The sequence below is a fragment of the Scyliorhinus torazame genome, chromosome 8, assembly GCF_047496885.1.
Source record: "Scyliorhinus torazame isolate Kashiwa2021f chromosome 8, sScyTor2.1, whole genome shotgun sequence".
Lineage (NCBI taxonomy): Eukaryota > Metazoa > Chordata > Chondrichthyes > Carcharhiniformes > Scyliorhinidae > Scyliorhinus > Scyliorhinus torazame.
This window is the reverse complement of record NC_092714.1, coordinates 66,806,653-67,095,010: the sequence shown is the minus strand read 5'-3', so window position 1 is coordinate 67,095,010 and position 288,358 is coordinate 66,806,653. Positions and strand designations below refer to the sequence as shown.

Sequence of the window (288,358 nt, the reverse complement as noted above, 5' to 3'; positions counted from 1 at the left end):
TTCTTAAAAAGAAGTGGTTAATGTAATGTAGCCCAAAGTTAAAATATTACACAGGGGGAACAATAGTATTTTGCATCAATCTTCCCTTTCATGCATCAACATAAACCAGCCAGTAGTATTATATTACCTAAGGGAGTTACAAAGCATCATCAGTGATCTTAAATGGCAGACAAATGGGAGGATTTAGCACAAGCAGTTCATAATTGCCAACTGAACCATGAAATTGTACTGTTGCCATTAGATCCGACCAACCTATCTGTGACACTTTATAATCCAATTTCAGTTTTATGTGAGAACAGAAAAACTCCAGTGATTTACTGGTAATCAAAGTTGTCTCACATCCTGTGAATAATTTACCAGGATTACAGACTACAGCAGTGATGGTGGTTACTGTGAGAAGCATTGTGAAGTAAATAAATGCCCATCATTCTGGTCTAATGGAAGCTATTCAGCACAAAACAATGGAGCTGTGGTGGAGTTAGTGTGAATTAGAAATTGTTCAACGTCCAAAGCTTGTAAAGTAGCATAAAGTTCAATACACTGTGAAGCAAATAATTTATTTTTTATGATTAGAAACCACGGTAGCATAATTTCTCAAAAGGTGAATTCTTACTGTTATCAGCTCCATGAGTGAAAGGCACAATGATGAACAATACACACACATCCACTGGTGCTGCAATTATTTTGTGGGTGCAACAATTGAACTGAAACATCCGATATGACGTATGTCATGTGCATGAAAATTCTACATCGGAGGTACATCACTCACCATATTGGTGACGGCCCTCAGGTAGGTACTCAGGGCTTGTGCCTGAAACAGGCACCAGGTCCGTTGTATATGCAAATAAGGTAGCTAAAGCCTGTTCTGGGATTCCTTCCCAAAACGGGGTTGCTGTGACTGGATGCTGCAGTGGGCCAGCTGTGTTTAGATAACCTCCTTCTTAGGCAATGATCAAGGATAATGCGCTTCCACTCCAGCTCGATGCGTTCTGATCTGGCTGATAAGTCCAATATGCGATCTGCAGATTCTGTCACATGCGGCCAGAGCAGGTGGCGCTTGAAAGGTCGGGTCGATGAGTTGTTTGGAGTTTGGTGAGGTCTCTCTGACATCTAGGATGGAATTCTCCGTTGGCTGACAACAAAATCGTGAAATGCGATTCAGCGAAGAATGGGTTCCGACGCCAAACTCTCAATTTTCTGTCACATCGACAGCAGCGTCAGTGCATTCCGGAAAGCACATACAGTAAACAGCATTTGCCGGTCATTAGCGGGCCTGATCCAGTATTCTCCGGAGCCTGTGCGATGCTACGCCTTCCGATGGGATGAGTTCCCGATGGCGCAGTTCACTTGTGTTTTTAAGAACTGTAAACTGTCGTCGTAGCTGCTGAGGGAGCGAGAACGGGTATGGAAAGTGGCCAACACTTGTGTGAGGAGCTGTTACTCCAGGAAGATGAGGAGCTGTTCCTCCAGGAGGTTCTGGAGCTGTTCCTCCAGGAAGTTGAGGAGCTGTTCCTCCAGGAAGATGAGGAGCTGTTCCTGCAGAAAGATGAGGAGCTGTTCCTACAGGAAGATGAGGAGCTATCCTTCCAGGATGATGAGGAGCTGTTCCTCCAGGAAGATGAGGAGCTGTTCCTACAGGAAGATGAGGAGCTGTTCCTCCAGGATGATGAGTTGTTGTTCCTCCAGGAAGAGGAGGAGCTATTCCTCCAGGAAGTTGAGGAGCTGATCCTCCAGGAAGATGAGGAGCTGTCCCTCCAGGATGATGAGGAGTTGTTCCTCCAGGAAGATGAGGAGCTGTTCCTCCAGGAAGATGAGGAGCTGTTCCTCCAGGAAGATGAGGAGCTGTTCCTCCAGGAAGATGAGTTGTTGTTCCTCCAAGAAGATTTGGAGCCGTTCCTCCAGGAAGATGCGGAGCTGTACCTCCAGGAAGATGAGGAGCTGTTCCGCCAGGAAGATGAAGAGCTGTTCCTCCAGGAAGATGAGTTGTTGTTCCTCCAGGGAGATTTGGAGCTGTTCCTCCAGGAAGATGAGGAGCTGTTCCTCCAGGATGATTTGGAGCTGTTCCTCCAGAAAGATGAGGAGCTGTTCCTCAAGAAAGATGAGGAGCTGTTCCTGCAGAAAGATGAGTTGTTCCTCCAGGAAGATGAGTTGTTGTTCCTACGGGAAGATGAGGAGCTCTTTCTCCAGGAAGTTGAGTTGTTGTTCCTCCAGGAAGATGAGAAGCTGTTCCGCCGGGAAGATGAGGAGCTGTTCCTCCAGGAAGATGAGTTGTTGTTCCTCCAGGAAGATGAGAAGCTGTACATCCGGGAAGATGAGGAGCTGTTCCTCCAGGAAGATGAGTTGTTGTTCCTCCAGGAAGATGTGGAGCTGTTCCTGCAGGAAGATGAGGAGCTGTTCCTCCACGAAGACGAGTGGCTGGTGCTCCAGGAAGATGAGGAGCTGTTCCACCAGGAAGATGAGTTGGTGTTCCTCCAGGAAGATGAGTTGTTGTTCCTCCAGGAAGATGAGGAGTTGTTCCTCAAGGAAGATGAGGAACTGTTTCTCCAGGAAGATGAGGAGCTGTTCCACCAGGAAGATGAGGAGTTGTTCCTCAAGGAAGATGAGGAGCTATTCCTCCAGGAAGATGAGGAGCTGTTCCACCAGGAAGATGAGGAGTTGTTCCTCCAGGAAGATGAGTTGTTGTTCCTCCAGGAAGATGAGTTGTTGTTCCTCCAGGAAGATGAGGAGCTGTTCCACCAGGAAGATGAGGAACTGTTCCCCCAGGAAGATGAAGAACTGTTCCTCCAGGAAGATGAGGATCTGTTCCTTCAGGAAGATGAGGAGCTGTTCCTCCAGGAAGATGAGGATCTGTTCCTTCAGGAAGATGAGTTGTTGTTCCTCCAGGAAGATGAGTTGTTGTTCCTCCAGGAAGGTGAGGAGCTGTTCCTCCAGGAAGACGAGGAGCTGTTCCTCCAGGAAGATGAGGAGCTGCTCCTCCAGGAAGATGAGTTGTTGTTTCACCAGGAAGATGAGTTGTTGTTCCTCCAGGAAGATGAGTTGTTGTTCCTCCAGGAAGATGAGGAGCTGTTCCTCCAGGAAGATGAGGAGCTGTTCCTCCAGGAAGATGAGGAGTTGTTCCTCCAGGAAGTTGAGGAGTTGTTCCTCCAGGAAGATGAACAGCTGTTCCTCCAGGAAGTTGAGGAGCTCTTCCTCCAAGAAGTTGAGGGGCTGTTCCTCCAGGAAGATGAGGAGCTGTTCCTCCAGAAAGATAAGGAGCTTTCCTCACCATGGATGAGTTGTTGTTTCTCCAGGAAGATGAGGAGCTGTTACTCCAGGAAGATGAGGAGCTGATCCTCCAGGATGATGAGTTGTTGTTCCACCAGGAAGGTGAATTGTTGTTCGTCCGGGAAGCTGAGGAGCTGTTCCTCCAGGAAGATGAGGAGCTGTTCCTCCAGGAAGACGAGGAGCTGTTCCACCAGGAAGATGAGTTGTTGTTCCTCCAGGAAGATGAGGAGCTATTCCCCCAGGAAGATGAGTTGTTGTTCCTCCAGGAAGATGAGTTGTTGTTCCTCCAGGAAGATGAGGAGCTGTTCCTCCAGGAAGATGAGGAGCTGTTCCTCCAGGAAGATGAGAAGCTGTTCCTCCAGATAGCTGAGTTGTTTTTCCTCCAGGAAGATGAGTTGTTGTTCCTTCCTGATTTTTCCTCTCTTACTTTTGGTGCTCCAACTGCGGCATGATGGAGTCCAGAGGCTCATCATCTGACTGGCCTACAGCAATCCTCTGCCTATCAGCACCCTGTGGTGCCCCTGCCTCCATTGGATCAGAAAGTGTAATGCGTTCACCAGATTGTGACTCTGAGGCTATATAAAACTTGGTCCCACCGAGGTGTGTGTCTCTGCGGTGGAGGGTGGGGATCTTCAACCTCTAGGTCTCAGAAATCATGGTCTATGCTGTCCTCAGAGCTGGTGTCTTGGACTTGGCAGGTGGACACCCTGGGCCATTTCCCAGATGTGCCTGTGAAAGAAACGAGAGCTCATGCATGGCAGGGTCTTTAGAAACAGGAGACATGACTCACAGCATTGTTGTCTGATGGATGATGCAGTGCTTTACCCTCACTTGGGTTATCGCCGCTGATCTCACCATTGGCACAGAAGTGGTCGGCATCCTCGTCGACCAGCAGGAGAGATCTTTCTTTGAAGTCAGTTCGGACTTTTAGCCCATGCATCCCATCTTGTATCTCTCCCTCTTATTGTGAGCCAACCTGTCCTCATGAAAACAGATGGAGAGAGCATAAGCAGGATGTGTGCCAGGACAGATGATAAAAATACCTGGCATGTGCAGATGATGAGTGGGAACAGCGAGGCCATGAGTATACAACCCACATGAGATGATGTGTGTGGGAGTGCGAGTGGTAGTGTCCCTAGAGCTGGCAGTGAGTGAGATCCCTGCAGATGTGTAATGCTGTGAGTTGAGAGTGCTGAGAAGAATGACTTACCCTGCTGGAATGGAGATCATTCATCTTTTTCGAGCTCTGGACGCCTGTCCTCCTTTAAAAGGAGTTGGCACTGACCACCTCCCATGCTGGGTTGGTGTCCTTACTGGCTGGTTTCCTGCCTGTGCACGGGCATGAAACATCATACCACACCTCTGCTGCATCCAGGAGTCTCTCCAGGGAGGTGTCCGAGAACTTGGGTAGGGATTTCTTTACAGCCATAACTTGCCATCGACTAAGGAAGTGAACGCTGGGGTGTCCTGATAATTAAAGCACTGCGGTGATGGCGGGGAAGGTGAATCTGAGGCCGCCCAACACCGATATGGTGTGGAACCCATGGCTGAAAATCTTTTGCACTAAGTGTCACACAATGAGAGGGGAAAAGCCATCATTGCTGTCGGTGGGCTAAACACCGCTTTTCCCACCCGCCATCGGCCTTTGCCGATTTCCAGGAAAATCATGTCCTGAAATGTGGAATCAGAAGGAGGAGAAATTCTTATTTTTCCAAAATGACCATTTTAATTTTCCTTGAGTCCTTTCATAAAGAAAAAAATCTTGAATGCATGTTGTTTTTTGGATCCATTTACTACCTGCTGCAGGATATAAATAATAATTAACATTAACCTCCCGCTGTTTTCTCTCTTCCTGCAGCCTCCACCCCAAAGCTCCCCACAATTTAGCTCCTGTGGATTAAGTGGAAGGTTTTAAGTTCAATTCCTTTCTGTCTTTACTGGTAGGTGAACGTAAAAATAATGATAGATAGAACAGTTACTGTGCATGTGCTGATTAAGCATAAAGAAATTTAGCGTGGACACATGCCAGAAGAGTGTCAGTGTAATAAATATTGTGACATACAGCTTGGCTAGTTTGTGAATAGAAAATAGATGGTGTCTTTATCTCGCTGCTGTTAACAGTTGTAACTGCACATGCTTGGCCAGCAAGTGAAGAACTGAGGATAACACTTTCCAATCTCATTTAAGAATTGTCTCAACATTTAGATATTTTGGTTCCAATCACATTATAAATTGCCCTGCATTATAAGAAAGAAAAGAGAGAGCGTTGGTATCAGTTTCTGTGGCGAGCTGCGAGATAGTTGTTCGCAGAATGCAATTGGTCTGGGAAAAAGAGCACAGCAGATGTATGCATGTGTGTCATCCAATTACCTAGTGATATGGATAACTGCCAGAAAATTGACAGCTTAATAAATTTTGTTACGTACTGCATGTTTAGACTGATTGAAATTTGCAGCATCTCTATCCTGCCACAGCTACTGAATTTGGGAGATAACTGAGTGGAAGTATTCATCTGTTTGCTTGGAGTAGCAACATCAAAACTTTGCTCATGAATCTTTTCCCCTGTTTAGTATTTCTGGCAAAACCTTAAATGTGTTCTTTCTGGAATATATTTGCTCTTGACACCAAACAAAGGAGAACTTTGCAAATGGATTTCAACGTTGCTACACAGAGCAACCAGAGTAATTAAAACTTGTTCCAAGCGATCATGTTCTCACTGTCTGGAGAATGGAAAGGATGCCGTGTACAAGCCATGTGATAGTGGAGGAGGAATCTGGGGAATTATCTGGTTTCTGATTGTCTGGGAAGATGCTTCTTGCTTATCACAAGCAATTTAAAACGTGTAGACAGCTAAACTTTCTTTGGATAGGTGAGGGGAGGAAGAGGGAAAGAGCTAAATCCAACATCCAAAGAATTTTTATTTCCATACCAGAAGTAGATTTGTATTCTGTGAGGATCCTGATGAATAAAACGACTGATATCCTTCTAGTGCTTCTATATATCCTTTGTTACCATATCATGTCAGAACGTCAGTTACAAAGAGAAATACCTCAACTCCTTTCTTATTGACCCAGCTTTTCAAGTACAAGCTACAACCTTAACGTTGAGCTGGAAAGGTCTGCATTGCAGGGCTCAATATATTTTTAATGCACCATCATAGTCCACCGTATTTTTGTACAACGCATGATTATTTTCTGAATTGCGAGAGTTGTTAAACTAGCTCTGCATCTGACTTTCATCTTCAGTGAGGAAGAGATAGTAGGGACACCAGCAGAGCGGGCGTAGGAGGGAGTCAGATCGATCCTGGTGGGGGGCCCAACACATTAGCGGGAAAGCTAGCAGCAGGAGTTTTGAGTGAGAGGGGACCACAGCGCATCTCCCACCGGGGAGAGAGCGTCTGCCGGGAGTGGGGGGGGGGGGGGGGGGGGGAGAAACAGCATCACAGCATTAAGGGGGGGGCAGAGGGATAGATGGAAGAGGGGGAATACGGGGGGGGGGGGGGTGAGCAGCGCGAGGGGTGGGGGGGGAAACAAAACCACAGGGGTAACAAAATGACAAGGGGGGATGTGCTTTAGACTGGCTTCAGCAGGTCACTCTCGGAAATGTGGAACAAGGTGGCACCGCAAGCAGACACTTTGGAGGGTCCCTGAACAAAGAAAAACCCCAGAGTGCAGGGCTCACTCACATGGCGTACAGACAGTTGGCGGCCATGTTGGATGGTCCCTGGAACACAGGGGCCCAGCCTCATGGCGAGAACAGTGACCATGGCCATTTTGGATGGTCCCCTAACAAAGGGAAACCCCGAATTGCAAGGGCACATCCTCAAGGTAAGTATGGTTGATCCCGCAGGAGGGGGGGAGACACAAAAGCCCTATTAGAATAGTCACCTGGAACATCAGCGGACTTAACAGCCCAGTGAAAAGATCCAGAGTCTTCGCCCACCTGAAAAGTATGAAAGCCGACATAGTCTTCCTCCAAGTGACGCACCGGAGGGAGAAGGATTGACTGCGAGTAAGGAAGGGCTGGGTGGGACAGACCTAACATTCCTGCTACAGGATGAGAGCCAGGCAGGGTAGCCATGTTGATAAGTAAGAGGATGGTGTTTACTGCGTCGAGGGTGGATATGGACCAAGGGGGATGGTACGCCATGGTCAGCAGTGTCTTGGATAGGGCACCGGTAGTCCTGGTGAACGTGGGACGGCACAGAATTTGTAAAGAACCATGGTGGAAATCCCTGACATAGACATGCACTGACTGATCATAGGGGGAGACTTTAAATGTGTACAGGACCCACTGATGGACAGATCAAACCCCAGAACGGGAAAAACGACAGGTGTGGCTAGAAAACTGGAAACGTTTAAGGAACAAATGGGGGCAGTGGACCTATAGGGGTTCCGCACCCAGGTGAGAACGAATTCTCATTTTCCTCACCAGTACACAGGGTCTCCACCTGCATTGATTTCTTTGTAGTGGGGAAATTGGTGCTTCCAGAGATAGTCTGAGCGAAATACTCCATGATTGTAATCTCCAACCATGCTCCACATTGCATGGATGTGAGATTGGAGACGGGCCATGCCCAACGCCTCACATGGAAGTTGGACACGTCCCTCTTGGCCGACAAGGTGTTCTGCCAGACAACATCACAGGCCATAGGCGAATATATTGCTAGCAACTGGAACGGGGAAATCTCACTTTCCATGTACCGGGAGGCACTGAAGGCTGTGATTAGAGGAGAAATTATCACCTATAAGGCACGCAGGATAAAGGAAGGGAAGGGAGGGCAGCTAGGCAACAACTGATCGACTCAATTCGACTCCATTCTGGAGGTTGACAGAAGATACTCCGAGGCCCCAGTCGTAGAGCTTCTGGCGGAGAGGAAGAAGGTATAACTGAACTTTAACCTGCTGTCCACCAGGATAGCTGTGCACCAACTCCACCAGACAAGGGGGACCTTCTGCGAACATGGAGACAAGGCTAGCCGCCTGCTGGCTCACCATCAGAGAAAGCAAGCAGCCAGAGGGAAATAACACAGGGGAACGGCAACAGAGGCGGACTGGTAGCCAAACCAAAAAAGGTCAATGAGGCATTTGTGGGTGCGGGGGAATCATTGGGGTGGGCGGATCGATACAGAGGGAAATGATTTGTATATTGTAATGTGGTAGTCACCATCGATTGTGTAATAGCTGTTATTAGAGGTAATATGGTAAGGTTCCTGCACTACAGGTACGGGGTAGATCCCTGCCTGCTGGCTCCGCCCAGTAGGCGGAGTATAAATGTGTGTGCACACCGAGCTGCTCCCATTCTGATAGCAGCTGCAGGAGGCCACACATCTCTGTGTAATAAAGCCTCGATTACTCTCTACTCTCGTCTCGTCGTAATTGATAGTGCATCAATTTATTAAGCAGAGATATTACAGTGATGGAACTACGCATCAAGCCAGATCGCCTGCAGCTGCACCCGCAAGCAGCCAACGCCATGTCGGCCTTCGACCATTGGCTAGCTTGCATCGAAAGCTACCTCGGATCAGCGACTGAACAACCCTCGGACGCACAGAAGCTCCAGATCCTGTACTCACGGGTGAGCTCCGAGATTTTTCCCCTTATCCGGGATGCGCCACTTACCCTGAAGCTATGGAGATTCTGAAAGGACACTATATCCGGCCGATCAACAAACCCTACGCCAGGCACCTCCTGTCCACGAGGCAGCAACTCCCCGGTGAGTCATTAGACGATTTCTGGCGTGCCGTGCTCTCCCTGGCGAGGAACTGCAATTGCCAGGCAGTTTCGGCCGCTGAACATACAGAACTCTTAATCGGGGATGCTTTCGTTACGGGCATGGGATCGGCGTACATCCGCCAGCGCCTATTAGAAGGGGGTACGCTCGACCTCGCGGTGACCAGGCAACTCGCAAACTCGCTAACGATGGCCTCCTGTAACGTACATTCGTACGCCCTCGACTGCACGGTGCCCTCATGGACATCGTGGGCCCCACCAGCGGCCGCCCCCAGCCAACCCCAAGCCTGCGCCGCGCGGCAGCCAACCAGCCCCGGGGGGCCCAAATGCTATTTCTGTGGGCAAGCAAAGCACCCCTGGCAGTGCTGCCCGGCGCGGAGAGCAATCTGCAAGACCTTTGGGAAGAAGGGACATTTCGCTGCTGTGTGCCAGGCCCGGTCGATCACTGCTGTATCTAGGCCCAGTGTTCCTGCACCCTCCACGTGCGCCACCATTTTCGTCCCCGCAGACCATGTGCGGCCCGTGGGCGCCACCATCTTCCTCCCAGCAGACCACATGCGGCCCGTGGGCGCCACCATCTTTAACGATGCCCGTCATGTGCGCCCCATGGGTGCCGCCATTTCGGCGCCATTTTGGACGGCGCCTCAAGACCCCTGCTCATCGGGCACTTCACCTGGCCGTTCATCACCTGCCACTGCCGTCGACCAGCCCGGGGCCTACTAACACCAGCCGCAGCTCGCCTCCATCACGCTCGACCAGTCCCGGCTGCACAACCTCGCAACCGCGACAACGACGGTGAAAGTCGCTGGGCACCTGACATCTTGCCTTCTTGACTCCAGGAGCAGGGAAAGCTTCATCCACCCCGCTATGGAAAGGTGCTGCTCTCTCGCGGTACACCCCGTTACCCAGAGAATCTCCCTGGCCTCCGGATCCCATTCCGTGGAAATCCGGGGGTACTGCATCGCCACCCTCACCGTCCAGGGCGTAGAGTTCAGCAACTTCCGGCCCTACATCCTCCCCAATCTTTGCGCTGCTCTGTTACTCTGCGTGGACTTACACTGCAACCTCCAAAGTCTAACTCTAAAATTCGGCGGACCCCTACCACACCTCACCGTATGCGGCCTCACGACCCTTAAGGTCGACCCACCTTCCCTGTTTGCAAACCTCACCCTGGATTGCAAACCCGTCGCCACCAGGAGCAGACGGTACAGTGCCCAGGACAGGACCTTCATCAGGTCGGAGCTGCAGGAAGGCATCATTGAGGTCAGCAACAGTCGCTGGAGAGCCCAAGTGGTAGTAGTAAAGACTGGGGAGAAACACAGGATGGTCATTGACTACAGTCAGACCATCAATCGGTACACGCAGTTCGACGCGTACCCCCTCCCATGCATATCTGATATGGGCAATCAGATTGCACAGTACCGGGTCTTCTCCACAGTGGGTCTGAAATCTGCCTACCACCAGCTCCCCATCCGCAAAGGGGACCGCCAATACACTGCGTTTGGAGCAGACGACCACCTTTACCACTTCCTTAGGGTTCCTTTCGGCATCACTAACGGGGTCTCAGTCTTCCAACGTGAGATGGACCGAATGGTTGACCGGTACGGACTGCGGGCTATCTTCCCGTACCTAGATGTGTCACCATCTGTGGCCACGATCAGCAGGACCACGACAATAACCTCTTCAAATTTGTTCACAAAGCTAAACTCCTTAACCTCACGTACAATAAGGAGAAGTGCGTGTTCCGCACCAATCACTTAACCATCCTTGACTATGTTGTGAAAAATGGAGATCTAGGGCCCAACCCCGACCACATGTGCCCCCTCATGGAACACCCCCTTCCCCACTGCCCCAAGGCCCTGAAATGATGCCTGGGGTTTTTCTCCTATTCTGCCCAGTGGGTCCCTAACTATGCGGACACGGCCCGCCCACTCATCCACTCCACAGTTTTACCCCTGACGGCTGAGGCCCGCCAGGCCTGCATCAAGGCAGACATTGCCAAGGCCACGATGCACGCGGTCAGCGAGACCCTCCCCTTTCAGGTCGAGAGCGATACATTGGACGTCGCTCAGGCCGCCACCCTCAACAAGTGGACCGATTCCGGGCCCTACACGATGGTCTCTGTCACCCAGGGGTCACCCGGTTCTTTCACTTCATAAAGGCCCACAACCTGCCCTACTCCACTGCGGAGGTCAGGGCTGTCACCAGAGACTGCCAGGTCTGCGCGGAGTGCAAATCGCACTTCTACCGTCAGACCGAGCACACCTGGTGAAGGCCTCCCGCCCCTTTGAGCGCCTCAGCATGGACTTCAAAGGGCCCCTCCCCTCCACTGACCAAAATACGTACTTCTTGAACGTGGTCGATGAATACTCCCGATTCCCCTTCGCGATCCCATGCCCCGATATGACGTCTACTACGGTCATTAAAGCACTCAACAGCATCTTCGCCCTGTTCGGTTTCCCTGCTCACGTCCACAGCGACCGGGGATCCTCCTTTATGAGTGATGAACTGTGTCAGTTCCTGCTCGGCAAAGGCATCGCCTCGAACAGGACGACCAGCTACAACCCCCGGGGAAATGGGCAGGTGAAGAGGGAGAATGGGACGGTCTGGAAGGCCGTCCTGCTGGCCCTGCGGTCTAAAAATCTCCCAGTCTCCCGCTGGCAGGAGGTCCTCCCCGACGTGCTCCACTCCATTCGATCGCTACTCTGCACTGCGACTAATGAAACCCCCCATGAACGTCTCCTTGCCTTCCCTAGGAAGTTCACCTCCAGGGTTTCGCTCCCAACGTGGCTGGCAGCTCCAGGACCCGTTCTCCTCCGCAAACACGTGCGGAACCACAAGGCGGACCTGTTGGTCGAAAGGGTACAACTACTTCATGCGAACCCGCAGTATGCCTATGTGGTGTACCCTGATGGCCGCCAGGACACAGTCTCCCTCAGGGACCTGGCACCAACTGGATCCCCCCCCACGACCCCCCCCTCCCACTCCGGCGCCACTCACCCTCCCCCCAGCACAACTCACGATAGTCCCCGCCCCAGGATGATCCGTCCTCCCACTGGTTCCACCTGGGGATGAAGGTGAGGACAACACACTCCCAGAGTCACAGGCGACCAAGTCGGTGCCTGCATCACCACCGGGATGAGGCGCTCACAACGGAGGATCAAGGCACCCGACCGGCTGAATTTGTAAATTTTCACCAGACTGTAAACTTAAAATATTCACAAAGCTGTACATTTTTTTTCCACCACCCCCACTGGACGCTTTTTTAACAGGGGGTGAATGTGGTAGTCACCACTGATTGTATAATAGTTGTTATTAGAGGTAATCACGGTAAGGCTCTTGTACTACAGGTACGGGGGTAGATCCCTGCCTGCTGGCTTCGCCCAGTAGACGGAGTATAAATGTGTGTGCACAGCGAGCTGCTCCCTTTCTGGTAGCAGCTGCAGGAGGCCACACATCTCTGCTTAATAAAGCCTCGATTACTCTCTCCTCTTGTCTCGTCGTAATTGATAGTGCATCAGTAACCAACGCATATACCCTTGTTGAATGTACAGTGTATAAAATGTAAACATTTCAATAAAAACATTTTTAAAAAATACACTATGAGCGACTGTGATTTTAGGCAGAAAGCCAAGATTTGCTTTCCATCTCCAGTGAAGTAATTGCCACATACGATCCCTCTTTCTCTACAGATGCTTCTACTACTACACAATACCAGTCACCAAATTGGCACGATAAGTTGATTTCATCTCAGGCCAAGAATGAGGTGTTCAGCAGTCGAAATAGGGAGCAAACATTGTGCCGTTCCTCCCCATCCCCTCAACCCCTGCCCCCGGCGGCAAGGCCTAGAAGATTTTAAACTCCCTGGTCTCAATTGCATGCTCTGACTCTAACTACCATCCAAAACTGGCGTGCTGAAGACAAAATAGGTGGGGAAACAGGCGACCTCTGGAAACCCCCTGAGGCGACCTCGGGAAACAGCCCCCTGTATTGTAAGTCAATATGACTGGGGGAACTGGTAAGTGGGTGCGGGAAGGGGCAGTGGGTCAGTAAATCCACATAACTGGCGTAGGAGGGAAGCCCAGAATGGAGAGACCAAGATATATTTGTGCAGCCAGAATGAAGTTGAAAGTAGCTCTTACATTTTCAGCACATTCTTAACACTGCTGGAATTAAAGATTTTCAAGAACAAGATTAATGTTAGAAAATAGAACCAGAGCACATTTTCTCTTTGGTCAGCTCTTTGGTAAATTCTTAATAAAATATTTACCCTCCTTTAACTCTACATTTGTTGTAAATTCTCAAGAGCTCTCTGAAATTAGGATTGAACAAACTTTCAGCTAGTTAACATCTGGCCATCTGGCAAGCTCAAAACCTATTTTTCTGCTGCTGATATCATTTTGTTCTACTCCACTAACATTACATCTAATGCTCTTTAAACCATCAACTATTATACTCTATTGAATATTAAATATAATTACACCTTCATTTTCTAATGTAATACCGATATGACAATATAAAAAAGCCCTTACTATGTGGAGCTGATTGATATACTTTATTACAGCTGGCTTGTAATGGCCAGCAGCGGGGGTTCAATTCCTGCACTGGTCTCCCCGAACAGGCGCCGGAATGTGGCGACTGGGGGCTTTTCACCGTAACTTCATTGAAGGCTACTTGTGACAATAAGCGATTCTTCTTCTTATTATTTATTTTTAATTCCGTAAGTCAAGAAATATCTACTGCCACAAATCATCACCGAATTTCAGAATATTTATTGCAGATTGATTGAAAGTGGCAGAAGCTGGTGAGATTTTTCAATCGCATTTCTCATGTCCGAGTCATTGAAATTGAACCAGGACATAGATATAGGACATAGAGAACCAGATGAGGGAATGTCAGTTCTTCAATAAAGGGTCAGACATGCGTGCAAATCTTTTAAAGATGTCGCTTCAGATGAAAGGTTTTTGAACGAGGAAACAGAATGCTTTGCCACTTTTGAGAACTCATTGGCAGCATCAAGTACGCTCAGTGTAAGCATTTTTTTCCCTTGGTCAGCCTTGTGGCTCACACATAGGAAAAGCCATTATCATATTGATGAGTCTCCAAAACAAACTGCTGCGAAATCCACAGCTTTTTCCTTGCCTGCTATGGAGCTATCACTCTCTCTATCATGACACACTCTACTTACCCGGATCCTGAGAGCTGGACATATATAACTGTTTAAAGGCCTCCAAATATGTGCAGGGATGCTGTAGGAGTTTTACTAATGGAAAATAGCAAAGACAAATTTCCACTTCTGCGTGGACAATAAAGTTCTATTCTATTCTAAAATCCAGTGGGTCTGTAAATCTACAGCTGACGTCCCCAGCATCGTCAGACGTCCCCAGCATCGTCAGACGTCCCCAGCATCGTCAGACGTCCCCAGCATCGTCAGACGTCCCCAGCATCGTCAGACGTCCCCAGCATCGTCAGACGTCCCCAGCATCGTCAGACGTCCCCAGCATCGTCAGACGTCGCCACATCAATTCACTCCACGTGATATTAAGAAATGGCTGAAGGCACTGGATACTGCAAAGGCTATGGGCCCTGACAACATTCCAGAAATAGGATTTGTACCCCAGAATTAGCTATGCCCTTAGCCAAGCTGTACCAGACAGCTCAAACACTGGCACCTACCCAGCGATGTGAACAATTGCCCAGGTATTTACTGTCCACAAAAGGCAGGACAAATCCAACTGAGGTGATCCTCGGGTCGACTTTGGGGTCAACTCCCTTAAGGGGTTACCCCCTTGACCCACAGCGAAGTCCACCATGTCAGACACAGGTTTGGTGAATCCCGCCCAGGTGATTCCCGGTCCAGGGGACAGGAGAATCACTCAGGCCCGAAGACTCTAGTGCCGGGCCCTCTAAGTGGATGCAAATGGGTCATTAGGACCCATTAGCATCCTCCCGCTGGCGCACGGGCGTGAACCCCGATCCTGCCGCCAGCGGGGAGCTGGAGCACAGCGGTCAATTCCATGCCCGGCAAGAACCTTGATTTCGACTGGATGCCCTATTCTCCGCCCGATTGCAATCCGCGATGCCAGTGTCACAGGGTGGAGAATCCAGGCCATCACTGCAGTTCCTGAGGGTAGTGTTCAAAGCACAACCATCTACAGTTGCTTCATTAATGACCTTCCTTCCATCATAAGATCAGAAATGAGGAAGTTCACTGATGATTACACAATGTTCAGCACCAGTTGTATCTATGCAACAAGACCTGGACAACGTTCAGGTTTGGGCTGATCAGTGACAAGTAACATTTCCACCATACAACTGGCAGGCAATGAACTTTTCCAACAAGAGAAAATCCAACCATCTCCTCTTGCCATTCAATGGCATTTCCATCGATGAAGCCCCACCACAACATTCTGTCAGTTACCATTGACCAGAAACTGAACTGAACCAGCCATAAAGATATTGCGGCTACAAACACAGGTAAGAGACTCGGAATCCTGCAGTGAGTAAATTACCTCCTGACGTCCCAAAGCCTGTCGACCACCAGCACATTTCAGGAATGTGATGGAATTCTCTGGATGAGTGGAACTTCCATCAACACTCAAGACATTTGAGACCTTCCAGGATAAAGCAGCACGTTTGATTGGAACCCCATCCACCACCTCCAACATTGGCTCCCTCTGCCACTGATACACAGTGGCAGCAGTGTGAACCATCCACAAGATGCGCTTCAGGAACTCACAAAAACTCCTTTGTCAGCACCTTCCAAACCTGCAACCTCTACCACCTGGAAGAACAAGGGAATACCAGCACCCATAGGTTCCCCTCCAAGCCACTTAGAACTATATCGCCGTTCCTTCACTGTTGCTGAGTCAAAATCCTAGAACTCACTGCCAAACAACCCTGTGGATGCCATAAAGACTACAATGGTTCACAAAGGTGGCTCATCACCACCTTCTCAAGGGCAATTAGGGATAGGCAATAAAAATCCTGGCCTTGTCAGTTATGACCATGTTATGACCATGTTATCATAAAACTTTCCCACTGCTTTTTCAGATTGAACCTCCTAACTGTTAAGGCATTGGCTCTAAGGATTATCTGGAGCTGAATGGGAAAAATCCCAGTCTCCAGCAATAGATCTACCTTTCCAGCTTGAGCTTGGCTAACAGGTTAATCACCAACTATGTTCTGGAGTACTTTGGGCTTGCTAGGTTGGTTTCCAGATTGTTGATTCAGTCACAGTCTATTGACTCCAAGTAAAAAGTCTTACAACACCAGGTTAAAGGCCAACAGGTTTGGACTTTAACTTGGTGTTGTAAGACTTCTTACGGTGCCCACGCCAGTCCAACGCCGGCATCTCCATATATTGACTCCTCTTACCTCTCCTCAAGAAGGATAAACACTGTTGATCATAAGACAACTGAGAGTGTGGTTTTTAACTGCTACACTGCAGACAATAGGTATCAGATGTTTTTCATAGGTGGCATGGCGATCAGCACAGGTCAACGTAAAATATATCGGAGCATTGACACTGAATTCATAACCACAGCTTGTACAAAAACCACATTGCATTCAACAGCTATCCCATCAGTTACAATTGTGGAACGTCAACAACATCAGCTTGCCTCTTGCAATTCAAACATGGCAGACATCAGCCACAATCTTCTGTGGTGGGTTGGTGTTGGATCAGATACCTAATGCCTTCCTGTTTCCACAGGAAATAAGTTCTGGGTGGAAAATTCCATGGTCAACCTCCACTTGAGTCCCTTAAGTGGCTAATTAACGACCACTTAAGAGCCTCTTCCCACTTCCGCGACAATCTTCCCAGCTCTAGCTGGGCCTGCCAACATATGGCCTGGACGATGGATAAAACTGTGTGGGCTGCATGTCAGCTAATGGATTTTGTGCCTCAATCTGCACTAAACAGATTTCTGACCATCCTACAGCAATAATATGGTCATAGTCAAAGTCACAAATTACATTTTTTGATATTACAAAGGAACATTATCCCTCCATTCCTCCTCATTCTCTATACAGTCTTCAACATGGTTCTGTGCTAGGGGATCATGGTTCATTTCTTGCATTCTCACCACTAAGTCTGAAGGTTATGGGTTCAAGTGCCATTTCAGAGACTTGGCCAAACATTTAGGCTCACACTTCAGTGCAGTATTGAGGGAGTGCTGTGCTGTTGGACGTGCTGTCTTTTAGATGAGATGTTAAATAAATCAAGACCGAGGACGCAATCTACCAGTCGCGTCGCCCAAAAGACAGCATGGCCGGTAGATGCTGGGAGATCTCTTTTCCGGGATCTACCAGATCACCATGCCTCGTGAGATCTTTTATAATTATTTTTTTATTCTCCTTTTTTACATTTTCTCCCAAATTTACACCCAACAATAAACAATAATCAGTAACGAATGTAATGTCAATCCCCATATCAATAACAGCGAACAGGACTCGTGGGGGTCTCCCAGGGATCTGAGGCCCCCAGGTGTTTGCCCTCTGGGCATGTTTGCACCCTAGCACTGCTGATGCTGCCTGGCACCAGGGCACTGCCATCCTGGCAATGTCACGGTGCACAGGTGGCACTGCCATTTGGAAAGGGCACTGCCAGGGAGTCAGGCTGGCACTGCCATGGTGCCATGCTTGCATTTTTCCTGTGACAGGGATTGAGCCTGGGGAAGCCCTGTGCAGGTGTGGGGGGCTTGAGGACCCCCTGATGCGTATGTTGGGGGTCGTGTCGGGGGGTCAAGAGTTGGGGCTCTGGCGAGCGGAGCTCTTTAGTGCAGAAAATGGGACTAAATGCGGCCTTGTCAGGATGTACCCGCTGAGGCCCCATATCTACCTGATTGCATGCTCAAAAGTATGGTGTTTCTCAGCTCTCCGGCACCGGGAATCACCCGGGTAACCTAGCTCGCTACGGGACTCTATTCCCATTCAGGTAGATCACGCCCCTAGTTTGACCTCTCAAGTGGATAAAAAAGAGTAGGGGAATTATTCCTGTTTTCCGAGATAAAATTTACCCCTCAATAACTAAAACAGAGTAAGTAATCATTAGCTCGTTGTTTGTGGAACCTTGCTGTGCACAATTTGGCTGCTGTGTTTCTGGCAATATTCCTATAAACTAAGCTTTAAGTGTACTGAATAGACTTTAATTCATGTTGGGCTGTCTTGAGGTCATAAAAGATCCTATATAAATGCAAATATTTCTTTCTTTCTTCAAGGGCTGCTCTTCTATTGCCCAACTTCACTTCTCACCCTCGCATTAATACTTTGGGAATGCTAAGGATCCATCCTTGATACCCTCACCTTTCTCATTTACCCCGACAATTTCACCTACAGACATGGGATCAGCTTCAGTACTGTGATGACAACCATCTCTACCTCCCCAACACTTCTCTCAACCTCTTCACTGCCTAAATACTATCAGATAACTTGTCTGGCAGAAAGTCTTGCATCAGCTAATAATCACCTCCAGTTAAACATTGGGAAGACAGAAGTCATTGGCCGGGATTCTCCAAAAACGCGGCTAAGTGTTTACGTCGGCGTAAACACCAGAGTGTTTCACACCGGTGTCAACGGGCCTCTTGGCTCAGGGATTCCATGGCACACAGGGGGCCGTCACGGGGCCAGGGTGCTTAGCTCTGCTCCAGCCGCCGATACGCGGCCCTGTACTGCTGGCCGCAGGTCCGCGCATGCGTTTGGCGGACGCTTCCGCGCGGAAGAAAGTAGGACCCCCCAGATCGCGTGCCCGCCGACCGGTGGGCCCCGATTGCAGGCCTGGCCATTGTGGAGGCCACCCCCCCCCGCCCCCCCATCAGGACGGCCACCGCAGCCGCGACGCCGAGGTCCCGCCGGGTGGAACAATACGTGGACCACGCTGGCGGGAACTCGGCAGGTCGACCGCGGAGAATAGCCGTGGGGGCCGCTTTCTACAGCCCCCGAATGGCGCCGCGTCGACTGTGCGCACGCGACTGCCGCCGATTCTCCGGTCACCAGAAAATTGCGTCCCGGCGCCAGACCCGATCGCAGGTCTGAGGCCCCATTCTCCATCCCCGCGCCGAGCGCTATTTCGGCGCGGAGGCTCGGAGAATCCCGGCCATTACCTTTAGCTTTCAACACAAGCTCCCTCTTCTAACTGGCAATTCTATCCCCACTCCTGACCATGGTCACAGCTTAATCTGTACTGGTTGCAATATTAGCATCCTGTTCAGCTCTACGCTGAGGTTTTGATCCCATATCATCCGCATTACAAAAGTCGTTTACTTGATACCTGCCACTTTGATGTTGCAAGTTTAATGCTGCTTACAAGGCTTGCTCATTAGCAACTCCATTACATACGTTAGAGTTTTGAACAGTTAAGGAAAAGCATTTGAACAAATGCTATATATATCCCAAGCCAAATCTGCATTCTTATTTGCCCTCATTGAAGAAAATGAGGAAGAGCAAAGTGCCATCCCTTTTCAGTTCTGTCTTGGAGGACTGCATTCAAAGTAAAGCAAACAGCCACCAGGAGCCCCAGGAATCGATATAAACAACTAGAGAGATGTTCTTTGTATCTTCCAATTAATACGCTTGAGACTCCCCTTGTGGACTGCTCCTATTTCTCACCTAGATTCTGCCCCTCATGATATCATGCAAAAATAGAATATCAGATTCCACCTGTATGCTGATGAAACCCAGCTTTATCAATCACAACATCTCAACTCCACCACAATGTCTGATTTTTCATGCTATTTGTCCATCATTCGTTATTGTGTGACCAGAAATGTCCTTCAATTAACTATTGCAATCAACCGTCTTTGGTCTCAAACATCTACCCTGTTTCCGAAGCACCAATTCCATTTGCTACCTTGCCCACAGTCTGAGACAGGCTGTTTGTGACCCCAGCGTCCTATTTGTCCCTGAGCTGAATTTACTACCCCAAATGTTATCCATCACAAAGAACATCAACTTATACCTCTGTAACCTTCATCCACGCTTTTGTTACTCCTAAATCCAACAATTCAACGACAACAATTTGCACTGTATAGCACCTATAACTTAGTAAAATGTCCCAATGAATGTCCGCATTAACTCTAGCCAACTTTTACAGATGCACCATAGAAAGCATCCTATCTGGCTGCATCACAGCCTGGTATGGCAACTGCTTGGCCCAAGACCGCAAGAAACTTCGGAGAGTTGTGAACATAGCCCAGTCCATCACACCAACCTGCCTCCCATCCATTGACTCCATCTACACCTCCCACTGCCTGGGGAAAGCAGGCAACATAATCAAAGACCCCACCCACCCGGCTTAGTCACTCTTCCAACGGCTGCCATCGGGCAGGAGATACAAAAGTCTGAGAACACGCACGAACAGACTCAAAAACAGCTTCTTCCCCACTGTTACCAGACTCCTAAATGACCCTCTTATAAACTGACCTCATTAACACTACATCCCTGTATTCTTCACCCGATGCCGGTGTTATGTAGTTACATTGTGTTCCTTGTGTTGCCCTATTATGTATTTTCTTTTATTTCCTATTCTTTTCATGTACTTAATGATCTGTTGAGCTGCTCGCAGAAAAATACTTTTCACTGTATCTCGGTACACGTGGCAATAAACAAAATCCAATCCAATCCAGCCCTTGTGTTCACTGACTTACATTGGCTCCAGGTTCAGCTCTCTCTCAATCTCATCCTTGTATTTAAATCCTTCCATAGCCTCACCTTTCCCTATCTCTGTAACCTCCTTCAGTCCCAGTATGCTCTGCAAACTGTGTTCCTCCAAATTTGGCTTCTTGTGAGATTCAAGGGAATAGAGGGCCAAGGGGGCAGGGCATGAGGAGGTTGAGTGGAAGAAGACATGTGTGGCATATATACACAGGCATTGCCCAGTTAGACTAAATGTCCTGTTTCTGTGCTATAAAATTCTATCTAGTTCTTTTTCCTGCTCCCTGCCATTGGCAACTGTCCCTTCAGCTGCCAAGGCCCTAAGCTCTGCAATTGCTTCCTTATAGCTCCCTGCTGGTTGCTCCTTGGGAGATTTTGCTGCTTTAAAAATGTCATATCAGTATAAACTGCTATTGTTGTCGAGGGAAAACTCCATTGCCCAAAGTACCTACTTGTCTGTAGCTCAATGTGGTGAACAGTATATGCTGGATTACCAAGTAAGACCATCAACATCAAAATATCAACAATGATAAACATAACTCTTTCAGAAATGTCCAGAAGAAGGGGACAATGCCATTTAACACATAATTGAAGAAGACATAAAATAGCATTAGTGACAGGAGACAATCTTGCCTTACTTCTCTTTTGAGAGAGATAGATTCAGTGAGTTTTCACATATCCTAAAGATCTTGGAGCTGGAGACTAGATTTCAAGTAAATAAGTTCATAAGTTCATAAGACATCGGAGCAGAACTCGGCCTAAACTGCTCAATCTCTCTTCATACGACAAACCTCTCATCTCTGGAATCAACTTAGTGAAACTCCTCTGAACTCCCTCCAATGCCATTATATCTTTCCTCAAATAAGGGGACCAAAACTGTGCACAATATTCCAGGTGTGGTCTCACCAATCCAAGATTTGGCAAGCACTTTGTGATTGGCACCATGAAGCACTTGTCTTTTGAAAATTGTTGAAAGCAATCTATAAGTCTCCCTTTAATATAGGTATAGCAAAAGCAGATGCTTCAGAAATACACCTTCAAAAATACACCTCAACCTGACATTTTCTTTTTAAAGTGCTCATCTTTCACCTCAACATGTGAAATTACAAACTTAGTGGCACTCACGGCTCAAATTGCCTGTTCAGTGTCAGAACCCCTATTTTCAGCCCTGATCAGGAAAACAATTAGACAGTACCCTTCTGATTTTTCAGGGCAACCTTCTGATGGAGGATCCCGCAGAACCCAATCAGTGCAGGAAACCACATAGGCAAAGTGTGGTGAGCCACGTATGGCTACGTAAGGCTGTTGTATATATGTTCTACTGTTCTATTAGTATTGTTATCTCCACTGTTGAATATACTTATTGTTATTGCTGTTCTGTTATTGGTTGTTGCTGTTGTACTGTTGGAATGTTATTATTGGTGCTGTTGTTGGCTCCGCCTGTGGCTCCACCCAGCTGTGGAGGTATAAAGCCTGTTGACCTGGGTCAGCCCTGCAGTGCGAGAGGAGCTACAGGTCGGCACATATTTAGCTTATTAAAGCATCGGTTCACTGCTTCTCAGCGTCTCATCTGAATTGATGTCTATCACAAAGCAAAGAGAATCTGCATAGAAACCATGTCCTCTTTTTACCACTAGTTGCTGTTGCTGCATTCTGCAAGTAGAGAGTTTAAATGTCCCAAATCTTTTTTGAAAAGCTATGAAGAGAAGGTAACTTTCAAAGATGATTGGGTGGTTAATTTAAGTGGATAAAGGGGTAGAGTAGCAAGTGGGTAGGATGACAGTTGGGTAGGTTCGTAGTTGGGTAGGGAGCAGGTGGGTAGGGTGGCAAGTGGAGCAGTGTGTTGATGGGCCAGGATGGTAAGGTGGGGTGGGGTTCTCAGATCAGGGGTTAGGCAGGTCAGGTCAGAGAGGAATCAATTGGCAGGGGGTATTCAGATCCGGTTGGCAGCTCGCCAGGCCCGGGCTGGAGGGGTGGTGGGGGTGAACATTATTGGAGGTTCGCCGGGTGGTGGGGGTTAGTCAGGTTGAGTCGGGGTGAGGGAATTGGATGTTGGAGGCTAGTCAGGTCAGGTTGTGAGCTAGTCAGATCAGGTCAAGAGCATGGTTGGGTGGTGGGGTCTGGTCAGGTCGGGGCTAGTCAGATTGTGTCAGGAGAGTTGTGAGGTCTGTGGGTCAAGAGAGGAGATGGGGAGTTGGGGGGGGGGGGGGGGGCGGGTGGTTGCGGAGTGTAAGTCAAGTGATTTGGAGCTTAGTAGTATGGTTCCCCAGGGGTTCGACTGTGTTTTTCCTATCTAACATTTCCCGGGTAACTTTCTTGGTAAGGAAGTTGGAACTGTCCTAATTCAGAGTTGGAGACTTTTTCAAAGGATTCCAGGGAGCAAGGGAATTTTCCCATTGGAAGTTCAAACATCTTGCCACAGAATTGTTGCGTACGGACTTTTGAGGGCTCCTGTCGTGCATCTTCTGGGCTACATCTGGCATCTGACCATCCAGAGATCTGAAGACCTGTGCCCATGTATTCTAGATTCACAGCGACTGAATTGTTTTTGAAATGAGGCTGAAGTTCCTCAATTATTATAATTAAAAATGTAATGTCATCTAGAAAGAAACATCAATCCATTCAACATGAAATTATTTCAGAATTATAAATATCTACGCACAGATAGAGCTCATTCAGCCCACTGTGCATGTGCTGGTTGGAAAAAGGTTATCCAGCCTCATTACATCTTCCAGTTCTTGGTCAGTAGCTTTGTAGGTTATGACAATTAAAGCGCATATCCAAAGAAGATCAGACCCATAATTATGTTTGAACTGTAAATTGCGACAGTTATCATACTTAATATATGAATTACTTCTACCCGTTAATTTCCTGCACCATGCTGGACTTTTGTGAACCATCAATGAGGCAGCTCCAAAAAGGTTCCACTAACATTTATTTTACCAATACCATTCTGCTGTATCAGTTTTGCTGAATATTAATGTTCACCATATCAGTCGAGGTAAAACTTTGTAAAATTGTGCCGAACACTCAAATTAACCATGAAATGGAAGCACATATTAATCTTTAGTAGAATGGACTAATAAAACAGAATACAAAGAATATCTCCAAGTGTGATCAAATGCAGCTGAGAGATACTATGACCTCTGACTTACGCAAAATTGGAAATGTTCTTGAAGTTATTGCCAAGACTTTTGTCAGGTTTATAGATAACCAATTTTCCAGCTAATTGTAATTTGTCTCTGGCCTGAAGGTCCACCTGGCTGGTGAATTGGGGATTAATGTTTTTACATCGAAGATTGAATGGCAGATGTAAAGCCATCATATTAGCTTGCATAATTTTAGTCTTAAACTGATGCAGATGAAACACTTACAGTAATTTATTTCACACTTTAAAAACTTGCAAAATGGAGTCAGAGCAAGGAACTGGTATCCAGTAGTTTGTCCCTTTAACATTTTATATTTTTTCATGTGACGTTAGCGTCACTAGCAAGGCCAGCATTTGTTGCAAATCCTTAATTACCCTTGAGAAGGAGGTGATTATCCTTTTCCTTGAACCACTGGAGTCCATCTGGTGTAGGGTCACTCATAATGAAGTTAAGAAGGAAGTTACTAGTTTTTTGGCCCAGCAACAGTGAAGAAAGAACGATATAGCTGCAGGCCAGGATGATAGATAGCTTCAATGGAAACGTGGAGGATAGCCCAGGCCAAGGTGATGTATAGCTTCAATGGAAACGTGGAGGATAGCCCAGGCCAAGGTGATGTATAGCTTCAATGGAAACGTGTAGGATAGCTCCAGGCAATGGCAGACCTACATTTTTGGGGCCCTGAAGCTTGAACTGTTATGGGGGCCCCTTCGCAACCAGCAACGAGGTCTGGGTAACCACTGTTATTTTCTTCAATGGGTTGTTCCACGACAGATCACCACAATTTTAAAAAATATTTCACCACTACATCTCAGATTTTGATTAAAATTGCTTGGGTACTGGATTATCTCACATGTCAAAGTCACTGGTGTGAATAAAAATTTCCTATGCCTTATAGTTTTCGAGTTATGGGGGGGATGAAAATTAGGGAAATGTTATATACATGCATGATGCATCATAGAATGATGAAATAAAACATAGAAAAGACCACAGTCAATATAATCTTTTATTTTAGACACCTATGAGAATACATACTACATGAAGCACATTTTACAAAATACTCTTTTTTCTGTTTTTTCTAGCAACATATTCATGTACAGTTTTGTCATATGAGAGCTTCCTTGCAATGTCATTTTCTAGAGACAATATGCATAAAGAATTTAAGTGCTCTTCAGTCATGGTAGACCGAAATTTGTTCTTTATAAAGGATAGCTTTGAAGAATTCCTTTCTGCTTCACAGCTTGTGATAGGCATTGTCAAGTACAGCTTAAGCGCAGTAGTAATATTGGGGAACACTTCAATTAGGTGTTGCTCACAAATAAGCTGAAGAACTTCTGCGCATTGCATTTTAGATAGCGTGTTTTCTTCTGTGTGCTGGGATTTCCTAAGGTGCAAATATTCTTTGAACTGATAACACTCATTTACTAATTTGTGGTCAATATCATCTTTGTAATACGATATTATAAGTTTAATACTGTCCTCATCAATTTCAGAATTGTTCACCAATTCTGAGAGGAACTTGAACCTTTTTGCAATCTGCTCATATGGGTCAATCCTCTTGCTTAACTGGATTATCAAGCAGTCATAGAGTTGATATAGAACTTCTATCCTAAATTTGTCAGATACTCTCAAAGAAGCAATTCCACTTGTTCCATCTGAAAATTTGCTTGTAACAATGTGTTTGGAAGCATCAGAATAACTTGAGGTGATATCTTCACACAAACCTTTTGTTTCTGATTCATAGTGTGCAATCCTATCGGCTGAATTTTCTCTGAGTTCTTTAACAAACGAAAGTAAAGATGATAGCAGAAGATAACCTTCAAATACGTCAAAACCAGGGGTTTGGAGTTTCTTACTTGTTTTGTTGAAACGCTCCAGCACTTATTCCCAAACGACTGTTAAAATAGCATATTCCAGCTTTACCAACTTGTGGTATAAATTCTTTGCATCTCGTTTACATTCAGGCTTCTCTTCTGAGTCTTCAAAAATATGTTTGAGAGTTTTTAAAATACCCATATATCCATTTTTAATTGCCCGGACTGCTTCATAGTGTGCAGACCATCCAGTTACATTTAAGCTCTTTAGAGGAAAATGTAGATTGCCCTGTGTGTTTAAAATCCCCCATCTTCGTGGAGATCCAGAAAAGAAAACATACAGCTCCTGCAAAATGCCAAAATAGTCAACAACCTTAGGTACAGTAGACACTGCCTTTTCTCCAACAAGGTTAAGTGAATGGGCTGCACATGGTACATAGTCTGCATACCTGTTAATGTTTTTAAAGAGTGCTTGCAGCCCTTTCTCCGAGCCCTTCATGTTAGATGGATTATAGTAGGACTGATCACGGATATTTTCAAATGAAAGCTTATGTTTACCCAGAACTTGTTGTATTTTGTTGAACAAGGTCGTGGATGAATGGTTTTCTATTGGTGAAAATGTTAAAAATCTCTCACAGGGTTTTCCATTATAGCAGTATCGAACCACAATTACCAGCTGGTCAATATGTGTCAGGTCAGGCGTAGAGGCAACAATAATAGAGTAGTATTTGGTGTCTAGGTTGTTGATTTGATTCACAATTTCATCTTACACATGTTTTCCCATGATTTCTATCAATTCTTCATACATGGGTTTGGATAGGTGAGGAGCATTTACTTTTTCATTTTTACATTTCTCAAAATGTTCATGTAAAAATGGGTCGAACTCTGCAATAAGTTCAATGGCCCCACATGAAGTTTCCATTATTTGGTGAGCCCCACTTCTCCTCATGACCTTTAAATGCCAAACCTCTTTTACTTAAAAACTTTATAACAGCTACAACTCTTTTCAGTACTTCAAAATAGTACTGTCATGATATTCAAACACACACATCATGATGGACACACTAACAGGCAAATCAGAGTACACAACACCACAACCAATCACAGACAAGAACACCAACCACATAAAAAGCACGAGCACGACACCTGGTGGTCAGTAGGTCTGGGGAGAAGGGAACAAGAAAGAGCTGTTAAAACATCACAAGCAGGGAACCCCCACGTGCAGAGTGCAAAGACCAAACTGTAAATAGTAAGTTTAAATAAAATAGCGTTGTACCATATACAACCGTGTTGGCTCATCTGTGTGTCAGAACACCCAACACCACATGGTACAGGAGTGGATCGATACCTGCCTACTAACCTGCCATTCTGGACATGGACCACACCGACAAACCGCAGCCGATGCAAGTCGCGGGGAACCTAGGTACCAACTGGAAGCTCTACAGGCAGCGATTTGACCTGTACATCCGTGCCACCGAAAAACAGAATGCCTCGGATGACACGAAGATTGCAATGCTCCTCTTCTACGCAGGTCGGCACGCCACCGACGTCTTCAACTCACTGGTGTTCGAAGAAGGCGAAAACCAAGCCAAATATGACACGGTCATCCTCAAACTGGACCAGCACTTTCAAGTTGAAGTAAATGAAAGTTTTGAAAGATACCTCTTTCAGCAACGCCTGCAAGGTAAGGAGGAGCTTTTTCAACCCTTCTTGACGCACCTCCGGATTCTAGCGCAGTCCTGCGGTTACGGCACCACCACAGAGTCCATGATCAGGGACCAGATTGTTTTTGGCGTTGCCTCTAGTGGCCTACGCCAGCAGCTTCTTAAAATGAAAAGCCTCACCTTAGCGTCTGCTGTGGAAGCCTGTGTCCTCCACGAAAATGCTACCTGCCGTTTTGCCCGATTTCAGGCGTCCGAGTTGGCACGGAGGGGGTCCCCAGCCGTCGAATCGGCAAGCCAGGCCGCACACGACGTCGAACGCATCCAGGCCGTCGATTACTTCCCGACCCACGGCCCGGACGACAGCGGCCGCTTCCCGCGCTTTTCGCGGTCTCCCGCGCAGGTGCGCGCCAAAAATAACGGCCACAACGAGGGACGCACTGCGCAGGCGCGCCCACCGCAAGATCGCACTGCGCATGCGCAGTGGCGCAACGAACGCCGTGACGTCATGACGTGCGGCAATTGTGGAGCTCTACATTTAAAAGGGCAATGTCCTGCAAAAAACCGACAGTGCCTCAGATGTGGCAAGATGGGCCACTACGCAGCCCACTGTCGTTCGGCTCAACCCATGGATCCGGCGCATCCTCGACAATCTCGCAGACAAGTCAGGACCGTCCAGCCCACGCATCAAGACTTCCAGTTAAGTGATGCAGATGACCAGGATGCCTTCCGCGTTTCCGTCATTGATGTCAACAAGGTCAATGCCATCAATCCAGCCGATGAGTGGTGTGCCACCCTGACGGTCAACCGATCGCGCGTCGCCTTCCGTCTGGACACCGGCGCATCCGCCAACCTGATTGCTTACTCTGCAGTCCAGGCCATGAAGGTCAAACCACCCATCACGCCATCCCGGCTCAAGATGGTTGACTATAACGGGAACGTCATCCCGTCCATAGGATCTTGCCAGCTACAGGTGACTCACAAGATGTACACGGCCACACTCCCCTTCGAAGTTGTCGGCTCATCAAAGGACTCGTTACTGGGCGCACAGGCGTGTAAGGTCCTTCACCTGGTACAGCGCATTATGTCTCTCTCTCCATATGAGATATCCGACTTCCCGGATGCTGAGTTCCACGCAAATCTCCATTCCCTCCTTGCTCACAACCAGGAGGTTTTTGAAGGCATGGGGACATTGCCATACACGTACAAGATTCGACTCAGACCGGACGCCATCCCTGTCGTTCACGCACCTCGCAGGGTTCCTGCGCCACTCAAAGACCGCCTCAAGGCACAACTGCAGATTCTTCAGGACCAAGGGGTCCTATCCAGGGTCACGGAGCCCACGCCATGGGTCAGCTCCATGGTCTGTGTAAAGAAGCCCTCTGGCGAGCTCCGTATATGTATAGATCCTAAAGATCTGAATAACAACATCATGCGGGAACACTGTCCCATCCCGAAACGAGAAGACCTCACCAGCGAGATGGCGCGAGCCAAAATATTCACTAAATTGGATGCGTCCAAAGGATTCTGGCAGATCCAACTGGACCCGGCCAGCCGAAGACTATGCACATTCAACACCCCTTTTGGCAGATTCTGCTACAACCGGATGCCATTCGGCATCATTTCAGCATCTGAAGTTTTCCACCGCATTATGGAGCAGATGATGGAAGGCATCGAAGGGGTACGTGTATATGTGGACGATATCATCATTTGGTCCACCACTCCGCAGGAACACATGCATCGTCTACGACGTGTCTTTACCCGTATACGACAAAATGGCCTGCGTCTCAACCGTGCGAAGTGTGCCTTCGGCCAGACGGAGCTGAAATTCCTCGGGGACCACATCTCAAGGTCAGGGGTCCGTCCCGATGCAGACAAGGTTAGCGCCATCACAGCCATGCCACGACCGGCTGACAAGAAGGCTGTCTTAAGATTCCTGGGCATGGTCAACTTCCTTGGGAAGTTCATTCCCAACCTGGCTTCTCATACAACAAATATGCGCCATCTCGTAAAAAAATCGACAGAATTCAACTGGCACCAATCGCATCAGCGGGAATGGGAGGAGCTCAAGCACAAACTGGTCACGGCACCAGTGCTGGCCTTCTTTGACACGACTCGCCCTACAAAGATCTCAACAGACGCCAGCCAATCTGGTATTGGAGCGGTACTCCTGCAAAAAGACAGCACGTCGTCATGGGCCCCGGTTGCATATGCCTCACGAGCCATGACCCCTACCGAACAGCGCTACGCGCAAATCGAAAAAGAATGCCTGGGCTTGTTAACTGGACTGGACAAGTTCCACGACTATGTGTATGGCCTGCCACGATTTACGGTCGAAACTGACCACCGCCCCCTGGTCAACATCATTAACAAAGACCTGAACGACATGACTCCTCGCCTCCAGCGCATCTTACTTAAACTCAGGAGGTACGATTTTGAACTGATCTACACTCCGGGGAAGGAGCTCATCGTGGCGGACACTCTTTCCCGAGCAGTGAGCACACCACCAGATGCGGAGGGGTTCGTGCGTCAAATTGAGGCACACGTAACTCTGACAGCAGCAAATCTGCCAGCTGATGATCCTAGTCTGGCCCACATACGCGCAGAGACGGCGACTGACCCCCTTCTGCAGCGAGTGATGCGCCACATGACGGAAGGGTGGCTCAAAGGGCAGTGCCCCCAGTTTTATAATGTGCGAGATGATCTCACCAACATAGACGGGGTCCTTATGAAATCACACAGGATCGTTATTCCGCACAGCGTGCGCCAGATGATTCTTCATCAACTACACGAAGGCCACTTGGGCGTCGAAAAATGCAGACGAAGGGCCCGGGAGGCGGTATATTGGCCGGGTATTAATGAAGACATAGCCAACATGGTGCTCAACTGCACAACCTGTCAGAGGTTTCAGCCGGCGCAACCTCCGGAAACACTTCTACCACACGAGATGGTGACGTCCCCCTGGGCGAAGGTGGGTGTTGACCTATTTCACGCGCTCGGCAGAGATTACATCGTTATTATAGACTACTTCTCAAACTACCCGGAAGTCATGCCTCTCCATGATCTGACGTCGTCCGCAGTCATTGGGGCCTGCAAGGAAACATTTGCTCGCTATGGCATTCCAAGGACTGTCATGTCAGACAATGGACCCTGTTTCGCCAGCCGTGAATGGTCGTCCTTTGCCGCAGCATATGGTTTCACTCATGTGACATCCAGCCCTCTGCATCCACAATCGAACGGGAAGGCTGAAAAGGGTGTCCACATCGCCAAGCGGCTCCTGTGCAAGGCGGCTGCTGCCGGATCGGACTTTAACCTTGCCTTGCTGGCCTATCGATCGGCCCCGCTATCCACGGGTCTCTCGCCAGCGCAGCTACTAATGGGTCGCTCCCTCAGGACGACGGTACCTTCCATCCTGGCACCAACAACAGACCATGAGGCGGTTCTTCGGAACATGCAACTGCAGCGTGATCGCCAGAAAAGTCGGTACGACACACGAGCGACGGACCTGCCCCCCCTGTCCTCCGGAGACAAAGTACGCGTCCATCAACCGTATGGTGGCTGGTCAGCACCGGCCGAAGTCCTCCGACAAGTGGCTCCCCGCTCGTTCCTGGTTCGCATGCCGGATGGTTCCGTGCGTCGCCGCAATCGGCGCGCCCTTCGCCGACTTCCACGCTCACAGCCACACAGTACGCACACGCCAGATCCTCAACAGGCTTCCGAGGATGACTTTGTGGAGCTGCCGCACATCACGCCCTTTCCATCGCCACCCATGGCCATGCCTGCACAGCAGCCGGTGGTTCTTGATCCACCCTTGAGGCGGTCAACCCGAACTCGTCGCAAGCCCATTAGACTGGACTTATAATACCGTTCATATGTTTAACAAGTTGCACAATTTTACATGATAACCTGTTGTTGTTTATCGTTCCAGATGTCGTCTGACTGGACAACTGTTCAAGTTTTTTTTTCTTCTTCTCTCGTTCGCATTTATGTTATGTTATGGTACAACTAGGTTCATGTGACGCACCCGACATCGCCCCATGTACATAGTTCCGTCATATGCACATGCTGCACATGACACACACACACTCTTAGATGCACTCACGACACGATCATATTTATTACCACGTAGGCACATATCTTTGTAAAAAGGGGGGATGTCATGATATTCAAACACACACATCATGATGGACACACTAACAGGCAAATCAGAGTACACAACACCACAACCAATCACAGACAAGAACACCAACCACATAAAAAGCACGAGCACGACACCTGGTGGTCAGTAGGTCTGGGGAGAAGGGAACAAGAAAGAGCTGTTAAAACATCACAAGCAGGGAACCCCCACGTGCAGAGTGCAAAGACCAAACTGTAAATAGTAAGTTTAAATAAAATAGCGTTGTACCATATACAACCGTGTTGGCTCATCTGTGTGTCAGAACACCCAACACCACAAGTACTGTATGGTTTTCCTCATCTGTTCTTCAAGTTGCTGATCCACAGTATTTTTATTTGACTTTCTTGTTATCCAACACAACATTGCCCTCTTATGTTCCATGCTGTCTTCATGATTCTCCAGAGTTCTGAGTACATTCATCCAGTCAGAAAACCCACCTGTTGTGAGTGATGTTTGGCATTTAAAAACAGTTTGCAAACAAAACAGCAATGTGGACTAAAGTCGCTTCTGGGGCCCCTCTGGGATTAGGGGCCCTGAAGCTTAAGCTTCATTAGTTTCATAGTAGATCCGCCCCTGGCTCCAGGCCAGGATGAGGTATAGCTTCAGTGGAAACATTTAGGTAGTAAACTTCTCATGCAAGTGCTGCCCTTCTCCTTCCAGCTGGTAGCTGTCAAATGTTTGGATGCGGCTGTTGAAAAAGGCTAGGCGAGTTGCTGCAGTGCATTTATATATGGTATACACTGCTGCCACTGTGCACTGGTGGTGGAGGGAGTGAATGTTTAAGGTGCTGGTCGATGGGCTGGTCAAGCAGACAGCTTTATCCTGGATGGCATCCAGTTTCTTGAATGTTTTGGAGCTGCACTCATTCAGGAAAGCAGGGAGTTTTCCATCTGGTCCCTAACTTATGCCTTGTAGAGAGGCTTTGGGGAGTTCTCCCTGCAGAAGTCCCAGCCTCTGACCTGCTCTTGTAGGCACAATATTCTTTAAAAAAAAAAAAATTTTATTCAGGCATTTTCATAAAAACAATCCGAAGCAGAAGCACAATTGTATAAAATCAGAAATAGCCAACATCCACTCCGCCCCCCCCCCCCCCCCGCTCCCCACCCTGGCCCCCTTCTCCCATCCTGCGTTCCCCATTGTAACCCCCTTACTCCCCCCACCCCCCTTTTGCTGACTCCTCAATCCTCCTCAGCTACCAGCAGGAAGTCAGTAAACAGATTCTACCTCCGAGCGAACCCATCAGCCGACTCCCTCAGGACAAACTTGACCTTCTCCAGCCTCAGGAATTCTTCCAGGTCACTCAACCAAACACCTGCTTTCGGTGGCTCCGAGTCCCTCCAACCAAGTAAGATCCGTCTCCGGGCTATCAGGGTGGCAAAGGCAAAGTCATCGGCCTCTCTCGCCCCTTGGACTCCCGGGTCATCCGACACCCTGAATATTGCCACCTCTGGACTCGGGGCCACTTTCACCCCCAGTACCTCAGACATTACGTCCGTAAACCCCTGCGAGAATCTCTTTAGCTTCGGACATTTGAAGGTGATTCGCAGGCCTCCCTGCGCACCGCCCACACCTATCCTCTACCCTCTCAAAAAACCTACTTATCCGAGCTACCGTCATATGTGCCCTGTGAAGTACTTTAAACTGAATGAGGCTTAGCCTCGCACACGACGAGGACGCAGTCACCCTATGCAGGCCTCAGCCCATGTCCCGGCCTCCACCTTCCCACCCAGCTCCTCCTCCCACTTAATATCCCCCACTGGGGCCCCCTCCTAAACCATCAGCTCCCTGTAAATCTCAGACATCTTCCCCTCCCCTATTTCTTCCTTCAACAGCATCTTCTCCTGCAACTCCAGGGTGGTAATCCGGGAAAGGATGGCACCTCTCTCTTTACAAAATCCCGGACATGCAGATACTGAAACCATTTCCCCTGGGCAGCTCATACTCTTCCTCCAATTTTGCAAAGCTGCCCCCTACAAATAGGTCACCGAATCGCTCAATCCCTGTCTGCCTCCACCCCCGAAACCGCGCATCCAGCCCCTCGAGTGCAAACCAATGGTTGTCACAAATTGGTGCCCACACTGAGGCACACTCCAGTCCCAAATGCTGCCTCCACTGCCCCTGAAGCCTCAAGTCCGACACCACCACTGAGCTCATGGAGTGTCAGGCTGGCAAGAACAGCAGAGGCACTGTTAACAATGCCCATAAACTCATTTCCCTACAAGAAACTGCCTCCATTTGCCCCCACGCCGACCCCCCCATACCCATTACCTAACCATGGCGATGTACACCGCCCAGCAGTGGTTCATAATATTTGACAACGCCAATGCACCCCCCCCCCCACATCCCCCCTCCTCGTCCCTGCTCTAAAAAAGCCCTCTTGACCTGCGGGGTCCTACCCACCCCAAAGAAAACAGAGATAAGGGCATTAACCTTTTTTAAAGAATGACTTCGGGAGATCAGGAGGTTCTGAAATGCAAACATAAACCTTGGTAGCACCGTCATCTTTACTGTCTACATCCGTCTCGCCAGCGACAATAGCATCCCACCTCTTGAAGTCCCCCATCATCTTCTCCACCTGCCGAGTCAAATTCAACTTGTGCAATTGCGCCCAACCCTGCGTCACCTGAATGCCCAGGTAACTAAAACTCGCTCCCACTGTCATGATATGCAGCCACACACATAATGATATACAGACAAGCAGCTACCATTATGTGTGTGTCTGCATATCATGGCATCCACTACCTTAAACGGCAACTCTCCTAACCTCCTCGCCTGCCCTCTGGTCTCAATCGGAAACACTTCGCTCTTTTCCATGTTCAACTTGTACCCGGAGAACTGGCCAAACACCTCCAAAATCCCCATAATGACGCCAATGCCACCCAATGGTCCGAAATGTATAACAACAGGTCATCCGCGTACAGCTCGATGATCCCCCACACAATCCCTTTCCAATTCCTCGACACTCTAAGTGTCATTACCAGCAGCTCTTTTGCCAAGGCAAAGAGCATCGGGGAGAGTGGGCACTCCTGCCTCGTCAACCTTGCCCAAACCTGAACCACCCCAGTACATCCAACAAATATTCCCACTGCACCCGGTCGAAAGTCTTCTCCGCGTCCATTGCCACTACCATCTCCACCTCCTGCCCCTCCAGAGGCATCATAATTACATTAAGCAGCCTCCTCACATTCGCTAACAGTTGTCCCCCTTTAATGAATCTATTTGATCCTTGCCTATTACCCCCGAGACGCAGCCCTCAATTTGCGTCTACATTCAATAGCGATAATGGGCGGTACGCTCCACACTGCTCCGGATCTTTGTCCTTTTTCAATATCAGAGAGATGGATGCCTGCGATAGTGTAGGGGGGAATTCCCCCCTCTCGCCATCCTCTTTATATGCCCTCACCAACAGTGGCCCCAGGTCCCCCACAAACATTTTATTAAACTCCACTGGAAACCCATTCGGGCCCGGGGCCTTCCCTGCCTGCATCGCCCCATATTCTTCATCACCGCCCTCAACCCGATACGGGCCTCCAATCCCTGCATCAACTCCTCGTCAACCCTGAGAAACTCCAGCCCATCCAGGAACTGCTACATTCCCTCCCCTGCGGCCGGGGCCTCTGACTCATATAATCTCCTGTACAAAGCCTCAAACGCCCATTCACCCCCTTCGGGTCCAACACCACCCTTCCCATCTCGTCCCTTACTCTGCCAATCTCCCTCGGAGACCCTTTGCTTCCTCAACTGGTGGACCAACATCCTGCTCGCCTTCTCCTCATGTTCATATACTGCCCCTCTGGCCCTTTGTAGCTGCCCCACCGACTTCCCCGTGAACACTAATCCGAACTCTATCTGGAGCCTCTGCCTCTCCTTCAGCAGCCCCACCTCCCTGGCCTCCAAATACCTTCTGTCCACCCTCAGAATCTCTTCAATCAGCCTTGCCATCTCTGCAAGTTCCGCCTTCTCCCTATGTACCTGAATTGAGATAAACTCCCCCCCGAATCACAGCCTTGAGTGCCTCCCACAGCGTGGCCTCCCCCATGTCATTGTGCTCCACATACCCCCGAATGGCAGCCCTCATCCGCTCACACACTTCCTCATCCGCTAACAACCCCACATCCAACCTCCACTGCGGGCGCTGGGCACCCCCTCCCCCAGTTCACCCGCAAATACACCCAGTGCAGCGCGTGGTCAGAGACCACGATCGGCGAACACTTCGAGTTGACCACCCCCGCCAATAGTGTCTTGTTCACCGTAAAAAAGTCAATCCAGGAGTACACCCGGTTCACATGGGAGAAATATGAAAATTTCTTCGCCCTAGGCCTCCCAAACATCCAGGGGCCCACCCCTTCCATATGCTCCATACACCCCTTCAGCTCCTTCGCCACTGCCAACACCTTCCCCGACCTCGGGCTCGACTGATCCAAGCTTGGTTCTTTAACCGTATTAAAATCTCCCCCCATGATCAACCGGTATGAGTCCAGGTCAGGAATCTTCCCCAGCACCCGCCTCAAGAAATCTACATCAACCCAATTTGGGACATAAACATTTACCAGGACCACTGGTATCCCCTCCAGCTTCCCACTCACTATCAGGAACCTCCCCCCTCACCCCCCCACCCCAAATCTGCCACAATGTGCCCCATCTTGAACCCCCGCCGCTTATTCACCAGCACCGAAAACCCCCTCGTCTTCATATCCAGTCCCGAGTGGAACACCTGCCCAACCCATCCATTCCTCAACCTTGTCTGGTCCCCTATCTTCAGGTGCGTCTCCTGTAAAAAGGCCACGTCTGCCTTCAGACTCCTCAGATACGTGAACATATGTGACTGTTTGACCAGCCCATTCAGCCCCTTCATGTTCCTCTAGACCAGCCTGGTTTGGGGGTCTCTCTGTGCCCCTCCCCTGCCGATCAACCATATCCCTTTTTGGGCCAGCTCTCAGCCCGTGTCACGCGAGCCCTCCCTCGGATGTCCACCGTCATCACTCCATTTCCAGCTGCGCCACATCAACCACACCCTTGTCAGCAATCCTCACCCCCAAAACAAAACAACAAGAAGGCATACGGCATGCTTGCCTTCATTGGCCGGGGCATTGAGTATAAGAATTGGCAAGTCATGTTGCAGCTCTATAGAACCTTAGTTAGGCCACACTTGGAGTATAGTGTTCAATTCTGGTCGCCACACTACCAGAAGGGGTGTGGAGGCTTTAGCGAGGGTGCAGAAGAGATTTACCAGGATGTTGCCTGGTATGGAGGGCATTAGCTATGAGGAGCGGTTGAATAAACTCGGATTGTTCTCACTGGAACGACGGAGGTTGAGGGGCAACCTGATAGAGGTCTACAAAATTATGAGGGGCATAGACAGAGTGGATAGTCAGAGGCTTTTCCCCAGTGTAGAGAGATCAATTACTAGGTGGCATAGATTTAAGGTGCGAGGGGCAAGGTTTAGAGGAGATGTACGAGGCAAGTTTTTTACACAGAGGGTAGTGGGTGCCTGGAACTTGCTGCCGGAGGAGGTGGTGGAAGCAGGGATAATTGTGACATTTACGGCGCATCTTGACAAATACATGAATAGGATGGGAATAGAGGGATATGGACCCTGGAAGTGTAGAAGATTTTAGTTTAGACGGGCAGCATGGTCGGCACGGACTTGGAGGGCTGAAGGGCCTGTTCCTTGTCATGATATTTAGATCAGCATATCATGGTGCAATCACACACACACACTGATGGACATTCAGTAGGACCAACCAACACACACACAACATCGCAGCCAATCACCAGTGAGAGCATACGCACTATAAAAACTGGGGACACTACAGTTCCTGCTCATCCCAGCAGCAGCCAGCTCAGAGCACCGAGCTCAGAGCCTGCCACTCAGACATTCACCATGTGCTGAGTACCTCACCCAGATAGTGATAGGACAGGGTCCACAGATTAGCTGGTAATGCACGTACCCAAGTTAGCAGTGTGCTGTTACAGATAAGTAGTTAATAAAATTGAGTTACACCATCTCCAGCCGTGTTGGATCATTTGTACATCAGAACACCCAACACGACATTCCTGGGCTGTACTTTTCTTTGTTGTTCTTTGTAACAATCCCACCCCCCTCCTGTCTATCTCCTGACAACCCCTCACAGCACTTCTGTTAACTAGCCCGCCCAGCTAGCATGATGGCCTGCGCCCAATGCCCCCAAACCCGCTACCACCCTAATTCCCCTTTCCCCACCCATCCACACTCCCCCAAAAAGCAGAACAAAGGTACACTCACCCTTGATGTTCCCCTGTGGAGGGTCTGCCGTCCAAACACCCCGCCTTCAAAACAAAAGTAACATTTCAAAGGAAAAAGTTTCCAAAGAACAAAGACATATTTGCACAAACTCCCCCAAAGTTCAATGTCCTCCTTCTCCTGCCAGTCCATTGTCCCTTATCAACTCTTTTGCCTCCTCTGCGTACCAAAATAATATTCACACTTCTGGAAAGTCACCTAGAGGTAGGCCGGGTACAGCAACCCAAACTTCACCCCTTTCTTAAAGAGGGCTGCCGTGATCCGGTTAAACCCGACCCTCCTCTTCGCCAGTTCTGTACCCAGGTCCTGGTACACCCACAGCTCGTTCCCTTCTCAGGTGCACTTCCTCATCTGCCTCGCCCACCGAAGGATCTTCTCTTTATCAAGAAAGCAGTGCAACCGCACCGCCATTGCCATTGGTGGCTTGCCTGCCTGTGGCTTCCTCATCAGCGCCCTGTGCACTAGATCGACCTCCAGGGGTTGGTCAAAGGACCCTTCCCCATCAACTGCTTCAGCATCTTGGCCAGATACATGCTGGCCTCCGCACCTTTGATGCCTTTGGCATCCCCACAATCCTCAAACTTTGCCTTCTGGAGCTGTTTTCCAGATCCTCCACCTTCTCCTTCAGCCTCTTCTGCGTCGCCTGCATGTGCTAGTCGGTATTAGGGGTATTACGGTACCCAGGTTGATGCTGTAAGACCATTGGTGTGGGAGGTACCTGAGACAGCAATATAATTGGTGAAGCCTGCCTGCTGGTTCCACCCAGTAAGGCGGAGTATAAGAGTCTGTGTCTCCCTAGCAGCTGCATTCTGTACCTGCGCTGCTGGGGGAAACATCTAGTCCAATAAAGCCTTCAATTGTCATCCAATCTCGCTTCTGGAGTTATTGATCGAGCATCAATTTATTGGACTAGATTTTAAAGAATGGAGCTCCGAATCAAATCGGAGTGTCTGCAACTCAGCCCCCATGCAGCAAACTCAGCGGCAACCTTCAACCACTGGCTGGCGTGCTTCAAAGGGTACCTTAGGACGGCCACGACTGCACCTACGGAGGACGAGAAACTGCAAGTTCTCCACTCAAGGGTGAGCCCAGAGATCTACACACTCATCGAGGATGCGGGGGCCCCGCTGCTATTTTTGCGGGCAAGCCAAGCACCCACTGCAGCGCTGCCTGGCCCGCTCCTCCACCTGCAAAGGGTGCGGCAGAAAGGGCCATTTCGTGGTGGTAAGCCAGGCCCGGGCGGTCGCCGCGGTCTCCGTGGGCGAACCGGGACCGCAACCCCAACTCTCTCCAGGAGCCTCGTGCGGCGAGCGGGCAACGCCATCTTCCTGTTCCAGAGCCACGTGTGGTCCCCGGGCGCCGCCATCTTGTTCTCCAGGGACCACATGCGACGGATGGGTGCCGCCATCTTGCACCCCCCCCCAGCCATGTGTGACCAGTGGGCGCCGCCATCTTGGCTGGAGTCTCAGGACCCCGATTCGGATGACCACACACCGCCCGAGGAAAACCTCCAACTTTTGCCACGACTTGCCTCGGTGACCCTGGACCAGTCTCGGCCCCGAACGTTCTCGACCGCGACGACGACCGTGCTCATCAATGGGCACAAAACATCCTGCCTGATCGGCTCCGGAAGCACAGAGAGCTTCATACACCCCAACATGGTAAGGCGCTGTTCTCTTCCCATTCACCCAGTTAACCAAAAAATCTCCCTGGCCTCCGGGTCACACTCTGTAGAGATCAAAGGGTTCTGCATAGCGAACCTCACGGTCCAGGGAAGGGAATTAAAAAATTTCCGCATCTCTGTCCTCCCTCACCTCTGCACTGCCACGCTCCTAGGGTTAGACTTCTAATCTAACCTCCAGAGTTTAACTTTTAAATTCGGCAGCCCTATACACCCCCTCACTGTTTGCAGCCTCGCGACCCTCAAGGTCGATCCGCCTTCCTTTTTTGCGAACCTCACCCCGGATTGCAAACCCGTCGCCACCAGGAGCAGACGGTACAGTGCCCAGGACCGGACCTTCATTAGGTCGGAAATCCAGCGGTTACTGAAGGAAGGTATTATTGAGGCTAGCAACAGTCCCTGGAGAGCTCAAGTAGTGGTTGTAAAGACCGGGGAGAAGCATAGAATGGTCATCGATTATAGTCAGACCATCAACAGGTATACGCAGCTCGACGCATACCCTCTCCCCTGCATATCTGATCTGGTCAATCAGATTGCACAATACAAGGTCTTTTCCACAGTGGATCTAAAATCCGCCTACCACCAGCTCCCCATCCACCCTAGCAACCGCAAATACACTGCATTCGAAGCAGATGGGCGGCTCTACCACTTCCTAAGGGTTCCCTTCGGTGTCACAAATGGAGTCTCGGTCTTCCAACGGGAGATGGACCGAATGGTTGACCGGTACGGTTTGCGGGCCACGTTTCCGTACCTCGATAACGTCACCATCTGCGGCCACGACCAGCAGGACCACGACACCAACCTCCGAAAATTCCTCCATACCACAAAAATCCTTAATCTAACCTACAACAAGGACAAATGCGTGTTCAGCACTGACCGTCTAGCCATCCTCGGCTACGTAGTGCATGATGGAGTTATAGGCCCAGATCCCGAACGCATGCACCCCCTCATGGAGTTTCCCCTCCCCCACTGCTCCAAGGCCCTGAAACGCTACCTGGGATTTTTTTCCATATTTTGCCCAGTGGGTCCCCAACTATGCGGACAAGGCCCGCCCACTAATTCAATCCACGGTTTTTCCCCTGTCGGCAGAGGCCCGCCAGGCCTTCAGCCGCATCAAAGCGGACATTGCAAAGGCCACGATGCACGCAATCGATGAATCCCTTCCCTTCCAAGTCGAGAGCGACGCGTCCGACATAGCTCTGGCAGCCACCCTCAACCAAGCGGGCAGACACGTGGCCTTCTTCTCACGCACCCTCCACGCTTCAGAAATCCGCCATTCCTCAGTTGAAAAGGAGACCCAGGCCATAGTAGGAGCTGTGCGGCACTGGAGGCATTACCTGGCCGGCAGGAGATTCACTCTCCTCACTGACCAATGGTCGGTTGCTTTCATGTTCGATAATGCACAGCGGGGCAAGATAAAGATGAAGATCTTACGGTGGAGAATCGAGCTCTCCACCTACAACTATGAGATCTTGTATCGTCCCGGGAAGCTAAACGAGCCTCCTGATGCCCTATCCCGCAGCACATGTGCCAACGCACAAGTGGACCGACTCCGGGCCCTCCACGAGGACCTTTGCCACCTGGGGGCCACTCGATTCTTCTATTTCATTAAGACCCGCAACCTGCCCTACTCCATCGAGGAGGTCAGGACCGCCACCAGGAACTGCCAATTCTACGCGGAGTGCAAGTCGCACTTCTACAGGCCAGAGAAAGCGCAACTGATAAAGGCTTCCCGTCCCTTTGAACGCCTCAGTATGGACTTCAAAGGGCCCCTCCCCTCCACCGGCTGCAACGCGTACTTCCTGAATGTGATTGACGAGTCCTCCCGGTTCCCATTCGCCACCAAAGATGCCAACTGCTCTTCGTGCTTCCCTACTGCCTCCTCCACTTTCTGGATTGCCCAATCCTGGGACTCCAGCTTCTGCTGCACTCTCTCGATCCCTGCTTTAACTGACTCCACCACTTTGGCCAGGTCTCCAGGGCCTCCTTCCTCTGCTGGCTGAACTTAGCGTTCAAAAACTCCACTGGCTGCTCCGTCAAACACTGGGCGGATAGAACAGCCCCTTTGTTTACCGCCATCTTATCCTGTGGCACACCACGAAGACTCTCCTGTTCCAGCAGCTCTTTTCTTCTCGCCCCACTCCTAGTTCTTGAGTCCATCCACTAGCCACACCAGAGGAGTTACACCTTCTCCAGATACTCCTACACCTCTTTCCATAAAAACCTTACCCTTCAGATGGGGAAAGGACCAAAAAATACCACCTTGAGTGGTAGCCACCAAATGTGCGACTGTTCACTCCATGGCCGCCACCATGGTAGCCACAATATTCTTTTGGCTAATCCAGGGAGGCTTCTCGTCAATGGGGTAGCACCAGAATATTAACAGTGGGGAATTCAGTGATAGTAACACCATTGAATGTGAGGTTGTCAGATTCTGTCATGTTGGATATGGTCATTACTTGACACTTATGAGATGCAGATAGACCGAACCAACAGATTGGATTTGATTGCGTACCTCTTCATCAAAATCAGCTTTTTGAGATAGATAGCTTCCAAGTTATGGGAAGTGAAGGACATTTTCCAACAATTCACCATAAATTTCAATTTAGGGTATTGGATTTGATACATTTGATGTGGGTTGATAGGGGACTTTGGTCTTCCCAGTGTTCAGGGAAAGTGCCATGCTCCGGTGAATAAGTCAACTATTTGTTCTGGTTTTTCTTCAGAGTGAGCACTAACTTATGCATCATCAACATACTGTAGTTCTATTGAAGAAATGGTTGTTGTCTTGGTTTTGGCCTTCAACTAGTTGAGGTTGAAGAGTTTAAAATTAGTGTTAAGTTATTACCACACCTGGGGTGATCCAGTCAGTAATAAGTTGCATCATTGCTGAAAAGAACATTGAGCACAGCGTTGGTGCTATGTCACATCCCTGTTTAGCACTTGCTTTCACAGGGAAGGAGACCATGGAACCATTGCATAGTATTTTTATTTGCATATTGTCATGTAGGAAGACAGAGGATGTTTGTGAACTTAGTTGGGCATCAATGTCACTGTAGCACCTTCCAAAGGGCAGTTTAATTCACTGAGTTGATGGGTTTTGTGAGATTGAAGAAAACCATGTACAAATGGATGTTCTGAGCTCTGCACTTTTCCTGAAGTTGATGTGCTGTGAAGGTCATGTTAGTTGGTTTCTCTGCCAGGTCCGAGGTTACACTGGGACTGTGGAAGAACATCTTCTGTAATTGATGAGAATCAATTAAGAAGTAACCTAGCTTGGATTTTGCCAATGGTTGACAGCAATGCTGTAGTTCTTACAGTTTTACTTGTCATCTTTCTTGAAGATTGGGATCATCTTGACGTCTCTACGATCCCTTGGAATTTCTTCATTCTGCCAGAGCTTCACAAATAGGGCATTAATCTGAGAGAGCAATGCGTCACCTTCATGTTTCAGTACCTCCACAGGGATATTGTCAAGGTATGAAGCTTTCATGTTTTTCATATGGTTGACAGCTGTTATCATTTTGCAAAGCATTGGAATCTCAGCGAGCTGACTTCTGATTGTAAGTTGTGGGAGGTTCCCCAACAGGTGTATGCCAACTGTGGAGTACTGATTGAGTAGTTCAACAAAATGTTCCTTCCAGTGGGAGTTGACATTATTTGTCACTTTGAGGGTTTAAACTAACTTGGGGGTGGGGGGGGGGGGGGGGGGGTGGCGGTGAGTCAAGAAGGCATAGATTGTCTAGACCTGTTAAGTTTAATTCACAAGGGAGTTTGACAAGATTGGATGGTATTTATTTTAATGCAAGGAGTCTGGCGAACAAGGCAGATGAGTTGAGGACACAAATTAAAACATGGGAGTTTATTGTAATTTCTGCACTGAGAAATGGTTGCGAGACAGGCAGGTTGACAGCTCAATATTCCAAGGTATAGGATCTTCAGGTGAGACAGGGAAGGAGGTAAAAGAGGAGGTGTGCGCAATTTTGATCAGGGAACCAATTAAAGCAGTAAGAGGGGTTGCCATCTTAGAAGCCTCTTCAAATGGTGCCATATGGGAGAACTTAAAAATCAAGAAGTAGCAATCACATTGCTGGAAGTGTTCTAGAGGTCCCCGAATAGTTCGAGAGAAATAGAAGAGAAGATATGTAGGTAAATTTCAGAGAAGTGTAAAAGTAATTGGGTAGTGATAGTGGAGGATTTCAACTTCCCCAACTTTAATTGGGATAGATACAGTGTGAAAGGTTTAGAGGGAGCAGAATTCTTAAAATGTGTTGACGAGAATTGTTTAAGCCGGAATGCAGAAGGTCCTACAAGACAGGGGGTGGTCCTGCACTTAATATTAGGTAACCTGTCATGATATCCACATCAGCATATCATAGTGCAATCACACACACATTGATGGACAGGTAGTTGGACCAACCAACACACACATAACATCACAGCCAATCACCAGTGAGAGCACACGCACTATAAAAAAGGGAACACCACAGTTCCCGCTCATTCTACCAGGAGATAGCTCAGAGCACAGAGCTCACAGCGTGCCACTCAGACATACACCATGTGCTGAGTGCCTCACTAAGATAGTGATAGGGCTGGGTCCACAGGTTAGTTGGTGAAGCACGTACCCAAGCCAGCAGTTAGTAATTGTCGTTGTTAAGACAATAAAGCAGAGTTGTACCATCTACAGCCGTGTTGGATCATTTGTGCATCGGAACACCCAACACGACATGATACCAGTAGTGGAAGCTAACCAGCGACTGTGAGGCCACCTGCACCCTTTTAGAAATCCGCCATCCTGCTCCATGGAAAATATCAGCCCGCCGCAGCCGCTCCGATTCGCTGGAAATCTTGACGTCAACTGAAAGCTGTTTAAACAGCACTTCCAGCTCTTCCTAGAAGCCACAGACAGGGAGAATGCATCGGACACCAGGAAGAACGCCCTCCTCCTCTCCACGGCGGGGCAACACGCCATCCACATCTATACCTCCCTGGCATTCGCGGAAGGCGAGGACAAGACAAAATATAAGACGGTGCTTCTGAAGTTCGAGGAACACTTCAGCGTGGAAGTCAATGAGAGCTTCGAGAGGTACCTCTTCCAGCAGCGCCAGCAGGGTAAGCATGAGCTTTTCCAATCTTACTTGACACACCTCCTTATCCTCATGCAGTCCTGCAGCTATGAGGCCACCTCCGACTCCATGATACGGGATCAGATAGTTTTGGGGGTCATCTCGGACACCCTATGCCAGCAGCTCCTTAAAATAAAGCGCCTCACACTAGCGACTGCCATCGAGACCTGTGTCCTTCATGAGAACGCGACCAGCCGATACTCCCAAATCCAGGCGGCCGAAACGGCACGGCACGGGTCCTACGAGGCGGAACGGGTCCAGTCGAGCGAGTTCCTCCCGGCCCGCGGCCCGGACGAGGGCGGCCATTTTGTGCGCTTTCCAAGGCCTCCCACGCTTGTACGTGCCAAAAGAGGGGACGTTGACGCAGAGGGACGTGATGTGCAGGCGCGCTCTATGCAGGACCGCACCACGCATGCGCGGTGGTGCAACGAACGCAACGAACACCATGACGTCACGACGTGCGGCAAATGTGGCTCTGCCCACTTAAAGTGGCAATGTCCGGCCAAAGCGCAACAATGCCTCCACTATGGCAGGATGGGCCACTACGCTGCCTGCTGTCAAGCAGCTCAACCTGCCAACTCCCAACAATTCCGCCAGCCTCGCAGGGACGTGAGGGCGATTCAGCCCCCCTACACTGAGTCATATCCTGATAGTATGCAGACCAGCGATACCGAAGACAGGGAGCCCTTCCGCGTTGTGGTAATCCACAAGAACCGGATGTCCCCCAAGTCGGAACCACCAGCCGCTGCCATTGCACAGCATTGATCCGGGCGATGAGTGGTGTGCCAACCGATCACAGATCACATTTCGCCTGGACACTGGTGCCTCCACCAATCTCCTCGCATGGTCAGCCTTCCAGACCTTGAAGGTTAAGCCACCGATTCGGCCATCCCACTGTCAGCTGGTTGACTATAATGGAAACGTCATCCCGGCCACGGGGTCCTGCCAGCTCGAGGTTATACACAACTCACACAAAGCCATCGTTTGAAATCGTTGGATCCTCGAAGGACTCTCTGTTAGGTGCACAGGCGTGCAAAATCCTCCACCTCGTTCAACGGGTACACACTCCGTCTCCAGAAGGAAAGTCCGATTTCCCGGATGCAGACTTTAGGGCGCAGCTCCACTCACTCCTCGCGCACAACCAGGAGGTTTTTGAGGGCATGGCACACTGCCCTACACATACAAAATATGGCCTAAACCGGACGCCACCCCGGTCATTCACGCACCTCGTAGGGTCCCAGCACCATTCAAGGACCGCCTCAAGCAGCAGCTGCAGGACCTGCAGGACCAAGGAGTGCTTTCCCGGGTCACGGAGCCAACGCCATGGGTCAGCTCCATGGTGTGCGTCAAGAAGCCCTCCGGCGAGCTCCGGATCTGTATCGACCCGAAAGATTTGAATCACAACATTATGAGGGAACACTACCCCATATCCAAATGAGAAGAAATCGTGAGCGAAATGGCTCGGGCAAAAATATTCACCAAGCTTGATGCCTCAAAGGGATTTTGGCAGATTCAATTGGATCAGTCCAGCAGGAAGCTGTGCACTTTCAACACTCCATTTGGCAGATACTGCTACAATAGGATGCCATTCGGCATCATCTCGGCCTCCGATGTGTTCCATCGCATCATGGAACAGATGATGGAGGGCATCGAAGGGGTACGCGTCTACGTAGACGACGTTATCACCTGGTCCACCACACCACAGGAGCACATCAGTCGTCTCCAGCGTGTCTTTGCACGGATACGAGATCAGGGCCTGCGCCTCAACCGAGCCAAGTGCTCTTTTGGCCAGACTGAGCTAAAGTTTTTGGGGGACCACATCTCCCGGTCGGGTGTGCGGCCGGATGCCGACAAAGTGGCAGCCATTGCAGCCATGCAGCAGTGTCAGACAAGAAGGCAGTGCTGCGCTTTCTCGGGATGGTCAACTTCCTGGGGAAGTTCATTCCTAACCGTGCTTCACACACGACTGCTCTTCGCCACCTGGTGAAAAAGACAAAGGAATTCCAGTGGCTGCCCGCACACCAGAGTGAATGGGAGGAGCTCAAGGTCAAGCTCACCACCGCCCCGGTACTGGCGTTTTCGATACCACACGGGAAACAAAGATCTCAACTGACGCCAGCCTGTCCGGCATTGGGGCGGTACTCCTGCAACGGGACAACACCGCATCATGGGCCCCGATCGCCTATGCGTCGCGGGCCATGACCCCCACAGAACAGCGCTATGCGCAGATTGAGAAGGAGTGCCTAGGCCTGTTGACTGGCATCGACAAGTTTCACGACTATGTATATGGTCTTCCGCAGTTCACTGTGGAGACCGACCATCGCCCCCTGGTCGGCATCATTCAGAAGCACCTCAACGATATGACCCCTTGCCTCCAGCGCCTTCTGCTCAAACGCCGGAGGTACGACTTCCAACTTGTCTTCACCCCGGGGAAGGATCTAATCATCGCAGATGCCCTGTCCAGGGCAGTCAATACACCGCCCGACTTGGCGGGGTTCATTTGTCAGGTCGACGCACAAGTAGCCTTCACATCGGCCAATCTGCCGGCCACTGATGCACGTCTGGCCCACATTCGCCGTGAGACTGCGGCTGACCCATTTCTACAGCGTGTAATGCGCCACATGACGGAAGGGTGGCTCAAGGGGCAGTGCCCACAATTTTACAATGTCCGGGACGACTTGGCCATCATTGATGGTGTCCTCTTGATGTTGGACCGGATCGTGATCCCACACAGCATGCACCGGCTTGTCCTCGAACAATTGCACGAAGACCATCTCGGAGTTGAAAAGTGCAGGCGGAGGGCCCGAGAGGCTGTGTACTGGCCGGGCATCAGCGACGACATCGCCAACATGGTGCTCAGCTGCCCCACCTGCCAAAGGCTTCAGCCGGCGCAACCCCCTGAGACACTTCAGCCCCATGAGTTGGTCACGTCGCCCTGGGCAAAGGTGGGTGTGGACCTCTTTCATGCGCTCGGCAGGGACTACATCATTCTGATTGACTATTTCTCAAATTATCCGGAGGTCACACGCCTGCACGACTTGACATCATCAGCTGTCATCCGGGCATGCAAAGAAACCTTTGCTCGGCATGGAATTCCGCTCACGGTCATGTCTGACAACCGGCCTTGCTTTGCGAGCCAAGAATGGTCTTCCTTTGCCACTTCATACAACTTCACGCACGTGATGTCCAGTCCCTTGCATCCTCAGTCGAATGGCAAGGCGGAAAAGGGCGTCCACATTGTGAAGCGGCTCCTCTGTAAGGCTGCTGATGCCAGGTCTGACTTCTGTTTAGCCCTGCTGGCGTATCGCTCGGCCCCACTGTCCACGGGCCTCTCGCCAGCCCAGCTGTTGATGGGTCGCACCCTCAGGACCACTGTGCCATCCATTCATGTTCCTGAACCCGACCATGCTCCAGTACTGCGAAGGATGCAACAACAGCGTGCTCAGCAGAAGGTGGCACATGATGCTCGCGCAACTGATCTTCGTGCCCTGGCGCCTGGAGACAACGTCCGCATATATCTATCGGAGGATGGCTGGTCGGCAACCGCCGAGGTTCTCCGCCGCGTGGCTCCCTGCTCGTTCCTGGTTCGTATGCCTGATGGCTCCATTCGCCAACGTAATCGGCGGGCCCTTCGTCTGGTTCCACGCTTGCTACGAGATCATGCACTGGTGCCACACCCTCCTGTTATCCCTGATGTCGACTTCGTTGAGCTTCCTGCCACTCTGCCCATTCCTCTCTTGCCCGTGGCCAGGCCCATTCCTCAGCCGGTGGATCCTGACCCACCCTTGAGGCAGTCAACCCGAATTCGTCGCCCACCTGAGAGACTTGACTTATGAGCCTGTTAGCACATTGGACTCACTGAATTGTTTTACAGTACTGTTAACGTGTTTCTTTCTTGTCGTTCATTGTTCCAGAAGTTTTCTCTCGTCGTTTGCTGATTGCATTTGTTCTGTTATCGGTACAACCTCGTTGCTCTGTTGCACCTGACATCTTCCTCTGTATATAGTTTAGCCTCATGTACATGTTGTAAATATTTCACACACATACTCAGATGCACTCAGTACACATTTCTATTTATTAGCATGTAGGCACATATCCTTGTGAAAGGGGGGGATGTCATGATATCCACATCAGCATATCATGGTGCAATCACACACACACTGATGGACAGGTAGTTGGACCAACCAACACACACATAACATCGCAGCCAATCAGCAGTGAGAGCACACGCACTATAAAACAGGGTACACCACTGTTCCCGCTCATTCTACCAGGAGATACCTCAGAGCACAGAGCTCACAGCGTGCCACTCAGACATACACCATGTGCTGAGTGCCTCACTAAGATAGTGATAGGGCTGGGTCCACAGGTTAGCTGGTGAAGCACGTACCCAAGCCAGCAGTTAGTAGTTGTCGTTGTTAAGACAATAAAACAGAGTTGTACCATCTACAGCCGTGTTGGATCATTTGTGCATCGGAACACCCAACACGACAAGTTGGACAAGTGGCTGAAGTATCATTGGAAGAGCATTTTGCAGACAGTGATCATAACTCTGTTAGATTCAAGATTGATATGGAAAAGGACAAGGATGGGCCTGAAATTAAAGTTCTAAATTGGAGAAATGCTGATTTTAATAAGATCAATATGATTTGGTTAGAGTGGACTGGAAGCAAGCACTTTTAGGTAAATCTGTGGGAGAACAGTGGGACACATTCAAGAAGAAAATAGGGAGAGTACAGGGCCAATATGTGCCGATAAAAAAAAAGGGTGGGATCAACAAATCCAGTGAGCCCTCGATATCGAGGGATGTACAGCATTGGATAAAAAGAAAAAATGGCAGATATTGAGGGCTCAAAACAGCAGAAGCCCTAGAGGTATATAGAATGTGCATGAAGGAATGAGGAAATTAGGAAAGCAAAAAGGGGACATGAAAGCATACTGGAAGGTAAAATAAAGGAAAATTTGAAGTTGTTTTACAAGTACATTAGGGGTAAAAGGATAACAAGGGAAAGAGTAGGACAGATTACGGACCTCAGTGGTAATTTGTGGGTGGAGAAGGAGGACGCAGGCAGGGTTCCAAATAAATACTTTGTGTTGGTGTTCACTAGTGAAAGGGCCAGTGTGGGTATACATATCAGGGAGAAGGACTGTGATAATATTAAAGAAATTACCATAGACAGAGAAGAGGTTCTAAGTGATCTGGCAGGCTTTAAAGTAGACAAATCTCCTTGGCCGGATGAAATTTATCCTAAGCTGTTGAGTGAGGTAAGGGATGAAATAGCAGGGGTGTTGGCAATAATTGTCAATTCCTCTCTGGCCACAGGAGAGGTGCTGGAGGATTAGAGGATAGCCACTGTGATACCGTTATTCAAGGAAGGGAGGAAATGATAAACCAGGAAACTACAGGACAGTCAGTCTAATCTCAGGGGTGGGGAAACTATTAGAAGCAATTCTGAGAGACAGAATTAATCTGCAGTTGGAGAGGCAGAAATTAATCAAAAACAGTCAGCATGGTTTTATTAAGGGAGGTTGTGTCTGGCCAAATTTTTCGAAAAGGTGACCAAGTCTGTAGATGAGGACAATGATTTTGACATAATCTACTTGGACTTCAGCAATGCCTTTGGCAAGATCCCACATGGGAGACTGGTAGCGAAGGTAAGAGCCCATGGAATCCAAGGAAATTTGGCAAATTGGATACAGAATTGGCTGAGTGGCAGGAAGCAGAGGGTGATGGCCGAGAGGTGTTTTTCTGACTGGAAGTCTGTATCCAGTGTGGACCCGCTGGTATCAGTGTTGGCGCCCTTGCTGTTTGTGGATTATATAAATGATTTAGCCTTGAATACAGGAGGGTTAATCAGTAAATTGGTGGAGTGGTAAATAGTGTGGTGCATAGCCTTTGATTACAGGGGGATAAGGACAGGCTTGTCAGATGGGCTGATCAGGGCAAATGGAATTCAATGAGTGTGAGGTGATGCACTTGGGTAAGACAAACAAGGCAAGGGAATACATGATGAACAGCAGGACCCTGGGAAGCATTGAGGATCAGAGGGACTTGGTGTGCATGTACATTGGTCCCTTAGGGGCAGGTGGATAAAGTGGTTATGAGGGCATATTGTACAGTTGCCTTTATTGGCTGAGGCACAGGGTTTAAGAGCAGGGAGGTTATGTTGGAACTCCATAAAACATTGGTTAGGTCACAGCTAGAGTATTGGAGGGATGTGCTAACACCAGCATGGGTGCAGAGGAGATTTACCAGGATGTTGCCTGGGCTGGAGAGTTTTATTTATGAAGAGAGATTGCATAGACTGGTGTTGTTTTCCTTGGCACAGAGGAGACTGTGGGGGGACATGGTTGAGATGTGTAAAATTATGAGGGGTAGAGATAGACAAAAATAAATTGCTCCCCTTGGTGGGGGATCAATGACCAGTTGGCACAGATTTAAGGTAAGGGGCAGGAGGTTTAGAGGGGATGAGAGAAAACAATTTTCACTCAGAGGATGGTGGGAGTCTGGAATTCACTGTCTGAAATGGTGGTGGAGGCAGAGACCCTCACAACATTTAAGAAGTATTTAGATAAATACTTGTGATGCAAAGACATACAGGGCTATGGGCCAAGTGCTGGAAAATGGGATCAGGATAGTTAGACGGTTGTTTTTTAATAATTTATAATTTTATTTTTGTCACGAGTAGGCTTACATTAACACTGCAATGAAGTTACTGTGAAAATCCCCTAGTCGCCACATTGTGGCAGGACCTTGAGGGAGAATTCAGAATGTCCAATTTACCTAACAAACACATCTTTGGGACTTGTGGGAGAAAACTGGAGCACCCGGGGGAAACCCACGCAGACACGGGGAGAACGTGCAGACTCCGCACAGACAGCGGCCCAAACCAGGAATCGAACCTGGGACCCTGGCACTGTGAAGCAACAGTGCTTACCACTGTGCTACCGTGCTGTGTTTGACTGGCGCAGACGCGATGGACCAAAAGGTCTTTTCTGTGCTGCAGACCTGTGACTCTATGAGGACAGTCTTGCAAACTTTGGATCTTACCAGAGTTTACGCATGTGTTCAGTTTCCATAGATCTCTTTGGTTGTGTTGAAAAAGGCATGGATGTCATGCATGTCAGCAAAGAGTTGAATTTCCTCGATCTTCTATGTCCACCATTTGTTCTTCGAATCAAGGGATTTTCTTTGAACTTCAACCGTAGCGAGATTCTTTACAGTGGAATTTGGATCTTGTTGCTAGATTTGGGATGCTGTCTCTTTAAAATTGCTGAGTTTGCATATTTCTATATTGTTTTCATCATACCACTCTTGGTAACTTTTAGTGTTGTATCTCAGAACTTCTTGGCATGCATGAGTAATAATGGATTTCAGTGATGGCCAGTCATCCTGGATGTTGCTCCTCTAGTTTCTACTTGATTTATTTATGGCAATTCCTTGAACTTGGTGTCGCTTGACCGAGCAAATCCTCAAACTTGTAATGTACTCTTCATGGTTGTAAGTTGCTAAACAGGACCCCCTGAAGTGCGAAGCACTTGGTGGCCTGTTCAACATTAGTCAGCTGTAACCACTGCATGTGTAAAGTGCACATTGTTTCAATCACTGGTCCAGTCTATCACACCGACTATTAATAGTGTTGACCGAGACCCTGCTAATTTGGCTTGGGCAGACACAAGAAAACACACACTGTCTACTGTCTGCAGAACACGACTCAGACTCACAGCTGAGACCTAGGTATACCCACAGTAGTGAAGGAGGCTGGCCAGGCTATGATCACTCGGTGTGGATATCTTCTTCTTTGAGCTCAGGGTTCCTCTTCCGTGATGGTTGCTCCTGGGGGTTTCCGTGTTGTTCCTGATGATGTGTTCCTATGTCATTTCTTTTGTCCAGTTTCTGCTGGTGCTGAGACATGATACACATCCACACCTGGCCAGAGTTTTATTGTCTCACCAAGATATAAATTTATTAATAGGAATAAACAGAGGATACTCCTGTTTTAGCCATGTTGATTGAATCAAAATCCATTGTCCTCTGAAATACTCATGTCTGACCAGCTATTAGCTAATTATGTAGTTTGATGGCCTTTTTATTTATCATTCTTCCTGTTGCAAAGTTGATATCTACTGTATTGAAGTTAGATACATATTCATAACGTGGTCTTTGTCCTTTTGTGTTAACATGATAAATACTGTAAATGGGTAATCATAAAGTTCCGTTTCGCGATAATGAGTTTCTGTGCTGACTTGAAATGTCTGGCAGATAACCAATATCAATTCCGCCCAGGGCCTTTTTGGTAGTCCCTGTTTAGACATAAATGTCTTTTTCCAGGGGCGGCACGGTGGCACATGCTGCCTCATGGCGCTGAGGACCCAGCCCCGGGTCACTGTTTCTGTGGAGTTTGCACATTCTCCCTGTGTTTGCATATGTCTCACCCCCACAACCCAAAGATGTGCAGGCTAGGTGGATTGGCCATGCTAAATTGCCACTTAATTGGAAAAATAAAGAATTGGGTACTCTAAATGTATTTAATAAGTGTATTTTCCCCTCTGTCAGCCTGCCTCTTGGTCCACAACAGCCAGGGTGGGGGAATGGGCCCAGATAGGGTGCTACCAGGATGTCTGGAAACAGTTTTTTGGCCAAAAAGGGTGTTAGTGGCAACATGATCATGAGCAGTGCACAGGGTAAGGAGGCACATAGCATTGGGATTGGACTTTAAAAGTCCCATGCTTTCCAGTGGTGTTTGGCTAAAGTTTGTGATTGTCCAGCACTTTGGCATTGAAATCACTGGGAAGGATGGTCTTTGAATATGATGACATAGCTGCCAGAGTTGTATCTAGATTGGAATAGAAGACTTCTTTCACTTTACCCTCAGAGTCCAAAGTTGGTGCGTAATTACTGATGAGGGGGACAAGATGACTGCTTTCGAACTTAAGGGGCGTAATTCTCCGGTATCGGCGCGATGTCCGCCGACCGGCGCCAATCGGGCGAAATTCTCCGGTATCAGCGCGATGTCCGACGACCGGCGCCCAAAATGGCGCAAATCAGTTGGGCATCGCGCCGCCTCAAAGGTGCGGAATCCTCCGCATCTTGGGGGGCCGAGCCCCAACCTTAAGGGGCTAGGCCCGCGCCGGACTAATTTCCGCCCCGGCAGCTGGCGGAAAAGGCCTTTGGTGCCCCGCCAACTGGCGCGGAAATGACATCTCCGGGCGGCGCATCAGCGGGAGCATTAGCGGCCGCTCACGGCATCCCCGCGCATGTGCAGTGGAGGGAGTCTCTTCCGCCTCCGTCATGGTGGAGACCGTGGCGAAGGCGGAAGGAAAAGAGTGCCCCCACGGCACAGGCCCACCCGCAGATCGGTGGGCCCTGATCGCGGGCCAGGCCACCGTGGGGGCACCCCCCGGGGCCAGATCGCCCCCAGGACCCCGGAGCCCGCCCGCACCGCCTTGTCCCGCTGGTAAGGTAGGTGGTTTAATCTACGCCGGTGGGACAGGCATTCTAGCAGCGGGACTTCAGCCCATCCGGGCCGGAGAATCGCGGGGGGGTGGGGCCGCCAACCGGCGCGGCGCGATTCCCGCCCCCGCCGAATATCCGGTGCCGGAGAATTCGGCAATCGGCGGGGGTGGGATTCACCCCAGCCCCCAGCGATTCTCCGACCCGGCGGGGGTTCGGAGAATCTCACCCAAGATTTAGTTTCATAACACACTCATGGATCCCACCAGGACTTTGTGGAGTCACTTTGAGAAGTTGTTTTGATTGCAAAGACATCCATGAATTATGTCTTCTATCCGTGACTTCCCTTTCCGTACGAAAATCTAACCTCTCCATGTTCTCTGGTTTGTCCCTCCTCTGCTCTATGGATCTTGCAAAGGGTTACTATGACAAAGTCTAGGCAATGGAGCTTGTGAGTTACTATCACATTCATCTCTCAAATGATTCTGAGTTATACCGAAAATTCCTATCTTAGTTGTTTGTGTTTGTGGGTTTTGATCACTAACAGGTGATCCTGCTGGATGCGATGCAGTTCTCCAGGCAGGTTTCCATAGAATTCCTAGAATCCCAACAGTGCAGATGGAAGCCATTTGACCCATTGAATCAGCACCGACCCTCCGAAAGAGCACCCTATCTGGGCCCATTCCCCCACCCTATCCCTGTAACCCCACCTAACCTGCACATCTTTGGATAATAAGGGTCAATTTTAGCATGGCCAGTTCACCTAGCCTGCACATCTTTGAACTATTGGAGGAAACCAGAGCACCCAGAGGAAACCCACGCAGACACGGGGAGAATGTGCAAACTCCACACAGTCACCCAAGGCCAGAATCAAACCTGTGTCCCTGGCGCTGTGGGGCTACAATGCTAGCCGCTGTGCCAACGTGCTGCCCATTGGAATGGCAGGTTATTATTAGAGTACTGCCCCTGACCCCAGTGAGGTGAGCAGATCCAATCCTGAGGAGGATTGCTTCGAGGCAGTTACAAACACTGAACCACCCTTCTGCCTCAATTCCGAGTGGAGCAATCAATTAGACTTTGTGTCAGGTTGTGACTAGAAGGTCCAAGATGTTACAATCCTACCCCCATCACCACTAGCTGATTGTCAAAGGGCTTGAGGAAAATCCATCCAGAGAAGGGCCTTTGCATGGTGCCTCTTAAGAGTGGGAGTCCTGTTTCACAGCAGTCCCCATAATGCCCTGGTGGGTCTTGGCCGGGTTGCAATGATAAGGTGAGTTAATATAATTGAGGATAAGGCCATGCTGCAACCCTTCTTCCACTTTCACGGCCATCACCATTGAATTGTGCTGTTGAGGTAGGATTTCTCGAATGGCAGCCCCTACTTTCCATGTCACAGGATGATGTAAAATGTGCTTCAAGGGATTTTGAATGGTGTGAGGCAGCACCTTGCCCCAACTTAAACAGCCATCATCTAATTATTTCTCAGGAGAGGCACTGCTTATTTTGCAGCTAACCTACAACTGGAGGTTATTCTGCATATCATGCCACCTGTTGACACAATTGGTATCTGCAGCTCATCCAAAGAGATTATTTGTACCATGTACTCAGCACAAATATATGTCATGTTATGGCCTTGTGATTCGGGGAAACAATCTATCAATCTTTGTGGTCTTGAGTACAAGACTTAATTGATTTTAACTTCATTTCGCCATTGAGATGAAATTCCTTGTTTGCTATTTCAAAGAAATAAAGAAGCAGACAAAATACTACTGATATTGTACATGTGTAATTTCAACTTATGAATCAATGGTCTAATTGATTTTTCTTTGAAAATTGCACAAGCTTTTCAAAGTAAACATGAAATTCATAAAAAGACATGCGATGATGTTGGGCAGTCAACAATAATTTTAAATTTGCTTAAGTTTGGTCGACCATATTATCTCACGAGCTAGCATAATTGGATGCATCTACTTATTGTTCAGAGTTAATTAAAGAATATTTGAGTTGATTGAAAATATTGGATTGCATTGAACTAAGGAAGTTAGTTTGAATTGCTGATTACCAAGTGGTCTCTTTGGATTGTATATGTCTGAAGTTTAGGTAGTGCACCATCTTCACAATGTGTTGCAAATTGCTGTGGTATGCTTATCTTTGTGGTGCACTAACCTATCTGTAATATCATGCGTCTGACAATAAATTACTATTTATTTTTGTTTTGATAAGCTTATGGTGCTATAAGGAAGCCAACAGACCATTAGTATTTATAGTATTATCTAATTTAGTTATGGATCTGCTGAGTTATGCTCACGGAGCAATACCTTCAGCACAAATCAAGGGCTAAGTGAATGAGCTATTTTTATATTTGCATACATACATAATTACAGAATAAATTAGTTGTGACTTCAAATACTGAATCTGTGCAAACTTCAAAATGTTGGCGAATGTATCACAAATATAAATCTCTTTGAGGCATGACCTCAGATCAACCTCGAATGTACATTTTCTACTATAAGATCTGCCTTCTTCCTTTGAAAGTGTCTCATTCAACCAATGCAAACTATGCACTGTTGCATCAATTTTCCTCCTGTAATATAATTGATGGAATATTAGGCATAAGTTATGACAAGTTTATCTCCCGTTGCAGTCCAATTATAACTATGTTATATGCAACACTGTTGGGATTTCAATTTAAAAAAAAGAAGCTGAATTGTGTAATTTGGTTACAAAACATGAGTAAATATCCTGAAATTAATTTATTTAGTCAACTCATTTGTCACAAGCTTGTATTAAGGGTTGTTTCAGTTGTACTTTGTTTTTGAGTTGTCAGCCTTTTGTGCTTTGCCAACTCTTTTCAAGTAATTCATCAGGTTTTCTGAGCTTGTATGGTTAATTCAGCACAGCCCAGAAATGAAACTAGGAATTTCAATCATTTTTATTGTAAATGTTTAATGTATATATCACAGAATGGTTAGAGTCATTTGGTAGTACAGAATTTGAGTATTATTGAAAAAAGAGACATGCTATTGAAGTTTTTTGTCTTGCACTCATCAGGACAGCTACACAAGATAAGCCAACAGTAAAGGGAACAACCATTTACACTGCCTGAGAAGAGAGTGCTGATTTGTTGACAAATGGACTCTGCCTGGTATGGACATTGCCATGGAGAATGCAGTTAACAGTTAACTGTCAAACTTTTGTTCCAAATTCAAACCAGACGGGTTGACTCTGATTGGACAAGGCATTGACATGAGAATAAACCAAGGAATGGAGGTCGCCTAAGCTGTTGATAATTGGAAAAAACTTAATGTGTGGACCTATTCCTTTTGTTTGCAAAAGACAGGGCCCTATGTCAGAGTCCTCTTCTCATGTAGTATAAATTATCATTCCCTTTTTCTTGTGTAGCTGTCCTGATGAGGAAAAGGTAAAGTCACCATAGTCCCAGGTGACCATAGGCTGTTTTCCCCTTTGAGGGGGAGAGCTGACTGGTGGTGATCTAACCTGTGAATCACCACACCTCAGGAGAGGAGCAAGGTTGAGAAAGCGGGGCCTTCATGAATAACCTCAGCTGGGAATTGAACCCACACAGCTGGCTTTGCTCTGCATCTAGCCACGTGAGCAAAACCGGCCTCCTGGCTTCTCCAAGGTGGCCGTCAGTATGCGGGACAACGCAGAATCGCAAAGCAGAAACTTATAGCCACTTCCGGTTGCGGCAGGGATGAGCTAGCCGCACGTTTCGGCAGCTCCAGCTCCGACGGAACTTCGGGCTCTTTTAAGAGCCCCAACGGGGACTTGGACGGCCGTAAAACCCGGTGCGAGGCGCGAGGGAAGGGAGTCCCCCCCGAAAGACGGAGGGAAAAACCGGCGGCGGCTACAGCCCGAAGAAACTGCAGCCAGAAGATCAGAGAGAGAGAGAGAGAGGGAGTGAAACAAAATGGCGGCGGAGAAACCACAGGTGACATGGGGGCCTGAGCAGGACGAGGTGGTGAGACGGTGCGTGGACCTGCTGAAGAAGGAGGTAATGACCCCGTTGTTACAGGTAATTGAGGGGCTTAAGGAGACTTTAAAGACCCAGGAGACGGAACTTCGCATGGTGGAGCAGAAGGTGTCAGGTATTGAGGACGAGGTCCTGGGCCTGGCGGTCAAGACTCAGACGCACGAGGCACTTCATATAAAGTGTGCTGACAGGATTGAGGCCCTTGAAAATGGAGCGCGAAGGAAGAAGCTTAGGATACTAGGTCTCTAGGAGGGTGTGGAAGTAGTGGACTGTGGAGCGTACGCAAGTAAGATGCTGAGCTCACTGATGGGTGCTGAGGCCCCTGCGGGCCCCATGGAGGTGGAGTGGGCAAATCGGATCCCGGCGAGAAGACCAAAAGCGGGAGAACCACCGAGGGCGATAATCGTGCGATTCTACCGCCTTAAGGACAGAGAAGAGGTCCTGAGATGGGCCAAAAAGGTGCGGAGTAGCAGATGGGAGAATGCGGTGGTAAGGATCTACCAGGATTGGAGTGCGGAGGTGGCGAGAAGGAGGGCGAGCTTCAACCGAGCCAAAGAGGTTTTGCACAAAAGGAAGGTGAAGTTTGGGATGCTGCAGCCGGCAAGACTATAGGTCACGCATCAGGAGAGACAATATTATTTCGAGACGGCGGAGGAAGCATGGTCCTTCATCAATGAAGAGAAACGGGACCGGAACTGAGGGACTGATGCTGCAGAGAACTGTTATTGTTGTTATTATTGTTTTTGTTAATGGGATGGTGAAAGTTAAGCGAGAAGTAAACAGGGAAGGGGGGGGACACTGGGGAAATGTGGGCGCCGGTGAGGGGGGAGAGGCGGGACATAGTCAGAGAATGGGGAAGGAGAGGGGGAGGGGAAAGGGAGCTGCGCCATAAAAGGCGGGACAGATAAAGGGATGTTCCTGCGCCAGAAAGAATAAGGCGGGAAAACAGGCGCAAGGCGGATGGGAGTTCCCTCACACCGGGGGGGCCGAGGAGCGAGCAGGAGTAGCCGGGGTCAGTTGAAGTCAGCTGACTTACGGAAGTGATATGGGGGGAGCAATCAAGCTAGATAGGGATCTAGCGGGGGGGAAGGGGACAACTGGGTTGCTGCTGCGGAAATCCAAAAGGAAATGGCTAAAGAGGTGGTCGGGGGCGTAATGCGACGCTGGGGGAGCGAGCGGGAGCGCGGAGGCGGGATATGGGACTGGCCTAGAGAAGGTAATGGCTAGTCGACACGGGAGGGGGGCAGGTAGCCCCCCAGCGAGGCTGATCACGTGGAACGTGAGAGGCCTGAATGGGCCGATAAAAAGGGCCCGAGCGCTCGCGCATTTGAAAGGACTAAGGGCAGACGTGGTTATGCTCCAAGAGACGCACCTGAAGGTGGTGGACCAAGTTAGGCTAAGGAAAGGATGGGTGGGACAGGTGTTCCACTCAGGACTGGACGCAAAGAACAGAGGGGTGGTCATTTTGGTGGGGAAATGGGTAGCATTTGAAGCAAAGAACATCGTAGCAGATAGTGGAGTTGATATGTAATGGTGAGTGGTAGGCTGGAGGGAATGGAGGTCGTGTTGGTTAATGTGTATGCCCCAAATTGGGACGATGCGGGGTTCATGAGACGGATGCTGGGGCGTATACCGGACCTGGAGGCAGGAAATTTGATTTTAGGAGGGGACTTCAATACGGTGCTGGACCCGGGGCTAGATAGATCCAGCTCAAGGACTGGAAGAAGGCCGGCAGCGGCCAAGGTACTTAAGGGGTTTATGGACCAAATGGGGGGAGTGGATCCATGGCGATTTCTTAGACCCAGGGCTAGGGAGTATTCCTTCTTCTCCCACGTCCATAAAGTGTACTCCCGGATAGATTTATTTGTTCTAGGAAGGTCGTTGATCTCTAGGGTGGAAGAAGCTGAATACTCAGCCATAGCGGTTTCGGATCATGCCCCACATTGGGTGGACCTGGAAGTAGGAGAGGACAGGGAGCAGAGAACACTCTGGCGATTAGATGTGGGACTGATGGCGGATGAGGGAGTGTGTGCAAGAGTGAGGGGGTGTATCGAGAGATACCTGGAGGTCAATGACGACGGCGAGGTCCCTGTGGGAGTGGTCTGGGAAGCACTAAAAGCGGTGGTCAGAGGAGAGCTGATTTCTATTGGGGCCCACAAAAGGAAAACAGAGGCCAAGGAAAGGGATAGATTACTGGGGGAGATTTTAAGGGTGGACAGGGAATTTGCAGAGACCCCGGAGGAGGAGCTGTACAGGGAGAGGAGACGACTCCAGACCGAGTTTGACCTTCTGACCACCAGAAAGGCGGAGGTACTGTGGAGGAAGGCACAGGGGAGGAGGTATGAATATGGGGAAAAGGCTAGTCACCTGTTGGCGCACCAACTGCGAAAGAGGGCAGCAGCGAGGGAGATAGGAGGAATTAGGGATGAAAGGGGAGACACCGTGCGAAGGGCAGGAAAGATAAATGAGGTGTTTAAGACCTTTTATGAAGAACTGTAGAGGTCTCAGCCCCCAGAGGGAGAGGAGGGGATGCGGCAGTTCCTGGACCAGTTGAGGTTCCCGAAAGTGGAGGAGCAGGCGGTGGCAGGCCTGGAGGCGCCGATTGAGGTGGACGAGGTTATTAAGGGACTGGGAAGCATGCAAGCAGGGAAGGCCCCGGGGCCAGACGGGTTCCCGGTGGAATTCTACAGAAAATATGTGGACTTGTTGGCCCCGTTGTTGGCGAGGACGTTCAATGAGGCCAGGGAAGGGGGGACACTACCCCGACAATGTCGGAGGCGACGATATCGCTAATTTTGAAGAGGGACAAAGATCCGATGCATTGTGGGTCGTATAGACCTATTTCACTATTGAACGTGGACGCCAAACTGCTAGCAAAGGTGCTGGCATCGAGGATAGAGGACTGTGTCCCAGGGGTGGTGCACGAAGACCAGACAGGGTTCGTAAAAGGGGGACAATTGAATGTTAACGTGCGACGGCTATTAGGGGTGATAATGATGCCCTCAGTGGAGGGGGAGGCAGAGATAGTGGCGGCAATGGACGCAGAGAAGGCATTTGATAGGGTGGAGTGGGAGTATTTATGGGAAGTGTTAAGGAGGTTTGGGTTTGGGAACGGATTTATTCGCTGGGTTAGACTACTTTATGGGGCACCAACGGCAAGCGTTGACATAGATCGGAGTATTTCCGATTATATAGGGGAACAAGACAGGGATGCCCGCTGTCTCCATTGTTGATGGCGCTGGCAATTGAACCTCTGGCCATGGCGCTGAGAGACTCCAGGAAATGGAGAGGGGTGACTAGAGGGGGAGAAGAACACCGAGTCTCGTTATACGCGGATGACCTATTGCTATACGTGTCGGACCCAGCGGGGGGATGATAGAGGTTATGCGAATCTTGAGGAGGATCGGGGAATTTTCGGGGTATAGGTTAAACATGGGGAAGAGTGAATTATATGTGATACATCCAGGGGACCAGAGTAGAGAGATAGAAGGCTTACCGCTAAGGAAAGTGGAAAGAAACTTCCGATACTTGGGGATTCAGATCGCTAGGAGCTGGGGAACCTTGCACAGACTTAATCTGACACGGCTGGTAGAACAAATGGAGGAGGACTTTAAGAGGTGGGACATGCAGCCTTTATCGCTGGCGGGCAGGGTGCAGGCAATTAAGATGATGGTCCTCCCGAGGTTCTTATTTGTATTTCAATGTCTCCCTATTTTAATCACCAGGACCTTTTTTAATAAAATAGATAGGAGCATTACGAGCTTTGTGTGGGCAGGGAAAGTTCCGAGAGTAAGGAGGGGGTTCCTGCAGCGCAGTAGGGACAGAGGAGGACTGGCACTACCGAATTTGGGAGATTATTATTGGGCCGCCAATGTGGCAATGATAAGTAGATGGATGATGGAGGGTGAGGGAGCGGCGTGGAAAAGGCTGGAGAGAAGGTCCTGTAAAGGGACGAGTCTAGAGGCGCTGGTGACGGCGCTGCTACCGTTCTCACCGAAAAAGTACACCACGAACCCGGTGGTGGCGGCAACACTGAACATATGGGGACAGTTGAGGCGACAGAGAGGGGTGCGGGGAGCCCTTGTAGGGTCCCCTATCAGGAACAACCATAGGTTCGCCCCAGGAAGAATGGATGGAGGATTTCAGAGCTGGTACCAGTTGGGAATTAGGAAGGTGGGAGATTTATTCATAGATGGGACTTTTGCGAGCTTGGGAGCACTGGAGGAAAAGTATAAGTTACCCCGGGGGAATTTCTTGAGATATATGCAGGTGAGGGCGTTTACTAGACAACAGGTGAGGGAATTTCCGCGGCTCCCGACACAGGGGATACAGGACAGGATGCTTTCAGGGGTGTGGGTCGGAGAGGGCAACGTGTCAGAGATTTATAGAGAGATGAGGGAAGAGGGGGAGGAGTCGGTGGGCGAACTAAAAAGAAAGTGGGAAGAAGAATTAGGGGAGGAGATAGAGGAGGGTATGTGGGCTGATGCCCCAAGCAGGGTAAATTCCTCTTCCTCATGCGCCAGGCTTAGCCTGATTCAATTTAAGGTGCTACATAGAGCACACATAACGGGGGCAAGATTGAGCAGGTTCTTTGGAGTGGAGGACAAATGTGGGAGGTGTGGCGGGAGCCCGGCAAACCACGCACATATGTTTTGGGCGTGTCCGGCACTGGAAGGGTATTGGAAGGGAGTGACGGGAGTGATTTCGCAGGTGGTGAAGGCCCGGGTCAAACCAGGCTGGGGGTTAGCTCTATTTGGAGTTGCGGAAGAGCCGGGAGTGCAGGAGGCGAAAGAGGCCGATGTCGTGGCCTTTGCGTCCCTCGTAGCCCGGCGCAGGATCCTACTCATGTGGAAGGAGGCGAAACCCCCCGGACTGGAGGCCTGGGTAAACGATATGGTGGGGTTTATTAAACTGGAGCAGATAAAGTTTGCCCTGAGAGGATCGGCTCAAGGGTTCACCAGGCGGTGGCAGCCATTTCTCGACTACCTAGGGGAACGTTAGAGGGAAGACGGATGACCAGCAGCAGCAACCCGGGGGGGGGGGGGGGGGGGGGGGGGGCGGGGAGGCAGTTGAGTTTTGGTCAATAGAGTACGAGGTTTTGTTACTTGTATATTAATACTACTATTATTATTGTTAAAAAGTTTAAAAATTTCTGTTTTGTTACTGTTATCGTTTCGCTTGTTTTGTAAGCGGGAAAAATGTTGCTCAGGGAAAAAAATTTCAATAAAATATATTTAAAAAAAAAAGAAACTTATAGCCAAGTTCCGCACACATGAGTACGGCCTCAACATGTCACATTACATTCACCCCCCACCATCTGGTCTGGGCTTGCGAAATTCTACCAACTGTCCTGGCTTGAGACAATTCACACCTCTTTAACCTGCTCCATCTGGACTTGTAAAGACTTAATTACCTACAAAGACTCACATTCAAAGTATCATCTTGCATTTTTGACTTTGTCTATATATATGTTTCTGAAACCTACCTCTTCATTCACCTGAGGAAGGAGTAGTGCTCCGAAAGCTAGTGATTCGAAACAAACCTGTTGGACTTTAACCTGGTGTTGTAAGACTTCTTACTGTGCTCACCCCAGTCCCACGTCGACATCTCCACATCCTGATGAGTACAAGAATGGTTACAGCACATTCAGCCTGTTGTGTCTGCTCTGGCTCTCTGAAGGATCTCTGCCATAGCCCTCCAGATTCTTCCTTTTCAGACAATAATCCAATTGCCTCCTAAACGTCTCAATTGAACCTGCCTCCACCCACTCTCAGGTAGTGCATTCCAGATTCTAACCACTTGCTGTGTGAAAAGGTTTCTCCTCAGGTCACCATTGCTTATTACCTTAAATCTGTGCCTTCTTGTTCTTAATCCTTCCATCAACAGGAGCAATTCTTCCCTATCCATTTTCTACATTCCTCATGATTTTGTAAACCTTTATCAAATCTCCTCTTAACATTCTGTTCTCCAAGAAAAACACTTTTATAATGAATGTGAGAATCAACTGCACTCATTGCACACCACCTGCAAAAGTTCCCTAGTGAAAGACTTTGGAGGGAAACCTTACCAAGTACTAACCCTCCAATCTATTTACGTAACTGAAACTCCGTGTCCCTGGAACCATTATCATGAATATTTTCTGCATTCTCTCTAAAGTGTGACACCTAGAACTGGAACAATACTCCAGTTGAGGCTGAACCTATGTCCTATACAAGTTTAATATAACATTTGTGCGTTTGTACTTTATGCCCTAGAAAAAAGCCAAGGATACTCTATGCTTTATGAACTGCACTATCAACCTGTCCTGCCGCCTTCAATGACTTATACACATATTCAACCAGGCCCCTCTCCTCCTGTACCCCCTTTCGACTTATGCCCTTTATTTTATATTGTGTCTCCATGTCCTTCGAACCAAAATGAATCACTTCAGTTCTCTGGATTAAATTTTATCTGCCATTTGTTTGTCTATTCCACCAACTTGTCTATGTCCTTTTGAAATTCTACACTATCCTCCTCACTCTCCTTCCAAGTTTTGTATCATCCGTAAATTTTGAAATTGTGCCCCCTGCACTAAGGTCTAGGTCACTAATGAATATCAGGAAGAGCAAGGGTCCTCATTCTGATTGCTGGGAAACCTCACGTCAAACTTCCTCCAGTCTGCAAAAAATCTATTAAGCACTGCTCTGTTTCTGTCATTCGACCAATTTCATGTCCAGATTTTTTTAAAAAATTGTCTGTGGCATGTGGGCACCCTTAACAAACACAATGCTGGCTTTCCACACATAAGAATTTGATAGTGACTAAGGTTTGGATAGTTGTGCAGCCCACAACAGGTTTATTTATTTAGTTCTATAAATCACCAAACCAGTAACATGGGTATGCATGGCAAGCATGACAGAATCATGAAATCTAACAGCACAGAAGGGGACCAAGGCCTATAGACCGAATAGCATACCCCTACACCTTCCTATTTTCCTGCACTCTCTTATTTATCGGAAACTGCCAACAGATCAATCAGCATTTGTGGAGGCAACAGATGGATTTATATTTTGTGCAAAGGACTCTAGTCGTGATCCACGCGTGAAGAAGCATCGTCTCATCTACTCTGTGCTTGTTGTTGCCCACTTCCAACATCTGCGCATTTGGGGATTTTTGTTGTGCCTTTTTATTTCCCTTTCAAATGTATTTGGCCCGTCATCCTTGGCCGACTTGACATGTTTCCATCGCAGCGGACTCAAGTCAGCCGCCTGGGAAATCTCGGCGCGCTGGCAGTGCAGTCGGTCTAATCTATGACACTCTGGGGGTGAAGAATGGGAGCATCTGAAACAAGGCAGAGTGCCACCTGATTGACAGGGGGAGTGAGGCGGGAGAGCGCACTGCTGAGCGTGCGCAGAGGCTGAACCTCCCCCCACCCCGGGCCCGGAGGCAGGGGGCGGGGCTGAATCCCTCCCCTTCCCCCACCGAGCCTGTGGGGCGGCGCACGCGCAGTGTGGCTGTACCTGAGCGCCCCGCGAACGCTGGGGGAACGGTGACGGTTGGAGGCTGCGGAGCGGATGTCGGTGGCCCGCCGGTTACCGGGCAGATATCTAACGCCGTGCCGTTACCACATTACCCGGAGGCGGGTTCTTAGTTTGACGGTTGGCAGCGGGTCCCCGGCGGCAGGAGCAGGAGGATGTCGAGCCCGGCGCTGCTGCCCGTGTCGAGCCGTCGCTTGGCGGCTCTGAGCCCGAGCTCGCCCGTCTCCTTCTACCCGCATCACAGAGCCACCCTGAGGCTGTCGGAGAAATTCATCCTGCTGCTCATCCTCAGCGCCTTCATCACCCTGTGCTTCGGGGCCATCTTCTTTCTGCCCGACTCCTCCAAGCACCGGCGCTTCGACTTGGGGTTGCAGGACGTCCTCATCCCGCATGTGGAGCAGGGCAGGCCGGCGGGACGGGACGGCAACGGGACGGGACGGCAACGCCGGGCCACAAGGCGGCGGAGTCATGGTGCACGGAGGTGGGGAGGAGCATCAGCACCGCCACAGGTACTGGGGCTGGGTGGGTGGTGGGGACAAAACAACTGTCCCATGGTTAGAGAAAACCAAGTTCCACTGCAGTTAGCTTGGGTTGGAAAAGAGATTTGTTCCGTATGCAAATCGGGTGCCCGAGCAAACGTTTTATTTCGTACAGTGATCCCAAAACAAAAGGCTTGCTTGGAGTGGAGAACAGCCTAGAAACAAAAGTTGAAAGGATTACAATAAGTAAAAGGCAACTCCGATTATTCAGCTTGTCATTGAGACAGTTAATGTAGGCCTGGTGCTAGTGTCACAGCAAACACCACACACACAAAGACCCACTCACTGCCTCCTGTAGGTGCTGTCCAAATTGCTTCGGGCTGTCATCATTTGGGAGAGAAGCGTTAACGAGAGTGGCGAGTGAGCTTTTTCAATCGGAGCTCACTGGTGCAACATTTGCCAAGCAGTGAGTGATATTGTTGCAGGGAAAGCAACACTATTTTTTTTTTCCCGAGCAGTAGTTTTGGATTCTCATCACCATCTTCAAGCTATTTATTTGCAGTGATGTACTTTCAATAATGTAAAAAATATCAAGTTAGGTTGAAATGTAGCACATTGACATAGGGCTTGTATTTGATGCATTTAAGGGGAAACGATACCAGGACATGAGAGAGAAAGAAATAGGATTTTTTGAAAACGTGAGAGGAAATAAGAGTGGTGGAAGACTGGTATGGAGCATTGGTATAGGGTTGTTTCAGTGCTTTAAATTCTATATAATTGTGCTGATTTTGTTTTTAATTTGTTACTTGTAAAGGGAGGGATTCAGTTATCAAAATTTGTATCCATTCCACTGTATCACTGATACTAAAAGTTGTTGATTTCTGCATGTTGTGGTATTTATGCAGAGGCAGCAAACAATTCGAAATGGAATGTTATTCTTTATTGCAAGAAGATTTGAGAACAAGTGGATTGAAGTCTGGCTTCAGTTGCATAGATCCTTGGTTATACTGCAACTGGAGTACTTTCTGATCAGTTTTGGACCTATTAATGAGGAAGGATAATATTGCCATAGAAGGAGTGCATAAAGAAGGTTCACCAGACCTGTTCCTGGGCTGCATGACTGTCCCATCAAACGAGATTGACGAAATTGAACTTGTACTCTTCAGAATTTCGAAGGGTGAGAGGTGATATCATTGAAACATACAAAATACTTAATGGGATACACAGTGGATGCAATTAAGATGTTTCTCCGTGTTGGGGACTCCAGAATCAGGGAAATCAATTTCAAAATAAGGAGAAATTACTTTACTCAGGGTGGCACAGTGGTTAGCACTGCTGCCTCACAGTGCCTGGGACCCGGGTTCAATTCCAGCCTTGCGTGACTGTGGAGTTTGTATGTTCTCCTGTGTCTGTGGGTTTCCTCCCGCAATCCAAAGATGTGTAAGTTAGGTGGATTTGCCATGCTAAATTGTCCCGTAGTGTCCAAAAAGGTGGGTGGGGTTATGGGGATAGGGTGAGGGAGTGGGCTACATTGGGTGCTCTTTCAGAGTCAGTGCAGTCTTGATGGGCTGAATGGCCTCCTGCTCAGGGATTCCATGGTTGTGAATCTTTGTAATTCTCTACCCCAGAGGACTACGTCATTGGGAATGTTTAAAGCAGAATTTGCCAGATTTCTAAATACCAATTACATAAGGTATATCGGGATAGTATGGGGAAAAAGACATTGAAGTAGATGAACAGCCATGATCGGATTGAATGGTGGATCAGTCTCAATGGGCTGAGTGGTCTTACCCTGTTCCTATGTTCAGTTCTTTACTGGTCAATTTTATTTTGTTGCTGTAAAGTTGAGATTGACTGATTTGAAACTTGACTTGGTATTCCAGTTGAATTTCTGTAAATAGTCTCATTCCCTCAGTAACTGTCTGCTTTTAATAACTTGCAGGTAATTAAAACATTTAAATGTTGAGAGCTTTGCAGTGATGCTGTGAACCTTGATGTACGCTTGGAGAAAAGACATAATATAGAGTTCATCTTTCTGCCTTGGTATTTCAGGCTTGGTAAATTCTAGTTTTAGAAGTGGGATTCATCACTCTCGAGTTAAAACATAGCCTGTTTTGATCAACCACTCTTGAAAATAAATGTTGTGATGGGTTTAAAGTGATTTGTAAACTAATCACTCATGTTGATCCTAAATGCTATTCACATTTTTCCCAAAATTGACAGTTTATAAGCAGTCAAATATTTACACTTGCTGCTGTGTACCACATTTTAAGGATTAATTTTTAAAATTATATTTTAATGATTGCAATATTTTGTATTGAGAGCAATCACAAGAAATTGATCATCTTACTATTTAATTTACACTTTGATTCCCCATTTTTTCCGTTTAAAAAAAAATTGACACTAAAGCTCTTTCAAGGCTATTTCCAAATTCAATCTTTCTATTAAGATTCCAATTTTTTTATTGTACGTATGAAAACATTACTTTGCATTGCTATTAAATTGCTTGCTTTTAAATTGCTCCCTTTGTTTTCTTTTCATGGGCATTCTAAGTTACAGAGTGTAGAAGTGACTCGTTCTAACTGCCAGTGTTACACATCAAGGGAGCGTCATCCGCCATGAGCTCTAAGACAGTTGCAATGAGGTCCTCCTTCTGCTGAAAGGCATCTGGCCTTCCAGCCAGTGCTGGAAGCCACTGTGCGGGGAATTGAGTGGGATGTGATTATGATGTGAAGTGTTATTAACTCTAAAAACAGCAGGAACAATCTGTCACTGTTTTACTTACTTAATTGGTGCGAATTTGCCATTTCTGTGGCAAAGTGTCACCTCTGGTAGGAAAGCAGCGGTGATGGTGGGTTTTCCACTGTACCTTTAGACTGATGAAAAAATAAAACGTATGGGGTGGGTCTCACAACGTATTGTGGGATAGTGTGCCCTCCCGCCATTCCCACTCCCTAATAACGGAGCAGAAAATCCTGTCCAATACCTTTCATAATCTAGAAACCTGTTACTTGATTGAGCCCACCCGGTGAGCAATTAAGATTTGGGCATCACAATGTAAAACATTAAAAATAGAATACCCCCCCCCCCCCCATTTCACCCACAGAACTCTGCCACCCCCGCCCACCACCCGGTGCATGTACGTATTGTATGCCATCTGGCAGGTTCTGCTCACCTGGCACACGTCGTGATGGGGCCTCTTGTGATTCAGGTCAGAGTGAATGGACAATTTAACGTGCGGAGACGATCGGGTGTAAAGGACTGATAATAGTTAAATGTATTCAAATTGAGATCCCGACATTCAGCTTTGGGACCCCCGTTACATCATTGGCAGGGGACGGGAACAATCCATTGGGAAATCCTGCTGGCGTAAAAGCCGGTCTGGGACTCTTACGGGATTCTCTGCCTTTGCTACCTTTCTATCTTCTAAAAACAGGGTCGGAAAATCCCGGTCAATACCGTTTATAATCCAGAAAGTCTTTATTGTCTTTATTTAATTGTTTAATGTTGTCTCATGAATAACATTTGGATTTTAAAAATTACTTCATAATTAAAAAAAACCCATTTATATCATGTCATTCATAGCTTCAGTTTGTTTTCAGATTTTTGTAATTACTTCATAACTTTCATATTGCCTTTCATAACGTCAGGATGTTTCAGTGATTGATAATCAGTCAATTGAAGTCTTGTCACTATTGGTTTTTGATGGAAAATACAGTGATAACTTTAATAAGCAGAGTTCCACAAACATCATTGAGATGGATGACTAGTTGATCCGTTTTGATGGTGTTGGTTGCGGGATGAATGTTTACCAGGATACTCCCAGAAATTTTTGATGATTTTTTTCATGCCCATCTACAGACAGGCAGGCCTCAGTTCAATGTGTTATCTCAAAAATAGCACTCTGACCATTTAGCACTATCTGTATTACACTGAAGTGATTTCAATTCCAGCATCGTCCACCTGAAACACAAAATAAGAGTTCTGAAGCCAAGCTTAACTATTAGGATTTCTCATCCCTGGTATGATTCTAGTGAATAGTCACTGTATACTTTAGCCCCTAAATTTCAATGATGGCCGACAACTGTTCACTCAACTTCATCTCTGGTTTGATGATTGCCTTGAACAAATTAAATATAGGTTTTTTTTACTGCTTTTATCTAAAAAAAATATCTTTTTTTTATTTAGGGGATTTGGGCATGCATTTAATGCCCATCCCTAATTTCCCTCAAGAAGGCGGTGGTGATCTGCCTCTTGAACTGCTGTATTTTGTGTGGTGTAGATACACACACAGTGCTGTTAGGCATGCACTTCCACGATTTTGACCCAGTGACAGTTCAGGAATGGCAATATATTTTCAAGTCAGGATGGTGAGTGGAACCTCCAGGTAGTGGTATTCCCTTGTATTTGCTGCTCTTGTCCTTTTTAGTTGGTAGTGGTCGTGGATTTGAAAGGTGATGCTGAAGTCAGTTCCTGCATTACATCTTGTAGATGATATACTACTAATCTTGTAGATGCTGCTACTACTGTGCATCGGTGGTGGAGGGTGCAAATGTTTGTGGATTGGGTGCCAATCAAGTGGGCTGCTTTGTCCTGAATGGTGTCAAGCTCCTTGAGTGTTATTGGAGCTGTACTTATCCAGGCAAGGGGAGAGTATTTCATCACATCCTGTCTTGTGCTTTTTAGATTGTGGACAGGCTTTGGGGAGTGAGGAGGTGAGTTACTCCCACAGGATTCCTAGCCTCTGACCTTCTCTTGTAGCCACAGTATTTATATCGTCAATGGTAACCCCAATGTTGATCGGAGATTCAGTTGCGATAATGCCATTGAATGCCAAGGGATGATGCTTAGATTCTCTTTTGTGGCGCGATGTTACTTACCACTTGTCAGCCCAAGCCTGGATATTGTCCAAGTCTTGTTGCATTTGGACATGAGCTGCATCAATATCTGAGGAGTTGCAAATAGTGCTGAAAGTTGTGTAATCATTAGTGAATATCCCCACTTCTGACCTTGTGATGGAAGGAAGGTCATTGATGAAGCAGCTGAAGATGGTTGGGCCTAGGGCCCTCCCATGAGGAACTTCTGCAGTGATATCCTGGAACTGGGATGATCGACCTCCAAAAACCACAACCATTTTTCTTTATGCGAGGTCAATCATTATCCAATCAGCGGAAATATTTCCCCTTGATTCCCATTGACTCCAGTTTTGCTGGGGCTGCTTGAAGCTGCACTCGGTCAAATGTGGCCTTGATATCAAGGGCAGTCACTCTCTCATCATCTCGTAAGTTTTTAGCTCTTTTGTCCATGTTTGAACTAAGACTGTGATGAGGTCAGGAGTTGGCGGAACCAAAATTGAGAGTTGATGAGCCAGTTACAGCTAAGCAAGTGGCACTTGACAGCACTGTTGATGACACATTCCATCTTTTTACTGATGATCGATAATGGACTGACGGGGCTAATTGGTGGGTGGATGCCAGTGTTGTAGTTGCACTGGAACAACTTGGGATAGTGGTGTGGTAAGTTCTGGAGCACAGATCATCAGTGATATTGCTGGAATATTGTCAGTGCTGGAATATTGTCATAGCCTTTGCAGTATGCAATGTCTTCAGCTGTTGATTAATAGCATGTGGAGTGAATCAAATTGGCTGAAGACTGGCTTCTGTGATGCTGGAGACCTCCGGAGGTGGCTGAGATAGATCATCCACTTTGCACTTCTGGCTGAAGATTGTAGAAATGCTTCAGCCTTATCTTTTGTTTTGATGTGTTGGGCTCCCCCATCAGTGAGGATGGGGATATTTGTGGAGCCACCTTTTCTAGTCAACCGTTTAATTGTACCATCACCATTCACAGCTGGATGTGGCAGGACTTGGCTGTGCCAGAAAACATGATGGAGGGTATCCTCAATGTGAAGACGGGATTTAGTCTCCACAAAGACTGTGCATTGGTCACTCCTACTGATACTGTTGTGGACAGATGCATTTGCAGCCTTGCAGGTTGGTGAGGAAGAGGTCAAATATGATTTTCCCTCATGTTGGTTCCCTCACTACTTTTCACAGACCCAATCTAGCAGCAATGTCCTTTAGGACTTAGCATCACTACTGACCGAGCTGCTTCGGCTGAAAAAGACTGCACTTAACGTTGGTATCAAATTTTACACTAAAATGAATGATCAAAATACATCAATGTCTAAGACTGTAAATTTCCACCTCCATGGCCTTGCCCAGTCCTGCTCCTGCCTCAGGTTATTTGGCCAATCTATTACCCATCTTTGTTACCTCTGGATCTGACTATTTCAACGCACCACTGGCTGACCTCATGCATTCTACTTGCCGTAAAGTTGAGATCAACCAAAACTCTACCTGTCTTAATTTTAAATAATACTGTTTGGCCATCAGGTTTATTTCTGATGACCTCCATTAGCTCCTAGTTAAGTGATACCTTGATTTCAAAATTCTCATCCCTATTCTCAAATTGTTTCATCTCCCCGCCCCCCCAACCATCTCCATCTCTCTCTCGTTCGTGCTCTCGTGCGCCCGCTCTCTCGTGCGCCCGCTCTCTCGTGCGCCCGCTCTCTCGTGCGCCCGCTCTCTCGTGCGCCCGCTCTCTCGTGCGCCCGCTCTCTCGTGCGCCCGCTCTCTCGTGCGCCCGCTCTCTCGTGCGCCCGCTCTCTCGTGCGCCCGCTCTCTCGTGCGCCCGCTCTCTCGTGCGCCCGCTCTCTCGTGCGCCCGCTCTCTCGTGCGCCCGCTCTCTCGTGCGCCCGCTCTCTCGTGCGCCCGCTCTCCCGTGCGCCCGCTCTCCCGTGCGCCCGCTCTCCCGCGCGCCCGCTCTCCCGCGCGCCCGCTCTCCCGCGCGCCCGCTCTCCCGCGCGCCCGCTCTCCCGCGCGCCCGCTCTCCCGCGCGCCCGCTCTCCCGCGCGCCCGCTCTCCCGCGCGCCCGCTCTCCCGCGCGCCCGCTCTCCCGCGCGCCCGCTCTCCCGCGCGCCCGCTCTCCCGCGCGCCCGCTCTCCCGCGCGCCCGCTCTCCCGCGCGCCCGCTCTCCCGCGCGCCCGCTCTCCCGCGCGCCCGCTCTCCCGCGCGCCCGCTCTCCCGCGCGCCCGCTCTCCCGCGCGCCCGCTCTCCCGCGCGCCCGCTCTCCCGCGCGCCCCGCTCTCCCGCGCGCCCGCTCTCCCGCGCGCCCGCTCTCCCGCGCGCCCGCTCTCCCGCGCGCCCGCTCTCCCGCGCGCCCGCTCTCCCGCGCGCCCGCTCTCCCGCGCGCCCGCTCTCCCGCGCGCCCGCTCTCCCCGCGCGCCCGCTCTCCCGCGCGCCCGCTCTCCCGCGCGCCCCGCTCTCCCGCGCGCCCGCTCTCCCGCGCGCCCGCTCTCCCGCGCGCCCGCTCTCCCGCGCGCCCGCTCTCCCGCGCGCCCGCTCTCCCGCGCGCCCGCTCTCCCGCGCGCCCGCTCTCCCGCGCGCCCGCTCTCCCGCGCGCCCGCTCTCCCGTGCTCTATCGTTTGCACTCTCGCACTCTCGTTCGCACTCTCTCTCTCGTTCGCACTCTCTCTCTCGTTCGCACTCTCTCTCTCGTTCGCACTCTCTCTCTCGTTCGCACTCTCTCTCTCGTTCGCACTCTCTCTCTCGTTCGCACTCTCTCGTTCGCACTCTCTCTCTCGTTCGCACTCTCTCTCTCGTTCGCAGTCTCTCGCTCGTTCGCACTCTCTCGCTCGTTCGCACTCTCTCGCTCGTTCGCACTCGCTCGTTCGCACTCTCTCGCTCGTTCGCACTCTCTCGCTCGTTCGCACTCTCTCGCTCGTTCGCACTCTCTCTCTCGTTCGCACTCTCTCTCTCTCGTTCGCACTCTCTCTCTCGCTCTCGCGCTCTCGCGCTCTCGCGCTCTCTCGCTCGCGCGCTCTCTCGTTCTCGCGCGCTCTCTCGTTCTCGCGCGCTCTCTCGTTCTCGCGCGCTCTCTCGTTCTCGCGCTCTCTCGTTCTCGCGCTCTCTCGTTCTCGCGCTCTCTCGTTCTCGCGCTCTCTCGTTCTCGCGCTCTCTCGTTCTCGCGCTCGCTCGTTCTCGCGCTCGCTCGTTCTCGCGCTCGCTCGTTCTCGCGCTCGCTCGTTCTCGCGCTCGCTCGTTCTCGCGCTCGCTCGTTCTCGCGCTCGCTCGTTCTCGCGCTCGTTCTCGCGCTCGCTCGTTCTCGTTCTCGCGCTCGTTCTCGCGCTCGCTCGTTCTCGCGCTCGCTCGTTCTCGCGCTCGCTCGTTCTCGCGCTCTCTCGTTCGCGCGTTCTCTCGTTCTCTCGTTCGCGGGTTCTCTCGTTCGCGCGTTCTCTCGTTCGCGCGCTCGCTCGCTCCGCGCGCTCGCTCGCTCCGCGCGCTCGCTCGTTCGCGCGCTTGCTCGTTCTCTCGTTCTCGCGCTCTCTCGCTCGCGCGCTCTCTCGTTCTCGCGCTCGCGCGCGCTCTCGTTCTCGCGCTCTCGTTCTCGCGCTCTCGTTCTCGCGCTCTCTCGTTCTCGCGCTCTCTCGTTCTCGCGCTCTCTCGTTCTCGCGCTCTCTCGTTCTCGCGCTCGCTGGTTCTCGCGCTCGCTCGTTCTCGCGCTCGCTCGTTCTCGCGCTCGCTCGTTCTCGCGCTCGCTCGTTCTCGCGCTCGTTCTCGCGCTCGCTCGTTCTCGTTCTCGCGCTCGTTCTCGCGCTCGCTCGTTCTCGCGCTCGCTCGTTCTCGCGCTCGCTCGTTCTCGCGCTCTCTCGTTCGCGCGTTCTCTCGTTCTCTCGTTCGCGGGTTCTCTCGTTCGCGCGTTCTCTCGTTCGCGCGCTCGCTCGCTCCGCGCGCTCGCTCGTTCGCGCGCTTGCTCGTTCTCTCGTTCTCGCGCTCTCTCGCTCGCGCGCTCTCTCGTTCTCGCGCTCGCGCGCGCTCTCGTTCTCGCGCTCTCGTTCTCGCGCTCTCGTTCTCGCGCTCTCTCGTTCTCGCGCTCTCTCGTTCTCGCGCTCTCTCGTTCTCGCGCTCTCTCGTTCTCGCGCTCTCTCGTTCTCGCGCTCTCTCGTTCTCGCGCTCTCTCGTTCTCGCGCTCGCTGGTTCTCGCGCTCGCTCGTTCTCGCGCTCGCTCGTTCTCGCGCTCTCTCATTCTCGCGTTCGCGCGTTCTCTCGTTCGCGCGTTCTCTCGTTCGCGCGTTCTCTCGTTCGCGCGTTCTCTCGTTCGCGCGTTCTCTCGTTCGCGCGTTCTCTCGTTCGCGCGTTCTCTCGTTCGCGCGTTCTCTCGTTCGCGCGTTCGCGCGTTCTCTCGTTCGCTCGTTCTCGCGCTCGCTCGTTCTCGCCCTCGCTCGTTCTCGCGCTCGCTCGTTCTCGCCCTCGCTCGTTCTCGCGCTCGCTCGTTCTCGTTCTCGCGCTCGCTCGTTCTCGCGCTCGCTCGTTCTCGCGCTCTCTCGTTCGCGCGTTCTCTCGTTCTCTCGCTCTCTCGTTCTCTCGCTCTCTCGTTCTCGCGCTCTCTCGTTCTCGCGCTCTCTCGTTCTCGCGCTCTCTCGTTCTCGTTCTCGCGCTCGTTCTCGCGCTCGCTCGTTCTCGCGCTCGCTCGTTCTCGCGCTCGCTCGTTCTCGCGCTCTCTCGTTCTCGCGCTCTCTCGTTCTCGCGCTCGCTCGTTCTCGCGCTCGCTCGTTCTCGCGCTCGCTCGTTCTCGCGCTCTCTCGTTCGCGCGCTCTCTCGTTCTCTCGTTCTCTCGTTCTCGCGCTCTCTCGTTCTCGCGCTCTCTCGTTCTCGTTCTCGCGCTCGTTCTCGCGCTCGCTCGTTCTCGCGCTCTCTCGTTCTCGCGCTCTCTCGTTCTCGCGCTCTCTCGTTCTCGCGCTCGCTCGTTCTCGCGCTCTCTCGTTCTCGCGCTCTCACGTTCGCGCGTTCTCTCGTTCTCGCGCTCTCTCGTTCTCGTTCTCGCGCTCGTTCTCGCGCTCGCTCGTTCTCGCGCTCGCTCGTTCTCGCGCTCTCTCGTTCTCGCGCTCTCTCGTTCTCGCGCTCTCTCCTTCTCGTTCTCGCGCTCGTTCTCGCGCTCGCTCGTTCTCGCGCTCGCTCGTTCTCGCGCTCTCTCGTTCTCGCGCTCTCTCGTTCTCGCGCTCTCTCGTTCTCGCGCTCTCTCGTTCTCGCGCTCTCTCGTTCTCGTTCTCGCGCTCGTTCTCGCGCTCGCTCGTTCTCTCGTTCGCGCGTTCTCTCGTTCGCGCGTTCTCTCGTTCGCGCGCTCGCTCGTTCTCTCGTTCGCGCGTTCTCTCGTTCGCGCGCTCGCTCGTTCGCGCGCTCTCGTTCGCGCGTTCTCTCGTTCGCGCGTTCTCTCGTTCGCGCGTTCTCTCGTTCGCTCGTTCGCGCGTTCTCTCGTTCGCGCGCTCTCTCGTTCGCGCGCTCTCTCGTTCGCGCGTTCTCTCGTTCGCGCGTTCTCTCGTTCGCGCGTTCTCTCGTTCGCGCGTTCTCTCGTTCGCGCGTTCTCTCGTTCGCTCGTTCGCGCGTTCTCTCGTTCGCGCGCTCTCTCGTTCGCGCGCTCTCTCGTTCGCGCGCTCTCTCGTTCGCGCGTTCTCTCGTTCGCGCGTTCTCGCGCTCGCTCGTTCTCGCGCTCGCTCGTTCTCGCCCTCGCTCGTTCTCGCGCTCGCTCGTTCTCGCCCTCGCTCGTTCTCGCGCTCGCTCGTTCTCGTTCTCGCGCTCGCTCGTTCTCGCGCTCGCTCGTTCTCGCGCTCTCTCGTTCGCGCGTTCTCTCGTTCTCTCGCTCTCTCGTTCTCTCGCTCTCTCGTTCTCGCGCTCTCTCGTTCTCGCGCTCTCTCGTTCTCGCGCTCTCTCGTTCTCGTTCTCGCGCTCGTTCTCGCGCTCGCTCGTTCTCGCGCTCGCTCGTTCTCGCGCTCGCTCGTTCTCGCGCTCTCTCGTTCTCGCGCTCTCTCGTTCTCGCGCTCGCTCGTTCTCGCGCTCGCTCGTTCTCGCGCTCGCTCGTTCTCGCGCTCTCTCGTTCGCGCGCTCTCTCGTTCTCTCGTTCTCTCGTTCTCGCGCTCTCTCGTTCTCGCGCTCTCTCGTTCTCGTTCTCGCGCTCGTTCTCGCGCTCGCTCGTTCTCGCGCTCTCTCGTTCTCGCGCTCTCTCGTTCTCGCGCTCTCTCGTTCTCGCGCTCGCTCGTTCTCGCGCTCTCTCGTTCTCGCGCTCTCACGTTCGCGCGTTCTCTCGTTCTCGCGCTCTCTCGTTCTCGTTCTCGCGCTCGTTCTCGCGCTCGCTCGTTCTCGCGCTCGCTCGTTCTCGCGCTCTCTCGTTCTCGCGCTCTCTCGTTCTCGCGCTCTCTCCTTCTCGTTCTCGCGCTCGTTCTCGCGCTCGCTCGTTCTCGCGCTCGCTCGTTCTCGCGCTCTCTCGTTCTCGCGCTCTCTCGTTCTCGCGCTCTCTCGTTCTCGCGCTCTCTCGTTCTCGCGCTCTCTCGTTCTCGTTCTCGCGCTCGTTCTCGCGCTCGCTCGTTCTCTCGTTCGCGCGTTCTCTCGTTCGCGCGTTCTCTCGTTCGCGCGCTCGCTCGTTCTCTCGTTCGCGCGTTCTCTCGTTCGCGCGCTCGCTCGTTCGCGCGCTCTCGTTCGCGCGTTCTCTCGTTCGCGCGTTCTCTCGTTCGCGCGTTCTCTCGTTCGCTCGTTCGCAGCGTTCTCTCGTTCGCGCGCTCTCTCGTTCGCGCGCTCTCTCGTTCGCGCGTTCTCTCGTTCGCGCGTTCTCTCGTTCGCGCGTTCTCTCGTTCGCGCGTTCTCTCGTTCGCGCGTTCTCTCGTTCGCGCGTTCTCTCGTTCGCTCGTTCGCGCGTTCTCTCGTTCGCGCGCTCTCTCGTTCGCGCGCTCTCTCGTTCGCGCGCTCTCTCGTTCGCGCGCTCTCTCGTTCGCGCGCTCTCTCGTTCGCGCGCTCTCTCGTTCGCGCGTTCTCTCGTTCGCGCGTTCTCTCGTTCGCGCGTTCTCTCGTTCGCGCGTTCTCTCGTTCGCGCGTTCTCTCGTTCGCGCGTTCTCTCGTTCTCTCGTTCGCGCGCTCTCTCGTTCGCGCGCTCTCTCGTTCGCGCGCTCGCCGTTCGCGCGCTCGCTCGTTCGCGCGCTCGCTCGTTCTCGCGCTCGCTCGTTCTCGCGCTCGCTCGTTCGCGCGCTCTCTCATTCGCGCGCTCGCTCGTTCTCGCGCTCTCTCGTTTGCGCGCTCTCTCGTTCGCGCGCTCTCTCGTTCTCGCGCTCGCTCGTTCTCGCGCTCTCTCGTTCGCGCGCTCTCGTTCGCGCGTTCTCTCGTTCGCGCGTTCTCTCGTTCGCGCGTTCTCTCGTTCTCTCGTTCGCGCGCTCTCTCGTTCGCGCGCTCGCTCGTTCGCGCGCTCGCTCGTTCGCGCGCTCGCTCGTTCGCGCGCTCGCTCGTTCTCGCGCTCGCTCGTTCTCGCGCTCGCTCGTTCTCGCGCTCGCTCGTTCGCGCGCCTCGCTCGTTCTCGCGCTCTCTCGTTCGCGCGCTCGCTCGTTCTCGCGCTCTCTCGTTCGCGCGCTCTCTCGTTCTCGCGCTCGCTCGTTCTCGCGCTCTCTCGTTCGCGCGCTCTCGTTCGCGCGTTCTCTCGTTCGCGCGTTCTCGCGCTCGCTCGTTCTCGCGCTCGCTCGTTCTCGCGCTCGCTCGTTCTCGCGCTCGCTCGTTCTCGCGCTCTCTCGTTCTCGCGCTCTCTCGTTCGCCCGTTCTCTCGTTCGCCCGTTCTCTCGTTCGCGCGTTCTCTCGTTCGCGCGTTCTCTCGTTCGCGCGTTCTCTCGTTCGCGCGTTCTCTCGTTCGCGCGTTCTCTCGTTCGCGCGCTCGCTAGTTCGCTCGCTCGTTCGCGCGCTCGCTCGTTCTCGCGCTCGCTCGTTCTCGCGCTCGTTCGTTCTCGCGCTCGTTCGTTCGCGCGCTCTCTCGTTCGCGCGCTCGCTCGTTCTCGCGCTCTCTCGTTCGCGCGTTCTCTCGTTCGCGCGCTCTCTCGTTCGCGCGTTCTCTCGTTCGCGCGTTCTCTCGTTCGCGCGCTCGCTCGTTCGCGCGTTCTCTCGTTCGCGCGTTCTCTCGTTCGCGCGCTCGCTCGTTCGCGCGTTCTCTCGTTCGCGCGTTCTCTCGTTCGCGCGTTCTCTCGTTCGCGCGTTCTCTCGTTCGCTCGTTCGCGCGTTCTCTCGTTCGCGCGCTCTCTCGTTCGCGCGTTCTCTCGTTCGCGCGTTCTCTCGTTCGCGCGTTCTCTCGTTCGCGCGTTCTCTCGTTCGCGCGTTCTCTCGTTCGCGCGTTCTCTCGTTCGCGCGTTCTCTCGTTCGCGCGTTCTCTCGTTCGCGCGTTCTCTCGTTCTCTCGTTCGCGCGCTCTCTCGTTCGCGCGCTCTCTCGTTCGCGCGCTCTCTCGTTCGCGCGCTCTCTCGTTCGCGCGCTCTCTCGTTCGCGCGCTCTCTCGTTCGCGCGCTCGCTCGTTCGCGCGCTCGCTCGTTCGCGCGCTCGCTCGTTCGCGCGCTCGCTTTCTTTCACGCTCGCTTTCATTCACACTCGCTCACTCTCGTTCACACTCTCATTGTTCAGTCATAGAAACTGCCTGGACCTTATGCTCTGGGATGCCCCTCTTTTGCACCTCTATCTCATTTCTGGCCTGGTGTCAAGTTAGCTGTATAGCACTCCTGTGATGCACCTTGGGGCTAATGTTGGTTAGAAATACAAATTGTTGTAATATACAAAATATCAAATTCATTTCTCTGAAATAGGAGTATGTATTAAGCTGCTTAAGCCTGCTTTGCTATTCAATAAGATAATGACTGAAAGTTTACATCCAGTCCACTTTCCCACTCAATCACTACAACCCTGGAGGCCAAAAATCTTTTGATTTAATTCTTGAAACTACTCGAAGACTGAAGAGCCCTAGTTTTTCTGGGGTACAGAGTTCCAGAGTGTCTGAGTGAAGACATTTCTCAACTTAAACAGCCTCTAGGTATCTACCTTACCTCTTAAGAATTTTACACATTTCATTAAGATCACCTCACATTCTTCTAAACCTCAATTATGGGCCCATTCTACTCACTATCCGCATAGGACTTGAAGTCAAACCAGTGAACATTTGTTGCACCCCCGTAAGGCAGGTGTATATAAGGAGAGAGTAACAGTTCAGCCATATGTGGTTCCATCTCTCTGCCATATAATTGCAGCAAGATCATTTAAAAATGGGATGTGGGTGTCGCAGACTGGGCCAGCATTTGTTGCCCATCCGTGAGGGCACTTAAGAGTCAACCACATTGTTGTGGGTCTGGAGTCACATGTCGGCCAGACCAGGGAACGATGATCGATTTCCTTCCCTCAAGGACACTAGTGAACCAGATGGGTTTTTCAACAATCGACATGGTCGTCATTAGACTTTTAAAAATTCCAGCTTTTTATTGAATTCAAATTCTACCTTGTGCCCTCGTGGGATTTGAACCCAAAGCATTACCATGGGTCTCTGGATTACTAGTCTAGCGACAATACCAGTACATCACTACCTCCCCTATTACAACACAGCCTCCCATGCTGTTTATGGAATCTTCCTAATCCAGTGACAAATACCATTATGCCACTGCCTCCCCAACTTACTCTTATACAGCAAACCCCTTGCAATAAAGGCTGACATACAATTTGCTTTTTCAATTGTTTGCCATGCCTGCATGTAAACTATTGGTTGTTATTGTTGGAGGCCAATAATTTCAGCCCCAGGACTTGTTTGCAGGAGGTCCTTGGGGCAGTGTCCGAGGTCCAATCACCTTCAGTGGCAGCGTCATATGACCTTCCCTCAACTATAATGTCAAGTGATGTTTGCTGAAGCATGCACAGTTTTCAGAAGTATTCTCAGATATTGTTCTGTATCTGCATACAGCAGGACTGTGGCAACATTCAGGCTGGGACTGATAAATGGCAAGTAACATTAGTGCCACCCTAGTGCCAGAAAATGATCACCTCTAACAAGAGAGAATAAAGCTATTTTCTTTTGACATTTAATGACATTACATTACCATTGGTGAATTCGCCAGCATTGACCTGGCATTTTGACAAAGTGTCATCGGACTGGAAATGTTAGCTCTTTTCTCTCCCTACAGATGCTGCAAGACCTGCTGAGATTTCCCAGCATTTTCTTTTTTGTTGACCTAATTGAGTATTGACAAGAAGCTTACCTGGACCAGCCAGAAATACTGAAGTTTTGACAGCAGGCCAGATGCTGGTATCTCTCGACAAAGGCTATCCACCATCTGCAAAGCACTGGTCAGGTGTGATGGAAAATTCTGCATTTGTCTGGATGTGTGTGGCTCCAACAACACTTGAGAAGCTCAACGTCATCCAGAACAAAGTGGCCTACTTGTTTGGGAACCCATCCATCAACTTAATCATACGTCTTTCATCACAAGTGTACAAAGCCATTTACAAAATACATTGCCGCAACTTGCAGAGGCTCATTTGGGACACCTTCCAAACTTGAGACCTCTACCACTAGTCTAGCGACAATACCAGTACATCATTGCCTCCCCTATAACAACACAGCCTCCCATGCTGTTTATGGAATCTTGTTAGTCCAGTGACAAATACCATTACGCCACTGCCTCCCCAACTTACTCTTACACTGCAAACACCTTGCAATAAAGGCTGACATACAATTTGACTTTCCAATTGTTTGCCATGCCTGCATGTTAACTATTTTGGATAAGAGTAGCAGATGCATGATAACATCACTAGCTGCAAGTTCCCCACCATTCTGACTTGTACTATAATGCTGCTCCTTCACTATCTATGGGTCAAGGTCCTGGGGTTCCTTTCCGAATAGCACTGTGGATGTACCTATACCACATGGACTGCAGTGATTTAAGAAGTTAGCTCACTGCCACCACCTTCTCATGGGCAATTAGGGGTGGGTAATAAATGCTGGACTTGTCAGTGATGCTCTCATCCCTTGAATGGGCATGGGGGACTTTGAGAAACTCGCTTTTTGAGAAAATTTCCATTCTTCCTACCAAACTCAGTAATTTTACACTTCCTCACATTATCCTCCATCTGCCACCCTTTTGATCAATAATTTAACCAGGTCTATATTCCTTTGCAGCATCGTTATATCCTCCTCGCAGTTTACGTTTTGATCTTGTTCTGTATCATCAGATTTGGATATGATACACTTGGTCCCTTCTAAGTCATTGATATAAATTCTAAGTAGCTGGTAGCCAAACATTTATGGCACTCCACTGGTTACACACTCCCATCTAGAACATGTTTCATTTATTCCGAATCTGTTTTTTGTCTATTAACCAATCCTTAATTCATGCTTGGAAATTACCTCCAAATCCCTTGTGCTTTTGTGTAATAGTGTATAATGGGACACCTTATCAAATGCCTTCTGAAAATCTAAATATACTAAATCCACTGGTTCCCTCTTCTTTACCCTGCTAGCCATGGTGAAATTTAAGGAAAAATGACAATGTGCGGCCAAATACTTAGTTTCAAGGAAGTCTTTGGAGTTCAGGAAAGATAGTAAGACCAAGAGGTTTCAAACCAAATTCCTGACTCCAGAAGTATGGTAGCAGAAGGTTTTTGCCATTAGTAGTGGATGAAGGGAAAAGGAGGCATCAAATAGAACTGTACCTGATGAGCAGAGCATAAGTGTTAGACCATGGGGCACTGATTTATGTGGGTAGGATAGATTTAAGCGGTGATTGAATGCAATGGTGGCAATCTCACACTGTAGGCATGTGGGGAGTCTATAGATGTTGGAAAGGGCTTGAATATAGATGTACAGGATACAATGTTGATGTCAAACTTCAGCATTAAATTTATCCCCATCAAAAAGTTTGCTTTCGTTCATCATAATCCTGCAGTTGCTTCATGATCATATGACTGCAACTGTCCTACATGTGAAATCTCAAATAGATGCTATCAAAATCTGGATGGCGGTCACATGAGGTTGTTTGATGAGCCCATATGCTATTTATAATCTACCTGACGATGGCTATGCACCTCATTAAAGATCAACTACCCTCTGGTGTTGATATTAAATACTAACTGGATAGAAAGCTCTTTAACCTCAGTGGCCTGTGCCAAAAATGGACAAACCACCATAGATGTACATGATATGTTTGTGGATAATTGTAGTGTCTGTTGTGGCCCATTTTGCACCAGGTTTGCTCTTGATCTCTTTCATTCTGCATGGAAGAAACTTGGCCTGCACTTGAATGTTGCCAAAACAAAACTCATCAACCCAAATCTGTTTAGCCAAATATTCCACTTTTCATATATGTTGAAGGAGCGATTCTGGAATATGTTGAATACTTACTTAGTAGCCGCATCTCACAAAAGGTCACTATTGATGAGATCCAACACCAGATCAGCTGTCAGCTCAGCTTTCTACAAACTATGCCAATGAGTGTTTGGTAACAAAGAACTTCATAAATTAATGGGAATCCTAGTGTACAAAGTAGCTGTCGTCACTGCACTCTTACTGCCGTGAGACCTGGACTGTGTATCAGTGATCTGTAAGAGCATTTGGGAAATTCTATTAGCAAAACTTCTGCCGTGTCCTCCAGATTCAATGGGAGGACTATCAAACAATTTTGATGGTCCTTCTTGAAGCCAGCTCCACAAACATTCTGGCAAAACCCTGAAAAATCAAGTCTGAATGGCCAAAACTGTCTTCCCTGCTAGGTCCTGTTTCCACAACTCTCAAACGGCCAACCTTCGGAGGGAGGACAAAGAAAATGTTTCCGAGACACTCTGAAGCATTGACATTAATGACTGGGATGAACTTGCTATCAGTTGTTCAGAATGGTGAGAACCTGTCCATTGAAGTTGCATTAAGCTTTGATTCACAGAGTCTTAATGGTAAAGCAGAACGGTGGCAGAGAAAGAAGAAAAAGAAAGCCAATTCTGCACTTGGATTCTACTACCTTATGAGATATCCTGCCCCCCCCCCCCCCCCCCCCCCATGTGCCCAACGATCTGTACATGAAAATCTGCTTGTTCAATTACATAAAGATCCATGGCAGAAAGTTGCAACCCTGAGTAGAGGACATTCTCCAATCAAGGGGCAGCCGACGATGAGTGCATTTATAATGTGTGACTTCTGATTTGGGGCTATTTCCATTGAAATGACTCAATTATAAATACAGTAATATGTACAAGCAGCATTAGCTTCTAAACCAAGGTATCCGTTTTTAACTCTTTTTACAATTCTTGCCTTAGAATATCAAATTTTACCCTAAGGATATGTATACTGAGACATTCTAAAAATTAAATAATTGGTCAAAATGTACAGAATATTAATTATTCAACGGGAAATTGGGTATGATTTTTCACTTAAAATAAACTAAGAAAATCTGATTGATTCATGGAAAAAATATACTAAGGACAGAGCAAGCTAACTGGCCTTCTGTTCCTAAATTCATATGTTCTTGAAATGATCAGTCTCCAAAGATTGAATTATATTGATATCTTGCCAAAGTAAAAGGTAGCTTGTGCTGGATTTAGAACAATGCTGTCATTTGAACATAAGAATTGTATTTCAGCTTCAGTAAGTAAAGCCTCTATTCCTTCTCTACTTGTTTACCTATGTTCAAAGGTTTCCTCATCCCTCCCTAAATTATCTTGGCTCTCTTCCTGCCTACCCATTACAGAAATACCTTTCCTTTTGCTTGGTGTCCCTATTGTTGCCGCCTTCAGTGCTCTGCCATATTCTTTTGTTTTAAATGTATCTACATTTCTCTGTATTGTTCCCACTCAAAAAGACTAATTTTAACACATTTTAAGCTGTATTATAAGCATGTTTCATGAAACTGACAGCAAATAAATGTTGCTACCTGGATTATTTTAGTCTGGTATCATCAGGTCAGCATGTCGACTTTGAGCTTTGACATAGCAATATTTTTGTTTTCCGAGAACAAGTAGAAAATAATTATGTTCCCTGAGCTATAAAAAAAAATCAGTTAGAATTTAATGATTGCTTCAGAATTATAATTTTAAATTCATCTGTATAAACCAAAAGTGAGAAAATAACACTTGAACTATCTTTTGTGACTTGGTTTCAAGGCAAAAGAGCCTTCACTATGTTGTCAGTGTCTTATCCATAGCCTACAGATTTTTTTGAGTGACTTGGCACCCACTGTGCTAACTCCCGTTCCCAGCTTTCAGTGAGTTTGTGTTCAAAGTCTTGATATGTTAGTCAGAGCGAGTCTGTTACATTGCATGTTTCTTAAACAATAGCAGAAATGACCAAAGGCTACCTTTGTGGATTGTTCAGAGAAACCTAATCCAAAGTTTTTGTGATTTGTAAACGCAAGAAACTCAATCCAATATGACTCTTGAAAGGATTTTTCTGCAGTGATATATATTTTTTGCTGTCAAGCTCTTTAGTTATACTTGCCTGTTTTTATTCTTTTTAGGAACATTAGATCTGTTTCAGTTTTCTTTAACACTAGAACACAGTGCAAAATTCTGGATCAACAAACACATGGAATAAACAGGATACTTAAAAGTTGAAGTATGGACTTTATCCCATAAATGCGAAATACTGAAGCATTCGTAAGTAATAGACGCACAAGTGAATTGTGTAGATTCTATTTTGGACAAATTCCATGCTGAACTTCCAAAATTCCAGTATTCTTGTAATGCTGCAGTGTAGTTTAAGTGTTAACAATGCTTTAAGGGGTAGCTTTCAATTTATTCTCTAAAGAAATTTGATGAACACTCTCAATCATGTGCACAGTTACAAAATATCAAAATTAGGCATATTTGTGAGGGACTATAAATATGGAAAAAAGCAACTGGTGCTATTGGTTATTACCTTGGACTATTGCCTGTCAATTTGGGTTCAGGTCCACTCCACAGTGATGGGATTAAGGCTCCTTCTCTGGTCTTTAAGGAAAATGTATTTCATTCTCTATTGTTAAAATTCACTTTTTCATTAAATAAAAAAATATATAAAGTTGTGATTTTTGATGCCAAACTGGAGATGTGTTCTCACCTTCAGTTCTGAATTTTGTCGGTTGTTTATTTGCCAGGTAAAGCAAGCCTTTCCTGTTATCAGGAAGGCGGCATAATAGCCCTTGCTGAAGTGCCTGATGAATTAGAATTTTACAGCCAGTGTTTGAAATGGAGTCTAGCTCTGACAAATAATTAAAGTCATTGTTGAAGGTGTGCCAAATGCAGCTCTAGGGATTGGTGCATCAGTGGGGCAACAGTTCCAGTCTCCTTGGGTGAACAAATTTTGCAAAAGAATAAATGGCCATGGCGTAAATTGGAACAGTCTTTTCAGTATGCCTCTCCCTATATTTATCGTATTCTTGAAACAGTTTCTGTTTTAATGGTGCAAAATTAAATGTTTGTGTCCTGGCCATTTTGTTGTTTTTCCAAATAGAAAATAATTACGTTCACTGAAGTGTCAGTGGGCTACCTTTTAAAATAAAAATCAGTTGGGATTTAACAGGCACTTCAAAATGGTCCGTATAACTTGAAGTGCAAAAATAACATGCATCGATCAAATTCAAAGTCTAATTTCATCAGTTGTCTCCATGTCCATGAACCGAGGCACTGAGAAAATCAATACAACTGTTTAGAATTACAACACTTATAACTGAATAACTTCAACTGTGTGGTGGATGGAAATTACATTCCTAAATTTCTGAGATATCCGTGGAAGATATGAAGTGAGGGAATTTCCTTTTTTTCGAAGCTGGTGTTTTTCAACCCTGATTTCTCCAAATCATTGAAGCAGTAGCTGAGACCAAAGAAAAGAGAGCAGCATTATGGCTATATTAAAAAATTACAGTGGCTGTGTGAATATTAAACTCATTCCTCACATAAATGATTTATGTGCCATTGTTAAATAATGTCTGATCCAGTTTTGGGCTGCATATGCTTGCTTGAGATCTATTTTTTTCCAATTCAAATATAAGCTTATGATCTCCTCTCAATGGAAAATGTGTAACTAATTTGAAGTACAACATTGTATAGTGTTGAAATCCTAGAACAGGCGAGTTGTTTTGCATCGGAAAGGATACCCAGAAATACATTCATGGATATTGTTAATCACACTACTGCTCTTGCACGTTCTGCCTGATTCTCAGTGTTACAACATGTGCATCATAGCAGCAAAGAATCAGTGTTAAAAGTGCTACAATATTCTGTATATTTATAACGTAATATCAGATAGTTTTATATAAAGTAGAATCTTTCCCAATCTTTATTTTCTCAGGGAAGTTGTTGAACTAATTTATAGCTAACTTGTAACCAGTGTTTGCCATTGGTTCCCCCTGTGACGTGGGAGTTAGACAGACAAACTAAGACAAGTAAATTTTGGTAGCATGCTGACATTTCTCAATGCCTAGATTGCACATTTAGCAATGAAAGAACAGTACTAAATTAATTATTCTTGCTCTTATCTTTCTATGGACTTTTGCACAGGAGGTTGAGGTAATTAGGAATCCAAAATGGTGGATCACAGGGCATCTTGGGTCTCTTATGAACATGGCAAGCAATGGTGTGTTGCCTTAACCAATTTGAAGATTTGTTATTGAGAGACAGAGTCGGTACCAGGATGTGTAAGTTGGTATATATATTTTAAGGTTGAATAAAGTAAAGAAAACAAAGGGAGGAAAAGGGGGATGGGATTGGGAGAGAAAGATAAAAGGCGAAATGAAAAAATCCATGAAAAATCTCCGGCAATAATTGAAATCTGAAGGAATGAGATTCCACACTCTTAAAAGTTAAATTTTTGGGTGTTTGTCACCAATTAATACTTGTCATGCCATTAAAAATTTACTTAGACAGGAAAGAAGGAGTCTTAATATTTTCTCGTGTGTTTAGTGTATGCTTATCACAAGTACATAACTTCATGCCACTACATGGATTTCACCGTTGAGCATCTCTCCAAGGTAACGGCGGGACAGCGAAACTCATCTGCAACATCCTGATTTTCGTATTTAGCTATGTATGCATGATCACTTTTGATGAAAGCTTCATCATTATTTCTACTGCAAAAGCAGGACCACTGGTTTTCCATCTGTGATTTGATTCTACTGATATGCAAGATGAGATTGATCACTAGTTCCGTGCTTCCACTTCGATTCTTTAATGAATTCTCCATTTGTGTTAGTCAGTCTGCCAGATCTGTCACAGAACCAAAAATAACATTTTCCTCAAAAAAACTGTTGAACCAAGGTCAATTGAAAATTTCAAAGCTGAGATTGCTAGTTTTTTGTTAGGTTTCTACAAATATATAAAACAAAAAAGAGTGACTAAGGTAAATATTGGTCCTTTTAGAGGATGAAAAGGGAGATTTAATAATAGCAAAAGGGATTATTATTTAAATGATAAAATATTAAAACATGCTGCTGTGCAGAGAGACCTGGGTGTGCTAGTGCATGAGTCGCAAAAAATTGGTTTACAGGTGCAACAGGTGATTAAGAAGGCAAATGGAATTTTGTCCTTCATTGCTAGAGGGATGGAGTTTAACACTGGGGAGGTTTTGCTGCAATTGTATAAGGTGTTAGTGAGGCCACACCTGGAGTATTGTGTTCAGTTTTGGCCTCCTTACCTGAGAAAGGACGTACTGGCGCTGGAGGGTGTGCAGAGGAGATTTACTAGGTTCCTCCCAGAGCTGAAGGGGTTGGATTACGAGGAGAGGTTGAGTAGACTGGGTCTGTACTCGTTGGAATTTAGAAGGATGCGGGGGGGAATCTTGTAGAAATGTATAAAATTATGAAGGGAATAGATAGGATAGATGTGGGCAGGTTGTTTCCTCTGGCGGGTGAAAGCAGAACTAGGGGGCATAGCCGCAAAATAAGGGGAAGTAAATTTAGGACTGACCTTAGGAGGAACTTCTTCACCCAAAGGGTTGTGAATCTATGGAATTCCTTGCCCAGTGAAGCAATTGAGGCTCCTTCATTAAATGTTTTTAAGATAAAGATAGATAGTTTTTTGATGAATAAAGATATTAAGGGTTATGGTGTTCGGGCCGGGAAGTGGAGCTAAGTCCACAAAAGATCAGCCATGATCTCATTGAATGGCGGAGCAGGCTCGAGGGGCTTGATGTCCTACTCCTCCTAATTCTTATGTTCTTATGTAAGGACATAAAGGATTATAGAACAAGGTTGATAGTTAAAATACAGGTCAGTCATGGTCTAATTAAATGGTGGAACAAGCTGAAGAGGATGAATGGCTTGCTCCGAGCCCAATACATAACAATTATAATATTGGGATCCAACCATTTAATGTGTTGAAACTCAGACTTCTATCATCTATCTCAAGGTTTTTCAAACTGCGGGTCGCGGGCGAGTGTCGGGAGGGTCAAGGAGCAACCGATTGTGGAAGAAGCGCCCAGCGGCCGTGGCTGGCTTTCAAATTGAGAATGCTGGCCACGACCAGTCTTTAGATACGAATGGTGGAGTCTTCCCACCAGGAGCGGTTGAGGAGTCTGGGTCTGTACTCTGAGGTTTAGAAGGATGAGGGGGGATTTCAATGAAACTTAGAATACAGAGTGGCTGTGGAGAGGATGTTTCCACTAGTAGGAGAAACGAGGACCTGAGGGCACAGCCTCTGACTGAAGGAACGATCCTTTAAAACAGATAAAGAGGAATTCCTTCAGCCAGAGGGTGTTGAATCTGTTGAACTCATCACCGCAGAAGGCTGTGGAGGCCAAGTGACTGAGTGCCTTTTAAGACCGAGATAGATAGGTTCTTGATTAATAAGGGGATCAGGGGTTATGGGGAGTAGGCAGGAGAATGGTGATGAGAAACATATCAGCCATGATTAAATGGTGGAGCAGACTCAATGAGCCGAATGGCCTAATTCTGCTCCTATGTCTTATCGCCTTATGGTCACATGCCTGGCAGGTGCACTGATGTCACACACCCTGTATGTCCGCTCTTTGGGCATGAAATCACAGAGGAGAGATTCCTCTGTTTTGTAGCTGCCAGCAAGCAAGCAAAAATGAAGAACTGACGATGGATTTTACAATAAGGAAGAGAGGGCCAGAGACACAGGCCAGGATCTCACAACTGAATCTGTTGGAGTCAGCTGCTCAAGCGAGTTCACATTAGGCCAAAGAAGTGCTTGTGTGAGCTGTATACAGAGCTCCAGGGCCTCCGGTGCTCAACCCATTCAGAAGAAACTGAAATTGGAACAAAGCAGTATAAAGTTGGATTTCTTGAGGTATGGCTTTGTTAATTGTGCCAATGCAAATCAGGAAAGTGTTAAATGCAAGCAAGTACTGGCAAATGACAATTTGAGACCCTCAAAAACTGCAAAGGCATTTGAAGACAAAGCATGGCAAATTCGAGAACATTTTTCAAATGATGGAGTGAGAACTTAAATCACCAGTTGAAGTCCTTAGCAGAAATGTAACATTGAATGACAAAGCAAGTGAGATCATGAGAACCATGCAGGCTCACCCTTCACATTAAAGGTAAGCAAAAATGGTGTGATGCGAAGGTTGGCTGGTGTGGCTTGTGGGCTCACCTGTCGCTTAAAAGGGAAATGAAAATGGTGTGTCGCTAAGGTCGGCCAGCTGGTAAAATTGGGTCCCGGGGAAAATAAGTTTGAAAAACACTGATCTATCTTACTAGTGTGGAGAACATAAATTGTACTTCCACAAATATTGCATCGTCCTGACTGACATCCTAAAATTATCAGTTGAATAATCTACCAATCAAACACACTTACAGCCATGGAGTGCGTATTACTCACTAAATTCTTAATTTGCTTGTATAGAACAGTGCTAGTTCTGATTAACCTGTTACAATTTAAGTTGTAAAATTGTAGTCATTATATCAATAATTTAGGTGTTATTTGTAAAATTCCCAGCCAACGAGAAAAATTTTTGCAAGTCAAATGGGTCAAAATTAGACTTGAGATTGAAGCCAATTCCACTGGTTAAATGGACAAGGACCAGAAGGGCCCATCACCTGGGAAAATGTGATCCAGTATGAGTGTGCTACCTATACATTATAAACAATAGATTTCAGAGAGGAAGGAGAAAATTGTTGAAGAAAAATCTGTGCACGAGTAAGTTGGGGTGCTATGCAGATCTGGTTGCCTCACTGAGAAAAATGTGATTGCACTGGAAAAGGTGCAGAGGAGATTCACCAGAATGTTGCCTGGGCTTGAGCGTTTCAGCTGTGAAGAGAGGCTGGTTAGGCTGGAGTTTTCCTTAGAGCACAATGCTGAGGGGGGACCTGTTTGAGGTGTGCAAAATTCTGTGGGGCAAAGACAGGGTAGATAGTGAGGGGTCAATAATCATGTGGCATAGATTCAAGGTAAGGAGAAGGGGATTTGGGGAAAACCATTTTTCACCCAGAGGGTGGTGGAATCTGGAACTCGCTGCCTGAAAGGATGGTAGAGGCGGGAACCCTCACAACATTTAAGAAACATTTCAGCACTAAATATATTGATTATATTGTGTTAGTGATATTGTATTAGTATCCGTGCGATATATCTCTGTATTGCATTACTGATCATAATGGTACATCCTTCTGGGGATGTATGCAGTTGCTGGCAGTGACATAGCCTATATTTTGATAGCCAAAACTATACTTTTGAAATATTTTTTGTTTTCCTTGGTCCAACTATTGCTTTATTTAACTGACTCATTTATCTGTCACTGAAGTAATCATCAGGTCCGATAATGCCTATTTTTTTTTTCTGATCTCACCTGGGACTCTGTCAGTGTCATGTACCTGAATATGTTTTCTCTATTTATAATTTGTGTAAATCCACTATTGGAGTCAGTAATTGCAGCTGTACAGTTGTAGTTGATGAGGAAACATGTGCTTTATTGGGAGGGATAAATAGTGAGAGAGGAAGTATTAAAGGGTTTAATGTGTTTGAATGTAGATAAATTGCCAGGCTGGGATGAAATGTACCCAAGGTTGCTAAAAGAAGCCAGAGAGGAAATTGCGGAGTTTCTGGCCATCCTATTCAGTACTCTCCTGGCTACTGGAGTGGTACAGAAAATTGGAGGATTGTTAACATAGCACCGTTGTTTTGAAAGGGAGGAAGGGACAACCCTATTTTCAAGTTTGCTGATGCCACCACAGTAGTGGGTCGGATTTCAAATAATGACGAGACAGAGTACAGGAATGAGATAGAGAATCTGGTGAACTGATGCGATGACAATAATCTCTCCCTCAATGTCAACATGAAGAAATTGAGTTTTTTCTGTCCAGTCTGGTCTCAATCAAAAGGCTGAGTTCGGATTTAGAAATTCCTTTAGTTTATTTCAAATAGCTTGCAAGCTTACACTCCCCCTGATGAAGGCAGGAGACCCATGTCTCTTGAAACTCCCAGAGCGAGTGAGACAAAGGGAGGCAACACATGTGGTCTCATATACATTCATGCAGTATCAAGTTCCACATACCCGAATACAAGATTCCGATAGGCCCTTTCCTTGACCTGGTCATATAATCTAACTGTCACTGATTCTGATAGGCTCATTGCACATTCCTTTCCTTCCTCTGGGCTTCTGCCTCCCAGCATCCTTTGTGCAAAGAACCAGTCCTGATAGCCACCCCTCCCCCTCTCGCCATGCTTTGCCCATCTCTTTGTTCACTCCCTGCAACCCAAATTAATGTCCAGAATGCACTATTCTAACTGGTCATCCCAGTCTAATGCTCTTTTCTTTAGTTCAATTCCTCATTCTCTCCTTTTATCATTCTATGATAACTACTATGCCGCCTCCTAACCAACATTCCCTTCCGCTACCCGCCGACAACGGGACACCGGTGGCGTTGTGGCAGGTGCATTGGCCTGATGTCTGGGTTACGCTACACCTCCGTTCCGTGCAGGTGGAGAACAGACATGTTATATTTTCTGTCACCTCTGCCACGAGAGTCTCTATCGCTAGAGAAAGGTGTGGGTGGGTATTCCCCCTAATGGTCAAAAAGTGTGCTAACAATTCGCCAGACCAACAATAGTCCTGTTGCTGTCTCGGTCCAAATTTGGAGTTTGGTTAGGCATACAACTCCCAGTGTCCATTATAAACATCCCCGGGATAAACAAGACCATCCCGCAATTCATTGCATTCCATACATAAACACCTCATCACATTTTTACAGCCACTGGCTCTCCGTCCGGGTTCCTTCTGGTTTGATGGTCGCCAGTAATGGGATGTCACCTTGGTGAGTGGTGACGGGCCGAGTCTATCGGCATCATCCGAGCCATAGTCATCTTACAACACATATTAAGGCATCCAATGATTATACAATATACAATTATAATAACAAGTATTATCAGTCCATGCTGGGTAAAACCCCATGACCGAGCTATGAGAGCTGACTCTGAGCTGAATCCTACTGTAGGGTTTATATCCCCCTTCTAGTCCTACTGACTAGCAGCTATCCCCGATCCTTATCATGGGTGTGTATACATGTCGTGATTTGTAAACTGCACGGAAATTAACTGTAAATTCATCCATCCCGCAGACCAGTGGCGATAGACTCTTTGTATTGTTCTTGCCTCAAGTCCAATCACCGTGAACCAGTCGCTACTCAGGAAGGTAACACAATAGCTATATCCGTGTGTTCCACGACCTCCAAGGCATCTGATTACCTTAGAGTAGCAGCACCGTAAAAGCTTCCTCATGTCCCTTAGAATCAGCACACAACTCAGTCCATCAGTGACCAAAAAGGTTTTCATCCCTCACTGGTATTATTTAGGATATCATGTACTATCCACTGATTATCTCGCTTTATGAATTGCAGAAGCTTCAATCAATCCTGTTTTTATTCCTGACTTCCTCACACTAACGTCTAACATTGTACTGAACCATGTAGTCTGCCAGCCCCGGTTTACATGAGACAATACTCAGTTTTCTTCAAATCCCTTTTGTCCGTTATCATTTTCCTTGCGGCATGGAGTGTATGCTTGCCATTATTTGTTTGTTTGTTTTTCTACTTTGCAGTAACACCACTTGCACATTCAATACAGTCAACTTTTGGGGTTACAACCCAATTAAATCCATACATAACAGTCCCTAACAACTTACAGGACATTTCGTCCGTAATAACTATTACACTCTCCAATGCAATATTGTTTGCTGCATTGGTTACAAATTTCCCACCGTGGCATCAAGCTGCCAAAATTCCTAAACTATTGTCATTTAAAATGCGGGGGTTCCTCGTCAGTCGCTGTCATCTGCCAAGACCCTGAATAACTCCACCGCGTAATACATACCCCGTGGAGACCACAGATCATCCATCAGCTAACGTGCAGTTCGAGATGTCTGACCGGAGGTTTCACTATTGAGGAATAATTCGATATTTTGATTTGTTTCTAACCCGTAAGGTTTTACTTCTGGGCTCTGTCATTTAATTCCCTCAAATATGTAGCCAATTGTATCATTAGTTTCCCCCCCATACTGTCTAAAACATTCTTCTCTGGAGTGTAGTTCTCGTTCTTCGTCTGTTTTCTTTGCTTCATCTGAAAACCAAATGAACAGGTCAAAGGCGAAGAGGGCCCTATTTCTTAATTTGTATCTTTCTATTCTTGTTTGGATGTTCCAGAAGTACCCACTCCAGGACTTCAGGATTTCCATTTAATTCCCTTCTCATCCTTGACGTACATCATACGATTGAGGACTGTTAAGCCTCCTTCTCCTATCGTTGCACCCCTGAGTGAGACTCAAAGAATCTCAAACTCCTCTTTTACTAACTCCATGATCCAAGCGTGTCGAAACTTTCCCTGATACATGTCGGCTATTGCTACTGCATGTACTTTAATTCCTTTAATTTTGATTACGACCGGATTTTTTATGAAAGTAATTTCCAATCATGACATTTTCACTTTATCATCTGTCCTATCAATGCTGCTAACAGGTTTCAATTCCCTGGCATCCCGCTCCACTGATTCCATTATACTAGTAAGTGCAGTTATCCCCTGCCACTCACAACCAAACATTCCTTTTCCCTTGTCCGAGCGGTTTGGGGATAGGATCTATCCTGTGGCATGGCATCATTGCAGTGATACAGTCTCTAAACACTGTTAGGCTAATTTTACGTCCCTGGGTCATCCCAACAACTCTTAAACTACGTACTCCCTCACTAATTGGTACCACAAGTTTATCACTTCATCCCAATCCTGCACATCCTTTCCCAATCACTCCGTCGTCAGCTTGGTTTTCTCTGCAGTAATTACAATTTATCATTATCACACCATCCCATGGTCAAAAGCTATCATGTGGTCACAAACTTTGGTCATCAGTGTTGCCTGATGTTTCACAAAACAATCATGACAACTGAATTCCTCAAATTTCCCTGGGAGCCGAAGCATTTCCCCATTTCTGTCGTTCTAAATGCAATATCTTTTTTTTAAAATAATATTTTATTGAAAATTTTTGGTCAACCAACACAGTACATTGTGCATCCTTTACACAACATTGTAACAATACAGATAATAATGACCTTTTTTAAATTTAAACAAAAACAACAACAAATAAATAAATATTAAATAACAAAAAATAAAAACTAGCCCTAATTGGCAACTGCCTTGTCTCAGGCCACACCCCCCCCACCCCCCATCCCCCCCCCATCCCTCCCCCACCCCCCCCCCCCCCCCCCCCCCCCCCAAGTCCTGGGCCGCTGCTGCTGCCTTCTTTGTTCTCCCCTATCTATCTTTCCGCAAGATATTCGACGAACGGTTGCCACCGCCTAGTAAACCCTTGAGCCGACCCCCTTAGGACGAACTTAATCCGCTCTAACTTTATGAACCCCGCCATATCATTTATCCAGGTCTCCACCCCCGGGGGCTTGGCTTCTTTCCACATTAGCAATATTCTGCGCCGGGCTACTAGGGACGCAAAGGCCAAAACATCGGCCTCTTTCGCCTCCTGCACTCCCGGCTCTTGTGCAACCCCAAATATAGCCAACCCCCAGCTTGGTTCGACCCGGACTCCTACTACTTTCGAAAGCACCTTTGTCACCCCCATCCAAAACCCCTGTAGTGCCGGGCATGACCAAAACATATGGGTATGATTCGCTGGGCTTCTCGAGCACCTCGCACACCTATCCTCCACCCCAAAAAATTTACTGAGCCGTGCTCCAGTCATATGCGCCCTGTGTAATACCTTAAACTGAATCAGGCTTAGCCTGGCACACGAGGACGACGAGTTTACCCTGCTTAGGGCATCTGCCCACAGCCCCTCCTCAATCTCCTCCCCCAGCTCTTCTTCCCATTTCCCTTTTAGTTCGTCCATCATAGTCTCCCCTTCGTCTCTCATTTCCCTATATATATCCGACACCTTACCGTCCCCCACCCATTTCTTTGAGATGACTCTGTCCTGCACCTCTTGTGTCGGGAGCTGCGGGAATTCCCTCACCTGCTGCCTCGCAAAAGCCCTCAATTGCATGTACCTGAATGCATTCCCTTGGGGCAACCCATATTTCTCGGTCAGCGCTCCCAGACTCGCAAACTTCCCATCCACAAATAGATCTTTCAATTGCGTTATACCTGCTCTTTGCCACATTCCATATCCCCCATCCATTCCCCCCGGGGCAAACCTATGGTTGTTTCTTATCGGGGACCCCCCCAGTGCTCCGGTCTTTCCCCTATGTCGTCCCCACTGTCCCCAAATCTTCAGTGTAGCTACCACCACCGGACTCGTGGTATAGTTCCTTGGTGAGAACGGCAATGGGGCTGTCACCATAGCCTGCAGGCTGGTCCCCCTACAGGACGCCCTCTCTAATCTCTTCCACGCCGCTCCTTCCTCCTCTCCCATCCACTTACTCACCATTGAAATATTAGCGGCCCAATAATACTCACTTAGGCTCGGTAGTGCCAGCCCCCCCCTATCCCTACTACGCTGTAAGAATCCCTAAATGCAATATCAACTCACCTGAATGCTATATCTGCCATTCTCCTAGGTTTCATATGATTACTCCCTGTCCAAACTACTGGGCTACACAATGTGTCACATCCTTGACACGATGTTTCATTATGTTCACAATGAATCATTTTAACTGGGGTCCATTAATAACAGCCCTTGATCTATCATCCCATATTCTCAATTCTTCACTAATTATGTTTCTTCGTTTGCTGCCGATAGGTTGCAAATTATAATAATCCCTCTTTTATCATTTAATTGGGTCGGATGTTTTAGTTCTGATACAATTCCTTTGCTCCAGATGCCACTGATTCTCTAATTCAACGTCCCCCGTGCTGCTATCAGCTTTGATTAAAAAGTACAAATTACTTTTGTTGCTCCTAGGAAAAAGAGGTCCTGCATACTCTCGTGACCATTCTTCCATCAGTGTCTCAGTTTTTTTCTATGCTATTCCCTGTTTCTTTACTCCCTGTTTCTCCACCATTTTCTTTCCTGATTTTTTTAAAAAAAAGGATGCCCCCCTGGCTTGTCCCTCGTCCTCCTTAACTTTACTACCATCCGTATATACCACCCAAGCATTTATCAACTCTGTTTTGCTAACTGGTTTATCAAGTTTCTGTCCCTTTTTAATGTTATGAATAAACATTAAGGCAGTGTTTAAAAGAATGGTTTCCCATCTTTCCCATCGAGCTGTATTCGCACCTTGCTGGCAACCCTGTCTCTACCCTGTCAATTCTAAAAATTCATTTGTGACATAAATTTTCTTTCCGGCTGATAAATTTTCAATCTCTGCTATCCTTTTTGTTATGGCTGCCAAACATTTTGCAATGTCCGAAAACTTTTGTTCAACCCTTGACCAATTTCCTGTCAATGTTTGAGCGGTGTCAGAGTACTATGATTAACAAGCACCATACCATATCCATTTGCGTACAGATCAAATTTAATGCTCAAATCGTCCTCTTCATGTCTCTCATCTAATGGCCCGGATGTTGCTACAGCTGTTTTTAACTGGTCCAACCTCCTCTTTGGCAGGAGCTAGGGAATGTGAATTGGGAGCAGTTGTTTAAAGGTAAATCCACATTTGAAATGTGGGAGTCTTTTAAGGAAAGGATGATTAGAGTGCAGGTCAGACGTGTCCCTGAGAAAATCAGGGATAGAAATGGCAAGATTAGTGAACCATGGATGACGGGTGGAATTGTGAGACTAGCTAAGATGAAAAAGGAAGCATACATAAGATTTAGGTGACTTAAACTGATGAAGCTTTGGAGCAATATCAGGAAAGTAGGATAAATCTCAAGAGATATGGACAGGGTGGATAGGAACAAACTGTTTCCAAGAGTGGAGGTGTCAATTACAAGGGGTCACGATTTCAAGGTGAGAGGGGGAAAGTTTAAGGGAGATGTGCGTGGAAAGTTTTTACGCAGAGGGTGGTGGATGCCTGGAACACTTTGTCAGCGGAGGTGGTAGAAGCGGGCACGATAGCATCATTTAAGATTCATCTAGACAGATATATGAACAGAGGGAAGTAGATCCTTGGAAAACAGGTGACAGGTTTAGATAAAGGATCTAGGCTGGGAGGGCCGAAAGGGCCTGTTCCTGTGGTGTAATTTTCTTTGTTCTTCACTGGTCCACCTAAAATCCCCTTTTAAAGTTTCATAAATGGGTCTAGCATAAAAACCAGTCTTCCACTACTGGTCTCAAATACCCCCAAAATTCCCATGATTTGCTTACCCCCGTTTTGTGAAATGGGCGCTGCGATTCTAGCAGCTTTCTCTCTCATCCCAACATTGGCTTCCCCACCTGCCCTTGCCACTGACGACCCTAGACAATCGACTTCGCTCCTGCCAATCTGGCATTTCTTTAGCCCTATCTTAAACCCTGCTTCATTAATAATGTTTTAATAATTTTGGTCACTCTTTCAACATGTGTCCCCCTGATCATCATCTCCAACTAACACATCATCAATATATACTAAAGCCAAATCACCTTTAATCAACTCCCTTACTAGTGCCTGAAAGAGATCTGGGAAATTAACATATCCTTGTGGCAACTTACAGGATACGTAATGTTTCGTGCCAAAGGTAAATGCTGTCTTTTCCCTGCTGTCTGGGTCTAACGGAACACTCCCGAATCTGTTGGCTAAATCTGTACTCGTTAAATAAGTTTTGCCTGCCACCTTCTCCAATGTAGTTTGTGGATTTATTAAATACTGTTTATCCTTCTCTTTTTTTCTTTTTGTAACCTTATTTAATGCTTTGTAATTCGTTACCATTCTAAATGTACCAGCAGGCTTGCTAACTACCTGAAGTGGGCTATTCGTCGTCTATGCATATCTGACTTCTTGAATGATTCCGTGCTGTTCTAACTCTTTGATCATTATCTCCAGCTCGCATTTGGCACCTCGGGTCAAGGGCTATTTCTTTTACGGCCTGTATCGTCTCCCTGGATTGTGTGCTGGAATTGTGTGCTGATTAACCCTGTGTCATTCTTTCTATTGCTAGGTTTGCTTTCCTTATTTCCTTTACGTTATCAATTGGTTTTAATATCGTAATTTTTTATTTCTGCATCTATTTTTATTAATCTTTCCCTGCTATCAGATTCTCATTTCCTGATACTGCAAGTAATACTCCTAATCTAAGCTCCGGTCCCATATCTTTATTCCCTAAAGCTCTGCCTGCAATGCAATTAACATTCTAAACTTCATTTCTTCTGCTAGTGACTTACTTGCAACTCAGCGGGCACTAGGACCCAGTGGAGCTGTGCCATATCACTTCCACCGACTACCTCCTAATACTGGTCTCATTGGTCCCCATGTTTCTAGCCCCTTACTGCCACAATGCCCCTCTCCACTATCCCAATATAACGCAACGGCATGTTTTAATAAATTTTTTCTTGAAAGCGATATCCTGCTACAGTCCCCATTCTACCTGCTCTCGGGACTGCCTACCCCCCTGGGGTCAGTGCTTGCAGTGTCCCCTAAAGTTCTGACTGTTTATACACCAAGGCCCTACAGTAGACGAATAGTCCTCAGTACTTGCCTAACCCCTCTTTAACTGATTTGGGGTTTGGGCATCTCTGAAATGGCCTCCTTCCTTTCTACTGGGATCTTCCTTTCCCCCTGTGTAATCTTAAAATAAAGTTGAAAAAAATCCATAGTCTTTGCTATATGAAAATCCCCAAATCTTAAACTTGATGTGTAGTGAGTTTACAGAGATAATACTGAAATCTCTACAATTTGGAACTCGCTGAACAAAATTTTTAAATGTAGGTACATCATGGCTGCCTCTAATAAATGAGCACATGGCCTCAATTCACCGGATGCCTCGTCTTTGTATTTCAATTTTAGATTCCTTTGTGTTCTCTTTTTCTTTTTTAACCAACCAAGACTATGCCGAGTTGAACTAATCATTTACAAATCCCAATTTATACATTTTGATTTTGCTTTTTGTTTACTTCCTGAGAATTGTGTTCTAAATAACTTCCACAATGTTAATCATTATTACTGATTTTCTAAAGAACTTTCAAATACTTACCCCGTTTTAAATCTCACTTTAACTGCCCCTGAATACTTCCTATTGGATGTGCAACTTTGTTTTGCAAAACACAACATTTTAAAAACTAGGAATAGCAGAGGAAGTTCACAAATTCTTATTTTGAACACACTCATTCATCCACCAAGATCTCCACTCAAACGAAAGGAATTCAAAGCATCATACTTTCATTCATCTCAACCAACTGGACAATAAAACTTTGAATTTGCACGTTTTCTCCCTTCTTCAAAACTGTAAAGTAAATTTAAACATTCCTGAAACCACCGCTTTTCCGATACGGTTCTGAATTTTCCAAGTCTCTGGTTCCCCCTAGTGGCCATTCATCTCTCAACTTTTTCACTCATAAGACATATCTCCCCCTAACAAAATCCAACTTTAATCAATTCTAATTGTATGGCATTGAATTCTCTCCAGAACATTCCCTCAGTGGTCTTAACTGAATTGTCTGTAACATTCCCTCTACCCGTTAAAGAACTTAACTGAATTAAAGTGTAATTCAATACAACCAATTTTAATTTTAAACATGCAAACTGAATTCCGAGGCACATTCCCTCAGGCCCTAGCTGAATTCCCTCAGTTAAATAGCCCTCAATCGTACTTGTATCGATTGAAATTAGTTTTCTAATCTGCCAGATTGACCTTTGATTTCGTCGAGACGACCTTACCTGACCACGTGCGAATGATTAAACTTCATCAGACTACGAGACAGAGGAAAACCGACATGGTCATTTTCCAGCTACTCACGTCGTGGCCCATTTCCTCTTTCTCCGTCCAAGATCAGTTTAATTCTAATTTCACAGATGACCGGTGGTCGCCTGTAGAAATCCTTCTGCTGCCACCAAATGAAGAAATTGAGTTCTTTCTGTCCAGTCTGGTCTCAATCAAAAAGCTGAGTTTGGATTTAGAAATTCCTTTCGTTTATTTCAAATAGCTTGCAAGCTTACACTCCTACTGATGAAGGCAGGAGACCCATGTCTCTTGAAACTTCCAGAGCGAGTGAGACAAAGGGAGGCAACACCTGTGGTCTCTTATACATTCATGCAGTATCAAGTTCCACATACACGAATACAAGATTCCGATAGGCCCTTTCTTTGACCTGGTCATGTAATCTAACTGCCACTGATTCTGATAGGCTCATTGCACATTCCTTTCCTTCCTCTGGGCCTCTGCCTCCCAGCATACTTTGTGGCATCCTTTGTGCAAAGAACCAGTCCTGATAGCCACCCCTCCCCCTCTTGCCATGCTTTGCCCATCTCTTTGTTCACTCCCTGCAACCCGAATTAATGTCCAGAATGCACTATTCTAACTGGTCATCCCAGTCTAATGCTCTTTTCTTTAGTTCAATTCCTCAAACAAAACAAAGGAGATTGTCATCGACTTCAGGAAGCGTAGAGGAGAACATGCCCCTATCTACATCAATGAGAACGAAGTCGAAAGGGTCGAGAGCTTCAAATTTTTAGTTGTCCAGATTACCAACAACCTGTCCTGGTCCCCCCCCATGCCGACGCTATAGTTAAGAAAGCCCACCAACGATTCTACTTTCTCAGAAGACTAAGGAAATTTAGCATGTCAGCTACGACTCTCTCCAACTTTTACAGATGCATCATTGAAAGCATTCTTTCTGGTTGTATCACAGCTTGGTATGGTTCCTGCTCTGCCCAAGACCGCAGGAAACTACGAAAGGTTGTGAATGTAGCCCAGTCCATCATGCAAACCAGCCGCCCATCCATTGACTCTGTCTATAATTCCCGCTGTCTCGGAAAGGCAACCAGCATAATTAAGGACCCGAAGCACCCCGACATACTCTCTTCCACCTACTTCCGTCAGGAAAAAGATACAAAGGTTTGAGGTCACGTACCAACCGACTCAAGAACAGCTTCTTCCCTGCTGCCATCAGACGTTTGAATGGACCTACCTCGTCTTAAGTTGATCTTTTCTCTACACTCTAGTTATGACTGTAACACTACATTCTGTAATCATAGAATTCATAGAATTTACAGTGCAGAAGGAGGCCATTCGGCCCATCGAGTCTGCACCGGCTCTTGGAAAGAGCACCCTACCCAAGGTCAACGCCCCACCCTATCCCCATAACCCAGTAACCCCACCCAACACTAAGGGCAATTTATCATGGCCAATCCACCTAACCTGCACATCTTTGGACTGTGGGAGGAAACCGGAGCACCCGGAGGAAACCCACGCAGACACTGGGAGGATGTGCAAACTCCGCACAGACAGTGACCCAAGCCGGAATCGAACCTGGGACCCTGGATCTGTGAAGCAATTGTGCTATCCACAATGCTACCGTGCTGCCCCGAGTGTCTCCTTCCTTCCCTACGTACGATATGTGTTGGCTGTATACCATGCAAGAAACAATATTTTTCACTGTATACTAATACATGTGACAAATCAAATCAACAAATAATTTAGGTAATTGTAGGCCAGTTAGCTTGACTTTGTTTATGGAAAAATTATTGACCGCAATTGCAGGCACAGTATAAACCTTCATTTTAGAAAGGCATAGATTAATCAAGGAAAATTGGCAAGGATTTGTAAAGGGTCGGTCATGTTGGACTAACTTGATTTGAATTTTTTTGAGGAGATGGCAAGCAGGGTACGGTATGGTGGATGTGATCTGCTTTGACTTCAACAAACTTTTGGCAAGGTCGCACGTGGCAGGCTGTTTAAGAAATATAAGTCTTTGGATGCAGGGAAGAGTAGCAAATTGACTTAAAATTTGCTTAGTGGCAGGAAGCCAAGGGAGATGGTGGTTAGGTGTTTTTGAAACTGGAAGGCTGTTACTAGTCAGGCTGTTTTTCTTCTTGTAGTTTATATTTATGGCTTATGGACTCAAATGGACAGAGTACGATTTAAAAGAAAATTGCAAGTGATCGCAAAATTAGCTATGTGGTTGACAAATTAGGCAAGCTTTTGACTGCAGGAAGGTGCAGATGATCTCGTCAGTTGGGCGGAAAAGCGGAAAGTGTAATTCAATCCAGAGAAGTGAGGTCGTGCATTTTAGGAAGTACAGCAAAACACTACAATGCAATAAATGGCAGGATACTGAATGGTGTGGAGGAACAAGGACTTTGGAGTATGTCTAGAAACAGAGGACATAATCTCAGACTAAAGGGACAATCCTTTAAAACAGAGATGAGGAGGAATTTCTTCAGCCAGAGGATGGTGAATCTGTGGAGCTCTTTGCCGCAGATGGCTGTGGAGGCCAAATCACTGAGTGTCTTTAAGACAAATAGATAGGTTCTTGATTAAGGGGATCAGGGGTTCTGGGGAGAAGACAGGAGAATGGTGATGAGAAAAATATCAGCCATGATTGAATGGTGGAGCAGACTTGATGGGCCGAGTGGCCTAATTCTGCTCCTATGTCTTATGGTCTTATGTCTATACATACTTGAAGGTAGTAGGACAGGTTGATAAGGTGGTTCAAAGACACATGGAATGCTTTCCTTTATTGGTGAATGCAGCATAAGAGTATGGTGCTTATACTAAAACTAGTTAACCCACAGCTTGAGTACTGCGTACACCTCTGGTTACCACATTACAGGAAATATGTGACTGCATTTGAGAGGATGCAAAGAAGATTTACAAAGATGTTACCAGGACTGGAAAATTTTAGCTGTGAAGAAAGGTAGGATCGTCTGATATTTTAAAAGGCTCTCCTCTCAGCACCGAGCCTCCCTAGTTTTGAATCTGGTAATGGAGAAAGAGCTGTAGTCCTGATTATGATGTGTGCATTGTGCTACTGCCCTCCGCTGTGTCTTAAATATTCTGTGATTTCAATGAAAATAATCATCTTGAATTCCCATCTTGAATTACTTTTCCTATAAAGAAATCTAGTTGCCTTGGTTCAGTTTCTCTTCCTAAATAAATCTCTACGATCTTGATTATAAATTGCTATTTTTAGTTGCACTACTACAATGAACATGTTCAGTTTTGGCCGAGTATGTTCTCTGGGCGCTGATGGATCTCTTTCTAATGATGCTACCATCAAATTATATATCTGTGAACACAACCTTTTTGGTGGCCCCTCAGTTCCTTACTTCCAATCTACTTTTCTTGCAAATTTGTTTAAACTCCTGTTAGGCAATTCAGGTTGCACTGGATTTTTAGTCCATCCATATAAACACCTTCTCTGTGCTCTTCAATGACACTTTAAGCATCTTGTTTCCTTGCAGCTCTGAAGTGTAACCAACAGTGAATGCCATTTGCTTTTAATGGGTCCACTGTGGATTTATTTTTCTTCTGTTGACATAGAATCATAGAGTCCAGAAGGAGATCATTCGGTCCATCGAAGCTGCACTGGCACTCTGAAAGAGCAGTCCACCCAAGCCCATATCCCACCCTATCCAAATAACCCCTTAACCTAACCTACATGTCTTTGGACACTTAAGGGGCAATTTAGAACGGCCAATCCACCTAATTTTGACTTATCTTTGACTTTATTAATTTTACTGGAATTCCCATATCTTCTCTATTTCCAAAACCGTGTTCAAGAAACTGAGCTTCCTTTGCAATAAATGGATTGTTTCTCAGATGATCCCCTCTTCTCTGTTTTTTCCCCCAATACTGCTATGGTCATTGCTCTTCCTATGTTTTTCTTGGTGCTTTGTAACTTTTACGTATGTTTTATGAAATAGTTTTCTTGAGTCTGGATATCAACATGCTCACAGTGCCAGGGACCCAGGTTCAATTCCAGCCTTGGGTGACTGTGTGGAGTTTGCACGTTCTCCCCATGTCTGCATGGGTTTCCTCTGGGTGCTCAGGTTTCCTCCCACAGTCCAAAAGATGTGCAGGTTAGGTGGATTGGGATTGGCCATTCTAAATTGTCTGTTCATCTCCAGTGATGTACAGGTTAGATAGAGCTACAGGGATAGGGCAGGAGAGTGGGCCTAGGTGGGATGTTCTTTCGGAGGGTCGGTGAAGACTTGATGGGCCAAATGGCCTTCTGCACCGTGGGATTCTATGAACATACACTTACTCCAATTACTCCAATAGTCTTTCCAGGACATAAATCTATGGAATTTCTTCCTTCCCTGTGTTTATTTGATCTGCTCCAATGTCAAGCTTTTAAAATCCAAATTTGGTGGCATGTAATCACTATCGTATACATGTATATATTGTAACACCACCAATGGTGTTGTGCTGGGATCTTTGCAGTTGGGGAATTTAAACACCATTTTACATGGGAGTTAAGGCAAACATTATAATGACTGTATATTTGTTGTTGTAAAGTCTGTTTCACGTAGGTGAGATGCTCCAAAATAATAAGTATAAGTAAATCAAACAAAACAAAAAACTAGTTCTTTGTTGAGCGCTATCTTTACAGTGATTATCTTCCCTATATATTTAACCAGATAGCTAAGCTATTTACCAGTGCAATCAAGCCAAATCAGAGAGTCTCTTGGTCCGCATTAAGTTAAGGTCCTACCAAGGGCCGGTTCTCAGCCAGCACCCGTTCGAATTCCAATTCAAAGTCACACACCATACAAATATGGGATTAAGTAATGTTCAACCCAGTGGGATAACTATTTGCTTCTGTTAGTGAATAATTTACCATCTTTGGATTTCAAGGGGATTAATATGGTGATGGGTGGACGCAATGTCCTCTTTATCCCATCATGAATAGCATGTATATTTCTGTTGTCACAGCTAGTTTGGAATTCTTACATTGGTTGATCTATGTTTATCTATGTGTGACATAACTACTTTGGCTACTTTCAATTTATGCAGTGTTCAAGTTTGTTGGGTTTATGTTGTGCATCAAATGTTGCTTTTATTTTTTGCTTCAATGACATGTCATCACGTTAACTTGGTCTCAAACCAGTTGTGGTTCCTCCTTTACTAAATGTTGCTGCTGATCTTTGATAAATGATTGGCCGTGGTGTTTTCCAAGCTGCTTTACCCATGCTGACAAATCCTGGTCTTTGTTGGGTAGCATTTTCTCAAATGTTCTGGTACTGGGGGGTTGACGGGCAGTCATGTTGACAGCTGTGAAACCTTTGGGGTTGCAACTTTGCAACTGACGTGATCAGTTTTGCAGTTGCTGTGGCAGGCGTGGGTATGTGGAACACTGGGCAAATCGTTTCTTGTGACAATTGGGTCAAGTTGGTGCCAATACCAAGACCTTGGATGATGCCATGCCACATGCATTGAAATCAGGCCATTCTATAGAATTAATTTCTGTCTGATGTACAAAGTTGGTATTTGGCACAGATGACGTTGAAAGCGCCTTTGTCAGATCGACACAAAAGATGAGGCATTCAGAAGTTGCTGGTGGTGGCTCAATTGACTGCATCAGTTTGTTGCTGACTGCAATGCCTACACTGCTCACGGTCTGCACTTTTGTCATGTCAAGAAGGTAGCTAACCTATATAGAGCTTGTATTGGCTAATCATTTTTTTTCTAAAGCGGCAAATCCGGCATCAAATTTGCACAGCTCATGGTTATACAGGGAGGCCTTACATACACTTAACTGTAGAATGTGGCTCATAGTTCATGCTGTGGCTCATGGTTCGTGCTCCAGCATGTAATTCTGACATTCCAGCTTCTTGACCCTGTAAGAACATAGAACATAGAAAATACAGCACAGAACAGGCCCTTCGGCCCACGATGTTGTGCCGAACCTTTGTCCTAGATTAATCATAGATTATCATTGAATTTACAGTGCAGAAGGAGGCCACTCGGCCCCCCAAGTCCGCACCGGCTCTTGGAAAGAGCATCCCACCCAAACCCAACACCAAGGGCAATTTGGACATTAAGGGCAATTTATCATTGGCCAATTCACCTAACCCGCACATCTTTGGATTGTGGGAGGAAACCGGAGCACCCGGAGGAAACCCATGCAGACACGGGGAGGACGTGCAGACTCTGCACAGACAGTGACCCAAGCCGGAATCGAACCTGGGACCCTGGAGCTGTGAAGCAATTGTGCTATCCACAATGCTACCGTGCTGCCCTTGAGAACAAATAAATCTACACTATATCATTTAACCGTAATCCATGTACCTATCCAATAGCTGCTTGAAGGTCCCTAATGTTTCCGACTCAACTACTTCCACAGGCAGTGCATTCCATGCCCCCACTACTCTCTGGGTAAAGAACCTACCTCTGATATCCCTCCTATATCTTCCACCTTTCACCTTAAATTGATGTCCCCTTGTAATGGTTTGTTTCACCCGGGGAAAAAGTCTCTGACTGTCTACTCTATCTATTCCCCTGATCATCTTATAAACCTCTATCAAGTCGCCCCTCATCCTTCTCCGTTCTAATGAGAAAAGGCCTAGCACCCTCAACCTTTCCTCATAAGACCTGCTCTCCATTCCAGGCAACATCCTGGTAAATCTTCTTTGCACCTTTTCCAAAGCTTCCACATCCTTCCTAAAATGAGGCGACCAGAACTGTACACAGCACTCCAAATGTGGCCTTACCAAAGTTTTGTACAGCTGCACCATCACCTCACAGCTCTTAAATTCAATTGCTCCGTTAATGAACGCGAGCACACCATAGGCCTTCTTCACAGCTCTATCCACTTGAGTGGCAACTTTCAAAGATGTATGAACATAGACCCCAAGATCTCTCTGCTCCTCCACATTGCCAAGAACTCTACCGTTAACCCTGTATTCCACATTCATATTTGTCCTTCCAAAATGGACAACCTCTCACTTTTCAGGGTTAAACTCCATCTGCCACTTCTCAGCCCAGCTCTGCATCCTATCTATGTCTCTTTGCAGCCGACAACAGCCCTCCTTACTATCCTCCTTACTACAGTAAGCTCATGTACTGAGAACAATATACAGCACAGTGGTTAGCACTGCTGCCTCACAGCACCAGGGACCTGGGTTTGAATTCAACCTTGGGTGTCTGTGTGGAGTTTGCATTTCTCCTAGTATCTGTCTACTTGAGTTTACTTTGGGTGTTCCGGTTTCCTCCCACAGTCCAAAGACGTGCAGGTTAAGTATTCAAAGGTTAGATAGGGTTGTGGGGATAGGACGGGGGAGTGGGCCTGGGTGGGGTTCTTTTGGATGGTCGATGCAGACTTGATGGCCCGAATGACCACTTGCTGCACTGTAGGGATGCTATGATCGGGGAACTAGTCAATTGCACAAGTTGCAGGAAGGTGTTTGCATGCCAAATAGTACTCCACTCCAGATTTAGTGTCAGGTTAACCCATAATGTTTAACTCTTGATGTTGTTGTTAATGTTAAAAGTTCATTGAATTAAGTTAAATGTAAAAAGACAGTTGCGAACTGCAGAATTCATAGATGGTTTGAATGACCATTATGATGCAACATTTCTCAAAATTAAAAAATCCTTTCAGAGTGCTGTTGACATCAAGTATTGAATTAGCAGAAGATGTTCTGGTACTGCAGGTAACAACTTTCTCTTGCTTTGATGCTCAAGTATGAAAAAATCCATTGGGGAACACAGTTCTATCACGCCATGACACCATCAGAGTTTGTACAAGTTTCACTCTGGTGTTTAGTACCATACTGAATAATTTGGGCTGTCTGACTTTGCAGCAGTAACCAGAAGGTCTTTATTTGTTTGGGCCAATTAATTGAATAATCTCCACTGTTTCATCTGAGAATCTTAGCACTGCTAGGCGGAGTACTAATGATGACTGGCTACAATTTTGCCAGAATATTCACATGTCCTTTGACACAGGGAATATGTATGAAAGGATCAATCGGTCTATCAGCAAAGAAAATAACTCAATTTAAAACAGATGTAGGGGAGGTCATCACCAACTTCAATAAACAGTCATAGGGGTGGCTAGGGATGGGTGGAACACTATCTTTGTATTTTGGAGAGGATGCCATCCCTAGAAAGTCTGCCTGTCATAGCAGAGCTGTATATTAAACCCATAGTGAGGGAGCTTAGCAAAGCCATTGACTTGTTTGCCATGGATAAAGCTCTAGGTCCTGATGTTATACCCCGTGAACCTATCATGCACAGGAATTTGGCATTCCTGGAGCATCTACACGAACGTTTGTCTCTGGTATAGTGCCCCATTATACATGTGATGCGAATATTTTAATCCTGAACAAGATCAAGGGTGACTGCAGTGACTGCAACAACTACTGATGCATTATCCTGCGGGACGTTATGTGAAGTGCTGCCCAGATTACACTTGTCAGACTAAGTTTTATCTTAATGTATCTACAGTGTGGTTTCAGAATTGGAAGATTGCAATTGACATAATCTTGTCAGTTGGCAGCTGCAAGAGAAATACTGTGAATATAGATTTAACCAAAGCATTCAACCATGTAAGCGGAGGTTGTTTATTTAAGCTGACAGAGAAAATGAGCTCTCTTGTTGAAGCTGTTAATTGTGATCACCTGTTTCAATGACAACTTGATGGGTAAGGTCAGCTATGAGGGGCAAAATTAGAACTTTTTGAGGTGTGCATTGTGGTCAAATAGGATTATGTTCTGGCAACAAAACTCTGACCTATTTGTCTCTTTGATGTTATAAATGCCTTCATGTTATTTCAAGAGAGTGTCTACTTGCATATCAGAACTGACGGAAAGCTGTGCAGTCTTGCTAGCCTGAGATCCACGACAAAAGTGCACCAAATCCTCATCACTGATGATGCCTCACTAACATTTCATACCAAGGAACACCTTCAGCAGCAACTGGACAGACTCTCCATGACTTGATGATCAGTGTCTTGAAAACAAATGTCATGGTCCAGGATGTGGCCACATTGCTATCAATCAGCATTGACAATGATACTCTGGAGGTTGTTCATGCATCATGTCGATTTCGGCGGCGTGAGAGCAGCTGGTTAGTCAATTTCAGCGGGAGCATTGCGGAAGGAGGTTGCTGGGAGGTAAGTCAACCTTTAAAAGCACTTCTCTTTGCAGGGGCAGGCCAGTCGATTTCGGCGGCGTGAGAGCAGCTGGTTAGTCAATTTCAGCGGGAGCATTGCGGAAGGAGGTTGCTGGGAGGTAAGTCAACCTTTAAAAGCACTTCTCTTTGCAGGGGCAGGCCAGTCGATTTCGGCGGCGTGAGAGCAGCTGGTTAGTCAATTTCAGCGGGAGCATTGCGGAAGGAGGTTGCTGGGAGGTAAGTCAACCTTTAAAAGCACTTCTCTTTGCAGGGGCAGGCCAGTCGATTTTGGCGGGAGTGGAGCTGGCTGGTTAGTCAATTTCAGCAGGAGCTGAGAATTTTTCTTTTTTTTTTTTAAATTAGTTTTTTAGGCGGGAACAGGAAGTCGACCCGCGGACGTCTGGGAAGACCCTCACCAATAAATTCTGGTGGAGAGGAAACCCGAGACACTACACGTGTAGTGTCTCCCACCCGCCCTCCTCCTCTAACCGAATAATAAAACCCATTGGTCTGAGGTAAGTACCGTATTTTTATTATATTATTATTTTTTATAAAAATTTAATTTAGTTGTTAGCTAGATCTTGGTAGAAAGTTAGAGGAATGGCAGGGAAGGGAGTGCAATGTTCCTCCTGCAGGATGTTTGAGGTGAGGGATGCAGTTAGTGTCCCTGCTGATTTTACCTGCAGGAAGTGCTGCCATCTCCAGCTCCTCCAAGACCGAGTTAGGGAACTGGAGCTGGAGTTGGAAGAACTTCGGATCATTCGGGAGGCAGAAGGGGTCATAGATAGCAGCTTCAGGGAATTAGTTACACCAAAGATTGGAGATAGGTGGGTAACTGTAAGAGGGACTGGGAAAAAACAGTCAGTGCAGGGATCCCCTGCGGTCGTTCCCCTGAGAAACCGCTTTGGATACTTGTGGGGGGGACGACTTACCAGGGGTAAGCCATGGGGTACGGGCCTCTGGCACGGAGTCTGTCCCTGTTGCTCAGAAGGGAAGGGGGGAGAGGAGCAGAGCATTAGTAATTGGGGACTCTATAGTCAGGGGCACAGATAGGAGATTTTGTGGGAGCGTGAGAGACTCACGTTTGGTATGTTGCCTCCCAGGTGCAAGGGTACGTGATGTCTCGGATCGTGTTTTCCGGGTCCTTAGGGGGAGGGGGAGCAGCCCCAAGTCGTGGTCCACATTGGCACCAACGACATAGGTAGGAAAGGGGACAAGGATGTCAGGCAGGCTTTCAGGGAGCTAGGATGGAAGCTCAGAACTAGAACAAACAGAGTTGTTATCTCTGGGTTGTTGCCTGTGCCACGTGATAGTGAGATGAGGAATAGGGAGAGAGAGCATTTAAACACGTGGCTACAGGGATGGTGCAGGCGGGAGGGTTTCAGATTTTTGGATAACTGGGGCTCTTTCTGGGGAAGGTGGGACCTCTACAGACAGGATGGTCTACATCTGAACCTGAGGGGCACAAATATCCTGGGGGGGAGATTTGTTAGTGCTCTTTGGGGGGGTTTAAACTAATGCAGCAGGGGCATGGGAACCTGGATTGTAGTTTTAGGGTAAGGGAGAATGAGAGTATAGAGGTCAGGAGCACAGATTTGACGTCGCAGGAGGGGGCCAGCGTTCAGGTAGGTGGTTTGAAGTGTGTCTACTTCAATGCCAGGAGTATACGAAACAAGGTAGGGGAACTGGCAGCGTGGGTTGGTACCTGGGACTTCGATGTTGTGGCCATTTCGGAGACATGGATAGAGCAGGGACAGGAATGGATGTTGCAGGTTCCGGGGTTTAGGTGTTTTAGTAAGCTCAGAGAAGGAGGCAAAAGAGGGGGAGGTGTGGCGCTGCTAGTCAAGAGCAGTATTACGGTGGCGGAGAGGATGCTAGATGGGGACTCTTCTTCCGAGGTAGTATTGGCTGAAGTTAGAAACAGGAAAGGAGAGGTCACCCTGTTGGGAGTTTTTTATAGGCCTCCTAATAGTTCTAGGGATGTAGAGGAAAGGATGGCGAAGATGATTCTGGATATGAGCGAAAGTAACAGGGTAGTTATTATGGGAGACTTTAACTTTCCAAATATTGACTGGAAAATATATAGTTCGAGTACAATAGATGGGTCGTTTTTTGTACAGTGTGTGCAGGAGGGTTTCCTGAAACAATATGTTGACAGGCCAACAAGAGGCGAGGCCACGTTGGATTTGGTTTTGGGTAATGAACCAGGCCAGGTGTTGGATTTGGAGGTAGGAGAGCACTTTGGGGACAGTGACCACAATTCGGTGACGTTTACGTTAATGATGGAAAGGGATAAGTATACACCGCAGGGCAAGAATTATAGCTGGGGGAAGGGCAATTATGATGCCATTAGACGTGACTTGGGGGGGATAAGGTGGAGAAGTAGGCTGCAAGTGTTGGGCACACTGGATAAGTGGGGCTTGTTCAAGGATCAGCTACTGCGTGTTCTTGATAAGTATGTACCGGTCAGACAGGGAGGAAGGCGTCGAGCGAGGGAACCGTGGTTTACCAAGGAAGTGGAATCTCTTGTTAAGAGGAAGAAGAAGGCCTATGTGAAGATGAAGTGTGAAGTTTCGGTTGGGGCGATGGATAGTTACAAGGTAGCGAGGAAGGATCTAAAGAGAGAGCTAAGACGAGCAAGGAGGGGACATGAGAAGTATTTGGCAGGAAGGATCAAGGAAAACCCAAAAGCTTTCTATAGGTATGTCAGGAATAAGCGAATGACTAGGGAAAGAGTAGGACCAGTCAAGGACAGGGATGGGAAATTGTGTGTGGAGTCTGAAGAGATAGGCGAGATACTAAATGTATATTTTTCGTCAGTATTCACTCAGGAAAAAGATAATGTTGTGGAGGAGAATGCTGAGCCCCAGGCTAATAGAATAGATGGCATTGAGGTACGTAGGGAAGAGGTGTTGGCAATTCTGGACAGGCTGAAAATAGATAAGTCCCCGGGACCTGATGGGATTTATCCTAGGATTCTATGGGAGGCCAGGGAAGAGATTGCTGGACCTTTGGCTTTGATTTTTATGTCATCATTGGCTACAGGAATAGTGCCAGAGGACTGGAGGACAGCAAATGTGGTCCCTTTGTTCAAAAAGGGGAGCAGAGACAACCCCGGCAACTATAGACCGGTGAGCCTCACGTCTGTAGTGGGTAAAGTCTTGGAGGGGATTATAAGGGACAAGATTTATAATCATCTAGATAGGAATAATATGATCAGGGATAGTCAGCATGGCTTTGTGAAGGGTAGGTCATGCCTCACAAACCTTATTGAGTTCTTTGAGAAGGTGACTGAACAGGTAGACGAGGGTAGAGCAGTTGATGTGGTGTATATGGATTTCAGCAAAGCGTTTGATAAGGTTCCCCACGGTAGGCTATTGCAAAAAATACGGAGGCTGGGGATTGAGGGTGATTTAGAGATGTGGATCAGAAATTGGCTAGCTGAAAGAAGACAGAGGGTGGTGGTTGATGGGAAATGTTCAGAATGGAGTACAGTCACAAGTGGAGTACCACAAGGATCTGTTCTGGGGCCGTTGCTGTTTGTAATTTTTATCAATGACCTAGAGGAAGGCGCAGAAGGGTGGGTGAGTAAATTTGCAGACGATACTAAAGTTGGTGGTGTTGTCGATAGTGTGGAAGGATGTAGCAGGTTACAGAGGGATATAGATAAGCTGCAGAGCTGGGCTGAGAGGTGGCAAATGGAGTTTAATGTAGAGAAGTGTGAGGTGATTCACTTTGGAAGGAATAACAGGAATGCGGAATATTTGGCTAATGGTAAAGTTCTTGAAAAAGTGGCTGAGCAGAGGGATCTAGGTGTCCATGTACATAGATCCCTGAAAGTTGCCACCCAGGTTGATAGGGTTGTGAAGAAGGCCTATGGAGTGTTGGCCTTTATTGGTAGAGGGATTGAGTTCCGGAGTCGGGAGGTCATGTTGCAGCTGTACAGAACTCTGGTCCGGCCGCATTTGGAGTATTGCGTACAGTTCTGGTCACCGCATTATAGGAAGGACGTGGAGGCTTTGGAGCGGGTGCAGAGGAGATTTACCAGGATGTTGCCTGGTATGGAGGGAAAATCTTATGAGGAAAGGCTGACGGACTTGAGGTTGTTTTCGTTGGAGAGAAGAAGGTTAAGAGGAGACTTAATAGAGGCATACAAAATGATCAGGGGGTTGGATAGGGTGGACAGTGAGAGCCTTCTCCCGCGGATGGATATGGCTGGCACGAGGGGACATAACTTTAAACTGAGGGGTAATAGATATAGGACAGAGGTCAGAGGTAGGTTCTTTACGCAAAGAGTAGTGAGGCCGTGGAATGCCCTACCTGCTACAGTAGTGAACTCGCCAACATTGAGGGCATTTAAAAGTTTATTGGATAAACATATGGATGATAATGGCATAGTGTAGGTTAGATGGCTTTTGTTTCGGTGCAACATCGTGGGCCGAAGGGCCTGTACTGCGCTGTATTGTTCTATGTTCTATGTTCTATATCTACGATCACCAGCAATCTGTCATTTGATGCTGGAATCAACATAAATTGAGAAAGTTGCAGCTGTTATGCCCAAGCTGAGTAAGAGAGTGAGGGCCAACAACAAACTGACATATAACACCAAACTACGAGTCTACCAACCCTATGCACCCGACATACTCCTGGGAAACCTGTACTAGGTAGGAGAAAAGACTGAGCAGTTTCTACCTGTGCTGTCTCCAACATATCCTCGGCCATCTATTGGCTGGACAAGTTCACCAACTGTTATGGGAGAGGTGTTTTCAGAACCCCAAAATGTATCATGGAGTTCAGCTAACCTCCCCCTTTAATGGATTGTTGCTTTTGAAGCACACGGCTTGTTTCCTCAGGTGTGATATTACAATTATGGGCACGTGGCTTTTAATACAAAACAATGTTTATTCCATGAACTCAATGTAACCTTTTAAATAAACATTGGATCCTTTAACACCCCTTACTTCAAAGAAAACCCCGAAAATAATACAACAGTAAATAATCCCTCAAAATGTTCCTTCAAACATCCAAAAGGCTTCAAACCTTCAAAACAGTAGCACACCAGGTCATAGAATATATATATTTTCTGTTGGATGGCAGAGATATAGCAGCTTGGTTGACTTCAGCTGCAACACCTTGCTTTTCTTCCTGCAGCTCTCTGGAAACACAGACATACCCAAGCTGCTTTCTCAAACTGAAACCGAAAGCAGAAGTGAGCTCCGTGACATCACTTAGTAATATGATCAGCTTCATCTGTTAAAGGTACATTTCTTCAGCATCCAATTCTTAAAGGCACTCTCACATGACACCTCCCCCTAAGAAAAAAAAATAAACCATCAACTTCAAGATGGTTTCATTTTTCACTTTTGCACCACCCACAAAGAAATGTACACAGTAAATATACCTTTCCCTTTTTAAACAAAACAACACACGCAAACAGGCATAATAATATAGTCCATCTTTCCCGTTCTTCTTCCTCCAACAGAAATCCTTCTCGATTGACAGTCTCCTTGAACAAAGTCTCTGCACGATCCATCCATTCCTCTACCCCTCGGCATTTCTCTTTAGAATCAGATACTTTTGTTCAATCTGACCACTGAGCCCCTTGCAATTCTCCAATAGAGGAGCATTGGTGATCACAGCTCTCAGGCAGTGAAATGCCTGTTGAAAGTCCCCCGTCCATGGAAATCTTTTACGTTTCTTCAGCAATTCCATCAGTGGAGCAACCACGCTACAAATCTTTTGCACAGAGGTTCGATCAAATTCTTTCATGCTACGAGATCGCATTATTTCCCTTCGTCTTGAGGGTATCAGAAACTCCTCAAGGAAAGTGATTTGGGCTTCTCCAAATTCACTTTCGGCTCGGTTTATCACCAAACCCGCCGCCAGAAGTCGATCGAAGAACTCCATACGATGTTTTAAATGTTCTTTCCATGTCTGGAAGTTGGAAATAAAAGCAGATTGTCCCACTTTCACAATGCAATCCTTCAAACGTGGGATAGGATAAGAGTCCGTTCTTGTAACTGCATTCACCTTTCGATAGACAGACCACACACAACTGTTGGGTACTGTCTGGTTTAGGTACCATCACTATGGGTGAGCTCCATTGGCAGCAACCCACTTCAATTATGCCCTTTTTAAGCATACTCTCAATCTCTCTGTTAACCTGTGCCAATGTTAAAGGATTAAGTCTATATGGATGTTTTTTTAGGGAACAGCATTTCCCACATCTACATCATGTATAGCCAGTACTTCCAAATTTATCTCTACAAACTTGCCCATGTGATATCAATAACTCTTTCAGGTCAGTTTGTTTTTCCACTGGAAGGTAACTTAACAATTCATCCCAATTTTTAAGAACATCCTCATTTTCCAATTTAATTTGAGGTATGTCAAATTCACAGTCATCTGGATTTGGTTTGTCACTTTGTGTTAGAATCATTAAAACCTCCTTTTTCTCTCCTTTCCTTTCAAAGTACCATTTAAGCATATTCACATGACACACTCAGTGAGTCTTCCTTCTATCTGGTGTTTTTACCACATAATTCACCTCACTTCATTTCCTTTCATACTGATACGGTCCACAAAACCTAGCTTTTAAAGGCTCACCTCCCACTGGTAACAACACTAAAACTTTACCCCACTGGCAAAACTACGAACTTTGGATTTCTTGTCCGCTACCTGTTTCATCCCATTTTGTGCAACTTTCAAATGTTGTCTAGCCAATTCACCTGCTCTATTTAATCGTTCCCTAAAATTTGACACGTAATCTAATAGTGCAATTTCCGATTTCTCACCCACCAATTTTTCCTTAATCAATTTAAGTGGTCCTCTTACCTCATGACCAAAAATTAGTTCAAAAGGACTAAATTTGGTAGACTCTTTCGGTGCATCCCTAATTGCAAACAATACGAATGGAATTCCTTTATCCCAATCCTCTGAATAATCTTGACAATACGCCCTTTAATGTCTGCCATCTTTCTAATGCTCCCTGCGGTTCTGGATGGTACGCAGTTGGTTTAAATTGTTTTATTCCTAAGCTATCCATAACTTCTTTGAATAACTTTGAAGTAAAATTTGATCTTTGATCCGATTGAATTTCTGTGGGTAGTCCATATCTAGTAAAGAATTTAAGTAACTCTTCCACAATCCTTTTAGCTGTAATATTACGTACTGGAATAGCCTCTGGAAACCTAGTAGACACATCCATTACAGTCAAAAGATATTGATTCCCACATTTTGTTTTTGGAAGCGGTCCTACACAATCAATTAGGACCCTTGTAAAAGGTTCCTCAAATGCTGGAATGGGTATTAAAGACGCTGGTTTTAGCACTGCTTGAGGTTTCCCTATCACTTGACATGTGTGACATGATTGACAAAATTTAACTACATCTTTATGTAGTCCAGGCCAATAAAAATGTTTCTGGATTTTAGCTTGAGTTTTCCTTATCCCCAAATGACCTCCCACTGGTACCTCATGTGCATCTCGCAACACTTCCTTTCTATACCCTACCGGCAATACCACTTGATGAACTTCTGCCCACTTTTCATCCGCCTGCATATGTACAGGTCTCCATTTTCTCATCAAGACATCACTTTTACGGTAATAACATTCTGGTATACTCTCAGATTCCTCTTCCGTATATGCTTTCTGATATATCCGTTTTATTTCTACATCTTTCTGTTCTAACTCCGCCAATTTTTCTGAACTAAAAATATCCGCCTCATCCTCCACCTGTTCTTGTTCTTTTTCAACCATCTGATCAAAAATCATTTCTGATAATTGCACTTCAACTTCATCTTCACTCTTTGATTTCTCCTCTTGTCTTAACCTGTGACTTTGTGACCTTGTTACTACACAATCTGGAAAAATCCCAGGATATTCGTCCTTCAACGCTTCAGTTGTCTGATTTTCCACTGGCTTATCAACCACAGTCGGCATCACTCCCACCTGCGCCCCAGCTATATCATTACCCAAGATAAACTGTATTCCTGGACAAGATAGTTTATCTATTACTCCTACTACTACTTCACTCTTTACTGGACTTTCCAACCTTACCTTATATAATGGAACACTACTCCTCTCACCCTGAATTCCACATATCACCACCTTTTCTGGCAACATTCTTCCCAAACTACATAATTCCTCATCTCTTACCATTAATGATTGACTAGCCCCTGTATCTCTTTAAATTGTGACTTCTTTACCTGCTCCTCCTGATACACATGAGTAAACTTTACCCACACAAGTAAATTCTTTAAAGACATCTGGCACCTTCTTAACAATTACTTCTTGAACAGGCTGTACAATCATTTGCACCTCCGTCGCTTCCCTTGGGCTTTCCTTTACCACTCTTAACAAATCCCACTGTATTATCCTGTTTTACCACATCAGCCTTCCCAGTGCTTTTCTTCAACCACCAACACTGTGACTTTACATGGCCTAGTTTATTACAGTGAAAACATTTGAAACTTTTCATCCCTTTTCCACCCTCCTGGATTTCTTTTTCAATCTGAGGTACATTCTCTTTATTGTCTCCCATCAGATCACCTTTACCTTTACCACTTGAGTATTTCTCAGGTCCCCAGTTTCTATCCCTCACCGGTTGGAACTGATGTCGGAAACCAATCTTTGATTTATGAACTAATTCATAATCATCTGCCATTTCTGCTGCTAATCTCGCAATTTTAACCCTCTGTTCTTCCACATGAGTTCTCACTACATCAGGAATTTAATTTTTAAAGTCCTCCACAAGTATAATTTTGCTGAGAGTTTCATACGTTTGGTCTATTTTGAAAGCCTTATCCACCTATCAAAATTACTCTGTTTGAGCCTTTCAATCTCCATGTTTGTTTGACCAAATTATTTCCTTAAATTTCTAAACCTTTGTCTGTAAGCTTCAGGCACTAGCTCATATGCACTTACGATGGATTTCTTCACTTCCTCATACGTTCCAGATACCTCCTCCGGTAGTGATGCAAACACTTGACTAGCCCTACCTACCAGCTTTGTTTGAATTAGTAATACCCACATGTCCTGTGGCCATTACATTTGTTTAGCTACCTTCTCAAATGAAATGAAAAAGGCGTCTACCTCCTCGTCAAACATTGGCAATGCTTGGACATATTTAAATAGATCCCCACCACGTCTTCGACTACGACGCTCTGTCTCATTATCCTCATCCATCTCCTCCGACTGTACGTGTCCCTTTGCGTCTGCCAATTTTAACTGATTTTCATGTTTCAGAGCCATTTTCCGAAGTTCAAACTCTCTCTTTTTCCCTTTCCTCTCTATCTCTTTCTTTGTTTCTTTCTTCTCTCTCCTTTTCTTTTTCCTCTCTATCTCTATCTCTTTCTTTTTCTTTCATTGCATATTCAAGCCGCTTTAATTATTTTTCATGTTGACGTTGCTTTACTTATTTTTCATGTTCAAATTGCTTAATCTGCAACTGGAGCTTTGCCATATCTAATGAGTCAGAATGTATCACAGGCATACGTAAATGCGCAGATACCGCGTTAAGTACCTCATCTTTTAGTATTTTCTAGGCAGTGTTAACTGCAATGCTTTTGCCAAACCTAACAGTCTGTTTTTAGTCTCTGTCCATAAGGTATCATGTGTCACCGTGTCCACCCCCAAAAACTTCTGAGCCTCCGAAAGAGCCATTGTTCACAACACTGTCCCCAATTAAACTAAAATACCACACCGGAAAAGCAATAATCCTTCACTGTCTTTAAGCTCACAAAAGCCAATCCAATAGATAGACTTTTATCCCAGACGAGCCCCCAGTTGTTATGGGAGAGGTGTTTTCAGAACGCCAAAATGTATCATGGAGTTCAACCAACCTCCCCCTTTAATGGATTGTTGCTTTTGAAGCACACTGCTTGTTCCCCAGGTGTGATATTTCAATTATGGGCACGTGGCTTTTAATACAAAAGAATGTTTATTCCATGAACTCAACGTAACCTTTTAAATAAACATTGGATCCTTTAACACCCCTTACTTCAAAGATAACCCCGAAAATAATACAACAGTAAATAATCCCTCAAAATGTTCCTTCAAACATCCAAAAGACTTCAAACCTTCAAAACAGTAACACACCAGGCCATAGAATATATATATTTTCTGTTGGATGGCAGAGATATATCAGCTTGGTTGACTTCAGCTCCAGCACCTTGCTTTTCTTCCTGAAGCTCTCTGGAAACACACAGGCACACCCAAGCTGCTTTCTCAAACTAAAACCAAAAGCAGAAGTGAGCTCAGCTCCCCCACTGTGACTTCACTTCAGTAATATGATCAGCTTCATCTGTTAAAGGTACATTTCTTCAGCATCCAATTCTTAAAGGCACTCTCACATGACACAACTCAGATGTTGGAGGATGCTAATTCCATCAGTTTACACAAATGATATCTGTGCTGGCTTGGCCGGGTTCACTGGATGTATGGTGGCTATATACTCAAAAACCTTCTTTACAGTGACTGGCCATTGGGTCAAGACTTGCTGGGCATCCACACCTCCACCACAAGGACACCTGCAAGCAAGATATAACGATAGCGATCAGTGACACGAACAACTAGGAGACAGTTGGTAATGGCCATGACCCTTGGAGACGCACTGGAAGGACATTGGAAGAGGTGAGCAGAAAGAGAAAGCTCACCTGGCCAAGAGAAAATGGAGGCCAGTGAATTGGCCACCTTCTCAGACCATTATCTTCCGCTACAGCAAATGTGGCAGAAAATGTTGGGGTGCTTGAGCCACATCAGGTGATGCTTTAATGAGTTGACTGCCATAGTGCAAACCATTGTTTTGAGATGGAAGGGTAGGCTGTTAATGAGCTAACATCTCATTACAATCACTTAAATTATGTTTGTTATGTTATCCAGATAAAGTAACGTGCCAATGAGAATATTGATACAATACCTCAAAGGGATGGGAAGGCCAGGTGTTCCATTCAGGGCTGGCTTCGAAGACCAGGGGGGTAGCAATTCTGATCAGTAAAGGTGTGGCATTCGTGGCTGGGAGAATTGTGGCAGATAAGGGGAGGCAGGTATATAATGGAGAGTGGAAAGTGGGAGGGGGTCCGGGTGGTGTTTGTGAACGTCTACGCTCCGAATTGGGATGATGTGGAATTTATGAGGTGCATGCTAGGCAAAATTCCAGACTTAGTCACACAACCTGATCATGGGGGGAGACTTTAACACAGTCATTGACCCCGAGCTGGACCGGTCGAAGTCCAGGACAGGGAAGCGACCGGCAGTGACTAAGAAACTGAAGGGTTTCATGGAGCAGATGGGAGTGGGGGTGGGGGGGGGGTGGATCCCTGGAGGTTCGCACGGCCGAGAGCGAAGGAGGTTTTTTTTCTGCCACGTTCATAAGGTTTATTCCCGCATAGACTTCTTTGTCTTGAGCAGGGCGTTAATCCCAAAGGTGGCGGGGACAGAATACTCAGCAATCACAGTCTCGGACCATGCCCCGCACTGGGTGGATTTGCGGCTTAGTGAGGAGAGAGGGCAGTGCCCACTCTGGAGACTGGATGTAGGGCTGCTGGTGGACGAAGAGGTTTGCGGGTGGATTAGCAGGAACATCCAGGATTACCTGGAAACAAACGATACGGGTGAGGTAGCAGCTGCAACAGTCTGGGAGGCTCTGAAGGCAGTTGTCAGAAGGGAGCTCATCTCAATTCGATCCCATAGGGAAAAGAGAGAAAGAGCGGAGAGGGAGAGATTGGTGGAGGAGATACTCCAAGTGGACAGGAGATACGCGGAGGCCCCTGAGGGAGCGGCGGAGTCTGCAGGCGGAGTTTGAACTGCTGACAACAGGGAAAGCGGTAGCACAGCTGAGGAAGGCAAGTGGGGCAGTCTATGAGTACAGGGAGAAAGCAAGTAGAATGCTGGCACACCAACTGCAAAAGAGGGAGGCGGCAAGGGAAATCGGGGGAGTAAAGAATAAGAAGAGTAACACGGCCTTGGATCCAGGGGGTGGTGAACGGAGTCTTTAAGGAGTTCTATAGTAAACTATACGAGTTAGAGCCCCCGACGGGAGCGGAAGGGATGAGGCAATTTTTGGACCAGTTGAGGTTTCCAAAGATGGAAGAGGACCTGGTGGAAGGGCTGGGGGCCCCGATTGAATTGGAGGAGCTTGTGAAGGGTATAGAGGGCATGCAATCAGGTAAAGCCCCGGGGCCGGACGGTTACCAGGTAGAATTCTATAAGAAATTTTCGGAAATATAGAGCCCACTCCAGATGAGGACCTTCAATGAGGCTAGAGAGAAAGGAACCCTCCCCCCAACAATGTCACAGGCCTTGATCTCACTCATTCTTAAACGATGGAAGGGCCCAGAACATTGCGGGTCATACAGGCCGATTTTGCTTTTAAACGTGGGTGCCAAATTGCTAGCTAAGATTCTGGCCACAAGAATTGTGGATTGCACCCCAGGGGTGATAGAGGAAGACCAGACTGGGTTTGTTAAAGGCAGACAACTCCATACAATGTCTGGAGACTTTTGAATATTATGATGCTCTCAGAGGGAGGGAGGCGGAGGTGGTAACAGCGATGGACGCAGAGAAAGCCTTTGATCGGGTGGAGTGGGAGTACCTGTGGGAAACGCTGGGGAGGTTCGGGTTTGGTGAGGGCTTTATTGGCTGTGTGAAATTGCTGTACCAGGCGCCTGTAGCAAATGTATGTACAAACCGACTGAGGTCGGGGTACTTTGAGCTTCACCGGGAACGAGGCAGGGGTGTCCCTTCTCCCCGTTACTATTTGCCCTAGCTATAGAACCACTAGCTGCGCTGACAGCCTCGAGGAACTGGCGGGGACTGGTTCGGGGGGGGGGCGGGGGGGGTGGAACATCGGGTCTCGCTATACTGTCATGAGAGAGTACTTTTAAGACATGGATGTTTAAGCAATGTACCTTTAAGAAAACAGTGATGTCAGAGAGTGGGTGGGGCTGAGGTCAGGTCAGCCATTTTGCAGTTTAGTTTTGCAGGTTTTTTAGTTTCAGTTTAACAAGCAGTGTGTCTGTGTGTTTCCAGAGAGCTGCAAGTTTTGAAAAGTGCTGGGTGTGTGTCTGTGTTTTGCAGTGAGCTGGATCTCTACCATGAAAGACTCTCTGAATCAGTTGGGTAATTTAAAGTAAAGTCTTTAACCTGATGTGATTCTGTTTAAAGGTGTTAAGTCTCTTGGAAGTTTGAAGGAACAGTTTAAGGAATTATTTACTGTTGCAATATTTTCTGAGTTATCTTTGAAGTAAGGGGTGTTAAGAGATCCAATGTTTATTTAAGATGTTAAGTTGAGTTCATGGAATAAACCGTGTTTTGTGTTTAAAAACCCACGTGTCCATAATTGAAATACCACACCTAGGGAACAAGCCGCGTACTCGGGGAAAAGCAACAAATCCATTAAAGGGAGAGGTTATGGGAACTCACATGGGTCCTAGTTATGCCTCCTTTTTGTGGGATATATGGAACATTTCTTGTTCGAGTTCTACTCTAGCCCCCTCACTCCTTTTTTACCAATGCATTGACTATTGCATCGGTGCTGTTTCCTGGTCTTGATTTAATCTGGAAAAACTCAGCAACTTTGCTTCAATTCTGCAGCCTTCCCTCCCATTCACATGGTCCATCTCGCTCCTTCCCGTCTTTTCTCAGGTTTTCTATCCTTATTTCTGAGGATAGCCTGTCAGCCAGTATCTGCTAAAGATTCATTCTCACAGCTATGTTGATTGCACTTTCTTCGAACTGGCTTCCTTTATAGAAGCTCTATTCCATTCTCCCAGTTTCTTTCTCTGTTGTATCTGTTTTGATGGTGCCATTTTCCATACCTATGCTTGTTATTTTCCCTCAACCAAGAATTTTCATCACTCCCAGATAAGGCTCCCCTTGTCCTCATTTTCCACCTCACCATCCTCCACATTGAATCACATTCTTGGCTGTGATAGTGTGGGACTCTTATTTTACCTTCTAATAAGAATTGGTAATCCGGTTGGTGGGAGGTGTCAAAAATATGATCGAGGAGTACAGTGAAATTAGGAAGAAACTTAAACATGGAATTAGGAGGGCTAGGGCGGCACTGTAGCACAGTGGTTAGCACTGTTGCTTCACAGCACCAGGGTCCCAGGTTTGATTCCTGGCTTGGATCACTGTCTGTGTGGAGTTTGCACGTTCTCCCCGTGTCTGCGTGCGTTTCCTCCGGGTGCTCCGGTTTCTTCCCACAAGTCCTGAACGACATGAATGTTAGATGAATTGAACATTCTGAATTCTCCCTCGGTGTACCCGAACAGGTGCGGAGTGTGGCGACTAGGGGATTTTCACAGTAACTTCATTGCAGTGTTCTTGTAAGCCTACTTGTGACAATAATGAAGATTACTATTATTAAGAAAAGGGGCCATGAAATGTCTTTAGCAAACAGGGTCAAGGAGAATCCCAAGGATTTTTATGCATATATGAGCAAGAGGGTAGCAAGAGAAAGAGTAGGCCCACTCCAGGGCAGTGGAGGGAAGTTATGCGTGGAACGACAACAAGTGGGTGAAATCCTTAATGAGTACTTTGTATCGGTATTCACCAGGGAGAAGGACATGACGGATGTTGAGGTCAGGGATAGGTGTGTGAACGATCTTGAGAACGTCAATATACCAAAGGAGGAAGTGTTGAGTATTCTAAATTGCATTAAGGTAGACAAGTCCCTGGGGCCAGATTGGATCTATCCCAGGTTGCTGCGGGAGCCAGGGGGGGAGAAATATCTGGGGCCTTAACAGATACTTTCACATCCTCTTTGATCACAGCTGAGGTTCCAGAGGACTGGAGAATAGCCAATGTTATTCCCTTGTTTAAGGAAGGAAGCAGGGATAATGCAGCATATTATAGGTCGGTGAGCCTGACATCAGTGGCGGGGAAGCTTTTGGAAAAGATACTGAAATATGCACATTTGGAGAAAAATGGACTAGTTTTGTATGGAGACGGTCATGTCTCACCAAATTGATTGAGTTTTTGAAGAGGTGACAAAGAAAATTGATGAGGGAAAGGCTGTGGATGTAGTTCATATGGACTTTAGTAAGGTATTTGACAGTGTCCCACATGGCAGACTGGTACAAAAACTAAAATCACATGGGATTCGGGGTGGGCTGGCTAGATAGATACAGAACTGGCTTGATTATAGAAGAGAGTTGCGGTGGAAGGGTGTTTTTCAGAATGGAGATCTGCAGCTAGTGGTGTTCTGCAGGGATCAGTGCTAGGACCTCTGTTGTTTGTAGGGTATATATAAATGATCTGGAGGAAAATGTGGGCGGTCTGATCAGTAAGTTTGCGGATGACACGAAGATTGGCGGAACTGCTGATAGTGCCGAGGATTGTCAGAGGATACAACAGGATATAGATAGATTGGCGACTTGGGCACAGAAATGGCAGATGGCGTTTCACCCTGACAAATGTGAGGTGATATGTTTTGGAGGATCAAATCTAGGATGAATTATACTGTAAGTTGCAAAACCTTAGGAACATTAACATACAATTCCCTAAAAGTGGCAACACAGGTGGCTAAGGTGGTTGGAAAAGGCATATGGCATGCTTGCCTTCATCAGCCGGGGCATTAAGTACAGGAGTTGGGAAATCATGTTGCAACTATATGAAACCTTGGTTAGGCCGCATTTGGAATATTGCGTGCAGTTTTGGTCACCACATTATCAGAAGGATGTGGAAGATTTGGAGAGAGTGCAAAGAAGGTTCACCAGGATGTTGCCTGGTCTCGAGGGTGTTGGCTATGAGGAGAGGTTAAATAAACTAGGATTGTTTTCACTAGAAAGACGGAGGCTGGTCTACAAAATTATCCGAGGCATAGATAGGGTGCATGGTAGGAGGTTTTTTCCAAGGGTGGTAGTGTCAATTACACGGGGGCACAGGTTTAAGGGAAATGTGCAGGGTAAGTTTTTCAGAGTGGTGGGAACCTGGAAGGTGCTGCCAGAGGATGTGGTGGAAGCAGGCATATTTGTAACATTTAAGAGGCATCTGGATGGGTACATGAATAGGGAGGAAATAGAGCGATACATACCGAGTAAGGGCAGAAGGTTTTGTTTTTAGTTAGGGTATCATGATCGGCACAGGCTTGGAGGGCCGAAGGGCCTGTTCCTGTACTGAACTGTTCTTTGTTCTTCATTATTGTTAATTACGCTCTTGAATGCACTTGAATAAGAACTGAATAAAAACATGGAAAAGGAATATCAAACAATACATAAAGTCAAGCACATGGCAAAAAGCATAAGGCACAAAAGGAAATCACTTGACCACAAACAAACAGATAGATGATTCAAGAATTCAAGGACAAAGACCTTGACCACGCAGTCCTACTTTTAAGGGAATTCTTATCATAGAATTTACAGTGCAGAAGGAAGCCATTCGGCCCATCTAGTCTGTGCCGCCCCTGGGAAAGAGCACCCTACCCAAGCCCACACCTCCACCCTATCCCTGTAACCCCACCCAACCTTTTGGACACCAAGGGCAATTTAGCAGTGCCAATCCACCTAACCTGTACATCTTTGGACTGTGGGAGGAAACCGGAGCACCCTGAGGAAACCCACGCAGACACGGGGAGAACGTGCAGACGCTGCACAGACAGTGACCCAAGCCAGGAATCGAACCGGGGACCCTGGAGCTGTGAAGCAACTGTGTTAACCACTGTGCTACCATGCTGCCCTATCTCTGGTTTAACCCGTCATTTACTTTCATTGGTTTCTAATTTTCAGCTGAGACCTCTTGGTTTGTTCAAATGAATGTCTGTTACTTAGAAGATGATTTGTTACTCAAACTTTGGACATTATTTAAGATTGACTGGTGCCTATCAAAACTAGCTTAGTGTCTGCATGTGCAGTCTTTGGAAGATTACTGGCTATGTTTTTCACACTTTGCTATGTTTCGCAGCTTGGCAGAGACCTTACTGGAACAGATTAGTTGATTAGACAGAACAATACGTTCTTAGTGCTGAGTACACTGGTTAATTCAATATATGAGACAATGACTGAGTTCCCACAATCAAGCCATTTTTAATATTTTCGCCTCTTTGCGACATGCAGTCAACCAGCACCTATATGAATAAAACTAGACTCCTATCAGATAGCACTACCAAGTATATATTCTCTCCTCCCACCATTCCAGAGGCATGATTTCCTCCACACTTTGATTATCTTTCATACCTTCCCATCCAAACACAGGAGATGCAAAGCAGACCTTTTCCACTGTTTGGTTGCCCTCTATTTTGATTTCCCTCTGTACACACCTACCGGGTGAAGCAGCGATTTGCTTGCGCTTCTTTCATTTCAGTGTACTGTATTTGCTGCTGACCATTTTGGTCTTCTCTACATTGTGGGGACCAAACACAGATTGCTGATGGCTTTGTGGTGCATCTTCGTTTTGGTCACAAATATGACATTGCGCTTCCAGGTGCATGTCATTTTAATTCTCCGCCCTGTTCTCTTTATTCTCTGTTGTTGACTGTCTATATTATTCTAATGAAGCTGATTAGAAGCTCAAGGAATAGCGCCTCACCTTCAGTTAGACACTTTGCAGCCTTCTGAACTCAGCATTGAATTCAACAATTTCAGATCAGGACCACTGCATCCATTTTTTTTCCCCCAGAAAGCAGCTGTTGGAAATGATTCTGCTGTTGTTTGGCACAGGTGGGAATGTGAAGTTGGAGCTCAGATCAAATTAGATATGATCTTGTTGAATGATGAAGCAGGCTTGAGTGGTCAAATGGCCTACTTCTGCTCCTTGCTTATGTTTGTATTGACATCTCTTCTGGACCCATTTTTTGTTTCTTTACTTGAATCTTACTGTGAAAGAGAATTCAGAGAAGCTGAGAAAGGAAACAAACAGACATAAACCTTTGTGAGCTCAGCCTCATTTTGGGATTATTTCTGGGAGAATTGAATGTCTACTTAATGGGCCATGTAAAGTAGATCTGTGAAGTTTGTTTTTGGTTGTGTTAAAAGGAAAAGATGAATGTTCTGTTTTGTGGTTTAAAGTATAAATTGCCTACAAAGGTAGTTTTTAGTTGATAGTTTTTTCAATCTTTTGTCACAGTAGTAGTCTTAAAACTTGAAATCTTGTCATGTCATTCTTTCAGGTATTAACTGGAAGTTTGAATTTCTTTTTAAAAGTTGTCAGTCTCTACAGAGATTGTAATGACTTAAACTTGAAATGTTAACTCTGTTCCTCTCCCCTCAGGTGCAGCCAGACACTGAGTACTTGCAATATTTTCTGGTTCCATCTTGTGTATATCGCTATATTTATATTTGTTTAGAGAATCAAGTTTTGCTCATTAGATTGTTTTTTTTTGTGGAAAATATGGTAAAATGTCTGGTTCAAGACTAAAACCTAGTGATAAAGTAGAATTTTGGTCCCTCGTGAACACTGTGACCTAAATTAATAATTACTGCAACAATTATCTCTACTATTGAAATCTTTTTTTTTGAATATAGCAATCTATATTTATTTCAGATTATTATCTGTAAATGACAGCAAGGCTACACTTCATTTTTGTTTAACCATTGTACTGTTAATAGATCTATTACTGACAATATGATGTTTTCACTGTGTTCCTCAGAGAAGAAGAGGAGCAGCTTCGTAAAATGATTAGGGCAGATCATGAGAGGGCCCTGGAAGAGGCAAAGGAAAAACTGAAAAAATCCAAAGATCAAATCCGAGCTGAGATTCAGACAGAGAAAAATCGAGTGGCCCAAGATATGAAAAAAAGAGAAGGCAAACAACTACCACATGTACCTATCCCGAAACTGGTAGGAATCAATAATGGGGACCCAGGTGATCCAGACACCAGACAGAAACAAGAGAAGATTAAAGAGGTATGTGAGAAGCATGAACAAGTACATTGTTTAAATTCAGATGGTGGTAGCTTTAATCAGTTTCCTTCTAAACATATGGCATCTCTTATGTTTACCTGAGGATGGTGGTCAACTGGATTCTGCACACGCCGAGGGCCAGCACATGCAAACTATTATTCACAGGATGAATGGTGTCAGTTGTGTCTCCGTTGGAAACACACTCCTCTGAGTCTGAGGTACATGGGTATGCACTCCACCCTAGAGACTTGAGCCAATAATTTGGGCATAACCCAGAACAGTAGTGAGGGAGTGCTTGTTTCATAGGTGTTTTCTTTCTGAATTGGTAAATCAAGGCCCCATCAATTGGATGTAAAACATTCCATGGCTTTATTCAAAGAGCAGAGGAGTTCGCCCAAATGTCTTGGCCAATAGTCCCTCAACCAACATCATTAAAACAGATTTGTGCCAGAATTTACTGTTGCCAGTGACCCTGCTTATTTAATTTCCATGACTATTCACACTGGAAATTCAAGTAATTTAGAGTTAAAAATGTTGTGGTGCCCTCTAGCGGAAGAATCTGTATGACTCATTGATTGTTTTGTTCCTGTTTGGTTTATATTAGTAAAAATTGATCTGTTGATTGTAGACAAAGTCACACAGTCTGGTGGTCATTGTCTGAAGACTAGGGGAGCTCTTATAACATGAGTGTATTTTTTAACATAAATGTTTTATGGGCGCAGCAAGGGTTCTTTTATGGAAATGTTCCTTTGTGTAGCTCATGAGAGAAATATCTAATGCAGCCTATAGAAAAAGAGCAATGTTTGAATTGATTATGCATATTTCTATAATTTAAATTTAATTTAAATACTATCAATAGTGTAAGGTCCACACAGTTATTATGTAAAATGACTGAAAATGAGAAAATTGGGTGGCATGGTAGCACAGTGGCTAGCACTGTTGCTTCACAGCGCCAGGGTCCCAGGTTCGATTCCCAGCTTGGGTCACTGTGCGGAATCTGCATGTTTCTGTGTCTGTGTGGGTTTCCTCCAGATGCTCCGGTTTCCTCCCACAAGTCCCGAAAGACGTGCTGTTAGGTAATTTGGACGTTCTGAATTCTCCCTCCGTGTACCTGAACAGGCGCCATAATGTGGCGCCTCGGGGCTTTTCACAGTAACTTTGTTGCATTGTTAATGTAAGCCTACTTGTGACAATTAAGATTATTTTTAAAAACAAAATGAAAAGATATTTACAATAGTTAGAAAATATACAAATTTCTTTTAAATTTTAATATTTTACATTCCTGAGAAAATACTCTTGACATTACGAACAATCTGCAGCAAACAGGCTATTTGCTTCACAAAGTTTTATATTCATATTTCAGTCATACAATACAGATATTGTAGTCATTAAGCAGTAAATATTGCCACCAATGTTGGGTGTAGGAAATGTCATACATAGAAGAGCTGCCAAAATGCCTGTTCGGCTTCTTTCCATTCTCTCTCATCTCCTTAAGGAAACATGCAATGAACAAAATTTTAATATAAGGTTTTGGAAGTGAAGGGCAAAGGGCACAGAATTTCCCAGTGACATCTAGCAATGGTGTTATGTTGTTGTCAGAATGGGTGCTGAGTATTCACTTGTATTAGTTTTTAAACAAAGACATCATGCCACTGCTTGTTTTCAGTATCTGCCCTCCTAGTCATGTGAGACAGTTCAATTGGTTGGATGACTGAGTACAATTGAGATAAAGCTGGAATTAAAATCTGAATCTATCTCTGTAGTGTTGGAGTGCCCTGATGCTAAACCTGTTAATGTTATTGCAATGTTTAATGCAACTTTGTTCAGTTACAGACATTTAAAAAATAAAAATAAATCAAAAGTGGATTAGAAATTCATGCAAACTCTACATAAGAACAGGACGGCAGGTGGTGCAGTGGTTAGTACTGGGACTACGGCGCTAAAGACCCAGGTTCGAATCCTGTCCTGGGTCACTGTCCGTGTGGAGTTTGCACATTCTCCCCATGTCACCCCCACAGCCCAAAAGATATTCAGGTTAGGTGGATTGGCCATGCTAAATTGCCTTTAATTGGAAAAAAAAATTAATTGGGTAAATTAAATTTATAAAAATAAAACTCTTACATAAGAACATAAATTGGAGCAATTAGCTTTCAAAATACATGGGGGTGTTGAGAGCGAATTTGCCAGCAAACCCCAAAAGACCAGCAATAAATTCAATCATCGGGTGACTGGTGCAAGGAAGAGTTGAGACATAATTTGTGATGGGAGGAGTAGAAAGGGCAGGAGACCCAGGTCCAAATGGACCTGGGTTAATTCTGTGACAGACTAGTGGCGCTCGCAGTAAGCGTGGAGGCTTTATCTCCTTTTGCACCTTGACTGAAATCCTTGCTTTCAGTCTGACTTCCAATCTATCCCCTCTCCCTCTTGAAGCAATGCATGGCGGGATTTCTTAAGGTCCACAGAGATCCCCCGCTTCTATCCAACCCAAAAATGTATACCATACTCGAGGTGCAGTCTCATCAATGTCTTTGGAGTCACTTGGTGTTGAAATTTAAAATTGTTGGGTTATAATTTTAGAAATTTGTTTTATTCACTTTAATTGCAGAACAATTATAAAATTAGGTGAAGAATTAATTTTATCCTGTTGCAGATGATGAAGCATGCTTGGGGCAACTATAGACAGTATGCTTGGGGGCACAATGAGTTAAAACCACTTTCCAGGAAGGGCCATACCACCAATATATTTGGTAAGTATCTGGATATTTATTTATTCAACTGTAGCTTGCATTTCCCATGCTATCCTTTTGCCATTGGAAATTTGGAAAATGTGATGTCTTGCTTTTAGTTCGAGCGCTTTAGAGACCAATTCCAATGCGCTTTATAAAAGCAAATTACTGTGGATGCTGGAAATTTGAAATGCAAACCGAAAATGCTGGAAATACTCAACAGTCAAGTAGCATCTGCAGAGAGGGAATTAGTTAGTGTTGCATCATCAATAGGTCATCAACCTGAAACATTAGCTTTCTCCACAAATGCTGCCTAACCCCCTGAGTATTTCAGCATTTACCATCTTCAGTTGAAGTGTGCTTTACTTAATTGTGAATATGATGTGATTATTAAATATTATAAACTAGTTTATTTACAAGATGAGCATCATTTAAGGATGGAGGGCGAAGTAAGATAACTGCAGACCTGCTAGTTTAGTGTAATTTGTGGAGGAGCTACTAATTATTAGCAGAAATGGGAGCATACAGAATTGGAGGACACCTTGTGACGTAGGCCAGTAAGTTGTTGGGAGGTAGGACGTAAAAGAAGAACAATGTAGTTCTGGTAACTGTATTAAAGGAAGTATGTTACCATAGAGAAGCGTACTGTACAGAAGAAGATTTTGCAAGGAATGAGGAACTGGCCATTAGGAAAGATTGGATAGTCTGAGTTTGTTTTCTATGGAACAAAAGAGACTTGAGGGAAGATTGAAATTTGTAAAATAATGAGGGGCCGACATGGTGGGCTAGGAAGGACTTATTTCCATTAGCAGAGACTTCAATAACCAAAGGAAACAAATTCAAAGTAATTGCTGAGGGCTGTGTTAAACATCACACAGGTGTGTTAAACATCAAGTTGGCAAGCTTAAATATATCAAGGTGTTATGGGCCAGCGTTTAGAGAACGCCAAAGTGTATCATGGAGTTCACATGACCCACAACTTTTAATAGATTGTGGTACGGGAAGCACACGGCCCACTCTACAGGTGTGGTACAGCAGAAATGGAAAAGTATTTTTTAAAGCAAAACAATGTTTATTCTATGAACGCAAGTTAACATTTTTAAAACATACAGTGAACATCTTAGCAACCATTAATTCAAATACAACCCCCAAAGAATACAACACTAAGTAATCCTTTAAGCTTTCCTTTTAACATCCATAAGATTTAAAACGCCTTTTGCCAGAAGCACATCAGGTTAAAGTCACTACTGTTAACATTTATAATTCTGAATTCACCAAATGATCAAGAGATAGTCTTTTCATGGCAGAGAGATCAACAGTACATCTGCTCTGTCTGGCTTCAGCTCCAACACTGAAAACGAAACTAAAACACACCCTGCAGCAAACAGCCTAAAACGAAAGTAAAAAGCTGACAGACAGCCCAGCTCCACCCACACTCTGACATCACTGCAGTAATATGAGCAGCCAAACATTTCTTCAAGCGACATTCTCATGACAAATGAATATTTTAACTTGTAAAAAATCGCATTTAAAATGCTGCTTTTGCATTGGGTCATTTGCAAATGAGTTTGAGCTAGACTCAGTGTGGCAGGGTGGGTTTGGGGTCAAGGGTAGACAAACATTTCAGAACTGCTGCAGTTTGCAGCTTTTGTTTTGTTCTTTCATGAGATGGAGGGCCAGCATTTATTGCCCTGAGGGCATTTAAGAGTCAACCACATTACAGTGAATCTGGAGTCACGTGTAGGCAAGACCGGGTAAGATTTCCTTCCTTAAAAACATTAATGAACCAGATGTGTTTTTACAACAAATCGGCAATGGTTTCATGGTCATTAGACTTTTAATTCCAGATTTTTTTATTGAATTCAAATTTCCCCATCCGCCATGGTGGGATCCCTCATCGGTGGGATCCCTCATCCGTCATGTGGGATTTGAACCCGAGTTCGAATTACCCTGGGTCTCTGGATTATAGTGAAGCAACAATACCACTAGCCACTGCGTCCCCATGCCCAAAATTGAACCTCTACCTCACACTCTTATGGTTCACAGGTGAGGGTCAATAACTTCCAGGTTGGTGAACTGTATCTAGTGGGGTGCACAGGTTCTCATCTTTTTACAATCTATATTAAGGACTTGGATGAAGGGGCAGAATGTATTGTAGCCAATTTTTTTAATGATACAAAGAAAAGTGGAAATGCAGGTTGTGAGGAGGACACACAGTCTATAAGAAGTCTAAGGTTAAGCGTATGGACAAAATTTGACAGATGGCTATAATGTGGGGGAAATGTGAGGCTATACACTTTGATAGTAGGTAAAATAGTAAAGCAAAATATTGTTTAAATGGGGAAACTACAGAATGTGGCGGTACAGAAAGGTCTAGCTATCCTTGTATGTGAAACACAAGAAGTTTGCATGCGGATGCAGCAGGCAATTAGGAAAGTAATGGAACATTGATCTCTTGCAAAGAAGATGGAGAATAAAAGTAGTAAAGTTTTGCTACAACTACACCATTGGTGAGACCACACCTAGGGTATTATGTACAGGTTTTGTCTCTTTATTTAAGGTGAGTTTACTGTATTGGAAGCAGTTCAGATTAGATTCACAAGGTTGATAGTCAGTTGAAATGAAACTTTAATAATTCAGTTTCTCTCGCGAGCTGCAGCCTTACCTGTTGAGTTTTTCCAGCATTTTTTGCTTTTTATTTCAGATTTCCAGCATCCACTGTACTTTGCTTCTGTGTTACTCTTTCATTAGGTTGATTCCTAGAGTGAAGGGATTTTTTTTATGAAGAAAGGTTGAGCAGATTGTCCCCATACTCATTGGAATTTAGAAGAATGAGAGATAATCTTATTGAAACACACAAAATTCTGTGACGGCTTGATGGGGTTTATGCTGATTGAATTTTTCCCTTCTGGGGAAATCCAGAACCTGGGAAAATAGTTTCAGAACAAGAGATTTGTCCATTTTAGACAAGGATAAGGAAGAATTTCTTGCCACAGAGAGTTGTGAGCTTTTGGAATTCTTCACACCAAAGAGTTGTGGAGATTGAGCCATTGAATATAGTCAAGGTCGAAATGGACAATTTAAAAAAAAAAAACTATTTGGGGAACAAAGAACAAAGAAATGTACAGCACAGGAACAGGCCCTTCGGCCCTCCAAGCCCGTGCTGACTATACTGCCCGACTAAACTACAATCTTCTACACTTCCTGGGTCCGTATCCTTCTATTCCCATCCTATTCATATATTTGTCAAGATGCCCCTTAAATGTCCCTATCGTCCCTGCTTCCACTACCTCCTCCGGTAGCGAGTTCCAGGCACCCACTACCCTCTGCGTAAAAAACTTGCCTCGTACATCTACTCTAAACCTTGCCCCTCTCACCTTAAACCTATGCCCCCTCGTAATTGACCCCTCTACCCTGGGGAAAAGCCTCTGACTATCCACTCTGTCTCTGCCCCTCATAATTTTGTATACCTCTATCAGGTCGCCCCTCAACCTCCTTCGTTCCAGTGAGAACAAACCGAGTTTATTCAATCGCTCCTCATAGCTTATGCCCTCCATACCAGGCAACAGAGTCGAGAGTTATGGGGAACAGGCAGGAAAGTGACATTGTGACCAAAGATCAGATCCACCATGATCTGATTAAAGGGCTTGTTCGGCTGAAATGCCTACTCTATTCTTAATTCTTATGTTATATATAGTTCCGGTGTTTTGTGCTGTTCTGTATCTTCTTAGCCTGCACTATAATGATATTTGGTGTTACTCGCTGATAGCTACTATCTTACTATATTTGCAAACAACAGAAGAGAATGAAAATCGACTCAAAAAAACTATCATAGCAGGTCCCTTATGTCACTCATATGCATTGAACTTTCAGTTTGGTTTGCTATACTAAGCAAGGTTGCAACCTTCTGATTTGTAAGATGATGGTTTGGGCCATGGGGTTAACTCTGCGTTAAACATTACCTGTGTGGCTCAGGAGCCCCATTCGGGCATGGCAGTTTCTGCTGTATTTGCTGCAGAAGAAGATGGTGGGCAGGGAAGATGCACAATTCATTGTCCTGTTTTTTTTGTGGGTCCTCTTGGCCAGTTGAGCTGTCTGTTACGGCTCGCTATTTCAATGCTCTTCCAAACAATTGCCCTCCAGAGGTCACGGCTGTCAGCGATTACCTCCCAGCTGTTGTCATTGTCCGCCATCTTTACATCATGCTTTCAAGTGGCCTTGTCGAAGAGGTATGGATGTCCAAGAGGTCGAGACCCAGTGGTCAATTCACTGTGCTGAAGGTCTTCGAGTTTATGACTGTCATCCATCTGATGAATGTGGTTGATCCAGCACAGATATTGTATAATGAGTTCATGCTGATTAAATTAGCAAACCCCAGGACCTCGTAAGTTGGTGACCTTATCTTGCCAATAGATGCTCAGTACATCCTCCACATTTCTTGCAATGCTAAATCCTTAGTCAACCAGGAGTGAAAGTTCTGAAGTAATTAATGCTAATAGAGCACATGATCTTGTGCACTGGGGGCAGCCCTTCATTTGAATATTTGCCCAAATAGAATGGATACAAAGGAATTTCTTCTGGAGACCAACAGCAGGGGCATGTAGATGAATGCAACTGGCAGCTATCAAAATGTGTGTCCTCTGTCTACTCATCTTACATTCGCACACGTTTTGGATCATTATAAATTAGTCTTGGTCTTCTTTGTCTATTTCATTACTATAAATTGTACGTAGCTGAGACCCCAACACTAATCTATATGGGACTCCATTAGTTAGCCTGCCAGATTAAAAATGCACCGATTATCCCTACTTTATGCTTCCTGTCCATTAACCAATCCTCTATTCATGCTAATATATTCCCCATATTCCATGTTCCCTGTGTATTAACCTGTTGTTTTGCACCTCATTGAATGTTTTTTGGGAAATCCTAGTGTATTATATAGAACTATAGAAACTCTACTGTGCAGAAGGAGGCCATTCGGCCAAACAAGTCTGCACCGACCCTCTGAAAGAGCACCCTACCTAGACCCACACTGCCACCCTATCTCCATGACCCTGTAACCCTACTTAACCTGTACATGTTTGGATTATGGGAGGAAACCAGAGCACCCAGAGGAAACCCATGCAGACATGGGGAGAACGTGCAAACTCCACGCAGCAGTCACCCAAGGTTGGAATTGAGTCCGGGTCTCTATCGCTGTGAGGCAGAAGTGCTAACCACTGTGCCACCTATCTACTGGCTCCTCTTTATCTAGCTTACTGGTGATATCCTCCAAAAAAACCTCACAATTTTGTCCAACATGGTTTTCCATTTAGAACTGTTGACTTTGATCATGCGATGATTTTCTAATGCGTGCAAGACTTGCATTATAATAGGTTTCAGCATTTTCTTGATGGCTGGATGTGTTTCTAAGTTGTCCGTAGTTCTGTTTTTTCTCTCCTTTTTAAAAAGTGGTGTTCGATTTGCTAACTTGCAATCCACTGGGACAATCTAGGGAATTTTGCATAAGCAGAGCACCCACTAACTTTGCAGCTACTTCTTTCAGAACACTAGGATGTAGGCTATCGGGTTCTTGGGATTTGTCGGTGTTTAGTCCTTTGAGTTACTGCCAAACCTTTTCTCTGATAATTTTATTAACTCCTTTGCTCTTAATTGCCCCTTGGTTACCCTCTGTTTCTGATATGTAATTTGTGTCTTTTGTGAAGACAGACATAAAATATTTGTTCAATATGTCCACCATTTCCTCATTATCCTTTATAACTTCTCCTGTCTCTGCCTCTAAGGAAAAAGGAAAACTAGCTGTTTTACTTTTTATACACTTGTGAACAGACTTGCAACCCTTTTTTATATTCCTGGCTAGTTTACTCTCATTGTATTTTTCTCCCCTTTTAATCAGTTTTTTTGGTTACTCTTTGTTGGTTTCTAAAGCTCTCCCAATCGTCCGTCTGATGACTATTCTCCTCAACATAATAAGTCTCTTCTTTTAATCCAATGCTATTAACTTTTCTTGAAAGCCATGAATGGAACTTTTTCATTAAGGTATTGTATCTTAATGCATCAAATTCTTGTTGAAAAATTTGAATCGTTATAAAATTGAATTGTATCATCACTTCTTCCTCAAAAAATTCTTTACTATGAGATTGCTGACTATTCTGTCTCAATGTGTAATTCTAGATAAGAAATAGTTTATCTAGTTGTTTCCACATTGTGTGATGTTCTAGGAAACTGTTGTGAAAATATTCTACAGACTCCTCTTCCAAGAGATTAGATAAATAAAAGTTCACGGCAATTATTATGTTGTCTTTGTTACAAGCTCCAATTATTTATTGATGTTCGGCCAATGGTATACCTACTTTGGAGACTTTTAAATCATTCCAACAGTGTTTTCTGATTGTTGTTATTCCAAGTGTTCAACCACAGTGATTGTACTCTTTGACTTTCTGAACCAAGGTTCTTTCTTACCTTATGTCATTCTTTCTTAACACAGCTACTTCTCCTTTTCCATTCGTCCTTGCTTTTCAAAATGTTAAGTATCCTGGAACATTTATATCCTTACCGTGGTCATCTTGCAACTGTGGGCAGAATTTTCCATTTTGGGTCAGGACACAGACATCGAGGTCAAAAGTTTGTCCTGATCCAACACTGTTGGAGCAGTCATCCGACGCTGGCTGATTAGCAGCCAGAGGGCTTGTTCTACGTCTAATTAAAGTTGGCAGGGGAGCCCTTGGGGCTAGAGAGCCAATGTAAAGGAACTGCAGCCTGCTGTTGTGGGTGAGAGAGAGCGGGCACCTCTGACTTGAAGGCACCATCTTAGCAGTTTTAAAAGATTTGAACTAAAAATTGACTACAGCTGTCGGGCTAGTAGAAATGGCCTCAATATTGCTGGCCCTTGGGGGGGGCGGGGGGGAGAGGGTGTATCCTCTGCTTGCACACATGTAGCTGTTCCACCCCTAACTCAGCCTTCCTGATAATGGTATGGGGACAGGATGGTGCCAACAAACACACTGGCGAGCAGCAGGAAATTATGTGCCCACCGCCATAAGAGGGTGAAAATCCTGCCCCATATCTCCAATATTGATTAGATCAAACCCATTTATCTCTATTTGTGCCACAGTTCCTCCTCTGTGTTATGAATGCTTCAGGCATGAGTTGAGTCTTTAATTTTATTTTTTAATTCAATTATTTTCTTGTATCTTATCCATTGATGTGCATTTATTTTATTTTTTTATAAATATTTTATTGAAAATTTTTGGTCAACCAACACAGTACATTGTGCATCCTTTACACAATATTATAACAACACAAATAACAATGACCTATTTTATAAACAAAAAATGAATAAATAATAAATAACAAAAATGAAAACTAACCCTAATTGGCAACTGCCTTATCACAAGTAACACTCTCCAAAAATATAATTTAACAGTCCAATATATAATTATCTGTCGCAACGACCTATACATATTATACAGTATACATTAACAACCCTGAGAGTCCTTCTGGTTCCTCCTCTTCCCCCCCCCCCCCCCCCAATCCTGGGCTGCTGCTGCTGCCTTCTTTTTTCCATTCCATCTATCTTTCTGCGAGGTATTCGACGAACGGTTGCCACCGCCTGGTGAACCCTTGAGCCGACCCCCTTAGAACGAACTTAATCCGCTCTAGCTTTATAAACCCTGCCATGTCATTTATCCAGGTCTCCACCCCCGGGGGCTCGGCTTCTTTCCACATTAACAATATCCTGCGCCGGGCTACTAGGGACGCAAAGGCCAAAACATCGGCCTCTCTCGCCTCCTGCACTCCCGGCTCTTGTGCAACCCCAAATATAGCCAACCCCCAGCTTGGTTCGACCCGGACCCCCACTACTTTTGAAAGCACCTTTGTCACCCCCATCCAAAACCCCTGTAGTGCCGGGCATGACCAAAACATATGGGTATGATTCGCTGGGCTTCTCGAGCACCTCGCACACCTATCCTCCACCCCAAAAAATTTACTGAGCCGTGCTCCAGTCATATGCGCCCTGTGTAATACCTTAAACTGAATCAGGCTTAGCCTGGCACACGAGGACGACGAGTTTACCCTGCTTAGGGCATCTGCCCACAGCCCCTCCTCAATCTCCTCCCCCAGCTCTTCTTCCCATTTCCCTTTTAGTTCATCTACCATAGTCTCCCCTTCGTCCCTCATTTCCCTATATATATCTGACACCTTACCATCCCCCACCCATGTCTTTGAGATCACTCTGTCCTGCACCTCTTGTGTCGGGAGCTGTGGGAATTCCCTCACCTGTTGCCTCGCAAAAGCCCTCAGTTGCATACACCCGAATGCATTCCCTTGGGGCAACCCATATTTCTCGGTCAGTGCTCCCAGACTCGCGAACTTCCAATCCACAAACAGATCTTTCAGTTGCGTTATTCCTGCTCTTTGCCACATTCCATATCCCCCATCCATTCCCCCCGGGGCAAACCTATGGTTGTTTCTTATCGGGGACCCCCCCAAGGCTCCAGTCTTTCCCCTATGCCGTCTCCACTGTCCCCAAATCTTCAGTGTAGCCACCACCACCGGGCTTGTGGTGTAGTTCCTCGGTGAGAACGGCAATGGGGCTGTCACCATAGCCTGTAGGCTAGTCCCCCTACAGGACGCCCTCTCTAATCTCTTCCACGCCGCTCCCTCCTCCTCTCCCATCCACTTACTCACCATTGAAATATTAGCGGCCCAATAATACTCACTTAGGCTCGGTAGTGCCAGCCCCCCCCTATCCCTGCTACGCTGTAAGAATCCCTTCCTCACTCTCGGGGTCTTCCCGGCCCACACAAAACCCATGATGCTCTTTTCAATCCTTTTTAAAAAAGCCTTCGTGATCACCACCGGGAGGCACTGAAACACAGAGGAATCTCGGGAGGACCACCATCTTAATCGCCTGCACCCTCCCTGCCAGTGACAGGGATACCATATCCCATCTCTTGAAATCCTCCTCCATTTGTTCCACCAACCGCGTTAAATTTAACCTATGCAATGTGCCCCAATTCTTGGCTATCTGGATCCCCAGGTAACGAAAGTTCCTTGTTACCTTCCTCAACGGTAGGTCCTCTATTTCTCTACTCTGCTCCCCTGGATGCACCACAAACAACTCACTTTTCCCCATGTTCAATTTATACCCTGAAAAATCCCCAAACTCCCCAAGTAGCCGCATTATTTCTGGCATCCCCTCCGCCGGGTCTGCCACGTATAGTAACAAATCGTCCGCATACAAAGATACCCGGTGTTCTTCTCCTCTAAATACTCCCCTCCACTTCTTGGAACCCCTCAACGCTATCGCCAGGGGCTCAATCGCCAGTGCAAACAATAATGGGGACAGAGGGCATCCCTGCCTTGTCCCTCTATGGAGCCGAAAATATGCAGATCCCCGTCCATTCGTGACCACGCTCGCCATCGGGGCCCTATACAACAGCTGCACCCATCTAACATACCCCTCTCCAAAACCAAATCTCCTCAACACCTCCCACAAATAATCCCACTCCACTCTATCAAATGCTTTCTCGGCATCCATCGCCACTACTATCTCCGTTTCCCCCTCTGGTGGGGCCATCATCATTACCCCTAACAGCCTCCGTATATTCGTGTTCAGCTGTCTCCCCTTCACAAACCCAGTTTGGTCCTCGTGGACCACCCCCGGGACACATTCCTCTATTCTCATTGCCATTACCTTGGCCAGGATCTTGGCATCTACATTTAGGAGGGAAATAGATCTACGGGTCCTTTTCCTTCTTTAAGAGAAGCGATATCGTTGCTTCAGACATAGTCGGGGGCAGTTGTCCCCTTTCCTTTGCCTCATTAAAGGTCCTCGTCAATACCGGGGCGAGCAAGTCCACATATTTTCTATAGAATTCGACTGGGAATTCATCCGGTCCCGGGGCCTTTCCCGCCTGCATGCTCCTAATTCCTTTCACCACTTCTTCTGCCTCGATCTGTGCTCCCAGTCTCACCCTTTCCTGCTCTTCCACCTTGGGAAATTCCAGCCGATCCAAGAAGCCCATCATTCTCTCCCTCCCATCCGGGGGTTGAGCTTCATATAATTTTTTATAAAATGTCTTGAACACTCCATTCACTCTCTCCGCTCCCCGCTCCATCTCTCCTTCCTCATCCCTCACTCCCCCTATTTCCCTCGCTGCTCCCCTTTTCCTCAATTGGTGTGCCAGCAACCTGCTCGCCTTCTCCCCATATTCGTACTGTACACCCTGTGCCTTCCTCCATTGTGCCTCTGCAGTGCCCGTAGTCAGCAAGTCAGATTCTACATGTAGCCTTTGCCTTTCCCTGTACAGTCCCTCCTCCGGTGCTTCCGCATATTGTCTGTCCACCCTCAAAAGTTCTTGCAGCAACCGCTCCCGTTCCTTACTCTCCTGCTTCCCTTTATGTGCCCTTATTGATATCAGCTCCCCTCTAACCACCGCCTTCAACGCCTCCCAGACCACTCCCACCTGGACCTCCCCATTATCATTGAGTTCCAAGTACTTTTCAATGCACCTCCACACCCTTAGACACACCCCCTCATCTGCCATTAGTCCCATGTCCATTCTCCAGGGTGGGCGCCCTCCTGTTTCCTCCCCTATCTCCAAGTCTACCCAGTGTGGAGCGTGATCCGAAATGGCTATAGCCGTATACTCCGTTCCCCTCACCTTCGGGATCAACGCCCTTCCCAGCACAAAAAAGTCTATTCGCGAGTAGACTTTATGGACATAGAAAAACGAGAACTCCTTACTCTTAGGTCTGCTAAATCTCCACAGGTCTACACCTCCCATCTGCTCCATAAAATCTTTAAGTACCTTGGCTGCTGCCGGCCTCCTTCCAGTCCTGGACTTCGACCTATCCAGCCCTGGTTCCAACACCGTATTAAAATCTCCCCCCATTATCAGCTTTCCCATCTCTAGGTCCGGAATGCGTCCTAGCATCCGCCTCATAAAATTGGCATCATCCCAGTTCGGGACATATACGTTTACCAAAACCACCGTCTCCCCCTGTAGTTTGCCACTCACCATCACGTATCTGCCCCCGTTATCCGCCACTATAGTCTTTGCCTCGAACATTACCCGCTTCCCCACTAATATAGCCACCCCCCTGTTTTTCGCATCTAGCCCCGAATGGAACACCTGCCTCACCCATCCTTTGCGTAGCCTAACCTGGTCTATCAGTTTCAGGTGCGCTTCCTGTAACATAACCACATCTGCCCTAAGTTTCTTAAGGTGTGCGAGTACCCGTGCCCTCTTTATCGGTCCGTTCAGCCCTCTCACGTTCCACGTGATCAGCCGGGTTGGGGGGCTTCCTACCCCCCCCCACCCCCCCTTGTCGATTAGCCATCCCCTTTTTCCAGCTCCTCACCCGGTTCCCACGCAGCTGTATCTCCCCCAGGCGGTGCCCCCCCGCCCATCCCCTCCCATACCAGCTCCCCCCTCTCCCCAGCAGCAGCAACCCAGTAATTCCCCCCTCACACCCACCCCCGCTAGATCCCCCGCTAGCATAATTACTCCCCCCCCCCCCCCCCCCAATGTTGCTCCCAGAAGTCAGCAAACTCTGGCCGACCTCAGCTTCCCGTGACCTCGGCTCGCACCGTGCGACGCCCCCTCCTTCCTGCTTCTCTATTCCCGCCATGATTATCATAGCGCGGGAACCAAGCCCGCGCTTCTCCCTTGGCCCCGCCCCCAATGGCCAACGCCCCATCTCCTCCACCTCCCCTCCTCCCCCCATCACCACCTGTGGAAGAGAGAAAAGTTACCACATCGCAGGATTAGTACATAAAACTCCTCTTTCCCCCCTTTTTAACCCCCCTCTTCGCCCCCCACATTCGCCCCACCACTTTGTTCAAACGTTCTTTTTAATAACCCGCTCATTCCAGTTTTTCTTCCACAATAAAAGTCCACGCTTCATCCGCCGTCTCAAAGTAGTGGTGCCTCCCTCGATATGTGACCCACAGTCTTGCCGGTTGCAGCACTCCAAATTTTCTTTTCTTTTTATGAAGCACCGCCTTGGCCCGATTAAAGCTCGCCCTCCTTCTCGCCACCTCCGCACTCCAGTCTTGATAAACGCGGATCACCGCGTTCTCCCATTTACTGCTCCGAGTTTTCTTTGCCCATCTAAGGACCATTTCTCTATCCTTAAAACTGAGGAATCTCACCACTATGGCTCTGGGAATTTCTCCTGCTCTCGGTCCTCGCGCCATCACTCGGTATGCTCCCTCCACCTCCAACGGACCCGCCGGGGCCTCCGCTCCCATTAACGAGTGCAGCATCGTGCTCACATATGCCCCGACGTCCGCTCCCTCCGCACCTTCAGGAAGACCAAGAATCCTCAGGTTGTTCCTCCTTGCGTTGTTCTCCAGTGCCTCCAACCTTTCCACACATCGTTTCTGATGTGCCTCATGCATCTCCGTCTTCACCACCAGGCCCTGTATGTCGTCCTCATTCTCGGCAGCCTTTGCCTTCACGACCCGAAGCTCCCGCTCCTGGGTCTTTTGTTCCTCCTTTAGCCCTTCGATCGCCTGTAGTATCGGGGCCAACAGCTCTTTCTTCATTTCCTTTTTGAGCTCTTCCACACAGCATTTCAAGAACTCTTGTTGTTCAGGGCCCCATGTTAAACTGCCACCTTCCGACGCCATCTTGGTTTTTGCTTGCCTTCCTTGCCGCTGTTCTAAAGGATCCACTGCAATCCGGCCACTTTCTCCTCCTTTTTTCATCCGTATCCAGGGGGGATTCCCTTCTGGTTTACCGCACAGTGTTTTTAGCCGTCAAAATTGCCGTTGGGGCTCCTATCAAGAGCCCAAAAGTCCGTTTCACCGGGAGCTGCCGAAACGTGCGACTCAGCTGGTCATCGCCGCACCCGGAAGTCTTGATGTGCATTTATTACCATTAACTCTGTTACTTCCTGGCTTGCTCTGCTTGTTGTTACCTATATTGTACAGTTCTCTATCGCCTCAATTTTTCTCTTTTTAGACTTGCAAATTTCCTTTCACCTGACCTCTTTTTTTCTTACACCCCCCCAGTATGATTTGAAATCCCATCTTCCAACATCACTGGGTCACACTTTTAATTCTATAATCTGCCTCACCCTGTGCCAATTTGTATACACTCATTCTTAATTTTTAACCCAGTTCCTCACTCTACCATTGGAAAAACTTCATTATTTTTGTCTGTCGTTGGTTCCTAGGTGGACCATGACAATTGCATCTTTTGCAACCATGAGATATTATCTTTGATCCTGGTACCAGGCAAGCTACTCAACCTTCTGAATTTCCAGTTACAGCTGCAGAGAATACTATTAATTACCTGACTAGCATCATAGAATCATTGAATTTACAGTGCAGAAGGAGGTCAATTGGCCCATCGAGTCTGCACTGGCCCATGGAAAGAACATCCCACACCTCCACCCCATCCCAGTAACCCCACATAACCTTTTTGGATACTAAAGGCAATTTGTCACGGTCAATCCACCTAACCTGCACATCTTTGGACTGTATGTAATATGGCGGTCAATATGGTCGCCTTCCTTAATTCTAATTACGTTTGCTCTAGAGTCGCCAGGTATCTTTCGATACCGCCACAAGGTTCAAACCGAATACTGATCAAAGACTCGGTACACCAGTTAGTTAGTTCAAAGTCAAATGCTTATTTATTTACACACACAGTTAAATATACTCATGCACAAATACTACTAGACTAAACTATCACTACTGCTAAAGCATATACTTAGCTTCGGGCGCCCACTCAGTCAGAGGAACAATGGCCGTTGTTCGGATCTGAGGCTGCTGGAGTCTAAGTGGTGAAGGGGAACAGCTAAGGTCGTCTGTCTGGTAGCGAGCGTTGACCTTGGACTTACTTGCTTCTGGTGCAGCTGGTGGACAGGTCTCTCCTTGGTGAGAGCCGGGTCCAAGAGAACGATTCTCTCTTGGGGGCTCCTTCTTATACACAAAGGGGCTTCGCGCTCTTTTGGGTGGGCCTTGAACTTGGCCCCAATCAATTGGGCCGTTTCTTGATCATTCATATTGATCTCATCCAATAAAGGGGTGGGTGCCCTGATGGCTGGGCGTGTCCTAGGTGGCCGTTGGCCTGCTTTGTTCCGGTCTCCTCTGGCGCCGGGGTGTCTGCCTTAGTATCGGTTATTCAAATGTTACTCTTTTGTTCCCGGAGATGGGCCATTAGTATGCTAATGGGCCTACAGTTTTGGTCTTGTCTGGGAGCTGCGGCTCCAACAAACAGACAAACCCTGAACCTGCTTGTTTTCTCAGTATTGTCCATTTTCCCTGCAATCTTTGCAAAGTGTCCATTTTGTAATCGGGAAGTGGCCATCCCAGATGGCTACACAGGAAACCGGAGCACGCAGACACTGGGAGAATGTGCAGACTCCACACTGACAATGACCCAAGCCGGGAATTGAACCTGGGACCCTGGAGCTCTGAAGCAACTGTGCTAACCACTGTGCTACCATGCTACTACACTGTCTTCTACTTCTCCCACATTTATTTTCAGTTCTCCCTATTTGAATGGCTTTCTGTACCCGGGTACTGTGGTCAGTTTTATCATCTACCCTGAAGTCCGTGTTCTTACACACACAGGTGACAAATACACATAAATTTTGATCAACGTCAGGGGTCTCCATTACTACATTCTCGGTCTTGCCTGACTTGTATTCACACCCTCTAAAAAGTTCTACTTAACCTCGGGTGTGAGTGGGCAATGTCGAGGTAACTCTCCTCACACTAATGTCCTGCAATTTCTGCAGCTCAGACTCTACCTCTGTGACTCTGCATTGAAGTTCCTTGAGTCGCAGATATGGCTGTTTGGGATCGCAATGCTTTCCACAAACTTGCATACGCTGCAGACTACCTGTCCTGCCATGTCTCAACCAATTTTGTTTATTGGATTAATTCATTAGTTACTACGTTAGCAAAATTAGATAACAGCAAGTTACAGTTTCCTAGCTTATCCACAAAAGAAAAAGTCATCAGCTACAGGAGGTAAAGCAAAAAGAATAAAAAGCAGCAGCTCATTTTCCCCCCCAGTCTGCACCAAATACCTGACCTTCGCACTCTGTTTACAAAGCACTCAGTTCTGTGATCACTCTGTGTTCTCATATTTATTTTCTAATACACCATTTAATTCATTCATCAATCAGGTATTGCTAACCTTGGCTGCTTAGTTGATGGCAGCTAGGTCAATTCTTTCCTGATGGTGCCTCTCTGCAGAACTAATCCTTGCTGTTGTTAAAAGCGGCTAACAAATATATCTGTCTTGCCCATGTGACCTGTCACAGGTTCAAAGTTCTTTTCCAAATAAGGTGGCTAGTCAGGGCAATAAACATCATGTGTCGTCCTTGATATTTTGGAATCTGGATTCAGATGAGAGACCATCGCAATACAATGGGAGGCCGATGGTGACCCATTCATTTTCGCCTAAGTTTTGTCCATGATGAACCTGAAAGATGAATTAGATGGAGTGCTATAGAACGTTTATTGACATTCCATCCTTCAAGAAAGTGATGTGTGAATTTCCCAAATGATTGAGGATGTCCATTTTTGGTCGTTATCTGCTGAATTTCAGGACTGTCTGGAGTTGATACTGCCAAAGGTCACATGGTTGGCAGTGGCCATTTTTAACTGTTTCTGTTCCAAATGTTAAAGTATTGTGTGAAAGTTCATAATATACTGGAACATGTCATTAACTGAAAGCTTACCATTTCTAAATGGTATAATAGAATATTATATTCTGTATGTAATTATTCATAAGTAAAAATTTTATTGATCAAAGTTAATGAATTGCTTTCTTTAATTCCAGTTATATGGCTTCACTTGTCATTAAACTGGCTTGCTTGAGGTGATGGGGCTTCTGACTGTCTGATATTTTAAATTAATATGCACTGTTAAAAACTTTGGACAGCAAGTTGTACTTTTGCAAAGATTAGAGTATGCAGGCAGGAATTCACTGTAATGAATGTCCCAGGACAGATGATGAATGGAAGGTGATTACTTCTTAAAATATTTTCAATTAAGGGAATGCGAGGGTATGTGGCTATTTTTGTAAACTGTTGTTTAAGTGAGCATATTAATCAAACATTTTGAGTTGAGCTTTCTAATGTGACATCAAGTTGCAAGATATTACTCACATATGTCACAAAAATTGAGGAGCCGCTGCAGCCCCTGTGTTGTAGGTGTACACACAATGCTTCCTCATCAAATACTGATTTTATATGATGTTGAACATTGATACTGCTCCAACAACACTGAAGAAGCTCGATACCATCCAGGACGAAGCAGCCTGCTTGATTGGTACACCTGCCACAATTATTCATTCCGTCCACCACCAGTCAAGAGTGGCAGCAGAGTGTGCCATCTACAGTATGCATTGTAGAAACTCACCAAAGCTCCTTAAGCAACATCTTCCAAATCCGCGACTGCTACCATCTAAAAGGACAAGGACAGCAGATTCATCGGAACACCACCGTCTGGAATTTCCCCTTCAAGTCACTCATCATGTATCGGCATTCCTTCACTGTCGCTGGGCCAAAATCCTGAAACCCACTCCCTAACCGCACTCTGGGTGTACCCATACCATAGGGACTGCAGCGGTTCAAGAAGACAGCTCACCACCACCTTCTCAAGGGAAATTAGGGATGGGAATAAGTGATGGTTTAGTCACCACATCCTGTAAATGAATTTAAAAAATCAAGATATCTGGCATATGTTCTCAATCCAAACTTATGACTTCCTAGATGCCAAAAAGCATTTGCTGGGTGGTTACTAACCCTAATCCCAGTTCCATAATAAGTCATTGTTTCCAGTTCTGCTCCAAACTCATGATGATATTGTTTTGCTCTTTGCTATGTTACTGTCAGGAATTCCTGATCTGGTGATCGTTTTTGACAGATCACAAATTCATACCCACCTGTATGGTCTGCTGTTGAAATTAGGCCATTAGTTTGCCATGTGAGTGAAAGGAGAGGCAACAGGGAGGGAACCATTTCTAGAAGTTTGGTAAGAAGGGGGAAGATATTGGAGGGAGGGAGTTGACTTCTAGAAGAAAACAGCAATTGTAATTCAGTGAGTTGAGTGTTAATATTTCGCCAATCACTGTTACATTATTTCACAAATGCATTCCCAGATAAACAATAGGTTGAAGGCTGTAAATATGCTGTAAAGTAAATACAATGCTATGATATTTTCAACTGGATTAGCCAACTTTAGATGCATTTAGCCAGATACCATGTAAAATAGTTAATATTTTTATTTCATTTGTTTAGGAAATTCTCAATTGGGTGCAACCATAGTGGATGCATTAGATACACTCTACATCATGGGTCTTTTTGATGAATTTCGAGATGGGAAAGAATGGATTGAGAAAAATTTGGATTTCAGCGTGGTAAGTAGCAATATGCTTGATCGGTCCACTTCTACTGCTTAATGGCTCTGTTTCCAACATAATATGGAGTGTGCCTTTTTCAGTGGTAGGGAAAATTGTTAATGGTAAGAATTTGAACTGCCAAGGATAGGGCCTGTCAGTTGACAATTAGCAATTGATCTCCCATAGCTTTGCTCATGGCTCATTTGCACCCTGCATTCTGCCCTAAGGCTGCCTCCATCCTTCTATTGTGCTCCCTCCTAATGGCTCAGTTTCTTGCTGTCCTGTCTGCCACCAACAGAGTTTCCTCTTTAGATGTGTGCCCAAGATATCAGAGACCCAACTAAAAGGACAAGGAGGAGGAAGGGAAGATGATCAAAAATGGTGGCTGTGCAGACACAAACGGGCAGAAAAAGTGAGGTCTGAATGGCTTACTGAAACGAGCTAAATGGAGGCAAGGTTTGGGAAGCTTGGTTTGGAAATAGTTCATTTACCACCCAAGGAAAAGGGGTTATACAATTTTAAAAGGTTTTAATTATTAACAAGTACTTAACTGCATATAAGCTCATGTAGAGAGAAAACAAATATGGCTGGATGATGAGCACCACCCAAAAATAAGGCCCTGAATTCCCTGGAGACTTGCACCATTTAAATGAACTTCGAATCACTACAGTACAGAATGGCCCATCGAGTCTGCACCGACTCTCTGAAAGAGTACCCTATCTAGGCCTAATCCCCCACCTTATCCCCGTAACCCCATTTAACCTTTCTAAGGAGCAATTTAGCATGGCCAATCTACCTAACCTGCACATCTTTGGACTGTGGGAGGAAACCCATGCAGACACAGGAAGAACATGTAAACGCCACACAGTCACCCAAGGTCAGCATCGAACCTGGGTCCCTGGCTGTTGAGGCAGCAGTGCTAACCACTGTGCCACTGTGTTCCCTTGAATCAATATAAATCTCTTGTGCTGAACAATCTATCTCGCTCACATCCACAAAATCCCATCTCTGATAAATCCCATCTCTGATAAATCCCATCTCTGATAAATCCCATCTCTGATAAATGCCCGAGGCCCGAGTCTGACTGTGGCTCCGACCTGGAAAACTGACTCCCTCTCCAATTAGTGACAGGCGATCTGGCCAATCTGCTTCAATTGGGAATTTAACAATGCCGCCTAAAACACAGCTGTGATGGTTTAAGCAGCGCCATCTTTCTGAATAGCACCGTGGTGAATCTGTGGAATTAACTACCACAGAAAGTCTAAGAATCATAGATACCTACAGTACATAAGGAGGTTATTCAGCCCATCAGGTCTGCACCAACTCTCTTAAAGACCACCCTACCTAGGCTTATGCCCCCACCCCATGCCAGTACCCAGTAACTCCACCTGACCTTTTCAAACACTAAGGGGCAATTTAGCATGGCCAATCCACCTATCCTGCACATCTTTGGGTTGTGGGGGTGAGACCAAGCAGACACTGGGAGAATGTGCAAACTCCACACGGACAGTGACCCGGGGCAAGGATCGAAGCAGGGTCCTTGGCGCCGTGAGGCAGCAGTGCTAACCACTGCACCACCGTGCCGCCTCAATCCACCTAACTGGCACATCTTTGGACTGTACAATGTTGGGTTCATTAGTAGTCGTCTAAGTGGTTTCACTATTTTTCACTCTACACTAAAATTTTCGGGGACCTTTGTCGGACTTTACCATATCCTCGTCAATACCAATTGATTGCCATAGCTCTGACCCCAGTTAAGTCAGTGATTATGACAAATTTTCTGATTTTGCCGGTTTTCTTGCCACAGCCTTTAGACTGAAAAATAGTAATTCAAAAGGATATTTTTGAGTTCATAATTTCAAATGACTGGTTAAAGTAAAACTGAATCTCAACTCTTTCTTGATATTTTTTATCCTTAATTAAACCCATCAAACCATTGACTTGTCATTGTGTGTTTGGTTTGCCATATGTTCTGTCCATGGTGAAGGGAACTGAAGTGCTTGTACATGTCATGAATAAAAGCGAGAGTGGGAACACAATTGTTGAGTTGCTTTCAGGCCTGAGAAGGCCAGCATGCTTGCAGCAATCCCTGAAGCTGGCACCCTGAAACTCATTTGAAATTGAGCTTCGGACTTCATATAAATAATGCCAGTGAGTTGTGTGCACTCAAATTGTATTCTGAGATAATTTGCTGATTTTCCCTCGACCAATTTTAATGCTTACGAAGTGAGTAGAGGCTTTCTGGGATGCAGGAAATGTAAATGGGATTGGTTCGGGCAGGGTAATGCAGGTTCTGCTAGTGGGTTGGCTGAAGCCCACAGTCATGCTAGACAGATGGAATATTATTGTTCCTCAATTGAACAGAAAAAAATTAATGTTTTATGGAGTTTCCAACAGTCTCTTTAAAGACTAAGCCTCAAAAAAATCTGGAAAAAGACAATTGAAGGATGCTTTGCTCAGGCTTTGACCAGGGAGCCCATATACTAACTTTCAGCAACTTGCGACATATGCAAAAGGTTGAGTGCATGTTTAAGACATGCCAGGGATGCCCTAAAATAATCTGTGCCAATATGGTGGCCAGTCTATTTCAGGCACTCTTGGGGAACGAAAGACAATCAACAAAATTGGACCTATATGTTCATGATTTTGCACACAAGACGTAGACGGACCTGTTATAATTCTGAAGCATGAATATATCACAATTGACTTTGTTTACTCCTCTCGTGCTCTGTAGAATGCAGAAGTCTCAGTCTTTGAAGTGAATATCCGGTTTATCGGAGGCCTGCTGGCTGCCTACTACCTTTCAGGAGAGGAGGTACAGTGATGCTGTTCATTTTTTTCCCCTCAAGTTAGTAAATTGCCTTCACCCTCTTGTAATTTTGGATTTTTCACAGATTACACTGTCTTGGCATGGTTCCATCAAAATAAACATGAAAACAAAATGATGGAAAATAAATCTGAAAATATTGATTAATGTTCCAGGTAGAGACTCCATTTCAGACTGAAACATTAGCATTTTCTCTTCAGATATTGGTAGACTTGTGTATTTCCAACATTTTCTGTTTTTAACTTTAACATTTTAAGGTTTTAATCTCCAAAATGCTGCACATTGTTCCAGCTCAGCGTAACTGTCTTTGCTTGGTGCTACTCTCGCCCATCCAGCCATTGCCATAGCATCTGCCAGATTTGAGTTCTCTCTCACCTGTGTTCTATTCTCAATCCTCTTTGACTCCTCAAGATTCACACCAATGCTGTCGCCCAGCATCTCAGCACAGTTGCCTATCACTCCGGGACGATTTTCTGTAATCTGCGAGAGAGGGAGAGTGCAGGTTGGGAGAAGCAGAGTTGATACAGAAGATGAACTTTCCACTGGTTGGGGTTATACCTAGCACAAAGGAGGATGGTGGCAGTTGTTGCAAGACATCAGTGCAGCATTTCCTCAGTAGTTTGCTACACCCAACCATCTTCAACTACTTCATTAGTGTCCTTCCCGCTATCTTAACATCAAAAGTGGAGATGTTTGCTGATAGACAATGTACCGAATCATTTGCGGCTTCTCAGATACTAAAACAACCCATGTGCACATGCAACAAGACCTGGATGACATTCAGGCTTGGGCTGCTAAATGGCAAGTTGCATTTGTACCATACAAGTGTCAAGCAATGGCCATGTTCAACAAGAGAAAATCTAACCATCTCCCCATGACATTTACCACCCAGAAAGGCAAAGGCAGCAGAAGCATGGGAACAGCACCACTTGTGAGTTCCCCTCCAAACCCCACACATCATCCTGAAACATATTACTGCTCCTTCACTGTTGCTGGGTCAACATCCTGACGCTCCCTCCTCTTACCAGCACTGTGGGTAGACTGCAACAGTTGATTAAGGCAACTCACCACCACATCATGATGCCCAACGTATCACACAAGTTTGCCATTCTCCCATTGATTCTGTGTCCACCTCCCGCTGCCTCAGAAAGGCAGGCAGCATTGTCAGAGACCCCTCTCACCCAGGCTTTGCCCTCTTCCAGACCCTTCCATCAGGCAGAAGATAAAAGTCTGAAGACCAGCACATCCAGACATAGGATCAGCTTCTTCCCCACAGTTACTAGACTCCTCAACGACTCTCCCTTGGACTGATCTGTTCCCTGGAAGAACACTATTCATGATGCCCTATGCTGCTCTTGTTTGGCCTTGTTCCACACTATAATCAATCGCTATTTGTTGATGCACCACCGTCAATGTACTCTGTCGATTATTCTTTTGTCTACTAAGTACTAACTGTGTATGTTCCCTTAGCCGCAGAAAAATACTTTTCACTGTACTTCGGTACATGTGACAATAAATATCAATCAATCAATCAACCACCATTTCTAAGTAATTAGGGAAGGGCAGTAAATGTTGGCATAGTCAGCATTGTCCACAACCTGTGAACCCCCCCCACCCAATTACCATATTCTTAACCACTCATGGTGGTTGGTGCTACATCCGAGGACCACCCCCCCCTATTGATTTTGGTTTCTTGCCCCAAAACGCTCTCTCTCCAACATCCCTGTTTCATATCCCAATACTACATTGTTATATCCCAGAGCCTTGCTGCTACCACCTCCAAATTCCTAACATTACTCCCATTATTCCAACACCATGATGCCTATTCCAATGCTTTCAAATCTCAGTGACGTCTCCTACTGTTTGCACATCCCAGGTATTGCCTCCCAAACTCCAACACTTCTCTCTACCCCCCTTATCTTGCCACCCCCTTTTTGATACTTCCATACCCAAACTTACCATCCTGAAGCTACAAAACTACATGGTCTTTTTTCACTTCTATTAACTTGCCATCTGAATATTTTCTTTACTGCCTTCAGGTATATTCTGGCTTTAGTCCAAAGATGTGTGAGTTAGGCAGAATGGCCGTGATAAATTGCCCCTTAGTGTCCAGTGATGTGCAGATTAGGTTATGGGGAGAGGGCAGGATGGATGGGAGAGTGGACATGGCTAGAGTGCTCTTTTGAAAGATCGGTGCATTCGATGGGCCAAATGGCCTCCTCCTGCATTGTAGAGATTCTATGATTCTCTGACATTTCAAAAATGTTAATGGATAAGATTCAATCCAAAGCTAAGCAAACATCTAACAATAATCAAGACCACTGATTTAACATTTTCTGCAGAAATATGAGCATAATTTTATAATTTGAAGCCTAAAGTAGCTCCCAGAATGCTAAGTAATAAAAATGGAAATAAAAAGGAGAAAGCTGCAGATATTAGAAATTTGAGAAAAAAGTTTTGCAAAAACACAAGGTCAGTAAGAATCTGTTAAGAAAAAAGACACTGACATTTTGGTTGTAAGACCCCTCTTTACCATCTAGAAAGTACGAATAAGAACAGAAATGACCAGTTGGTCCATCAATTCTGACCTGTCCAAATAGCATAACCTCATCATTAAATCCACTCTTTGATGCATTAGTAAAGTCTTTTGGAAGGGTGAATGAAACCTTAATCCAAATTAGAAAATATATGGAATGTGTGCTCCAAGACGACTCCATGCTGGCCCAAGTTGACTTCATCTGACCACAGGACCTCGGACTTTAACTTTGTTTTTTATTTCATCTTGCTCCTGTCTTGTATATGACCTAAATTCTATTTGTGTGAACACTTTGGCTGCCACACATACTTTCCTAGCTCCTATGCTAGCTGACATTGTGAATAGTTTCCACTTGTGTGATGTTCTGCTCACACAATCCATCCATGACTCCATCCTTGCAGTCCTTTCCTAAAATCTCCTTTTCCCTCCACAGCTGCTACTTGACATGCTAAATATTTCCAGCACTTTCAATTTTGTTTCAGATTTCCAGCATCCGCAGTATTTTGATTTTGTAATAATTTAATCTTGTTACCATGAAAATGATGAACGAATTTATATAATTTAATTACATGGCACTACTCCTAATTGCCGTACTAAGTCTCAATAAGAACTCGTGCAAATTTAACAATCTCACTCTGATATTGCAATTACGGAGTCATGGTTAAAGGAGGGGCAGGACTGGGAGCTTAATATTCAAGGATATCATTGCTTTAGATGGGACAGAAGGGGAAACAAAAGAGATGATGGAGTTGCATTGCTGATTAGGAAGCAGATCACAGCTGTGTTGATGGAGGGCACATTGGAGGAATCTTGTAGTGAGGCATTTCTGGGTGGAGCTCAGGAATAGGAAGGGTGAAATCACATGTTGGGAGTGTACTATAAACCTCCCAACAGCCTGCAGGCGACAGGAGAAATTGTGTTGTCAGATACTGAAAAGATGTGAAAAAAGCAGGATAGTTGTGATGGGTGACTTTTAACTTCCCCCATATTGACTGGGAATCCCTTACAATCAGGGACTCGGATGGAGAGGAATTTGTTAGATGTGTCCAGGGGGGCTTTTTGATACAATCCAACCAGGGAGGGGGCCATACCAGACTTGGTATTGGGTAATGAGCCAAACCAGGTGACTGATGTTTCAGTGAAGGAGCATTTTGGGCTTACTGTCCATAATTCCTTCAGATTTTGGGTAGTCATGGATAAGGACAAGAGTGGCCCGCAGGTGACGGTGCTTAATTGGGCGAGGGCCAATTACAGCCAAAATAGACAGGAACTGGGGAATGTGGATTGGGAGCGGCTATTTGAGGGCAAATCCACGTCTGACATATGGAAGGCTTTTGAAGGCCAGTCGATTGAATGGCAGGACAGGCATGTCCCTGCAAAAATGAAGGATAGAAATGGCAGAATTCAGGAACCATGAATGACAAGGGAAATTGTAAGCTTAGTCAAAAGGAAAAAGGAATCATACGATAGGCCAGGGCATCTAAAAACTGACTAAACCCTTGAGGAGTACAGTGAAGTAGGAAGAAACTTAAATGTGGAATTAGGAGGGCCAAAAGGGACCATGAAATGTCTTTCGAAAACATGGTAAAGGGAAATCCCAAGGCTTCTTGTGCGAATATTAGGAGCAAGAGGGTAGCCTAAGAACGAGTAGGCCCACTCTAGGACGGTGGAGAGAAGTTATGCGTGGAACCACAAGAAGTGGGTGAAATCCTTAATGCGTACTTTGTGTCATTCACCAGGGAGAAGGAAATGTCGGATATTGAGGTCAGGGGTAGATGTGTGAACTCTCTTGAACGCCAATATATCAAATGAGGAAGTGTTGAGTACCCAAAAATTGCACTAAGGTAGACTAGTCCCAGGGACCGGATAGGATCTATCCCAGGTTACTGCGGGAGTTAAGGGGCGAAATAGCTGGGGCCTTAACCGATATCTTCACTTCACATCCTCTTTGACCACAGTCAAGGTTTCAGAGGACTGGGGAATAACCAATGTTGTCCCCTTGTTTCAGAAATGAAGAAGGGATAATTCAGCAAATTATAGGTCAGTGAGCCTGACATCAGTGGTGGAAAAGCTTTTGGAAAAGGTACTGAGGGACAGGATATATGCACATTTGGAGAAAAATAGACTAGTTAGTGACAGGCAGCATGGTTTTGAATGGGAAAGGTCATGTCTCACCAAATTGATTGAGTTTTTGAAGAGGTGACAAAGAAAATTGATGAGGGAAGGGCTGTGGATGTAGTTTATATGGACTTTAGTAAGGCTTTTGACAAGATCCCACATGGCAGACTGGTACAAAAACTAAACTCACAAGGGATTCGGGGTGGGCTGGCTAGATGGATACAGAACTGGCTTGGTTAAAGAAGAGAGAATAGTGATGGAACGGTGTATTTCAGAATGGAGATCTAGCTAGTGGTGTTCCACAGGTAACAGTGCTGGGACCTCTGTTTTTTGTAGTACATATAAATGATCTGGAGAAAAATATGGGTGGTCTGATTAGTAAGTTTGCAGATGACACAAAGATTGGCGGAGTTGCTCATAGTGCCGAAGATTATCAGATTTTACATCAGGATATAGATAGATTAGGGACTTGGGTACAGAAATGGCAGATGGAGTTTAATCCGGACAAATGTCAGTGATGCATTTTGGAGGATCAATCTAGGTAGGAATTATACTGTAAATGGCTGAACCCTCAGGAACATTAACATACAGAGGGATCTGGACGTGCAGGTCCAAAATCCACAGTTCCCTAAAAGTGGTAACACAGCTGGCCAAGGTGGTTGAGAAGGCATATGGCATACTTGCTTTCATCAGCCGGGGCATTGAGTACAGAAGTTGGGAAATCATGTTGCAGCTATATGAAACCTTGGTTAGGCCGCATTTGGAGTATTGCGTGCAGTTTTGGTCACCACATTATCAGACGGACGTGGAAGATTTGGAGAGAGTGCAAAGAAAGGTTCACCGGGATGTTGCCTAGTCTCGAGGGTGTTGGCTCTGAGGAGAGATTTACTAAACTAGGATTGTTTTTGCTGGAGGCTGAGGGAAGACCTGATGAGATGCGTCGATAGGGTGGATAGTCGGAGCCCTTTTCCAAGGGCGGAAGTATCAATTACAAGGGGACACAGGTTCACGGTGTGAGGGGGGAAGTTTAACGGAGATGTGTGGTGTAAGTTTTTCACGCACTGTGGTGCGTGCCTGGAATGTGCTGTCAGAGGATGTGGTGGAAGCAGGTATAGCAACAGAGGCACGTGTATGGGTACATGAATAGGGAGGAAATAGAGGGATACGGACCGAGTAAGGGCAGAAGATTGTTATTTTCCGTTTAGGGCATTATGATCTGCATAGAGGGCCGAAAGGCCTGCTCTTGTGCTGTACTTTTCTTTTTTGATTATCAAGATTTCAGTCTGACTATAAACCTAACAGAATCGTTAAGTTAAACAGAAAACACGAGCTACTCTATGCCATAATTTGGAAATGCTCGGCAGGTTTAGCAACATCTATGGATGTGAAACAGTTAATGTTTCAGATCTATGGGGCGGGGTTCTCCGTTGGCTGATGCCAAAATCGGGAAACTCGATTGGGCGAAGAATAGGTTCCAATGCTAAAATCACAGCGGGCGTTGATTTGACGCCAAATCTCAATACTCCGTCACCTCGAACGCGGCGTCAGTGAGTTTTAGAACCAATGTACAGTAAACACATTTGCATATCATTACGGGCCTGACCGGTAGTCTCCGGAGTCTCCACGATTCTCCGCCTCTGATGGGCCGAGTTCCCGACGGCACGTTCATGTGGTTTTAAAAATCGTTGAACTGGAGTCATAGCTGAAGATGGAGAGAAAGAGAGAGAGGAGCGACAGTGAGCTGTCGGGCCGGACACTGGCCGGACTGGCTGGGTTGGTGTGGGGGGCGGGGGGGGGGGTGGAACACCCCAAGTGGCCGGGCTGACCCCCCCCCCCCCCCATGAGGCTGGACCTGTGTGCAGTCCCAGACTGCAAGGCAGCCATCGTGCTGACCACCCCACTGACCACCCGTCTTGGCCCCTCGTTCTGCAGAGTGACACTGGCTCCATGGGTGCCCCACCCTCCGCACTACCTCCCACCCCACCCACCCTGGCACCAACTGCCAGCAGCCCACCTAGGGTGACGTTCACAGTAGCCCCTATGAGGGTGTGGGGCGGGGGCCGTGGAGCGTACTCCTGGCAAGAGCATTGCCAGCTAATGGTACCACTGGGGCCACCATGTAGCCCATTGGACCTGGTTGGGCATGGGGGTACGCACCATGCTAACATGTTGGCCTTTAAGGGGCTGGTTGAGCACAGTGGGTTAAAAAGCTGGCTTGTAATGCAGAACAAGGTCAGCAGCGCGTGTTCAAATCCCGTATCGGCCTCACCGAACAGGCGCCGAAATGTGGCGACTAGGGGCTTTTCACAGTAACTTCATTGAAGCCTACTTGTGACAATAAGCAATTATTATTATTATTTAACCCCCTGCAGACAGTGGATATTTGAATTTAATGAGCAATGGTGGCCTTCCTGCTCGTCGCTGCAGCCCTGGGGGTTGCAATGCAACTGTACAAACTGCCATTGTTCAAGGAGGAGGAAGCTACAGCAGCGGCGCATGCAGCAGTAGAGCGTGCCTCAGAGGGACAAGTGGCAGCCACCCAGATGGAGAGCCGGCTGCCCAACAGGCTGAGGAGGAGGTGCCAAGGAGGCGACGCATGAGGTCTCGTGTGTACCGGCAGTGCCTGTGATTCAATGTCCTGACCGACCGGGCACTCCGACAAAGACTCCGGCTCAGCAGGGAGACAGCGTGACATATCTGCCAGGTGATGGCACACCTGGCACCATGAGAGTATGGGTAGGGCACCCGCTCCCGGTGGCCTTGAAGGTGATGATTGCCTTAAACTTTGACGCCACAGGGTCCTTCCAGGTGCCGAGTGGGGACTTGTCGGGGATCTCACAGAGCTCGGTGCAAAGGTGCATCCGTGCAGAGTCACGGAGGCCCTATATCCCCAGGTGGCTCAGTACATTTCAATGTGGACTGAGCCTACCACGATGCCCGGGCGACGAGGTTCGCCGCCATCGATGGCATGTCCCCGGACCAAAGGGTGATCGGGGGAATGCATGTACCCCTCCGAGCACCTGCTGATGACAGGCCGCTCTAAACCAACCAAAAGCAAGGTGGCACAGTGGTTAGCACTGCTGCCTCACAGCTCCGGGATCCCAGGTTCAATTCCGTCCTCGGGTTACTGTCTGTGTGGAGTTTACACCTTCTCCCTGTATCTACGTGGGATTCCTCCGTGTGCTCCGGTTTCCTCCCACTGCCCAAAGAAGTGCAGGTTAGGTGGATTGGCCATGCTAAATTGCCCTTCACGTCCAAAAAGTTAGATGGGGTTACGGGGATATGGTGGAGGTGTCGGCTTCAGTAGGGTGCTCTTTCCAAGGCCAGTGCAGGCTCGATGGACCAAATGGCCTGTTTCTGCACTGTAAATTCTATGATTCTATGGAAGGGTTACCACTTGATGAACATGCAGCTGATATGTGACCATCAGCTGAGGATCATTCATCACTGCGCCTGATACACAGGCAGTGTGCATGACGCCTTCATCCTGGCACACGCGTCAATTCCTGACATGTTTGAGGCTCATTCTCTCCTCCGCCCCCGGATTGGCATCTGCGGTCGTGCCTGATGACATTGATTATGAGGTCACAAACCGATGTAGAGATGCGCTACAACGACGCCCATACAGCAACCAGGAGCGTGATCGAGCCGTGCTTCGGTCTCCTGAAGGGGCCCTCCAGTACGACGCTGAAAGGGTCTCCCGCATCTTGGCGGCATGCTGCGTCCTCCACAACATTGCACAGCAGAGGGATGATGTGCTGGAGGAGGGGAGAGGAACGCAAGTCCTCGTCCAACGAGGAGGTGGTGGGGGAGGGGGAGGCTGGCCAGGACATGGAGCTCAGGCAGGAGGCCACATGGTATGCTCTGCTTGCCTCCAGGTTCACCAACCGATGCTTCGGCACCTTCCACCGTCCACCTGGGTGATCCCTGCATGCGAGCAGAACTCACACGGTCCCATCGAATCAGTGTGGGGATGGTAGATTAGCGGGCGGGGGGGGGAGGTGTTTGGAGGAGAGGGAAAGAGAGCCAGGGCCACCCACAACGTCCGCTCATCCCCCCCCCCCCCCCCCGCCCGCCGCCACCGCCAGCCCACCCCTCACACCCATCTGACAGAACACCAAGATAGGTTGTAACAGTGGTAACTGGTGTTTAATGTGAACAAATGTTTACAGCTTTGTGCCCTAGCCCCTATCATTAAACTAACTGTGCCCTGCACCTGTGCCAACTTAACTGGTGTCTACCTTTCTGGCCGAACAGGCCCAATGGCTGGGTGGATCCCCAGACGGTACTGTAGGTGTGGAGGCGGTCTGCTGTGATTCCCACCTATCTGCATGCTGTCCACAAGATGGGGCAGGGACAGGGGGAGGGGAAAAAGTCCAATGAGCTGTGAAGTGTTCCGGCACCTCCCCTGTGGGAGTTACCGGCACAGGCCCCATCGCCACCTCCTCCCTTGAGGTGCCTGTTGTCCCCCGGGCTTCTCCATGAGATGGGATGGGATGCGAGCGGAGCTATCCCCTGAGGCTCCCCTGCCACTTGGCACTGACAATCCTGGCGGTCTGCTCGGGTCTCGACTAGGGTCTACATGCTTACGGCCATGGAGCACAGGGAGTGGACCACCTCCATTTAAGACTGTGCCACATCACTCATTAACTGTGTCACCACCTTCTGGGTTTGTGTCACATCAGTCAGTGACTGATAATTCCTCTGGGATTGGATCACCTCCCTATGTGTCTGCACCACGTCGGCCAGTGTCTGGGCAATGCCGCCGATGTTCCCAGCCATGGCTTGCTGTGACTGGGCCACGCTCAGGAGCACCGCTGCGATGTCCAGGTGGCTCTGGCACATGGTTGCCTGTGAAGCGGCAACCCTGCCCTGGGCTTCAGCCAGAGCCAGCAGAGAATGACCCAGGCCTTGAACATGTTGATCCATAGCCAAAGCATTCGCCCCCAAGGCCTCCACTGCGGATGTCACCCATGCTGTTTTGGCCCGAGCGACACACATTGTTGGCACCACCTCCTGCTGCACGTGGTAGTTGTCCTCCAACTGCACATGCAGGTACTGGATGCTCGACAACCCCTTATTCATCTCTACGATTGAGGGCATTGTCCGTTCCAGAAGCCACTGATGGGCGTTGACACACACGTCGCGGGGAACCGCAACTAAGCACGGTCTCAGTTCCTCGCCCGCAGCCGAACTCCTCCTTGGAGACCTCCCTTTCCTCCAGGCCGCCGACCACGTCCAGGGCCCTCTGCTCTGCTCAATGAGGTGCCGCAGGTCCAGTGGGCCCCTCCTGTCTTCTCCCGCTCCCGGCAGTTGTGCGTGGCTTCTTTTGGGGGGGTGGGGGAACAGCAAACGACCGTGCTCGGCAGTCTGACGCATGCAGCCCAGGGGGTGGGAGATGGTGGTCTCAGTGGCAAGGGAACCTGGCCATGGCGGCTGGTATGGGTGCCAGCATGTGGTGCTGGGTGGGGTTCCTTCGCCCTCTGGGTGGGGGGTAGGGTCACAGGTGTGTGGGATGCGGGTTGTGCCAGGGGCACAATGTTGCCTATTCAGCCTGGCTGATCTGAGAAGGTCTGCAGTTTTTCTTGGCATTGTTGGCCGAACCGCACGACATTGCCCACGGCGCTGACCGCCACCTGCGCCCAGGCATGGCTATTGGCGGCGGCTGGCACCCTCCTTCCTGGGCCGGGTTACTGGGTCATCCTCCTCCACCGCATCCAGGCGGGTCTCCAGCTCTGCATCCACGAATCATGGGGCAACTCTCCTTGCTGCCATTTGTTGGCCGGTATGGTGTGTGTAGGGTGTGTAGTGTGTATATGCGGCTGCAGCTTGTCAGCCTCCTGCGTGTCAATCGCGGAACCGGCGAATCTGGCACCGTTTCTCATTAGAATCTATTCTGTTCCACGTGGGGCTGGTGGTAGACCCCTAACAGTAGCGGAATCGGTCCAGGTGTGGCGCCAGTTTTGCTGTCGTGATAATCCATGGATTCTGCGGCGATGTCAACACCAGAGAATCACCCCAATGATCTTTCAGCATTCTATAGCAATTCCCAGTGGGAGAATTTCATTAGCTGTGTCAAATACTCAATCTACCCCTTTTCCATGACTTGGAGAATCACATACGTGCTGTTGCTCTGAAAGTCTAAATAACGTTCCTGGCAATGTAACATATTTACCATTTTTTTGCTGGTCTAGCTGGGACCTTTCCCAAATTTGAGGAGGAGTTTATTCAGGCCCAACAATATGGTTGGCACATTAAATTTAAGTGCTGTATGCAAGAGCTATTTACTTGCAACACGTACATTGTTCACCACATACACAAAAGGTCTTAATCTCATATTTTGTGAATAGCTTCATATTTTTATGGTCAAAGTGAGAGTTCGATCTTTGTTCTTACTAAAGAAAGATATCCCCCCCCCATAGACAATTCTACTTATGCACACCTGTGTATATATTTGTACGTACATTTTCTGTTAATGGACATGAATGGAAACTTAAGATGTATTTGGCATTGCATTTTGAAAGGTCAGACTGACTTCTGCAGAAAATAATGGGAAATCAATTTATACTCATGGGGATCCATTTTATAATCTGTACTTGCTTTGCCAGCTAGCAGCAACAATCTTAAATCATGCAGTTGAAACATTAAATTGCTTTTATTGTGTCAGATTGACTAAGAGGAAAAAAATAAGTATTCTGATTAAATACCTGGAAATTATCTGATGGCACATGGGATTTAGATGCATTGTCAAGGATATGTAAGGAGAGCTTCATGTTGGATAACCTCTGCCATACCTGACTGAGAAGTGTTTGATGGCACTGCTGTCACTTTATTTTGGATTTAATGCAAAAACTGTTTTACAACACTGCTATGTAACTTGTACTAAGACAACGATGGTAAATAATATGTCTTTTGAACAGAATACAAATGTGGCACAGTGTAATTTTTGTCACCAGAATTCTCGTAGCCATTTTTCTAACTTCTTGTGTTCTGCAAATTTTCATCTTTATAACTCCTTTATCATGTTGATGTAATTTGAACCTTGAAACCATACCTTCAAACTTTTTTTGTTTTTACAGAACTGTTTCTTTAATTCACCGGATTGCTGCAATTATGCAAATAGAAAAAAGGATGAAAATAAAAGCACATTGTTTCCCATTGACATTTGAGAGCATGTTTGCTCTGTACATAATTCTCCTTCCATTTCTTTGACTTAATATTCCATTTAGAATGACACACTTTACGTTTAGCTCTTCATATGGCTTTTTTGAATTTAAATTAATAACCTCTGTGAAGCTTGGTTTACAGACTAATGGAGAAGGCATTTACTTTTATATAGTGTTCTCTTAATATAGTGTTCTCTTTTTCATATCTCTTTATATAGTGTTCTCTTTTTCATTTTCATTATTCTCAGCTTCAATGCTATCATTGTTTTTTTAATGTTTTTGCCTCTTATTTATGTATATCTTTTGCCTAGTACTTGCTCATTCATAGGCTATAGGGATACCTTTTGTTGCCAGTATGAGCACTCTAAGCAGCTGCTATTGAGCTGAGCATTTGTCCAATGTGGTATTTCAGCATCCCCCTTCTAGTCCCAATTACTGGCAGTAAAGAATTTTGTTTCTGCATTTCTAAAGAAGGAATAAGAGTGTTAGAAGCAAACTAATGTTGTTGGGGGAAGGGGTGGTGGGGTGGAGGGACCTGTGATGCAACCTCAGGTGAGTGCTGCTGAAGTTCTCAATGTGAAGGAATTTAACAGGGCCATAATGCTACCATTAAAAATAAATATTGCAGACCGTTTAGATTTTTGTGTTGGTTCCCCACCCGAATGGTGTGTTTGAGGGCAAAAGGTTTATGAATGCCATGGGAAGGTAATACTCTTCTGGTGAGGTTGGTATATGAATCAGCAGACGAGAAGTGCCACAGGAAAGGGAGCGCAGCTGGAGCAGGAACGTTTTTGTGGTGCGGCACAGATGAAGATGGCGGAGGGCAAGGGGCACGCTGCCTGCCCAGTGGTCAACAGAGTAGCTGGTGGACTTTTTAAATGGCAAATTCAAGCAGCATAGGAAAGAGGCCGTGGAGGATTTGACCAAGGTGGTGGAGCCGTTTAGGTGTTGCTTGAGCGAATGGAACAGATGCAAGAGGCTCGGGGGCCTGGTGATCCAGAAGGTGGAGGAGTCTGTGGTGGAACATGTGGATCGGCTGACCTCGCTGGAGGTGAAGATAGGGATGAGCAGTCAGAAAAGGTTGAGAGAGAAATTGGAGGACCTCTGGACTGGAACCGCTCCAGGAGGCACAATTTGAGGATTGTTGGGATGCCTGAAGGCCCTCATTATGGAACTGAGGCCCCCAAGTTTATGGCGAGCAAAGTGAGACTCTTGAGACAGAAAAGCAAAATATATTTACACGTGTGCAAAGTCTATACAGCGAGTGAACACCCATGCTACCATTGTGTTCTCAGAACCTCTTAATTTTCCTAACTCTACCGCGATGTCTAGGTGCATTCGGAACATCTGCAGCAGTGGTGGAGGCTGACTTCTATGTCCTGTTGAATGAAGTGACGTTGGTGGATGTCCTCTGGAGGGCTCCAGCTTGCTAAAGGTATCCTGCTGTGGGCAGGTGACCCCCATCAACCTGAGCAACTGAAGTTACTGGCTCACAAGCAGAGGAGATTTGGAGAGTCCTGGGTGGATTCCCCCAGAGTGTCTGACTGAATCTGGTGCTCCCTGTGAGTGTCCGAGAGCTGCTTCAAGGCTCCTTGAGGCGAAGGGGCACCTGACGGGAGGTCGTGGTGCCCCATGCCCCCCTCACCTAGCCATTGATGGATCCCACTCATGGCTACAGCGATGGTGTGCAAATCTTGGCTTTTGTCCGCCATAAAGTGCAGGTCCAGGATCTCTGTGGCGGACACCACCCTTCCAATGGTTCCCTTGATGCGCTCGCAAGATGGTGCCATGACATCAGGCATAACGTGGGTGAACTCCTCCATCCTTCGTTGTAATCTGGTGATAGCTTATGATGACTCTGCCTGCTGTGCCCTTGCCTGTCTTTGGTGGTCCAACATTTCTCAGGCTAATTCCAAAGGCCTGTCATTGGACTCTGGCTCAGCAGGGGCCTGGTCACCAGCGGTCTTTTTGTGTCAGAGATCTTGGATGTCACTGCTTCCGTCTGCTGTGGACATGTTTCTATGCTGTTCACCAGATGGTGACCCCCCCCAAGTCTGCCCTAGAAATAGGAGCAACTGAAGCATCTCTGCACCTGTGGCGGATGCATTTGAATGAAGTAATGTGGGACTTCCTTGGATGATTCCTCGACCTCCTAATCTGAGGTGTTCTGAGGGCTGGGACAGACAAACTGGCTGATGGTTTCCTGATGCCTTTTCTTGCTGGTAGCTGTAATAGAGAGAAGATGCAATTAGTGGTTGGTTAAGAATCACTTGTACGAAAGAGCACTCTGCGTTGGTGGGTGGCGGTGACAATTGTATAGATCCTCATGAACTTGTTGGGAAATGCCGATCTCACTTTTGGCGCAGGAACAGACGCTTTCTTCACCGGTGAGCTCTGCCACCTGTTGCTCTAAGGGGATGAGTGGCCTTAATTCTTTTAATAAATTTAGAGTACCCAATTCATTTTTTCCAATTAAGGGGCAATTTAGCGTGGCCAATCCACTTAGCCTGCACATCTTTAGGTTGTGGGGACAAAACCCACACGAACACGGGGAGAATGTGAAAACTCCACACGGACAGTGACCCAGAGTCGGGATCGAACCTGGGACCTCGGCGCCGTGAGGCCGCAGGGCTAACCCACTGCGCCACAGTGCTGCCCTCGAGCGGCCTCAATTCTGACCCCCCCCCCCAACTCTGATTGGGGATCTCTTGTTGTGGGACCCTAATGAGTGTGAGCAGCACGGATGCAAGTGCAGATGATAAGCATGGTATGTGTGCTGAGTGGTCACATGTAAGGCCTAAATAAATGACTTGTGCAGGATGTTAGAGAAGATGATAATGAAGAGTGTGTGAAAGAATGTCCCTTCTGCTGGTAGGTGTGAGATCCCTGTCACTGTAATTTTGCGAATGCCTGATGGCTGGATGAAAGTGAGAGTTGAGAAAGGTTGACATACTCTGGTGGAGTGCATGAAATAATTCATCCTCTTCCTGTACTGGAGGGCTGCACTCTTCTGAGGTCCAAATGTGCTGACCTTCCTTGCGGCCTCTTGCCAACTGTCGTGGTGTGGTTGGTGGCCATCCTGCTGCCATCTGTGGGGTAGAAGATCTCCCACTGGTCCTGGACTGCCTGCCACTCCAAACACTGGTCGCTGAATTTGAGTGCTGAGGGTTTGCTGCATCTCAGAACCATCGCTCCCCACAACAATACCTCCTGGGCTACAGAGAGTGAATATGTGAGTGGGTGGCGATTTATATATGGTGCCAGAACTTCAACCCAAGGGAGGTATCAGTGAAGTGGATGAATCCAACCCGGCCTACCAAGAGATTGGATGAGTTGCTTGTTTATACATAATTAATGAGCTGGAAAGCAGCTAATCTGGAGTGAAGACTCGTCTAACAGGCCAGCAAGAATCACGCCGATTTTATTTGCCCACCACTGCTCTCGAGGCTGGCCTCGTCACAGAGTGGGGGAGTCTGGACGATGCAGTGAGCCATTCAAAGTCCATAGACTTCAGCAGGAGTGTAAATTTCCACTGGCAGAAAATTCCAGTTAGTCTCTAGAGTGGAAACTTCTGCCCAATTTTTTTTTTTAAAAGTCATTCAAGGGACATGGGCCTCACTGTCTTGGCCAGCATTTGTTGCCCATCCCTGACTGTACTTGATATATCTCTAAATGTAAATTACTTTGCTGTTCTAGGAGCCTGCATGAAGGGAGATGGCCAGCACATGGCCCCATCTGTGCCATTTTCACTGGCGATTCCTCCCTCAATGATTATCTCTGAAGATAAGGATTTGTAGAAATCGAGGCAAATTGGCATTATTCTATGCACAATAAGCCATACATGATTCAAATGATTGAGTGCTTTTGCTGATTCAGTCACTGATCCTAATAGGTTGATAGACTAACCGAGATCGAGCCAAGACACATTTTATGCTTCCCTTAACCATTTTCAAATGATTAAGAAGAAGACTCATTACCCCTCCCATCCTACCCTGTGAGAGAGGAGGAAGGAAAATGATGGTGATAAATTTACTCATGATTAGATCAAAGGTCCAAATACATGGAGATGTTTTGAGTTAGAGCACCAAATCTTATATTTTTAGGCAGTTTTCATTGTATTCCCTCATTGTAACACTTATATATAACAAACATCTGGGTCTGTAACTGCATTATTCCGTACATGCCCAAACTTGCAATTTTCTAACTTATAATGTATCTGGGCCACTTAAAGCTCAACTTGCTAGAAACTATCTTTCTGCTCAAGATTGTGGTAGGGAGCTGTGGTAGGGAGGATTTTGCAAACGTGAATTTGAAATACTCGTTTCAGTGCGTGGGATCTAGATATCACAGAGGTTTATCATCTTCAAAATCTGTTAAAATTGCTTTGGATTGATCTAATTATCCTCAAAACTGTTGTTTTATTATCTTTTATTTACTCTCGAGTACAAAACTAGTGTTTTAAAAAATATATATATATATATTCATTTGCTTCTCTAGGTCTTTAAACAGAAAGCTGCACAACTTGCTGAGAAGCTATTGCCTTCCTTTAACACCCCGACAGGCATCCCTTGGGCTATGGTGAATTTGAAGAGGTGAGCTTGCGTACCTAATGTTGCATTCTACATTGGTTGGGTGTGAAAAGAACTGATTAACTGAGTTTTACTGGCACTTGTGCTACAATGGCATCTAATCCCACTATACACCAAATAAGGTAGGATAAATGAAAACTGCAGCAGTTAAGAGATTTTCAATCTGTTTTGCAATTCAACATGGCAGTATGATCATAGTTTATGGACAACAAGATGTTGCATGAATGTAGGAGTTAAAATCGCTGCAGTTTTGTTGAAATGCTGCATTATCGTTTTGTCCCAAAAAGCAAGTATATACAGCAAGCTTATTTTAAAAAAAAAAAAATCAATTTTCACTTTTCAGTGTTTAATATTGATGTGATGTGGCTATACATGAACAAATGTGCTTGCATCTTCATGCCGATATCTGCATGTGTTCCAGGACTGGAACATACTTTGCAATGCTGAAAAGTTAGAAAATCTGAACAGTATTATAACTCTGACCCATGTAGCTGTTGCACATTAGAAGCACAAACTAGTAGATTGGTATGTACAATGTAACTACAATGCAAGATTACTAATACCGGCGGCATATCTTTAAATATTGTGAATTATATGGCATTTATTTATTTTATTGGATGGACATCAATTGTTTTATACTGTAGTTGTTGGAATGTTTAGGATCAATATTTATGAGTAGCATATTCTCTGATATTAGACATCAAACCAATCGGTGTATTTTTTCCAGAAAAGATTAAATATTCTTTCTTGGAAGGATGCATAAGTCTAGTGTTTTAGTTATATTTTTATCCATTATTTGGCTTCTATTTGACTTTTCTTTTTGAGCAATGAGATGATTTAGATTTAAATTAATTTCTTCACTTGTTTGAAGATTTTGAGCATTTCCTCTGCAAAACCATAAATATGTTGATTTTCTACTAATTTCAAGAAAGATTTGCATTAAAAATATTTTAAACGCAAGTACATTTTCCATTAGTGTACTTAAGGTCATTTTCAAAAGCAAGAAAACAAAAATGCTCATTTTATCAACTTGTAGGTTCTCAAAGGGTAACAGGTTTTAATTGTGGTTTAAAAGTTTAAATTCCTTTTACAAATTCTAAATTAGCAAATTATCACGGAATCCTCAATCAGTCTTGCACCCGCTTCTTTGAATTTGATGCATACCCCCACCAGTAGGACACAAATACAGGCTATGACCTACATTTGAAACTCCTTGACGTACTGATATTTTCAAAGGATTCTAACCATTGTAACACAATCTAGCTGCACTTTGTATGTGATATACAGGATAGGGGCTGCAAGTTGGTCATATCTTGTCACTGTGCTTTTTCAACTTAATGCATCAAAAGTATTTCTCTACTTGCACGATAACGTGATGCATTATGCAACAACTTGTGTTCAAAGTAAGAAGCATATTCTGACATATAGTACTCAGATTTAATGTGAAATTAGTAAGATGTAAAGATTTATAGTTTGCCGGGGACTGACAGCATGAAAGAAGTAATCCTATGATGATCAACATTTAACTATGAAAGTATCACAAGACCTGCATTTGAGGAAGAATTGAAAAGACAGATTATTTTGCAGCAACATATGGTGAAGGGACAAATTGATACGTGAATGTAATTTGTAGACCTCTACCAACTGTGTAGTATTTTATGGTATGGTAACCAAGGTTGTCGTAAAAAAGCTACGTTGCATTTTTATTACATGTCAAGTATCCATTATTCGAACCCCTTGGGGCCAATTGCATTTCAGATAATTTTGGTTTTCGGAGACCGCAGTGGCATAGTGGTATTGGACTAGTAATCCAGAAACCCAGGATAATGATCTGGGGACTGGGTTCGAATCCCACCACTGCAGGTGATGGAATTTAGACTCAATAAAATAAAATATCTGGAATTAAAAGTCTAATGATGACCATAAAACCATTGTTGATTGTCGGAAAAACCCACCTGGTTCATAAATGCCATTTAGGGAAGGAAATCTGCAGTCCATACCTGGCCTGGCCTACATGTGATTCCAGACTCTCAACAATGTGGTTGACTCTTAACTGCCCCCTCAAGGGCAATTGGGGATGGGAACTAGATGTTGGTACAGCCTGCGATGCTCGCGTCCCATGAACGAAAAAAAAAATGAATAGACCCAGGCCTATTTACGTTACAACAGCCGAAGCCTAAGGTAGCTATAGTGTAAAATAAATAAAATGTACCACTGAATAAGGGTACCTGTAATATGTTCCCACCTGTGGTGCCATCTGCAATTCTGCTTGTCGGTGAGGGTATGCAAAGTAAACGGTGTGGACAAACAACTAGACTTCCTGCGCTAAAGGTCGAGTATGGTCGGCAAGGTTCAGGCCGTGTTAGCTCAGGCCAGACTTCTGCGCTCAAGGTTGATGAAGTTCAAAAAAGTTAGGCTTTTAGATGTGTCTGGTTTTTGGATTTACGGATAAAGGATTCTGCACATTTTATTGTATTCTGTTATCACTTTTGAGGATATGCACATGGCTTTCCCCACATTCTGCAATCATTTTTTTTTAACTAAAGAGTGCAGAAAGTAGCTGAAATAGTTTATAAATCCTTTTATTGCACTGTCCTTGAATTTCTGAGCAAAATTCCAGCTGTTTCCTATAATTGTATTTGTGAATTGGTTCTACAGAATAAATGTGAATGACTTTTTAAAATATGCATATTGGTGTCATTCATGTAACTTGATGTCCAATCTGCGTATAACAGTTGGTTCTAATTGAGCAGAACAATGTACACTATAGCTAATTGATATTTTTGGGATCAAGCATGAAGTAATTTATTTGGAATAGTACTCTCATTACATCAAATGGTACTGCTATTTTGAGTGTATAGTCTTGCAAAACTACCGACGTGATCATTGGAGAGGCTTGTTTAAAACACAGGCTTGCAAATTTGAATAATTGGATTGGAATGCTAGTAATAGAACATAAATATTCATATTGTTAATACACAGAGTGTATGTCTTAGAATGATTTCTAATGTAAACTATAGAGAATATTGAAGAATTGAGATTGTGAATTATTGTCTGATTTGTACGTAAATAATTATTCTTTGCACATTGGCAATTCAAGTAATTGAAGGATTTTCCCTTGAGTGTCTTCATTAGGTAAGTCAAGTGCATAATTGATCAAAAAATGACACCAAGGAGGGCTGGTGGAATGCAAATTTGATTCTATCCCCCATTTAATTCATTTTCCAGTGTCAGCCATACTGCTCCAGAAAGATGATGAATGGAGACTAAGTGGCAATTGCTGAGGAATGGGAGAAGAGTCTTGGACTCAGGGGGTGGGGTGGGGTGGAGGGGTATGGGGGTAGGATATTGGTAAGAGCAGTGTTGATGGTGCCCATGGGCGGAATTGAGTTATGAGGGGGATGAGAGCAGGCTTCAAGGTGATTTAGACAAGTTGAGTGTGTGGGCAAACACATGGCAGGTGCAGTACAATATGGGTAAATATGATGTTACACACTTTGGTATGAAAAACAGAAAGGAAGAATATTATTTAAATGGTGATATATTGGAAAGTCTGGATATACAAAGACATCTGGGTGCCTTGTACAGCAGTCAATGAATGTGGGGAGGCAGTTGCAGTAAGCAATTAGGATGACAAATGTATGCTGGCCTTCATTGCAAGAGGATTTGAGTTCAGAACTAGGGATGTCGTATTGCAATTATGATGTGGAGATGCCGGCGTTGGACTGGGGTGAGCACAGTAAGAAGTCTTACAACACCAGGTTAAAGTCCAACAGGTTTGTTTCGATGTCACTAGCTTTCGGAGCTCTACTCCTTCCTCAGGTGAATGAAGAGGTATGTTCCAGAAACATGTATACAGACAGATTCAAAGATGCCAGACAATGCTTGGAATACGAGCATTAGCAGGTGATTAAATCTTTACAGATCCAGAGATGGGGTAACTCCAGGTTAAAGAGGTGTGAATTGTGTCAAGCCAGGACAGTTGGTAGGATTTCACAGGCCAGATGGTGGGGGATGAATGTAATGCAACACAAATCCCAGGTCCCGGTTGAGGCTGCACTCAACTGTGCGGAACTTGGCTATAAGTTTCTGCTCGGCGATTCTGCGTTGTCGCGCGTCCTGAAGGCCGCCTTGGAGAACGCTTACCCGGAGATCAGAGGCTGAATGCCCTTGACTGCTGAAGTGTTCCCCGACTGGAAGGGAACATTCCTGCCTGGTGATTGTCGCGCGATGTCCGTTCATTCGTTGTCGCAGCGTGTACATGGTCTCGCCAATGTACCACGCTTCGGGACATCCTTTCCTGCAACGTATGAGGTAGACAACGTTGGCCGAGTCGCACGAGTATGTACCGCGTACCTGGTGGGTGGTGTTCTCACGTTAATGGTGGTATCCATGTCGATGATCTGGCACGTCTTTCAGGATGAGAGGAGATCTGACTGAAACGTATAAAATTCTAACAGGGCTGGACATCCTAGACACAGGGAGGATATTTTCCCTGGCTGGAGAACCTAAAACCAGGGAACCACAGTTATGGCATATGGGGAAGACCATTTAGGACTGAGATGAGGAAATGTTTCTTCACCCTAAGGGTGGTGAACCTGTGGTGGTCAAGTCACTGAATATATTCAAGAAAGAGAGAATGTTTTAGACCTTAACTGGTATTAGGAGTAGAGGGAGGAATATGACATTGCGATAGAGGATCTGTCATGATTGAAGGGCCGAATGACTGTCTCATGCTCGTTTCTTTGTTAAGACCATTTCCTCTGCTTGGGGAGTTAATAGCAAAGCTTTATTAATTTACTACTGTCAGTAAGGGAATAAGTAAATTGATCAGTACAGACTTGCGAGCATGAAATGCTTTGCTATAGGGAGTAGTTGAGGCAGAGACGGTGGCATTTTAAAAAATCAATCTTGGATAACTGTTTGAAGCAGGGAAGAATACAGAACTATGCAGGATACCAAGGTAGTACGATTTGTTTTCGAAAAGATAGCACAATGTGACAAATGGCTTTCTTTTATTCAGTTATCGTCTATAATTTATGAAATTATATTTAAAATTGCCTTGCCTAACTCCATAACACACTGAACAATCCTGATTCAGGAAAAGAGTAACTGTATAAACAGAATAATACCTTAAAGTCAACAGTCTGTGTAGTTCAGTACACCGGATTATTGGTGTGTGATGCTTTAAAGCTGGTACTCCACAACAAATCTTTGGATTGATAAAAAGTGTTAATTTTTAAAAATATTTTTTATTTTCCTTTTTCACATTTTCTCCCAAATTTACACCCAACAGTAATCAGTAACGAATGTAATGTCAATCCCCATATCAATAACAACGATCCCATCCTCCCACCAAACCCCAGACATTAGCCCGCATGTTAACATACACAAATGACGTAAGAGGAATCAGGAATCGCCCATACTCGCCATTAACACATACAGTCCCCCAAGCCCCTTAATATTCGATGTGATCCAATTCTCGAAAGTGTATAATGAATAATGCCCATGAATTGTAGAATCCCTCCATCCTTCCCCTCAGTTCAAATTTGACCTTTTCAAGCATCAAGAACAGGTCCCTACGCCAGGGCACAGGGTGGTGAGGTTGATCTCCACCCTAACAGGATCTGCCTTTGGGCAATCAATGAGGCGAAGGCTGCAACATCTGCCTCCGCGCCCGTTTCCAACCCCGGCTGGTCCAGTACCCCGAATATGGCCTCCCGAGCCCCCGGGTCCAGTTTCACGTGCACCACTTTAGCGATTACCCTAAAAACCTTCTTCCAGTAATCCTCCAGCTTTGGACAGGATGAAAACATATGAACGTGGTTTGCGCCCCCCCCCCCCACCCCCCCCGCAACTTTCACATCTTCTATCCCCTCAAAGAGCCAGCTCACCCTCGCCCTTGTAAAGTGTGCTGTATACACCTTCAGCTGTATCAGCCCCAACCTCGCACACGAGGTGGAGGCGTTCACCCTCCGGAGCACCTCACACCAGAACCCCTCCTCCATACCCTCTCCCAACTCTTCCTCCCACTTTGTCTTGATCTCTTCTAGCGGCGCCTTCTCCTCCAAAATAGCCCCATAAACCGATGATACTACTCCATTCTCCAGTCCCCCTGTCGTCAGCACCTCCTCCAGCAATGTGGAAGCCGGCTCTACTGGGAAGCTCTATCTTCTTTCTGGCAAAGTCTCGAACCTGCATGTATCTAAATATTTCCCCCTGCTCCAGCCCATTATTTGCTCCCAGCTCCTTCAATCCCGCTAAACGACCCCCAAGAAACACATCTTTGTGTCCTCCCATTCTCCCTTCCTCCTCCCATCTCCGAAAATTTCCAACCCACTTCCCTGGCTCAAATCTATGGATCCCCCAAATCGGCATTTCCCTTGACCCTGCCCCCAACCCAAAATGCTGTTGAAACTGCCTCCAAATTCACAACGAAGCTATTACTACCGGACTCCTTCAGTATCTCCCCGGGGCCATCGGAAGCGGCGCTGTTGCTAGCGCCTTCAGTCCTGACCCCCTGCCCAAACTCCTCCATTCTGACCCATTGGGAGTCAACCCCTCTGACCCAGCTCCGTATCTTCTCCACATTCGCCGCCCAGTAATAATACATCAGGTTCGGAAGACCCAAACCCACTGCCTGCATTCCTCTCTGAAGTAGCACCTTTTTAATTCTGGCCACTGTCCCTCCCCAAATGAACGAGGTAATCATCCCTTCAATCTCTCTATAAAAAAAAAAAGCCTTTGGCAGGAAAATCGGCAGACATTGAAAAATAAACCGGAATCGCGGCAGCACATTCATTTTAACCGCCTGTACCCGACCTGCCAGTGATAGAGGGAGTCCTTGCCAGATCAGCTTTCACCCTCCCCACCAAATTAAGTATTATAGTGCAACCCAGTAACTTTCCTCTTGTTTAAATTTCTGGCTTAAGTACAACCATCTTCTGTGTTGTCAAGGTATTGCAGAACAGCGAGAGTCTGCTTATACTTGATTGTCTTCAGTGTGGTATGAAACATTTCCATGTTATTTACTGGCTTTACAGCAGGACGTAGATAGGTTGGAGACTTGGGCAGAGAAATGGCAAATGGAGTTTAATCTGGACAATTGTGAGGTAATTCCTTTTTGGTAGGTCTAACATAGAGAGGAAATATACCGTAAATGGCAAAACTGTTTAGGAATATATAAAGTCAGAGATATTTAGGTGTGCAGGCCCACAGATCTTTGAACGTGACAACACAAGTAGACAAGGTAGTCGAGAAAGCATATGGAATGCTCGCCTTCATTGGACGGGACATTGAGTATAAAAACTGGCAAGTCATGCTACAGTTGTATAGAACCTTGATGAGACCGCACTTGGAATATTGTGCACAATTCTTGTCGCCACACTACCAGAAAGATGTAGAGGCTTTGGAGAGGATGCAGAGGCGGTTTACAGGATCTTGCCTGGTCTGGAGGGTGTTAGCTATGCGGAGAGGCTGAATAGACTCAAACTGTTTTCATTAGAAAAACGGCAGTTATGGGGTGATCTGATAGAGGTCTACAAGATTATGAGGGGCATGGATAGAGTGGATAGCAGGCACTCTTTCCGAGGGTGGAGGGGTCAGTCACCAGTGGGCATAGGTTTACGGTCTGTGGGGCAAAGTTTAGAGGCGATGTGCGAGGCAGGTTTTTTACGCAGTGCCTGGAACGCCAGGGGAGGTTGTGGAAGCAGATACATAACTGCTTTCAAAAGGCATCTTGACAAATACATGGATAGGATGCGTATAGAGGGATACGGCACAAAGAAGTGCTGAGGGTTTTGGCCACGGTTGGTATCATGACCGGTACAGGCTTGGAGGGCCGAAGACCCTGTTCCTGTGCTATATTGTTCTTTGTTCTTTGTATTGTTCAGAAGTGAGAATAACCCTTCTCTGAAACCCACCAAAGGGGGTCTGAAACCTGCCAAAGGGGGTTACCAAATTCCTTCATTTGATGGATATAAGGTTTATGGACACTGAAGTTGCCAATGTGGATATGTAGAACTGCACATTACCATTCTTATTACAGCTTTTTCAGATTTTCTGACTTGGTTGCCTGCATAATATGGATCACCAAGTCAAGTAGCATAATGCCTATAATTGAAGATAGCTTTGTACCCTTTAGTGATACAAGCATAGTGAATGAAAGTAAGCAAAGTTCATCTTCAATGGTGGTGTTATTGATTTGGTCTTTTCAGACCTGAAATCAAATTTGTTTGCTCATTGTCTCAACATTTGGCTGTGAATCACTTTTTTATATTTTAGAAGTACAGTTATTGACTAAATTGGAGTTTAGAAATATCTAGGGTTCGTGTTGTAACATCATGTCAGGCTTTGATAAAATTGCTCTATTTCTGGGTTATGGTAATGTCATTGTGGTTAAATACTGCTTTGCTCTGCACTCAAATTGGTGGCAAAGTTCCAATTTCTACAACTGAATTATTCCTGTAACTTCTATTCACTGATTTGTTTGTTCTTGGGCTGATGAGATGTGTTTTTACATTTTCTTTGATCAAAATTTAAGGGAACTATGTAAACTGGGAATATTACTTACCTTGCCCAATTCCCACACCCCAGTTCTACCACCTACATTAATTTTGAGGAAGGGGATAAAACAGATTGAATTAACTTGCATATGATTTTAGCATAACCTTGCTCAAGAAAAACTAATGTTCTCTGTTGGGCGTGGGAAAGAGGAAAGATTGCACAAATTAGGCCTGTTTTCGCTAGAATTTAGAAGGCTAAGGGGTGATCTGATCGAAACATTTTAAGATATTAACAAGAAAGACAAGGTAGATAAAGATAGTCTAAAAATGAGGGCTCAGGAGAGGTGTTAGGAAGCACCTCTTCACTCAAAGGGTAAGAACTCGCTCCCACAAACAGTAGTTGAAGCTAGAGTAGTTAAATTTAATTTCGAGATGGATAGATTTTTGTTAAGCAAAACCAAAGGCAGCTATATGGAGTTAGGCCACAGACCAGCCATGATCTCATTAAATGGCGGAACAGACTCGAGGAGCTGCTGTTCCTCTTTTCGTAACATAAAATATTCTGCTACACTTTTTCAGAAAATTTGATCATTAGAACATTTAATCTTTGTGACTTTGTCTACAGCCAAGTCACGTGGTATGTTTAAGGTAAATGGTGGTGAGAGAGGAGGTGCAATTTGTAACTGAACATGCCTCTTTTTCCAGTGCGATAGGCCGTTATTATGTATGGGCCTTGCAACGAGCAAGCATTCTTGCAGAGTTTGGCTCTCTTCATTTGGAGTTCCTCCACATTTCCTGTTTATTGGGGAATCCTGTTTATGAGGAGAAGGTAAAATCTGGGAGCAGATATGCCTAGTATTGATGTGCAACACTAAACTGCATTGCATGATTCTGAGAGTGGTCATGTTTCTGCTGTTCCTGTTGGTCTTTGTTTTGTTTCTAACCCATTTCAGAGATGTTTTCCCCATATACACTGCTGTTTTTAGCCAGAAATCCTTTACCAAGTATGAGTCGGGAAAGTACATGTTTTCACAAATCATTGTCACAGCTTATTTATGGAGGTCATAGTATTTGGTGTGGCATAAAGTTTTGATCTTGCAGTGTGATATTTTACGTGAGTTAAACTTTGGTGATAAATAACATCCATTTTTTAGATTATTCATTATTAATAGAATTGTTGATTTTCAGTTTGAGTTTTACTACTAGACAAAATTTATTATGTGAATGTCCAGAGTGAAATGTTTTGCATTGTGTCAGCAGGGTTCAGTTGGTCGGATTGGGTCTTGGAGCTATTAACCTAAACTGTCTTTATTCAGCATTTTTGGAAGTATTGTCCTTCATTGAGATAAGTGGAAGTCGTGCGTATCTTTTCTGGTTAAAGATCAAGAACCCAAAGCATTACTTGACACCTTAAAAGGAACTTTTATTGGGGTCCTGGATGACATTTTAGCTGTTAGAGTTTTAAAATAAAAACACAGATCAACTTGTCATTCGTCTCTCAATCTGTTTGTGGGATCCCACTGCATAAAATGGCCAGCATATTTGCCAGCTGAAGTCACTATTTGAATCATGTGGAAGATAAACTGTTTAATTCAACCAGGGGTTTACTTTGCTTTTTTCCAATACAATTTTATTCCTTCAGTACTTCAGTGCCTATATTCATGGAATCCTCTCTAGTGCAAGAGTATTGTCCAATCTTCATTGAACACCCATGTACAGTAGTAATTTAAATGTGTGAACTTACACTCTTCAACTTCTTGATTGTGGGCATGGAGCTCCCCACGAAGTCACAAACCATCCTGACCTGGAGCTATATCATTAATATTTTCCTGTCACTGGATCAGAATTGTAGGACTCCCTTCCTAACAGCACTGTGGGTGTATCTACACCATATGGACTGCAATAGTTCAAGAAGGTGACTCACCACCACCTTCTCGAGGGCAATTATGAATGAGCCACAAATGATGGCGTTGTCATCAACATGCACATCCCATTAAAGATTTTTTGAAAATCTGGTTTGTGCACTATCCTAAGATCACTTGGATTTAGCAGCAGTGTGGTAAATTGAGACAATCCTATTATTAAAAGCTATTGTATCACCTAATGCCTTTTTCAGAAGTTAATAAAAGTCATCATAAAGTGTTCAAATGTAGACCTGGAATCTGCATTATCTTTCCTTCCATGTATTTATTTCCATCACTTCTTCTGATCTTAAGTAGCTTAAAAGGTAAGAACAGACATAGTATGTTTTTACTGGCAACACCTGTCAAGTGAGAGTACCTTTAAGAAATTGGTGTTTATAAATGGGTGTGTATATAAGTATCTGTAGTGAGAGTACCTTTAAGAAATTAGTGTTTATTACTGCAGTGATGTCAGAGAGTGGGTGGAGCTGGGCTGTCTGTCAGCTTTTTACTTTCGTTTTAGGCTGTTTGCTGCAGGGTGTGTTTTAGTTTTGTTTTCAGAGCTGGATAGCTGCAGTCACAGCCAGAAGGTTTATTGGAGTCTTTCTGTAATCTAAAGAATGTAAATCGATCCTTTGGTGATTTAAAACTAATAACTGCTCTTAGTAGTGACTTTAACCTGATGTGCTTCTGCTGAAAGTTTTTTCTAAAAAGTCTTCTGGATGTTAAAAGGACAGCTTAACAATTACTTAGTGTTGTATTCTTTGGGGGTTGTATTTGAATTAATGGTTGCTAAGATGTTCACTGTATGTTTTAAAAAGGTTAACTTGAATTCATAGAGTAAACATTGTTTTGCTTTAAAAAAAATACTTTCCCATTTCTGCTGTACCACACCTGTAGAGTGGGTCGTGTGCGCCCCATACACAATCTATTAAAAGTTGTGGGTCAGGTAAACTCCATGATACACTTTGGGGTTCTCTAAACCCTGGTCCATAGCACACCTTAATAGTCCACAGATCTTGACTGTCATAACATTAAACGCAAACAGGTCCTCCTGTCTTGCATAAGACCTCTGTCACTTTTAGTATTAGAGAAGGGGATGGTCAATTGATGTACGTAAATCAGTGAATGTTCCCCTTAGTTGCCATGCTTTTGAAAAATGATGATTTTTAAAACTACCGACTGCCCTTGATGGCAGATATCTTGATTAATTTTTGTGTGGCATGTTACTGTGTTCTAGTAAATCAGTTGTTTTGTAGACTAGAACAGCAGCCAGCCTGCACACTGTTAGATTTCACAAGCAACAAATGAGATAAACAATCAGTATATCTGCTTTGGTTGGCCATATGCGAAGGATGTATCCCACTGTTTCAGGCGGGATAGAGGGGGATGTAAAAGGGGAGGCGGAGTTGCGCTACTTGTTCGGGAGAGTATTACAGCTATACAGCGAGAGGACACCTCAGAGGGCAGTGAGGCTATATGGGTAGAGATCAGGAATAAGAAGGGTGCAGTCACAATGTTGGGGGTATACTACAGGCCTCCCAACAGCCAGCGGGAGATAGAGGAGCAGATAGGTAGACAGATTTTGGAAAAGAGTAAAAACAACAGGGTTGTGGTGATGGGAGACTTCAACTTCCCCAATATTGACTGGGACTCACTTAGTGCCAGGGGCTTAGACGGGGCAGAGTTTGTAAGGAGCATCCAGGAGGGCTTCTTAAAACAATATGTAAACAGTCCAACTAGGGAAGGGGCGGTACTGGACCTGGTATTGGGGAATGAGCCCGGCCAGGTGGTAGATGTTTCAGTAGGGGAGCATTTCGGTAACAGTGACCACAATTCAGTAAGTTTTAAAGTACTGGTGGACAAGGATAAGAGTGGTCCGAGGATGAATGTGCTAAATTGGGGGAAGGCTAATTATAACAATATTAGGCGGGAACTGAAGAACATAGATTGGGGGCGGATGTTTGAGGGCAAATCAACATCTGACATGTGGGAGGCTTTCAAGTGTCAGTTGAAAGGAATACAGGACAGGCATGTTCCTGTGAGGAAGAAAGATAAATACGGCAATTTTCGGGAACCTTGGATGACGAGTGATATTGTAGGCCTCGTCAAAAAGAAAAAGGAGGCATTTGTCAGGGCTAAAAGGCTGGGAACAGACGAAGCCTGTGTGGCATATAAGGAAAGTAGGAAGGAACTTAAGCAAGGAGTCAGGAGGGCTAGAAGGGGTCATGAAAAGTCATTGGCAAATAGGGTTAAGGAAAATCCCAAGGCTTTTTACACGTACATAAAAAGCAAGAGGGTAGCCAGGGAAAGGGTTGGCCCACTGAAGGATAGGCAAGGGAATCTATGTGTGGAGCCAGAGGAAATGGGCGAGGTACTAAATGAATACTTTGCATCAGTATTCACCAAAGAGAAGGAATTGGTAGAGGTTGAGTCTGGAGAAGGGGGTATAGATAGCCTGGGTCACATTGTGATCCAAAAAGACGAGGTGTTGGGTGTCTTAAAAAATATTAAGGTAGATAAGTCCCCAGGGCCGGATGGGATCTACCCCAGAATACTGAAGGAGGCTGGAGAGGAAATTGCTGAGGCCTTGACAGAAATCTTTGGATCCTCGCTGTCTTCAGGGGATGTCCCGGAGGACTGGAGAATAGCCAATGTTGTTCCTCTGTTTAAGAAGGGTGGCAGGGATAATCCCGGGAACTACAGGCCGGTGAGCCTTACTTCAGTGGTAGGGAAATTACTGGAGAGAATTCTTCGAGACAGGATCTACTCCCATTTGGAAGCAAATGGACGTATTAGTGAGAGGCAGCACGGTTTTGTGAAGGGGAGGTCGTGTCTCACTAACTTGATAGAGTTTTTCGAGGAGGTCACTAAGATGATTGATGCAGGTAGGGCAGTAGATGTTGTCTATATGGACTTCAGTAAGGCCTTTGACAAGGTCCCTCATGGTAGACTAGTACAAAAGGTGAAGTCACACGGGATCAGGGGTGAACTGGCAAGGTGGATACAGAACTGGCTAGGCCATAGAAGGCAGAGGGTAGCAATGGAGGGATGCTTTTCTAATTGGAGGGCTGTGACCAGTGGTGTTCCACAGGGATCAGTGCTGGGACCTTTGCTCTTTGTAGTATATATAAATGATTTGGAGGAAAATGTAACTGGTCTGATTAGTAAGTTTGCAGACGACACAAAGGTTGGTGGAATTGCGGATAGCGATGAGGACTGTCTGAGGATACAGCAGGATTTAGATTGTCTGGAGACTTGGGCGGAGAGATGGCAGATGGAGTTTAACCTGGACAAATGTGAGGTAATGCATTTTGGAAGGGCTAATGCAGGTAGGGAATATACAGTGAATGGTAGAACCCTCAAGAGTATTGAAAGTCAGAGAGATCTAAGAGTACAGGTCCACAGATCACTGAAAGGGGCTACACAGGTGGAGAAGGTAGTCAAGAAGGCATACGGCATGCTTGCCTTCATTGGCCGGGGCATTGAGTATAAGAATTGGCAAGTCATGTTGCAGCTGTATAGAACCTTAATTAGGCCACACTTGGAGTATAGTGTTCAATTCTGGTCGCCACACTACCAGAAGGATTTGGAGGCTTTAGAGAGGGTGCAGAAGAGATTTACCAGAATGTTGCCTGGTATGGAGGGCATAAGCTATGAGGAGCGATTGAATAAATTCGGTTTGTTCTCACTGGAACGAAGGAGGTTGAGGGGCGACCTGATAGAGGTATACAAAATTATGAGGGGCATAGACAGAGTGGATAGTCAGAGGCTTTTCCCCAGGGTAGAGGGGTCAATTACTAGGGGGCATAGGTTTAAGGTGAGAGGGGCAAAGTTTAGATTAGATGTACGAGGCAAGTTTTTTACGCAGAGGGTAGTGGGTGCCTGGAACTCACTACCGGAGGAGGTAGTGGAAGCAGGGACGATAGGGACATTTAAGGGGCATCTTGACAAATATATGAATAGGATGGGAATAGAAGGATACGGACCCAGGAAGTGAAGAAGATTGTAGTTTAGTCGGGCAGTATGGTCGGCACGGGCTTGGAGGGCCGAAGGGCCGAAGGGCCTGTTCCTGTGCTGTACATTTCTTTGTTCTTTGTTGTTCTTTGTTTTCTGGATAAATCTATGGGATTTCTTTACATTCATTGAGTAGCCACCTCTGAAGGACAGCACGTCCTGCTTCCCACAGCATTATGCTGGTGTGTCAAACCAGATTATGCATTGAAGTCCTGATCCAGTGCTTGAACCCGCCATAGTGAACTGCAAGATTTTATTGAAGCTAGTCGTATTTGCTTTGTCATTCTGATGGGGCAGTCCTTGTGGCAATTTCATTTGGGCCACAATTTGTCTTCGGCGGTTAATCTACTGTCACAACTCACTTGTCACTTTGCCTGTGGGACCTGAGTTATTTTTGCCTTGGTCAGAATAATTTATGTAGCCTTGTTCAGAATTACTTTGTGCAAATACCAAAACCATAGTGGAAACAAAGAATAGTTGACTATCTATTGTTTTCATCTCAAAAGTAGAAGCCTGCATCAATGGTCAATCCACGATTGCTTCCTAGGCCCCTCCTGTGTTTCTGCTACTTGAAGCAGTTTATTAATTACATTTGATGAGCATTACTATGCCTATAACAATGCTTCAGAGATAGAACTTTGATTACTGGTGAAGCAGTCCATGCTGTGTGTGTGTGTGTGTGTGTGTGTGTGTGTGTGTGTTTGCGTGCGTGGTGCTGGTTGGTGGGTGGGTGCGGAGAGGACTTATTGTGTATGAGGAGAGTGGCGGATTAGTGCACGTGTGAGCGGGTGGTCAGGGTGAGGGGCTGATTACTGTGTGTGTGTGTGTGTATTTGTTAAATTGGGTCACGTTAGAACATAGTTCAGGAAGCGCTAGTGTAGAGGCTACATATTAGGTATGAATGTGAGGTAACTGCAAGTGTCTTCAAATGTACTTTTCCAAATATACTATTAATGTATAGGATTTACAAGCCTTAAAAAAATCATAAAGGATTGTATTGCTTACTGTTGATGCTCAATTTAATTCTGGACCACTGTCCATTAGTGCATCGGCCCATATTTTCAAAAGAATGGTTTTGAAAACAAGTATTTTTGTGTCCTTTTTCCTGATTTTGGCATGCTTTATGTCTCTGCTGCAGTTTCTCTGCTTGTGTTTAGGCATTCTAACATTCTATAATTCAGAAAATTCCAAGTTTAAAAATGCCTTGCTTCCCAAGCATTTTGGGCTGGAGAGGCTATACTGTATTTTGTCCGGAAGCAAACTGGGCCAAAGCAGAAGCTGAGTTCATGGTCAGAGTTAGAATTTCATGTGGATAATGTTGATATATTTGTGTTGGCAATGTTAAGGTAGCCATGGGTTAGATGTGGACTTGTTAGGCTAGGCCTAGAATCAAAGACATAACATGAGTGATGTTTGGACGTAGTGTGAGATCCAAAATGACTACTAGATGCTGAGAATAAAGTTAGCAGCAATCAGTGGAGATACCAGTGAGCAGTGACAAATAAAAAGAGGTTATTGATATCAAATTTAAGAAATTCTAAGTCATATGGCACTGATGGCTTATTCAGCTACCAATAAAAAAAACATTGAACTGAGGATGGGCTGACATCCACATTGATGCAGAAACTAGATTGTTTTGAATGATCATTTTAGTACAATTGAAATTGATGGTAAGATTCTAAATTCCAATTGAATACCTTCTGAAGACGAGAATAACCATTTTTTTTTAAAGGTAGGATTGATAAAATGCTGCAAATATAGTCTTGCAAAAAATGTACAACCGTTTTGCATGGTAGAACGTCAATGACATTGCTTTAACATGTGCTTTTGAGCGAGGAGACTATCTAATGACAACTTCTACATGGCATTCACAAGAAATTGTTAAAAGAAGATAAATAAGTGTTTAAGATAAAATAAAGATGATGCCACTATTGGTCACCAAATATTTATTTTATGTTTACATTGTAAGATTTTGTTTTCTCTCTCTAAAATGGCTATTTATGTTATCCCTGATTAAGTAGTCATTAGGATCTGTTTGCTTGCAGTTTTTAGTGTGCTTAACCATCTGATCACTGGCTTTGCTCTTCTGTTTGTGATTATATGTTTGTTGTTGCCTGGGTTCTTGATTTGCCAGTGGTGTTGGACGGAACTGGGGATGGGCATCTGCTGGGAGTAGCATTTTGTCTGAATTTGGGACTCTGCATTTGGAGTTTGTGCATCTGAGCTACCTGACAGGGGACCCCATCTACTACAAAAAAGTAAGTGAGTGCTGGACAATTATTATATAGTGTGGTACTACTCTAGTCATAATGCTCTAATTGTAATATGTGAGAAGCTACTGAATGTTAATTTCCAACATTTTCTACTTATTGGGGTGCATTTCAGATAGTTGCTTGGCTTCTGCAAAATTGTTTTGGACCGTTCATCTTAGATGATGTATTAAATTTCTATTCATGAATGAAAAATGAATAAAACCCTGACCACAACTATAGGTGTGTCCTTCAAATCGGTACGTTATTGGAGAAAGTGACAACTGATAGTTACAGTTATCTAGTAACTTGTGCTTTAGGATTCATGACCCCAAGTTCATGATTTGAAATCCCAACAGTTGATGCTGTAATATTGAATTCAATAAATCCTTTAGTTTTGTTGGATAACATCAAGAAATTGCCACGAAACAGCCAGATTGTCGTCATTATTCTAATTGGTTTGCTAATACCCTTCAGGGTTAGAACATGCCACGCCTACCAAATGTAAATCCTTTATTTAGTCTTCATGCCCTCAAGTTTGTCGGGACTGGAAAATGTTGCTCGGATTTATTTGATGCTTGTAGCTTTGTGGATTGAGAACTGAAACAACAACCCTTCAATTAGTGCAACTTCAGCCATGAATTATATAAATGGTTAATCTTTTGAATGCAGAATATTAATTGCAAAATTTTAAATTGTGTATATTTATTATGACGAAAGCTATTCTGAAATAGAATTAGTGTAATAGTTGGTGTAATAACTGTTGCACTCTTAATCTACAATGTTGAAATTAACAAAAATCTCATTCTGATTTAGAAAGTGTTTTTAATCAGTTAAATCTGAATCTACAGTGTCATTGCCGTTTTGATCAGAGGCAATGTAGTTAATCTGGAATGCTACTTAAACATTCCAATGTCGTGTTTGATGAGAATCTCAGTTCTCAGCCACTAGACTGCCTATTGACTCGCAGTGAGCACGCAACCTGCATATGAATATGTGCATTGATATTGATAGTGGGTAGGTTTTTCCACAATCCTATCTCTGGAAACAGGTAATACATGATGGGCCTGGTACTCTAGTAATTCTTCTCAGTAAAATGTTCATCTTCTCGGTAAAATGTTTTGGGGGTTCAGGTCTGAGAACTGATATTTGAATCTGCTTGTCTTAGTTCCACATTGCAAGCATGTCTGTGTTTGTGACAGAGTAATTTAACGGTAGCATCAGTGAAGGCCATAACTTGGACCACCTGAATAATGGCACAGTGGCTAGCACTGCTGCCTCACAGCACCAGGGCCCAGGTTTAATTGGGTGTCTGTGTGGAGTTTGTACGTACTCCCCATGTTTCCTCAGGATGCTCTGGTTTCCTCCCACAGGTTGGGTGGATTGGCAATGCTAAATTGCCCCTTAGTGTCCAAAGATGTGTAGTTAGGTGGGATTATTGGGATACAGTGCTCTTTCAGAGGGTCGGTGTAGACTCAATGGGCCGAAGGGCCTCCTGCTGCACTGTAGGAATTATATGTTTGATGCATTCATACCTGAAAGACGATGATAAAGATAATTGTTAAATTTGTGGAAATAATGAATATAGAAATAAAAGAACTTTGATGATTGGAAATGAATATAAATAGTACCACAATTGACAAAATACATTTGAAACTAATTGCAGGTGTTGCACATTCGGCAGTTGTTGCAGAAAATGGATAGACCTAATGGCCTCTACCCCAACTACCTTAATCCAAGGACAGGGCGTTGGGGCCAACGTGAGTATTATTTTGTACTTGGAGAATAATAATTGTTCACAGGACTGAAGGTCCGATTTTAGGTCATGCTAATTGTGCAAAGTGCTTTTGAAATGCAATGTATTAATTTTTTTAAATCCTGGTCAATAAGCTTGTTACTTGATACACTATGAGGCTAATTTAAAAAAACTGTTCTGAGCATTGAACCCTGATTTCACAATTGGTACCTGATAAAATCAGAGCTACAGATTTAATTCTAGTCAGGCCCTGTGCTGAGGGCAAAGCTTTTTAAAATTACACCACCTATTTATTTGATGTTAAAAGTAGTTGATTCTAATTATCTGGTTCTTATTTCCCAAAATTGTATGTATGTTTATTGGATTCAAATGTTAACCATTTAAGTTCTTCTTTAACAGCATAGTTAACAATACTTTATTCCTTTGCTCCAAATGCCACCTTTGACCACTTTTTTTTTTCAAAGACACTGCAACAAATGGCACTCCAAAAAGCTGAACCTATGCTGAGTGCTGCTGACTATCTTTCCTTTTCTCCTTGTAAAAAGTCTTGTAGTTGGGGTGGGACTTGACTGAGCCAAGCCATTTTCATCTGTCGTGTTTTTTTATTTTCATTGATAAGAATGGGGAAAGATGCAAAATGAGTTGGCAACTTACTTTCGTTTAAGATCTGATCCATTCCGTTTCGTTGTCCCACGTTTACTCCAGAAATATTGTTGAAGAACCTAAGGCACATCCTATTAATTGGTTGGAATATAGAAAATGTACCACACAGAATGGAGGCCGTTCGGCCCATTGTGTCTGCATCCATGAAGAGCTGCCATTCTAACCCAACTTTCCTGCACTTGATCTGTAGGCCAAGCTACAGTTCTTCAGCCAGACATCCAAGTATGTTTTAAATGTGGTGACAATTTATGCCTCTGCCACCTTTTCAGGCAGTGACTTCCAGGTGCTACCACCTTCTGGATGAAAATCTGTTTCCTCACCTCCCCTCTAATTATTCTATCAGTTACTTTCGATAAAAGCCCACTGTTTTTTGACCTCTCTGCTAAGGTAAATAGGTTGTCCCTATTTACTCTAGGCCCCTCAATTAAGTCATTCCATAGAATCCTCTGTTCCAAAGAAAACAACCGTTGCCTATTATATCTTTCCTCAGCTAAGGTTTTCCGGTCCTGGCAAGATCCTCTTAAATCTGCCCCTCACACTCTCCGGTGCAGTCACATCTTTCTGTAATGAAAGCAAAAAATACTGGACAATCTCAGCAGGTCTGACAGCATTTGTGGAGAGAGAAGGGAGCTAACATTTAGAGTCTGGATGACTCTTTGTCAAACCTTTGACAATAGTCACTCGTATTGCTATGGGTCTGGAGTCAAATGTATGCCAGACGAGGTAAAGATCGCAGATTTCCTTCCCTAAAGGACTTTAGTGCACCTGATGGGTTTTTACAACAATCAATGATAGTTTCATGGACTAGCTATGAATTGCAGGTTTTATTAATTTAATTTAAATTCCACCAGCTGTTGGGATTTGAACCTGTATCGCCAGGGCAGTAGTCTCGACTCTAGATTACTAGTTCAGTGATACTGCCATTAATCCACTATCTCCCCCTATTGAGAAAACAAAATCCATAGAATCCTGCAGTGAGGAAGGAGGCCATTCAGCCCATCAAGTCTGCACCGACCCTCCGAAAGAGCACTCTCCACCTCGACCCAATCCTTGCCCTATCGTGTTAACCCCCCATGCAGTGATCATGGTCAATCCACCTAACCTGCACACCTTTGACCTGTGGGAGGAACCCGACACGAGGAGAATGTGAAAACGCCGCACAGTTAGTAACCCAAAGCCAGAATTGAACCTGGGTCCCTGGCACTGAGGCAACAGTGTTAACCACTGTGCCACAAACAATGTGGTTGATGTTCTGAACCAAAAAGTATCGTTGGCAATTAATTTTGGTAAATATGGTGAGGCGATTGCACAGTGGTATTGTCGCTGGACTAGTAATCCAGAGATCCAGGATAATGATCTGGGGACCCAGGTTCGAATCCCATCATGACAGGTGATGAAATTTAAACTCAATAAAATATCTAGGGCGTCAATTCTCCGACCCCCCCCGCCGGGTCGGAGAATGGCCGTAGGCCGCCGTGAATCCCGCCCCCGCCGAAGTCTCCAGTACCGGAGATTGGGCGGGGGCGGGAATCGGGCCGCACCGGTTGGCGGGACCCCCCACTGGATTCTCCGGCCCGGATGGGCTGAAGTCCCGCCCAGGAATTGCCTGTCCCGCCGGCGTAAATCAAACCTGGTATTTACCGGCGGGACCAGGCGGCGTGGGCGGGCTCCGGGGTCCTGGGGGGGGGCACGGGGCGATCTGACCCCGGGGGGTGCCCCCACGGTGGCCTGGCCCGCGATCGGGGCCCACCGATCCGCGGGCGGGCCTGTGCCGTGGGGGCACTCTTTCCTTTCCGCCTCCGCTACGGCCTCCACCATGGCGGAGGCGGAAGAGACTCTCCCCACTGCGCATGCGTGGGAAACTGACAGCGGCCGCTGACGCTCCCGCGCATGCGCCGGGAAACTGACAGCGGCCGCTGACGCTCCCGCGCATGCGCCGCATTTCCGCGCCAGCTGGCGGGGCAACAAACGCCATTTCCGCCAGCTGGCGGGGCGGAAATCCCTCCGGCGTCGCCTAGCCCCTCAATGTTGGGGCTAGGCCGCCAAAGATGCGGAGCATTCCGCACCTTTGGGCCGGCGCGATGCCCGTCTGATTGGCGCCGTCTTTGGCGCCAGTCGGCGGACATCCCGCCGTTGGGGGAGAATTTCGCCCCTGGAATTAAAAAGTCTAATGAGGACCACAAAACCATTGTCGATTGTTGTAAAAACTCATCTGGTTCACTGATGTCCTTTAGGGGAAGGAAATTTGTCAATCTTACCTGGTCTGGCCTATATGTGACTCCAGACCCACACCAATGTGGTTGACTCTTAAATGCCCTCTGAAATGGCCTAGCAAGCTATTCAGTTGCATTCAACTGCTACAAAAACACAAAAAAAGGAATGAAACCGGCAGACCACCCAGCATTGAACCAGGCACCGGAAATGACGACGGCAAACCCAGCCCTGACGACCCTGCAAAGTCCTCCATACTAACACCTGGGGCGTGTGCCAGAGTTGGGAGAACTGACTCTCAGACCCGTTAAGCAATAGCCTGACATGGTCATGCTCACAGAATCAAACGTTACAGACAATGTCCCAGACATCACTATCACCATCCCTGTGTATGTCCTGATCAACAACAGATGGCGGCACAGTGGTATACAGTCGGGACGGAGTTGCCCTGGGAGTCCTCAACATCGACTCTGGACCCCATGACGTCTCGTGGCTTCAGGTTAAACATGGGCAAGGAAACCTCTTGCTGATTACCACATACCAACCACCATCAGCTGATGAATCAGTACTCCTCCATGTTGAACACCACTTGGAGGAATCACTAAGGGTGACAATGGCATAGAATATGTTCTGGGTGGGGGACTTCAATGTGGCTCGGTCGTGCCACCACAGACCAAGGTGGTCAGGTCCTAAAGGACATAGCTGCTAGACTGGGACTGCAGCAGATGGTGAGGAAACCAACAAGAGGGAAAAACATACTTGACCTCATCCTCACCAGTCTGCCTGCTGCAGATGCATCTGTCAATGACTGTATCGGTAGAAGTAACCACCGCACAGTCCTTATGGAGACAAAGTCCTGTCTTCACATTGAGGATATCCTTTATCGTATTGTGTGGCACTATCACTGTGCTAAATGGGATGGACCTTGGACAGATCTAGCGACTCAAGACTGGCATCCATGAGGTGCTGTGGGCCATCAGCAGCAGCAGAATTGTATTCGACCACAATCTGCAACCTCATGGCCTGGCATATCCCCCACTCTACCATTACCACCAAACCAGGGGATCAACTCTGGTTCAGTGAAGAGTGCAGGAGAGCATGCCAGGAGCAACACATGCATACCGGAAAATTAGGTGTCGACCTGGTGAAGCTACAATACAGGACTACTTGTGTGCCAAACAGCAAGTAATAGACAGAGCTAAGCGATTCTACAACAAACGCATCAGAGTTAAGCTCTGTAGTCCTGCCACATCCAGCCGTGAATGGTGGTAGACAATTAAACAACTCCCTGGAGGATGAGGCTCCACAAATATCCCCATCCTCCATGATGGAGGAGTCCAGCATGTATGTGCAAAAGACGAGGCTGTGGCATTCTCAACAATCTTCAGCCAGAAATGCCGAGTGGATGATCCATCTTGGTCTCCTCCGGAGTTCCCCAGCATTACAGATGTCTTTCAGCCAATACGATTCACTCCACATGATATCAAACAGCTGAAGGCACAGGATACTGCAAAGGCTATGGGCCCTGACAATATCCCGGCAGTAGTACTGAAGACTTGTGCTCCAGAACTTGCCGCAACCCTAGCCAAGCTGCTCCAGGACAGCTACAACACTGGCATCTCCCCAGCAATGTGGAAAATTGCCCTGGTGTATCCTGAACATAAGAAGCAGGACAAATCCAACCCAGCCAGTTACTGCCATTTCAGTCTACTCCATCATCAGCAAAGAGATGGAAGGAGTCATCAACAGTGCTATCAAGCGGCACTTACTCAGTAATGACCTGCTCACTGACGCTCAGTTTGGGTTCCACCAGGGTCACTCAGCCCTTACCTCATTACAACTTTGGTTCAAATAAGGACAAAAGAGCTGAATGCCAGAGATGAGATGAGAGTGACTGCCCTTGCCATCAAGGCAGCATTTGACTGAGTATGGCATCAAGGTGCCCTAGCTACACTGGAGTCAATGGGAAGTGGGGGGGGGGGGGGGGGGGGGGGGGGGGGGAAATTCTCATCTGGTTGGAGTCATACCTGGCACAAAGGAAGGTGGTTGGAGGTCAATCATCTCAGCTCCAGGACATCACTGCAGGAGTTACTGTGGATAGTGTCCTCGGCCCAACCATCATCAGCTGCTTCATCAATGACCTCCATTCCATCATAAGGTCAGAAGTGGGAATGTTTGCGGATGACTACACAATGTTCAGCACCACTCGCCGCCACTCAGATAATGAAGCAAGACCTGGACAATATCCAGGCTTGGGCTGACAAGTGGCAAGTTACATTCATGCCACACAAGTGCCAAGTAATGACCATATCCTACAAGACATGATCTCACCACCTCCCCATAACATTCGATGGCATTGCCATCGCTGAATTTCCCCCACAATCAACATCCTGGGAGTTGCCATTGATCAGAAACTGAACTGGACTAGTCACATTAATACTGTAGCTACCAGGGCAGGTCAAAGGCTAGGAATCCTACCCCCCCCCCCCCCCCCCCCCCCCCCCAAAAGCCTGTCCAGCATCTACATGGCACAAGTCAGGAGTGTAATGGAATACTCTCCACTTGCCTGGATGAGTGCAGCTCCATCAACACGCAAAAAGCTCAACACACTTGGATGAGTGCAGCTCCATCAACACCCAAAAAGCTCCCATAATCCAAAACAACGCAGCCCGCTTGATTGCTACCCCTTCCACAAACATTCAGACCCTGCTCCACCGATGAACAGTGACAGCCATGTGTACCATCTACAAGATGCACTGCAGTAACTCACCAAGGTTCCTTCCACAGCACCTTCCAAACCCACAAACACTACCATTTAGAGAGATGAGCAGCAGATACCTGGAAACCCCAGTTACCTGGAGGTTCCCCTCCAAGTCACTCACCACCCTGACTTGGAAATATATTGCCGTTCCTTCACTGTCGCTGGGACAACATCTGGAACTCCCTCCCTTGAACATCTTTGCTTCTAGCTCCTTTCAAGAATCATCTGTGGATCATAGCGGCAGCTCATCTTGCTGGTAAATGCCCTCTTTTTGCCAGAACTGGGTAGTGCATTCATTTATGCTAACACAGCATCTCTGGGATAGTGCAGTTGGGTCTCACATCTATTGCTGCATTTCCCCAGCTGCAGTGCTTTGTTGTGCCCAACAATGCACCCAGTAACTGGCCAGTGCGTTCCATCAACAGGAAGGGTTTCCTCTCCCTTGATGTCTAACTGGACTGAGGCCACAATAAGAGCTTCCTCTACGTGTGCGATTGTAACAGCTGCCATGAGAGCTTCATTCTCTGTCAGTTCGGGTTGCTTCAGATCTTCACCCCAAAGCACATGGATGGATCCTAGGGAACCAAGGAAATCCCTTGAAGGGATGGCCACTGATACCTCTAAGGAAGCCCAGACAGAAGCACAAAGGCTATACAACCAATGCCATCTTATTCAGTAGGACAACTATTGAGCAGGCATCAGGCTTCTAAAGATGAAACTCCAGTGCCTGGGCCAATTGGGTGGTGCCCTACATTGTGCATAACCAGGTGGGTGGTGGTGTGGTTAGTTTTCTCCTGCCTTTTATTCATACTATTTTGGTGTTTGCTTTTACTTTTATTCTCCATGTCTGGCTAAATTACCACAATTGGCAACATGAGAGAAGAACATTTTATTTTAATTAATGAGCAATTCGATTGCTTGCAACATTTAACCATTTTGAGACTATTATAAACATTGACCGTCAACTGGAGGACAGGCCATATCTCAAAAGTAGCAGGGCTTTAAATATTCAATTTCAAGAAATTTATCCTATTTACAATGCAAATTATTCCGAAGCACTTGAGATTGTTGTAGTCAATATAAATTACATTCAGCAGAGAAAAAATTTGGGTTTTGTCAATTGTTTTCCTCTGAAATGTTTAAAGAATAGTTACAAATGTGAGGTAATGCATTTTGGAAGGTCTAATGCAGGTAGGGAATATACAGTGAATGGTAGAACCCTCAAGAGTATTGAAAGTCAGAGAGATCTAGGAGTACAGGTCCACAGGTCACTGAAAGGGGCAACACAGGTGGAGAAGGTAGTCAAGAAGGCATACGGCATGCTTGCCTTCATTGGCCGGGGCATTGAGTATCAGAATTGGCAAGTCATGTTGCAGCTGTATAGAACCTTAGTTAGGCCACACTTGGAGTATAGAGTACAATTCTGGTCGCCACACTACCAGAAGGATGTGGAGGCTTTAGAGAGGGTGCAGAAGAGATTTTCCAGAATGTTGCCTGGTATGGAGGGCATTAGCTATGAGGAGCGGTTGAATAAACTCGGTTTGTTCTCACTGGAACGAAGGAGGATGAGGGGCGACCTGATAGAGGTCTACAAAATTATGAGGGGCATAGACAGAGTGGATAGTCAGAGGCTTTTCCCCAGGGTAGAGGGGTCAATTACTAGGGGGCATAGGTTTAAGGTGAGAGGGGCAAGGTTTAGAGTAGATGTACGAGGCAAGTTTTTTACACAGGGGGTAGTGGGAGCCTGGAACTCGCTACCGGAGGAGGTGGTGGAAGCAGGGACGATAGTGACATTTAAGGGGCATCTTGACAAATACATGAATAGGATGGGAATAGAGGGATACGGACCCAGGAAGTGTAGAAGATTGTAGTTTAGTCGGGCAGCATGGTCGGCACGGGCTTGGAGGGCCGAAGGGCCTGTTCCTGTGCTGTACATTTCTTTGTTCTTTGATCTGGGCATCGGAGTCTGATCCACAAAGCCACACTCAACCTGGTTCATTCTGCAATGACTTCCATGCTGATACTTGGAACTTTCACCAAAATTGACAGAGCTGACCCACAGACTAGTCAAACAACAGCCTGACATTCATACTTCCCCATAACTATTCCTAGGTATATCCTGTCCACTGATATGACAAGCCCAGCAGAGGTGGTGGTACTGTGGTATACAGTTAGGAATGAGTGATCTTCAATATCGACTCTGCACTCCATGAAGTCTCATGGCATCAGGTCAAACATGGTCATGAAAGACTCCTGCTGGTTATCACCTACTGCCCTCACTCAAATGATCTGTATCCCTCCATGTTTAACACCACTTGGAAGGGACACCTAAAGTTAGCAAGGGCAGAGAATGTATTATTGGTGGGAGACTTTAATGCTAATTACCAAGAATACCTCAATAGCACTTCAACTGGCTAAATTGACTGAGTCCTGAAGGACATAGTTGCGCAGATTGTGAAAGAACCAATACGAGGGAAAAACTGAATTTACCTCATTCTCATCAATCTAACTGTCAGTGACCCTGACAGTATTGCTGGAGTGACCACCGCACACTCCTTGTTGAGAAAAGTCTTGCCTTCCCATTGACGCCACGCATTGAGTTGTGTGGCACTAGCATTATTTGAAATGGAAGAGATTCAAAACTCTATATTCATGAGGCACAGCAAGCAACCAGTTGCAGCACAATATAATTCCATGACCTGGCAGGAGACTGACCCTGATTCAATGAAATGTATGGAAGAGCTGAAGGTGTTTTTACCGCCTGAAGCATTCACTCCTTGCACCATTGGTGCATAGTGGCAGCACTTAGCTGAGGCTTCTTGGAAACATCTCCCAAACCTGTGTCCTCTACTGCCCTCAGCAAGACAAGAGCATGAGAAAACCAAACCAGCAAGTTTCCTTCTAAATTACCTGCCATCCTGATTTGGAAATTCATTGTTGTTCCACGGAATCAAAATTTAGTGTTATAACCTGCCTGGATCCTATTGACTGGGGACAGTTGGGTATCCCATGTTGAGGAATATGAGCTCTCCTCCTCTCTCTCTCTCTTCTCCCCCCCCCCCCCCCCCCCCCCCCCCGCCCCAATGAGAGGGGGGTGGGGCAATCATTAGCAGCATAGCTGTATAAATAGAGCTGGCCAGTGTGGCACCGGCTGGAGAGGGAACCAGTAGTGTACTACTGGTCCTGTGTACATAGGCTTGTAAATGAAATTACTTTCTGCTTGACTCTACAAACTCGTGCTGGATCCTACTTGGCCCTCACAACATTTAGGAACTCCCATCCAAGCAGCACTGATCGTATATCTATCACATGGACTGCAGTGATTTAAGAAGGTGGTTCACCACCTCTTTATAAAGGGTAACTAGGGTTGTGCAATAAATGCTGGCCTTGCCAGTGATGCCCACATCCTGTGATTTATTTTTGAAATTGCAGTTAGTTCTAGATAAATTCTTAAATATACTATCATGTTATTTGTTTATTTTGTCTTCACTGAAGTTTAATACTGCCCCTCAATTTCGTAGTACCAACTTCAACTCCATGCACTTCTTTGAGTTCCAAAATAATGTTCAGTCTATCCTTAAAGCTGAAAGATAATGAATTGGAATAATAATTAAGCCAACATTCCAAGTTTATTTCAATCGTCAAGCTATTGATTCGGCACTTTTTCAACTCTTTATTTAGGCCCTTATGGAATTTTCAAGTGAAAAGACGAGACATGAAGAGGCCTAACCGATATTCCTTAAAGCAAATGATTTTTTAAATTATAATTTTATTGTAGGTTTTCCATTTAACCAAAAGGCAAACCAAATTCCCAGAATCTAGTACTGTACAGAGTGATCATTATTCCATATATACATGCAGAAAAAAACCCAGCACATACTCGTACAAATGGTTCAGATGATCAATCATTGTAATCGTTGTAGTCAGTATTTCCTTTCCTAAGGATGATGAAAGAATAGCAGAAAGAATGGGGGATCTCGGCAGTACAGTGGCAGAATGGTTCGCACTGCTGCCTCAGCATCAGAGACCCAGGTTCAATTCCCGCCTTGAGTGACTGTCTGGGTGTCGAGTTCGTGGACTTTCTCCCCAGTGTGCATGGGTTTCCTCCGGGTGCTCCAGTTTCCTTCTGCAGTTCAAAGATATGCAGGTTAAGTGGATTGGCCATGCAAAAATTGCCCCTTATCCATAATTGTGCAAGTGGGCGGGGTTACAGGCATAGGGCGGGGAATGGGCCTAGGTAGGGTGCTCTTTCAAAGTGTTGGCGCAGACTCGAGGGCTGAATGGCCTGCACTGTAAGGATTCTATCTCAGGATAACAGAATAAAGCAATGAGCTCGTAGATCATAGAATTTACAGTGCAGAAGGAGGCTATTATGCCCATTGTGCCTGCACTGCCCTTTGGAAAGAGCACCCTATTTCAGCCCACACCTCCACCCTATTCCCATAACCCAGTAACCCCACCTAACCTTTTTGACACTAAGGGAGCAGTTTAGTAAGGCCAATCCACCTAACTTGCACTTTGGACTGTGGGAGGAAACCAGAGCACCCGGAGGAAACCCACGCTGACATGGGGAGAAAGCGCAAACTCCACATCAGTCACCCAAGGCTGGAATCAAACCCAGGTGCCAGGAGCCATGAGGCAGCAATGCTAACAGCTATGCCACCATGGTGCCCACGTGGCACTATGGTGCATGACCTCCTCCACAGGACAACAAAGACAGACCTACAAATATGTGGGATCCCTTGAGGGTAAAATACAACCAATTGGGACATAACTCAGCATCCCATGCATCCCCAGGGAGGCTAAACCTCAAGAAGAAGGGCAGTCTGGGAGTCCTGATATAAGACCACTTGGGGGGAGGACAACCAATGCCTCCATCCAAGCTAATCTCCAACTGAAGAAAGACTCTAAAAACATTGACCTGAAGCAGTCAGTCTCACAATTGGGCCCCGCAGCCAACAGGATACTACATTCCCAGGGAAACCAAATCTCTAGGAGAGTCATCCAGAAGCCCCCAAAGGGCACATCATGGGGGACGATGTCCTGCTTCCCTACCCAATGTAGCCTCCACCCGAGTCTGATAAACACAGTTCCTATTGCCCTAACCGAGGGTCAGGAACACACTAAAATAGGGGCCGACAGCCCAGGATACTCACAAACTAAATACTTACAAAAAAGAAAATGGTCAATTCTGATTTTGTCAGGAGAACAGGCAACAAACTCCTCTGTGCCCATATATCATACACCTATGTCAGGATAAAAGGCAATAACACTAAATAGGGAGTATAATCATAAGGGAACAAAGTTCAAGATTAATGATGAATTGCAGGATAATATAACCATCCATGGAGCTTGGAAAGGCCAAAGCCATGACAGGGTCGTCGAGCAACATCCAGATCCGTCCAAAGTTTGACTGAAGCCTTTGCACCTCCACCATGTCATCGTAACGAAGCCCTGGTAAAGAGAAAGCTAGGCCCCGGTGGGTAGCGATGTCCTGTCTCATCTGGCCACGTCCAACCCTTCTCAATGAATGTCAAGGACAAGATAATGTAAGACCTGTGGTCGGCATCTTCGACGGACACCAGCCCTTGAAAACCGGACACGGTGTGCTCCATCGAACTCTCAACGCTCAAACTTCAAATCGTGACTCCGAAAACATGGCAGCCAGGTCTCCAATTCGGACGGTAATTCCTCTCCAGCCCCCCTCTAGAGACCAGGCTCACGACTATTCCTTCTCCGGTCCCATCACCCGCGAATCAACCAGGATGTTCAACATGCCATGCAGCAGGATTTCCAAGGACTGAAGGCGAGCCCCCACTGAGGAAACTGCCCTATTGACTGACAGGATTCTCAGCTCTGCTTCATCCATTCTCTTTAGAATATCTTACAGTTTATCAGTATGAGAACCGATAATCTGCCAGGGAGCTGAGACCACCGTCCACAACTTGACATGCAATGGCAGCCATTATCTCGACACCAACGGTATCGCAGAAGCGTAGGCCCACTCACCAGCGAAACCACCAATGCGAACTGGGCCTTCCTCGGTCTCCCACCACCTCAATCAAACAGGGATTTTCTTGACTTAACTCGGCTCCCGATTGCTAAACTTTAGCCAGGATCTTCCAGGAACATAGCACGGATTATATACATCAGCATCAAATAATTCTGGGTTGTGCACCAGGAAAAAACAAAAGGATTAAAAGATGAATTGCACCAAAGCTCATGAAAAAGCAGCTGTTCCTGAACTTTCATCATGTGCCCCCCCCCATCTAAGGGGAATAATTTTATTAATTCTTGGGATGTGAGCATCGCTGACAAGGCCAGCATTTATTGCCCGTTTCTAATTGCCCTTGAGAAATGCTGGAGGACGCTCAAAAGACAGCCTCAGTTTGTTTTGGGCTCAGGAGGAGCACGGATGCATTCACTAGACTCTCAAAAAAAAAAAATTTAAACCACTGCTATCTAGTTTGATAGTGGGATAGATTTTCCTCTTCCATTTGTGCAAATTCAATTGGCTAGTCGCAGTTTATTGAGGGTAATTGGACAGGGAGAATCCCATGGCCGTCATGAAATCTCTATTTTTTCTGTTCATTGATTTATATTGACAGAAAATCCAACTTGTGTTCCATCCTTTTTAAAAAAATCTTTTTATTGGCATTTTCAAAACAGTTATGTACATTGTTGGCCGTGTTTATTCACTGTATCATACAGAAAGGTTTGTCTTTTCCTTCCCTTAATTTCCCCTATTTATATTCAGCCGTCCTCTGGCTCAGCGTGTGGTTCCCCCTGGTCGGTTTTGGGTTTTTTTTTTTCTCCCTCCCACGTCCCATTTGTGTAACTCCAGTCTCCGCCCCCCCCCAAACCAACCAACCAACCACCACCCCGTCCTTATTTTTCTTTTTCCTCTCCATTTTCTTTCTACCTTTCCCGTTTCCCCATGTCATTCATTGTTGCTGGCCTCGAACAGGTTCTGGAACTGGCTGACAAACTGCCCCCATGCGTTTCGGAAGCCTTCCTCCGACCCTCGGATGGCATAATGACATACATAATCTTCTCCAGGTGGAGAAATTCCGAAAGGTCAGCAAGCCAGTCTGCTGCTGTGGGTGGTGCTGCTGATCGCCAGCCGAGCAGGATTCTCCGGCATGTGATTAGGGGAGTGAATGCTAAGGCGTCGGCCCTCTTCCCCATTTGTAGCTCTGGCTGCTCTGATACCACGAAGATTGCCACGTTTGGGCATGACTTCACCCCCGCCACCTTGGACATTGCCTCGGAGAAGGCTGTCCAGAACCCAGCAAATTTGGGACAGGCCCAGAACATGTGGGTGTGATTGGCCGGGCCCCTCTGGCACTGTTCACATTTATCCTCCACCTTGGGGAAGTACCGACTCATTTGGGTTCTGGTCAGGCGTGCTCTGTGCATCACTTTGAACTGCATGAGGCTGAGCCTTGTGCAGGAGGAGGAGGTGGAGTTGGCCCTGCTCAGTGTTTCGCTCCAGAGTCCCCACCCCACTTCTGTCCCCAGTCCGTCCTCCCATTTCCGTCTGGTCGTCCAGTAGTCGGGCTCTGTCCAGTAGCTGTCCATACATTTTCCCACAGAGTCCCCCTTCTTTATTGTCTGTGTTTATCAGGTCGTCTAGTAGTGTAGCCTCCAGGGCCCCGCGTACCCTACTGTCTCTTTGCGGAGGAAGTGCTTTATTTGAAGGCGTCTCATTTCCTGTCCTGTCGGCAGGTCCCACTCCTCCGTCAGTTCGTCAAGTGGCGCCATTCTGTGCCCTACGTAAAAGTCCCAAACTGTCGGTGTGCCCCCGTCCTGTCTCCATTTCCTGAAGGTGGTGTCTAGCATGGCTGGGGGGAATTTGTGATTGCTGAAGATGGGAGCCATGGAGGACATCCTAGTCAGCCCGAAGTACTGTCTTAATTAAGCCCACGTTTTCAGTGTGGCCGCTACCACTGGGCTTGATATGTATTTTGCCAAGGGGTATGGGAGTGCTGCTGTAGCCAAGGCCCGGAGGGTCGTCTCCTTGCAGGAGGCCTCCTTCATCCCTACCCACTCTGAGTTGGGCTCGTTTACCCATCCCCTCACTCTTTCCACATTGCTGCCTAGTGGTAATACTGCAGATTTGGTAATGCCAAGCCACCTTTGATTTTCCTCCTTTGCAGTGTCGGTTTGGGAACTCTCGAGTTCTTACCCCCCACACGCAAACGGCATGATTAAGCTGTCTATGGTTTGGAATAAGGCCTTGGGGATGAAGATCGGTATGGATCTGAACAGGAAGAGGAACCTTGGCAGTACGTTTACCTTGATCGTTGGCACTCAACCCTCCAGGGAGAGTGGGAGTGAGCCTCACCTCTGTAGGTCCTTTTTAACTTCTTCCACCAGGCTGGTCAGGTTCCACTTGTGGATCTATGACCAGTCTCTGGCTATTTGGATCCAGGTCTCGGAATCTGTTCTGGACTGTTTTAAACAGGAGCCCCTCCAGCTCTGCCCCACCCCCGTTTGGGTTCACTGGGAATGCCACACTTTTGTCCAGGTTGAGTTTGTAACCCGAGAAGGTTCCAAACTCTTTCAGGATCTGCATGATTGCTTTCAATCCTTCCTGTTGTTTTGAGACATACAGGAGCAGGTCATCCACATAGAGTGAGACTCTATGCTCTCTGTCTCCTCTCTGGATGCCCTTCCAGCTTTTCGCGTACTGCAGGGCTACCGCCAGGGATTCGATTGCTGGCGCGAACAAGAGCGGGGACAACGGGCATCCTTGCCTTGTGCCTCTTAGTAACTGGAAGTATTCAGAACTGGTTGTGTTTGTTCGAACGTTCCCTCAGAGGTCCACGCAGCCTCCCTTACTGCCTGTCTTCCCGTGCTAGCCCTCCTTGCTAGTACGGTGGTTCCCCACCCAGTGCTGGTCTAACCTTGGCCCTGTTTTACCTACCCATCTCCATCCTCGATCTCTTTCCCATGCCTGCTTCCCCTTTTCTCGCTCCCCTTTCCCTGTTTGTAATGTTCCTTTCCTTGGTATGTCACCCAGAGTCTGGCCGGGAATAGTATGTCGGATCGCACTCCTTTTTTTGTAGAGCGTCGATTTTGCTCTGTTGAATTTCGCCCTCTTTTTTTTTTTTTTTGGCCAAGTCCGCCCCAATGCCCTGGTACACCCTGATTCTGTGTGCTTCCCACGAGCATGACTTTGTCTGTCGGGCCCAGCTCAGGACATTTTCCCGGTCCTGGAATCGGTGCAGCTTTGCAATTATCGCTCTCAGCTGTTCGGCAGTTTTGGGTTTAGGCCAGAGCCACCCGTCTGCCCTATCCATCTCTGGGGGATTTGGAAAGCCTTCCCTCCCAACTAGATTGCCCAACATTTGGGTGATGTAGGCCGTTGGGTCTCTCCCCTCAATTCCCTCTGGCAGGCCCACGATGTGGACATTTTGCCACCTGGGCCTATTCTCCTGGTCCTCAACCTTCCCTTTTAGGTTCCTCTGAGCTGCCACCAACCTCTTCACCTTGGCCTCCAGAGCCACGATCCTGTCACTCTGATTTGTTGATGCCTTCTCCAGGTCCAGGATCGTCTTCTCCTGGGCCTCCACCTTCCGTCCCAGGCCTTCTATCGTCACCACATCCTTCATCACCACCTGGAACTCCGTGTTGATCGCTTCCTTCATAGCGGTCAGTTCCTTTTTCAAAACGTTCCTCCATCCATCCCCCTGTGTAGGGGGAGGGGGATGTCATTGCCTGCTCCTGCTCTGCCGTTCAGGTCGTTGATCATTCCCCCTCCTGGTTCAGCTGGGCCTCCGTCTCGTCTTGTGGAGCCGCGGGTCTGCCCGCCCGCTGCTCCTGCCCCTTTCCTCCACTTCTGCATTTGACTTTTTGCCGTCCCCTCAAGCTGCTGTTCGCGGGCATCCTCTTTCTTTCTAGCGCTGTTGGTGCCTTTTGTATTTTAGATGGCCAAAAACTCAAATAAATTCACTGTTTTCAGTCCAATTGGGAGGAGAGCCACCTGATGTGCGTCTGCTCAGCACATTGTCACCACCGGAAGGCGACTTGTGTTCCATCCTGTTCAATTTTGTTTGCACTCTCTGCAGGATAATCCTATACGTCAAATGCAAATAGAGAAAATCTGCCCAAGTCCATTCTACTTCAAATTTTTGACTTGTCATCCATGGTGGGTATGCAATATGCCCATTGCAATGTCGTCTAGCTGAGCCAAACTTGAGATTTTGCTGCAGTCATCTTTTTGGTGATTTCATTAGAGTGAATTGAGTTGATTATGTTATTAAGTATGATAGATGCATCTGAAATGTGAGTTACCAATAAAAAAGATAGATGTTTAAATTAAATCAATAGTGATATCCTAAATAGCCCATTGGAAATGTTTGTTATCACTTTTGGGATCGGTGTTACTGTATTATAATTCTAAGGAGATGCAGCAAGTAATTTACTTTGGCGATTCAGATGGTTGAGCGTCTATCTTCAAAGCAGGACTGCTATTGTTTAAGCAGTATACGTCAAGTAAGTGACTTCCCTCGTTTCAGTCTCTTCGTTAATAAGGTGATAGCCAAGAAAAAAATAGGTGGGGAGAATACACATGGTTGCTTAGATGTTACTTTAAAAATTCATTGTCTTTTCTTTTACTTTATCAATTTATTCAACACAGAAAGTTCCATTGGACCTCTATTATGTAAGTTTCAAAGCCTATTTTAATTGCTGTAATGGACCCAGTCAGTTAGTCACATCCTCTAAATGCTTCTAGTATTTGCCTCCCATTGATTTAGCATATTCATTAAGTTTAAATTTCATTGTCCTTTTAGAAGAGTATTGCTGATGGTGAATGATCAGTTGTATCTTTGAAATATTCTATTCTACTGACTTATATTATCAGAGAGCAGTTTTCTACACGTGTATATAATATATAAACTACATTAAACAGCACCAAGACTACCAAGTCATCAAAGAATTTGTAATCACAGTGCACTAAATCTCTTTGTCTTCCTGGACCTACCCCAACACTGGGCGCACCATTCTGCTTCATCATCGTTGCCATTTTGTGGGGTATCTCCGTGAACTGCCCCTAACTCACAAGATACATTGGCGGTGGAACTGTGTTCTGTGTTCAGGCTTGCCATACAGATGGAATATGTAAGCCAAAACAATCATAGAATTTATAATCATGCAAGGCCAAAGTGACAGCAGGCAGATCTGAGACACTTAGCCTTTTCATCCGCCTATACTCTTTTGAAGAAGTGAAACACGCAGAATTTTTGATGTCATAATATCTGAGTGAACAGATTTAAGATACCTTGTGGCATCTGCATCACCACCTGAAACTATTTTTAATTTGACACTCAGCACGTAGCATTGTGGTTAACACTCCTGCCTCACAGCGGCAGGGACCCTGGTTCAATTCCGGCCTTGGGTGCTGTCTGTGTGTGAAGTTTGCACATTCTCTTTGTGTCTGCATGGGTTTCTCCAAGCGCTCTGGTTTCCCCCCCACAATCCAAAACTCTGCAGGTTAGGTGGATTGGCAATATTAAATTGCCCCTTAAGTGTCCAAAGATGCGTAGGTTAGAACATTACAGCGCAGTACAGGCCCTTCGGCCCTCGATGTTGTGCCGACCTGTGAAACCACTCTAAAGCCCATCTACACTATTCCCTTATCGTCCATATGTCTATCCAATGACCATTTGAATGCCCTTAGTGTTGGCGAGTCCACTACTGTTGCAGGCAGGGCATTCCACGCCCTTACTACTCTCTGAATAAAGAACCTACCTCTGAGATCTGTCTTATATCAATCTCCCCTCAATTTAAAGCTATGTCCCCTCGTGCTAGACATCACCATCCGAGGAAAAAGGCTCTCACTGTCCACCCTATCCAATCCTCTGATCATCTTGTATGCCTCAATTAAGTCACCTCTTAACCTTCTCTCTAACGAAAACAGCCTCCAGTCCCTCAGCCTTTCCTCATAAGATCTTCCCTCCATACCAGGCAACATTCTGGTAAATCTCTGCACCCTTTCCAATGCTTCCACATCCTTCCTATAATGCGGCGACCAGAATTGCACGCAATACTCCAAATGCGGCCGCACCAGAGTTTTGTACATCTGCAACATGACCTCATGGCTCCGAAACTCAATCCCTCTACCAATAAAAGCTAACACACCGTACGCCTTCTTAACAACCCTCTCAACCTGGGTGGCAACTTTCAGGGATCTATGTACATGGACACCAAGATCTCTCTGCTCATCCACACTGCCAAGAATCTTACCATTAGCCCAGTACTCTGTCTTCCTGTTATTCCTTCCAAAATGAATCGCCTCACACTTTTCTGCATTAAACTCCATTTTCCACCTCTCAGCCCAGCTCTGTAGCTTATCTATGTCCCTCTGTAACCTGTAGCACAACTCTACTGACTTTAGTGTCATCTGCAAATGTACTCACCCATCCTTCTACGCCCTCCTCCAGGTCATTTATAAAATGACAAACAGCAGTGGCCCCAAAACAGATCCTTTTGGTACACCACTAGTAACTGGACTGCAGTCTGAACATTTCCCATCAACCACCACCGTTTGTCTTCTTCCAGCTAGCCAATTTCTGATCGAAACTGCTAAATGACACTGAATCCCATGCCTCCATATTTTCTGCAGTAGCCTACCGTGGGGAACCTTATCAAACGCTTTATACACCACATCAACTGCTTTACCCTCATCCACCTGTTTGGTCACCTTCTCAAAGAACTCAATAAGGTTTGTGAGGCACGACCTACCCTTCACGAAACCGTGTTGACTATCTCTAATCAAATTATTCCTTTCCAGATGATTATACATCCTATCTCTTATAAATCGTTCCAAGATTTTGCCCACAACAGAAGTCAGGCTCACTGGTCTATAGTTACTGGGGTTGTCTCTACTCCCCTTCTTGAACAAGGGGGACAGCATTTGCTATCCTCCAGTTTTCTGGCACTATTCCTGTAGACAAAGATAACTTAAAGATCAAAGCCAAAGGCTCAGCAATTTCCTCCCTAGCTTCCCAGAGAATCCTAGGATAAATCCCATCCAGACCACGGGACTTATCTATTTTCACACTTTCCAGAATTGCTAACACCTCCTCCTTATGAACCTCAAGCCCTTCTAGTCTAGTAGCCTGAATCTCAGTATTCTCCTCAACAACATTGTCTTTTTCCTGTGTGAAAACCGACGAAAAATATTCATTTAGCACCTCTCCTATCTCCTCTGACTCCAAGCACAACTTCCCGCTACTGTCCTTGACTGGCCCTACTCTTACCCTAGTCATTCATTTATTCCTGACATATCTATGGAAAGCTTTAGGGTTATCCTTGATCCTACCTGCCAAAGACTTCTCATGTTAGGTTAAGGGATTATTGGGATAGGGCAAGGGAGTGAGCTTGGGTGGAGTGCTCTTTCGAGGGTCGTGCAGCCCCGATGGGCCAAATGGCCTCCTTCTGCACTGTAGGGATGCTATGATTACATTTTATTCTGCCTTTACACTGGATGCACTGCAAACTGCAACAGAAAAGGAAAATACTGCCGGTGCTGAAATTCTGAAATAAAACCAGAAAATGCTAGAAATTCACTGTCCATTGGAACCAATTGAGCGAGAAAGCCTTAGCATTTCGGGCTAATGACATGTTTCACTCCACAGATGTTACCTGACCTGCTTCATTTGTTTTTAAATTATAAACTGTTCCTGAGTATCATATAGGATGCAATTCAGGAAGCAATGCACTCAATTGCTATTGGATTGAACAGTTCTTGGTCTGTAGCCCAAGCACCACAATGTTTTATTATGCACAATTTATTCTTCAATCGATCACATAAATAACATTTTTACAAACCTAGGTTGAGTTTTTTTGCATTAAATGTTAATTTTAAAAAAATTTGATTTGAAATTAAATATAATGAAAAGCATTTTTAAAAGTTGAGTCTTGCACTACAACATTTTTAAAATGCTAATGTTAGGAAAACATATTAAACATGGCCATTAGATATTTGGGGGTTGAAATGATTTGCATATATACACACACAAGATGGACATTGTCACCCTGATTCACAATTATTAAATGAGCACAGTCTAATTCACATCCAAATCTGGAGGAGATTGTGGTTAGTTGACAAATGCATTTTGGGGGCAGGTAGATATTAAGTACATAGGAAAAAATAAAAGATGCTGATGGGGTTAGGTGAAGTAGGCTATACTTTGTGGTGTTTAAAGCAGCTGAGCTGAATGGCCTGTTTCTCTAGTGTAAATTGTGTTATTGTATATAGAATTACCTAGGTGTTTTGATTGTAATGTTGGTAGTGTGCCACACATTTCGGCAAAGTAACATAATATAAGCACTCAGAACAGAAATTCTGTTTGTTCAGATTCTTTATGCCCATCATCTGAACCTTTAGATTATTTAAATGCCTTGGTACATTTTTATAATTGCACGGTTAATTTAATGATGCTGCTTCTATCTTGTTTTTAGGCCAATTTTGGCACCAGCAGCAATTATAACTGAATCCTGACTGAAATGAGTTATGTAATATTTTCCTTGAAGGATTAATATAAAGAAAATTCAAAGAGGAAGCTTTTTTATTGCCCTTATTTTAAAGCTAATTTTATTCTTGCCTCATGTTAACATATTTTTAAGGACGGCATGATGGCGCTCTGGTTAGCACTGCTGCCTACGGTGCTGAGGACTCTGGTTCAATCCCAACCCGGGTCACTGTGTGGGGTTTGCACATCCTCCCCGTGTCTGCGTGTGCTTCACCCCCACAACCCAAAGATGTGCAGGGTAGGTGGATTGGCCATGCTAAACTGCCCCTTAATTGGAAAAAATGAATTGGGTATTCTAAATTTATTTTTCAAAAGTTACCGTTTTTAAAAAGTGTTTACATTCTGCTCTAATCCGATTAGTGCTGCATTTTCTACATCATTCCATCTTCTCAGCTATTTGGTTTAGTTTAAAAGAAAATAAAGATGAATTGATGTATTTATTTTTAAGTATTATCTTTATATGTTTGAAATCTCAAAAAATGTAGATGCAATTCTGTGGCTAATTATAACACTTTATAGTTCCAAAAATGTTTTGGTATCATGTAAGTATATATTTAATTTTAAGGTAACCTATGAGGATACCTCATTCTAGCTTCATGGATTTACCTTTTTGCTTCCAGTTGTTTCTGTGATGCCAGTAATTACAATGGATGTGTTTCTAATTCCAAAAGTTAATTTCTGGGGCTCCTTGTACTTGTGTACATGTTTTCTTGCTATTCACTGTTTCTTGCCCCGATTAAAATTATTTTTTCCTACTTTCATGATTATGACATTTCCTCAATTCTAGGTTAATTGATTAACAATTAGTGATTTCATTTGTTTTTACAGGTCATCACTCCATCTGTTCATGTGCAGCAACCATTTTCCAAACGATTGATTTGTTTGTCTGTTTTGACAGTTACATCTGCCCTTTGAGCACTTTCCTTTCTGTTTCAGTAGTTTAAATTGATTAAATTTTCAAGCTTGATTGTAATATACAAATGACTTTCTGCACAACTGCAACAATTGTCGTGCAGCTGAATAAAAAAACATATCCGACCTAGTTTTGGATGTAAATTTTGGTCTTTCATTTCTGTGCAGATCATACCTCTGTGGGTGGCCTAGGAGACAGTTTTTATGAATACTTGCTGAAAGCTTGGCTGGTATCTGATAAGACTGATACAGAAGCAAGGAAAATGTATGATGATGCTATGCAGGTAAAATAATACTCTCAAAATGCTGAACATGAGTTTTTAACTCTCTGTAAGGCACAATTAGATAGCGAGAATAACCCACTCAGTACAACTGACCTACTTGCAGGTTGCATTGATTGCAAGTGAAAACTCAGTTTTACCAATATTCAATTGAGTTGTCATATTAAGTAATGTTCTGCTGTAGTGAGGGTTTATCAAATTAAACCTTTACTTGGGTATCATACAATTTCCTGAGATTCTGACTTCAAATTAAGCGGATGCTGTGATAAATAGTCATATAACCGTTGCGTTATGGACTTAGAAGCTGATAGCATTTGTAACTAAACGTAAAATGTTGGTTGTAAAAATAAAATGGGAAACAATTGGTGTCACACTTTATCTTAATTCAAAGGACTTGTAAATTGTTATGATTTTAATTTTAATTTCAAATCAAGTTCACCAATTTAGAAATCTTTCGAGCATGAACCTAGTGTAGGGGTTGATCTGTTGATGAGCCAGCAGTTAACTGTTACCCGTGATGATTTTGGAGATCATCCCTCGTGCTCCCAGCAAACAATAACACTGTAGACAGTTGGAGTCACCTTTTATAAAAAAAAAAAGTTACAAGAAGCTAGTTTCAGACACATTGGGAATAGAAGCAATTTTGAACAGTGGCTGTCTGGCAAACACTAAGAACCAGGAGTAGGCAACTCAGTCCCTCGAGCTTGCTCCGCCATTCAATATGATCATGACTGATCTCATCTCCACCTTCCTGCCTGCTTCCCATAGCCCTTCATCCCGCTACTTAGTAAAAACCATTCTACCTCAAATTTGTTTAGTATTCTGGCATTCACTACAATCTGGGGCAGAGAATTCCTCATTTTTGTTTTAAATCTGCCACCCCTTAGCCTAAAACTGTGGCCTCTCATTCCAAAATGTCCAACAAGGGGAAACATCTGCTCTACATGTACCCTGTCACGCCCTTTTAGTATCTTGTATACCTCAATTAGATCTCCTCTCCTTCTAAACTCCAGCGAGTATAGGCCTAAATTGCTCAATCTTTCTTCGTAAGACAAGTTCTTCATCCCTGGAATCAATCTAGTGAGCCTTCTCTGAACCGCCTCTAATGCATTTCCATCCTTAAGTATGGGGACCAAAACTGTGAGCAGTACTCTGGATACGGTCTCACCAATGCCCTATATAGTTGCAACAGCACTTCCCTACTTTTATGCTGTATTCTATTATCAATGAATGCAAAATTCCATTTGCCTTCCTTATTACTGGCTGTACCTGCATAATAACTTTCTGTGATTCATGCGCGAGGACATCCAGATCCCTCTGCACCAAAGCATTTTTAGGTTTTTCTCCATTTAAACAATAATTTGCCTTTTTATTCCTTCACCAAAATGGATAACCTCGCAATTATCCACAAGTTCCATCTGCCAAATTTTGGCCCACTCAACTAACCTATCTGTATCCATTTGGGGCCAGTATAGCTCAGCTGGTTCATGGTGCCGAGCGAGGCTAACAGTGCGGATTCAATTCCTGTACCGGCTGAGGTTTATTCATGAAGGCTCTTGTCCCTCGCCTGAGGTGTGGCGATTCTCAGTTTAAATCACCACCAGTCAGCTCTCCCACTCAAAGGGGTAAGCAGCCTATGGTCATCTGGGATTATGGCAACTTTACTAGATCCATTTGTAAATTTCTATTTCCTCGTTGCAACTTGTTTTCCCCAACTATTTTAGTGTCATCTGCAAATTTGGCTATCGTACATTCTATCCCTGCATTCAGGTCATTAATATATATGGCTTGTAAATAGTTGGGGTCCCGAGGACGAAACCCTGTGACACACCACTAGTTACATTCTGCCAACCAGAAAAAGACCCATTTTCCACACTCTGCTTTCTGTTGGTTAACCAATCCACTATCCAAGCTAATATATTACCCCCAACTCTGTGGGATCTTACCTTCTGTATTAACCTTTTGATGGCACCTTATCACTGGAAGTCCAGGTACGTTACATCTATAGGACCCCCGTTATCCACCTTGCTTGTTACTTATTTGAAGAACTCTAGCAAATTAGCCAAACACGATTTACCCTTCATAAAACCATGCTGACTCTGACAAGGAACCAAGTCATAATTTGCCCTGGAAGTCAGGAAGGAAGAGAAACAAGAGCCTCTGTTGTGAAGTTAGCTGGTGAGATTTGGTGGGAGGAAGGCCAGTGAGGATCAGGCAAGTGGCCCTGAAAAGAGAGGTGACTATGATCTGAATCATGCTGATTCAGATCATAGTCACATGATCTTTATTCAATGCTAAGATAAAAGTAAGTGTATTTATATTTAGCTCACTAATTGGAACAGAGCAGACTGCTGCTTTTTAAATTTTAAAGATCAATAGAGAAGTGAGTCGGTGTGAGATCGTGTTACATCTGTTGCTCTCTACGTTCACTTGCTGTATGACGTAAAACCACTTATCGGCCACTAATTCTTTCTCATTGCACCTGTGGGATAGCCAGTTTAGATGACGAGGGGAGTCCTGTTGTTGCAATGCTGAGTTATATTATTTTTAATTTCTAGCAATACTAGCACGCATTTACATGAATGACCAGTGCTGATGTACCTGAGAATACCCAAGGCAGACCTGATATTTGTTGTAGTTGGATTATTGCCTTTTCAATCTAGTGCTTTCATTTCTGACAGGCTATTGAAAAGCACCTGATTAGGAAATCAAACACTGGCTTGACTTTTATTGGGGAATGGAAGAATGGTCATCTGGAGAGGAAAATGGGCCATCTAACATGTTTTGCTGGCGGAATGTTTGCTCTCGGAGCAGATGGGTCCCCAGATGATAAAGAAGGCCATTATCTACAGCTTGGTGCTGAAATTGCTCACACCTGTCACCAGTCATATGACAGAACAGGTAAGTTACGGTTCTCTGGCAGGAGCATTGTGATTACACCTCACAATTTTGCCGATGTAAAAATAAATTGTACATTGACTAAGTATTTCTGAGGATGTATCTCCAGTAATTGATTAGTTCTCTTTTGTGCTATCTGAATACAATTTTAATGCAGTTATTTTCAATTTTCAGGACTGATTGAAAACTTTCTAGGAAGTGCTCATTAATTTTTTTTGTCTAATGGCGAGTCAGATGATAAATCCATAAAAACACCAATTTTATGCATATTGAAATATAATTTGAACTGGGATACATAGATAGATAGAAGATAGGAGCAGGAGGAGGCCTTTTGGCCCTTCGAGCCTGCTCCGCCATTCATCACGATCATGGCTGATCATCCAACTCAATAGCTTAATCCTGCTTTCTCCCCATAGCCTTTGATCCCATTCTCCCCAAGTGAAACCGAGTTTGAATTGCAATTTTAAATAATTTAACCTGATAGACGCCAGTCTCCAATGTATAATTTGGATTTAATTAGTATGAATTGGACAGTTCCACTGAGCAACAAGGATGGATAGCATAGGGGCTGGTTTGCACTTTGGAAGGTTGCTGTTTGCCTGTTGTGAAATAAAGCAGCTTAAATTTTTTTATCCATCTTTGTATTAATTGTCTTCCTAGTCGTCTTTGAAATGTTTGCAGTGGCACATCCTGGGGCTGCTATCATTTCACGCAGGGTTTACATTATTGAAAAGGTGAATATTCGGCTGTACGAACACCGCTGAAACAGAATATACTTGGGCTGCATACAGGGGAGATTATACATGAGATTATGGCAAACATTTAAAGTTGTAACAGTCACCTTGAGCAACATTTTTAAGGTTCATTTGTTCTAGAAGTCCGATAGAACTTTGTGTCAACTGGTATTTTGTTTCTTCTCATAAATTTTCACGTTTCCTGATAGATGGACTATTGAGTCACTGGGGTCAACTAATATCCTGCATTGAGCGTGATATGTAGCACACAGTGGTTAGCACTGCTGTCTCACAGCACCAGGGACCGGGTTTGCTGGCTGACTGTGTGGAATTTGTACATTCTCCCCGTGTCTGTGTGGGTTTCCTCTGGGTGCTCTAGTTTCTTCTCTCAGTCCAATGATGCATAGGTTAGGTGAATTGACCATTCTATGTTGTCCCTTAGTGCCCAAAAGTTAGTTAAGGTTATGGAATTAGAGAGATTGGGCAGGGGAGTGAGCCTAGGTAGGGTGCTCTTTCAGAGGGTCGGTGCAGACTCAATGGGCTGAATGGCCTCCTTTTTGTATTATAGGGATTCTAGGAATAGTGTCGCTGTCCTCTATTTAGTCCGTAAAGCAGATTAGGTAATTGGTAATGCTGGTAGACGTTCAATTCCTTTTGAATGTTCTGAAGGGTCATGAATTATCTGCTAAATTGCCTTGGTTATTTTGTTCAAGGTTCTTGCTATTTTTCCTGAGCCTTGACCTGCATTTAACCTGGGAACGATGGTGCAAATTATGATTCTTTTTGCTCCCAGAAATGTGGGCCATAAAAAACCATAAGCTACTGGTGGTCTACTTAGTGGGCAGCACGGTAGCATTGTGGATAGCACAATTGCTTCACAGCGCCAGGGTCCCAGGTTTGATTTCGACTTGGGTCACTGACTGTGCGGAGTCTGCACATCCTCCCTGTGTGTGCGTGGGTTTCCTCCGGGTGCTCCGGTTTCCTCCCGCAGTCCAAAGATGTGCAGGTTAGGTGGATTGGCCATGATAAATTGCCCTTAGTGTCCATAATTGCCCTTAGTGTTGGGTGGGGTTATGGGGATAGGGTGGAGGTGTTGACCTTGGGTAGGGTACTCTTTCCAAGAGCCGGTGCAGACTCGATGGGCCGAATTCTATGATAATCAATAAATAATACCGGTGACCTTTGTGTGCGATGGCATCCATCACAGTGGCAGCACATTTAGTACTTTTCAACCACATTTAATAAAGAAGATTAAAAACTTGAGAATCTTTAGTTATGAGTTTTGTTTGTGATTTGTTCACTTACTGTGATGCTGTTCATTTCTATTTATTCCATCTCCCTACAGTGCTAAAGTTGGGCCCTGAAGCATTCAAATTTGATGGTGGGACAGAGGCAGTGGCATTGAGGCAAAATGAGAAGTACTATATTCTTCGACCAGAAGTGATTGAAACCTACTGGTACATGTGGAGATTCACGCATGACCCCAAGTATAGGCAGTGGGGCTGGGAGGCAGCTCAGGTGAGAAATGCAAAACCACAAAGTGGTGAAAATAACTATAGGTGGCACTGACTTTAGAAAATATCATTCACAAATGTAATCGTTGTGCATTAATATTTAAGTCTTCCACTTTGATGTACAAATAAATAAGAGTATAACTATACCCATGTGTATATGCCTCTTGGCTAAATTAATATAAGTGAGACTAGTTCCACAGCTCTTTCAAAGCACAGTCTAAATGGGCCTAATGGCACCCTGTGCTTTGAGATTTTGTGGCTTTACCTAACTGTTCTCTAGCCCATCTTGTTCACATTCACTATTTATGCTAACAAACCTGTGATCCTTCCTTTTCTCTCTTACTCTCTCCACCTTTTTTTCTTGTCTCTCCCTCTCTCATGCTCTTTTGTTCACATAGTTAGGCTCGGTCACCATCATGAGTCTCGAGGGGTTTCTAGTTCATTGTGGAGGATGTACTATTTACCCAACTTGCGTTTTTTGAAAGTCTTGGAAACGATAGAAGAGAGCATACTGTTATTCTATCTGTTGTCCAGTTTGATACGACAGATAAAACCTGCACTTTGTATTCAATTCTGTTTGCTGGTAGTTTCTAATATTTAACAAGTGCCTTGTTTATGAAAGCCTACTTTGGCTTTTGTAGTTGCCCAGTTTGTGACATAGCTGTTTGTAAGGGAACATCTTAAGAGATACCATATACTTTATTTTGATTCTTTGAAATATGCACAAACATTAAAAAATATGAAGAATGCTGGAAAGACACTTGAGTTTTTTTAAAAAGGAAAAGACTGTATAAATCTATGCTCTATTTTCTCAAATTCCCCACTACTGTGTGAGTAGACTTCTTCACCAACCTCAGGGGATCCATTCTCCAGAAGAAACCCTGGTTATTCTGGCCCAGTTATGACAGGGGTGCCAAAGAATAGCCGCCAGCATCAGGACAAATATCCACTTGTGGCGAGGGGGAAACTGGTTAAGTAACAGCTAGGTGTGAATAAATCTGCATTGGGTCACAGGCCATTGGCCCACTTTTAGTTGCTACACAATGGGGGCTGCTATTGGTAACTGCAGCACCTTTATCTTGGAAATCTAACTGTAGTCTCTTAAATAACTCTATATTGGAGACAAAGCTTGAAGAGCGCAGAGTTTGGTAAAATAAAAAAGTAACTTTGTGATGGACATGGTAGTTACGACAAAAGCATGACAGTAAATTATTATGTAATATATTATCAAGCACATTGTTGTGAGTAAACCACACTCAAGACTGAAGCACAGCTCTTGATCTGCGGGGAATTCTTTCCTATTTGATGGTGTTCGGCAAGAACGCAACCTATACATCCAGTAATGTAGCTTTTACAGTTCCTGTGACTTTAGTTCAGTTTACAGTGCAAGCTTATCTTGATCATCAGCAAAAATTGTCAAGAAAGTATATGTATACTGTGCTTTGTCCCGGCTCACCAGTGATAAATTGTCAGTAGTGATCACCTATTCATGTTGATTAGACAGAATTGATAAGAATGTTGTGGTTTTAGTGAAACTTTCCTCACAAATGAAATGTAGGCAACTTTTGCCCCACCAAAAATAAAATTTACTCAGGCTAGTTACAATTGAATTAAATTCTTCAATTAGCAGTTGTTGAGATGAATTTATCAATTTTGAATTTCTTAATTATGATTTAGATAAAGCTAGCTCATCCTTTTAACTATTTAGAACTTTTAAACTCCAATTGTGTTTCTAATGAAAACATTTGAAATGCCTGCAATTACATATACTAATATTTCACAAAGATTTTTTTCAATTTACTTCATGTTCTTAGATTTGTTGCTTGAGAATACATGCTCCATTTCCAGCTCTTAGCCAGCAGCATATTATTGTCGATACTTGTATAGTACATCCACCTCTCGGGAATCTGTATTTTGATAAGATTACTTCTATTTTCAGGCTATTGACAAGTATTGCAGGGTAATCGGGGGATTTTCAGGTGTTAAAGATGTCTACTCTTCATCTCCAGCCTATGATGATGTGCAACAAAGTTTCTTCTTGGCTGAAACACTAAAGTAAGCACAAAAAAAACCTATTTAGCCAACTATTTAGACCTAGCTAGATTTTTTCTATTAGTTGTTGTAAAGGACTTTTTGAGTTTATGATATTAGTTTATAAAGATGATTTTCTATTGGACATAAGAATTGTTATTTTTCTGAGATGTCAATCCTGAGACATGAAGTAATGAAAAATAATTATATGCAGTAGGTTAGATATTGCCACTCTGCCTTAATAATGGGATATGATATATGGGCTGTACTTCCCTAACTGAGAGTTTCCCCCCTCCCTCCAATCTGGATTGTCCATTGTAAGTGCTCATCACTAAATAAAGCCACATATAGTATAGGGAACAACATTCCTTCATTGTCGCCGAGTCAAAATCCTGGAAATCCCTGCCAAATAACACTGTGGGTGTGACTTCAGTGGTTCAAGAAGGCAGCTCATCACCATCTTCTCACAGGCAACTAGGGATGGGCAATAAATGCTGGCTGAGCCAGCAATGCCAGATACCATGAATGAGTTTAAAAAATAAAAAAAGACTGATGTCTGAAAACAGCCCCCATGAGGTATTTTAACAAAAATTATCTCATTAGTGAGAGAAATATTAACACCATCTACAACTTCCTATTAATGCCATGACACCCTGACTTGGAACTGTATTCCATTCCATCACTGTCACTGGATCAAAATCCAGGAACTCCCTTCCTAACAGCACTGTGGGTGTATCAGTACCAGATGGACAACAGTCGCTCTATGGGGGTCAATGCAGCTCACCAGCTCACTCTACCAATTATGAATGGGCCACAAATACTGGCTTTGCCAACAATGTCCACACACCATGAAACAATTAAAACTACCATCATTATTAAATGAGCAGTATTGGCAGTATTTTTTAAGTTTTCATCTTTAGATTTTGAAAAATCTAGGGGGTGGGATTCTCCCTTGGCCAACACCGAAATCGGGAAACGTGATTGGGTGGAGAATAGGTTCTGATGGCCGAATCGTGGCGGGCGCCGATTTGACGCCAAATCACAATTCTCTGTCACCTTGATAGCGGCGTCATTACATTCCGGATAGCACATACAGCAAACACCGTTTGCATATCATTAGCGGGCCCAATCCGGTATTATCTGGGCCTCTTCGATTCTCCTCCTCCAGTGGGTTGGGTTCCCGACGGCACGGTTCACTTATGCTTTTAAAAGTCATGAAACTGACCTCATGGCTGATGAGCAAGAGAAAGAGGAGGTAAGACAGAGAGAGGTGCGACTGGGCTGCCAGGCTGGACACTGGCTGGGGTGGGGTGGGGTCCTGCCAGTGCCGGGGGAGGGGGGGTAGGTGTGACGGGATAACAGGTTGAGTCGCCGGGGTGACCGTCCACGGACTGGGGCGGTGTCCAGTCACGGACCGCCATTACCACGGCCTGCAAGGCGGCCATCTTTCTGCGCACCTCACTGACCACCCATCTTGGCCCCTGGTTCTGCAGAGTGACACCGGCAGTATGAGTGTCCCCACTTGACCCTCCGTCACAAGTCCCCCCTCCCCCATTCACACCCAGCCGCCCCCTGCATATATTTGAATTCAACCAGCAATGGAGGCCTTCCTGCTAGTCGCCGCAGCCCTGGGGTATGCCCTGCGGCTGTACGAGCTGCTGCTGCTCGAGAAGGAGGAAGGTGCAGCAGCAGACTGTGCCACAGAGGGACAGGTGGCAGATGCCCAGGATGGATACCCAGCAGCCCAACTGGCCGAGGAGGAGGAGGTGCCGCAGGATACCTCGCCTGTACCGGCAGCACCTGTCATTTGAAGACCTGCTGGACTGGGCATGTCGTTGAAGACTCTGGCTGAGCAGAAACACAGCGCGACATATCTGCCATATGGACACCCGTTCCCAGTGACCGTCACGGTACGGTCACCCTGAACTTTCATGCCATGTGAGTCAGGACCTGACCAGGATCTCGCAGATCTCTGTGCACATGTGCATCTGTGCTGTCACAGAGGCCCTATATGCCCATGTGGCTCAATCCATCCATTTCAATGTGGACAAAGCTCACCAGGATACTCTGGCAGCGGGCTTCGCCGCCATCGTCTTGTGCTCCGGGTCCAGGGGCTGATCAATAGGATGCATGTCCGCCTATGAGCACCTGCAGATGACAGGCTGCTCTACACCAACAGCAAGGGGTACCACTTAATGAACATGCAGCTATGTGACCTTCAGCTGCGCTCATTCATCTCTTTATCCCGATATCTGTGCAGTGTGCACAATGCCTTCATCCTGGCACTCGAAGATTTCTGACATGTTCGAGACGCCCACTGGCTGGGGGGTTTCCTCCTGGATGACGGGGGTTATCCATTGCGGTCATGGTAGATGACCCCTACCCAGAGGCCTCAGACCGATGCAGAGACCTGCTACAACGACACCCATAGAGCGACCAGGTCCGTGATCGAGTGGTGCATCGTCCTCCAGAACATTGTGCAGCCGATATTCTGGAGAAGGAGGAGGAAAGCCAGTCCTCGTCCGAGGATGCGGGGGAGGGTGGGTAGGATATGGGGTCCAGGCAGACACGGGACGACGTGTGCGCCAGGGCCAATGTGCACAGGACGCTCTAATCGCCGCCAGGTTCACCAACTGAGTGGGGGGGGGGGTACTGGCAAAGGGCACCAACACTGCATCCCACACCATCACTCTGCATGCACCCCTCCCCCGCCTGCAACCCCCTCGTGAAACATACCTGCCGCACTACGGGGTGTGGCCCTGGGTTGGCAGTAACACTGGGTCTGGCCCGTGGGACGGAGGATAATGGCAACCCGCTCTGCGATGAACTCTGATACTCCGCATCATTTGACAACGTCTGACTCCTGCCCACTGTAGCACTTTCCACTGTCCACCTGGGTGACCCCTGCATGCGAGCTGTCCAATCCATCACACTGTCCCATCAAATCCCTGGGGTGATGGTGGTGAGTGGGGTGGGGGCGGGGGGGGGGGGGGGGGGGGGAGGGAGAACACCTGGGACAACCACAACGTCTACCCATTTCACTTCCTCCCCCCTCCTCTGGCCAGCCCAGACCAACCCACCCCTCGCACCCACCTACCTGACAGAGCACCGAGACAGGTTGTGACAGTGGTAACAGGTATTTAATGTGACGAGATATTTACAAATACATGCCCTAGCCCCTATAACTAAATGTGCTTATTCGGTGTCTAACTGTCTGGCTAAATAGGCCCTAGCTCCACGTCTAGGTGGTTCCCCAGATGATACAGCAGGAGCAGAGGCGGCCTGCTGTGATTACCGCCCTGCGACCTGGGTCCCCATTGGTGGCCGTCTTCTGCGGTGACCAGGCCTCGATGGGCCTGGCTGCTGCTCGGGTGTCCCACGTGGCATGGTGCTGCCTTGTTCCGCCCACTGCCCACCTGATGCACCAGGGACGGGAGAGGGGAGTCCGAGGTGCTGCGCTGTTCCAGCACCTCCCCTGTGGGAGTCACCAGCACGGACCCCATCACCACCTACTCCATCGGGGTGCCCAAAAGCCCCCAGGCTACTCCATGAGATGGGAATGCGAGAGGAGCTATCCCCTGAGGCTCCCCCACCACCTGCCGCTGCTAGTCCTGGAAGCCCGCTCTGGTCTCGGCCAGGGTCCGCACGCTCGATCAATAGAGTACAGGGAGTGGACCATCTCGTCTCGGACTGCGCCACATCACACTGCAACTGTGCCACCGCCTTCGGGTTTGTGTCACATCAGCCAGTGACTGTGCCATCTCCCTCTGGGACTGGGCCACCTCCCTCTGTGTCTGCGCCATGTTGACCAGTGCCTGGGCAATATCGCCAACGTTCTCAGATATGGCCTGCTGTGATTGTGCCACGCTCAGGAGTGCCGCTGCGATTTCCAGGTGGCTCTGGCACATGGTTGCCTGTGAGATGGCAACCCTGACCTGGACCTCGGCCAGAGCCTCCACAGAATTCCCCAGGCCTTGGACATGCTGATCCAAAGTCAAAACCATCGTCCCCAATGCCTCACTGTGGACGCCACCCATGCAGTGTTGGTTTGGTTGGCACGCATGGTCGGCACCACCTCTGCTGCTGCACTCGGTTGGATTCCTCCAATTACATCTGCAGGTATTGGATGCTCGCCGACAACCCCTCATGCAGTCCCTGGTTCAGCACTGCAACTCCACGATTGATGGGATTGTCCATTGAGGAAGCCCAAAACCCACCTGGATGCAGCTAGTTCCTGGTGTCAGCCTGCCCTCCGACCATCCGCCCCCTCGCTGTTCCTACCTCCACCTGCTGTATCAGATCGGCTGTGTGGTGAACACCAGATAAGTGCCCCAGGATCCTCTTCGCTAAAGTGCCCAACCGATGTGAGTGTCTCTGGGATGGTGGAGGGAGTTGGAGACAGCTGTGCCGGGAAATCTGTATCATCCTCTGACTCGAGCTCCGGGGTCTCCTGAGTCTGGTGGGGGTCTGCCACCCGAGCTGCTCCCATCACTGCTCAGCTCACGGGGAGCTCTGTCTGTGGCACCGGCAGGAGATGCCAGATAGACCTGCCCCATCACGAGCTGCCCCTGCAAGACGCAAGATGATGCATGATTAGACCACGGGCCGGGGCTCATGGAAGATTGAATTCTAAATCAACATGCATTTTTAAAGCAACAGCTGCTTAATTGAAATACTTTCGCTCTATTATTGCCTAAAATGCTACGAATGTCTTCAGACAATCTCACTAATTGAAGCCTGGGCATACTGAAATTCTTGTTCCCAGGAGGAAACAATTGGCTGCATCAACTACTAGCAAAGGTACATCACTGCATAAGTACCTTTTTTTGTATGATCTGAAAGATCTTGGGCGGTATTCTCCGTTCCTGAGACTAAGACACCGACTCAGAATTTGTGGACTATCAAGGCAGAAAAGAGGCGCCACACCTGGACCGATTCTGCTACTGTTAAGGGTCTAGCACCAGTGCCACGTGGAACACTATCGTTGGGGTCAGTTTGGGGGTGGGAGGTAGTGTGGGTTTGGGTGATGCTGGGCTGGTGTGAGGGTGCGGGTGGTGTTGGTGAGGGTTTGCACACGTGTCACGGGGAGCCGCAGCTGCGTGGGGGTCTCGCTTCCTCGCCCGCGGCCAAACTCCAATTCGGCGACCTCTCTTTCCTCCGGCCCGCCGGCCACGTCCATGACCCTGTGCCACAGTGAGGGGCTGCAGGACAAGCAGTCCCCCTTCTGTCATCTCCCGCTCCTGGCAGTTGTGCATGCTATTCTTGGGGGGGGGGGGGGGAGGGGGATTCGCCCGTCCTCCAGGTGGGATGGGGGTTGGTGCCGGGGGCACAGTGCTGCCTACTCAACCTGGCAGCCCTAAGGAGGTTGTGCAGTTTTTTGCGGCACTGCTGGCCGGTCCGTACTACGTTGCCCATGGCGCTGACCGCCTCAGCCATTTGCGCCCAGGCATGGCGAACGGTGGTGGCTGGCAGCCTCCTTCCTGGGCCGGGTACAAGGTCACCTCCTCTCCTCCAGGAGAGTCTCCAACTTGGCATCCGTGAACCTTGGTGCCGTTCTCCTCGCTGCCATCTTGTTGGCTGGGATGGTGTGTGTGGGGAGTAAAATGTGTATATAAGCGGCTACAGCTTGTCAGCCTCCTGAGTGTCAATTGTGAAACTGGCGAATCCGTCATTGTTTCTCATTAGAATCGATTGTGTTCCACGTGGCACTGGTGCTAAACCCTTAACAGTTGCGGAATCAGTCCAGGTGTGGCACCAGTTTTGCTGTTGTGATAGTCCACAAATTCTGTGTCGGCGTCAATGCTTAGTCTCAGGAACGGAGTATCCAGCCCAAGATCTAATAATCTTTATTATTGTCAAAAGTAGGCAACATTAAAACTGCAATGAAGTTACTGTAAAAATCCCCTAGTCGCCACACTCCGCCACCTGTTCGGGTACACTGCGGGAGAATTCAGAATGTCCAATTCACCTAACAAGCACGTCTTTCGGGACCTGGGTCACTGTCTGTGCGGAGTCTGCACGTTCTCCCTGTGTCTACGTGGGTTTCCTCCGGGTGATCCAGTTTCTTCCCACAAGTCCCGAAAGACGTGCTCGTTGGGTGAATTGGACATTCTGAAGTCTCCTTCTGTGTACCCGAACAGGCGCCGGAATGTGGCGACTAGGGGCTTTTCACAGTAACTTGATTACAGTGTTGATGTGAGCTTATTTGTGTCAATAAAGATTATTATTATTAAACCCACACAGATATGGGCAGAAAGTGCCGATTCCGCACAGACAGTGACCCAAGCAGGAATCGAACACAGGACCCTGGAGCTGTGAAGCAACAGTGCTAACTCTGTGCTACCGCACAGATCTTTTAGATCGTAGAAAAAATAGTTCATATATGTACCTTTGCTAGTAGCTGATGCAGCCAATTGTTTCCTCCTTTATACCGAGTATATGGGAACAAGAATTTCAGTATGCCCCGGCTTCAATTATTAAGTGAGATTGTCTGAACACATTTGTTGCAATTTAGGCAATAAATAATAGAGCAAAAATATTTTAATTAAGCAGCTGTTTCTTTAAAAATGCATGTTGATTAAGAATTCAATCTTTCTTCCATGAGCCATGTATGTTGAAGCTTGTTGTAGCCACGTGCATTGTATGAAGTGGCAATGTCTACATTACAATCATGTTGTAGCAAAATTTTAATTATTTATTCCTTCAAAGGATTTGGACGTCGCTAGTTAGGCCAGCATTTATTGCCCATCCCTAATTGCCCTTGAAAATGTGATAGTGAGTTGCCTGCTTGAACTGCTGCAGTCCATGTGGTGCAGATACACCCACAGTGCTGTTAGGGAGGGACCTCCATGAATTTGTCTGATTGACAGTGAAGGAACGACAATATAGTTCCAAGTCAGGATGGTGTATGGCCTAGAGGAGAACTTGCAGGTAGTGCTGTTCCCATGCATCTGCCTTTGTCCTAGGTGGAACATATTACAAATACCGTATGAAATGTAATGCCTTAAAGAATAGCATGATTAGGTTTAGGGAATGACCATGCGCTACTGTATTTTAGGTCCTGGTGTAGTTTTTGTTTAGAAAAAGTATATGTATGATTTAGGTTTCTAAATGCCAACAAAAATATTCATATCATATTTCTGAATCCTAAAAAGCTCACTTAACTCGCTTCATAACCTTTTATGTTTTCTATATTCCACGGAATACAAGCTTAGTTAATGAAATCCCTCCTTGTGATATAACCACTAGTGCCTTCATAATAAACTGGTTAATCTGCACTGCAATGAATCCTTTCTAAGATGAAGTACCCAAAACCATCCAGAACTTGAGGTGGCCTAAGCAGGGCTTTTATAGCACTGTAGAAAAATATCTTAACATTATAATCGAGCCCTCTAACTATAATTCAGGATAATTCCTGGGATGGTGGAATCGTCCCCTGAGGAGAGATTGAGGAGACTGGGCCTATTAAAAAAAACCTCAAGATTTTATACAAACGAGGGATGATCTCGTTGAAACAGACAACATTCTTACAGGGCTCGAGGTAGATGCGAGAAATAATTTTCCCTTGACTGGTGGGTGGTCTAAAATTAAGAGACACAGTCTCATTAAGGGGTAGGCCAGACTGAGATGAGGAGAATTTTTTTTAATCAGGAGGTGGCAAATCTTTGAAATTCTCAGCCCCACAGGGCTGTGGAGACTCAGTCTTTGGGTATGTTCAAGGCGGGATCGATCGATTTCTAGATATTGAAGACGTTAAAGGATATAAGGATATAGGGATAATGTGGGAAAATGGCATTGAGTTAGACCATCAGGCATGATCTAGTTGAATGGTAGAGTAGGCTCGAGGGACTGAATGGTGTATCCTGCCCCTATTTCCTATGTGTATCAAATTGCTAGCTCCATCTGCTGGTCACTGAGCTAATGTGTTGGCATTACATTAATAAAAAGTGCAGTAGGTTCTGATTACTAAGAACCAAAATAAGCAACAGATTTCAGTGGATGGGCATATTTAGTCAGTGTGTTATGAGCCTTGGCCAGACCCCCAAGTTGTTGAGATAAAGTTAGGAACCAATAATTTGTTTAAAGTAGACAAAGTTTGAGATTCAAGACACTTGCTAATATAATAAAACCAAAAGATTCCACGGGTTTTGAACAAACAAAATTAAACATTGCAAGGTCAGAAAGATAAAACAATTTACAGTATCCCTTATACTTTAACATTCAGGCTAAGTATGAGGTACATGCGAATTAACAGACATACTGTGGTTTGTTGACACACTGCACTATACAATAAATGATGAATGCAACCAAAACCAATTCCATGGATTTCTCAACAACCAGACGTTAGTTAGAGAGTGAGTCAACCAATCTCACTGAAAGTCCGTCTCACTCCAGGGTTTTCAGTGTTCACCTTCGAATGTCTCGCCTTCGGGTTCTCTCTGTTGCTAACTTGTGGTTGGCTCTTAAATCGTAATTTGCTCTGTTTGTTTAACCTTTGCTCTAGAGTCGCCAGGTATCTTTATGATACCGCCTCGAGGTTCAAGTAATGATCAATAACTCAACACACCAATTAGTAAGATTCAAATCAAAACACATTTATTATACACCGTAAAGCACTACTCGTGCATAAACTCTACTTTCTAGACTATTCCTATCACTAAAAGGCCTATACTTAGCTTCGGAATTGGCCCACCAGGTCAGGGGAACAAATGGCCTTTCGTTCAGGTCCTGAGTCTGCAGGATTCAAAAGCTGGTATGGACTTGTAGCTAGGAGCGCCCATCTCGTAGCGAGCGTTGACTGGAGACTTACTTGGTTGATGCGGCAGCTTAGACAGGTCACTCTCACTGGTTGATTCGAGTTGCTGAGTGACCCTGCCAAAGAAGGACGATTTGAACTTGGGGGCTTTACTTTATAGTCCCCAGGGGCTTCCCGCCCTGCGGGGCAGACCCCGTACTTGGTTCCAAGTGATTGGACTACTTTCCGATCACTTGGATCGATTTCTCCAATGCTGGAGCGGTTCCTGATCGCTGGGCGGTCCCTAAGTGTCCGTTGGCCTTCCTTTGTCTTGGCTCCTGCTGGCGCCGGGGAGTCTGGCTTGGCTTTATTCACCCTAACTGTTGCCATTGTGCGTTGAAATCGCTCATTACTATGCAGATGGCTGCTGCATTACTACGCAGATGGCTGCTAGTTTTAGTACTGTCTGGTTTCTTACAGGTTCCAATACACATGATTTCTGTATTTGCTCGTCTTTGCCTGTGTTGGCTGAATTTCCCTTCAGCCTTTGCAGCTGGACTGGTGGCCTCGTGGTTTGAGGTATCAGGAGGTGACACAATAACAGATGAAAACAACAAAGAATGTGGTTGCGGGCGGGCAACTGTGCGCAGTGCCCGTCTGTTTCGCCGCACAACAGAGCCATCAGCGATACATACAAAATACGATCGAGGAGCAGCCTGTCGAACAACAACAGCTGGAGCTGACCAGTCTCCATCAGGTAGCTTGATCCGAACAGCCTCCGCCGGGGATAGCACAGGCAAATCGGTGGCATGAGCATCATAGCCCTGCTTTTGCCGGTCCCTGAGTTTCTGCACCTTCTGCAGCACCGAGAGGTGATCCAGATCAGGCAAGTTATGGCTGGAAGAGTCGTCCGCAGGTCCCTGTTCATCAGGAGATGAGCCGGTGACATGCCGGTAGACAGAGGGGTTGCCCTGTACGCAAGCAGCGCAAGGTTGACGTCGGAAGCAGAATCCGTGGCCTTGCAGATGAGCTGCTTCACTATGTGCACCCCTTTCTCAACCTTCCCGTTGGACTGTGGGTAATGTGGGCTGGAAGTGACGTGATGAAACTGATATAAGTGGGCAAATCTTGACCATTCTTGGCTGCTGAAGCAAGGACGATTGTCACTCATGACAGTGAGTGGAATACCATGCCTGGAGAACGTCGCCTTACAGGCCTTGATGACGGTCCTTGATGACAGCTCTTGGATGTGAGGTCCGAGAGCTTCATGACTTCTGGGTAGTTTGAAAAATAATCAAATGATTAACACATAATCACGACCATTGGCGTGAAAGAGGTTGATGCCCACCTTGGACCACGGGGAGGTCACGATTTCATGCTGCTGAAGCGTCTCCTTGCTCTGTCCAGGCGCGCACCCTGCTGAGATATCTGGTCACTTATGAACGTAAGTGTTGACATGTCAAAGCCACACTTGGCCCTATTCAGCTTGAGGCCATTGGCATGGACACGGCGGAATACCTGCTGGAGACGAGAGATGTGCTCTTCGGGGGTTGTGGACCATATGATAACGTCGTCCACATACACATGAACCCCTTCAATGCCCTCCATCATCTGCTCCATGATTCTATGGAAGATCTCCGAGGCCGAGACAATGCCGAACGGCATACAATTATAGCAGTACCTGCCAAACGGTGTGTTGAAGGTGCAGAGCCTTCTGCTGGACTCATCCAGCTGTATTTGCCATAATCCATGTGATGCATCTAACTTTATGAAAAACCGGGCATGTGTCATCTCACTTGTGAATTCCTCCCGCTTCTGGATTGGGTAGTGTTCCTGCATTATATTCTGGTTGAGATCCTTGGGATCAGTGCAGATGCGCAGCTCCCCCGAAGGCTTTTTTTTTTACACATACCATCGAGCTGACCCAGTAAGTCGGTTCTGTAACTTTGGAGATGATGCCCTGGTCCTGAAGATCCTTTAGCTGCACCTTCAGGTGCTCCTTCAGTGGAGCCGGGACCCAGCGTGGTGCGTGGACCACAGGCGTGGCATCAGGCCGTAGCAGGATCTTGTACCGATTTGGCAGAGTGCCCATCCCATCAAACACATCCGGATACTGAGCGAGGATGTCGTCAGTGCCGGCTTGAAGATCCACGTTGGGGGAGGTCATTGTGTAGACACGCTGCACAAGGTTTAGTTGCTTGCATGCATGTGCGCCGAACAGGGAGGCCCTATCTGGCTTCACGATTTCAAACCTTAGCCTTGCGTGAATGCTCCTGTTGGAGACGAGCAGATGGCAGGATCCCAGTGCTGTGATGGCATTGCCGTTATAGTCCAGGAGCTGGCAGGCTGCTGGAAGGATCTTGGGTGTCTTTTTGATGTGGTTGAAATCTGCCTGTGAAAGGAGATTGGCAGAAGCACCTGTGTCCAGCTTGAACTGGATAGAGCATTGATTTACTTGCATCACCGCAAGCCATTCGTCCGCCGAATCCACAGTGAGAATGGGCAGGCTCCGTGATGTCGGTGAGGCATGTTCACGTGTGGTAATGATGCCCACATGGTAGGGGGACTCCAGGCAATCGTCCTCTGGATTCGTTGTACTGCCAGGATCAGAATCCTCTAAACCTTGTTGGACACCCCGAACGTGCCTGCGTTGGAATTGGGAGCGCTGGCCCTTGACTGGTGGTGCAGACCTGCACAAGGCTGCATAGTGTCCAGGCTCTCCACAATTTAAACATCGCCTGCCTCTTGCAGGGCAGTGTTTCTTTAAGTGGACGGTGCCGCAGTTCAGGCGCATCATGACGTTGTTGCGCTCCGTGCATCATCGCACCTGCGCAGTGTGGTGATCGGCCGCTTCGTTATCCCATTCGCATCGCGCATGCGTGGGGCTCCGGGAAGAGCGCGCGAAGTGGTCGCTTTCATCAATGCTGAGGCACTGCATCCGGGCGATGGCCTGCACACACTCTACCTCATGGGAGGCAAGTTTCTCATTTTCAGCCGATTTGTATTGGGAATACCGATTTTTGGCGTGCTCCTGCACTGTACATGTTTCAACCGCGACTGACAGGGTCATATGCTTGATTTTTAAAAGCTGCTCGCTCAGAGGATCAGAGTGAACTCCAAAAACGATTTGGTCTCTGATCATGGAGTCAGCAATGTCACCAAAGTTGCAGGACAGCGTTGGTCGATGGAGATTAGTTAAGAAGGAGTTGAAAGATTCATCTTTACCTTGTAGGCGTTGTTGGAATATATAGCGCTCGAAGATTTCATTGGTGTCCACTTCACAATGACTATCAAACTTGTCCAGGATGGTCTGAAACTTTGTCTTGTCCTGGCCTTCGGTGAAGTTAAACGAGTTGAAGAGTTGGATGGCTTGTTCCCCCGCAGTTGAGAGGAGAAGCGCAATCTTTCTTGTGTCAGACGCACCCTCGAGGTCTGAGGCTTCGATGTACAGCAGAAACCTCTGCTTGAAAGTCCGCCAGTTGGCACTGAGATCGCCGGAGGTCTGCAGCTGTTGAGGAACCTGGATCTTCTCCATGGTGCCGGGATACATTTGCTGGTCGTCACGGGACAGATTGAGGTAAACCACCTAGGGATAGCAGTCTCCTGTTACCATGTCGTGTTAAGCACACTGAGATAACACGGGCTGCAACTGGATGCAGCTATAACTGAAAGATACTCCAGACCTTGAAGTTAGTTCAATTTGATTTATTGAACCTGTCACACAGTTAGCTCAGTTCTCGTGTGAGTTAAACTCTCTGCTAACCAAAGTGTGATTACTCTGTCTGACTGAACCAGATGAGCTCTTAGCCACATGCTGTAGTTGTTATGTGATATATACACCTGACTCACTCTGTAGACGTCCCCAGTGGAAAGAGGCGGAGTGCGAGTGCCTCGTGCCTTTTATAGTGGGAAACCACCCCCTAAGTATTCTGCCTGCTGATTGGTTATGTCCTGTTCTCATGTGTTCATTAGCTGCCTATCTGTATCGCATTATGTGCATGTCTGCATATTGTTATCGGCGAGGCGTTTTCAGAACCCCGAAATGTATCATGGAGTTCAACCAACCTCTCCCTTTAATGTATTTGTTGCTTTTCCTAGCACACGGCTTTTTCCCTAGGTGTGAGATTACAATTATGGACACATTGGTTCTTAAACACAAAACACTGTTTACTCTATGAACTCAACTTAACATCTTAAACAAACATTGGATCTCTTAACATCCCTTACATAGAATATTTACATAGAATTTACAGTGCAGAAGGAGGCCATTCGGCCCATCGAGTCTGCACCGGCTCTTGGAAAGAGCACCCTCCACCCTATCCCCATAACCCAGCAACCCCACCCAACACAAAGGGCAATTTTGGACTCTGCGGGCAATTTATCATGGCCAATCTAACTAACCTGCACATCTTTGGACTGTGGGAGGGAACCGGAGCACCCGGAGGAAACCCACGCACACACTGGGAGGATGTGCAGACTCCGCGCAGACAGTGACCCAAGCCGGAATCGAACCTGGGACCCTGGAGCTGTGAAGCAATTGTGCTATCCACAATGCTACCGTGCTGCCCCTTACTTCAAAGATAACTCAGAAAATATTGCAACAGTAAATAACTCCTTAAAATGTTCCTTCAAACCTCCAAGAGACTTAACATCTTTAAACAGTATCACATCAGGTTAAAGGATATATATATTTTCTGTAGAATGGCAGAGATATATTAGCTTGGTTGACTTCAGCTTCAGCGCCTTGTTTTTTTCCTGCAGCTCTCTGGACACACAGACACACACAACCTGCTTTCTCCAACTGCAAAACTAAACTGCAAAACTTGCAGCTCTCTGGAAACACACAGACACACACACTGCTTTTTAAATTGCAACAAAAACCTGCAAAATGACTGACCTGACCGGAGCTCTACCCACTATGACATCACTGTTTTCACAATATCATGACATACAGTATCCTAGAATTTCTGGGGAAAAGATATTAATTGGGAGAAATCCTAAAGCCAATGAAGAACTTTTGATATATTGTTACTGTTGTGAGGTGGGGAAGCGTGTCAGCTAATTTGAGCACCGAAAGATCTTGCAACCAACAATGATGATCTGTGTTCCTAACTTTGGTTGAGAAACCTTGGATAGGGCACGAGAAAACTGGCCTACTCTTCGAGGAATTGTGCTGTGTGATCTTTTAGCTCTGAGATTTCCAAATTCAATATCTGTTTAATTCTATTTGAAGCCTTTTGTTTGTGCTTTTTGTCTACTTTGCCACAAGCAACAATCGTTGGAATACTGTGGTAGTTTCTGGTGTTATAATGCCTTCACCACCGTAGGCCTGCACCTGTCTACCAACATCAGGTACAGCAACTGTTGAAAATGCAGGCAGCCAATAAAGATAGAAGGTGGTGGTGTTGGGATGGGCGTGGGGGAGAGGAGATAAATTCCATCTATTGTATGTGGAAACTGAAATTTGAATCCATTGCAAACCTGCACAACTAACTGCCAGCCAAGACATTTTGGAAAGATGATCAGCTTTGTAACGGTGATCTCACTTTTCATAGTGCTTACAGGTCACTTGGGCAATTGATGGTGCTTATAGAACCATATCCCAGTACAAATTGCCACCTCCAGGAAAACTTGGTGGGTGTGTATTGTGGCTAAGGCAAAATAGAAATCTGCCATCACTAGCATGTTTTGTATGGCTATAGTTTCACTTGGATATAGTTCAAACCATGGTAAATTAACAGACAGTGCTGTCATAATAATTGGCTAAACAAGCACTTGATAGAATTTTTGATTTGGGACTGTTTTAGTTTCATCTTCTAGATGAAGGATGGATCCATTTGTAAGGATGATGTTGTTTGAGCCGTTGGTCATTTTCACCTCATCTAACAATGATTGTTTGTTTTCAGACCTGAGAAATGAAATTTATTTGTACAATTATGCAACCTATCGCGAATGCATTTGTTAATTTGTCATTATCACTGAAGGAAACAATTTACACTTTACTATTCTTAGCTGACAGCTTTACGCGTTTTTGAGTGAAAACCTGTTTTGTCAACAAGTGGAGGCAGCTGAAAGGTCTTTAGGACTATGCTAGTTGAAAAGATAAAATCCTCTTGCACCATTCAAAAATTCTGTTACTTAGAAAAAGAGAACATCTATGAGATATGAAATTCTAAAGGCAGCTTCACCAAAAATGTTTGAAAACCTTCTGGAAACCTCCGATGCAGAGGTTTGTCTATACAATGTACATGTTCCAATTTCATTAAATGTTTCCTGTCTAAAAGTTGTACTCCACTTGCTGGTGTACCACTTCTTGCAAAACTGAGTTAAACACAGCAGGGTGCCAGGTTTCATCTGCAGTCTGATATGTAAACTGATCACTGCTGCAGTGGAAGCAAGAGGTGTGACCTGAAAACTTAAGTATCTTACTTTCATAATTAGCTTGGTTCGTAATGGCAATGTTTTGTTTTAAATTTCAGATACCTGTACCTCCTGTTTTCTAGTGATGACCTCTTGCCCTTGGACTATTGGGTTTTTAACACAGAAGCTCACCCTCTGCCTGTTTTACGTTCTATGAACACTACTCTCTCTGGAAATGTGGCATTTCAGTGAGGACTCCCAAGAGAACTGGAGGTGAACTTCACTGTTGCATCACAGTGCTAGCAGGACAAGTGTAACAAATCTGCTGCGGTGAAAAACAGATCCTATTCAATAAGACTCGAATGATTTGAGATTAAACCTTGCAGGAAAGGTGTGGACTACTGGGATAGTAAATCTTTCAGAGCAGAGTAACTACGAATGTACAAGTTTACAATGGTGTAGTTGGCAATCAGTACAGTACCAAGGCTGTACAATGAACTTTTATGGCAGATGTTCAAAGAAAGCTAAACAGCACTAGATGTATGTAAGTAGTACAGGATTTTGTTTTTTCCTGCACTGCCTAAAGCCATTGAGAGTCCCTGGTAAGAGTGTAATAGTCTCAGTTTTTAAAGATACTATATCCCTTTTGTGGAGTCATCCATACATGGTTCTTCCTAACAAAAAGCAGATGAGCAAACTATTTTTGTAGGAAAAACCTTAGAAGAGGTTGCTTGTGAGGCTTTGTTCCAGTTCTGATGTTGCATATGATTGCAGACATCTTGGGATTGTTGGAATCTTACCAGTATAAGTGTGCTTGTGATATTTCTGCACTTTGCAAATTTTCTTTACCCTGAAGAAGCCTTTGTATTGATTTTTTTTTTTAAAAACCCATTGGTATCGCTATTTCAAATGTGAAGGCACAGTTGCCCTTCAGGCTTGGTTTGCTTAGGGAGAATTTTGATTTCTCTTGTAGTGTATTTTTGGTATTGTAAAATGATGTACTTTTTCCAGGACTTTTCTGTTCTCATTTGGATGCAAAGTGTAGCATTTTGTCAATATTCTCTACAGTATTAGTCCCAACAGGTGGCTGGTGGCTGAAAGTTTGCACTTGAGGTGAAGCTGAGCCATTTAATTGTGGTAAAATGTTTACAAATATGGTTCTCACCTTGCATTCCGCATTCTTTAGCTGGCTGGTATTGAAGAGTGGTCAGGCTGCTCCTTAGCACCAGTGGCTAGAAGTCCTAACAGAGTAATTAAAATTTCCCTGGAGATGGTACACATCTTTTACAGTATTAAAGAGGAGATGAACTTGTGCGTTGACTTAATCAAAGTCTGTAACGCATTTTAAGCATCAGGGTTTTGACAGTTACCCTGAATGAATCCTACACAGAATTCTCCTTAATTCCACTCTTCACAACCCCCTGCACAATGGTAAAATGTAAGGCAATCTTCCATATTTATTCCATACACTCTGCTCCTCTTAAATCGGTTGCTTAAATCAGCTGCTATTTCAAATTTCAGCAGTAAATTCTCACTATGCTGTATTATTTATGTTGCTTAATTCAGATTATTAGTATCTCAATTATTTCATGCAAGAAGTGACTTTGAATTATTAGGAGTAGACTGTATGCATAAGTTGAAGCAAACTGAAACAAAGGTGTACTGAATGATTAAAAAAATATGATGTCTCTGAGGATGTTTTTGATTACTGCATATTTATGTTCATAATCAAACAGAATGTATGCCTTTCTCCTCTCACCTGATTGTTTAGTTTCCAAGCTGTTCCAAAATATATCTGAGCGATTGAGGGCAGTGGAATTCTTTTCAAAATCTGCTAAAATGGGGTCCACAAATTGAGCTAATTTTACCATTAATATTACCATTTCCCAATTCTAACAAGCGAATAAAGTTTTCTGCCTTTCCACCTTCCCTACCCTATATATGTATAAAAGAGCAAGTATATGGACTCACCCTTCCCCGGCTAAGAACATGGCCTAGTGTCAATTCCATTCTGCAGTTAGCTACTGACACATCCAACAGCAGCTCAAATGACCCATTGATACCATTTATGGTAAACTGTTGACCATTTAAGAGGCCAGGCATGCTGACGTTCTAAATGATTCCTTCTCCGTCTCTGTTCCCTTCCATTCGTTAGGAACATAGAAACAGGCCCAGACTGTTTCTTGCCTCGCACCTCTCCTGCCATTCAATGAGATTGTGGCTCATTGTGATACCTTTGGCTATTAAAAATCAATTTGATTTAAAATTAACGATTGATCAAGTTTCAGTTGTAGTTTGCAGAAAATAATTCTCACTTCTACCATTGTTTTCTAATTTCACTCTTATAAGGTCTGGGTCTAATTTTCAGACTAAGGCACCAATCTTGGATTTTGCAACCTGCAAAAATGGTTTCTTTCTATATACCCAATTAGTTCCGCTCTTCTCAAAAACCTTGATCAAGTCAATCTTAACCTTCTAAATTCCAGGGAAATAAAATTCCAATTTCTGCAATCGCTGCTCATAATTTAACACCTGGAATCTAAATATCATTCTGGTAAATCAACACTGCATTTTCTCCAAGGTCAATATTATCGTTTCCTCAAAACTATCCACCCTCAACCCTTCCAAGTTAGTAACTGCCTTGTGATTAATGGAAAAATGGGTAATCCTTGGTACATATTTAAATAATATGGTGACAGCTACCTTTGCATTGTAAATACTTAATGAAAATAGGGATGATTTTGTTCTCTATCGATTCAAGGCTGAACTGTTGGTGCTCATTCTTATTTCAATACCTGCACTTTATTTTATTTTCATTTCTCAATCATTGCCATTTGCAATCTTATTGCAATGCTTCTTGCTCTTGAGTCCTTGAACTGTCATTGCTCCCCAAATTTGTGCATCTGTGCCACAAGTCCCTGTTTGAATCTCTCCAATCAGGTTTCTGTTGCTCCTACAACACCTAGCCAGTGCTTTCCAAAGTCAAACATGGCACTCTGTTTGATTGTCACTGTGCCGCATTATCCATTCCTGTCGTTCATAACTTCTCTGCAACCTAGGGTGGCGCAGTGGTTAGCACTGCTGCCTCACGGCGCCGAGGACCTGGGTTTGATCCCAGCCCCGGGCCACTGTCGGTGTGGAATTTGTACATTCTCCCCGTGGGTCTCGCCCCCACAACCCAAAGATGTGCAGGGCAGATGGATTGGCCACGCTAAATTGCCCCTTAATTGGAAAAATAAATAAAAAAACTTCTCAGCAACCTTGAGATGGTTGATCACAATCTTCCTCCAGTCTATCTTTAGTTCCATTCTTACCTGTTGAATAACATATATTCTTTAGTCACAAAATGCCTATTTGCATGCCCGTAACATTCCAAGCCTCCATTCCTACCTCCTGCACATCTGATACTAAAACTCTCATCTAATTCTTTGACCGAGCATTTTGTCACCTTCAGTATTATGGCAATTTTTTGCACGATAACATGCAGTTCATTATTTTGAGGATGCCTCTGAAGTACCATGGGGTGTTTCTACATTAAAGGCATTAGTTGTTGTTGGATTGATCAACTGGGAATCCAATGCTTTCCCACTAATCCCCACCAATTGAAGTAGCAAAAAGGAAAGCTTTCCAGATCTTCTGGGACCATGTGGACACTCATTGCTATAATGTTGCACTATGATGTTATCATAGTTTACTAATAGCAAATCTGGGTGAATTCTCTGAAGTATTTGCAAAAGTTGAATAACATTCAACTATTTGCTTTTTACAGAAATATAATGCACAACTATTTGTGTATTCCTCTGAAGTGTTGCAAACTAATTTCCTATTTATCATGCAAGTTAAATTAGTTCATTAGGAATTGACTGTATATAGTTTCTCGTAATATGAATATTCCCAGCAGACAAATATGTTGGAGGTAATTTGAGGATCAGCGTAGAGTCCAAATCTAAAATGCTATATAGATCAGGGATCAATTTCACATCAAAGAAAATTTATGCAACAGATCCAAAGCGCAAACTATGATCTTGTCACAGCCGAATCTTGAATCTCCTTCCAGGTCTTTTACTGCAAGTGGACTGGGATTACAGCTGGAATGAATATAATTTGATTGAGCTAGTTGTTGATGTTTCAGAATTTGGTCACAAAATCAAATCATTGCAAAAACATAATGAAAATGGTAGATGATTTTGTTCACCTCCCAATGACTATGTTTACTGTATTTGTGTAATTTCATCCTCCTTCTATCTACTTATCTTCGAAAGCAGAACGGTGGCCACATCTCAATTTTAACACTGCATGGTTTACAAACATTAATTGTGCTTGAATCCGATTTTTGAGATAGAATACTACTTTTCATTGTGGTGCTCAATTGAATTGCATCAGAAAATCTTCTAATAGGGATGTATATAAATTCAAAATTTGGTACCTTTGGTGAGTTTAGCGCACAACTGCTATTCCATAAACTTGCTTCAAGTCTATTTTAAAAAGTTATAGAGAAGCAAGTGGATATTGTGGATAACAAATCATTGTGTTATTAAATGCATCTTGTTTAATTTGACTCAAAACACAAATGAAATATTTCTCTATTTGCATTCATTTTTTGCCACTCAAATCACTGGTCAAAATGGGGTATGCGTTTTGTCTGTTCCTGTGTAGGTTGTTGGGTTAGGCACCTAATAGCTCAGGATTCTACTACAGGATACTTTATACTACAGGATACTTTCTATCGGCCAAATCCAGGCGGACAATATTGGTGAAGAAAAAAATCTGGATTGTCTGCTATGCAATTTGAAGATGTTTGGGATCAAAGGCCCTAGTTATGAATGAAGCACTGTGGAATTTGAAGATGAAAATCAAATTTTCAAATTATTCATATTAATATTAATCAAAAGGGATTCTGTTTCTGTTACCAGTAGACTTTCAGCTGGAAGAGTTTGCTTCACTCGGGTATAAGTATTTTTGCCTATAGAAAAGGAGTATGAATGTAGGGTGTGTATATAAGAAAACTAGAATTTTTATTTCTACTGTAGAATTTATATTTCTAGTTTTAATTTACTTTTCCACTTGATTGTTGTACAGAGATATAGAACGATACGATGGATGACATTTACTCCTGCACAGATCAAGAGTAAGTGTAAGGACCATCGAAAAGCTGTAAAACAAATAACTGGCTAAAACTGCATGAAAATGCATTATGTAGTTGAAATGTGTACCGGTGAAAACCCAACCTCCAATTTTATCCCTTTTTGTGATGATTAACATTCCAAAAATATGTCTTTATCCTTCATAGTTAATTTTTTTTTAAGAGCGGCATTGTGGCACAGTGGTTAGCACTGCTGTCTCAGTGTCAGGGACCCGGGCTCGATTCCGGCCTTGGGTGACTGTAGAGTTTGCATGTTCTCGCCATGTCTGCATGGGTTTCCTCCGGGTTCTCCTGTTTCCCTCCACAGACCAAAGATGTGCATGGTAAATTGCCCCTTAGTGTCCAAAGATTGGGAGGGGCTATGTGGATAGGGCGGGGTTGTGGGCCTAGGTCGGGTGCTCTTTCAAAGGGTCGGTGCAGACTCGAATGGCCACTTTCTGCACTGTAGGGATTCTAGACACCTTAATAGCTACATGTGAAGACGTGATAAAAGTAGTGTCTGTTTATTTTTAGTAATTAAGAACTGATTAAGATTAATGGACAAATTAGCATTTGTAGATATATATTTAAATGGTAGTCGCACCCATTTTTGCATTGTAAAATATCCATGAAAATAATGGTTACGTTCCCATCTTTTGGTCCTGGGTCTTTTCTTCATTTTGCATTATTCTTTTCCTGTTTAATTATTCTATTTCTTGCATACTTGCATTTTCTTTTGTTTCATAATTATTTTCTGCCAGCACCATTCACCTTCATCTCTTTCTGAAAACTGCTTTGCTATTAAATTACCAGCTTGGCGTATTTTTTTCTTTCCAAATTCAGCCACTCTCATTTTAATTTGTGTAGCTAGCATCCATTTGTTGACCATTATTGATCAACTATAATTATCCAATAGGAACGTAACGAACAGGAGTAGATCATTCAGCTTTTCAAGCCTGTTCCATCGTTCAGTTAGACCTGTACCTCAACTCCAATTACCTACATTCATTCTATTTACCTTTACCCAGTAATTTTAATTGACCAACCCTCAATATCTTTGAAGGCAAGTATTGCAAATTACAAGCATTACAACTATTTAGTAAATTGAATGAAAATCACTCTATGATTTGCATCATTCTCTCTTGTTTCCTCTCCACCTTTCTACAGAAGGGTCTTATTGCTAAATATGGCAATTGCAAAGAGAATTGATCACGCCCCTTTCAAGCAACAGGAAGGACAGCATATTCAGTTAATTTGTCAATATTGACACTTTTGCAACTGCATTAGTCTGGTTCAGCGAGTGAACTAATCTTTCTACTGTGCAGATGGTCATTGGGAGTGGTGTTCACACCTCTCAGTCATCTAAACTATTTGTGTTGGATAGTTTTTCCTCTGTCATCGATTTGAGCTTCATTTGTTGAATGATCAATGAAACGTCAGCTTCACGCATAATCAACAAGGTTTCGCAAGGATGCAGTTATGACTTCCCTGTGACCATCGGTAGAGTCTTTGCCAACCAGTGCAATTTAACTGAAATCAATCCAGCCTGCATAAAAGAAAGAAGTTTGACAAAGGGTCATCTGGACTCGAAACGTTAGCTCTTTTCTCTCCTTGCAGAGGCTGCCAGACCTGAGATTTTCCAGCATTTTCTCTTTTGGTTTCAGATTCCAGCATCCGCAGTAATTTGCTTTTCTTTAAAAGACAGATGTTTCATATATAAAATTGTATTTCTGCAATCCTTTATGCTTTTTTAAAAAATTGTTTCAGAAATGAAATGAAATGAAACCAGCTACACCCTCAAAACGGTCATACTCCCATTGGAATTAATGAGCATGAGAAGGTTTTACTGATTTTCCCTGATGAGGTTAATCTAATTAAGCTGTTTTCGTGATGAAGGCCCTAGTTTCTCACTGTTTAAAATGTTTTTAAACACTAAAGAACATTTAATTTACTAAGGAATTGACTAGTGCCATCAGTCAAGTTTTAAATACTTCTGTACAGTTTTGCAGTAATTTTAATTTAATTAAAGTCTGGTTAAAATAAAGTGGCAAAGCACATAAATTGCTCATTGATTAAAATTACATATATTCCATTATTTACAGACCTAATAGATGTTTCATTAAATCTGAAGCCAGTGCAGAATTCCAGATCCCGTTTTCAAAAGCTTGAGAAATTCTATTCGCAGTCATATCAACTGTATCCTGTTGCTCGTTTTAGCCTTAGTTTAATTGCTCTAATTCTGTCACCTTTGCTCTTGAGTCACCAGGTTCAAGTCCGAGTAATGATTAATAATCCAACACACCGCTTAGTAAGAGTTAAATCAACGCTCATTTATTATATACAGCAATCAATACTTATACATTAATTCTACTTCTAGGCTACTTCCTACAACTAACAGGCCAATACTTAACTTTGGAAATGCCCCACCAGGTCAGGGAAACAAATGGCCTTTCGAATGGGTTCTGAGCCTGCGGGATTCAAAAGCTGGTACAAGTCGATAGTCAGGAGTGCCTATCTGGTAGCAATCGTTGGAGTAAAACTTACGTTCTCTTGCAGAAGGGTCTCGAAGGGTGCGGAGCGGAGAAGAAGGGTCGATTTGAACTTGGCCCCTATTCTTATAGTCCCCAGGGGCTTCCCGCCTCTCGGGGCGGACCTTGTACCTGGTTCCAAGTGATTGGACTTGGTCGCAATCACTTGGTTCGATATTCTCCAATACAGGAGCGATTCCTTGATCGAGGGGTGGTCGTTTACCTCTCTTTGTGTCAGCTCCTGCTGGCGTCGAAAGGTCTGGGTTGGCTTTGTGTGTCTATTTTGTATCAATTGTTCCCGGGGATTGCTGATTAATATGCAGATGGCTGGGGTGCTGTCATGTTGATGGCTGCAGGTATCGGTTTGGTCTGGCTTCTCCAGAGGCGAATACACTGTTTTACCTGCAGCTGTCTGTTTGAGTCCTGGTGGCTGATTTTCCCATCAGCCTCTTCCGTTCGTCATTTTAAATCTGGGTTTGGCCATTCTAATTGGGAGTCAGCCATTTTACATGACTACAATCCACAATCCTTTATTCAATCCACTCTTTAACTATTCCATTGTGCATATATATATCACATAGTAACAAGCTCCCAAATTGAAAGGTCTCTACATTCATTGCATAGCAAGTGTTGAGGGGTGGTAGTATACAGAAGAAATTGCAATTTTTGTTTAATCATGCACAGAACCAATGCGACTACAACTTCTAGAATGTAGTTCTCTATATTTGGATTCATTATTGCAGCATTTTTAAGAAGCTTTTCAAATTCACTTTGAATTCTTGTGTCATATTTAGTTTGAAAACTAAGTTATTTTTTTAAAGCTACCCTGTGTCTAGATCCGTTTTTGCACAGATCAGCAGCATGTTAAACATGACTTTAATATGTGCCCAGTTTTTAATCTGTTAGCGGGTGTTCACCTCATTCTTATTTAGACTGGTGTGTAACATTTCCAGGACCTGATGTCTAACTATGTTTATGATTGTTATATTTAGAGACTGCAGTTGCTGGTCCTTTGCTTGATTCATGCTTGGAATGAGTGTGGTGCTTATGCTTCCAATCCCTAAAACTACTCGATGTACTTCAGATCAAGAGTCACCAAGATTTTGGCAATTAATGGCCTCATGAAGGCATCCCTCGGTCGCAAAACTTTACATTGACTTTGAGGGAGAGAAGAGTGAGTCCAAGACTAACATTTTAAACTTGAGTGAAGGCAATTATGAGGGGCATGAAAGCACAACGAGCGAAAGTGAACTGGCAACTTGGGTAAAGGGATAGATCAATAGAGATGGAGTGGCACATGTTTGAAAGGATATTTCAGAATGCACAAAATAGATACACTGCAATGAGAAAGATTAATGCCGTGGAGAGGACACACCATTCGTGGTTAACTGAAAAGATTAAAGGTAGTATCAAACTTTTTTTAAAAAAGTATATATTTGCACAGATGGATCACGGGTCAAAAGGTTGGACAGAATATTTTAAAACGCAAAGATTGATAAGGAAGGAAAAATTAGAGTATGAGTGCAAGCTAGCTAGAAATATAAAAACAGTAGATAGAGTTTCTACAAAAGAAAAATTAACAAAGTGAAAGTTGGTCTTATAGACAGTGAATCAGGAGAATTAATAGAAAATGAGATGGCAGGTGAATTGAATAGAGATTTTGCATTGGTTTTCACTACAGAACATACAAGTAACATCCCAGAAATATACTGTAAATTAGGAAATGGTCAGTGTTGTGAAAATTCTGGCTGGACCTCATCCTAGGATCTTAAAAAAAGTGGCTAATGAGGTGGTTAAAGCGTTGGCTTTAATTTTACAAAATTCCCTAGATTCGGGAAAGGTTCCATTAGATTGGAAAATAATAAATTTAACTTTTTTGTTCAAAAATGGAGGGAGACAGGAAGCAGGAAACTACAGACCAGCTATCCTAACATCTGCCTATTGAAAATGTTAGAAGCTGGGAGGAAGAGTTGGGAGCTGGGGTATGGAGGGGAGCCCTAAGGAGGGTGAATGCTTCCTTGCCGTGTGCGAGGTTATGCCTCATCCAATTTAATGTGATGCACAGAGCCCACATGACGGTCTCCAGGGTGAGCCGGTTCTTTTCGGGAGTAGAGATAGGTGTGTGTGGGGGGGGGGGGGGGGGGTGAACGATGTGTTCTGGGCATGTCTGAGGTTGAGGGGGTTTTGGAAGGGGTTTTCGGATGTAATGTCTGAAATTCTGGGCGTAAGCGTAGGGGTAGCTTCAAGTCCGAAGGTAGCAATATTCGGAGTGTCAGAAGATCTGGAGTTCAGGTGAGGAGAGAGGCTGGTGCCTTGGCCTTTGCCTCCCTGATAGCCCGGAGACGGATTTTGTAGAGTTGGCAGCTCCATGTGTAAGTGACCTGGCAGAATTTTTGTACCTGGAAAAGGTTAAGTTTGCCATACGTGGAGTGGAACAGGGGTTTACCCTGAGGTGGAAGCCATTTATCAACAACTTTAAGGGGATTTGAAGCGTCAGCAGGGGAGGTGGAGAGTTATGTTTATTTTTGTTGGGGTGTATGAGGGGAAGGGAAAAAAGGAGCTTGGGATAACCGAGGGGGAGATGGGAAGGGTGGATTTTGTTTTGTTACCTGTTGCTGAGGTTTGGCTTGTGTATTTTTTATATATGAAAAATGCTTTCAATAAAAATATTTTAAGAAAATGTTAGAAGCTATTAGTAAAGACTATAGCAGGACACTTGGAAAAATCCAGGGTAATCAGGCAGAGTCAACATGGTGTTGTGAAAGGAAAATCATGTTAACTTATTAGAGGTCTTTGAAGAAGTAACATATGCTCCAAATACAGGGGAACCAATGAACATGTCGTACTTAGATTTCCAGAAGGCTTTTGTGCACATCAAAAGTTACTGCAAAAAATAAAAGCTCATGGAATAGGTGGGTAAAATATTGCATTGGATAGAAGATTGGCCAACTCATAGGAAACTGGGTTGGCATAAATGGGTATTTTTCTGGTTGGTAAGATGTAACGTGTGGTGTGCAGAGGATTTGTGCTGGGGCCTCAACCTTTTACATTTTTACATCAATGACTTGAATGAAGGGACTGGAGGTATGGTTGCTAAATTTGCTGACTATGCAAAAGATAGGTAGGTTAATAAGATGTGAAAAATAAGGGCGCCATGTGGCGCAGTGGTTTGCACTGGGACTGCGGCACTGAGGACCCAGGTTCGAATCCCGGCCCTGGGTTACTGTCTGTGTGGAGTTTGCACATTCTCCCCATGTCTGCATGGGTTTCACCCCCACAACCCAAAGATGTGCAGGTTAGGTGGATTGGCCACACTAAATTGCCCCTTAATTGGGAAACAATAATTGGGTACTCTAAATTTTAGGGGGGAAAAAATGTGAAAAATACACAGACTACAAAGGGATATAGGTTAAGGGATGGCACAGTGGTTAGCGTTGCAGCCTCAGATGGCCAGAGACCCGGGTTCGATTCTGACCTCTGGTGACTCTGTGTGGAGTTTGTACATTCTCCCCGTGTCTGCATGGGATTCCTCTGAGTGCTCCGGTTTCCTCCCACAGTCCAATGATGTGTAGGTTAGGTGGATTGGCCATGCTAAATTGCCTTAAGGTGGGGTTGCAGGGAAAGGGTGGGGGTTTGGGCCCAGGTAGGGTGCTCTTTCAGAGGACTGGTACAGACTTGATGGGCCCAATGGTATCCTTCTGCTCTGTAGGGATTGTATGATAAGTGAGTGTGCAAGGACCTGGCAAATAGAGTACAATGTGGGAATATTTGGCAGGAAAAATGTATTGAAACCTTTAACTAAATGGTGGGGAGAGGCATGAATGTGGAGTTGAAGTTACAGTCCGATCAGCAAAAATCTTTTTGAATGGTGGAGCAGGCTTAAAGAGCTGAGTGGCCTACTCCTACTCCTAATTAAAACATTCACAAAACAGTGCTGTTTCGGTGCGCTATGTTCCAAAGCTGCAGATAGTTAAAGGTGGTTAATACTGATGTTTTGGTAAAGTTGATAGTTGAGCCATGTTGGATAAATTAGAAGACGAACTTGTAGACGGTAGCAGGATTGGTCCCACATTTACTTTTCCATTGCTGAATTAGATGGTGATGAATTTGCAGAATCAAAAGAGATGTTAATGACATTTTGGTTTGAGAGTTCATTGGGTTGAAATTTTTGGCAGGCATTGGGACTTGAACGTTAGAACCCCACTATCAGGACTATATGCACGTCCGGGTCCCGATGGGTCCTGTAGATCTTCTTGGAGGTGACCAATTGACAGGCTGCCTCCAGGAGCTCCATCCAATTGGGGTGATTGGTGGGCTAAGTGTGCAGAGGGAGCTGCCCAGAGCACAAGGCTGTTGGTCACACCAAGTGTGGTGGGTGCTGATGTTGATGGGGAAATTTTTCGTGAAGATTAAATTACAGAACAAATTACTAGTGGGGTCGTAGCACAAAAACCTGAGACAATTTTGTCTAGTCATCCCTAAATCGATAGTGAAATAAAAACAATATATACTTGGAGTACAAAGGACCCCTTGTGAAGCGAAGGATAGAACCTGAGTTATGATGGTGTGGAACCTGTGACTATTACTGTCATTTATTGCATATTTTACGAAATAGACTTTGCAGATAGTCATACTTGAGAGTGTTCTATGGTTCTATGGGCTGAGTTTGAAGCTGAAGAGAAATGAAAGTTTTTTTTCCTGTAATTAGCTACTTGCTCCAAGTTCTAACAATTCTGCATTATACTCCGGCAAATCACAACAAAATAAATCAAACAAAATACACAGCAACTAGGGCCTACATCACCGGAAACAATTGCCAGCACCAGGATCTGCTGGCTACTGTACAGAAAGAATAGCCTGCAATGTCTGTCCCACTGGCCCTGTCACAAAAAGAGTCCTCGCATTTTTGCCTTACAATACTTCACTGCCTACCTCTTTTTGATCCTCTAACCAGAGAGGGGCTAGGTACAGGCCCAAAGTCTACTTCTGCGAGTTACCCTTCAAAATACAAGCTTTTCAGTGTTGAATGATGAAAATTAGGTTGAAGGAAAACCTTCCCTTGCTGATTCCTCATTAAGATAGCTGTATTTTTGAGAAGAGGTATAACTACTTCTCATCACTTCCATGCTCACCCCAACTCCTTGCCCTCCTGACCAATGCACCCTACCAAGAGGATTCCCCAGTCAATCCTTGGGATTTCATCCTTCGTTTCCTCTCCTTTGGTAATTTTGGGCAGCAAATCTGACCGCTATAATGCTTACAAGCATGTTTACCTTTCTTGAAATAACATAACATCTACTCGGGTCTGGAGGCTGGGTGCCAAGGGAGAACAAATTGCATTCCAGAAAATAGAACCAAAGGTATAAAGGGAAGAAATATCATCCTTGTTGCTTCTTATAAACTCATTGGAAAAGAACTTTCCTACAGTCTCTCCCACACCATGACAATGAAGTTTAGTGAACAATGGGATACCATGAAAATAGCACGATCAAATTTAACTGGTAATTTGAACCATTTTCTAAACTTTCTGCTCTGATGAACAACACAATGTTCAGGCTTTAATTTTGATGTTTGCTGTTTAATGCCAATTAAGCACTCCATATTGCCCTTCTTGCTGATTGGTTCTATTTTTCTTCTGGAGTGCAATTGGTTCTCCCTTGGCATCCAGCCTGTTACTTCAAGAAAGGGTAAACATGCTAATAAGCATCACAGCTATCAGATTTGCTGCCCTAAATTACCAAAGGGCACTTTGAAGTTGCTAAGTGACAAAATAATACACTGCATGAAATCCTGCGAAGCGTCTTGCAATATAGCTTCTGAACCATGGAAACAACCATAATAGCTTCCTGTGCTTTGATTCATATGTCCTTACTCAGTGAGCCAGCTGTGCAGTTGTAGCATTCAATAAATCTTAGACCACAGGCCCGACACATCTTTCTCACTGGCCATACCATGTTGTTGGTTATTTGTACCTGGGGTATATAAGATTATAAAATATAATTATAAGATCTAATCAAATAGTTAACAATGCCAGAAAACTATTGTGACATAGGAACAAAAGTAGGCCACTTTACTGCTTAAAAAGCATTTTTGATTAACAAAAATCTATGAATCTCCTTTTTAAAATTAGCAATTGACTTAGCATTCATTGCTGCTTGTGGAAGGAATGTTCCAAATGGCTACAATTGGAGTTGACTGAAAGGTTTATATTTCCAGAAATGTCAGGGGAGACCGTTAAGTAGCAGAATATCTAAGCCTCTCCAAAGACTCTCTTAATGCCTCAGCAAATAGAAAGACAAATTATTATCAAAATGGAAAGCAGATTCAAAACATCTGGGCAGAGGGACCTGGGTGTCTTCATGAATTGTAGAAAGTCGGTATGCAGGTACAGCATGTAATAAAAATTGGTGATCCCCGAACCAATCCCCCCCCCCCCCCCCCCCGGCACCTTGGCAGTGCCAGGCTGGCACCCAGGTGGCACTGCCGGGATGTCACCCTGCCCTGATGGTAAGTACCTGAGGGCCTCCGATGCCTGGGAGACCCCCCCCAAGAGTGCCGTTTCATCTGGTCCCCATTCAAGGAGACCAGTACTGAACGGTGCTCCCCGAAGTCTCCAAGGCAAAGGCAACAGATCCCAATGCCTTGGTTACCTCAGAGAACTGCATATTAGAGTGAGACTAGATGTCTTGCTCTAATATGCAGAATTGCCAAAATGTGATCCGGCCACAATGCACAGGCTTCCGCATCTACCGGCCACGACGTGCTGCTTTTCTGGTGCAGCGTGTCCGGTAGATCGTGCCCTTGATAATTGCAAAACAAGCCCTTCCCTTTTATTCGTATTAGTATGTCTGGCCTTGAATCTTTCTGCCACTTCAAGCTGATGTGATGTTGAGAAGACTGCTCAACTCTAGTTCAGCTTCCTTCTCTAGATTAGTTATGCCATTTTATCTACTGTTTGACATCTGTAGCGATATTCCTCACCTCTGACCCTGCCTCATTCCAATGCCGTCTAAACCTTAAATATACCATTATCCTTTCAGGTTCAACTCATTCAAAATTCCCAAATAAACCCCCCCCTCCCCCCCACCACACACACACACACAGTCTCAATTGCTATCATTTCACCACCCTCAAGCTCCCTTTGAAATCTGGCCAAGAGGATTTCCCAGGTAATTCCTGAGGGATATACATAATGAGTTTCCACCTTTTTAATCTCCTTTGCACTCTACTACCTAAGAAATCTCCTCATTCCGCATTTCCCTGTGCATGTTTTTAATTCCTCCAACAGTGAGCTTACCCTTTGGTTTCTGCTTCACCATTGGGGGGACAGTCTTTCAGCAGTTTTGCTGCTGCTTTCTGGAAATCCCTACATCTCAATGTTGGGTTATATCCCTCACTCCCTGGCTTCAAAACATTCTCAATACTTCTCTAATTAAGCATCTTCGTCATACTTCATTAGTCTCCATTTTTCTCTCTTTTTCCCTTATCCTTTTCTCTTCTGTTTTTCATTATAGTTTTAAAACACTCAGCGATATCATTATTTGTTAAAGCACCAAAATGAGTTTGAAGAGAAGGAACAAGCAGATTCACACCACACAATATTAACTCAAAGCAGGGTCATACAGTTTGCGAAGTAGAGGATTTCTTTCTACAAAAATAAATTATGTCACCTGTATTTAAGGTGTTTGAAAGGCATGGAAGTTGTGTGCTCGGTAAAGCATCATCCTTGGCTCAGTGGTAGCATTCGTGCCTTAAATTCACTCAATTAGGGTTAATTTTGAGTGGAAAAGTTCGCTATCACTTTACTGCAGTACATTAACACACCCTTGCACTATGACACTTAGATTCACAATATTGCTTCCTTGTTAAAGGTTTATTCCGTATAGTGCAAGTTAATCTTTCATCTACATCTTAGCTCCTAGTTAAAAATGTAAGGTTTTTGAGTTATTAAAACATACCAGAGCCTGTAATCAAAAATAATTGTGTTTCATAAAGATTACCTGAATTGTCAAAGAAACCTATTCAAATCTTAGGCATATTTAAAATTAGTTGTTTATTTGGTTAGTGGATGTAACCTTACTATCTATGTTTGGAATGTCCACAAGAAATAGCAGCTGGGAAATTCTCTCTAGTTGTTCATTTTTTGACCTCTGTAATGAATTCAAGTTGTCCTCACCAAATATCAAGAGGTTTTTTTCTTTTGAAGAAGCATGACTGTTTATATAGATTACTAAAAGTTTTCCTCAATAATGTTATTAAATGACAATTTATTGTACTTTTGTTTATTCCATTTGTATAAGAGGCACTTTTTCCTTCTGTTGTATTTTTAAAAGAAAATCCTGGTAGGATTGTGGTCTGTGATGCTCATTCAACTTTGATTGGAATTACTTTCGATTTTTGTTGCAAGAGTGTAGAGTGTAACAGGGAAAGCTGATTAAGGTAGGTAATATTTCCATGGTACATCTTGGTTACCTTCACATTCAGAGCTATTACTTAAAATGGCCCTCATTTTTGCTGTTGCTCACTGTGACTGATTTTTGTTTGTCAAATCTTTATGCGTAGCCTCTGAGAATAGTCTTAAATATTCAACGGTTAAATCAACGTAACCAAATCTACTATTGCATATAATTCAAAAGTATATGGAAAATAACTCTTAGTAGTAGAAGAACATGAGCAACTTGGGAAGAATTCCTATTCATCTTCGAAGATAATTCTTTCTGCACATAAATTATAACTTTTATTAAAATTAGCGGTGGCTCAAATTAGCAGTGGCTCAGTTTGTTTGCCTTTTTTACTACTGTAAATATGGCAGTCAGTGAGGTTGCCCTCCTTTCTTTAGATATCTATACTATATTGCTCAGAGTCGCCAGGTATCAAATGATACCACCACAAGGTTCAACCGTCTATCGACCAAAGAGCCAAACACCAGTTAGTTAGTTCAAGGTCAAGGGTACTTTATTTACACACAATTAACTACTAGTTAAACTACACCTATCGACTATGACAACCTGTACTTAACTTCAGGCACCCGGCTTAGGCCAGAGGACCAGTGGCCGTTGATCGATTCTGGATCTATCGGGTCTGTAGAAGTAACTGCTGCTCAGGCTCATCCGTCTGGTAGCAGGCGTTGAACTTGAACTTGCTTCTGGTGGTGCTGCACTTGGAAGTAGACATTGCCGGAGTGCCAGGTCCAAGAGAGGCCGAACACATGGTGGTCTCTCTTTATTCTTGGGGTTTTCGCACTCTTTTGGGTGGTCCTTCAGTTTGGAACCCACTAATTGGGTAATTCCTGATCACTGGATTTGATTCGAACCAATAAAGGGGCGGGTGCCTTGATGGCTGGGCGTGTCCTAAGCGGTCATTGACCCTGTTGTTTACGCTTCCCGAGTACAGGGAGTGGCGCCGAAATGTCTGGGACTCTATCGGTCACTCAAGTATCAGTCCTTTGTCTGGTGGAGATGGGCCATCAAATGCTAATCGGTTGGAGGTTTAGATACCGTCTGGATTCCTCACTCGCAAATATACATTCAGGCTCTGAGCCTGCCTGAATCTCGCATTGTCCATTTTTCCCGCTATGCTTTGCGACCTTCCCTGTTCCTGGTTGTAAATGGCCATCCCAGATGGCTACAAGTTGGTAGCTGATTTGCCTCTGAATCACAAGGTTCTATGTTCAAGTCCCACTCTACATCTCGAGTACAAAAACAACCTAAGGTTGACACTTCAGTACAGCACTGTTGGTGGTGCGGTCATTTGGATGAGATGCTAAACTGGATCCCATCTTCCTACTTTGGGTGTATGTACAAGATCCTACTATTTCAAAGAAGAATAGAGGAATGAATCCCTGGTGTCCTTGCCAATGGGGCAGCATGGTGACACAGTGCTGTCTTACAGCGCCAGGGACCCAGGTTCAATTCCGGCCTTGGGTGACTGGAGTTTGCACTTTCTCCCCATTTCCGCATTGGTTTCTTCCGGGCGCTCTGGTTTCCTCCCACAGTCCAAAGATGTGCATGTTAGGTGGTTTGGTCATGCTAAATATTGCCCCTAGGTGTCCAAAGATGTTTAAGTGAGGTGGGGATAGGATGGGAAGTGGGCCTAGGTCGGGTGCTCTTTCAGAGGGTCAATGCAGACTCGATGGGCCAAATGGCCTCCTGCACTGGAGGGATTCTATGAATATTTGTGGAAAGGAGCTAATGTTTCCCGTTAAAACTTTTCATCAGAACTGGAAGATTTTAGAGATTGCGTTTTCAAGCAAGAGCTGGAACAAAAGAAACTGATGGGATGCAAAGGCAAAAGTGGCCATCTGATTAAAGGGTTGATGATGCAAAGAAAGATAGGATGGGTGAAGAGACAAAGCAGGTCCAGAGAAGGTGTACATACAAGAAAATTAATAAGAAAAGCATGGAATATCTGGTAACGAAGAAAGGCAGAGAAATATAGATAGCCCCAGGGGTACAGACCCATGGGTACAGTAAAACCGTGTACCGATGGGATTACCATCCCAAACACCAACCCTAACCTACACCACAATGGATTTGGTACAGCCATCCTCCGTTTCAAGAATCAGCTATCCAAGTAAATGGAAGTGGGGTTATGATTTATACAATGAAAACAGAAAATGCTGGAAATACTTAGCAGGGTCTGGCGGCATCCGTGGGGAGAGAAACCGGGAACACATTGCAGGTCATTGATCTTTCATCTAAACTAACAAAAATTATAATTGCGATCGATTTTAAGTCTGTAAAATGGAGGGGGATGGAAAAAGATCAAAAGAAAAGGTTTGTGATAGAAGGCCAGAGACATTAATGACAAAAGAGATGGTGAGGTTGAGCCGAAGAAAATAGTAATTGAATAAGAAACAAAAGATGTGTCCAGCGGAAGTTTGCATGCCAGAATAATGAACAGCTGCTGTCCAAACACAAAAACAAGATAAGTCCAAAACTTGCAAAGAAAAGGAAACACAATGGTGGGAAGAGCTTACATTTTGAGACTTGAACTCGATGTTGAGTCTAGGAGGCTATAAAAAGTCGAAGAGAAAGATGAGGCACTGCTCATCTTACCCCTATTGCAGCACTACAGTACATCGAGGAAATGGATGCCCATGTGGATATAGTGAAAAATTGAAATTGCAAGTCACCAGAAACTTGGGTCATATTTATGCTCTGAATTGAGTTGTTCTGTACAACTGTTATCCAATCGATGTTTGGTCTCCCCAGTGCAAACCGCAAGGTGAGCAAGACATCCAGTGGAACGTTCCTTGATACAGCCCTACAACTTCCCCATCCCACAACTCTTTTATCGGTACATCAACAAATGTTTCCGTGCCGCTTCATGTTCCCGTCTGCACCTGGAAAAATGTATTAATTTTGTTTACAATTTCCACCCCTCTATCGACTTCACATGGTCCATCTCTGACACTTCCCTTCCTTGACCTTTCTATTTCAATTTATGGGGATAGACTGTCCACTAATATCCATTACAAACCACTGACTCCCACAGCTACTTCAACTACAGCTCTTTACACCCCACATCCTGTAAGGACTCCATTCCATTCTCCCCGCTCCTTTGCCTCTGTTGCATCTGTTCTGATGATGCCACTTTCCAAATTTGTGCTGCCGACATGCCTTCATTCTGATTTAATTGTGGTTTCCCCACACACTGGTCGACAGGAGTCTCAACCGTGCCCAACCAGTCTTCTGCACCTCTGCCCTTACCGCCCCCCCACCCCCCTTCTCTCTCCCAGAACCAGGATAGGGTCCCTCTTGTCCTCACTTTTCACCCCACCAGCCTCCGCATTCAAAGAATCATTCTCCGCCAATTCCAACATGATTCCACCACCAAACACAGCTTCCCCTCACTCCCCCTGTCAGCATTCCTTAGGGAGCGTTACCTCCGGGCTGCCCTGGTCCACTCCTCCATCACCCTCAACACCTCACCCTCTTCCCATGGTACCTTCCCATGCAATCGCAGAAGATGTAAAACCTTCCCCTTTAGCTCCTTCCCGCTCCATCTCGGCCCGAAACACACTTTTCAAGTGAGGCAACGCTTCACGTCCACCTCCTTCAATCTGGTCTATTGCATTTGCTGCTCCAAATGCGGTCGACTCTACATTTGAGAGACTAAACGCAGACTGGGTGACCTCTTTGCAGAACACCTCCGGTCCATCCACAAACAGGACTCAGGCCACCTTGTCGCTTGCCAATTCAACTCACCATCCTGCTCTCATGCCCACATGTCCGTCATTGGCCTGCTGCAAGGTTCCAATGAAACCCAGTGCAAACTGGAGGAACACCACCTCAATGTCCGATTAGGGACATTACATCTGTCTGGACTTAACACCAAGTTCAACAACTTCAGACTGTGAACGCCTCCTCCACCTTCACCCCATTTCATTTTCATTTCTATCAATTTATTTTCATTTCTTGCATTGATCTGCTTTTCCCCACCATTGTTTCCCCCTCCCCCGACTCCACTTGGGCTATCTGTTCCCTGTTCCAAGTTGCCGTTTGACTCACTGCTCACCTTTGTTCAGCCATTCACACATTCTAATCTATTTATGTGCCACTAGCAGCACCCTTCTTAGCCTTAATCATCTCCATTTACATTCCTTTTGTCTTCTGTCTTCGACATCTTGGTCTATCCCCACCTTTTGCTGGCCCCCTATCCAGCCCCACTGCTCCTACAGTATAAATCTGACCCCATTTCCAGTTCTCTCTAGTTTTGACGAAGAGTCACCCAGACTCAAAACTTTAGCTCCCTTATCTTTCCACAGATGCTGTTGGACCTGCTGAGATTGTCCAGTATTTTCTGTCCAGTATTTTCTGTTTTTGTTTTAATCCAGTGTACTAATAGAAGTATACAAGTCCTCTTTCACCTCTTAGGGACTGTTTGGAGGATTTGGAGAGTGAGAGATGAGGAGAGCAGCTGTTCTAGCTCCTATATTGGATATATGATAAGCAAATGAATTTGGATTTATTGTTGCGTGTACTGAGGTATTGTTCTGCATGCAGTCCAGTCAAGATCGTTCCACACATGGAAAAAAAAACATAGGCCATACGATAGGTACACAATGTAAATATATAGACACAGACATCAGGTGAAGCATACGAAGCGTAGTACTAATTAGTAGAGGAGATGTGTGGAGAGATCAGATCAGTCCATAAGAGGGTCATTCAGGAGTCTGCAGGGAAGAAGCTATTTTTGAATCTGTTAGTGCATGTTCTCAGACTTTTGTATCTCCTGCCCGATGGAAGAGCGAATAACCCGGGTGGGAGGGGTCTTTGATTATAATGCCCGCTTTTCCAAGGCAGCGGGAGATGTAGACAGAGTCAATGAATGAGAGGCAGATTTGCGTGATGGACTGGGCTGTGTTCACAACTCTGTCGTATCTTATGGTCTTGGGCTGAGCAGTTGCCATACCAAGCTGTGATGCAGACAGATAGGATGCTTTCTATGATGCATCTGTCAAAATTGGTAAGCGTCAATGTAGCCATACCGAATAAATAATAATTGGCAGCCTATCTCCTGAAATGGAGATTGGGACGTCGAGGAAAAGTTTTTCAGTCCTGGGTAGAGCAGGAAACAATAGCAATGCAGTTATCAACATACTGGAAAAAGTTCCGCTTTGTAGAATACCTTCGCTCTGTCAACAAGCATGACCCCAACCTTCAGGTCTTTTGCCATTTCATTTCCGCATCTTGTTCTCATACCAACATGTCTGTCCCCAGCTTGTTGCAATGCTCCAGTGAAGCCCAACATGAACTGGAAGAGCAACAAGAAACAAAGAAAAGTACAGCACAGGAACAGGCCCTTCGGCCCTCCAAGCCTGTACCGACCATGCTGCCCATCTAAACTAAAATCTTCTACACTTCCGCAGTCTGTATCCCTCTATTCCCATCCTATTCATGTATTTGTCAAGATGCCCCTTAAGCGTCATTATCGTCCCTACTTCCACCACCTACACCGGCAGCGAGTTCCAGGCACCCACTACCCTATGGGTTAAAAAAAAACTTGCCTCGTACATCTACTCTAAACCTTGCCCCTCGTTCCTTAAACCTCTGATCCCCCTACCCTGGGAAAAAGCCTCTGACTATCCACTCTGTATATGTCCCTCATAATTTTGTAGACCTCTCAGGTCGCCCCTCAACCTCCTTTGTTCCAGTGAGAACAAACCGAGTTTATTCAACCTCTCCTCATAGCTAATGCCCTCCATACCAGGCAACATCCTGGTAAATCTCTTCTGCACCCTCTCTAAAGCCTCCACATCCTTCTGGTAGTGTGGCGACAAGAATTGAACCTCTAACTAAGGTTCTACACAGCTGCAACATGACTTGCTAACTTTTATACTCAATGCCCCAGCCAATGAAGGCAAGCATGTCCTATGCCTTCTTGGCTACCTTCTCCACCTGTGTGGCCCCTTTCAGTGACCTGTGGACCTGTACAGCTCGATCTCTCTGACTGTCAATACTCTTGAGGGTTCTACCATTCACTGTATATTCCCTACCTGTATTGGACCTTCCAAAAATGCATTACCTCACATTTGTCCGGATTAAACTCCATATGCCATCTCTCCGCCCAAGTCTCCAAATGATCTAAATCCTGCTGTATCATCTGACAGTCCTCATCGCTATCCGCAATTCCATCAACCTTTGTGTCGCCTGCAAACTTACTAATCAGACCAGTTACATTTTCCTCCAAATCATTTATATATACTACGAACAGCAAAGGTCCCTAGCACTGAACCCAGCGAAACACCACTAGTCACAACCCTCCAATCAAAAAAGCACCCTTCCATTACTGCTCTCTGCCTTCTATGACCTAGCCAGTTCTGTATCCATCTTGTCTACTCACCTTTGATCCCGTGTGACTTCACCTTTTGTACCAGTCTGCCGTGAGGGACCTTGTCAAAGGCCTTACTGAAGTCCATATAGACAACATCCACTGCCCTACCTGCATCAATCATCTTTGTGACCTCCTTGAAAAACGCTTATCAAGTTAGTGAGAAATGACCTTCCCTTCACAAAAGTGTGCTGCCTCTCGCTAATACGTCCACTTGCTTCCAAATGGGAATAGATCCTGTCTCGAAGAATTCTCTCCAGTAATTTCCCTACCACTGGCGTAAGGCTCGCCGGCCTGTAGTACACATCCCAAATAAGAGAAAACAAAAGGGGGGAGTCAATATGGAGTGGAAAGCTCATAATCTGAAGTTGGTTTTCTCTTATTTGGTATGAGGGGCAAGGTTTAGAGGAGATGTATGAGGCAAGTTTTTTACACAGGGTAGTGGGTACCTGGAACTCACTGCCGGAAGAAGTGTGGAACACTTCATCTTCCGATTGGGTACGTTACAGGCCTTCTGGACTCAACATTGAGTTCAACTTCAGATTGTGTTTTCCACTCCATCTTGACTCCCCCCTTTTGTTTTCTCTTATTTGGTTCTCCTGGCTTGTCCCAAACAACCCCACCCCTCTCCCTCATGGCCACTGTCCCATCATGTTCAGTTTTGCTCCCTCTGAGCATTGATCTGTGTTCTCTTTTTAATGCATTCTGCTATCCTACCTTTGCCACTATTAACACTCTTCAGCCCCGAATGGCACCATTAACAGTTCCTTTGTCTCATGTCCATGACATCTTTGTCAATCTCTCCTTAACTCCGACCTATCACTAACATTCCATTCTGTCCCACACCCCTCTCGTTCATCACATTTCTATCCCTTTTCATTTCAATGTGGACATGCCGAATTTCCTTAGTTTCTTGAGGAAGTATAGGCACTGTTGTGCTTTCTTGGTCGTAGCGTCAATGTGGGTGGACCAGGACAGATTGTTGATGATGTGCATACCTAAGAATTTGAAGCTGTCCACCATCTCCACCTCGGCACCATTGATGCAGACAGGGGTGTGTATGAGACTGCTTCCTGAAGTCAATGACCCGCTCTTTAGTTTTGCTGATGTTGATGGAGAGATTGTTGTCATTACACCACACCACTAGGTTCTCTCTCTCCCTCCTGTACTCTGACTCATTGTTGTTCGAGGTCCGACCCACTACGGTCATGTCATCAGCAAACTTATAGATGGAGTTGGAACCATGCATTTGTGTATGTATAAGGAGTATAGTAGGGGGATAAGTAGGCAGCCTTGCGGAGCCCCGGTATTGAGGACTATCGTGGAGGAGGTGTTGTTGCTTATCCTTACTGATTGTGGGCTATGGGTCAGGAAGTTGAGGATCCAGTTGCAGAGGGAGTAGCCAAGTCCTAGGTTTTGGAGTTTTGATATGAGCTTGGCTGGGACTATCTTGTTGAAAGCAGAGCTGTCGTCAATGAATAGGAGTTTGATGTAGGAGTCCTTGTTTTTTCCGATGCTCCAGGAATGAGTGTAGGGCCAGGGAGATGGTGTCTACTGTGGATCAGTTGTGGTGGTATGCGAATTGCATTGGATCAAGGCATTCTGGGAGTATGGAGGTGATGTGCCTCATAACCAACCTCTCGAACCACAAAATGATAAATGTCAAGGCCACCGGATGGTAGTAGTTGAGGCACGTTGCCTGGTTCTTCTTTGGCTCTGGCATGATGGTGGGCATCTTGAAGCAGGTGGGGACCAGTAGTAGGAAGAGGTTGAAGATGTCCGCGAACACGCACGTTATACCTTACAGGACCTGAGTGCACGACCAGGGACTCAGTCAGGACCTGTTGCTTTTTGAGGGTTCACTTTCAAGAAGGCTGATCTGACTTTGGAAGCTGTAATGGCAGGTATGGGTGTATCTGAGGCTGTTGGGGCAGTTGACAACGGTTTGAAGGTTTCCTACTCGAAGCGAGCATAGAATGCATTGAGTTCTCAGCCTGTCACAGAGAAAACAGTTCTTTAGAATGCTATGAGGGGACTGCAACATGTGTTTGGTGTAGCGTCATGCTGAAGGTGATGGACATGGCAGAGGATGATCTGTTAATGTGGAGGCTGATGGGCTGAAAGGTGAGGCCAAGGAACCCCATCATGATTCTGTGATAGAGGGAAATAAGTGAAAGCAGAAGTGCAGGAAGTGGATTGGACACGCAATCACTGGGGAGGGGGGGGGGTTCACCGTTGAGGGGAAAAAGGAAGACCTATCGGAAGTGGTATTGTGGAAATTTGCATCTTCAGAACGGGTGTGATGGAGAAATTGGGAGAATGAAATTGAATTTGGGAAGTCAAAATAAAGTTGACAGTTTTTCATTCCTGGGTAGAGAGGAAACTATAGCAATGCAATTATCAACATACTGGAAAAAGTTCTGCTTTGTAGAATATCTTCGCTCTGTCCACAAGCATGACCCCAACCTTCAGGTCTTTTGCCATTTCATTTCCGCATCTTGTTCTCATAACCACTTGTCTGTCCCCAGCTTGCTGCAATGCTCCAGTGAAGCCCAACATGAACTGGAAGAACAACACTTCATCTTCCGATTGGGTGACTCAAAATGTTCACTATGTTTCTCCACAAATCTATTTTTGTTATAAACACATGGTTTACTTTGCAGTTGCTTCCATTAAACTAGAAAGAGATCAGAATTACAACTTGAATATATTACTTCATATAGGCTAGAAATATACAGAGTAAATTCAACTTGACAAAATATCTGATTCTGTGTGAAGATGAAAAGAAAATATCAGGTGACTTAGTTCAGAAAACCCAAGCATATTGGATCAGTCCCTTTTGAAAGCTCAAGGGAGAAGAAGGTGTGCTTGGCCACTGTTACATGATGGAGAATGAAAAGTCCTACAGAGAAGAAGAAACATGGAGGGTCTGGCCCTCCCTACCATACTGCCACTGGGCAACCATGGCACAAAGAGTGAGAGGATGTGTGAAAGAACCAGAAATGGGATGGTGAGGATGGAGGAGAGCTCCCATACAGGAATGACCCTGCGGGCCCTTGCCACAACAACGCACCCATCCCCACCAGCAAAATACTCAGTAAGCCCAGTGGTGATAACCACACTCTGAACCTGGAACCAGATGAGGCAGCACTTCGACTTGACCAAAATGTTCACCATTGTTGCTCTGTTTATTTGGTTCTAAATATGGTGGTCAATATGGTCGCCTTCCTTAATCCGAATTACGTTTGCTTTAGAGTCACCAGGTATCTTTTCAATACCGCCACAAGGTTCAAACCCGAATACTGATCAAAGAGCCGGTACACCAGTTAGTTAATTCAAAGTCAATACTATTTATTTACACACACAGCAATATCTACTCATGCACAAAATACTACAGACTAAACTATCACTACTGCTAAAGCCTATACTTAGCTCACTCAGTCAGAGGAACAATGGCCGTTCGGATCTGAGGCTGCTGGGGTCCAAGTGACGAAGGGGAACAGCTAAGGTCGTCTGTCTGGTAGCAAGCGTTGACCTTGGACTGACTTGCTTCTGGTGTAGCTGGTGGAAGGGTCTCTCCGCTTTGAGAGCCGATTCCAAGAGAGCGATTCTCTCTTGAGGCCTCCTTCTTATACCCGAAGGGGGCTTCGCGCGCTTTGGGGCTTGCCTTGAACTTGGCCCCAATCAATTGGGCCATATCTTGATCACTCGTATTGACATTGACCAATAAAGGGGTGGGTGCCCTGATGGCTGGGCGTGTCCTAGGTGGCCGTTGGCCTGGCTTTGTTTGTGCTTTCGGTTTGGGGAATTGGTGCCGTGAGGTCTGGAGCCAGATCGGTTACTTGAGTATCTCCCTTTGTTCCCGGAGATGGGCCATTAATATGCTAATGGAACTATAGTTTCAGTCTCGTCTGGGAGCTGCGGCTCCAATACATGTACAGGCTCTGTGCCTGCCTGCTTTCTTCGCATTGTCCATAGTTCCCTGCAATCTTTGCAAACATCCATTTTGTATTCTGGAAGTGGCCATCCCAGATGGCTACACCCTCCTTGTGATCCTCAAAGCGAAGTGTGAAGGATCACATTACCGCGTTGTCTTCGTTCTCCTCCCAAGTCAGGCACCCATAAGCACTGACAGGCTCTACACTGCTCTGTCCTATGAATTGCAACTTTTACCTAAATTATTTTATATACGTACATCATTATAAAATTCTACGGGGCGCTATGACATTCAGGCATGCATTACAAAATAAAAAACTGGAACCTCTAACTATCCTCAATCAAAATAATTTACAACATTTTAAACTGTACAATAGCAGCAACACCGGTCTCTCTGGCTTGGCGGTCAAGCACAGAGTTTTACATGTCTTTATTAGAGCGAAACAAATGCACAAAAAAACGGATGAACTTTAATTCACTTAAAGGGGTTGGGGGATTTGTTGATGTCAGAAAATAGGGGACCTGAAAGTGTATACCGGGGTGCGGGGAGGCTTTCTTTCACCATTTCCTGGGTCTTAAGGGTCTGAACGACACTGCAGAGTATCGGCAGTACTAACAGTACTTCTACAACGTAGGACAGGGAATACCAGGTGATGAACTTGTCACACCAGGTCAGTGCATCGGTAGCTAACTCGGGTTACAGTGTCTGGCAGGGGTGGGAAACATTCACGGCCTGTGTGGTAGGGGTCAGTGGGGTAGCATCCGCGTGCAACTGGAGGGATCCCGCTAAGATCCAACTGTAGAGATTGTCTTCATCTTCCCTTCTTTCTTTTCTTCTTGAGGCTTCTGTGGTTCTGGAGTTCTATGGACACCAGCACAATTTCTGTTATTATCTTGTTTAAGATCTTGTATGTCTGTCTGTCTGTCTTTTATTGGCAACTACCCATTATAATTGGTCACCATCTGTGACTCCCTCATTTTTTTTAAAAACCAAATATTTGGGACAAGACATCCGAGAAAAATACTGACACAGTGCGAGTCGTCTCGCAGCCTGTGCGATCTACAATCCCAGTGTTTGAGGATGTAAATAGCATCTGGAAGCAACCTAAGGGTCGCCATAAACAAACAAAAGAGTTTTGAACTAAAAGTGCCAAATGGGGTGCGTATGAGCCACGGCGGGTAAGAATAGGTGGAATCCCTGGGTAGGACGGTGACCAGTGCAGTATGTGCTCTACCCGAGCATAGCTGACCAGAGGAGTTCCTCAGGCAGGATGGGGATTAGTGCCGTTTTTCCACTGCCTGAGCGACCGGCAAGAATGGTAAGAATTTGTGGTCATCGTGGGGGCTGCCTCTTATGATTACCTTCGAATCAGAAGAGTAGCTATGATTGGTTGTCCATTAACTGCCAGTGGTCGTTAAAAGAGTGGTGGCGTGGGGCCATGAAAACTTTAAATTAACAAACAACATTTAACATTCACAATAACAAACAAACATGGTGCAGGTTCCATAAAAAAAGACACCGTAAATCTCCATTGGTTCTTTTTTACCATCATCTGGATACCTCATTGCTCTAAAGCGAACAGAGTCGCAAAGGAATTTGTTTGGTGTGAGTCAGACTCTATGTCATCATCTTCTCCCAGCTGCCATACTCTTGACTGGAGTAGGTGCGCTAAAGCTGCTTGGGGCGAATTGGGGTCCATCTCATCATTCCGGATGAACCTGAATGAATTGTCTCGGTGCCAGAATCCTGTGTCGAGGTTGGAGCTGCTAGGGGTTAGTCCATGATCGTCGGGCGGTGGGTCTGGGTCAGGGGCTTTAATGTACATTATCTCGAAGGGGTCGCTGGAATCCTGTTCGGAATCGCTGGGAGTGGGGTCTTGTGCAGGCGTATAATCGTAACGTGGTGTGGCTGTCGTTATCGCTATCGCTGTTGCTGCTGGTTGAAGGAAGGGAGAGGCGGAGTCGTGCCTCTGGGGGTGGAGTCGAAGTTGTGTCTGAGGGCGGGCTGGACAGGTTGGGGGAGGGTAGAAATACGTCGTTCGTGGGCGGGGGGTGCTCATTTGCTGCTGCAAGCGAGGTATGTGCATGGTTCTGCGAGCCATAAGCCTTAAGCTGGTTTATGTGAAACCACGCAGACTTGCCATTCGGATAGGTGATCTTCTACACAGAGGGGCTGGAAAGTTTGGGGGAAAAGAATAACTGTGGTTGTATTGGGATAGCATCACTTGCTGCCCTACTGCAAACTTGGTGGCGGGTACCGTTTTATCAAAGCAAACTGCTTGTTTCTTGCGGGTTCCCAGCCTGACGCCTGCTGCAAGCTGGGCGGCCTTCACCTTTTCAATAACCTGTTGTACTGCTTTCTCATGCGTGAGGGCGGTGACTGCGGAGCTGGCCAAATCCAGTCTTAATAAATATTCTGTCCCTTTCATGGGGCGTCCGGTCATGAGGGTGTGGGGGGGGGTGTATCCTGTGGACGTGGATACAGTATTTCGTATGAACATTAATGCAAATGGGAGAACTGTGTCCCAGGTGCTGTTGTTGTTGTTGCACCATTTTTCTGAGGGTCACTTTTAAAGTTCTGTTCATTCTTTCTACCATACCACTTGATCAGGGTGGTATGCAATATGGAACTTTTGTATTATGCCAAAAATTGTAAGGATGTTTTTCATAACTCGTCCTGTAAAATGAGAGCCTTGATCAGACTCTGTACTGCGTAGGAGTCCCCACCTTGTAAAGATGTGCTGAGTGAGGATTTTAGCTGTCGTTTTGGCAGTGTTTTTTACCTGGATGTAAAAGCTTCCACCCATTTTGTGAAGGTGTTGATGACCACCAACACATACTTAAAACCATTTCTGCAGGGGGATAGGGGTCCTATATAGTCTATTTGCAAATTTGTCCAGGGGCCATTAACGGGGCGGGTGTGACTTAGCTGAGCTTTTCTTGCATATCTGTCCGGATTGTTCTGGGCACAGATTAAGCAATTCTCAATGTAATGTGTAACATTGGCTTTTAAATCAGTCCACCAGCAGAGAGGTCTGAGGTGGGTTAGGGTGGGTTCAATGCCCTGGTGTCCATGATTGTCATGGAACTGACAAAATTTGATTCCTGTCCTGGCTGCGGGCTACATAAATGCCGTCTTTTAAAATCACACCGTCATGTGTGGTTATCGTGTTTTTAAACTTATCATAAGGGGCCTTTTAAAACTTCCCTGAGCTTCTCATCTTCCTTTTGAGCCTTTGCCAAATCTTGAATGTTGGTCTGTGAGAACCTTCGGGGGGGTTCCAAAAGTGACCATGTCTGGAACCTGCTTTCGCTGGGGCGTCTGCTTTAACGTTACCGGGGGGGGGGGGGGGGGGGGGAAGAACGATGATGACTTCGAACTTTGATGATGCCATATTTACGGTCTTTGGCCGTTTTTAGGATATGCTGGAGTAATGGGGCTAAGGGTAGGGGCTTTCCGTCTGCGGAAACTAATCCTCTAGTTTCCCACACGGGTAGGAATTTGGTTAAACTGTCCGAATATATGTCAGCTGGGGTCGGAAACGAGTCGGGGTGATCTACAATATACGCTATGGCTGCCAGTTCTGCTGCCTGTTGAAGTCAATAATTTCCTGCTTCTGGACTGTAGTAGAAAGATTCAACAACGCTCGTTAAGGCAAAATAACAGGGCTTTATTTATGAAAAGACTGCATGCAGTAATGGCTGAAACTTGAGGTTAGAGAGCAGTTAGTACCACTGCTGATTCCTTCCCAAGTCCGCGCTTTCACAGAGAATCAGCTCGGTATTTATACATTATCATTATCAAGATTGCGTGACTACAGCTTAGTCAGGAATTCGTTCGGAAGTAGAAACGGAAGCAATGTCATAAACCTGCTGACCTGTTGATCTTCTCGGACTCTTTGTCTCATCCCTCATACCATTATCTTGTCCTTTGATGGAACATTAAAAGGTCGGAGAAGACTCATCCATTCCTCATCGTGTCTTATTTATACCGCCCTGGGTTATGACGAGTTAGCCTTATCAGTAATTCCAGAGGTCAGGCATTTTGGAATAGCTAGATTAGAATTCCTTACAAAGGGCTCTGGTACATTGAAGTGGCTAGGTCAGCTTTTCTTACATTGTACCGAATAGTTGAACAGTTTCCCATCATGCCATTACTTAATATATATACAACATCACAGCCTGCGAGCCTAAATAGCCTGGCAATTTTAATTAAATCTCTTCTAGGGCGCGTCCCTGTGCATCCTCTACATAAATACCGCAACCGGTAATCCTTTTTCCGTTTAAAACTGTGGAGGAGCCGTCCACGTAGGTTCTCGGGTGCGCGTGTGTCTGTGGACTGGGGTCTCTGGGGGATAGTACCTGGTTTCGGGGGAGCTGACTTCAGTACAAAGGGTCCTGTATTATGCTTAGTGGATATCATTTCACACTCGTGGGGTGCCTGCATATTGTAAATTATCAGCTAGGAAAGTGTGGGTCTTGGTTCTCATAACTGTTATGTCCCGTCCCTGTAAGAGAAGGGTCCAACGGCTGCGCGGATCTGGCTGACTGCCATCCTTAAGTCGACCATCTCGTAGTAGCTGTGTTGGGGGTGTGTTCAGTGAGAATAGTGATGGGGTTGAGTCCTGTAACGTAGGCGAAGTATTGTACTGCCCAAAAAACTGCGAGGCAGGTGTCTTTCGCAGGCAGAAAATCCTTGCTTGACTGGATCTAATACGCGTGAGGCGTATGCCACGGGGGCCTAATCGATCATGTCGTTCTTGGATGAGCACGGCCGAAAGGGTTCGGTCGGTAGTTGCAACCTCAATTGCGTATGGGGAAAGTGGATCTGGGACCTGTGCTGAGGGCTCTCTTTAAAGCATCCACAGCATCCGTGTGCTGTGGAAGCCATTCCCAAGGTGCTTGTTTCTTGAGAAGTTCGGATAGGGGTGTTGCTTTTGTGGCGAAACCGTCGATATGGTTTCGGCAGTAGCCAACCAGTCCTAGAAATGGCCGGAGGGCTGAGACATTATGGGGCAGGGGTAATTTGACGATCGAGCCGATTCTTTTCTGCTCGATCTCGCATCTCGTACCTAAGTAAATCACTTTTTCCTGTAAAATCTGGGCCTTCTTGGGGTTCACTTTACAGCCAATTTGTTGTAAGTCCTAAAAGTTCAGCGAGAAGCGAAATGTGCTGTCCCTTTGTGTCCGTCTGTAGTAGCAGATCATCTACATATTGGACCAGACAATCGGGTCGGGAACATTTTGCTAATCCATTTGCCAGCTGTCGGTGGAAAATGGAGGGGGAGTTGTGGAAGCCTTGTGGAAGGCACGTGCACATATATTGCTGTCCCTGGAATGTGAATGCGAATTTATATTGGCACGCTTTATCCAATGGAATGGACCAAAAGCCGTTGCTAATGTCCAAAACCGAAAAAAATTTGACTGTAGTCCCTGTTTGAACATGGTCTCGGGACACGTGGCTACGGTGGGGGATGCTACTGGGGTTGCTTTGTTCAGTTCCCGGTAATCAATAGTCAGTCGCCATGATCCATCGGGTTTCCTGACGGGCCAAATTGGTGCATTATTCGTTGATGCTACTGAACAGAGTATGCCTTGGTCAAGCAGACTCTAAATAACCTTTGCGATTTCTCCCTCTGCTTCTTGGGGAAAACCATACTGCTTTTGGGGTCTGTGGCCAGGACCTGTAATGTTCACTAAGCCAGCTATCTTGCCATAATCGTGCTTGTGCTGTGCAAATGCTGCTTTGTGTTGCTGCAGGACTTCCCTAACTTGTTTGTCCTGACTAATGGCTCGAGGGTCGAACCAGAAGTCTCCTACTGCGCTGATCCGATTTTCATACTCTCCAACTGTGAGCCTCTCGGGGGCTCATGCTGCCTTTGCCATTCTCCACACATACTTATTTACCGGGTCAAATGAGAGGTTGTGGGAGCTCATCAAGTCAATTCCCAAGATGTGTTCGGCTGTCTGGGGTAGATCGACCAGAACTACGGGGTGTTTTGTTTTAATATTCCCTATCTCGATTCCTACAGGGGCTGTGATGTGTCCCTGTTGTAGATGTCCTGTAAAACCGCTGAGTGTAATGGTGTCTGTCGTGAGCCACGTGTCTCGCTGAAACATCGTGGAGGAATTGAGCGTGGTGCGGGACCCTCCTGTGTCCCAAAGGAATTCTACGAGGTGTCCCCGGACTGTGCCTGCCACTACCGGTCTACCGGACTTGTCCCAAAGGGTGTCGCAGACCCAAGTTGGGGAGCCCGAACACCGTCCGTCGGTGCGTTCATATGTGTTCTCAGAACGGGCGCTAACACTGTGAATTGGCTTTGCCCTATTCTTATTTAGGGTGCCTGTCTGTTGGTTTCTCTGCTGCTTCTGGGGCACATTGCATTCTCATGCATAGTGTCCTAATTGGCCGCAATTATAACACTCCTGGGATTTGGGTTGCTGTGGGTTGTTCATGCCCTCATTACGCATGCGGGGTTCTGGTGCGTCCTAACTGGATGCATGTCTGCCTGTTCTTCCTCTGTTTTAACAAATGTGGTTTTGCCTTGGATGGACTGTTCCCAAGTGCGGGACAATCTTTTCAATACCCATTTCTCATTGTGGGCCTTGTCTGAGGGATCGTAATTTGCGCAAGCTCTCTTTCCTGCCTCTGTCGCATGAGAGACTAGGATGCAAGTCTATTTGGCCATATTATCTGGGGAAAAATGGGCGCGGGCTAACTCTCCGAATACTGCCGTGAAATGTATCCACAAGCATCCTGCAAACGCTGTGGGGTGCTCTGTTTTCTTTTGCCTGCACTTGTTTAGGCCTTCTACGGGGTTTCCTTTGTTATAGCCGATCGCAATTAGGATCGCTGTGTGCATTTCTTGTAGGGTGCCTCCTCCTACATTCTGTGGGTCGGGAAGGGCTGCCACGACTGAAGGGTCGAGGCTTAAAACTGTGAGCTTCACTTGCTCCTTTTCATTCAGGCCGTACATGGTCGCCTGCTGTTTTAATCTTGCAAAGAACTGGTGGGGGTCCGATGTGGATTGGAACGGTGTTATTTTATCACACGCGTCTCTTAATTGGGTGACAGTTAACGGGGTAGTGTATAGGAAATCTGAGTCCCCTTCTGCTGCGGCGCTGCGATGTGCGGTTACAGGGTTCATAGGGATGTGTTCTGTTTGTGCAGTCGGGGGTTGGGGTGCTTTTTGTTTCTGGGGTTTGTCCTGTGTACATGTCCCATGTACATATCTGTGGGCAGTCTCATTTAACTCCTGCCAATCGGGGCCATTTTCCTGGTCTAACTGGGGTCCAAACATGCTCTGAAACCCATTCTGAACAGAAAGCAGAGACTGCAATTCTGCAATTTGCTTCCGGCACTTTGCGTAATCAACCGAGCTCTGCCTTTGTTCCGTCGTGGAAGTGTGGAGTGCTTGTAGGGCTGCTTTTAAACATTGCACTGTTTCTGCAACTGCTTAACTTGTTGTTCCGTTTCCTGTCTTACCAACACCGTGCGTTGCGTGTCCAGGTAGGCTTTGTCATATTGGGACTGAAAGCTGCTCAAATGGGCGAGACAAGACTGGTGTGCCCGCTTGGCATCCTCCACCTCCTTGTCCCTCACCGCTAACTGCTCTCTCAGTTCCTTGTTCTCTCTCTCATATCCACTCACATCTGCTTCACTACTCTTGTCTCTCTCTTCAATCTCTCTACGGAGCGTCCTCACGACCTCCTCTGTGCCTCACAATTGTGCCAAGCAGGACATGATTGCCATCGGCTTGCGAGCTTTCCCTAAGCTCTTCTTATGGATCTCTGTCAGGTTCTCCCACCAAGTATGTCCTATACTTCCGGGACCTGTTTCATCATTGATGCAGAATTCACTCCAAAGGGGCCATCCTTTTCCTTTGAGATATTTTCTGATCTCTTCTTCCCATACGGAACACTGTCCTACTCTACTGGTCGCTGCGACATCGAATTCTTGGGTGTTCATAAGGTGTTCCATTGCCTTCATTGCCATTTTTCTCTATCTCTGTGGTCTCTACCGAATTTGGAACAGGGGGTGATAAAGTGGTGATGCAAACACGGGTACGGCTTGCACTAATTTCCAGCCTACAAAACTCCCGACAGTTTTACACAACAAAATCTCTCAGGTTTACCTTGTATCCCTGTTAGTACGCATGCATTAACACACTTCCGAATCTTGGAGGTTTGATCAGTATTGTTCTTACACTTGTGTTTTTTTCTGTTTCCAATTGGATTCCAATTCAAATTTGGGTTCTCTCGGAGTGACTAGGCCACTTCTAGGTCGAATCCCATCAGAGTCACCAGTAAATGTTGCTCTGTTTATTTGGTTCTAAATATGGCGGTCAATATGGTCGCCTTTCTTAATCCTAATTACGTTTGCTTTAGAGTCGCCAGGTATCTTTCGATACCGCCACAAGGTTCAAACCCGAATACTGATCAAAGAGCCGGTACACCAGTTAGTTAGTTCAAAGTCAATACTATTTATTTACACACACAGCAATATCTACTCATGCACGAAATACTACAGACTAAACTATCACTACTGCTAAAGCCTATACTTCGCTTCGGGCGCCCACTCCGTCAGAGGAACAATGGCCGTAGTTCGGATCTGAGGCTGCTGGGGTCGAAGTGGTGAAGGGGAGCCAACGAGACAGCAGGGAACAGAAATGGAAGGGGGGGCAGGCTGGAGAATGGACAGAATGTGAAATCGGGGTCCTAAAGCAAGACCACAAAGTACAGAACCCTCAAAGAAACAACGAGAACAGGATGGAGGATTGGAGGGTGGGGGCGGGGAGAGAACCGCATATATGTGAATAAATGGCAATCGCCCACTGTATGATATGAGATCCAAGTATCTTAAAGCAACAAAAAAGGGGAGGGGGGAGAGAGTACCAACGGAAAAGTCCTTGTATGTTACAGTCGATGAACATGCCCTTTACTATTGTACAGTGTATAAAATGAATAACTGCAATAAAACATTTTCAAAAAGGGGTGGGGGGTTGGAGGGTAAGAGGGGCCTGGCTTTGGGGGTTTCCCTTTTCAGGGTTTCTTCTGCCCCGCACTCCCCCGCAAGATCGCCACGGGTAGGATTGGGATTTGGACCATGTAAAAGTCCATTGACCTTGGCCAGTAATTTCCGGTTGCCGGGCGGGCACTGCCGAATAATCCCGCCCTCAGTGTTTGGTCTTTGTAAATTGCATTTGGTGTGTACAGATCTGTTCATTTTGCAATGAATAAAATGAAAAACTAATAAAAACATTTTTAAAAAGAAAAGAAAGCACATCAACATAAATAACAATCTTTTTTGAAAAGTTCACTCATTTTGGGCTTCTAGGTTAATCCATTTGTTAAATATCACTTAAAATAGTAAAATCAAATTATTCCATTAACCTAATAGTTGAAAATAAAGAAATAACAAGAAAATGTACGTCATTGAGCTTTAAATGTACTCTACCAAAAGTACTATCTCCACTCCCATGTCCTTTACAACAATTGTTTCATGATACTTTAATTCACGGAATATTTACTGATTTCAAAGAAATGTTATGGATTTCTAAATACTAATCTTTTTATACAGACTGACCTATCATTTTTCAGTCATTAGGTGGTGCACTTTACCACCTAATGTAGAATACCACTGCAAGTCAAATTTGAAAGATGTAAATGTGTGTTTCTGGGTGTGAAATATACTAGTAGATATCCCCATTCAGAGTAAAGTTCTGCTCAGACACCCCTTTGAGTTGCTCTCTCTGCCTGCCTGCCACCACACCTGCCCTTTCAGCATTCTTAGCTGTCCCTGTGTGCAACTACTTATTGTCCTGACAGCAATGGCAGCTCTGCTCATCTATAGAATATATTGTCTTTGCTTTCAAAAAATTTTGGTATTTTATACAAAAAGGTTATTACTTTTCACTGCTTCTGAGAATAATTTTGTGACTAATTTTGTATATAATAATTTTGCGTTGATAACATAAGTGTAAAAGGAGACAGGCTTGCAAAAGCAACAGTTCCTGGCAGACACTGAATGGCCAAACTTGCTGTCAATCATTTGTAAATTTTCAGCACAGATGCATGCTACCAGCTATTTCCTGTTACATTGTTGAGTCTTTTCAGTTGTCAATGATGCATGGAACTCAAAAGCTTAAGCTGCTTATGTATTATGTAATTTTATAATCCAGAAAATGTTATTTTGTGGGTGCTCAATAATTTTCCAGTATATTTTTATGATGGTTCAAATTTTACTCCTTTTTTTGAAATATTGTTATTAATGTTTGTATTTTTACACTGTACAGGAAATGGATGCAATTTACATGTTGTTCCTTTTCAAACCCCCCCCCCCTTCTGATTCCGGTTCCTATCTTGGGCCCTTGCCTTCCCCTTTCTTCTGTTTGGTGTTTCTCTTATTCTTGTGGCTTTGTGATGGGCCTCTGGCCCCCCATGTCGGTCTCTCCCTGGGCTCCCCTTTGACATTTGCTTGGGTCTCTTTCCTCCCCCCATTTCTGTCTGCTTTCTATGACCCTGTAGGCTCCCGTGTTCTCCCTCTCCCCGCACACACTGATACTGTTCTATCAGTTGTTGGCTTCGAACAGGTCTCCATCTTCCGACCCTCGGATGGTGAACTTGATCTTCTCCAGATGGAGAAATTCTAATAGGTCTGCCAGCCCGTCTGCAGCTGTGGGTGATGCTGCTGATCGCCCACCAAGCAGAATTCTCCGGCGGGCAATTAGGAAAGTAAAGGCAAGAGCATCAACCCTCTTCCCCATATGATGTTCTGGCTGGTCTGATACCTGGAAGATTGCCACTCTCGGGTACGGCTCCAGTCTCACCCCACAACCTTGGACATTGCTTCAAAGAAGGCTGTCCAGAACCGACAAGTCTGCGGCATGCCCAAAACATGTGGGTGTGGTTGGCTAGGCCTCCCTAGCACGGTTCTCCTTTGTCCTCTACCTCCAGGAAGAACCTGCTCATTCGGGTTCTCGTCAGGTCTGCTTTTTGCACCACTGTAAGCTGCATGATGCTTAGCCTTGCGCAGGAGGAAGAGTTGGCCCTGTTCAGTGCTTCACTCCAGAATCCTCACCCTATTGCCATCCGTAACTCGTTCTCCCGTTTCTCCCTTGTTCGGCGAGTGGGGAGTGTGTCCTTTCTGAAAGTATTCCGTATATGTTCCCGCTTTTTCCTTTTCCCAGACTGTCCGTGTCAGTAACTCCAACATTGTGTCTCTCGGCGCCCTAGGGTACCTCGTCGTCTCCTTGTGGAGAATGTTTTTGATTTGCAAATGTCGGCGTTCCTGTCCGTTCGTAGTTCCAGTCTCTCCGTCAGCTTTTCTATGGTTGCAAGTCTGACCCCTGTGTAGAAGTCCCTAACCTCTCGTGTGTCCCCCACCCTGTCTCCACCTCTTAAAGGTGGCATCTATCATGGCTGGTGTACACCTGTGGTTGCCGCACCCCATGGTGGACACCTCGGTTAGACCGATGTTCTGCCTCATCTGGTTCCAGGTTCTTATCATAATATAATCTTTATTGTCACAAGTAGGCTTACATTAACACTGCAATGAAGTTACTGTGAAAAGCCCCTAGTCGCAACATTCCGGTGCCTATTCGGGTACACGGAGGGAGAATTCAGAATGTCCAAATTACCTCACAGCACGTCTTTCGGCACTGGTGGGAGGAAACCCACGCAGACACAGGGAGAACGTGCAGATTCCACACACACACTGACCCAAGCCGGGAATCGAATCTGGGACACTGGCGCTATGAAGCAACAGTGCTAACCACTGTGCTACCGTGCTCCCCGTGTGCTTCTACCGCTGGTCCGGTTGAGTGTTCTGCCAGCGAGGATGGGAGTGTTGTCGTGGCGAGGGCTCGGAGGATCGTCCTATGCACGAGGATTCCTCCATCCTCACTCATTCCATGTTTGGTTCCTTCACCCATCCCCTCACTCTCTCGGCTGTAGCTGCCCAGTGGTAGTATTGCAAGTTCGGGAGGCCAGGCCTCCCATGCTTCTGCTTCTTTGCAGTGTTGTTTTAGGGATCCTTGGATTTTGCCACACCTAACATAAACCCCATAATCATTTTGTCTACTGTTTGGAAAAAGGCCTTGGGGACGAAGACCCATATGGATCTCAACATGAAGAGGAACCTGGGCAGTCCGTTCACCTTGATTGGTTGCACCCTTCCCTCCAGGAAAAGCGGGAATGTATCCCTTCTCTGTAGGTTCTTTTTGACTTCCTCCGCCAGACTGGTCAGATTCTACTTGTGGATCCGTGACCAGTCGTGGGCTATCTGGAACCCCAGGTAGTGGACTTTGTTTTGTGCTTTAAAATGTTTTCGACCTTCCAGCTCTGCCCCTCCCCCTCTCTGGTTCACCGGGAAAACTTCACTTTGCCCAGGTTGCGTTTGTGCCCGAGAAGGCCCCAAACTTTTCCAGAAGCTGTTTTTGACATTTTGCCTGTCTGAGATGTAGAGGAGCAGGTGATCCACATAGAGTGAGACTCGGCTCTCTGGCTCCTCTACATACACTCTTCCAGCCTCTTGCGTCACGCAGGGCGATTACCAGGGGTTCAATTGCCAGGGTGAACAGGAGCGGGGACAGCGGGCATCCCTGCCCAGTGCCTCTGCAACTGGAAGTATTCAGAGCTGGTGGTGTTGAGCCAAACGCTCGCCTGGGGAACGCTCGCCTCAATTAGGTACCTCTGCTTGACTATGTCGAAGGTCTTTTCTGCATCCAGGAAGACGAGTACCTCTGGTGTTCTCTCCCGGATGGAGTCAGTATCACATTCAGCAGTCATCTGATTTTTGCAGTTGGGCTGCCTACCCTTTGAAGTGTTGGGTACTCTGACACACAGACGAACCAACACGGTTGCGTATGGTACAACGCAGTTTTATTTCATTGAACTATAAACACAGTAAACTCTGGTATTCAGCACATGGTGAACCTCTGAGTGGCTGGCAATGAGGTCTGTGTCCTGAGCTCTCTCCTGCTCGAGTGCTCAGGACGTGTCGTGTTCCCTGCTTTGTACTGTGTATGCTCTTGTCCGTGATTGGCTGTCGTGTTGTGTGTGTTGATTGGTCCGTTGATCTGTCCATCATTATGTGTGTATGTATGTGCTGAGATGTTCACCTGAATATCATGACATCCCCCCTTTTTTTTTTTTTTACAGGATTATGAGCCTACGTGGTTATAAATAGAGATGTGTACTGAGTGTAGCTAAATGTGTGTGTGTGCAATATTTACAGCATGCACATGGGGTTTAACTATATACAAGGGGCGATGTCGAGTGTGACTTAACAACGAGGTTGTACCATGAACAAAGAACGGGGAAATGTTGAACGATAAAACAAATTCTTGTAACGATAAGAACATAAACATATTAACAAAGTGGTTGCATGAGTTCAATGTATAAACAGTCTCACAAGTCCAGTCTAGTAGGTGGGCGATGAATTCGGGTTGATCGCCTCAAGGGTGGGTCTGGAACCACCGGCTGAGGAACGGGCCTGGCCACGGGCGACGACGGAAGGGGCATGGTAGCAGGCAGCTCCACGAAGTCGAAATCAGGAACAACAGGAGGGCACGGTGTCGGTGTCAGGTCTCGTAGCGAGCGTGGAAGCAGGCGAAGAGCCCGGCGATTGCGCCGACGAACAGATCCATCAGGCATGCGAACCAGGAACGAGCGGGGAGCTACGCGTCGGAGAACTACGGCAGGTGCTGACCAGCCACCTTCTGGTAGGTGGATGCAGACTTTGTCTCCAGGGGCCAGGACGGGAAGATCAGTTGCCCGTATGTCATATGACCTCTTCTGGCGACCGCGCTGCAGTTGCATCCTGTGCAGTACCGGAGCATGGTCGATCGTGGGCACCAGAATGGAAGGTACAGTAGTCCTGAGGGCGCGACCCATCAACAGCTGGGCTGGCGAGAGGCTAGTGGGGCCGAGCGATAGGCCAGCAGGGCGAGGCAGAAATCCGATCCGGCAGCAGCAGCCTTGCAGAGGAGCCGCTTGACAATGTTAACGCCCTTCTCCGCCTTTCCGTTGGACTGGGGGTGCAGAGGGCTGGACGTCACGTGTGTGAAGCCATACGAGGCAGCAAACGATGACCATTCCTGGCTGGCAAAACAGGGCCCATTGTCCGACATGACAGTCATCGGAATGCCGTGGCGAGCGAAGGTGTCTTTGCAGGCCCTTATGACAGGGGATGGCGTCAAATCGTGCAGGCGTATGACCTCTGGGTAGTTGGAGAAGTGGTCAACAACGATGACATAGTCCCTGCCGAGCGCGTGAAAGGGGTCCACACCCACCTTCGCCCAGGGGGACGTCACCAGCTCATGGGGCAGAAGCGTTTCAGGAGGTTGCGCCGGCTGAAACCTTTGGCAGGTTGAGCAGTTGAGCACCATATTGGCAATATCATCACTGATGCCCGGCCAGTATACCGCCTCTCGGGCCCTCCTTCTGCACTTCTCGACCCCCAGGTGGCCTTCGTGTAGTTGGTCGAGAACCAGCTTGTGCATGCTGTGCGGAATCACAATCCGGTCCAGCTTCAGAAGGACACCATCAATGACGGCCAAGTCGGCTCGGACATTGTAGAATTGCCGGCACTGCCCTTTGAGCCACCCTCCCGTCATGTGGCGCATCACACGTTGTAGAAGGGGGTCGGCCGCAGTCTCTCGGCGAATACGGGCCAGACTGGAGTCGTCAGCTGGCAGATTTGCCGATGTGAAGGCCACCTGCGCCTCGACCTGACATACGACCCCCTCCTATTCTGGTGGCGTGCTCACTGCTCTTGATAGGGCATCCGCAACGATAAGGTCCTTCCCTGGGGTGTAGACCAGTTGGAAGTCATACCTCCTATGTTTAAGTAGGATGCCCTGGAGGCGAGGGGTCATCTCGTTCAGGTCCTTGTTTATGATGCTGACCAAGGGGCGGTGGTCAGTTTCAACCGAGAACCGGGGAAGACCATACACATAATCATGGAACTTGTCTAAACCGGTTAACAAGCCCAGGCACTCCTTTTCGATCTGCGCATAGCGCTGTTCTGTGGGGGTCATGGCCCACGAGGCATAGGCGACTGGGGCCCATGACGCAGTGGCATCCCGCTGCAGGAGCACTGCCCCAATGCCGGACTGGCTGGCATCAGTCGAGATTTTAGTGGCACGAGACGTGTCGAAAAATGCCAGTACCGGTGCAGTGGTGAGCTTGAGTTTGAGCTCCTCCCATTCCTGCTGGTGTGTGTGCTGCCACTGGAACTCCGTGGACTTTCTGACGAGGTGGCGCAGAGCTGTTGTGTGGGAGGCAAGGTTGGGAATGAACTTCCCCAGGAAGTTGACCATGCCTAGGAAGCGTAATACTGCTTTCTTGTCTGCCGGCTGCGGCATGGCTGTGATGGCACTGACCTTGTCTGCATCCGGACGGACCCCTGACCGGGAAATGTGGTCCCCCAGGAACTTCAGCTCGGTTTGGCCGAAAGAACACTTGGCTTGGTTGAGGCGCAGGCCGTTTTCACATATGCGTGCAAAGACACGATGGAGACGATAGATGTGCTCCTGTGGTGTGGTGGACCAGATGATGACGTCGTCCACATAGACGCGCACACCTTCGATGCCTTCCATCATCTGCCCCATGATCCTGTGAAAGACCTCGGATGCCGAGATGATGCCAAATGGCATTCGGTTGTAGCAGAACCTGCCGAAATGGATGTTGAAAGTGCACAGCTTTCGGCTGGACGGATCCAGTTGGATCTGCCAAAAGCCCTTTGAGGCATCCAATTTTGTAAATATTTTCGCCTGAGCCATTTCACTCGTGATCTCTTCCCGTTTGGGTATGGGGTAATATTCCCTCATGATATTGTTATTGAGGTCTTTTGGATCAATACAGATCCGGAGCTCGCCGGAGGACTTCTTGACACACACCATGGAGCTGACCCACGGCGTGGGCTCCGTGACCCTGGATAGGACCCCTTGATCCTGGAGATCCTGCAGCTGCTGCTTGAGGCGGTCTTTGAATGGCGCAGGGACCCTGCGAGGTGCGTGAATGACCGGGGTGGCGTCTGGTTTGAGCCGAATTCTATAGGTGTATGGCAGTGTTCCCATGCCCTCGAATGTCTCCTGGCTGTGGGCGAGGAGCGATTGGAGCTGTGCATTGAACTCTGCATCCGGGAAGTCAGACGTTCCGGCTGGAGAGAGCGAGTGGACTCGTTGCACGAGGTGGAGAGCCTTGCATGCCTGTGCGCCTAGCAGGGAGTCCTTCGATGAGCCGACTATCTCGAATGAGAGTGTGGCCGTGTGTGTGTTGTGTGTCACCTGGAGCTGGCAAGATCCCGTTATAGTCGACCATCCTGCACCGGGACAGCCGAATTGGTGGTCTGACCTTCATGGCGTAGAAGGCTGACCATGCTATGAGGTTGGCGGAGGCGCCAGTGTCCAGGCGGAAAGGTATTGGCGATTGGTTGACCGTCAGAGTGGCACACCATTCATCACCCGGATTGATAGTGTTAACTCGGTTCCCATCAATGACCGCAACACGGAAGGCGTCTCAGTCATCTGTGTCACCGGTCTGGATGTCGCCTGGGCAAGATTCGCAATGGAGAGGCTGAATGGTCCGCACATCCCTGCGAGGTTGTCGGAGTTGTGGAACATTGACAGGTTGAGCTGCTCGACAGTAAGCAGCGCAGTGGCCCACCTTGCCACAGCGTAGGCATTGTCGGGTTCTTGCTGGACATTGCCGCTTTAAATGTGCAGCTCCACAGTTGCCGCACGTCGTGACGTCATGACGTTCGTTGCGCCACTGCGCATGCGCAGTTCGGTCTTGCGTCGGGCCGCCTGCACATCTCGTCCCTCAGTGTTGCCGTAGGTTTTGCTGCGCACAAGCGCGGGAGACCTCGAAAAGCGCGCGAAATGGCCGACGTCGTCCGGGCCGGGGGCCGGGAGGAACTCTATCGCCTGGACCCGTTCGGCCTCGTGGGGCACCTGGCTCGGCGATCCGGGCGCGTAGGACCCCCGCCGTGCCGATTCGGTCGCCTGAAATTGTGCATAGCAGCTAGTCGCGTTTTTGTGCAGGATACAGGCTTCGATTGCGGAGGCTAAGGTGAGGCCTTTTATTTTTAAAGGCTGCTGGCGTAGGGTGCCCGAGGTGACCCCAAAAACGACCTGGTCCCGAATCATGGAGTCTGAGGTGGTGTCGTAACCACAGGACTGCGCGAGGATGCGGAGATGGGTAAGGAATGACTGAAAGAGCTCATCCTTACCTTGCAGGCGCTGCTGGAAGACATATCTCTCGAAGCTCTCGTTGACCTCGACGTTGAAGTGTTGGTCGAGCTTGAGAAGGACCGTCTCGTATTTGGATTTGTCCTCTCCTTCCGCGAACACCAGGGAGTTGTAGATATGGATGGCGTGCTGCCCTGCGGTGGTGAGGAGGATGGCGATCTTTCTGGTGTCCGAAGCGCGCTCTCTTTCGTTGGCTTCCAGGAAGAGCTGGAAGCGCTGCTTGAACAGCTTCCAATTTACGCCGAGCTTCCCAGCGACTTGCTGCGGTGTGTTGACGGGTGTCCATGGCGCAGGATGGCAGATTTGTGGGTAGGTGTCAATTCACTCCTGGTATCATGAAGTGTTGGGTACTCTGACACACAGACGAACCAACACAGTTGCATATGGTACAACGCAGTTTTATTTCATTGAACTATAAACACCGTAAACTCTGGTATTCAGCACATGGTGAACCTCTGAGTGGCTGGCAATGAGGTCTGTGTCCTGAGCTCTCTCCTGCTCGAGTGCTCAGGACGTGTCGTGTTCCCTGCTTTGTACTATGTATGCTCTTGTCTGTGATTGGCTGTCGTGTTGTGTGTGTTGATTGGTCCGTTGATCTGTCCATCATTATGTGTGTATGTCTGTGCTGTGATGTTTACCTGAATATCATGACACCCTTAGCAAAGCCTGGCTAGTCCTCTGCCACCACACAGTTCTGTTACGCAGTTCTCCAGTCTCTTGGACAGGACCTTTGCGAGCATTTTTGTGTCCATGTTGACCAGTGAAATAAATCTGCATGATCCACATACCTTTGGGTCTTTGGCTTTTTTGGGTAACGTTCATCCCACATATTGGTTTTTTCCCATATGTTTAGAGTACCCAATTCATTTTTTCCAATTAAGGGGCAATTTAGCGTGGCCAATCCACCTACCCTGTGGGGGTGAAACCCACGCAAACATGGGGAGAATGTGCACACTCCACATGGACAGTGACCCAGAGCCGGGATTGAACTTGGGACCTCGGTGCCGTGAGGCAGCAATGCTAACCACTGCGCCACCATGTAGTTTCCGCATATCTTTTATTTGTTTGTTATTTTAAGCCTTTTTACTCACTTCCCTCCTGTTTCCTACCTCTTTATTTGTGATTAATGGATCTATTATGAAATTTAACCTATGCAGGAGCAAGTAATTTGAGTGGATGCATGTGTGATGCTGAAGTGTGACTTGGATACAATGCATGTCAGATATAAGAATAATTAAATAGCATAATGCGTTCTTTATATGCAGTGCTGAATACAAATTTAAAACCTTCCACTCAAGTACAGACCGCTATTCAAGGACATGTTTACGGTATGTTGATATGCTTGCAGGAAAATCTAGTTATCAAATTCCACACTGAATCATTGATTATACTTTTGTCACCTACACAACAGCTTGTGACAAATATTAAATTAGGCCATTTGATGCAAAATTAAACTTGTGTATGATTCCTAAATAAAAACCTAGAAGTAGTCAACAGTTTTAACGTCTGCCTGCTTTCATTCCAACCATGGCTTTGGTTGGGACACAGTGGGTGGGCTACAAATTAGGCCTCGAGCAAGCCACATGGAATCCAAGCCTTCCCTGATGTTTACTCAAAGCCCTTCTTTGTGGCAGATTCTCTGCTATCCCCAAGCAAGACCATGGATATGGCTGAGCATGAGCACCAAAATTGAGTTCCCAAGCATGGAACCCGGTTGGTTTTTGCACTACAGGAATCTGGAAAATAATGGCTTATCTGGTTCCAGCCTCTCATGGCATGCCATGCTTGGAAGGGTGCTAATGGGGCTTATGGCGTACATGCACCAGAAGCATATGGGTGTCGCCACGTTGTGATGTTACTCAGCTGATTTTATGTCGGACCTGCCGTTTTGGAATTTTGAGGTCTTGTTATCCCCTCAAATACGCAAGAGCTGCACAAACACCCCCCCCCCCCCCCCCGGCCACACTCTCAAGCTACTGAATATCAGCCACACAGAACTTCAAAGTCAAATGCTTTTGGCTTTTGCTGCGCATGCAGAGTTAGTGGAAGTACAGTGTTATTGGAAATGGAGTGGTGCTGGACTTTTCCAAGAAATGCAGTGCCGTTTGAAAACCTGTTATCATTCATGGGGCGATATAAAATCCTCTTGTGCTGCATCATGGCAAGGAAATTGGGCAAAAGCAGCAGAGAGGGAAAGCACAGAGGGACGATGATTCAATCGAACCTGTGCTATTCAGAGAACACTTTCACCTCCACCTGAACCAGAAGCAGTGCTTCAGCCGGCCGTGCTTTGCTAAGGAGGCAGTCACTGAACTGTGCTGCCACATCTTCCAATCAGACCTGCTGCAGGACAGCCCAAAGACAGTGCTTAGTTACTGAGGCCCCGTACACAAGGAACAGGGAATTTTGCAGCCTTCCCATAACCAAAGAGAAACAGGAAAGGTGAACATGTGCGATTGCCAGTGAGGCAGGAAATCATTGACTGTGGGTGCTGCATCTCAATAGGGAAAGTGAAAAGGTTCCAATTTTGTATCTGGGAGTGGAGTGTTGGTGAACAGCTGTTACCCTGACACAACTCGTTATACTTTCATCTGGCAGCACTCAGCTGTTTTTGCCACCTCCAAACCATGACATACAAAAGGGTGGTGGCTTGGTTGCAAAGGCTACCCACTCTATACTTGGCTTCTGGCTCTCCTCTGTCACATGATCACATTTGAACAGCATGCATACAACCAGAGCCATGTTGCCACCAGGGATGTCAATGCTGCAAACCATCAGCACTTTGAAGCAGCAGTTCCATATCCTAGACTGCTCGGAGGTATCTGCAGTATTTGCAGGAGGGTCTCCACAAACTGTGTGGTCCATTACTTGTTAGCTGGTTCTCATGAGCACAGTACGAAGTCTTTCAACACCAGGTTAAAGTCCAACAGGTTTGTTTCGATGTCACTAGCTTTCGGAGCGCTGCTCCTTCCTCAGGTGAATGATGAGGTCGGTTCCAGAAACACGTATATAGACAAATTCAAAGATGCCAAACAATGCTCGGAATGCGAGCATTAGCAGGTGATTAAATCTTTACAGATCCAGAGATGGGGTAACCCCAGGTTAAAGAGGTGTGAATTGTACCAAGCCAGGACAGTTGGTAGGATTTCGCAGGCCAGATGGTGGGGGATGAATGTAATGCGACATGAATCCCAGGTCCCGGTTGAGGCCGCACTCGTGTGCGGAACTTGGCTATAAGTTTCTGCTCGGCGATTCTGCGTTGTCGCGGGTCCTGAAGGCCGCCTTGGAGAACGCTGACCCGGAGATCAGAGGCTGAATGCCCTTGACTGCTGAAGTGCTCCCCGACTGGAAGGGAACATTCCTGCCTGGTGATTGTTGCGCGATGTCCGTTCATTCGTTGTCGCAGCGTCTGCATGGTCTCGCCAATGTACCACGCTTCGGGACATCCTTTCCTGCAGCGTATGAGGTAGACAACGTTGGCCGAGTCGCACGAGTATGTACCGCGTACCTGGTGGGTGGTGTTCTCACGTGTAATAGTGGTATCCATGTTGATGATCTGGCACGTCTTGCAGAGATTGCCATGACAGGGTTGTGTGGTGTCGTGGTCACTGTTCTGAACACTGGGTAGTTTGCTGCAAACAATGGTTCGTTTGAGGTTGCGCGGTTGTTTGAAGGCAAGTAGTGGGCCTCAACCGGGACCTGGGATTCATGTCGCATTACATTCATCCCCCACCATCTGGCCTGCGAAATCCTACCAACTGTCCTGGCTTGGTACAATTCACACCTCTTTAACCTGGGGTTACCCCATCTCTGGATCTGTAAAGATTTAATCACCTGCTAATGCTCGCATTCCGAGCATTGTTTGGCATCTTTGAGTTTGTCTATATATGTGTTTCTGGAACAGACCTCATCATTCACCTGAGGAAGGAGCAGCGCTCCGAAATCTAGTGACATAGAAACAAACCTGTTGAACTTTAACCTGGTGTTGAAAGACTTCGTACTGTGCTCACCCCAGTCCAACGCCGGCATCTCCACATCGTGGCTACCAACGACACCGCAAACTGCCGGCTCAAAGTGGAGAGGATCTCCAGGAAGATCGCGCATATAGACACTGACATTAAGTTTCTACAAAGATGCAAGAAAGCAGACAAGATCCCGAAAGGGCTACAGATCACAAACCCACTCAAGTCGACCTACAACACAGACTTCGCTGAGAGACTCTGCCGTCGCACCTCTCTCACACTCCTCAACCACCTCGTACACCAGCTCTACAGCAGACGACGCAACCTGGAAACCAAGATAGAGGCCATATTCTCAACTTGCGCTCAGGATGCAGCAGACCAGCTGCGGAACACCACCAAACAGATGAGACAACAATACTATGCCACCTATATGCATACCAAGTTCAGAAAGCTTGAGAAACTTGGCATCACCACCGGCAGCAACCAAGCCACCCCCGGTGTCACAGTAGAAAACAATACAGGGAAATCTATTGTCAACTTGTCAGACTACACCCTTCAACCAGATGAAATCGAAGTCCTCAGCAGAGGGCTCAATTTCTGCACCCCCACCAAAATGGACCCCATCAGTCTCGCGGCAGACACGGAGGAATTCATCAGGCGAATGAGGCTCCGGGAATTCTTCCACAGACCCCAAGAGGCCAACAGCGAACCCAAGCAGACTACCAATGAACCGGAACAGCAGACCGAGAGATCTGCGGTGCAACAACCGAAGAGGAAAGAGTCGAATTGGACCCCTCCGGAAGGCCGCTGCCTTAGACTCGACATGTATGCTCAAGCCGTCAGGAGTCGCGTCAGTGCCAGATTCATCAGTCGCATTCACAAGACAGCCCCGAACGTCACCCAAGCACAATGCAATGCCATCCGCGCTCTCAAGACCAACCACAGCATCGTCATCAAACCAGCAGACAAAGGGGGGGCCACTGTCGTACTGAACAGAACGGACTACTGCAAAGAATTATACCGACAACTGAACAACCAAGAACATTACAGAGAGTTACCCGCAGATCCGACCAAGGAACACATCCGCCAACTTAACAGACTGATCAAGACCTTGGATCCAGATCTTCAGAGCACCCTACGTGCTCTCATCCCACGTACTCCCCGCATTGGAGATCTCTACTGCCTCCCGAAAATACATAAGGCCAACACACCAGGCCGCCCTATCGTTTCGGGCAATGGGACCCTGTGTGAGAACCTATCTGGCTACATCGAGGGCATCTTGAAACCCATCGTACAAGATACACCCAGCTTCTGTCGCGACACGACGGACTTCCTACAGAAACTCAGCACCCATGGACCAGTTGAACCAGGAACATTCCTCGTCACAATGGACGTCTCGGCACTCTACACCAGCATCCCCCATGACGACGGCATTGCTGCAACAGCCTCAGTACTCAACACCGACAACTGCCAATCTCCAGGCGCAATTCTGCAACTCATCCGCTTCATTCTGGATCACAACGTCTTCACCTTCGACAACAAGTTCTTCATCCAGATGCACGGAACAGCCATGGGGACCAAATTCGCACCCCAATACGCCAACATCTTCATGCACAAGTTTGAACAGGACCTACTCACCGCACAGGACCTTCAACCAATGTTATACACCAGATACATCGATGACATTTTTTTCCTTTGGACCCACGGCGAAGAATCACTGAAACGACTACACGATGACATTAATAAGTTCCATCCAACCATCAGACTCACCATGGACTACTCTCCAAAATCAGTTGCATTCTTGGACACACTCGTCTCCATCAAGGACGGTCACCTCAGCACTTCGCTTTACCGGAAACCTACGGATAACCTCATGATGCTCCACTTCTCCAGCTTCCACCCTAAACACATTAAAGAAGCCATCCCCTATGGACAAGCGCTCCGTATACACAGGATCTGCTCAGACGAGGAGGAGCGTAACAGACATCTACAGACGTTGAAAGATGCCCTCGTACGAACGGGATATGGCACTCGACTCATCGATCGACAGTTCCAACGCGCCACAGCGAAAAACCGGACCGACCTCCTCAGAAGACAAACATGGGACACAACCGACAGAATACACTTCGTCGTCCAGTACTTCCCCGGAGCGGAGAAACTACGTCATCTTCTTCACAGCCTTCAACACGTCATTGATGACGATGAACATCTTGCCAAGGTCATCCCCACACCCCCACTACTTGCCTTCAAACAACCGCGCAACCTCAAACGAACCATTGTTTGCAGCAAACTACCCAGTGTTCAGAACAGTGACCACGACACCACACAACCCTGTCATGGCAATCTCTGCAAGACGTGCCAGATCATCAACATGGATACCACTATTACACGTGAGAACACCACCCACCAGGTACGCGGTACATGCTCGTGCGACTCGGCCAACGTTGTCTACCTCATACGCTGCAAGAAAGGATGTCCCGAAGCGTGGTACATTGGCGAGACCATGCAGACGCTGCGACAACGAATGAACGGACATCGCGCAACCATCACCAGGCAGGAATGTTCCCTTCCAGTCGGGGAACACTTCAGCAGTCAAGGGCATTCAGCCTCTGATCTCCGGGTAAGCGTACTCCAAGGCGGCCTTCAGGACCCGCGACAACGCAGAATCGCCGAGCAGAAACTTATAGCCAAGTTCCGCACACATGAGTGCGGCCTCAACCGGGACCTGGGATTCATGTCGCATTACATTCATCCCCCACCATCTGGCCTGTGAAATCCTACCAACTGTCCCGGCTTGGTACAATTCACACCTCTTTAACCTGGGGTTACCCCATCTCTGGATCTGTAAAGATTTAATCACCTGCTAATGCTCGCATTCCGAGCATTGTTTGGCATCTTTGAATTTGTCTATATATGTGTTTCTGGAACAGACCTGTTCATTCACCTGAGGAAGGAGCAGCGCTCCGAAAGCTAGCGACATCGAAACAAACCTGTTGGACTTTAACCTGGTGTTGAAAGACTTCGTACTGTGCTCACCCCAGTCCAACGCCGGCATCTCCACATCAGGTTCTCATGAGGGCAAAGCTCATTCCTACCAGACCATATGTGATGCCCTCATTGAGGGAGGAGAGATGAGGTGTGATGGTTAGGGATAGGATGAAAAGGATGGGAAGAGACAGCCTGGGACCCAGAATCCAGTTTCTCTAAAATATCTTTCATTCTTGGTGAGCATAGAACATTTTGTTCAGTGCCGTGGATTGCTTTTTCAACATTCACTAATTAAAAAGGAAAGAATGACAGTATATAGCATCTTTCATGACCTCCGCACATCCAAGAGCACTTAACAGCCAATTAAGTAATTTTGTATTGCAGCCAATTTGCACACACGAAGTCCCCACAAACAGCAATGTGACCAGATAATATGTTATGAGTGATATTAATTGATAAGTAAATAGTGTGGCTATGTTGAGCCATATTACATTTCTCATGCAAACTGGTTGCTTTTTGAATATTAATATTAAAAAGTTTGGCTTCCAAAGCAGGCTCACTTAGTTTATTTCTGGAAAGCTAGGGCTAAAATTTAAAGAAAATAATTCCTTGTACATTCTTGCCCAAGATAAGCATCCTGAAACCTTTCCAATAGACTTGTTTCTGTTTGTTCAGACACAATCAGTTAACAAACCAGCTTATTTTTAGGAACTTGCAAAGAGCATTATTTAAAATGAATTTGCTGTTCCCACATGCATTTTCTTAAAAGAAATGTTATACATGGAAGTTCTTCTTGGTTGTAAAAATTTATTTCTGTCACTTTGATTTGCGCTGTCATGGAAATTCTGTTCATATGCTATTTTTAAAAGGCCTTCGTATTGCGCAACTATACATTTTTCTGCAAGGCGAGGAAAAGCAGTCTGCGGAAACGTTAACTAAAGGCTATCTGAGGTCTGAAGGGATTAAAAAAATATATAATCAACATCTGGGTGGAGCAGGAATACAATTTCCCTTTTGCTCAGTGTCAACACATCTGTACCTCAGTAATTGGTGGAGAAGAAGTGAACAAGAAGAATATTCATCAGCAAATAATCTCTGATGTGATCTCATAAATGCTGACACTTGGTATTGATTGACCGTGGGTATGGGGTCAGTTGTACAGCTTCTTAGGTTATTAACATTTCTTTTCAGCCACACTGAGATTGGAAATGTTCATATTGTTAAAAAGAAAAATATGTTGTTGAAGTTTCTCATCCTGCCCTCATTGGGACAAATACAAGAATGCCAAGTTTCAAATGATTACAACAATTTATAATACAGGAGGAGAAAAGGGTGCTGATTGATTGGCAAATTGATTAACCGAGGCATTGCCATGCAGAAAGCAATGGGCGACTAAAGGCTCCCAAGTTCTTTGGTAATTCAAAAAATGACGCAAGGCATATATCTTTGTGAAGTCGCTAGAAACTGGCAGTAGTAATTCACAATCATTTGGCCAATTCATGCTTCATGGAGTTTAGAAGGATGAGGGGGCATCTTATTGAAACTTACAGGATACTGCGTTTCCTGGATAGAGTGGACGTGGAGAGAATTTTTCTACTTGTAGGCAAAACTAGAAGCAGAGGACACAATCTCAGACTAAAGAGACGACCCTTCAAAACAGAAATGAGGAGGAATTTCTTCAACCAGAGGGTGGTGAATCTGTGGAACTCTTTACCGCAGAAGGCTGTGGAGGCCAAAACACTGAGTGTCTTTAAGACAGAGATAGATGGGTTCATGATTAATATGGGTTCATGATTAATATGGGGATCAGGGATTATGGGGAGAAGGCAGGAGAATGGGGATGAGAAAAATATCAGCCATGATTGAATGGCAGAGCAGACTCAATGGGCTGAGTGGCCTAATTCTGCTCCTATGTCTTATGGTCTTCATAGAACCAGCATTGATGAGTAGGGTATAATGATGCACCATTTTTATGCATCTTCGGCGGCCCATACATATGTGGATGTGGTCCATGAGGATGAGTCTTGTCATGTATGTCTCAAGGCAACTTGTTTCTCTTACACAAGTCAAACAATCATTTTTGTTGCTTGCTTTCGAGCAAAGCTGCAGAGTCATTCTTGGCAGCAGATCAAGTAGATAAAAATTTGGAATATTGTAAAATACCTAATGACTTGTCTAATTTTTCACATGCAATGTGAATGTCTAGTAATGTTGCAAGGCTTCAGGGTCAACCCAAACATACTTTTGCAAGCCTGACAAAGGGACTGGAGACGCCATTCTAATCAAGCGTGATTATATTGACAAAATTTATGCTGTTCTTAATGGCAGCTCCAAATCCAGAGGCTCTCCGTCATGGCAAAAATCCAGGTCTAAAACTCTATTTTGAAATCCTCACCCTTGTTTTCAAATTCCCCCATAACCTCATTTCTCCCTATATCTGTGGCCTCCTCCTACCCGCAAGCCTTCACAAACTCCCTGCTCTACAAATTCTGGCTTCTTCTGCATCCTCAATTTTAATCAGTGTATCTTGGCATGTATTCAGATGCCTCGGCCCTAAACTCTAGAATTTCCTTCCTCTGCCTCTCTCTCTTTCTCTCACCACCCCCCCCCCCCCCCCACCCCAACTCTATGAAGCATCTACTAAAAGTCTACATTTTTAATCAAACTTTTGCTCATCTGTGCTAATTTCTCCAGGTGGCATGGTGCCAAAATGTTTTTGATATCACTCGTCATGCCCCTTGGATATTTTACTACACTAAATGTGTTAGATAAATATAAGTTGGTGTCTTTGGAGGAGTTGCTGAATTAATACCACTTACCAGCTCTTTACCCATAACCCTGCAAATATATATTTCCAATTATTTTTGAAAGTTACTATTGAATCTTCTCCCACCGTCTTTTCAGGCAATGCATTCCAAATCATAAATAATTGCTTGGTAAAAGCATTCTCCTCTTCCCTCTAGTTTTTACCTTGAGTCTGGATTGTCAACCCTCCAGCAAGTGGAAACTGCTGCTCACCTTTTACTCCATACCTCTATTTAATTTCCCCTTAACTTTCTCTGCTATACGGAGGATAATTCTATATTTCCCTATGTCTCCGCAGACTACCCAGCCTCTGACCTTCACCCGTAGTCATTGCAGTTATGTGGTTGGTTCAGCTGAATCTTTTGGTCAGTGATGACCCCAGCATGTTGCTCGAAGAAAACCCAACAATGTAGATGCTATTGAATATCAAACGAAGGTGACGCTCTCTTGTTGGAGAAAATTATTGCCTGGCACATGCAGCATAAATGTTGCTTGCCACCTATCAGCTTTGACTTGGATATCACCCAAGAATTATGAATGGTGCCGAATACTGTGGAGGAATCCGTGCACAGCCCAATTTCTGGTCATGTGTTGGAAGGAAAGTCATTGGACCTGCAATGATGCACTTGTCTTTGATGATTGGCCTCTGAACAGCCACAATAACTTCCTTATATGCCATTAATGCTCTAGCTTACTGGAGAGGGTTTCCACCGAACCCCATTACCTTTAATTTTATAGGATGCCTCAATACTAAGTCAAATGCTGCCTTGATGTGAAAGGCAGTCACTTAGCCTGCTCTGGAATTTTGCCATTCTGTCTACTGAGGTTTGAAGTCAGTGGCCCCTGCTGCGGGCCCAAATTTAGCATCGTTGAGCAGTTTATTCCTTAATTTTCTGCCACCATCAGTCGACTGGCTTGATGTAGTTATTTCTCTAGCTGAAGTTTTTAAAAAGTAAGCAGCCATAAGAGAATCCTCAAAATCTACCTTCTGCTGCAATCCAGCTAATTATGTATACTAGGTCATGTAAACTTGTAAATTGCATTTTTAATAGGAGACAAGCTGTGATTAACAATGGATTGTTTCGAGCCTGTAGCCAAATTATCGAACAGTAATGTGACAGGATAGCAAATGGCTATGGGAAAATGGTCGGTTTTGAGATCTGGTTCTCAAACACTACTGTTTCAGTTTTCACTTATTGAAAGAACTGGAAGTAATCTAAGAAAAAATTATTTGCTACAAAAATATTTGCCGTTCAGTGGCATAAAGCAGTGTGGCCTTTAGTGGTAGGTAGTAGTCTAGAAGTAGGATTATTGTATAAGTATTAATTGCTGTATATAATAAATGAGCGTTGATTTAACTCTTACTAAGCGGTGTGTTGCATTATTAATCATTACTTGGACTTGAACCACGTGGCGGTATCAGAAAGATACCTGGCGACTCATGAGCAAAGGTGACAGAATAAGAATAAGTAAACTAAGGCTAAAACGAGCAACATTTTGGCGACTCTGGTGGGACCCGATCTAGAAGTGGAAAACCACTCCGGGAGAACCCAAGAAATTTGAATTAGAATCCAATTGGAAACACAAGACCACAAGTGTTCAAGCAGTTCTGATTAATAGTCATAATTCAGGAGTGTGTGTATGCATGCGTAACAGGGCTATAAGGTAAAACTGATAGATTTTTGTTGCGTCAAAACTGTCGGAAGTCTATTTTCGGAAATTAGTGAAAGCCATACCTGCATCTAGGACACCGCCTTAGCCCCCTGTTCCAAATTTAAACAAAGCAAGCGGATCGGAAAGATGGTCATGCAGGCAATGCAGCGCCTCATGAACCCTGAGGAATTTGCGGTCGCAGCGACCAGCAGCAGTAGAGTGGGACAGTGCCCCATTTGGGAAGAGGAAATCCGGAAATATCTCAAGGGCAAAGGGTGGCCCATGTGGAATGATTTCTGCGATAATAACGAATCAGGTCCCGGAAGTATAGGGCATACTTGGTGGGAGAACATGAGTGAGATACATAAAAAGAGCTTAGCGAAAGCTCGCAAGCCGATGGCAATCGTGTCCTGTTTGGCACAATTGCGAGGCACAGAGGTGGTCGTCCAGACGCTCCGCAAAGAAGTTGAGGGCCTACATCGGACGAGTAAAGTCGATGTAAGCGAAGGTGAGAAAGAGAATTTAGAGTTGAGGAGGAAATTGGCAGCAAAGGATGACGAGGTGGCTGACGCCAAACAGGGTCACCAGTCTTGTCTGGCGTATTTAAGCTGTTTCCAATCGCAGTACGAAAAGGCCTATCAGGACACGCAGCGTGCAGTCCTGGTAAGGAAAGAAACAGAAAAGCAGGTGGGGACGCTACAGAAACAATGTAGTGATCTCAAGGCAGCCTTGAGAGCGCTCCACGCTGCCACCGCAGAACAAATTCAGAGCACCATAGATCATGCAAAGTGCCGGAAGCAGATTGCAGCTCTGCAGTCACTGCTTTCTGTTCAGAAAGGATTTAGGAAACCTTTGTGGAAAAATTAGACCAGGAAGACGGCCCTGATTGGGAAGAGTTACAAGAAACAGCGCAGAGATATGTTCAGGGAACATGTGCGCAGGGAAAGCCCCAAAGGAGAAAAGCACCCCAACCCCCTACACAGCAGGTAGTTCAGGCTCCAATGAACCCTGTAACCACCCACCGCACAGCCACATCGGACGAGGCGGAATTTCTATATTCCACCCCCCTAACAGTGACCCAATTACGGGACGCGTGTGCAAAGATCACACCGCTCCTCCCCGCCGCAGACCCCCACCATTTCTTTGCCACCGTCAAACATCAGGCGAACATGTACGGCCTGGATGAGAGAGAGCATGTAAAGCTCATGGTTCTAAGTTTAGATCCATCGGTAGCAGCAGCCCTTCCCGACCCACAGAACGTAGGAGGAGGCACCCTTGCAGAAATGCATACCACGATCCTGGATGCGTTCGGGTATAACCGGGGTGACCCCGTAGATGGCCTCTAAGTGTAGGCAGAAGAAGTCTGAGCACCCCACAGCGTTTGCAGGACGCCTGTGGATTCACTTTGCAGCCGTTTTTGGAGACATAGACCGTGCCCATTTGTCCCCAGATAATATGGCCAAATGGACCCGCACCCTCAAATCCCATGCCACAGATGCAAGACAGAATGCCTGTACTAGTTATGATCCCTCAGAAGAGGCCCATAACGAGAAGTGGGTAGTTAAAAGATTGTCCCGCGTTTGGGAGCAATCTGTTCAGAGCAAATCCACAGCTAAAAACACCGAAGAAATGCAGGCCGCCGCAGACATGCAGACAGTAAAAGCAACACGTCACAACCCCGCCTGGGTAAATGAGGGAAAGAACAGCCCCCCCACCCAAGTCCCAAGAATGTTACAACTGCGGACATTTGGGACATTTCGCAAAAGAGTGCAATGCCCCAAAAAGCCACAGAAAGCCCAACAGACAGGCACTCTGATTAAAAGACAGAGCCCATCCATAGCGTTAGCGCCCGTTCGGATCAGACGGACTTGATCGGAACGGACTGACGGTGTATGGGCTCCCCCAGTTGGGTCTGCGACACCCTTTGGGATAGGTCGGGACGACCCGTAGTCGCAGTGAAAATTCGGGGACAGCCTATCGAATTTCTTTGGGACACAGGAGGGTCCCGTACCACCATAAATTCCTCCACCCTTTTTCAAAAAGACACGTGGCCCACTACAGCCACTATCACCCTCAGCGGCTTTACAGGCCACTCACAGCAGGGACACAGCACAGCCCCTGTACCCATTCAAATTGGTAACATAACCACAAAACACCCCGTAGTTTTAGTAGACCTGCCCCACACAGCAGAACACATTCTGGGAATCGACCTTATGAATTCCCACCACCTATCCTTCGACCCAGTCAACCAGTGCGTCTGGAAGATGGCAAAATGCGCTAGAACCCCCGCAACGCTCAACATAGGGGACTACATGAACAAAATTAGCGCAGTAGGCGAATTTTGGTTCAACCCGACCACGCTTAGCACGGACAAGCAGGTTAGGGCAGTCCTGCAAAAGAACAGAGCAGCATTCGTGACCCACTAGCACAACTGTGGACGGATGACTGGCTCCGTACAAGCAACAGAACCTGACCCTAGAACCCAGAAACAGTACGGATTCCCCCTAGAAGCAGAGGGAGAAATCCTAAAAGTTATAGAGAGCCTATTCGGGCAGGGTGTGCTAAGATCAATAGCCTCTACTAATAATGCCCCGATTTGGCCAGTAAGAAAGCCCAACGGATCATGGCGCCTGACCATTGATTATCGGGAACTCAATAAAGTCACCCCCGCAGCAGCCCCCACCGTAGCAACAAGTCAAAAGACCATGCTCAAGCAGGGACTCAATTCCCGCTACTTCATGGTTTTGGACATCAGTAATGGATTCTGGTCCATTCCATTGGCAATTCCAGTACAAATTTGCCTTCACCTTTAAAGCACAGCAGTACACGTCGACATGCCTGCCACAAGGCTTCCACAACTCCCCCTCCATTTTCCACCGACAGCTGG

The 288,358-nt window shown here is 46.0% G+C and overlaps 1 protein-coding gene across 1 annotated transcript; it reads left to right on the top strand.

Annotated features, from left to right (window-relative positions):
• Positions 1–65,466: 65,466 nt before the first annotated feature.
• On the top strand, positions 65,467–246,322 carry man1a2 (mannosidase, alpha, class 1A, member 2). Its single transcript, XM_072513775.1, is given in 14 exon segments — positions 65,467–65,929; positions 65,931–66,010; positions 128,726–128,981; positions 131,629–131,725; positions 148,982–149,100; positions 151,817–151,897; positions 168,227–168,321; positions 184,875–184,998; positions 186,656–186,749; positions 208,004–208,119; positions 210,798–211,017; positions 213,094–213,266; positions 215,202–215,317; positions 230,507–246,322. Coding segments are annotated over 14 exon segments (1,977 nt in total). The 5' UTR covers positions 65,467–65,656; the 3' UTR covers positions 230,640–246,322.
• The last annotated feature ends 42,036 nt before the right edge of the window (positions 246,323–288,358 follow it).